Here is a 210,266-nt window from a genome sequence, read left to right as displayed (position 1 = left end):
TTAGTATCTGTCCAAGTAGTTAAATTTTATCTTGGGACATCATTATTGTGTCAAATACATTATTGCTTAGGCCAGGGCTTTACAATTTGAACAGAGAATTACCTAAGCTAACTCAAAGGGAAGGATGGGGCGAGGTGGATAATTTTTAAGATACTGCAGTGATCCGGGCACCGTAGTGCATGCCTGTAACCCCAGTACTCTAGAGGCTGGGACAGGAGAATTGCAAGTTTGAGGCCAGTGCACAGTAACTTAGAGAAACCCTGTTTCAAAAATTAAAAGGGCTGGGGCTGTAGCTCAGTGATAGAGAGCCCTTCGGTTCAATCCCTAGTATTATAAAAACAAAAGCAATAATGATTGCAGTGATGTTAAGGGATCCAGGCACAGGGAAGCTAATGGGAAATGAGGCTGGCCCAGAGCGTCCTTTTGGTCCCTCAGCATGACCCAGTGTGTTCCTACATCTGTGCTCTAGTCCTCTTCTCTCTGCTCTATCTGTTTTCAATTGACTGGTCACCTACTCCTGAGTTTTGGCTGTAATTCAAGTCCCTGATATCCTTTTACTCTTTGCCCATACTACTTTCTTTTCTTTACTCAAATGTTAGATCCACAAAAGACAACTCTAATGGACACAAGTCATCTTTTTGGGCCCAGCCACATTTATTCATTTGTCAAATATTTATGGTACACCTACTCTGTGCCAGGTGCTCTTCTAGACGCTGGGGTAAAAGTAGTGAGGAAGATGGATAAGAATGTCTGCCCTCAGAGAAATCACATTCAGCTCAGTACCCACAAGTCACTGAACTGCAATACTGAGGCCAGACAGCGCATGACCGCAGCATTACCAGTGTGGTTGGAGCAGAGAGGTAGGGCCCTTGAGGCAGGAAACGTGGCCTCCTGGTCACCAACACAAGCAGGGCAGATTCCCCAAAAGGAGGGGTGGGCAGGCACGGAGAGACAGAGCAATTTCCGTTTGGATTTTCTCTGAATTATACACATTCTCTTACTTTATCCCCCTTGTTTCCTATATGCCTCATATATAGTTTAAAAAACACTTTTGTTCTTACCGTCTTTGGTTCATTCAAGGACTCCATGATATTTGAAGGTATTCTTATATCTTCTCAGTAGGTATAATCTTGGAAGTAACTTGGAAAGACTTTACCTTAAAGAAAATCTAGAATTTTGGATGTTTTCCTAATGCCTAAAGAACATATCCCAAGGCAGGATAGATAATCTTCTACTCTTGGCTTAATTATATCAGCTCAGTTGCAAGCACGGGATGTTACAATTCCCATATATAGCTGTAGTGGGGGGGGGAGAATGACATTAGAAGCCTTTAATAACAACTCGAAACCCTGTTAAAGCCCATCTTTCTGTGTGATCTACCTTTCTTTCTGGGATCACTGTGTGTATGTGCACATGTGTGTTCTCTATATGTATTTTTATTCTTTCTTAATATTTCTGGATGACTTTCTTTTTGTTCATCTTTCTCTTCCTCCTCTCTTTTCATTGTGTTCTCCCTCCTCCTCCGCCAGCCATAAGTCTGTTTATCTTCTTTAATTTACCATGATATAAAGCAGAAATTAATGTTTTATTACTGGTACCACCACTTCATTGGGTTGGGATTATAAATGAGTATCCCATAACTAGATTTCCATTTGGTATTATACCTAAAATTCAGTTAGCTGACAACAGGTGAGAAGTAATGGTTCAGCCATGGGCTTAAATGAGAAGGCGTCTTACAGAAATAAATGACTACCACCAAGTGAGGCCTTTTCACTAAAAACTCAATTAGTTACTGAAATGTATGAATGCTTTATACAACATTCATAATGATGATGGATATGAATTTTTTATTAGAAAGTAATCACAATGTATGACAATGTCAAAAAAAATCTAATACCCTCGACAGCTAAGAACTTTGTTCATTAGCCTCTCACATACCCTGCTTAGTAATCTGTTGAAGTTAAGCCAGGTTTTCTCAGGCTCACGCAGATTAAGTTGGCCAGAATCAGAAGTCTGCAGTGGTGCCTCAGCTCCAGAACTCTGGGACTTTGGAGCAACTTTTCATAAAGAAATTCTTGAAGGCAGTTTTTACTTTGCTATTAAACACTTATGTGGATCTATGATTTTTATTTTTATTTTTTATTTTTTGCAGGTCTGGGGATGGAGCCCAGGGGCATTCTACTTCCAAGCTACACCCCCTGCCCTATTTTTTATTCTTTTTTTTGAAACAGGGTCGCACGAAGTCGCTGAGGCCCTCACTAAGTAGCTGAGGCTGTCCGCAAACCGTGATCCTCCGGCTCAGCCTCCCAAATGCTGGAATTACAAGCATGCGCCACCACGCTTGGCTTTATGATTTTTTGCTTACAATTTACAGAAGGCAAGCAGTTACTTTCTCTAACTCTCCCTACTCCTTCTGACCTCACCTTTTTGGTCATAGAAAAGAGTACAGAGGAAAGATGGAGAGAGGAGACAATGTATGATCCATTCCTAAATGCAAATCCTAGGATGATCCTCTTTTAGACAACATCCAGTTCTATAACGGGTGACTGACTTCATCCCATTTCTCTCAGCCTGCCAATTGATTTTATATTTACACTTGCCATCCATGTATTACTGACGATTTTCAAATGGCTTTAGTAGAATTATAACATATTTAATGTGCTTCTTTAATAAATCACACTCTTAAAATGCTATCAGATAAACCCCCTCTTGTTCTAAAACACTTTTGCAACATGTTAAACTAAAAAGTTTTTTGTTTAGTACTGGGGATTGAACCCAGGGGCATTCTACCTCCGAGCTATATCCTCAGCCCTATTTTTTATTCTTTATTTTTGAAACAGGGTCTCACTAAGTTGCAGAGGGCCTAAGTAGCTGGGGCTGGCCTTGAACCTACAACCCTCTTGTCTCAGCCTCCCAAATATGAGATTACAAGAATGTGCCACCACACCTGGCTTGTATTATTTTTTTATTTCAAAACAAGGTCTCAGTAAGTTGCTGAGGCTGGCCTGGAACCTGTGATCCTCCTATCTCAGCCTCTCGGATACTGAAATTATAGGCATGCACCATTGTGCCTGGCAAGAAAAAGGTTTTAAAATAATTTATTCAACTTTCCACAAACATATATTAAGCCCCTACTAATGCTAGACACTGGAAATTACTCTGAATAAAATGAACAACAACCTGCTGTTGTGGGGCTTACATTCCAGTGAGGAAAGTAACAATTATATAGTATAGAAAAAGGTGAGGTGTTGTGGGGAAGAGACAGGCCAATATGACTTAAATATGGTGGCCAGGCAGGCTGAGTCCTTTTAAATGGTCTCAAAGCTTTTATTCTTGACTTAAAAAGCAGAGAAATATCTAGCAAGGCAAGGCACATGCTTATAATCGTAGGAGTTGGGAAGGGTGAGACAGGAGGGTTTGAGGCCAGCCTCAGCAACTTAGTGAGACCCTGTTTCAAAATAAATAAAAAGGGCTCGAGGTGTAGCTCAGGAGTAGAATGCTCTTGGTTTCATTCCTTAGTACCAAAATAAATAAGTTAGTAAATGAATGAAACAGAGAAATGTCAATTTATAATCCTCCCACTATAAAAACATAAAGTACCATTTTAATTGCTCTTAGTCTTATATACCCTTGATTAACTATTTTTGTGTGGAACTATCCCCTGAACCAGAGCCTGCATTTTGCTGGGTGTCAGCAGCTGCTTCAGCTCATCAACTTGATAGCCACGTTCTACTTTCCGAATTGACCGGCAATCTTGGGCACAGGAAGACATGTCCTCAGAAGTTGACAAGCTTACAGGAGAGAGTGCCTAGAATATCTGGGGCCAAAAAGCTCTGGTGAAGCCATCTGATTTTAGTCATATCAGACGGATGCAAATAACATCTTATATGCTGTTATACTTCATATACAGCAGATAACAATCCTACCCACCATCAGTATTGGTGGAGTTGTTTTCCCACAAATAAAAAGGGGGTTGGATTTGGTTTGTGTTGCTTTGCATCTGAAGCATCTCCTAGCCAGCCCAGTGGTCATGGGTATCCCTTTGACTTCTACTCAGCCAGACTAGCAGTACTTAACGCTGGCATCATGTGCTAGTCACTGAGTCTGGCCCCTGACTCCACGTAAAAGTCTCCAGCAGCGGGGCCCAGGCACCAGTACTTTTCTTTTCTGCAGTCATGTGTTTGATCTCTTCTTGTCTTCCTGTTACCTTTTAATCTGCCATTTGTTTACATATGCCTCACATGTACTTACCATTTTAAAGACATACCCTTCTAATCTATTTTATATATTGTTTAATGTTCCAATTATACACAACACACAATGCACAGCTTGGACTAAGAACCCCTGAGTTTATCCCAGTAGCTCCTGGCAGCCTCCCGCCCAGCCCCTCTGAGGGCCTCCTAAGGTCATGGATCAGTGGATGACTACCTCTGTAGACCTCACTTAGTCTCCTACTCTTTTAAACACTTTCCTCTTTTTCCTTTACTTTTTGTCCTTTCTTGTGTGCTCTGGCCTGAAGCCTGCTGACAGTACCTGCTAAGGCTGTTTGGCCTTATTGGTGGCCAGCACTGGGCTAGGTTTACAGCCTTGGATGCAAAACAGATCTAGTTACCTGTAGACTGCCCACTCATCACTTCTGCGGCTGCTCCTGTGGCTCTCCGGGGCTTTCCACGCCCTGCCAGGTGGCTGTCCTCCACAGCTTGTGCCATACTCGGGGCATGCTTGTAATCCCCGCGCTTGGGAGGTAGAGACAGGAGGATCGCGCAAGTTCGAAGCCAGCCGTGCGCGATGGCTTAGGAGACCCTGTTTCCAAATAAAAATGTAAAAATAGGTCTGGGAGTGTAGCCCTGAGGTAGAAGGGCTTCCAGGAACCCCAGTACCACCAAATAAATAAATAAATAAATAAATAAATAAATAAATAAATTTCCCTGAATAAAACCTTTTTCCAATCTGGAAAATTTCTTACTCATTCTCAGGACCCTAATTCAACAATGCTCCCTAAGAAGCGTCTCTAACCCCCTGGCCCCAGTGGGGCTCATGCTGTAATCATCAGCTCACACATGGGCTCCTGCTCCTGCTCCCCTTCCAGACTCAAGGCAGAGGCTGGGTCATTATTTATCTATTGTAAAATAGATAATAGCTTCTGAGAAAATGTTGAGTAAAGGAGTGAAAAAAAAAAAAAACAAGATGTAGATGGCAAACTGCAGCTAGCCTGTGCCCCACTTCTAGCCCATCACCTGTTTTTGCCAATAAAGTTTTATTGAGACATACCAATTTTCTCATGAACCGTACGCCATTGCTTTGTGCTACAAGGTCAGAGTGAAGTAGCTGCAACAGAGACCATATGGCCAGCAAAAGTGAAAATATTTACTATTTGGTCTTTTACAGGAAAAGTTTACTGACCCCTGAACTAAAAGAATTCAATAAATATGTTCAGTAAAAAGATAATGCAAAACTGGGCATGGTGATGTACACCTGTAATCACAGTACTTGGGAGGCTGAGACAGGAGGATCATAGATTCCAGGCCAGACTCAACAACTTAGTGAGACCTTTAAAAATAAAAAATAAAACAGATAGGGCTGAGGGCATATAGCTCAGAGGTAGAATGCCTCTGAGTTCAATACCAAGTACCATACACACACACACACACACACACACACACACACACACACATACACACAGGTGCGCGCGCGCGCGCGTGCGCTGAATGCCATATAGGTAATTTTTAATTTGCCAATAGCTACATTTTAAGAAAGGAAAGGAAAGATATAAAAATAATTTAGCAGGATGTAACTCAATGTATCCAAAATATTATTCAATTTGCAATGAATATAAAAATTCTGTAATGACATATTTTTCATTCTCTTTGTGATACTAAGTCTAAAACCTTGAGTGTTTTCACTTGCAAGACATGATCATTTGGACTAGTCTCATTTCAAGTGCTCAATAGCTATACTCATGCTAATGTCTTTCTTATTGGATAAGTCTAGATAAACCCATTCACTTATAGTTGAAGAAATTGGTCCAGAGAGGTTAAGAGTTTAATGTAAAGTTGTACAGTTAGTGGCAGAACCAGGTTCTTCATTCCTAGTCAAGTGCTCCTTCCACCCATCATACTGCCTTCAGCCTTGGGTTGTTCACTAGAAGAGAGGCGGTCAGATCTGGTTTCTAATTCTGTACAAACATGAATAAGTTGTCGGACTCTGGGATATTTCTTAGCTTCTTGAAATTTCATTTCATCTCTAGCATAAAAACATTGGATTAAATGATCTTTAAGCTCTAACTTTATATAATGATCAAACATGTTGATTTGTAAATCAGGACACACTGTGGTTATTTTGCTTGAGAATTCTTTTCCTAAGAAACTATGCATAAATATAAATTCAAGACCATATTGGCTGTCATCATAACTTGAAAAAAGCTTTACAGGCCAGAATTTCTGATAGTCCATTCAAATCTACATTTCAGGGATTAGGACCAAGCCTTAAAACCTGACACATTTGGCATAGAACTTTCAGAACTTCACTGTTATGTTCTCAAGAGATTTTGAAGATCCTCTGAGAAGGCCTTGGTTGAGCAGTGAAAGGTCAAAGAAGGGACTGGTGTTAAGGTCCATCTGGGGCAGCAGAATGGCTTCCTGTCTCTGCTGAAGAGCACCAAGATGAGTCATGGGTGACAGAAAGACAGGGCAATGAGAGGAAGTGGAGATGGCACAATGCCTATGGAAAATTAGGAGACAAGGAACTGTGACCATGATTAGATAATCAAATTTTGATTTTGTAAATAGAAAGAATTATAGCAATCAATAGCTTTATTAAATTTGTATCCCATGTCACAGAAGAGACATAAAAATGTAGGAGAAAGACACAGAATTGGAGGTGAGCAGGAACTCAAAAACAGATGCAAGCCAGGCGTGGGGGCGCACGCTTGTAATCCCTGCACTTGGGAGGCGGAGACAGGAGGCTCACACAGTTTCGAAGCCAGCCTCGCTGGCTTTAGAGACCCTGTTTCCAAATAAAAGTATAAAAAATAGGTCTGGGAGTGTAATCTGGAGGTAGAAGGGTTTCCAGGAACCCCAGTACCACACACACAAAAAAAAGTTTTAATAAAAAAAAACAAACAGATAAACAAATGCATTTTTTTTTCACTACTGGGGATGGGACCCAGGGGCATTATACCTTAGAGCTACACCCCCAGCCCTATTTTTTATTCTTTATTTTGAAACAGGGTCTCACTGAGTTGCAAAGGGCTGGGGCTATCCACAAACTTCGATCCTCCTGTCTCAGCCTCTCAAACGCTGGGATTACAAACGTGCGCCACCACACCTGACTACAGATGCACTTTTTAAACAAAGTTGCTTAAGATTGATTGTGTTCACTTCCAAACTCAATTACCTCTTTCCCTTTCCTCATAACAGAGAAACGGTGCTTTCCTTCAGGGAATGGAGAAGACTAGTGCAGGGTGACAGGTATGAGTTTTGGAGTTAGACCATGGTATAAACCCTAAAACCTCCTGTAAAAATTATATGGCCTGCTGGGCATGGTGGTACACGCCTATAATTCCAGCAACTCAGGAGGCAGGAGGATCACAAGTTCGAGGCTAATCTAGGAAACTTAGTGAGAATCTGTCTTGAGATTTAAAATAAAAAGGGCTAGGGATGTAACTTAGAAGTACAGCACCCCTGGGTTCAATTCCTAGTAATGAAAAAAAGTGTCCCAACATCTGTGCCCCAGTTTCCTCCTCTGTAAAATGTGCAAAGTAATACCACATGGGGTTGAAGATTAAAGAGGAAATCTGTGAAAAGTTTTTAGCCAGTGGTTATCAAACATAAAGATATAAATTAATCTTAGCTTTTCTTTCCAGCCCATAGCTGGCTATATGTTACTCAGAACTGATGTGCCATGCTTATGGGAATACTGGCAGTAAAAATTAAATTACATGCCTGTAAATTAGTGCAACTTTAGAGTATTCTAAATGTGCCACCAAATCCTCTATGTTACTAGAGCTTGACGGTCAATGACTGGGCAGCTGGGCATGATTGTGAGAAGGAGTCTCCGAGGTATCTCTTGCCAGGCATTCGCTTTGGTGACTTGATTCGTAGATTCTTCCAAATTCTAAAAATGAGTTTTGCTTCTTTATGGCAGTGTTTCATTTTGATAAACTTATGCATTGCTGGCTTCAGAACAGCTTTGTCCATATTCCATCTTTCTGAAGAAAAATGACATGAGTGTTTAACTGGCTTCAAGTTCACATCCTACATGAGGAAACTTGCCTTCCAGTACCGAGTGACTTTATAAAACAATCCTTCTTTGTGTGTGTGTGTGTGTGTGTGTGTGTGTGTGTGTGGTACTGGGGGTGGAACCCAGAGGCTTTCTACCTCCGGGCTATACTCCCAGACCTTTTTTATATTTTATTTGGAAACAGGGTCTCACTAAGTTGCTGAGAGCCTCACTAAGTAGCTGAGGCTGGCTTAGAACCCGTGCAATCCTCCTGTCTCAGCTTCCCAAGCGCGGGGATTACAAATGTGCGCCACCACGCCCGGCTTTTTATAAAACAATCCTTCTAAATTTGTCCAGACAGCAGAGAAAAGGTGGTGCTATGTAGTCTGAATACAGTTTGTCCTTTGAAAAAAAATCCTTATAGAATAATAACATATTTTATTTGTGGATAAAGAAAGAGAAAGATGGGAAGGAGCATTTCCACTTCCCCTTGTCTTCATGGTTTGTTTTTGTTTGTTTGTTTTTGTGGTGGTACAGGGGTTCCTGAAAACCCTTCTACCTCCTGGTTACACTCCCAGACCTATTTTATATTTTTTTTATTTGAAAACAGGGTCTCTTAAGCCAGCGCGGCTGGCTTCGAACCTGAGCGATCCTCCTGTCTCCGCCTCCCAAGCGCGGGGATTACAAGCCTGCGCCACCACACCCGGCTTGTCTTCATGTTGAATTGCAGCCATTTCTCAAAGCCCAGCATGTACACACAGCCTCTGATTTGAAGTCTTCCTGGTCGGTTTTAGAGTGATTACTTCACTTGATACTGCTACAGAATACATATATATCCATCATTGCATTGTAATTGTTTGTGCATCTCATTTATGGCACCCTACTAGATGGGAATGCCTGAGGTCCAGATCTATATTTTATTCATGTATGCATTTCTGCAATAAAGTCAGCAAACAACAAATGTTTATTGAACTGTGTTTGAGGAAAACTCACATTTAAATGGATTTCTTTTACTTGAAAAGTGTTTATTATAGCTAATAATGCAGACTTAACATGAGAGAAAGCTTTGAAGGCACATGATCATTAATAGGCACGCTAATACAACTTTTCTTATATGAAATTCTGGGGATGCAGAAATATGGAATGACTTAGCTGTATTCATTCCAAAGGACTGTACTCTTTGTGGCATGAAATATTAGTAAATCATTATTCTAACAATATCTGTGGATTATTTATATTAATTAATCATTTATACTGAAATATTTTCTTGGTCTACGTTTTTAAGCATTATGTGAAATTGTGGTTCAATAACTTTTTTTAGTATTTGTCTTATAACATGTATACTTGTACTTGTATTCTATACCCTAACAGTTTCATTATTATTTCTATGAAAAGACGATCATTATTCACAGCATAAAAATGAAAAAACATACATACACTAAATTTGGGGGCTGTACAAGGGACTGAATCTAGGGGCATTCTACCTCCAAGCTATACCCTCAGCCCTTTTAAATACTTTTCTTTGAAACAGGTTCTTGCTAGGTTGCTGAGGGTCTTGCTACATTGCTGAAGCTGTCCTTGAACCTGCGATCCTCCTGTCTCAGCCTCCTAAGTACTGGGGTTACAGGCTACACCACCACGCCTGACTCATACACTAGATTTTAACTGAAGAATTGCAGCTCAATTTTATGTATAGAAGCAAACACATTTATGTAACAACTTAAATATCACCATTTAAACATCATTTTTACAAGAATAAAAGCAATTATGTTGCATAACCTTTCATTAAAATTAGTTGAAAACTGATAAAGTTCTAACATGCTGTAATGCAGTTAAAAGTCAATATTGCCAACCAATTTTTAAAACTCCAAATTCATGTAATTTTTGCTATTAAATATTTATTTAGCCTAAATTAAAACAAAACAAGCTTCTGCCACTTCTAATTGGCTTCTTTATTATAAGAGCTCTTTTTACTTATTTTTGAACCAAGATTTGGATTTTGACACTCTAAAGTGATGAAAATGGTTTCATGTGTTTAAATTATAAATATATTGGTATTCATAATATTTTTTTATAAGCATTTTGGATCCTGGACCTCAAATTCCCTAGGGAGCTTTTAGGTATTTGTAAATATTTAATAAAGTACATGAGCTTTTTAAAACTTAATCTTGATTTTTTTCTAGAAAAGATATTATTTAATCCATCCATAATCACCTCTATTCCCATAAGATAATGCCAGGGAATACAACAGATGTATGGAACTTAACTTCCAAATTCCTAACGCTCTATTACACGTGTTTGCCTATAATGGTATTTTGTCAATAGAGCAAGCTGAAACAATTGGAAAGTCACAGGATGCCTAAAGAACAATTTCCTTTCATATGCTACATTTACAACTAGTTATAAAGATTTGAGTTAGAAGACTTTTCTTTCATGTATACCCTTTCATATGTAAAAAGAAGCTGTAATTTTTATGGAATTATCTTGGTATTTTGTGTTTATCTGTTTTAAGATAGGGTTTCACTATGTTGCCCATGCCAGCCTCTAACTCCTGGGCTCAGAGCTATGGCTGTACTCGTCTCAGTCTCCTGAGTAGTTCTACTGTAAGTCCATGCACTGACTTAGCTCATCTTGTTAAATTTTTATTTTTATTTTTATTTTATTTTTTATTTTTTATTTTTTTTAATTTATTTATTTATTTTATTGGTGCACTGTATTCATACATCATAGTGGGATACAAACTTTTGTAGACATACATGCACACATCGCCCAGTCAGCCCCGACCCGATCCCCACCCCATTCCCTCCCCATCCCTCCTTCCCATGCTTGGCTTAGTGGTTGACATCTAGTATTATAGCAATTTATCCAAAATTAAAAATGATAATCTCACATAACAGTTTCATTTGTCTGATACCAAGCTTTTGATGACTTAAAGTTAACATTTCGATATTTCTTTTTGCTTTCTTTCTTACCAGAGAATATTTTTTTTTCTATTTTTTTAGGTGAAACTATCATATATTTATATATTTATTTTTCTGAAAAAAATCTATCCTAATATGGAATATGGATTCTAGATACCCAAAACGACCTTGAAAAAGAACAAAGCTAGAAGACATATATTTTCTGATTTCAAACCATATAAAGCTACAATAATTGAAACAGTGTAGTACTGTTCTAAAGGCAGATATATCAACCATTGGAGTTAAATACAAGCCTAGAGCTAAATTCTTCCCTATATTATCAAGTTATTTTTGACAAGGTTTCCACGAACATTTGGTGGGGGGAATAATAATCTTTTAACTAAATATTGTTGAAAAATAATAATTACATGGAAAAGAATAAAATTGGACCCTTACCTAATCCCATATACAAGTATTAACTCAAAATAGATAAAAGACCTAAATATAAATCTTAAGACTATAAACTTTTAGAAGAAAATCTGGGTCATAAAACCTCACAACATTGAAATTGGCAGTGATTTCTTGGATATGATTTCAATGGCACAGGCAACAGAAGAGTATACAAACTCCCTAAAAAATAAAAAAAAATATTGTATATCCAAAGACAATGTAAACAGAGTTAAAAGTTACTAATAGAATTGGATAAAATACTTCCAAATGCTATATCTGAAAGTATATTAATATTCCAACTAGAAATCCTAAAAATTAACAACAATAAAGGCAAACAATACCATTTAGAGATAGGTAAAAGACTAACATATATAATGAATCTCCACAGATAACCAATCTTAGTTGTCTGTTGGATGGAAAATCTTGTTTCTCTGGTTCTGGTGAGTGTTACCTATTTCTTCTTTGTAGTTAATCTCTGAGTATTTTCTCTAGCGCTGGTTTTGAAGACATAAATTCCTTCAGTTTCTGTTTGTCATGGAAGCTTCTTATTTTTCCATCTAATTTGATAGAAAGTTTTGCTGGGTAGAAAATTTTTGGCTGGAAGTTGTTTTCTTTCAGAGTTTGGAATATGTTACTCCAAGCCCTTCTGGCTCTCATGACTTGGTTTGGGAAGTCTGGAGTGATTCTAACTGGTTTGCCTCTGAATGTCACTTGGCCCTTTGTTTTTGTTGCCTTTAAGATTCTCTGCTTGGCTTCCACATTGGTCATTTTGACAATTATGTGGCGTGGGGACCTCTTCTCCAATCCTGTCTAAAGGGAGTTCTATAAGTTTCCTGGACCTGTGTATCGACCTCTTGCTCTATGTTTGGAAAATTTTCTGCTATTACTTCCTTGAAGAGATTGTTGATCCCTTTGGTTTCACTTTCTTTTCCCTCCTCTATTCCAATTATTCTTAGGTTAGCTCTCTTAAAATGGGCCCATATTTCTTCAATGTCAGATTCCTGCTGTTGGATATTTTTTTCTAGATTAGGAACTATGCGTTCATTTTTGGAATGATCATCTTCTAAGAGTGAGATTCTGTTCTCCATGTGGTCTAATTGGTTGTTTGTGCTTTGAATTGAAGCCTTTACTTCATTAATTGCATCCTTTATCTCTTTTTGGCTCTCTCTGAATTCTTTTCGAAGCACCTCTATTATTTCTACAGTTATTTTCCTGATTTGATCTTCTAGAAATCTCTGATTTTCTGTTTTATCGGGTTCTGATGTTGTGGGGTTATGGGCATTCATTGCTCCAGTGTTATTCCTCTTTCCCATGATTTTGGAAGTTTGTGCCTTCTCTGGGTTCTTCCCTTGGGTCACTACGACTTCACTTAAGGTGCTCTGGATCTCGAGTCTGTAGTATCTCAGACCCCACTACTCCTTTACTGGGTTGTATCTCAGAGTCTCTGACCCAGGGAGTCGATAGAGGTGGCTTTAAACTATGGGGAGTTCCAGGTTGCACGTTCTCCTATGGTGTGATATCTCTGCCACCGCCACTCCCCCACTGGGTCAAGTCCCAGGGAGTACAGTACTGGGATTTCTCCTCTGTGGCCCGCAATTTGACTCACTGTTCTTGAGTTCGCAGATGTAGCTGTACTGGACTCGTTGAATTCGCTGCTGCTGCCGCCGGTGGCAATATGGCGCCGCTGCTACGCCCTTGGCTGTGAGGCTGGCTTATTTCTTCTTGGTTTTGAATTCCACTCTGAGTTCTTGCAGCGTGTGCTGAGCTCAGCCACTGGGAGCTTTAGATGTTCCCTGCGCTGAAAAATCCCGCCTGGCTGTTCCGCAGCAGCTCACCTCGGCTTGCTGTAGCCGTCCGGTGAACACGCCGCTGCCGCCGGCAGTATGGCACTGCTGCCGCGTCCTCGGGCGTGAGGCCGGTGTATCTCCTCTGTGGCTCTGAGCTCTGTTCTCAGACCGCTTTCTCTCTGGAGCCTGGGGATTTTTTTGTTTCTCTGGTGATGGTGTTTTCTGGCTATGAAAGGTGCTGATTTTGTGGTAATGGAGATTGGTTGTTAGCGGGGCTCTTAAGCCCCGCTTTTCTCGGTCGCCATCTTTCCGGAAGTCCCTCATCTTGTTAAATTTTTAAAGTTGTTTTTATTATCTTAAATGTGTGGCTTGCTCTATTTCTAAACAATAAGTAATAATTTAAAATATCATCTATAACCTTATCATCCTCATAACATAAAATTTCATTACTCTGTGTTTCTGCATAAGATTTGTTTTGGATGTTTCTAGATTTTAATAGCACCATAGTTCTTTCTATATATATGCATATATATATGTATAGTTCTTTCTATATATATGGCTGAAGATGTATAGTAGGCATTTTCTCAAGTAAGGAAATAGACAAATGAAATAAGTAAAGGAAAAGTAATCACTCCTCTCTGAAAGAACCAAATTTTAAAATATTTCCCTTCTCAAACAGTGCACACACTTTCTACTTTTCTCCTAACAGCAAAGAGCAAAGCTAACTTTGGTCATTACCAATACTGCCTTTTGTGCAAGTTCAGGTTGACCTTGTTCAACCTACACTTGAGCCATTTTAGTTGATTACTCTCTGGGGCTGAGAGTGCATTTAACAAACATGTGGACTTTTGATTTATTGGTTACAAACAAAAGATAAAAATCTTACAAGGGGATAAAATTCATCTTTGTTTTAGCTTTCTTAGGAGGAAGAGTTGTTTCAGCCCCATGGAGACTGAGCCTTATTTTGAACTCATTGCCTGGTGTTTCAGAGCAGTGGGATCAATATTTTGAGACATTATTTCAAGCTGTACAATACCAAATAAATCTCAGGTAACTGAACTAAAATTTATTTAGCTTTAAAAATTCAAATTTTAAATATTTATTTCAGTATTTTAAAAGTCAATCATGTCTGCTCATTAATATGTTTAGGTTTTGGTTGATTAATAGGTGTTTTATTCACTGTAAAAGTCTTGACTTGTTATAAGCTCATGAAAGTCATATAAGCTAATTATAAAAATTAAAACATTATGGAAATAGTATAGAAACCTAAATTCTTATGGATAGCCATAATTAAGAGTGAAATAAGCCGGGCGTGGTAGCTGAGACAGGAGAATCATGGTTTGCAGTCAGCCTCAACTACTTAGTGAGGTCCTTTGCAACTCAGTGACACCCTGTTTCAAAATAAAGAATAAAAAATAGGGCTGGGGGGTATAGCTTAGAGGTAGAATACCTCTGGGTTCCAACCCCAGTACTTAAAAAAAGAAAACAGAGGAAGAGAGAGAGAGAGAGAGAGAGAGAGAGAGAGAGAGAGAGAGAAGAGAGAGAGAGAGAGAATTCCTTAAAATGTTTTCCTGATTACTAGCATATATCAATCACTATATATAGACTTTCTTATCTTGACCATTAGATATCACTTGGAAACATATTAATCATGCTTTACATAATTCTCTGCACATTGTATTTATCAGTTACTATCTTTTGGCAATCTTCCCATGTTAGTACTTATAAAGTCTACTCCATTCTTTTCATTAGCCATATAGCATTCCATAATATATATGGATTAAAATTCACTTAAACAAATTCATAACAATGAGCATATGAGTTGTTTAGAGGTTAGTTTTGTCTTCCTATACCAATGTTGCAGTGAATATCCTTAAATATATCTGTATATAATTGGAACCCATTTTGTGTGTGTGGGGGGGGGATACTGGGGATACAGAGGCATTCTACCTCCAAGGTATACTCTCAGCCCTATTTTATTTTCTATTTGGAAACGGAGTCTTGCTAAGTTGTTGAGGGTCTCACTAAGTTGCTGGAGCTAGCTTGAAACCTGCAATCCTTCCATCTCAGCCTTCCAAGTACTGGGATTACAGGTGTGTGCCACCACACCAGGCTCTGGAACCCAATTCTTTAAAGAAAAAAAAAAATTGAACCCAGGAGCATTCTACCTTTGAGCTACAGCCCTGAGCCATATTTCTCATTCTTTATTTTCAAACAGGCTCTCACTAAATTGTGGAGGGCCTCACTAAGTAGCTGAGGCTGCCTGTCTCAGCCTCCCTGGGATTACATGCATGAGCCACCACACCTGGCTTTAAAGAATTTTTTTTTAAGCACGAAATATTACCGTTTTAATGCATCTCATTCTTGTTAACACTTTTTTTTTTTTGGTGGTAATGGGGTTCCTGGAAGCCCTTCTACCTCCAGGCTACACTCCCAGACCTATTTTTACATTTTTATTTGGAAACAGGGTCTCCTAAGCCAGAACCTGTGTGATCCTCCTGTCTCTGCCTCCCAAGCGCGGGGATTACAAGCGTGCGCCACCACGCCCGGCTTGTTAACACTTTAATTATTAGTAATATACCAATCGCACAATAAATAATTTCAAAAATCTTATTCAATGCCTTTAGTTAAGAATATGTGCATTTTATAGAATAATATTGTCCTCTAAATGACCTTCCTACACAGTCTTTTATGATTCACTGAGTGATAGTAATAATGACCCCTTGACCACTACACAGCTCTTCAGTTTACAAATCACCTTCACATGATTGTCTCATCTGACTCTCACATCAATGTGATCTATGCAGGACAGTTTGTAAAGAAAAAATGATGCTGACTTACAAATTCATACTGCCCGAAATAGTTATTTAGGCTGTAAGTCCTTTGTTCTGCCAACTCAAGGAGCCGAGGCACTGTCATGAAAGGAGTGTTATATCATACTGGTACCTTAATGTGGGAAAAAAATACCCACTTCTATGTCACTTCAATAACTGATGTTGCTAATTTGCTACCCAGTTTCCAGGCATTTTTATTTAATTCTCTGATATCTAGAGATTAGACTCACCAGGCATTTATTTGCTAAGTGCTCTAGTAATTGCCACTCCTGAACCAAGTATTTAAAAGACATTTATGAAGCAGTTGTTAATGGCCGGTGAGCTTCAGTGCCACTTTTCCTTATTTTGAATTGGAAAAATGGAGGTAAAGCAGAGTGGGGTGAGAAGTCCACATAATATAGCATCACCAGGAAAGCACTTCCTACAACCTTGGAAATTCCTACCCCTACTCATTACTTCTGTTCTTTATGTCTATGATCCTTCCTTTATCCGGTGTTTGTATTATTTGGGATATACTTCCCTCATTTGCTACACTCCTGGAAGGAAGCAGGCTCCTGTGCAGAGAGAGGAAATCATTGTTATGTTGCCTCCTGCTTTGGAAAATGAAGCAATCTTGAATGACACTATTGTTGCCATAGCTGCGAACTTACTTTGCCTCATCAGTAGATCTAAGCCCACTGGCAATTTAATTGAGAAAGCTCTTTGAACTTCCTCTCTCCTACACCTAATGCAGCATGCACAAGACCTTGACAATCTGTTCCCAGATCTGAAATCTTATGAGATCCTGTCCAGTTCAAGCATTGCTTATTAAGAACAATAGCAATTTCTAACCAACCATGACTCTGCAGAGTGCCTGCATTAATACTTAAAAACAAGTTTTGAAATTCTGGTGCTCTGTTCTTTTCTAGCAACACAGTTACAGGAAGGTGATCTGCCCCTATTCTGTCTTTCCGATATTACATTGTATTGCTCAAAGCATACTTGGCCATAAGTCAAGCTGGTCTCTTCTTTGTCCTGTATGTCATACCTAGCTCATTTCCACCTCTCTGCCACCTTTTATATTGTTTCTTTCCTCCTGAAAGTCCTCCTGTCTTGCCTATCTGAATTCTGTGTGCGCGCGTGTGTGTGTGTGTGTGTGTGTGTTAGGTAACTGGGAATTGAACTCAGGGACATTCTACCTCTGTGGTATACTCTCAAGAGCCCTTTTTTGTGTGTGTAGGTTTGGGGATGGAACTCAGGGGCATTCTACCTCCGAGCTACACCCCCTGCCCTATTTTTTATTCTTTATTTTGAAACCAGGTCTCACAAAGTTATGGAGGGGCTCACTAAGTAGCTGAGGCCGTCCACGAACCGTGATGCTCCAGTCTCAGCCTCCCGAATGCTGGGATTATAAGCATGTGCCACCATGCCCGGCTTCAGCCCTTTTTTATTTTTTGTTTGAAACAGGGTTTCATTAGCTTATTGAAAGTCTCACTATGTTGCTGAGGCTGTCCTTGAACCTGCAATCCTCCTATCTCAGCCTTCCAAGTAGTGGGGTTATATGCATGCACCACCACATCCAACTCTCGTCGCTCTTTTTTAAAATTTCTTTATTGGTGCATTGTAGTCGTACATCTTAATGAAGTACAAGATGGGAGAGGCATACATGCACACATCACCCAATTAGCCCTTACCCAATTCCCACCTCATTCCCTCCCTCCCCCCTCCTTCTCATGTTTGGCTTAGTGATTGACTTTGATATCTGTGAATGTACATCATGTGCACTAGGGAATTTCCCTCTTCTCCCCTCTTCTCCCCCTCAGTTAGGTAGCGTTATTTGCCATCAAGAGTATTTTCTTCATCTAGAGTTCTTCCTATGACCCATTTTCTCCTTAGCTTCCACATATTAAGGAAAGCATCTTATTTCTTACTTTTTTGTGACTAATCTCACTTAGCATAATGTTCTCCAGTTCCATACATTTCCCTGTAAATGACATAATTGTGTTTTTCTTTATGGCTGAGTAAAATTTCATTCTGTACATATCCCACAGTTTTGTAATCTACCCATCTGTTGATGGACATCTTGGCTGGTTCCATAGTTTGACAATTGTGAATTGTGCAGCTATGAACATAGATATGCATACATTGGTTTGGTAGTTTGGTTTCCTTTCTTTTGGGTAGATACCTAGAAGTGGTATTGCTGGATCATATGTTAAGTTTCCCATTCTTCATAGGATTCTCCATACTGTTTTCCAAAGTGGTTGCACTAATTTGCAGTTCCACCAACAATGTTTTAGAGTTCCTACTTCTCCAAATCCTCACTACTATTTTTTGTTGTTTATATTTTGAATGATTGCCATTCTATTTGGAGTTAGGTGAAATTTCAGGGTAGTTTTGATTTGTATCTCTCTGATTGCTAATGATGTTGAGTATTTTTTCATGCATTTATTGGCCATTTGAATTTCTTCTTTCATGAAGTGTCTATTTAGTTCCCTTGCCCATTTTTTTAAATTTGGTTATTTGTTTTCCTAGTTCTGAGTTTCTTGAGTTCTCTGTATGTTCTAGACATTAGTCCTCTGTCAGAGAAGAGGTGACAAAAATCTTCTCCCATTCTGTTGGCTCTCAGTTAAGGGTCTTGATAGTTTCTTTTGCTCTACAGAAGCTCTATAAGAAAGGCCATACTTGCAAAAGTGATTTACAGAGTCAATACAATACACATTAAATTAACAAGGCCATTCCTCACAGACATAGAAAAATCAGTCCTAAATTCATTTGGAACAACAATAAAAACCAGAATAGCCAAAGTAGTTCTCAGCAACAAAAAACATGCAGGAGGAATCACAATACCTGATTTTAAACTATACTACAAAGCCATAGTAATAAAAACATCATGGTACTGGCACAAAAACAGATACATAGACCAAGGGAACAGAATAGAAGACTCAGAAACAAATCTGCACACTTAGAGCCAATTGATATTTTACAAAGGGGCAAAAAACATATAACAGCATTTTCAACAAATGCTGTTAACAAAGCTGGTTAACAATATGCAGAAGAATGGAAATAAACTCCACTTTCTCACCCTAAGCAAGAGTCAATTCAAGATGGATGAAAGACTTGGAAATTAGACCAGAAACCTTGAGGCTCCTTGAAGAGGGCATAGGTCCAACAGTGCAACACACAGGTACAGATAAAACCTTTCTTAACAAGACCCCAAAGGCACAAGAAACTAAAAGGCAGATCAATACATGGGATTGCATGAAGAGTTTCTGTATAGCAAAAGAAACTCTCATAACTCTTAATATAATCCTGCACATATTAAAACATTAAATATGGCTGAGTGTTTTGGCGCACGCTTGTAATCCCAGTATTTGGGAGACTGAGACAGGAGGATCACGGTTCAAGGACAGCCTCAGCTACTACTTAGTGAGGCCCTTTGCAACTTGCAACAGATTGGCTCAATCGGAAATAATAAATCCAGCACTGAATATGGCCACTGAGTCTGTTCGGGACCAAGTTTTCTCAGAAAGGTGGGCAAAGGCTTTGGGTACAGTTCTGCAGCCACTTATCTGCAGTGATTTTTTTCCCCTTTTTATGAAATAAACTCATTTAAGTTCCTATTCACGGCGCTAAAAGTGGAGATTCCTCTCCGGGAAAGAATCTGACATGGACAAATGCCTTTAGTGAAATTGACACTTTATTACAAGAACCCAGGAAAATTTATATCCTTCACCAGTGAGATTAATAGTAAAAAAAAAAAAAAAAGAAGAGAAGTGTAATCACCACAAAACAATAGTGAAGGACATGTAAACAAAATAAAAAGACACTAGTTCAGCATTCAAGAGATTAGCTCCGGATCCTGTGACCAAATCCAGCCTCCTGTCCTTGAGCCCCCTGCCCTTGCAGACAGGCGGCTCCAAAGGGCAAATTTCAGAAGGTACAGGCATGCCCAGGTTTGGAGAATATGGCATCTCATGGAATCTCCTTTAACTCTTTTCGGAACTTTTTCGTTCCTAGGGCTTAGTCCATATGGCTGGCATGGACTAAAGGGCAAATTCCAGAAGGTACAGGCATGCCCAGGCTTGGAGAATATGGCATCTCATGGAATCTCCTTTAACTCTTTCCAGAACTTTTTCGTTCCTAGGGCTTAGTCCATATGGCTGGCATGGGGAGATATGGCGATCCAAGGGGCTGTGATGGAGGTCTCCCAGGTTTTGTCCGCATTGCCATCTAAAGTCTGAAAGCTTAAACAAGCTCACAACACAGTTTAGCAGATAAACACCAAAAGGTAACATGAAGTTTTTAGATTTAGCTGTCAGATGTACTTCTCTAGCGGCTGAGCTTTTTTCCTCAAATGACAGGCTTATTAGAAGCCTATTCCTCTTTTAATAATCCATCTTCCTACCACAAACCCTCTGCAACTTCCTTTTCTTTTCTGATTACCCTGATTCTCTCTTTCCCATTTGGGACAATCTTAGGATAAGCTCTTCTTCATACAAAAATGCTTTCTTATTCTCACCATATTTCCTTTCTTTCACACTTACACATTTATTATATCTGTCCTTTGTTCTGACATATTCATTTCTTAACCACATGGCACCTCCCTGTCTCGGGCAGCGCACATACTGGGTGTAAAAGTCAAGAATCTTCCTAGCCTTTTGGCTCTATTGTATTGGGCACTATTGGCTGCTCATCAACTAGGCTGCTTTGATGTCACACACAAAGTTTATCTTCTCTGTATCTAGACAAGATCACAAAGAGAGGGGTTAAACAGAGGCACTGGTTGCCTCCCTTGCAAGTTTTTTAGGGCTAATGACTTCAGCTGACTCTTAAGGCTTTTACTATAGGTTAATGATTAGAATGAAGATCAGAGATAGAGGGGAAATCTGCATTTGTAATTGCTGTGACTGGAATGCTTCCACAGCATCTGAATTCTGACTAGATTTTATTACAGTTTGAGCAAAGCTGAGGGCGTTTAGAGGCTTAGATAAATTACTAGAAAATTTATTTTTCACGGACTCAGTTTCTCTCACAGTTCTGATCTTACATCACCGGAGCAATTCGTGTGGAAAGTTAAAAGAATCATTACCAAAAGAATGATAGTTATGAAAGAATATCTAAGAGTGGGGGAGTACTTTGGCCAGAGACAACACTTCCCCTCGGGGCTCTGCTTTCTTTTAGCTTAGCCAATTTCTTGCGTGGGGATCACATGCAGATGCCGAGGAAGAGGCAGCAGCAACTCAGTGAGACCCTGATTCAAAATAAAGCATTAAAAAATAAGCTGGGCATGGTGGCGCACGCTTGTAATCCCCGTGATTGGGAGGTGGAGACAGGAGGATTGCGCAGGTTTGAAGCCAGCTTGAGAAAACCTGTTTCCAAATAAAAAAAGTATAAAACTGGGTCTGGGAGTGTAGCCTGGAGGTAGAAGGGTTTCCAGGAACCCCAGTACCACAAAAAAAAAAAAAAAGAAAAGAAAAAGAATAAAGAAATAGGCTGGGGATGTCACTTGGAGGTAGAATGCTCCTGGATTCCATCTCCAGTAGCACACACAAAAAATTAAAATGTTAAATATGTATTCACTGATTGTTAAAATTGTGTTTAGAATAAGATGGTTAAGTTCTAATTCAATAGTGTTTAGACACTGCACTTGATCTTAGCCAAAAGGCCAAGAAGCAATAATTCAATAGTGTTTAGGTAAGAGATGGCGAATCATTTGAATTCAAGGGGAAGAAACAAAATTTATTCTAGGTAGTTTGAATGAAACAAAATTTATTCTAGATAGTTTGAATGAAGAGATAATAACTACCCAAACACATACTCTCTCTCTCTCTCTCTCTCTCTATATATATATATATATATATATATATATATATATTTGTGTGTATGTGCAAGGTTAAGGAAAAAGTTATACTATGGTAATGAACCCAGGGACCAAAAAAGAACCACTTATCCCTCCCTTCCACAGAGCTGAGGAAACAACAACAACAACAAATAGAGCACATTGAGCTGGAGCTGAGCAAGAAAGCTAGCCTGGTAGAAAGTGTGACTGGGGGATGATGCAGCTACTGTGAGGGATGGAGTATCGAAGGAGGGGCAGGGAAGAAACACCCACTTTCCACTATCAGCTTTCCTATGTGTTTCTGCTTCAAATGTTGGGTTACAAGTGCGTACCATCATACCTGGCTCAAATTTCAGCGTGTGTGTGTGTGTGTGTGTGTGTGTGTGTGTGTGTGTGTTACTGGGGATGAAACCCAGGGGCATTCTACATTCTACCTCCAAGCGACACCCCCAGCCCTCATTGAGTTGCAAAGGGCGTCACTAAACAGCTGAGACTGGCTTTGAACCTGTGCAATCCTCCTGTCATGCACCACCACGCCCAGAAAATTTCAGCCTTTTAAAACACAAAGCAGGACAGAGAAGGGTAGATGAAAAATGGAGATGAAGAGGATTGGGGAAGAACTGGTAAGAGTGGCATAGAGGGTTTCCATTTTAAGTGGAGACAAAAGAAAGGCTGAATCATTTTTTAACTTGAAACCCAACTATCTGAGAAAAACAAAATCTGACTTAGCCAAATTTAGGCCCTGATATGGTATTAATTTTCTTCACTAAATCTCTCTGAATACAGTGTGAATAATGAGAATAAATGTTCTACTCTAATCAAAGTTTTAATCTTTTGCATTTTTGAGGCAGGAAAGAAATATACACATCTATCACTATGGCAATGAATAACACTCATTTACTGACATAACTGCCATCACACGCAAAAGTGGGGGCTACATTACTTAATGAACATCTGTGCATTTTTTCAGTTTGGGCTGTAAAGTAGAATGACAAAACAAACATTTATTTCCTGTGGGGAGAAACTGCTATGAATAATATCAGATAGTTCTCTATACAAATTTTATTTTAAAATTAAATTTATTGCAACTTTTTAACTTTAGTTTTGTTCTTATTTGATAGCACATAGGTGTTAGTAAAAACTTACAGAAATTGAATCACAGAATTAGAAGACATTAAAGGTCTTGTAATCTACCATCTCATTTCACAGATAGAGTCCTACAAAGTTACTCTCATTACACAGATAGAGTCCTATTTTCCCTTAAACAAATGGTTGTGGCAGAGCCAGACCAGTATGCAAATAGTCCAATTACCCATAGTTACACAAGAGCATATGGGTGAAGGTCAAATGTTTGGAATTAGACAGATTTAGATTCAAATCCAGATGGAATTTGGCAAATGACAAATTCCTGCTGATATTCCATTTACTCCCCTATAAAGATGGGATGAATATAGAATACCAACCCCAATGGGATCATTATCAATAGACTGAGAAAAGGTACACAAAATGTTTAGCATAATAGTTGACATATAGTGGAAGCTCAATAAATAAAAGCTATTATAATAAATGTTTGGATTTCTTTTAAAACCAATTGATAATTTAGTCATAGAAGATGGCTAAATAAGAATTTGAGAAGCATTACAGAAGGAACACTAAACAAAGAGAATGACCTTTAAGTAAATCAGAAGAGGCAAAATAGTGAATAAGGGAAACTATTAAACTCAGGAAAGCAGAATCCTAACAGAGTAAATGAACCGGTTTTATTATTTCCATTCATCTTTACTGAGGAAACATCAAGAATATCCCTTTCACACTATATATCTTAAAATTAATATATTATTTTTGACAGCAGTTTTAGGTTTATAGAAAAGTAAATTACATTTCTATTCACAGTGATTGGTATTACTAGATCCAGTGAAAAGTTGAAGATATCTGAAAAGCATAAAGCATTATGTAGACATAAATTTTTTTTATGAATAAATAGTAATAAGTACCAAGGACCTAGTTAACACACCAGAAAGAGATGAATCAACCAAACTGAATCTCCCTATGCATTTTAAAAGAATATCAAGGGTAAAAACTGTACAGCTGCTATCAAAGTTACGTACCCTGTTATGGTAAACTTTACAATGGACTGATGGGTTGCCTATCTGAATTCTTTCTGAGAGAAGAATTGCAAGCATAGCTGTGGAAATTTACAGATCATATCACAGTATAGAACAAACTAGTTGAATCTGTATTAAAGGGTAAAATCATTGAAAAATGTAGAAACAACCTACTGGAAAAAGGTACCGCACCTTGCAAGGGAAATTCATGTAGAAATATTGTTGTCTCCTTAGGACAATAATGACTCTTGTGCCAAAGGAAAAACTAATACATGCAATTTACTAATTTAAGACTTCCACAAAACTTTATATGTAAAGGTATTTCCTACTATTATATACGAAATTTTAAAGACTGGGTCATCTTTGAACTGACAGCACTTAACAAAAAAACATATGGCTAGGGAGCTGGCTTCGAATAAAGGAAGTATATGAATCAATAAGGTGGGAATGATGGTACACACTCGTAGTTCTAGTATTTGGAAGGCTGAGACAGGAGGATTGCAGGTTCAAGGCCACCTTTAGGAATTTCATGAGACTCTGTTTCAAAATAAAGAATAAAAAGGGCTGGGGATGTAGCTTGGTGGTAGAATGTTCCTAGATTCAATCACCAGTACAAAAAAAAGTATGTGAATAAATAAAAACATAATCATTTGGGAAAGCATAAAGAACATGGCTTCAGAGATCCCTCTGTGCTGAAACGCAGATATTTAAAATTTGTGTAAAGTAATTTGGAAGACAGAACACTAGGTTCATATATGATACTGAGTTCTTCCAAGTAGAAAACACCAACAGCAATGGTTGGAGGTTATAAATATTTGGTTTGGTTAAGTAGGTAGAACAACTTATATTATGTTCAGGAGTGTTGACTTCCTTTTTTAATTTTTTTGTGGTACTGGGGATGGAACCCAGGGGCATTCCACCTCTGAGCTATACCCCCAGCCCTATTTTTTATTCTTTTTTAAAATTTGAAACAGGGTCTGAGTTGCAAAGGGTCTCACTAAGTAGCTGAGGCTGTCCACAAACCATGATCCTCCTGTCTCAGACTCCCAAATGCTGGGATTACAAGTGTGCACCACCACGCCCCTGCTAATTCCTTTTTTTTTTTTCATTTAATTTTTTGTGGGTCTGGGGATGGGACCCAGGGGCATTTGATGTCCATGCTATACCCCCTGCCCTATTTTTTATTCTTTATTTTGAAACAGGGTCTCACTAAGTTAGAGAGGGCCTCACTAAGTAGCTGAGGTTGTCTGTGAACCGCGATCCTCCTGTCTCAGCCTCCCAAATGCTGGGATTACAAGCGTGTGCCACCATGCCTGGCTCGCTAGTCCCCCCCCCCTTTTTTTTAATCATTTATTTATTTATTTTTGGTACTGAGGACTGAACTCAGGGGCATTCTACTTCTGAGCTATCCCTTCAGCCCTTTTTTTTAAAAAATTCTGAAACAAGATCTTGCTAAATTGTCAAGGCTAGCTTCAAACCTGTGATCCTCTTATTTCAACCTCCTAAGTACTTGGATTACAGATGTACATAGTACTACACCTGGCTATTGATCCTCCCACCCCTTACTCTACTTTATTTTTGGTACTAGAGATTAAAACAAGGGGTATTTTACCTTCAAGCTATACCAACTCTTCCCCTTTTTGGAAACAGAATCTTACTAGGGGGTTGAGGATCTCACTAACTTGCTGAGCCATCCTCCTGTCTCAGCCTCCCAAGTGCTTGGATTATAGACATGTACCACCATACTCATATGATCCCCCCCACTTTTAGATGAGGGAACCACAGGGAGATGTTGGTTAAAGGGATGCCTTAGAGAGACTATCTTGCCGAGCTGGTATAGTGGAGCATGCCTGTAATCCTGAGACAGGAGGATTGCTGGTTAGAGGCCAGCCTCAACAATGTACTGAGATTCTTAGCAGCTTAGCAATATCCTGTTTCAAAAACAAAAACTAAAATCATAAGGCTGTGGGTGCCCCTCAGAGGTAGAATGTCCCTAAATTAAATCCTCAGTACCACAAAACAAAGCAAACACCAAACAAACAAAACAAAACAAGAAATTATCTTGCCAGTTTCTAAACTATAAATTCCTTCAGGGAAGGAGCACATTTTCCTAGTCTCTGTTTAGCAGCACTGAGCTCAGCACAAGCTGCAAGGTGCTGAAAGTTGGTAAAATGAAGCCTCAGGGTTCACTCAAAACTAGGTAGGGCCCGGCATGGTGGTGCATGCTTGTAATCCCAGCATTCCGGAGGTGGAGACCAGAGAATCCTGGTTGGGGACAACCTCAGCTACTTTGCAACTCAGTGAGACCCTGTTTTAAAAAACAAAAAGACTACAAAATAGGACTGGGGGTGTAGATCAGAGGCAGAATGCCCCTGGGTTCCAGTACAGCAAAAACGAAACAAAACAAAAACAAAACTAGGTAGGGACTAGGTCAAGGATAGAAGTGGCCCACCTTCCTTCTGGGTCTAAACTGTGGGCTGTTTTGTCATTCTGAAGAAGTATTCCCATAGGAGTTGGGTGGGCATAACTATGAAAACAGGCTTTTTCCCCCTCAAGAGTAAATGTTTTGTGGAGGTTTAGCTAAAAACTGTAGTTAGGTTTCCTACTATATTTTTCTTTTAAAAATTTTTATTGGAGCCGGGCGTGGTGGCACAGGCTTGTAATCCCTGCCTGCGCTTGGGAGGCAGAGACAGGAGGATCATGCAGATTCGAAGCCAGCCACGCTGGTTTAAGAGACCCTGTTTCCAAAACTAAAAAATTATAAAATAGGTCTGGGAGTGTAGCCCGGAGGTAGAAAGGGCTTCCAGGAACTCCAGTACCAAAAAAAAAAAAAAAATTTTATTGGTGCATTGTAGTCATACATCTTAATGGAGTATAAAAGATGCTGTAGGCATACATGCACACGTCGCTCATTTAACCCTTCCCCAATTCCCTAACATACTCTTAAGGGTTCATATAACTCATTTCCAACTTCAAGATCTCCAAACACCTTTCAGAGTGAAAATAAGCCTCTATGTAGGGAAAGACAGTCTTAATAGGCCAGCACCTATGTGATAAACCCAAGGTCCGTGATAACCTGCCATCTAGTTTATTGATGGGAGACTAAATATAGCAGCTCAGGAGGATTCAGAGCTCACTGAGAATCAAGTATGAAAGATTTTCTATTTGTATGCTAGGGTCTCTGTTTTGTGTTCCTTCTACACTTGATAAGATCACAGAATTGGTTTGGTATAACTGTGTAAACAGCTCACAGGTTTCTGATGTATAAAAGGCCCCCCCAAAAAAAAAAATTTAAGTCAGTTTCTACCTGGTCTTGCCATGCCTGAGACTGAACCCAGAGCTTCACACATGCTAAGCAAGTGCTCTGCCACTGAGCTACATCCCCACAGGTGTGTGTGTGTGTGTGTGTGTGTGTGTGTGTGTGTGTGTGTCTGAAAGAGACAGACAGACAGGAAATTGAACCCAGGGGAGTTCTAGCAATCAATTTTCACATCAGTAAAAGAAACAGAAAACTGACAGTTTTTTTCATATACACAGAGTAAATTTACTATATCCTGGGGTTTTTTTTGTTGTTGTTATTTGTCACCTTAGGAATTGAACTCAGGGGCATTCTTCCTCTAAGCTATACACCCAGCCCCATTTTATTTTTTACTTTGAAGCAGGGTCTTGCTAGATTTCTGAAGGCCTCACTAAGTTGCTAAGGCTGGCTGTGAACCTGTGGTCCTCCTGTCTCAGCTTCCCAAGTACTGGGATTGCAGGCATGGGCCATGGCTCCTGGCTTGTACTGGGGTTTTATAGTTCATGTAATATTATAGTAAGCCTTTCAGGCACTATTATTATTCACATTCTAAGGTCTGGGAAACTGAGGTTCAGACATAGTAACTTACCAGTGCTTTCTGGTTAAACAAGAAGGACTCAAACTCAAAATCTAATCCCATACTCCACAATCTTAATATTCCTATTTAATATAAGAACTTTACTGACGTTCTTATAACTCACATTTATGTTTTATTATAATTAGTATAACAAAAGGAATTTTTGTTAAAATACTTTTCATCTTTAATCATTTATCTCTACTTTTAAGGTATTTTCATTTTATTTGACACGCAGCTTATCCTGTTAGTACAACATCCACTATTATAGATTATAAAAACTATTTTTCAACAATGATATGTTGCCCAGTGTCAAGACTATTCATGTGCTGGTTTTGGTGCTTTCAAATAAATTTGTTTTGTGGTATCCATTCTATTGCATTTTTGAGTAGGCTGTAAATCTTGTTAAAGCCAATAAAAATATAATTTCAGAACTTTTCAAAGCAATCTCACATGTCACTGGAGTCTTGAGTCCTTTGTTTCTACTTCCTTCTTTGTTCAGTGCAAAAACGATTCTTTTAAAAATGCTTTTATAAGCCAGGCGCGGTGGCACTCACTTGTAATCCCCACGCTTGGGAGGAAGAGCGAGACTGGAGGATAGCACAGGTTTGCAGTCAGCCTCAGCTACTTAGTGAGGCTCTCAGCAACTTAGACTCTGTTTCCAAATAAAATATATTAAAAAAATACTAAGTCTGGGAGTATAGCCCAGAGGTAGAAAGCCTCTGGGTTCCACCCCCAGTATCACACACAAAAAAATGCTTTTATCATTGAGACTCTGTTTCAAAATAAAGAATAAAAAATAGGGCTGAAGGTGTCACTCAGAGGCATTCTACCCCCCGAGATTTTTTTTGTGTGTGTGGTACTGGGGATGGAACCCAGGGGCATTCTACATTCTGAGCAACACCTCCAGCCCTATTTTTTATTCTTTATTTTTTTAAATTTTTTGGTGGTACTGGGGGTAGAACCCAGGGGCATTCTACCTCCGGGCTATACTCCCAGACCTATTTTATATTTTATTTGGAAACAGGGTCTCACTAAGTTGCTGAGAACCTCACTAAGTAGCTAAGGCAGGCTTCGAACTTGTGTGATCCTCCTGTCTCAGCCTCCCAAGCGCAGGGATTACAAGCGTGCACCACAACACCTTTTTTATTCTTTATTTTGAAACAGGGTCTCATTAAGTTGCAAAGGGCCCCACTAAGTAGCTGAGGCTGTTCACGAACCTCAATCCACCTGTCTCAGCTTCCCAAATGCTGGGATTACAAACGTGAGCCACCATGCCCTGCTTAAAAAAAATACTTTTATCTTTAAAGATAAGATTTCTCTCATTAAAAAAGCAATACATGATCATTTGAAAGAATTTAGCATATGTATAATAGTATAAAGAAAAATTTCAGAATTCTATTATCTAGAGGTAAAATATGATGAACATTTTAATGTACTTCCCTTAAATATATAGGAGATAAAAATGTAACTGGTTTATTTTAAGGGGTGGTAGAATAATTCCACATAATTTAAAATCATATATATGTGTAATACACATATGCATATTCATCTAAATTATTCACAGTACCTTTTCAAATGCTTTCTTTAAATTTCACCCATTTCTCTATATGTTAACTGAGAGTTTATGATGATAAACAAAACTTTACCTAATTTGTCTAATTGAGAACTAAGATATATGAGAATTACATGTAATGGAAATTGTGACATTTTGTATGTATTTGATTTTTTGTTTACAATGATATGCAATCACTGTACATAAAGCAAATGATATACAAAAGTCTTAAAAACGGTTAACATTTGTTGAATGCTTTCTGTGTGCCAGGCACTGTGTTAAGGGACTAATATTAACCCACTAAATCCTCTTAACCACTCTATAAGTTAGGACTATTCTCCATTTTACAAATAAAAAAAACTTAGGCATCAGAGGCTAAATAAGGGCCGGGCATGGTGGCACACACTTATAATTCCAGCATTTGAGCTGGGCGTGGTGGTGCATGCTTATAATTCTAGCATTTGGGAGGCTCAGAGGAGGATCAGAGGTTCAAGGCCAGCCTCAGCTACTTAGTGAGGCCGTCTGCAACTTAGTGTGACTCTGTTTCAAAATAAAGAATGAAAAATAGGACTTGGGTGTAGCTTGGATGTAGAATGCCCCTGGGTTTCATCCCTAGTACTGCAAAATAAATAAATAAAATAAAATAAAATAAAATAATAATCCCAGCATTTGGGAGGCTAAGACAGGAGGATCTCAGTTCCGGGCAGCCTCAGATACTTAGTGAGGCCCTTTGCAATTTAATGAGACCCTGTTTCAAAATAAGAATAAAAAAAAAAAAAATAGGGCTGGGGGTATGGCTCAACGTAGAATGTCCCTGAGTTCCATCTCCAGTACTGGAAGAAAAAAAGAAAAAAAAAGCAGCTAAGTAATTTGTATAAAGTCTTGGTTTACTGAGAAAACAGTCATGGCAATCCAGCAGAGTTTTTGTTTATAGGGTTGTTTTAACGGGAAAACAAACATGATGAATAGGATTTAAGACCTTGCTGTGGAGATAGTATACATCTTCATTTGGAAGGGAAATGACAGTCCTACATGATGTTCTTGTAAATAAAGAAGGTTAGAGGGGTGAAATGAAGAACTAAATGACCGAGATGAGATCCAAATCCAGGCAGGACACAACCAGAGTCCATAGTTTACCATGACCCTAGATCGCCTCTCTTAAGTACAAAGAAGAAAGGCAGCCCAGTCCTCTGATTCCATGAACCAGTGATAAACACTGCCATCATGTTGGTAAACCTATTTTCAGATCCTTTTTGGTGCAAAGCTTCCCTGAAGCTGATTAAATCTTTTGGCAGAATGCCTCGTGATCCTCCTGGAACACGAGCCCAGAGAAGGCTTGCGAGGGGCCACTTGATTCAAGGCCATTTTTCATTCACCTTCCTCCCATCTTTCCAGAGGGTGCCAGGAGATAGTTTCTCACCACATCCTGGGTTCTAAGGAGGTATGGGATTTTTCTGCCTTTCTCTCTACAAAGCAATTAACATTCTAACTATCCAGAATTGGGCCAAATTTTACAGGTTAAGGGCACAGCCTCCAACAAGACTTCTCTCACCTCACCTGCCACAGATCAGGGATTCCCAGACCACCAAACTTGTGACAAATTGGCTACAAATTCAGAGGTTTCCACTCTCCTATTTGACAGTTCACTAGAATGATTCACAGAACTCAGCAAAGTCTGTACCCATGATTATAATTTTTTTCACAAAGGATACAAATCAGGTCCAGCCAACTTCGGAGATACATAGGGCAACATCTGTGAGGGTCCTAGACATGAAACTTCTCTATTATCATAATATTTCACCTTCTTGGCACATCGATATATGATTACCAACCAAGGAAGTTCACTTAAGTCTCAGTGTCCAGGACTTTTATTGAGGTGCTTTATATAGGCATGACTGACTCATTGGCCCTATGCATGAAACTGTTCTCTAGTGCCTCTTTCCTCCCCAGAGGTTGAGATGATATCAGCTGGCCCAGCTCCAGTGACATGGTTGATCTTTCTAGTGTGACTCAGTCCACCCTAAATCATCTTAGCATAAACTCAGGTATGGTCCTAGGATAAATAATAAAGACACTCCTACCCTTTGGGAAATTCGAAGGATTTAGAAGTTATCTCCCAAGAACAACAAATAACGACCAGACAAATTCTTTATTATATGATACTTCCTTCTTCTCTTAGCATGTGATTATAGTCTTTTATTGTTTGGTGGTGGATACCGAACCCAGGAAGGCATCCTGCATGCCAGGCAGTACTCTATATCTGAGCTACATCCCCAGCCCAATGGTAATCTTCATAACTGCTTAGCTGATGTGTGGAACTGGCTCCTTAGCAACAGGATATCCCACCACTCATGTCGCATTGCCATCTGCTCCTTTTGTTTCTGTGTTATTCTGTGTGGGGCAGGTGACACGGAGGAACTGGCACCCGCGCTATGCTTTCTTTTTTCTTTCCTTTTCTCTTTCTTTCTTTCTTTCTTTCTTTCTTTCTTTCTTTCTTTCTTTTCTTTTCTTTTTTTTTTTTTTTGTGTGTGTGTGAGGTGCTGGGTATGGAACCCAGGAATATTCTACCTTAGAGCTACACCTTCAGCCCTGTTTTTAATTTTTGATTTAGAAACAGGGTCTTATACAGTGGCTGAAAGCCTTGTTAAGTTGTGGAAGTTGGATTTGAATCTATGATTCTCCTGTTTCTGTGTCCCAAGTACTGAGATTACAGGTGTGGGCCACCCTGCCCAGCTCTTTTCTCTCCATTCCTTTTCCTTTCTTTTCTTTGGTACTGGGGATTGAACCCAGGTACATTCTGCCTCGTAGGTGCACCCCAGCCCTTATCATTTCTTATTTTGTAACAAGGTCTCATTAAGTTGCTCACTAAGTTGCTGAGACTGGCCTTGAACCTATTATCTTTTTGTCTCAGCCTTGAAAGTACTGAGATCACAGGTGTGGGCCATTATGCCCGGTTTGCTGTGCTTTCTTTTGGAAGCTATATAAGTAATAAAAGGCTTGAATTTCAGAAGGGCTTGTTGTTTCTTCACTGGCCAAATCTATTGGCCTTGTTTGACCTATCATGCACAAAAACAAGAAAAATCCCAAGGGGACAAGTAAGCAGGATTAAAATGTCCAATTGCTCTAGCAATTTTGAATTTTAAGAACATGCAAATGGAGTTTTTCAGCAGGCCGAATATGAAAACCAAGCACGGAGGAAAGTGGCAAAATAAAGGTGTACAATGATGATGACTGCCTCCTCCGCAGGAGAAGCTGCATTCCCAGAAGGAAGCGGGAGAGGCTAACGGTGAAGGTGTGAGCTCAGATGCGAGTTGTCATAAAACCTTTGACTAAAAAGTGATGTAGAGGTCTTACACCTAATCTCTTCTCTGATAAAAGATATCTTTTCGATATCATCCCAACTATTGGTTACACAGCTTATTTCTGCTTCAGAAGAAAGTTGTGAAGACGAGCTCAAGCAATTATTCTGGGTACAACCAATTCTATTGATATGCATCTAGTAATCTTTGCATTCTTTCTCATGTTTAGCTAAAACGTGGCTTTTAATACTTCTTACTATTGACCCTTTACTCTCTCACGGAGCACGTATTCACTCAGCTTTTATCTATGCTTTATGACAGACCTGCTACGAAGTCAACTATCACATCTCCCTTTGATTTTGTGTTTAGCAAATTAAACCTCTGCTTTCATCCATGTTCACAAGGCTTTATCTTTGTCTTGGTCCTTCCCACCTTGGTGATTCTGCCATCTCAGCAGCATCTCTCTTAAAATAGAAAATACAGATCTGGTTTCATCAGGGGAGACTATAATAGAATTACTGTTTCTGACAAAATAGCTGATTTCAAAAGTTTTTTTTGTGTGTGTGTATGTGTGTGTGTGTGTGTGTGTGTGTGTGTGTGTGTGTGTGTGTGTGAGATACTGGGGTCCCTGGAAACCCTTCTACCTCCGGGCTACACTCCCAGACCTATTTTAAACATATTTTTATTTGAAAACAGGGTCTCTTAAGCCAGCAAGGTTGGCTTCAAACCAACGTGATCCTCCTATCTCCGCCTCCCAAGCGCAGGGATTACAAGCGTGGCCACTGCGCCAGGCAGCTCAAAAGATTTTATAAACATATTTCATATGCTTACAGTGTCTTTTTCCAAAAAGGTTATGAAGGAGATACCAAAATGAAACACATATTAATTTTTATTCTATTATACTATAATTTTTAAACATATTTGTATATCTGTATATTTTAATATTTTTAACTAATATAGGTTGTATTATTAAAATAATACATATTTGTGGCCAAAATTCAAACCACATAAACGTTATTAGGGAAAAGTAAAAGAAAACAACAACCAAAAGACCCCTCACTCTCAAATCTATAACCCCACTCGCTAAAGGTAACCACAATTTAGTTTATTGTATCTATTCAGAATTTTTTTGTAATAGATGTCTTTCCATATCATCATTATGAATCGACTTCATTTTTCTTGAACAGCTGCATTGTATGTGTGTGTGATGTGTGTGTGTCACTGGGGATGGATTCCAGGAGCATTCTGCCTCTGAGCTGCACCTCCAGGCTTATTTTATTCTTTTTATTTTGAAACAGGGTCTCACTAACTTGCAGAGAGACTAAGTCACTGAGGCTGCTGTGAACCTACGATCCTGTCTCAGCCTGGGATTACAAGTACTGGGACTACAGACATGTGACACATTGTGTTTTATTGTGTGGTTATACCATCATTTGTTTAGCTAGTTCTCTACTGATACACATACAGGAGATTGTGCTTCTTCCTTTTTTCATTTTAAAACCGTACAAAAAAACCCTTATATATGTTTCTTTGAACATTTGAGGGAATAAATCTATAGGATAAATTCTTGAAGTAGATCTGCTCTCTCTCTCTCTCTCTATACACACACACACACATACACACACACACACACATATATACGCATATACATATACATATCTTCAAGGGCACACCAATTTACATTCCTATCATGTGGTAGTGCTTGTTTTTCTACGTGTCAAACTTTAAAATGACTGCTAATCTAATATCCGACAAATGCAGTATCATTTGCACTCGGGTAGCTTACTTGTTCCTCCAGATCCACCCTGCACTTGTCTTTTCTCTGTGCTCTGCCTCAGATGACAATCTGCACGGATCACATAGCTGGTTTCCTGTGTCTAACTTCCCATGTGCCAGCTTTAGGAGATACACACTAACAGGCGATGGGGTGGGGGTGAGTGAGGAGGAGAGTAAGCTTGAGACTTCTTGGTTCCCACAGTTATATAAGACAAATCCTACGCTAAATATCTTCTCTGTCTACCTTTCTATTTCTCTCTACGTATCTATCCTATTGATTTTTTTCTCTAAAAAGCCCTAATATTTGTCATTTTCACTTTAATATTTAGAGATATTACTATTTAGAAACAGAATAAAATAAACAAAACAAAACCTCACATTTCGACTGAACCCCTCAAGTGCTGAGAATCTCTTATGCTTAGGAGAACCTTTCACAGGTTCTAGGTACAGCTTCTGCCTGCTTTAACCATGTCAGAGTCTTTCCTAATTATCTTCTGCTTCAGAGAGTTCACAATTGTCACCATAAAGCCCCATCTCTCTTTGAAAGTTTCCACCTCAGCTTCATCTCTTTGAAAAGAAGGCAATTTCCTTTCATAAGCATGGCTGTCCTGAATACCTTGGGTGTTGTTTTTCTACTAGCTGGTACCAAAAGAGTCACAAAATGAGGTAGCTCATTTAAAATATTTTCCTCATGGTTGTTCTGTTCTCCCATTCAGGAAAAAGATTATTGGTTACCATGGCAATCAGCTTCCACAGCATTCCATTCTGAGTAGCTGCACAGGTATAGCACAAGCTATACTCCACATTTTTTACTGTAGTTTTCTGCAGACTGCATATGTTTCCAGCATGCTCTCTGGAACTGCTGCTTAAAACAATCAACCAGCCAACTAGCCAAAGAGCCTAAAGTTAAGCCTGATAACTTTCCAAAGGCACTTTACCCTCTCAATATTTTTTTTAATTTTAAAAAATTACATTTAGAATTGTACAAGCATTTTCTCTATCAATATCCTCTATTTTTGGTTCTACCTAGGCCCTAACAGTACTAACTGAAAACCTTCTGGTATTGTATTTCTTTGATAATATTTGGAAAATGAGCTATGAATTTACAGTAAAATATCAGAGCAGGAGAGTTCTTGTGTGTGTGTGTGTGTGTGTGTGTGTGTGTGTGTGTGTGTGTGTGTGTTACTGGGGATTGAACCCCAGGGCATTCTACCTCCAATATATACACCCTATTTAATTTTTTTTGAAACAGGGTCTCATTGGGTTGATGAGAGTTTCACCACCTCCTGAGGCTATACTTTAATCCTTGACCTGCTGTTTTAGCCTCCCAAGTACTGGGATAATAAGCATGCACCACCACACCCGACCAGAGCCAGAGATTCCCATGGGATCCTTGTCCATGCTCCATGTCATAGTTTTTCTGTGGATAATTCTCCAAGTTCCCTCTCTTCATTACTCCCAAACCACTCTGATAAAGTACAGACATGTTTGCAAGAATGAAAATTATCCTCAACCACTGAGTTGGAGATGCCAATCACTTGTATGCCCACTTTTGAGGCTGTGTATTTTTTTTTAATCGACAGAGATTCCCTTGAAGAGACTATGTACCCTGTTTCTATCAAGAACATTACTGATAATAATAAAAATGGTTTTATAGAGGCCAAACACAACTTAATGAGACATTGGGTCTGATAAATGTGGAATGATTTTGGAGAGTCGACTGAATAAATTCTATTTCCCCATAGCGCTTTCATTCTTTTGTTATGATTACTTTGTCTTTGCTGGTTATTTAGATTATTGAGTAGGAATCTTGTGTACGAAGAGATATCTTTTTACCTATTATTTCTATGACTTTATTCACAGCAATAGTGGTATTTGGTAACTAAAAAGAGGGAGTTGCTATTCCCTAATGTTAGGCAATTAAAAATGAAATCTGGCTTTAATTCTCTTTCTTGCAATTTTTTTTTCTATCTCATGAATGCTACTTCATTGAAAAAGGCATATCTCATGACCAATTTATGAACACCCCATTGAAGACTGCCATCTCCTATTAAGGGCATGGAAGTAAACTTGGTAACTAAAACAGATGCCTTCGCCCACAGATTCTAAAATCAGAGGGTATTCATAAACCGCCCCACAAATTTTCAGAGCGTTAGTGGGAAACAGGAACTGTTAAAAATTTGAAATGCTACTAAAGTTCTTTCTTCCTTTTCCGGTAAAAGAAAATACTTTCTAGGAAGTTCAGAACTTCAAAAAACTAAAATTAAGGATGGGAATTCATGACTAGAATTTGGGTTACATTAGCTCATTTTAGGAGAAAAGGTATTTACTGATAGCTAGAAAGCCACAAATGGTTCTTTGACTCCTCTTAAAACTATTGGAATTGTTTCAAGGGGAGAAAAGGTATTTATTTATATATTTATGTATTCTGAGACATTTTCTCATATTACATTAAATGTTTCTAAGTTTTATTCTTTTGGTATATGGACATATTTTATTTCCTGATATACCAATGCCATACAAACTAAAAAGAAAAATTGACCAATTTTAGGTAGAATTTCCTAGATTAAGAGAAGAGGCTGAAGTTAAATAATCACATAAACTTAGTGTAATTATATCACAATACACTATTAGATGCAGAAAAAGTTGCATCTCAACTTTCAGTTGACAAAAGACAGCTGAGAAGATACCATATAAGTGTGAAAAGTAAAAAAAATAAATGAAGGGTCAGCATGATTAAGGCATGAAGGCAGCTGACAAGCTATTTTGACAGTTGAGTAAAGATCAGGAGAAAAAAGACTGTAAATGAGAGGAAGTTGTGATTAAAGGGTAAAATGAAGTGTTAGAAAATGATAAAGTGAGAGCATTAATTAACATGAAGGGTAAGAGCCAGAAAGAGAAAGTTATGGAGTTGGGATGGGAAATCATTTGTTCTGTAATAACACTATTTGTGTTTTAATTTGCAGAGGCTGAAGCATGACATTATTTGAAGAGTGAGTTTTATTGTTTTAATATTCTATACATAAGTGAGAAGCTCCATTTGTCTGAATATGTAAGTTAATACAAGTTTCTATTAGTATGATAATAACATATAATAAACAAATTGGGAGGTAGGAATTTGCTTTTCATTAACCTTTCATTATAACCTTAAGAAAGCCTCACACAACTTTACATATTTCAAAGTTTAAACAATATCACAATTGTATATGTGAAGATAACCAGAAAGCCTAGCTGGCGTGGTGATGCACACTTGTAATTCCAGCATTTGGGAGGCTGAGACAGGAAGATTGTCATCGGTGGACAGCCTCAGTTACTTAGTGAAACCCTTTGCAACTCAGTGAAACCCTGTTTCAAAATAAAGAATAAAGCCGGGTGTGGTGGAGCACGCTTGTAATCCCTGTGCTTGGGAGGCAGAGACAGGAGGATAGCACAGGTTTGAAGCCAGCCTTACTGGCTTAAGAGACCCTGTTTCCAAATATATATATTGTAAATACTATATATAATGTATATATATAATATAATGTGTATGTATGTGTGTGTATGTGTATGTATATATATATATATATATATATATATATATATATATATATAGTCTGGGAGAGTAGCCTGTAGCCTGGAGGTAGAATGGTTTCTAGGAACTCCAGTACCACACACACACACACACACACACACACACACACACACACACACAAAATTAATGAAAAAATAAAGAATAAAATATAGGAAAAAATAGGGCTGGGGCTGTAGCTCAGAGGTAGATTGCTCCTGGATTCCATCCCTAGTACCGCAAAACAAACAAACACAGAAAGCCTGAATCAGTGGCAAATTGGATCTATTTTTTTTTTTTTTGTGGGGGCTGGTATCCTTTAACCTTGGGTTCACAACTAAGAAAATATAAATCCAGTAAGCCCCGGACCAATGTTCCTTAATTAGAAATCATGTCAGTTAACGTTAAAAACTTTTTTAAAACCACATATACTATACATTCTGTAGAGTATTAACTTCTTGTACTTGAACTGCATTGATATTGACTTATAATCCTTTAACAATGACTTCACAGGTTGAATATTCCAGGTCACATCAGACTTTGAATATTTTGTTTAATGCCAAATGTTGCGTCCAGATTTAGGTTGGTAGTATATTGTCATTGAATTTAAAGACTAACTCTGAAACAGTAATGGTCTTTGGCAGTATGTAGTAATTCTACTTCTGGGCCATCATTATCAGGTTAAATAAAACCAAAGTTCATTTGAATCTAATAATGAGCTGTCTCAAAACAGGGTTATTTAGAATTGTTATAGTAATTTATAACCGAAAAAGCACTCATAAATTGATTTTTACTGACACAAATGCAAATATAGTTGTAAATGTAAAGATGGCTACTCATTCTTGCCATATAAGGAAATGAAAAGCAACATATTTAAAATATATTGTCCTAGCCGGGCGTGGTGGCGCATGCTTGTAATCCTAGCATTCGGGAGGTTGAGACCGGAGGATCGCGGTTCGCGGACAGCTTCAGCTACTTAGTGAGGCCCTCTGCAACTTAGTGAGACCCTGTTTCAAAATAAAGAATAAAAAATAGGAAAGGGGGTGTAACTCGGAGGTCAAATGCCCCTGGGTTCCATCCTCAAACCCGCAAAAAAGATTCAAAAATATATATGCATATATATTGTCCTTAGATATTATATAGTCAAAACAAAACAATCTAAGTGTGTATGTGTACTAATAAAAAAGGACTTGGTGGTCTTCCCTAATTTCCAGGAACCAGAATTTCTATTCTTGATAAATGCACCTGAGGGGGTTCACTGGCATTTGCTATGCATAGGATGACAATTACCAGTGAACTAAGTTTCAACTGAATGAATTTGACTCATCATTCCATGCCAAACCAATGCTATTTTGCAAATAAAAACATTTAAAGCATTTGATAGCCTTCCTCTCCTTTATTATCCTTTATGACATTACAACATTTGTTCGTGGTTGCACTCTATTCGCCCGTGATTTAGGTAATCACAAAGAGGGAGAAAAAAGTTTAAAAGTCGAATCTGTCCAGAGTGGCACTTAAAACCTCTTTAGAAAATTCAGGTAATTTCCCCCAAGTCTCTCTGCATGGGAAGTGTATCTACCACTAGCGATCAGGCTTTCCCGCCTACATTCCCCTGCTGGCTGGGACGCGAGAAGCCCGGGGATGCTGCTGCCACAGGGGTGGGAGTGGGAGATAGGATATTACTCGCTTGACACTTGGCACGGTTGCCATGAATGATTCACTCGCGTTTGGCACATTTGTTGCAAGGAAATCTCCTCCCGCCGCTTCCTTCTCGCAGCCTCTTCTCGGGCTGTCTCCAGCGCTGTGGCCTTTAGAGAGAAGCGAGAGCAGGTGGGCACAGCCGAGCTCGCCGAGTCCTCCTCCCCCTGCTCCTTCCCTAATTTAGCAGTACTTCCGGCCGCGTGACATCATCCCCCGCACCCGGGTGACGTGAGCGGCGGGTGACGTGTGTGCGGAGAGCAGCGCGCTGACGTGGCTATTTAAAGGTCCTCCTGCGGGGAGGATGGAGACACAGCGCGAGCCCCTGGCGCGGGGCGCGGAGGAGGCTGTGGCGGCAGGGCGCGGGGCCCGGAGCCAGCGGAGGAGCGGAGCGCACGGCCCTGCCGCCGCCGGCCGCTAGGGGCGGGAGGAAGGGCGGACGGACGGACGGACGGACGGACCGGGCTCGCTCCCCGCGGGCCGCCCGCCGCGGCTCCGGGCCGCCCCTCCCAGAGCAGGGGAGGGGCCGCGCCGCTTCCCCGCCCTCGCCGCCCGCCCCCCGCGCCCGCCCGCCGGCCCGCCGCGCTCGCCTCCGGCCCGCGGCGCTGACGGGGACGGGCGCTGAGCGCGGAGCGAGCGGAGGCCGAGGCGGCGGGCGCCAGGCCGGCGGGGCGCGAGTGCGAGGCGAGGCGGCGGCGGCGCGGGCGAGGCGAGCGGGGCGGGGGCCGGGAGCGGCGGCTCGCCCCAGCCCAGCCCGCGGCCGGCCCGCTCCCCGCGGCTCCCGCGCCCGAGCCCGCGGTCTCCAGCCTCCGCGCCGCCGCCGCCGCCCCGCGCGGGGGAGGGAGCCGGGCGGCCGCGCTCCGCACCCATTCATTCTCCGCGCCGGGAGCCCGCGACCCGCGCTGCTCGGCGGCCGCGGGCGGGAGCCGGAGCCGGAGCCGGAGCCGGAGCCGAGCCGAGCCCGCCGGCCCTTTGTGCTCGGCGGCGGGGGGCGGGAAGGGGCTGCGGGCGCTGGGAGCCGCCCCCTCCCCCTGCTCCCCGGCGAGCGCGGCGCCCCCAGCCTGCTGCCAGCCTGGAAATGGCTCCGTTTATTCTCCTCGGGAGAATGAATCGATCCTGCCCAGCCTCCTCGTCCTCCTCCCCACCTCCTCTCTGCTCCGAGTCTTAGGAGGGGAAACATTAAAGACAGATTCCAATGTGGAGTGCCGTGCACGTCGCAAGCTGCCGGGTTTGCACTTCGAGGAGATTTTCTATAGTTTTGTTTTTTTCCCTTCTAATGTGAGCGCAGGGAAGCAGTGGCATTACTGCTCTTAGGATTTTTATTTCAAGCGCACGTCGCCTTGGGTTGCACGCTCCACCCCCAGGGACCGGCGTGGTGGAGAAATTTGAACCCACAGCCTTAGCACCAAAAAGGCCGAGTTACCGGGCTCTCCCCGAGTGTCGAGGACGACATGAACGAGATGACCAGCGAACTCGTTTTTTATAGGACTCCGTGAAGCTGGTTTCTGCGTTTTCCTACATGTACACTAATTTTGTGGAATAGAGTTGGCCGCTGAGACATCACCGCGCAACATTTTAATTCTTAGTAAGCAAATGCCACCTTTGTTTGAACGTTTTGGTTTTGACGTGACAGGAATCATTTTACCTAAGAGGACTAATTGAATTATCAGCATCCTTGAAATACCTCCGGAAAAGGATCTCGGGGGGTGGAAAAGCAACTGCGAAATAGACGGAGAAATTCCTTTGGAGTTATTCCGTAGCATAAGAGCAGAAACTTCAGAGCAAGTTTTCATTGGGCAAAATGGGGTAAGAATTTTTGTGCTTATCACAGTGTATGTATGTGTGTTATTGAGCGGTGGTGGTAACTGTTTTGTTTGTTTTCAAATAAATCTGCCCCGTTGCCAACCTGGTCCTACTTTTAAGATATAGGTGTGCTAACCTTTTAACAAGTTATTTTTGTAAAGTGACACTAGAGGTCATAATTAAGGAACACGCTGTATATTGTCTGTAACTTTAGTTTAAGACCAGGCATTCTACCTAATACCACTTCATTGATCATACCGCTGTATCAGTATGTTACCCAAATCTTGTCATCTTTGCTTTTGCTGACCGTATCTTTTAAGGAGAGGTACTGCATTCGCTCAGTACTTTGAAATCAGTTGCACAAAGGAACGATTGTAACGCGGTGGTTAGACTACAGTCCTTGAAAGTGATCCAATGTAAATCGTTGCCCTCACGGTGCCCTCTGTTTTGCCCTTGAATACCCAAAGCTAAAATGTATGGAGTTGATTTACTGGGGCATTAAAACCGAGATCTGAGTCTCGCTGATGCGTTCTCCTCGGTGCCAGGACACTGGGTAGGAGATGAGAGGTGAGATAGAAAAGCTTTTGGTTGAAGGCACTTTTTCCACTTTCTGTTTTTTGCTTTTAAGCTGAGATCTTCCATTTGTGTTAACAATAAGTAACAGACCTACACTGTCTTTCATACCGCAAGCCATACAAGAGTGCATTTTTAAACTTTCACCTTGTAGCTTGGTAAATGCTAGTGACTTCCACTAATTCAAGCTGGAAACCCACGATAAATTATTGGTGTAATGACCTACTCATCTCTTTGAATTTGCCAATGCTTTCTGTTAAAATTACTTCCAGAATTTTCTTTTTTTTTTTTTTAGTCGAATAAACTACTAAAGTGTATTTGAGGGAAAGGGTTTGAAATGAGGGACTCAAATTCATTGTGATGGTTTAAGGTTGTACAAACATTTCTTTAAAGTTCTTGACTTGCACCTTTTTTTATTGGTAGTTAGAATCTGAAGTTTATTAACTCGACTTTGAATATTTAGAACATGTTGTTGGAGTCCTTCCTCAGGAATTAATGAGATTATAATTGTTTTTAGGACTCAATGACAAATGATATGTATGTATATATTTACATGTATATATACACATGTATGTATATTTCAAACTTGCAGATTTGGGGTACTGGTAAGAGTAATTTAAAGATCTAATTCTGGTTTAGTGCTATTAGTAGCTTATTGACCCTAGACAAATTACTTAACCTGTTTGGGCTATTTTCTTATCTGTAAAATGAAGGAAGTTATATAGAAGACTTTTAAAGATTTTTTTAGCCCTTAAAGATGAATTATTTTTCTCCTCTTTTCTTCCATTTTTTATGATCACTGGTTGGTTTCTTGAAGTGGATCTTTCAGATGGAGAGTTTTTTCCACCCTCTAATCTGTGTGACTAACTAAATTGGGAAATATTGGCATTTGAAAAGTGTTCTGGATGAGTTGAACCAATTTTAAATGAGAGAAAATACTGAAAAATGCTAATTTTCAAACCTTTGAAATATGGCTCCCCTTGAACATCTGCAGCTCCGCTGTTTGAAACGTGTTGGAGCCGCGGGCACACATACCCACACATTTTCAAGCGGCAGTTTCTCATGTTGAAGGCTGCATTCTCCAGACCATGGAGTGGTAGCACCATGGAAGAAAATCAGTTTTCTACAACCTTTAAATGCTAATAAGGCCCATCCTTTTACTAAGGGAAGTGTGAGATGAATGTAATATTAAGGAGATTAGTATTTAAATGTGAAAGTAAGCTTCCTACAAATAACACATATTTAGACAGTAGCATATTTAAGCTTTTTAAAAACTGATTTTTTTTGCCCTTTTGTTAATAAAATTTTAGAAGCAGACTTTAAAGGAAAAGGAACCAACATCTGTGGTGTTATTTTTCTGAAGTCTATTTTTAGAAATAATGTTCCTTTCTTATTTAAGAGTGACTTGTTTTATCTGAGTTGTTGAAAGAGGAAGGATAGGTGGAAACAGAAAAAAGCATTTGGAGAAGTTGCCACACTTTGTAGGTTTATATACCTAATACATTTTTATGAAATCAGCAAACTCACCTGGACCTACTTAAAACAAAAGCAAACAGAGTTTTAAATGACATTTAAAGTTTTACCCAGACAGTCGTAAATTACCTAACTCTGACGTATCTAAAATTTAATATTGGGGATGAAGAGTTTCACATATTACAAATACATTTTTTTTTATTAATGTTAGGTTTTAACAGGATTTATCTTTGCCTTAATTATGAATATAATTGCAAGTCTAAGGGCAAAGTCTAATAAGCTAAGTAATATTTTAAATAAAATGAGTGATTAATATAAGCAAAAAATTATGGTTCCTGTGATAGTTTATGAACTATGTAGAAAAGGAAAATAACAGCTGAAACTGACAGTTGGCAGAGTCTATCAAAGTATCTAGGATGTTGCGTAAACTGTTTTTAATTGCAGTGAAGACAGCTGAAGTATGTTTTTGTAAAATAGGTATATCAGACTCCCTAAAAATAAAGGCATTTATGTATATAAGGTGAAGTCCATGAAAAGCTTCAAAGTCTCAGTGAGGAGCTCTTGTTAGGTTTGACCCCCCCCCATCAGTAGTATCTCTTAATGAGAGCAGTGAGTGAGTCAGTAGCTATTTCAGAACAATTAGAGTAGGCAACAGAAATCAAGTAACTTCAGCCAGTTAATTCATGTTACCTTTTGTTTTTACTTAACTAGTATTGGCAACCTAGCCCCCTACCCCTTAAAAGCTAGTCATATATAAAATGGGGTTGTCCCTGCTAATGGAGTTTGAGATCTCCTCTGTCTTTGGGAACCTCAAGCCTTCTTGAAGTATGGGAGTGGATACTGCCCTGCAATCTCTACTGAGCCCATTTGCTCAAAGACTGGAAGCTGACACCTCTTTCTGCCTCAGGCTGCAAAGGATTCTTATCTCTTGGTTGTAGCAAAACTGCTGAAATCTTGACCCACCAGTGTACTGTAGCATGAGTGGGCTTTCTTGCAAAGGCAACCATCCTATCATTTCTAACAATAAATAGGTTATATATGCAAGTCTTTAATTCCTTATTTACTCATTTTACCCACTTTCAGCACCTATTTGGCTGCATGCACTGAGCTAGCTTAGTGCTGCCGAATAGAGCTAGCGAACTGTGCTCCTTCCCTCAAGGAGTTTATAGTATGGAAACTGGGAAGAGAGTCAAGTTTAAAATGAAAAAGCACAATATTGTGTTGAGGGAGCTATAATGTAGAGGCACAGCTTGTGTGTGTGGTGTTAGCTGCTGCAGACTTTGACAGAAAGGTGAGTACAGGTGGGCCACATACACAGACAAAAGGGCATTCCAGGAAGAGAGAACGGTGTGATTGACAGTACTAAGAAGAGGAATTGAAAAAAAGTTTGGCATGAACCTAGCTTCATTTGCTTGCCTTTTGTTGGTAGCAGCAAGAGATAGGTCTAGAGCTTTCTGACTGAATGAAACACCGGGTTGTGCTATAGGCTGGGGTATTTCAAGCTTCTTTAAGGTATGGCCTACTTATAACAGTGTTTTTATGTTGTGACCTAGTGGATTCATATGTAAATAATAAAAGCACAAAATAATATCCTTACTTTATGTGATATATTCTGGTAGTTTCTATTTTATCCCATTCCATTTCATTTTTAAGAAGAAATGATGGGGGGGGCACTGAATTGATTTAACATTCCTGTGGTATGAACTGGCAAAGTGAAAAACTGCTCTTAGTGGTGGGAACCCCAATACAAGGTTTAAAACAAAGAAGTAACATGAAGGATTAGAGAAGTGGTGGAGGCAAAGTTTAAGATTTGGTTTTGTATGTTGGGTCCTAAGGAAACATGAAGCCACAACAGTAAATTCTGTCTGGGTAGAAGATGTGGATAGTTGTGCAGGCCCTGGAAAATCCCAAAGTAGAGAGAAGAGGGATGAGAGGGGTACTGATTGAGAGATGTGTAGACGGCTGAGTGGGTCTTCTTCAGAATTAGGAAATATGTGAATACAGAGGTAAAAATGTTGGAAACAGCATGGCATCCTCCTAGCAGAGACACTCACTCTCAGATGGTTATAAAATAGTTAATTTTGAGAATTAAGAGATTAGTAGAAGTCTTTATACATAGTTTGTACTTTTAAGAGATTGAATGTTTCATATTAAAAGGTTAATAACATCTAAAAATATTAAAAGGTTAATAACATCCAAAAATGTCCGTTCTCTTGACTGCCATGTGGGTGGTTTTTTTTTTTTTTAGTCTTTTAGTTGAAGTATTTGAAGTATTGTTTTGTTATAAAGATTAACTCAACTAACTTAAAAGATAAGGAAAATAAGTCTCAAATATTTAATATTTTTGATATTTTTTCCAATATAGCTTATTTTTTCCAATATAACTTTTAAAAGACTTTTAAATAGCTTTAGCATATCATGTTAGTTAGGTTCTGTGTAGTTGAAATGTTTTTTTAGGGTGTTGCTTATATAATGCTTTATGGCCTTGTGGCTAATACAGTAGAAATTCTGGAGTTTATGAGATTCTTTGTGGAATAACCAAGATTTTCTCTATTTTAATAAAGATCAAAAAGACTTCTCTTTGGATTTTTAAAATACTGAGTAGTTTTGAGGCATTGTAAGTTCATTAAGTATCTCTTTTTGAGAGAACCTATGTGCAATAGAGTATTTATATAGATTTTAGCCCATCAATGAGAATTGAGATAAAATTTTACTGATTGTTACTACAAGAGTAGATAAAACTTTTTAAAAACTAATCATTAGCCAGGCATGGTGGTGCACGCCAGTAGTCTAACACTTGGGAGGCTGAGCCAGAAGGATTGCAGCTTCTAGGACAGCCTCAGCAAGTAGAAAAGCTCTCATCAACCTATCAAGACCTTATTTCAAAAATTTAAAAAAAGGGGGGATTGGGGATTGGCTTGGAGGTTCACTGTCTCTGGGTTCAATTGCCAGTACCACAAAAAAAAAAATCATTCAACAATATTCAACCTGAGAATAAAATAGTATATTTAGAATATTAATTTGGAGCAAAAAAAATTGTAAGTTTACAGAATACCCCTCCATATAGTATAACATCTGAACATCCATGATCACTCTGTTAAAGGAGATTTACCTGTGAACTCATGTTCTTAATTTTAGCATTAATATGCTTTCCTATTTAAGCCTTGAACACAACAGTCATTGCTATATTCCTTAGTAAAATGTCTGAGAAAGGCCAAGCATAATGGCACATTCTTATAATCCCAGTATTTAGGAGGCTGGGACAGGCGGATCATAGGTTCACTGCCTGTTTCAGCTACTTAGTGAGACCCTCCGCAAATGAGACCCTGTTTCAAAATAAAGAATAAAAATTTGGGCTGGTGGTGTACTTTGGACATAGAATGCCCCTGGGTTCAATACCCAGTACTGGAAACAAAAAAATATCTCAGAAAGGAAGCAAAATTGAAACATAAGAAGCAATACTGCTTGTTTTTAAAGCAATAATCTTGAAAGAAAAAGTATAGTAAATGACATTGAGATATATATCTTTTTAATGCTTTGTATTTTTCTTCTACTTGTATTCTATTTTCTATCTTATTTAAAGTTTCCAAAAATCTCTTCACTTCTCTGGTAAGTATAATTTAAAATTAATTTTATAGAGACATCTTTTTAGTGAACTTGTAAAGAAAATAAAAGTATTCTACCTCATGAGGGTTTTTTTTCCCCTCAGTAATGGATCAGTTATAGTTCTTATTTAACTAAATAATTTAAAATTAAACTAAAATTTTACATAGTTTAGAACTGAATTTCATTTATACCTGTCTTTTTTAAGACAGACAACAAAGACAAAAAAGAATATTTATAAAATTAAAAAAATCAGCAATCAATATTTTATCTTCAAAGTATAGTTTACCACTGTAGTTTTTCTAACTTTTGAAAAATTGCTTTAGTCTCTTAATACCTGATATTAACTATAAAAGTTCTTATTTTCACCTATAAAAAATGAAGAGTTTCCACATTATCTTTGAAAAAGGTTGGTACTAAGTCTTTAAGGAAGACTGATTATAAGAATTGAGGGCTTTATGTAAAATTGCCAAGCAAGAGTTATTTGGAAATTAAGAACAAACAAAAAACTATGTTGAGAGACTACAGATACCAAAGCAATTTTTCATGACTTTTATTTAAAGTTGGGTTTATCAGATGCCTATTTGCATATCTAGATCTGTATGTTCAATGCTTCACAGTCAAAAAGGCTGTAGATGAAAATGTCCATGACTTTTATCTTTCCATAGAAGAATTTATTCCTACTTCGCCACTGTCTTTAATTGGAGAGTCCTAATAGAAAAGTGCTTGAGAGGGCTGGAGGTGTAGTTCCAAAGAAAAGTACTTGCTTAGTTTGCTGAGGCCTTGTGTTTGATCCCCAGCAGCACACAAAACAATCAAACCAAACCAAACCCCAAATCTCTAGGGGTACTATACATTGTATTTCTGACAGATCAGTTCATAGCATAGCACACACATATGCAACATTAACTGAAAGGATTTTGGATGAATTTTAACTCATTTTAGTAATTGCTGATTCCTAGCAGTTGTGCAAAAAGTTGGATGTGCTAGATTCTTTCCTGCTATTTTTTCCTAGGTAAACTGTTGGATTCTTTCACTTTTAGGTTTTAGTATATCCCACTCTTAAGTAGGTATTATTGTCCTCTGGTTTTATTTAAGTATTTGTAAGAAGTCTGGAGGTTATTCTAAAGGCACTGTTATGTGATTTGGAATTTTCTGCCGTATCTATTTTCAGTTTCTCATTAGGTTCTTAATAACAGTCTATGGAATTTTTTTTTTTTTTTTTTTTTGGTGGTACTGGGGATGGAACCCAGGGACATTCTACCTCCGAGCTACACCCCCAAACCTATTTTTTATTCTTTATTGTGAAACAGGGTCTCATTGAGTTGCAAAGGGCCTCACTAAGTAGCTGGGGCTGTCTGCGAACTGTGATCATCCGTCTCAGCACCCCTAATGCTGGGATTACAAGCATGCGCCACCACGCCTGCCTCTTATTTTTTATCCTTTATTTTGAAATAGAGTCTCACTAAATTGTTGAAGGCCTTACTAAGTAGCTGAGGCTGGCCATGAACATACAGTCCTCTTGTCTCAACCTCCCAAGTACTGGGATTACAAGTGTGTGCCACTACATCCAGCTTGAAATTATTTTAAGTGGAATTGACTGTCAAAGATCTCTAAATATTTAGATTAGAAATTTCTATCAGTTAGTCTTCCTTCATGGAAAGTAAGTCTGTACATTCCTACAATTGTGTGGGACAATTATTTTGAATCTGCTATAACATTTAAATGTACTTATCCCATTTCCTTTTCTATGCTTCCTTTTTGTTTATTCTTTTGTAAATCAGTGCCTTTTTCTGTCTTTCTCTGTTGTTAGGAATCTCATATCTTGGCTTTTATTATTAAAATTTGTATGCTTTGACTTTGCTTAATCACCTTGAGCGGCTCCCAAGATCTTTACAGAATGAAGGTCCCACCTACTGTTATTAACTCATTATGGCCAGTGATCTGCGTACCTAACATGAGTGAGAAGATCCCCAAGTCACTGTTCATCTCATCTTCTTTGAAATTTTGTTCATTAAAAAAAAAAAGCTCTAAATCTTGCAGGCTGCCCTTTTCTTAGAGTCTATAGGATTTTAGTTGTATATTTTCATTTAATATTTTATTCATCTTATGAATATGCACGTTTTGCTAATTCCTATGCTGGTATGGGGAATAGTAAGACATTAATGATAATATTAATGCCTAATTTCATTTTGCAACATTTTAGTGTGTTTTGAATATTCAATATTTGATCTGTAGGTAGTTAAATGATATGCCATTCATAATAGGGAGCTAGTCTAAAGAATGTTCTCAAAGATATACAGTAGAAACCAGGAAGGACAATTATATATTCTTTATGACCTCAAGTATATAAATAGGTTCTGTATATGCATAAAAATATTTGAAAGAGATTAATTGCTAATATTTGAAGATTAACTGCTAACTTGTTTATTTCTAGGAGGAAAAATTGTGAAGCTTTGTTGAGTCTGCATATCCTTAGTTTCTCTAAAATGAATACACTTAAGTTTTAGAGCTTCTCTTGAGATTTAAGAGTAAAGATTTAAAAGATGTTAATGCCTATAGTAAAAATATTACCAGGATTAGTCACTGTTCCTACATAGAGATATATAAGTGTCTATCAGTTTTAGCTTCTTTATCTCAGTGTGTGTGTGTGTGTGTGTGTGTGTGTGTGTGGCTGTGGATTGAACCCAGGAGCATTCTACCTCAGAGCTACACCTCCAGCCCGATTTTTTATTCTTTATTTTGAAACAAGGTCTCATTAAGTTTTGGAGGGCCTCACTAAAGTAGCTGAGGCTGGCTGAGAACCTGTGATCCTTCTGTCTCAGCCTCCCAAATACTAGAATTACAAGTGTGGGACACCACACCTGGCCTTCCTCTCAAATTTTATTTAATTTTTTCCAAGGTTGGCTAAAGCAGTTACTATTTTTTCTAGTTATCAAGAATCAGTTATTGTTTTAAGTGTTATGGGTATATGTGTCGTCAGTTATCAGAGTATTAATACTAATGTATTTTTATGCAGAAAGATACTGCTCAAAGGGAAAATGACTTGTGGGAGGTTATGCAGCTTTGAAATGGCAGAGTATAACTGACCCTTCCAGCTCTTTGAGGCTCTTACCACTAGTTCAGGGGATCATAAATGGATATTCACATGCAGACAAATTCTTCTGGAGAGGAGCTTTGAGTACTTAGTAGTTCTTTAAATGAGCATTCACACACTGTGCAAGTTAAGTGTATTGGCAAGTCCTATAATTGTATGTCTCTTGTTTTCCTTCTAGACAATGAAAAACACAGCATTTTAGTTTTTGTGTAATTTAAGGTTCTGCTCAATGCATTATACTTTGAATACATTGACGTAATTATAAATGATTTTATATTACATGTTTGATCATACATGATTTGCTATTACATGTGTTTGGTATAAAGTTTTTAAATTAATCTCAAATTTTAAATTTTATCAGTCAAACCCTACTAACGGTCCTTGTAGTTACATGGGTAGATAAGCCTTTGGAATGCCTAAGTATGAAGGATCAATTTCAGATCATTAAAAGGAGGCTTGAGACAGTATCTGTTCTCAAGATTTTAGATTATCACAACTATAATATAAAAGACTGACCATGCAACTTAGAAGAAAGATGATTTGTTTTCTTACAGTTTTGGGTTAAATCCCTGTGAGGTCAGGGACCGCAGATCTCAGGGCATGGCAGCAGGAAACAGAGGGAAATCACATGGGCTGTGCTCCTCACATCATGGAGGCGGGAAGAAAGCATGATCAAGGGGAGGAGGAATCATGTATAATCTCTAAGGCTGTACCCCCGCCCCAGGGATCCACCTCCTCCCTACCAGCCTAGGTCACCACCAGATAAATACAGTGGACTTATCTACTGCTGGAATTACAACCTTTATGACTCAATTACTACTACATGACTCTGTCTACTCCAGACACCAATTAATGAGCTCTTCAAGGGGCCATTCTATATCTAACTATAACATTAAAACATATCTCTTGGGGGCTTTAAAGTAGACTCAGAAGTGGAAGGGCCAGGTGTAGCATACAATTTCTAAACCATCATGAAGTAGCTGTAAGTTACTTGATTTTCTCATTTGTAAAAGAACCTTGGACCATATTGATCCCAGATTTAAAATTGTTATTCTTTTGGAATTATTTCCTCCTGCGGTCCCAAACTCTAATGCTATCTTTGGCTTGGTAGAAAAATGTGTGACATAAGGTAGAAAACAGAAGGGGTTAGTGAGGAATGTGGGAAAGTGAAGAGAACATGTCCAGCTTAAAGGCATTGTTTTTAAAACCCTTTGGCCAGAGAAGCACATCCGAAGCCTGATCCCTTATTTACTTGGCAAACATATTTGGAGCTATGTGCTAGCAACTGTGATGCTCTAATCTAGGTCAGATACAGTAAGTTTGGAAATGCTTGAATTTTTGCGTAAAGAAGGAAGATCAGCATAGTATGACATTGGCAGAAATTAAAGTGGGCTTCCTTTACTGCCCCTCCCCCACCAGAGCTTTTGATTCTGTAGGACTAGGAGGATTAGGAACCCACAGATCTGTCCCAAATTGAGATTCTTGACAAATTTTTAACTGATGCTGCTGCTGCTGCTGGTCTAGGTGTTGGGGTAAGTCTTCAGCTCAGGAACTCAGGTTCTGCAGGGTCCTTGGCTAACATGATGGAAAAGAATCTCAGCACGCGCCAGTTAGAGACATGGACAGAGGTTTATTTGGGGAAAAGGGAAGGAAATACACATTCAGGAGAGAATGCGGGCCCCTCAAGATGAGGAAGGCCTTTTGGGGAGTTCAGGGTTCTCTTTTTATAGAGGACTTTCATGGGGGGTGGGCTAGAGAACATATACGAGCATGAGCCTGATGGTCTGGTCAGCCTTAGGGTGGATGATCTCCAGTTCATTGGGGTCCTCATTAGCTGATTGACAGCTAAGCTGGAATATCCTAAATTATAGGTTTCTCAGAAATATTGTAGTTAACTCCAGGATCTACAGGTTTCCCAGGAATTTTTTGGGAGAGTCAGGCCTAGGAAAGAGAACTGGTTTGTGGATTTGAGGCTGAAGCACTTCAGGTCCAGGTTCTTATATTAAAGTTATATTTTGCTTTTCCTTCCTGTCTGTCTCCTTTCCACCTACTTATTTCTTCTATCCTACATCATAGGAACTTTACTTTGGGAGGGACTGCATTTGATAAATGAAGCTTACAGATGTGAGAAGCTTTTGTTCAATTGGAAGTCCCACTGGTTCCAAAAATTCTTTCTCTTTCTCCCTCCCTCACCTTCCCTCCCTCTTCTTGCTTTCAAGTTACAAAAGCTGTATTTTTTTAACTGGTGGGGGGATTTTTGATACTCAAAGCTGGTATCTCTGAGCCTGGTTCATCTGCATCTCTTTAAATCTTGTTGCTTTTAGCAGTAATTACCAGTTATGGCCATTTCTTCTTTCCTTTCTTCCTTCCTTCCTTCCTCTTTCCCCAGGGCCTTAAGCATGCTGGGAAGGAAAGTGCTATAACACTGAGCTACATCCCCAGCTCTTTTGTTTTGTTTTGTTTTTGCGGGGGTAGGGGAGAAAAGCATAATTAAGTTTATCTTATGGTTTCTTAATTTTTTCATTTTTTTTCCCCCAGAGACAAGGACAGATTTATTTAGGAAAAGTGGGGGAATCACATTCAAGGGAGAACTCAAGCCATCTCAAGAGTGAGCCTTTTTTTTTTTTTTTGTGGTAGTTGGGGTGGAGCCCAGGGGCTTTTCTACCTTTGGGCTATACTCCCAGGCCTATTTTATACTTTATTTGGAAACAGGGTCTCACTAAGTTGCTGAGAGCCTCACTAAGTAGCTGAGGCTGGCTTCGAACTTGTGCAATCCTCCTGTCTCAGCATCCCAAGCTCTGGGATTACAAGTGTGCGCCACCACGCCTGGCAGAGAGCCTCTGTTTTTAAAAAGCGTCATAAAATTTACTTTTAATGTTTTAATGTTAATAAAGCATATCTTTTAGTCATGTCTGTTTAGTGGTACTATAGAATTCCTGTCTATTTTACTAGTAAATAATCCGTGTTACTAGTCTACAAAAATGAAAGGCATGAAGATGTTAGATTTTTTTTAACTGATCATAAAATTATGACTCATTTAAGACTTTTGTATTAATTATAATTTTTTCTTAAATATTCCTCACCAGGAAGGCATATTTTCTTGGGTTGTAGTAAAAATCTCACCACCTCCTAATAATTCTTTGACCCCATTCCATCTTCATCTTCCCCTCATTTCAAAGGTAAAGTAAATCACTCTTATTTATTTCTCCTATAGGTCATTATTTAGTAATCTGCTAAAACACATATCCTCATTGGAATGTAATTATTTCTGTATGTCCTCCCCACCTGTGGGCTACAAGAACTGGGGCTCTACTGTCTTCTTTGAGTTGTTAATTTTTTAAATAGATATCTTGTTGCACTGTGCTAAGCCTCATTTACCAGCTCTATGTCAAGAGACATTAAATGACTGGCAAGAAGGAAAAGAATTATGAAATAACTTTCTAGTTCTCCAAGAAAGCTGTCTTTGATTCTTCAGTTGCTTCTTCCTAGTACTTCCTCCATGGCATATAAAGCCCGACTACACATCTATCCTGCTTCTCACCAAATCCCTTAAAGGACTACTTAAAACATCCTCATAGCTGGGGGGGGGGGGTGGCGCACACTTATAATCTCAGTACTTGAGTGGCTGAGAGAGGAAGATCACAGGTTCAGTGAAAGCCTCAGCAAGTAGACTCTCATCAACCTAGCAAGACTCTGTTTCAAAATAAAAATAAAATAGGGCTGGAGGTGTAGCTCAGAGGTTGAATGCCCCTAAGTTCAATACCCAGTACCACAAAACAAAACACGATCCTCATAAATTAAAGGATAACTGGATTTAGTAACCCCAGCTTTAGTTCTCTGGGATTTATATTCCCAAGATGTTCTTCCTGTCAGCACCACCTGATGGTCTCCAGAATTATTCTCTTTTCCTTTTGACTGAAACCCCAAAACGGGCATAAACATTTCCCTCAAATCTCCCTAATTATTCTTGTTACTTGTAGTAAAAACATTACTAAGCTGGGCATGTTGGTGTACGCTTGTAATCCCAGAACTTCAGAAGCTGAGATGGGAGGATCACAGGTTCCCTGCCAGCCTCAGCTACTTAGGCCCTCCAGAACTTAGACCCTGTTTATAAATAAAGAATAAAAAATAGGGCTGAGGGTGTAGCTTGGAGGTAGAATGCCTCTGGGTTCAGTACCCGGTGCTGAAAAAAAATTGCTAAAATGAGAACTCCAAAAGAAATACAACAGTTCCAGGATATGACAGTTCTTGAAGCCAAGTTCTGACTTAACTTGTTCAGATCACCTCAACTTCTGTCCTAATACAAGGGAAGGCCTGAAACATTCCTGTCCTATTCATCCCAATCCAAGTAATCAAGGACCTAAAGACAGGAGTGAGCTCCATTTCCTTCATTTCCAGCTCCACGTGGAGTTGCGCTTCCGACTGTCTTCTACCTGCTCCGCTCCACCTTGAGTTCCCTCCTTTTCCACCTTGAGCCCCCCCCTCTACCTGCTCACCTCCACGCCTTGGGCTTTCCCCTGCCTGCTCACCTCCACCTAGAGTTCCAGCTCCTTCCGCCTAGAGCTCCTCTTCCTGCTCAGCTCCTCCTTGAGTTCTCACCCTTCCGCCTAGAGCTCCTCCCTTTCCTGCTTAGCTCCACCTTGAGTTCCCACTTTTCCGCCTTGGGCTCCTCCCCTGTCTGTGCACCTCCACCTTGAGTTCCAGCTCCTTCCGCCTAGAGCTCCTCCTCTTCCTGCTCAGCTCCTCCTTGAGTTCTCACCCTTCCGCCTAGAGCTCCTCCCTTTCCTGCTTAGCTGCACCTTGAGTTCCCACTTTTCCGCCTTGGGCTCCTCCCCGGCCTATGCACCTCCACCTTGAGTTCCAGCTCCTTCTGCCTAGAGCTCCTCCCTTGCCTACTCAGCTTTGTCCTGAGGTACTCTCCTTCCTGCTCGCCTACTGTTTGCGTTCCTTTCCCTTACACCTTAAGCTCTCTTTCCTGCTTAGCTTCATCTTATTTTTTCTTGTAGTATTGGAGCTTTCCCCAGGGACATTCTACCTCTTGAGTTGCACCTCCAGCCATATTTTAGTTTGTATTTTGAAACAGGGTCTCATTGAGTTGCGGAGAGTCTTCCTAAGTTGCTGAGGGTAGATCCTCTTGTCTCAGCTGCCCCCCCCCCCCCCAAAGTACTGGGATTACAAGCGAGTGCCACCACGCTGGGGCTTCAGCTGTCTTGAATTCTCTTCTGCCCTGAGATCTTGATTTTTTTTTTTTTTAGCTATTGCATTCAAACTTTGCTCATTTTGCCTTCTGGCATTTCTATTCTATTCTATATGTATTTTTTAAAAAGTTACCTGATACTGCTTTGACTTCAGACAATTTGTTTTGGGAAGAAGTATGATTTCCTTCTAAGTTGTGTTTTTCATATCTTTTAAGTTTTCCACGTGGCATGATATTAGTTTTTTTCCCTTTCTGTGTGACAAATTACCAAAACTTTAGTGGCTTAAAACAAATACGGAGCTGGGTGTGGTGTACTTGGGAGACTGAGACAGGAGTATTGCAAGTTCACTGATAGCCTCAGCAATTTAGGTCCTCTAAAATATATAAGATCATGTTTCAAAATAAAAAAATAGGGCTAAGGGCATAGCTCAGAGGTAGAATGCTCCTGAATTCCCAGTCCCTCCCTCTCAAAAACAAACCCGAGCAAAGCATGTATTTATTTTCTCGCAGTTTCTGTAGGTCACAGTTTAGGCACTAGTTAGCTGACCTCTGTGAGTCTCAAGGCTGTAACAGTAAGGTGGCAGCTGGGACTAAGATCACATCCATGGATGTGGGCGGGGGTTTGCGAAGGGCCCTCTTTCCCTCTCCTGTGGTTATCAGAATTCATCTCCTTGCTTGCATCTCAGTCTGTGTCTTCATGGCCAGCCATCAAAACCTCTCTCCCTGATTCATCTCCTTTCACAGTTCTCACCTAAATAGATTCAGATTACTTAGGATATTCTCCCCTTTGATTAAGTTAAAGTCGACAGAGTCATGGCCTACCTACCTGAGTGTCATCCCATCATCGTCTTGTCCGTCTCTCTGCTTTCAGATGGCAAAAACACAATCAAAAGGAGAGTACCGTGCAGAAAGTGTCTGCAAGATGATGGTTATCTTGGAGACCATCTTAGAATTCTATCTGGAACACCACATCATGTATCTGAGTATTTTCCAAATGTTTAAATATTAATATATTAATATATCCTTTTTTATTTTTGGGGGTCATACTAGAGATTGAACCCAGCGTCTAGGACATGCTAGACCTGAGCCACACTCCCACTACCACTGGGCCACACTCCCAGCATTTTTAAAAATTTTAAACTTTTATTCTACTTATTTATTTATTTATTTATTTGTTTATTTGCGGTACTGGGGATGAAACCCAGGGGTATTTTATTCTTTTATTTTGAAACAGGGTCTCACTGAGTTTCAAAGGGCCTCAGTAAGTAGCTGTAGCTGAGGCTGTCTGAGAACAGCGATCTTCCTGTCTCAGCCTCCAAAATGCTGGGATTACAAGCGTGCTTGTGCCACTATGCCTGTTTTTCTTTTTTTTTTTTCGTTTTTTTTTCCCCCCTTGCAGTACTGACTGAGTTGAGCCCAGGGCATTCTACCTCTGAGCTACACCTCCAGTCCTTTTTTTTTATTCTTTATTTTGAGACTGGGTCTCACTAAGTTGCTCAAGCTGGTCTGGAACTTGGATTCTCCTGCTTCAGCCTCCTGAGTAGCTGGGATTATAGGTATGTGACACTGTGCCCAGCTCCATTCCATTTTTTTTTAAACTTTAAAAATTTATATTCTAAACTGGGTGTGGTGGTATACACTTGTAATCCGAGTACTTGTGAGACTGAGAAAGAAGGATCAGAGGTTCAAAGCCAGCCACGGCAATTTAGCAAGGTCCTCAGCAACCTAGAGAGACCAGGGCTGGGGGTGTATTTTGGAGGTAGAATGCCTCTGGGTTCCATCCCCAGTGACAAAATCAATCTCTGTCTCTGCCCCTCTCTTTCCTCTTTCCTCTCTTTTCTCTCTCTCTCTCTCTCTCTCTCTATATATATATATATATATGTATATGTATATGTATATGTATATGTATATGTATATACATATATGTAGGTATGTATGTATGTATGTATGTAATATTCTTCTGTACTCCTGCTTCAATATGGACTGGTTACTTTTAGTTCTCATACTTGAATCTAGTTCTCATACAAGACCAATTCAATTTCTGGTAACGTGACCTTCCTTTAAAATGTTTAAAATTTTATCTTGTTTCCTGAACTCTGTTTACTTTCTAGGTTTACTTTGTTTCACGGAACACATTTTCTGTAATTTCCTGAAAAAGCTAGGTAGGAGATTAATACTTTTGACACATTGTATGTGTGAAAGTGTCTTTCATCCCCTCCTACTTCTTAATTGAGTATAGATATCTAGAAAGGAAATAATTTCTTCTTAGTTTTGTTAAAGTCTTGGCTTATTGTATTGTAGTTTCCAGTGTCAACGCCTGTTGTTCTGATTCCTTTACCTTCATGTAACTTTTCCTCCTACTTTGGAAGGTTTGAGGATTTTCTTTTGTTTGCTGCTGTTCTGAGCTTTTATGATAATACGGAGTGGGACTTTTTGTATTTTATTTATTTATTTATTTATGTTTTATTTATTTATTTATTTATTTATTTATTTATTGCCATTTTTTCTTTTGGCCTCTGGTGGGCCCTTTTTGACCTGGCAGCTCACCTCCCTAAATTTGGGAGATTTCCTTCTTTTTTTGGTATTGGGGATTGAACCCAGGGACATTCTACCTCCAAGCTACACCGCTAGCCCTTTTTAAATTTTTAAAATTTAATTTTGTGTGTTTGTGGGAGGGGTGTACTGGGGATGGAACTCAGGGGTGTTCTACCTCCAAACTATACTCCCAGAACCTTTTTTTTTTTTTTTTTTTTTGGTGGTACTGGGGTTCCTGGAAGCCCTTCTGCCTCCGGGCTACACTCCCAGACCTATTTTTTATACTTTTTTAAATTTGGAAACAAGGTCTCTTCAGCCAGCGCGATCATCCTGTCTCTGCCTCCCAAGTGTGGGGATTACAAGCGTGTGCCACCACACCCGGCCTCCCAGAACCTTTTAAATTTTTGTTTTGAAACAGGGTCTTGTTAGGTTGCTAAAGTCCCACTGAGTTTCTGAGACTGTCTTTGAACCTGCGATTCTTCAGTCTTATCCTCCCAAGTACTGGGATTAAATGATTTCGCTAAATTGCTGATACTGCCTCTAGCATTCTATTATCTTGTTTTAGCCTCCCAAGTACTGATATTACAGGCATGTGCCATTGTACCCAGCTCCTTCTCTCCCTTCCTCCCCTTCCTTGAATTGAACCCAAGGACATTCTACCTCCAACCTACACCCCCAGCCTTTTTTGGTGGGGAGGTTTGGGGATGGAACCCAGGGGCATTTGACCTCTGAGCTACATCTCCTGCCCTATTTTTATTCTTTATTTTGAAACAGGGTCTCACTAAGTTGTTGGGGGCTTCACTAAGTAGCTGAGGCAGTCCACGAACTGCAATCCTCCTGTCTCAGCCTCCTGAATGCTGGGATTACAAGGGTGTGCCACCATGCCTGGCTCCCCAGCCCTTTTTAAATTTGTTTTGAAACAGGGTCACATGATTTTGCTTAGAGTCTCACTATATTGCCGAGACTGTCCTTGAATCTGCAATCCTTCTGTCTCAGCCTCTTTAGTACTGGGATTACAGGTGAGTGCCCTCATGCCCATTTTATTTTCTTCTTCTTTTTTTTATATTGGGGATTGAACCCAGAGACATTCTACCTCTGAAATACACCCCCGGCCTGATTTTATTTTTAATTTGAAACAGGGTATCACTGGGTTAATGAGAGTCTCACTGCTTCCTGAGGCTCTCCATGAACCTGCAGTCCTGTTTTAGCCTCTCAAATACTGGGATTACATGCATGGGTCACAACACTTGGCTTTAAATGTTTAAGATTAACTGCCGATTAGTTGTAGGTATTCATTTTATCTTACCTACCTTTTTTTACTGCCTTTCAGATTTACCTTGACTTTATCTTCTAACTCTGATATTGAATTTTTAATTGCTATGTAATTTTTAATTTCTCAATTTCTCCTTTATTTGAAGACATATTTTGAAGTGTTGTTTTCTGTTCCATAAACTGTCTTTCTTTTATTCCTTTTTTGTTAATTTCTTATTCGTTTGGAGGCATTCTTGGACTATCTGGTGATCCTTAGCTATCTGTAAGAGTGAGATACTAATAAACTGATTAAAAGTTCTGAATTAGTGAGGCCTGTCACTGATGGGCTTCATATTAGGTAGTTAGGTGGTGAACTGGCCTTTTCCTTGGGTAGTCTCCAGTGTCAGTGTACGGAGACCTGTTTTCTGAGATTGTAGGTTTTCTCTCTGAGACTGTTCAGTTGTTTTTAGAGAAGCGTCTTCATATACACACAAACACGCGTGCACGTACACACACACATCCCTACTGCTTGGCATCCTAAGAGCAAGGTCAGTATATTTTTCTGTCATATGCCTCGGTGGTATATTATCTCCTGTAATCAGAAAACCATGAAGAGAAAAGTTTTTGTGAGTGCGTGATTCTTTTTGCAGCCTTTCTTTTAAACCTCCTGTTTTAGGCCCCACTCCTATCTTCTGCTATTGAGAAAGAAAGTTAGTTGGAGCTAGGGAGGGTGTCTCATTGCTCTCTTATTTGAACTTCCAATTAACTCCTCAATTTTAGAACCACACCTCACACTTCTGCCCTAGTTCCTTTCTGTCTGAATCTGGCCAACAAGTTGTTATTTAGTTCCTTCTTTGCAGGCACTTGTAGTTTCCTCATTTTTGCCAAGCCAGGTATTATTCCTTTTATTTTCCATCCTCGAAAACTTCATTTTAAAGTTACTTATACACTGGTGCCACTTTTTCTGTTCTTTGGTGTTATGGGTTAATGTTTTCTTTTTTTTTTTTTCTTTACTTTCTTTTTAATGGAATTTTAGAAAAGGAAGATAAATGTGTGCAATTAATATGCCATGTTTGCCCAGAATCACAGAGCCCTTAGCTTTTGAATTTATATAAGGTATCTTTCAGAATGTTTTGACATTGTTGACGGTTAATTGATTGGAATTTGGTAGATGATAAAGTGTCTACTTTCTAAAAATCTCTCCCTGTAACTAGTCCCTGAAAACTTGGTGCATGATATAAGCAGTTTTAAAATTAAAAATTGAAAAGTGGTCATCAACTCACACCTCAGGAACATAGTGCTTCTCTCAACTGTGTCAGGTGACTAAAGCGTTGCTATGGAACCCAGGAGCATCCTACCTCTGAGCTACACCTCTAGCCCTATTTTTATTCTTTATTTTGAAAATGGGTCTCACTGAGTTGCAAAGGGCCTCACTAAGTAGCTGAGGCTGTCCTTGAACCTGAGATCCTCCTGTCTCAGCCTCCCAAATACTGGGATTACAAGCATGTGCCACCACGCCCAGCTCAGTTTGTTCTCTTAACACTGTGCCTCTTGAGCATTTGTTAAAAAAAATTTAAGCAATTTGCATCATGAGTCATGCTAGGCACTGGTAATACAAAGATGAGTACATAGACGGATAAACAAGAAATTACATCACTGTGCTTTAAGTGCTGTGATAAAGATGTACATTGTGTTTGAGAGCAGAGAGGGTAATGCTCACCTCCACTTTGGAAGGTCAGAGACATTTCACACAGCTAGTTATGCTTGTTTTGAGCCTTAAAGAACAAACAAGAATTGGGCAGGAGGGAGATATGTGGAGAGAGTTGTTAGGGCATTTCAGGCAGAGGGTCAGTATAGGTAAAACTTAAGAACTGAAGTGTGCTAGTTAGAAAGTTAAGGTAGTTAAGGAAGATGTGGCTAAAAAGGTAGTCAGGAGCCAGATCAGTTGCCCAAAGTCCAGTGATTGGTGGTGGTAGTGCCAGTTGTTAATTGGCCTTGGGTTTTTTCCTGTAGAAAGAGAAATGTCCAACAATACCCTAACCCATTATTATAATGCCAACCTAAAAATGAATTGTGAGTTTATATATTTCTCAGATGTATTTTGAAATCTTTTCTGAATCCTCATAGCACTTCATATTGCCTCTCCTACGGCATTTATCTCTTTTCATTCATATTGTAATTATCTTCTATTAAAATGTTTTTTCAAGATGAAATAGGGTCCGTGTTTCCTCCTTAAATATTCTCCTTAATTCTTAACTCTTAACAGAATGCCTGGCATACGCTAGGTTTTCAAATCACTTCACATCCACTCAACAGAAATTGTATTTTTGGTTTGGTAACTATGCAAACCCACAAGAATTTAGTGGGTTTACAACATTTAGTCGACAGCTTTTTTTTTTTTTTTTTTTTTTTTTTTTTGGTGGTACTGGGGGTGGAACCCAGAGGCTTTCTACCTCCGGGCTATACTCCCAGACCTTTTTTATATTTTATTTGGAAACAGGGTCTCACTAAGTTGCTGAGAGCCTCACTAAGTAGCTGAGGCCGGCTTCGAACCCGTGCGATCCTCCTGTCTCAGCCTCCCAAGCGCGGGGATTACAAGCGTGTGCCACCACGCCCGGCAGTCTACAGCATTTTAAAAGGCAGTTGGGCTTGGCACCAGATGTAGGTTTGAATTCTAGCTCCATCCTCGACTTGACTGTGTGATCTTCATCTTAACATCGTTTTCCTCATCTGTAAGTGGAAATGTGGGCTTCATCCTGCTTTAAGATTTGGGTCAAATGTGTACAGAGGGTCAAGTGCTGGATACACTATTAGCTACCCAGTGAGTGGTAACTCTTACTGCTGCATTTGACATTTATTTTTTACTTATTGTAAACGTGTATATTTTTATAACATTAGACAGTGCTATTACTATGCAAAGAATGAACAACAAGAAAGAAAAAGATTCATGGTAAAAAAAATAAATTGATAGCAGTATGGTATGGTCATCACATTGCAGTCCAGATTTTTTAGTTCAGTGGTTGTTCATTTAACATATTTGGTTGGGGGCTGTAAGGACTGATTTACCATATGAATACTCAGAGAATAGCGTATAAACTGGAATGGTAATTTATTAATAAGTCAACACATTTCTCTCCCATAGGGAAAAGTGCCACCATAGAAGCCACATTGTAACCAGAGGTTCCCTAATGAATAAGGATAGTGGATTCAGTATCTTGAGTAACATTAGTTCCCCACATTGATCTCTACCTGCCACTTGGATATATCAGGGCCCCATTGCCCACTGAGAGTGCTAGAGGCACTGTGTAATCACTCCTCATAAATTTCCTTTTCTGAATTGCACAGTTTTCTGCTTTTAGGGTGCATGTTCATGAAGGAAAAAGCAAAGCACTGGAGGAGGTTTTATATTTAATCATTAGGCTGTCATTTCTGCCTGAGTTTATAGCCTCACCTTAGTTGGATTTTTGGAGCTTAGACTCCTAAACTTTTAAAAGATTTGAACTTTATTTTATGATAAATTTAAAGTGTACAGAAACCTAAAGAGGGTTGTATGAGTAACACCTGTGCACCCACCACCCAGCTTCAATAATTATTAGCGTTTGGTCCCTTTTGTTTCATCCATGTACTGCTTGTCTCTGGATTAATTTTTTTGTGGTATTGTGGATTGAGCCCAGAGGCATTCTATCTCCAAGCCACGCTCCAGCCCTATTATTTATTTATTTATTTATTTATTTATTTATTTATTTACTTATTTAGTGATATTGGGGATTGAACCCAGGGACATTCCACCTCCAAGCTGTACCCCCCAGCCCTATTTTATATTTTTTATTTTGAAACAGGGTCTCACTAAGAGTTGCAGAGTGCCTCACTCAGTAGTTAAGTAAGGCTGGCCAAGAACCTGTGATCCTCCTGTCTCAGCCTCCCAAGTATTGGGATTATAAGGATATGCCACTATGCCCAGCTGTAGATCATAAATATTACCTGTAAATACTTGAATATGTATCATTAAGCTATAAAAGAACTTAGAAAACACCACAATACCATTATACCAAAAAGAACCCCTAATATTTCTTCAATATCTAGACATTATCATAGTTTCCTTATTGTTTCATCAATGTCTTTTTCACCATTACATTTTTCAAATCAGCTTCCAAACATGGACAATACAATACATTGCATTTAATATGTTCCCGAATCTCTTTTTATCTATAACAGTCGCCTTCCTTCTCCCCTTTTCTTGCTATTAAATTTACCCTGTAGAATTTTTCACTTTCTGGATTTGGCAGGCTGCAACATCATAGTGTCATTTAACATAATCCTCTATTCTATTTCTGGTAAATCTATAGCTAGATTAGACTTAGTCAAATTCAGGTTTGAATTTTTCCCCCCAGAATGCATCATAAGTTAACTTTGGTTTATTTGTTGACTGTTGGGTTATTCTGAGAGGCATATAACAGCATCTTGTGAATTTTCTTTCTTTTTTAAGGTGATTTATCCATATAAAGTATATTCTTTCAGCCGGGCGTGGTGGCGCATGCTTGTAATCCCCGCATGGGAGGCGAGACAGGAGGATCGCGCAGGTTCGAAGCCAGCTGTGCTGGTTTAAGAGACCTTGTTTCCAAATAAAAATATATTAAAATAATAGGTCTGGGAGTGTAGCCCAGAGGTAGAAGGGCTTCCAGAAACCCCAGTACCACCAAAAAAGTATATTCTTTCAAAGAAACCATTATATTTTGTTTCTAATTTTATTTTCAAGAAGTACCTTGCTATCAGATTTTATTGCTTCTAATCTGTTTTTCCATGCAGCCACACATGCGCGCGCGCACACATACGTATTACCTAGTTAAAACTCTTTAGTAGTATGCCATTGCTCATAAACTAGGACCTAAACTTCCTACCATAGTCTACAAGGACCTACACAACTTGGGCTTGGTTTACCTTTCAAAACTTAATTTGTTCTTTGTGAAGTAGTGTTGCACTGACAGCGTGGGCTCTTACACTAGACTGAGTCTCTGATCCTGGGTGGTTCGCTTAACTGTTCTGTGCCGCAGTCTTCCCATATACAAAATCAGTGTCCTAATAATATCTACCATTCAGATGATAGTGATTAATAATATAAATATCCTATAAGAAATGTCTGTATAACAATAAACACCAAATGTTGGCTATTATAATTGCTGCTGTTGTGTTGGTGGTGGTGTTTTTTTTTTTTTATCTCTGTGTTCTAAGCACATTGTACTTTTTAATTTCTGGACCTGCCAAACCCTTGCCAGCCTCAAGATCTTGGCATATTAATTTCATTATCTCTTGCTGTATATAAAAGCCATCCCAAAATTTGGTACCTTGAAACAACAAATACTTTATTTATCTCACAAATTTGCAATTAGGGCAGGGCTTGTGGGGGATCGCACAAGATCCACATGGCATTGGCGGGGCTGGAGGATATTTATTTGTTTATTTGTTTATTTTTGCGGGTCTGGGGTTGGAACGAACCCAGGGGCATTCGACCTCTGAACTATTACCTCCTGCCCTATTTTTTATTCTTTATTTTGAAACAGAGTCTCACTAAGTTGTGGAGGGCCTCACTAAATAGCTGAGGCTGTCCACAAACTGTCATCCTCCAGTCTCAGCCTCCCAAATGCTGGGATTACAAGCGTGCGCCACCACGCCTGGCTTCTGGGGGGATCTTTTAAATGGATCGCTCATATAGTTGGCAAGCTAGTTTTGACTCTTCGCTGAGCAGTCAGCTGGGGTCTTTGACCATAAGTCAGTTGGCTGTCTTTGCTGCAGGATGGTTGGGTTTTAAGGAGTATCCTAAGAGAACCAGGCTGAAACTGAGTGGCACATTAGAACCTAGACGCAGAAGTGCATGTGTCACTTTGCTTTCTTATTTTAATCCAAGCAGTTATTAAAGATTCATCCAGGTTTAAAGGGAGAACATATAGACTTTACCTCTTCAGGGTGCTGGCAAGGTTCTAAAAAAGGGATAAGAGATATTGTTGAAACCATCTTAAGAGAATGCACCTTATCCACTCATGCTCTTGTTTGAACCTGAAATACTATTATCTCTCAGATTACCTCTTTAACTATCAGTAAACTAAACCAGGTTTCCCTTCTTCCATTCCCATTCTGTTTTCTTTTTCACAGTTTTTTTATTTTTCTTGGAAACATTTACATAGTTTATAATTATCTCTAAGTCTGTGAGGGTTACATACCCAGTCACTACATTGTGCCTGTTGGGATGTTAAAATGTATTATTTGGGCCTGGCATAGTTGCACAAATTTATAATCCCAGTACTTGGGAGGCTGAGACAGGAGGATCACAGGTTTGAGGACAGCCTCAGCAAGTAGTGAGAATCTTATCAACCTAGTAAGACCCTATTTAAAAATAAAAAATAAATAGAACTGCGGATATAGCTCAGAGGTACCTGAGCTTAATCCCCAGTACCATACACACAAATATTATTTGTACACATTGTACACATTTGTATGGTCCAATCATTTTGGAAGATGAGAGAATAGTCACATAGAAATAACCAGGTGTCAGTCCTTCAACTCCTCATATTTTATGCCCTACTGCTTAGCTTAGTGTAAGGATGGAGTAGAGAGGAGAAACATATATGTTTAAATTTGTGGGGGGCGGGGAGTAGGAGAAGAAAACAGTTCAAAGAGCTGAATTCCTTCTTCTCTTTTCTATACTTTTTAAACCCACAAATTCATTTTCTATTCCTCTAGCACCCTATTCATGGCAAGAAAATTCCAACTGGTCCTTAAAATATTTATATTGAGTATTAAGAAATACTGAACACTCTCAAGGAATATCTACATAGATGTAATTTTAAGCTAACCAGACCCTCACTTAGAGCCATGTTCTTTTTACTTTTGGCATGGTTCTAATAAGATGTGTTGTCAGGTTTCTTAGGAGACCAGGCAAGGAACATAACAGCAAGAATAATAGTTGTTAAGCTGGGCGTGGTGGCCCACGCTTGTTATCCCAGCATTTGGGAAGCTGAGACTGGAGAATCGTGGTTCATGGACAGCTTCAGCTACTTAGTGAGGCCCTCTGCAACTTAGACCCTGTTTCAAAATAAAGAATAATAATAAAAAAAATTGTGTCTTCCCATTTAAATGGCTTTCTTGTAGCATCATAGAGTTGAGTATTTATATTCAATCTAATAATCTCTGCCTTTTAATTGGGGTATTTAGACCTTTTACATTTAGTATAGTTGTTAAGATTGTTGTTTGTTTGGGCATTTTTTTCACTACTTGGAATTAAATCTAGGGATATTCTACCTCTGGGCTATATCCCCAGGCCTATTTTATTTTTGTTTTAAAGCAAGGTTTTGCCAAGTTACGTTGTGCTGGCCTCAGACCTGCAATTCTTCTTTTTCAGTCTCCTAAATACTGGGATTACAGATATGCTCCACCATGCCTGACAATATCATTGGCTTTAAGTCCACCATTTTAGATTTTCTGTTTTCCCCATATGTTCTTTGTTCTCCTCCTTCCTCTTTCTTTTGCCTTGTTTATTTTTATTTTTATTTTTGTGGTATTGGAGATTAAGTACAAAGACACTCAGCCACTGAATTATATTCCCAGGCTTTTTATTATTTTCAATTTTGAGATAGGGTCTCACTAAGTTGTGTAGGCTGGAACTCACTGTCCTTCTGCCTCAGGTTTCTGAATTACTGGGATTACACACATGTACCACCATGCTCAGCTTTTTTGCCCTACTTAAGATTTTTTTTTAATGATTGCTTTTTTCTCTTCTTTTTTAAAATGCTTCTCTAGGGTTAGTAATAAACATTTTTTTAAACTCATCTCAGTCTACTTTCAAGTGAAATTCAAGTGAAATTATACCACTTACATACAGTAACAGCCTTATAGTACATTTGTTCTTCATATTCATGGGGGATTGGCTTTAGGACCCTGGAAGATACCAAAATCTGCAGATGCTCAAGTTTCTTATGAAAAATGGCATAGCATTTGCAAATAAGTTGTATAATCTTCCCATATTATTCATTCTTTCTTCCCTTCCTCTCTCCATTTCTCTTTTTCATGGTTCTAGGGGTCAAACCCAGGGCCCCGCACTGTACCAGGTAATTTTTCTTCCATCCTACCTAGTATACTGTGAGTGCTATTTAAGTTGCTTTTAATACTATGTTATTTAGGGAATAAGGATAAGAAAAATAGTCTATACAGATTCAAGCCCCCTCAATATTTCCAATCTGTGGTTTGTTTAATCCATGGATAGGCAATTTAAAGATATGGAGAGCCCGGGCGTGGTGGCGCTCGCTTGTAATCCCCTTGCTTGGGAGGCGGAGACAGGAGGATGGCATAAGAGACCCCATTTCCCCCCCCCCAAAAAAAAAATTATATATATAATAGGTCTGGGACTGTAGCCCGGAGGAGAAGGGTTTCCAGGAACCCCAATACCACCAAAAACTAAAAATAAAAAAATAAAGATATGGAGAGCCAACTGTAGAGTGTAATTTACCTGCATTTTTTTTTTTTTTTCTTTTTTGGTGGTACTGGGGTTTCTGGAAGCCCTTCTACCTCCGGGCTACACTCCTAGACTTTTCTTTCTTTTTTTTAACTTGGAAACAGGGTCTCTTAAGCCAGCATGGCTGGCTTCGAACCAGCGCGATCCTCCTGTCTCCGCCTCCCAAGCCGGGGATTACAAGCATGCGCCATCACGCCCGGCTCCAACATTTGTTTTATTTTTAATAGTTTTACTTCTCCTCATATTATAAAACCCACAAAGCATTATTTTTTACTTAAACAGATACCTTTTAAGGAGATCTTAAAGGTAAGAAAAATGTTATAGTCATCCACATACCTTCCACTTTTGTTACTCCTCATTCCTTTGAATAGATCCAGATAGCAATCTAAAATCTACATATCAAGCCAGGCGGTGGTGCCCAGCATTTGGGAGCCTGAGACAGGAGGATCATCTTGGTTCAAGGCCAGCCTCAGCTACTTTAGTGAGGCCCTTTGCAACTCAGTGAGACTCTATTTCAAAATAAGGAGTAAAAAATAGGGCTGGGGATGTAGCTTGGAGGTAGAATGTCCCTGGGTTCCATCTCTAGTACCACACAAACACTAAGTAAATAAAATCCACATAGCATAGAATTAACCATTAGTAATAATTTTAAAGTTATCGAATTCAGTGGCATTTAGTACAGTCACAGTGTTATGTAACCATCACTTCTGTTTGGTTCTGAGACATTTTTATAACCTTAAATTCATCTTCATTTTTGAAAGATGTTTTCCCTGGGTAGAGAATTTTAGGTTTGTGGCCTTTTCTGTACTTTGAAAATGTTCTGCTGTCTTTTGGCATGCATTGTTTCCAATAAAAAGTCTGCTATCATTCTTATCTTTGTTTTCTATATGCAATGGGTCCCACTACTCTGAGATTCACTTAAGACTTTCTCTTTATCATTGATTTTAAGCAATTGATTATAATGTCTAAGCCCCATCATCTGTGTCATTTCTTAGTATATTTCTGTTAATGATTTTTTTTTTGGCGTATTGTGGGTTGTATTCTACTTATCCATTGGATGTTTGATATTTAGAATTTTCCTTCATTAAGTGCTGGTTGTTTTGTATTATTTAAAATGTTCTTGAGCTGGGCGTGGTAGCGCATGCTTGTAATTCTAGTACTTGGTGTCTGAGACAGGAAGAGTGCAGGTTCACTGCCAGCCTCAGCTACTTCTGCAACTTAGTGAGATCCTGTTTCAAAATAAAAGAATAAAAAAATAGGGCTGAGAGTGTATCTCAGAGGTATCGGTGCCCCTGGGTTCAACCCCCAGTACAGAAAAATAAATAAATAAATAAAATACTCTTGAGCATTGTTCTTAGATTTAAATTACTTGGAAGCTATATGATTTTTTTCAAGGCTTGCTATTAAGATGGGTTGTGCAAGACCAGAGCAGCCTTTTACTCTATGGCTAATTTTAGCTCCCTACAGAGGAGATACCTTTGTGGATACCTTACTCCATATGCCATTTTTTCTCTCTGGGAGGGGAGAATGTAAACATCCCTCCCTCTTTGTAACCGTTGAGGATTGTCCCACCTGCTCTTTGGTTGGGATTCTCTGGCCTCAGATTGTTTTCTTCCATGGATGTACTGATCAGTATTCAGCTGAAGACATTAGCGGAGTCTTTAAGGATTTCTAGGCTGCTCTTTCTGTGCAGTTTTCCTTTGTGTGCAGCCCCTTCCTCTCTAAAACTCTGTCTTGTGATTTCTAGTTACTTTGCCTCTCCAAATTCTCAAACTTGTCCTAAACTCAGGGCTGTTTTAAGGTTCCCTTCTCTGTACTGCAGGTATTTATAAAGTTGCTCCCTGCTTTCAGAAATCACTATGCTACACTATTATTCAGTATCTGAAAATTTGTTTCATTTAGTAGAATTTGGAATAAGCTAACTCTACAAATGACAGTGGGTTAATGCATTTTAACTGTGTGAAGTTTTGTATCATTTATTATTCTATTACTTCCTATGACTTCTGTAACACATATTCACAAACTTGGTGGCTTAAAACAAGACACATTTATTCCATTACTGTTCTAGAGGTGAGAAGCTCAAAGCAGTTTTTCACTGGGCTGAAGTCACAATGTCAACAGGACTACAGTCCCTCAGGACGAGGTGAATCCTTGCCTTCTCCACCTTTTGGAGTTGGATTCCTGGCTCATGGTGTCTTCTACATCTTCAGGCCAGCAGCGTCACCATCTTCAAAACTCTCTCTGCCCCTCTTCTCCCTTCACCACCTCACCTTCCTCTCTTGTCCCTCTCAGCCTCCCTCTTAGTTGTGATCAATATTTAGGGCCTACCTAGAGTTTTCAGAATACTTAACATCTCAAGATCCTTAACCTAACCACATCTACAGAATCCCTTGACCTGTTAAGACAACATTCACACACTTGGAAGGCTAAAATGGGAGGACTGCAGGTTCAAGGCCAGCCACCTAGCACCTGTTTCAAAATAAAAAATAAAATAGGGTTGGGAATGTAGCTCGGCAGTAGAATGGCCCTGGATTCAATCCCCAGCACCACAGAATAAACACACAGTCAATCTCTCCATGTCTGTCTGTCTGTCTGTCTGTCTGTCTGTCTCTCTCTCTCTCTCTCTCTCTCTTCCACTAACTCTTACTCTCCCTCACTCTCATTCTAGGTATTAAGTCCTAGATCTTTGGTGGGCATTACTTAGCAGTCATTTAAACTGAATCTGAACAAATCCTAGTTTTCAAATGATAGATTTTTTTTTATGCACTGTTACTTTAAAAAGTCTCAGTTTACTGAAGCAGTTTGTTGATTTTCTCTCTTCCATTAGCTACTTACAATTTTTATCTCAAGAGGTTTGTTTTTATTTCTGTGTCCTTGTCATAATTCACAAGAGGAAGGTTATCTTGAAAGTCACATAATTTTTAAAGGACTAATAAGTACCTTCTAAATTAAACTGTGTAGCTCATTTGATAAAACTTATTTTTCATGAGAAAAAGGCTACCTTAAAAGTCACATAATTTCCAAAGAACTAATAAGTACTTTCTAAATTAAACCATACAGCTCACTTTATAAAACTTATTTTTGGGAGTTAGTCTTTCTGACCTTGGTGTGTGTGTGGAGGAGGGGGGTCCTGTAATGGTTTAAAAGTGTTTACAGAAACTACATCTTCACCAGAAGTATAAACTAGCCAAGAATTGTACTTTAAAAACTGAAGTAGCCGGGCGTGGTGGTGCACACTTGTAATCCTTATGCTTGGGAGGTGGAGACAGGAGGATCATGCAGGTTCAAAGCTAGCCCCACTGGCTTAGGAGACCCTGTTTCCAAATAAAATATAAAATAGGTTTGGGAGTGTAGCCTGGAGGTAGAAGGGTTCCATCCCCAGTACCACCAGAAAAACAAAAAAACAAAAAAAACAAAACCCTGAAGTAAAGCTGGGCGTGGTAGTGCACATTTGTAATCCCAGTGTTCGGGAGGTTGAGACAGGAAGGATCGCAGTTCGTGGACAGCCTTAGCTACTACTTAGTGAGGCCCTTTGCAACTCAGTGAGACCCTGTTTCAAACTAAAGAATAAGGCTGGGCTTGGTGGCTCACGGTTCGAAGCCAGCCTCCCTGGCTTAAGAGACCCTGTTTCCAAATTAAAAAAAAAAATTATATATATATATATATGTATATATATATATATATACATACATACATACACATATATACATACACATACATACATATATAATAGGTCTGGGAGTGTAGCCTGGGGGTAGAAGGGTTTCCAGAAACCCCAGTGCCACAATAAATACATAAATAAATAAATAAATAAATAATAAATAAATAAAATAGAGAATAAAAATAGGGCTGGGGTATCTCTCAGAGGTAGAATGGCCCTGGGTTCAATCCCCAGTACCACAAAACAAACAAAAAAACTGAAGCAAGATATATTTTGAGGAAAACCATCTGTATCAGAGCTCAAAGAATGTGTACCAGCTGTGACATTTTATCTTCACAGTGCATTTTGAGATGTTGAACTAGTGATATTATAGTTGATTTTTTAAAGATTAGGATTTTTTTTTCTGCCCTACTGAGGATGGAACCCAAGGGCATTCTACCTCCGAGCTACACCCCCCATCCTATTTTTATTCTTTATTTTGAAACAGGGTTTCACTGAGTTGCAAAGGACCTCACTAAGTAGCTGAGGCTGTCCTCGAACGTGATCCTCTTGTCTCAGTCTTATAGATGCTGGGATTACAAGCGTGTGCCACCATGCCCAGCTCTTAGGATTATTATTTTGAATGACACCTAAAGGCAAATTAAGGTCATTGCACAGAGCAGGAGGTTAAAGTGATCCAGGTTCTTTGACAAATACAGTTTAAAGTGAAGCTTTTTTGGATGTTAGTAACTGGCTTTGTCACTAGCTGCAACTTGCTGATCATTCGTGGTCAGTTTTCAGTGTGAGGGCTGCTCTGTAGTCTAGCTCTCTAAAGTTTCTTTTTAGTATTGGATTCCTTTCTAACTAGATTCAAAAGATTTTTTTTTTAACCATCCAGTAAAATTTTCATTGTCCTCCTACTTTGATGTGTAAAAGGTACTTTTATCTTTCTATAATCTGAACATCAAATGTGTAGTTATTAGTTGTCAAGAGTTTCAGAAACAAGATTACAGTAAGCATCTCAACACGTGAGGTTTGTTGAGGTTCAATAGCAAAAAGTGCATCAAACTGAAGGGAGAAGAGTAGTAAAACTTGAGCTAGGGACCAGAAGATGTGATTTTGAATTCTGAATCTTGAATAGCCTACTCATAAGTGTAAACATAGTTTTGTTAAGATTGCTATCTAAACTCAGTGAGACCCGATTTCAAAGAAATAAGGAATAAAAAGAATAGGGCAGGGGATGTAGCTCGGAGGTCAGATGCCCCTGGGTTCCATCCCCCGACCCACCAAAAAAAAAATGCTTTTTAAAAAAGATTGCTATCTATTATACAGGATTAATTATGAGTATCAATCAAGACAGTCTCCAGGCCAAAAAAACTCCTGGAAATAATATGATATATAATTTTCAATATTGGTACCAATGAGATCGTTTTGACCTTTTGTTATCAAATCTGTGGCATACATAGAAGTATGTATGCCTTTATAACTTGGCTACTTATCATAAGGATAAAGATTGACAATCCTATGAAGCATATTTAGAACTCCTGGCTAAAGATAGATTTAGGATATGCTATGGGCTTGTTTTCTATCTTTTGTTTTTTTTTTATTATAATTAAAAGGTGACCATACTGAAGAATTTGTTATTTTCTTAAATTACATGTATTCTCTCAAAACATGTCAGAAATTTCTTCAAACCTTTATCCAAACACCTAAGATGTTTAAAGTGACAATTGATTAGTTATATTGATTATTCTTTAAACACCAGATAATCTGAGAGACTCCTTGATCAACCTGATTTGAACAGATTGCTTTATAGCAGAATGCTGCTGCCTTTGAAGTTTGAGGTCTAAAAAAGTCTGTCTCCAAGCTGGGCGTGGTGGTGCACACTTGGAATCCCAGTGCTTGGGAGGCTGAGACAGGAGGATCACACAGGTCAAAGCCAGCCTCAGCTACTTAGGCCCTGTTTCCAAATAAAGTATAAAATAGGTCTGGAAGTATAGCCTGGAGGTAGAAAAGCTCCTGGGTTGTTCCACCCCCTAGTACCATTGGGGGGGGGGGGATCTGTCTCCAGTGGCCTGATATCCAGCTGATAGAAAAGATAGTCCAGGATAACAAAACTTCTTAAGTAGTAAAGCTCATCGTATACTGACAAGGTAACCATGAAAAGAGACACTTTCTTCATCAGCTGGCAAATAAATGGTAAATTAGAATAAGTAATTTTTTTTTTTTGCGGGTTTGGGGATGGAACCCAGGGGCATTTGACCTCCGAGCTACACCTCCTGCCCTATTTTTTATTCTTTATTTTGAAACCGGGTCTCACTGAGTTGCAGAGGGCCTCACTAAGTAGCTGAGGCTGTCCGCGAACCGTGATCCTCTGGTCTCAGCCTCCCGAATGCTGGGATTACAAGTGTGTGCCACCACTCCCGGCTTCTAATTATACTTTATTTGTAAACAGACTCTCACTGAGTTGCTGAGAGCCTCACTAAGTAGCTACGGCTGGCTTCATACCTGTGCAATCCTCCTATTGCAGCCTCTCAAGTGCTGGGATTACAAGCGTGCGCCACCATGTCTGGCTTTGGACTATAATATTTTTAACTGGCATTCATTTAAAACAGTCATTCAGCCTCTCTCTCTCTCTCTCTCTCTCTCTCTCTCTCTCTCTCTCTCTCTCTCTCTCCCCCTTCCCCCACACACACATACTGGAAGTTGAACTCATGGGTGTTCTATGTCTGAGCTACACTCCTAGTCCTGTTTTTTGTTTGTTTGTTTGTTTTGTTTTTGCTTTTTGGTGGTACTGGGGTTCCTGGAAGCCCTTCTACATCTGGGCTACACTCCCAAACCTATTTTTTACATTTTTATTTGGAAACAGGGTTTCTTAAACCAGCGAAGCTGACTCCGAACCAGCACGATCCTCCTGTCTCCACCTCCCAAGCACGGGAATTACAAGTGTGCGTCACCACACCTGGCTTATTTTTTATTTTGAGACAAGATCTCACTAGGTTGATAAGGTCTTCCCTAAGTTGCTGAGGCAGGCCTCAAACCTGCAGTCTTCCTGTCTTAGTCTCCCAAATACTGTTGTTACAGGCATGAGCCATTATGCCTAGCCCAACTTAAATTAATTTCTAAGACATCAGATTCAGTAAAGCACACAAATCTACAACTTAATGAAGATTTACATATGTATTTATTTGTATGCTCACCAAGACAACATTCCACTAGCTATGTTTGTTAAAGCAAGTGAATACATTGGATTAAAACTGGTTGCTTAATTTTTTTTTCTTATTTTAGGTAGCATACATTTATGTGGAATTGAGAAAGAAGTCACTTTTAATCCCACCACTGAGAAATCTTAGGCATTTGGGTAGATAATCTTTCATTAACTTATTCAACATAGCAATTATTAAAACAAACACAATCTTTTTCCTTCATGAGATCATACCGTAGTTGACACAATCTTTTTTCTTCATGAGATCATACCATAGTTGGCAGAGAGCTAATAAATAAAATATGTACATACATGCTATGGAGGAAAGAAGAGAGGATTCTGAAAGAGGAGAGGTTGGGGCTGCAGTTTTTACAGAGTGACCAGATATGGCTTTACCGAAAGCTCAGGTAACGTTTTAGCAAAGACCTGGAGGAGATAAAGGAAGACGTTGGGTAGATCTGAGGGGAAAGGGCACTTTAGCAGAGGCATTGTGGTTGGGGGCGGAAGGTGCCTGGCATGTTTGAGAAATATCAAGAGTGCCAGTGTGTCTGGAGCAGAAGAAGGCAAGAGACCAGTGGCGTTGGGGAAGTAGCAGGGGCCATATCTGATGGTGGCTCTCCCTCCTGGCTGCCTGTAGTAATCACTTTAGCAGCCTTTAAAAACCACTGATGCTGGGCTGTACCAGCCAGACCCCTGATTCTGGGGGGAGGCTGGTTTCTAATGTGCATCTAGTTGTGAAACATTGGCAAAAGGCCATCAGGACTTTGAGGACTTTGGCTTGTACAGTGAGTGGTTTTTGATATGCATCAGTGGCCATGTGAAGCCACTGGAGGATTTTGAGGAATTATCTATCTTACTTCGATTTTATTATTTTAAAACCAGTATATATGAGGAAATTTCCCAGACATATAGAAAATAACCACCATCCCCCATTTCCATAGCTACCTATATTTTGCCATACTTAATTTTATTCTGCTTCCTATGTTCCATTTTTCCCCCCTAGAATATTTTAATGCTAGCTTGGGTTTTCAAAAGGGTCACTCTGATTTCTGAGTTGAGAGAAAGGAGGCAGGGCAAAGGCTGAAGTATATCTCCCATGGACTATTTTCATAATATACATTTTGTGTCACCAGGTAATATATACTCTTGCATTAGATGGCTATACTATAATTTATTTGATCTTACATTACTGGACATTTTAACTTACACCATTTTGTTATAAACAATGCAAATCTCTGTAAATAAATTTCTATATGTTCACAATTCTAGTAATTTGAGATAAAGTACTAGAATAGAATTCCTGTGTCAAAGAAAATGCATAGAAATGTAAAGGTTTTTGATACGCATTATCAGAGTGTTCTAGAGAAACTTTACTAATTTATACTTCCACTGTTTCCGAAAGTGTTAGGTTTACTTAAACTTTCACTAACACTTTATATTACTGTAGGTAAAAAAAAAAATTTCCCTTTTGACAGATGAAAAACTCATGGTTTTAGTTTTCAGTTCTATGATTTTTAGTTTTCAGTTCTATGATTTTTAGTGAGGTTCAATTTCATTACAATTTACATTAAAAATTAATTTACTAGCTGTGTGACTTTAAATAAGTCACTGAGGACCTTTGTTTTTATACTATAAAATGGATACTGTATACTTGCCTCATAGGTTTTCATGAACTAATATTAAAGCATTTTGATTACTCATGTTTATAAACTTTTTGACCATGACCCAGTTTTTAAAAAAAGGCATTTTATATAATGACAAACATATGTAAGTAAAAATTTTATGGAACAATATACATATCTTTACCAAGTATAATGCACTTTGATATTTTATTTTTTTAACTACTCTTATTAGCCAAGTGTGGTGCCTCACTCTTATAATCCCAGAACTTTGGAGACTGAGACAGGAGGATCACAGGTTTGTGGCCAGCCTCACTACTTAGTAAGAGACCCTGTTTCAAAATAAAGATAAAATATAGGTCTTGTGGGGGGGAGTAGTTCAGAGATAGAATGCCCCTAGGCATTCTCAGTACTGCAATAACTAAACAAATAAATAAAATCCTTTTTTTTTTTTTTTTTTTGGTGGTACTGGGGTTCCTGGAAACCCTTCTACCTCCAGGCTACACTCCCAGACCCATTTTATATTTTTATTTGGAAACAGGGCATCTTAAGCCAGAGAGGCTGACTTCAAACCAGTGCGCGATCCTCCTGTCTCCGCCTCCCAAGCACGGGGATTACAAGTGTTTGCCACCACACCCGGCTTAAATAAAATAAAATACTTTTATTGACCATTAAATTTCACAACTTTATGTCTAAAAAACAATGTAGTATTATATCTTAAGTAGTTTTTTTATTTCTGGTGATTACCTCTCCCAGGTACCTTAGCATTCAACCTCTCTTTATCTTTAATAAAATTTACTTTCAGGGAAACAAAATAGAGAAATGACCTCAAGCCTAGTTTGTTGTATTCCCATATCAAATGTTAAATACCTTCACAATCAGAAAATGCATTTGGGGTTTATGTGCCTGTGATGACTGAATTATCAGCACCACTTATGTGAAATAGTTCTAATGTGTTTGAGCAGAAACAAATACCACATTACTACAGGGATTTTATCTGCAGACTCTCAAATTGGGACATATCTTCTGACAAGAGTTTTGTCTGTAATTTATGTTACATGGAAAGCTGACAAAAAATGTTAATTTTTAACCACATTTATTTTTAAAATCCTTTTCAACAGGGGGAAAAAAAACCGCTATGAAAGCTGGACAGTCCTGGTAAATTGAGAATGTATGACTACCGTACATAAAATATGAGATGCTGTTCACTGATAGGCTTACTAACTAGATGACTTGAGGACCACTCAAAGAAGTTAGCCAGCTATAATAAGGAGTTAGGACTAGAGAAAATGATCAGATGAAAGTGAGAGTCATTTTAAAGTGTGAGGGATCTTGCAATTAAAATGCAAAGGGAAATAGAGTAGAAATGGAATTGAATCCAGTAGCATCCTACCTCCAACCTACACTCTCAGCCTCTTTTATTTTGAAGCAGGGTCTTGTTAAATGGCTCAGGCTGGCTTCAAACCTGCAGTCTTCCTGTCTCAGCCTCACAAGTATTAAGATTTCAAGTGTATACCACTATGCCTGACTCCTTAATGCCTGTTGTTGTTGTTGTTGTTGTTGTTGTTGTTGTTGTTTTTTGGCGGGTCTGGTCATGGAACCCAGGGGCATTTAACCTCTGAGCCACACCCCCCTGCCCTATTTTTTATTTTCTATTTTGAAACAGGGTCTCACTGAGTCGCAGAGGGCCTCACTAAGTAGCTGAGGCTGTCTGTGAACCACGATCCTCTGGTCTCAGCCTCCCGAATGCTGGGATTACAAGCGTGTGCCACCACGCCCGGCTCCTTAATGCTCTTTTAATGTTTAATTCATTGAAATTTTAAAGAACTGGATGTCTGTTGGGAAATTATATTTTTACTGATGTCTCACCTATATTAATAGAAATTAAACTCCAGTTATTACCAGGAGGCTACTTTCCTCAGATTTCCCTAGTGTGTACTGTCTCTAAATTTAGCTTTATTTAGTGGAACTCATCTAGAAAGAGAGTATTTAATTTTTAGTAAAAGTGAACATACAATACTAGTTTTAAACATAATTGTAAAAATTCAACTTTAAATGTAACATATATCAGGCATTACCCTGATATATTTTAAAACACTCAGGGTCTCCTCCTCCTCCTCCTCCTCCTCCTCCTCCTCCTCCTCCTCCTCCTCCTTCACCGGGGATTGAACCCAGGGCCATTCTACTTCAGCCCTATTTCTATTCTTTCTTTGTGTATTATTTATTTATTTATTTTTATTATTATTTTTCTTTGTGGTACTGGGGATGAAACCCAAAGACATTCTACCTCTGAGCTACACCCCAGCCCTATATATGTTTTTTAATTCTTTATTTTGAAACAGGGTCTCACTGAGTTCCAAAGGGCCTAAGTCGCTGTAGCTGTCTGGGAACTGAGATCCTCCTGTCTCAGCCTCCCAAGTGCTTGAATTACAAGTGTGCGCCAACACACCCAGCCTTTATTCTTTATTTTGAAACAGGGCCTCACTAAGTAGCTGAGGCTGTCCGTGTACCCGGGTCCTCCTGTCTCAGCCTCCCCAGTGCTAGGATTACAAGCGTGCGCCACCACACCTGGCTTGCACATTTTTAAGTCTATACCTATGTTATAGCAGTTTCACTTTACAACTTTGCATTTGCCATGTAGTAACTTGCAAGTTTGAAGAAACATGCATCTGCCATGTTTTTAATTCATCACTAGATGGAGTTGTTGCAGTATACTTATATATTGGGTAGACATTAGAGTAATCTTTGCTTTCCTCAAAGTAGGCATGCGTATTTTTAAAGAGCATTTTATATATAAGCAATCAAATATTAAGTACATAACATGGAGCCAGGCATTGTGATGCATGCCTGTAATCCCAGTATTTAGGAGGCTGAAAGAAGAGGGTCGCAGGTTTGAGGACAGCCTCAGCAATACAATGAGATACTTAGCAACCTAGTGAGATGCTGTTTCAAAATAAAAATTAGAAAAGGTTAGGGGTATAACTCAGAAGGAGACTGCCCTTGGATCCAATCCTCAGTACCACCTTTCCCACCAAAAATACATAACATGGTAATAAAAATATACAGTTGGTAGTATGCTATTAGATCATGCAGTCAGTTTTTAGTAGCATCAAAACTAAGATTTTTGTTAAGGGGTGTGTGTGTGTGTGTGTGTGTGTGTGTGTGTGTGTGTGTCTGTATCTGTGTGTTTAGAGAGAGAGAGAGACAGACAGAGATTTAAACCAGTTCTTTGGTAATCCTGTAGAATTACAGTCTATCTTAACTTGTACCTGACAATTTTTTAGGAAATTTCAGTGTTTGAGCTTCTGCTTGTTTGAAGGTATGTTATGCTGCCTCACAGTGGCACTGAAACTAAATTCTTCAGTCATTACCTGTGAAGTTCAATGGGCGTTAGATAAAATGCCCAGACACATCCTTGCTGTTACCCTTCTAGCCTTACCAAGTGTACTCGGATTACAGGTGTGTGTCACCAAGTCTGGTTTCTGTTCTTACTTATTTTGATAGTTGCTTCCATAAAGCTAATAAGTTCTATACTGCTCTTTTTTTAGTTTAAAGTTTAGAAGTAAAATCCTTGTAACAGAAAGTCAGTTGGAAGTGACCTCACCATTTCCACATTCTCCTTTCCACTTCTTCCTCTTCCCACTCTTCTCAAATGCAGTTATTTTTATAAGTTTCTCTGTCGACTAGCTCTGCAGTTTTAAATGGGGCCCCCCAAAATCTAGTCGTGTGTACTATGAGGTTGTGTTATGTATGGACTTAATAACCAGTCAGTAGCTAGCCAGCCAGGAGTTCTGGAGACTAGACTGCTAATCATCTTTTATTGGGGCACATATATTACAGAGTTATTATATGTAAACATCTTCAATTATAATGTGTGTAATTTTTAAAATGAGAACTGTTTCAATTCGGATACTTGTTTGATCACATCAGAAGCTTGAAGGTAGGCTGACTCATTGTTTCGGTGACATAATCAAGAAAGCACATTCTTTGTTTTTCCATCTGCTATTATTAAATAAGAATGTTGGCCTTGTTCTCAAGTATGCTCTCCTTACAGTGCTAAGATGGCTTCTTCATATCCTGGTGTCAGGTACAAATACTATTTAAGAGAACATCCATTTTTATATGTGTAATTATCTCTTCATGAGTGTCCCTAGAAGCTTCCAGGAAACTTTTTCTAGTTCTTTCATTGATCTGAATTGCTTTAGATCCATTCTAAGCCAACTTCTGGCAAGAGCGTGAAGCTCCGTGTGCTGGAAGGGAGGGTGGAGTACCTGTGGTTTGCTAAGGAGCGGCAGAGAAGAATAATTAGGAACTAGGCAGTCAGCAGTGTCTACAACAGTGTCAAACCCTTCAGTGGAAAACATTACCAGCCTTGTTTATAACAAGTCTGGCAGGCTACTTTCCTTTGAAAAATTAAGTAGAAAGTTGCAGTTATTTAAAACCATAACCTTCTTTATATCTCTTTTGCTACAATAGCTATTTTTACTTATATATCTAAAAAGGGGCATTTGTAAGCTAGGCATTAAAGCAAGACTAGGAAATGTATCATTTCTCTTCCCTTGAGTTTGATTATATTTATTGGACTCATGCCTTTGTACTTCCTTGAAACAAAGATTTAAATAATTACACACTATTTGCAAAATACAGACTTCAATAGTTATTTTGAAGCAGCATTTCATTGATTTTTTTTTAAATCAAAGGCATCCAAAATGAGAAATGTTAACTTTTTGCTTTCTTTCCTCCTAGATGTAGAATTTATTTATCTCCTAGCAAATAATCTTTTTGTTATGCTTCAGTTTTTATGATACTCATTTATTCCTTATTACACAGATGACTGTGGCCTAAATGTAGTAATTCTCTATGAATAAGACTTATTTTTAAATAAAATTTTAATTTTACTACCTTTTTTCCCTCAGTTATCTTATACTTAATTATATTATACAATCTTTCAATCTTCTGCATTCATGCTAAGTTTTAGAATCTGTCATTGTATATAGTGCCTTTATAGGACACTTCCCCAAGATAAAGACCTTCAGAATTATTCTTATATTTTCTAGAATTTTTTAATTCTTTAAGTTTTCTAATAGGAAAATACTCCAGTAATCTTTCTTGTATAAGTACAGTAGTTTGAACTATTTATTTATTTATTTATTTTGTGGGTCTGGGGATGGAACCCAGGGGCATTCGACCTTCGAGCTACACCCCCTGCCCTATTTTTATTCTTTATTTTGAAACCGGGTCTCACTGAGTTGCAGAGGACTCACTAAGAAGCTGAGGCTGTCCGTGAACTGCGATCTTCCGGTCTCAGCCTCCCGAATGCTGGGATTACAAGCATGCGCCACCACGCCCGGCTAGTTTGAACTGTTACAGATGTGTAAGAAATTATCAAGTAAATGATTCTCTAGTACTAAAATGTGTATGTTTAGTTTTCCTCTAAGTTAATCCATTTCATGCTGGATCTATTTGCTTTTACATTTAAGCTTAATGTCCAACTTCTTAGAAGAACTGAATGCTCTTAACACATTAATATTTAAGAAATAATACTGTAGTCACAATAAAGACATCACTTTTGAACTGCTATATATTTTCTAGTGATATTACTGATATAGTTAGAAATACTGTATTAGTTAGCTTTCTCGTTGCTACAAGTAAATTAACTGACAAGAACAACTTAGAAGAGAAAAAAAATTTACTTTGGCTTATGGTTTCAGAAATTCAGTCCATAGTTTGCCAGCTCCAAGGCAGACATATCGTGGCAGCAGGGCATGGTGGGAGACCGATGCTCACCTCATGGCTGTGGGAGGAAGAGAGGAAGAGAGGAGGAAGGCAGGGACACGTACAGGCCTCAAGGCCATGCCCACCTCGGAACTTGCTGCTCGGGGGTCACGCTTCCAACGCATAAACTTTGGGAGGACGTTTCAGAGTCAAACCTTAACAAATACCAAGACCAATTTTCAGTGAGATAATATTTACTCTGAAATTTGTTCTTTGAGTCTCATATTGTGGTTACAAATATAAGTTCTTTTAGATGTTAATGTGTTACGTGAAAAAAGAGTTCTAAGGTCAAATAATTTCTCATATGTGGGATTATTTTGGGTTAAGTGTTTATTGTGCATATCTTCTTAAAGCCCTTAATATTCTAATGTGCATTATCAATATTTTAGAATAGTATATACCACAGTGTTTGCAAAACTTATTTAAACATGAAACACTTTTTTTTTTATATTTTTTTCCTTCGAACACAATACGAGGAACCACTGATATTTGATCCAATTAGTAGTTGCATGGATTCTTGTGAAGGAAGTGTGTCTCTAACCTTAATTTATGAATTCCACCCAGTTTATTTAAAGAATTAGTAACCTTAATACTTGGACATCTAGGACAATTTCAAATGCATTTCAGGGCTTTTTTTTTTTTAAGAGAATAAGAACCATATTATTTTGGGTGTACTTTTGTCTACTATTTCTTCAGTTTTTGTCTAAATGAAATTATTGACATGAAAATTGTTGGAATATATCTTAAATAGACTGGTCAGGAGAGCTGGTGAATCCCCAGTATTTTCACTCCAGCCTGGTTTACTCTGCTGAGCTCTATAAACAAGTATTTGGAAGCTCCTGAACCTACACTGGCTTCTGAATTCAGTCTAAACTGAGCTCATCCTCATTCCTTCCAGGCCCTCAATTCCAGACTTTAATTTCTATATCCCTCCTGTGTATGGCCCTGTCATCTTCTTAGTCACCCAAACTAGAAACCCAGGAGACAGATTCCTCTTACGTCTCCTATATCAGGATTTCTCAACACTGGGGTAACTGACATTTGGGGTTGGGTAATTCTTTGCTGTGGGGTGCTGCCCTGTACTTTGTAGATGTTCCATAACATGTATGGCTGCTGTCTTCTAGATGCCCAAACAACCCATGTCTCCAGTGTGAAATGTCCCTGAGGGACAGCTTGTCCCAGGTTAAGAACCAGTTTTCTATATACAATCTGTTACTTAATCTTACTTATGTTACTTCCTAAATTTACCTTTAATTCTTTTGTGTGTGTGTGTGGGGGGGGGTTGGGGATGGAACACAGGAGCATCAGATCTCCGAGTTAACGCCTACCCTATTTTTTATTCTTTATTTTGAAACAAGATCTCACTAAGTTGCAGAGGGCCTCACTAAGTAGCTGAGGCTGTCTGCGAACCACGATCCTCCAGTCTCAGCCTCCCAAATGCTGCGATTACAAGCGTGCGCTGCCACTCCCGGCTCTTTAATTCTTTCTTATGCCTTCATTCTACTCCCTAATGTCCCGTCCTGTTTATACTTTAATACTTGGGATTCTTTAATAAGGTTCTGCTTCGTCTCCCTATCTTCATTATTGTTTCTCTCCAACCCACCTCCTTCATTTGCTGCCACATTTATCTTTCTAAAATGCAAAATTATTTTCTGTTTATTATTTCACTTCCAGTGCCTCACAAGTGGCTTATTTTATTTCTTCATTCTAACCTCATTCTTCAAAGACATTTCTACTTACTAAATTAGTTCCTTTTACACACAACAATACACTGGGCCATTTTCCCACTGTGAAATATTTGTTTCAGACTTTCCCTAGGCATCACTTTCTCCATCATAGCCCTCAATCACTTTTTAATTTTTTTGAGAATCTATCATGGTAGACAGTATTTTACTTTTACTCTGTCTTTCCAACATGAACTTTTCAAGATTTAGTCAGCATTCTCACTGCTGTGACCTAAACACCTGACTCACAAAACTTAGATGAAGAAGAATTTTATTTGCTCATACTTCTGGAGATTTCAGTTCATGTCAGAATGATTCCTTGGAAGCAGCAGCTGCAGGTCTTCAGGGCATCATGGCAGGGAGCAGAGAAAGAAGATGAGAGCTTGTTGTCAGCTCATGGTGGCAGGGTCTAGAGAGAAGGGAGAAGGAGAGAGAAAGGGAGGGGAGGGGAGAGGAGGAGAAGGGAGAGGAGGGGAAGGGAGAGGAAAGGAGAGGAGAGGAGAGGAGAGGAGAGGAGAGGAGAGGAGAGGAGAGGAGAAGAGGAGGAGAAAGGAAGCTGTAGTGGCCCAACTAGAAAAAACATCCCTAGCCACAGGGACCCTTTCCCAGCAACCAAGTCCCACCTTTAAACTTGGCTATATGGCTTAACATATGAGTTTTGGGTATTATTTTAAATTCAAACTATAATAAAAATCTTATTTTTTTTTAACATATCTGTCTTCTCTTACCAGATTGAAAGTTTCAAGGGCAGGGACCATCTCCATCTCAGTTCTTTTTCTTTTTCTTTTTTTCTTTGCAGTTCTGGGAATTGAACTTAGGGCCTAGTACATGCTAGGCACATGCTCTGTCACTCTGCTGTATCCTTAGTCTCCATACCAGTTTTTGGCATATAATGGTCAATAAAATTTGAATCATTTACTAGTATGCTCTGCCAGATGTAGTAGCATACTAATTAATTCTAGGAATTTTGTTCTTTGTATTAGTAGTGAAAATTATTCATTCTCCTTTATCATCTAAACTTTGATAGGTTAGTTTTTGACCACAGAAATAATGAAAATTATAATTTTTATTAAGAAACAAGCCATTCAGAAGAGAATTAAAGAAAACTAGGTAGTTATTAAATGCAGATATCATTTACTTATAACTAGTTAAAATATTTTTGTTCTGAAAGAATTTAAATAATGTGGACTAATTAGCTGAACATTGTGGCACACACCTATAATCCCAGTACTTGGGAAGCTGAGACAGAAGGATCCCAGGTATTAAGGCCAGCCTTAGCAACTTAGCAAGACTATTCCAAAATTAAAAACGTATAAAGGGCTGGGAGGTAGAATGCCCCTAAGTTCAACCTCCAGTATCAAAAAGAAAAGAAAAAATATATATGGCCCAATTAAATTGGGTGAGTTATTGTGTAGCATCTACTGGACTTAAAATATTGCATTTCCCTTAGAATTTTATAAGCTTACAGAAAGCAATATCATTATTTTAATAACTAATCTAGTTTGTGTGTGTGTGGGGGGGATATACTTGGGATTGAACCCAGGGATGTTCAATCACAGTTCCATAGCCCCAGTCCTTTTTTCATTTTTCATTTTGAAACCAGGTCTCACTAAGTTACTATGTACTGGCCTTGAACTTGTGGTCCTCCTGTCTCAGCCTATGAAGTTCTGGGATTATCAGCATGCACCAACATGCCTAGCGCTAATGGTAATTTAGTTTTTTAGAAAGTATCTTTAGAACACATTCCTATAGTCACCAGCCTGCACTCTTTAGAAATTTAACCCCCTCCTCCAATGAAATGAAAACCCAAAACCTATCAAGTCAGTAAAGAATTGGTGTCTACGTCCCTTCTTTGTATGTTTTAATAGAGTATATGTGATCAGATTCCCTGAGTTGGAATAGCCACAGTTAGTCTGAGCAACTATACTTTTACCTGGAACATTAATTAAAAGGTAAAAAAAAAAAAAAAGGAAAAATATCAGGATTGTAGGGCTTTGGGAAGGTAACACAAGTTGTAGAACCAGCCTCACAGTGAGACAGGTATTGAAGATGGGGAAAGAGGGGATGAGTAAGACGATCCAATTGAAGATTCTTCATCCTGGCACAAAGCTTTACCAGATTGTTAATTATTTGTTAAATGAATCCAAACATAATGACAGTTAAACAAGGAGTGAGGACTTTCTGCTTCAGGTCTTAGAATGGCACAAAATGTATCACTTTCAGAATAAAATTTTTTAATAGGAAAGCTGTATTGGAAGTTTTCAGAAACAAAACTGGGAAAGAGTCAGGATACTACAAGGAAAACACTTCCTTTTACACCATTGGTGCTAAGGTAGACCTCGGAGACATGGGATGCCAGCCCATCATTATTAACCATTTGCCAAGGACCCAGAATTGGCCATGACTATTTTTTTCTGAATTCTGTCATCTATGCTCTTCTTTCCTTCAAATTTAATATTTTTTAAATCTTTAAAGTAAAAAATTTTGAATTTACTTATTTGCTGTATTGGGAATCAACCCCGGGGGATCTCTAACATTTAAATCTTTAAAATAAAAAATTTTGAATTTACTTATTGCTGTATTGAGAATCAACCCTGGGGGATCTCTACCATTGAGCTACATCCCTAGACTTTTTATATTTTATTTTGAGACAGGATCTCTCGAAATTACCCCGGCTGGCCTAGAACTTGTGATCCTCCTGCTTCAACCTCCGGAGTTGCTGAGATTAGAAGTTGTGCACCACAGCACTCAATCCATTCCTTTAATTTTACACATTAAGTGTTGCCAGTTAAAATTCTCTTCAGGTTCTTGAACTGCTTCAGAAAAGAATGGTGTGTAGTGAAATGAAAGAGGAGACTTATTTGGACTGGGGAAAAAAGACATCAAGTGTCTTTGACAAATGCTGTTTCTAAAAGAGTTTTTACTCATGACTTGGAAAATTTTGCATTATAATGGATCGTTTACATATAGATTATATTATGTTTGTTTTATACTTTGACAAATTTTGTATATTTTGAGTATATATTTTATGAGTTTTGGATCTTTAAATTTTGAATTTGAAAATTTCAAGGCTGTATTTGATATATATATGTATATATATATATGAAAACTATATTTTTGGTTTTGAGCAACCTTGTTTTTTATATACTTTTCAATATAGTACATAAATATATAGTATATTGAATGTAAATTTTCTTCAGTTATTTACCTAATATGAGAATGACATAGTTTTCAAATGAATAAAAACTATTAGCCTTGTAAGGATCAAATAAAAGATACTAGGCTAGGCATGGTGGTGTAGTGCACGATTACTACTGGGGATTGAACCCAAGGGTATTCTACCACTGAGCTACATCACAGTCCCTTTTACTTTTTATAATTTTCAAATAATATCTTACTGAGTAGGCAAAGCCAATGTTGAGTTTATAATCTTCCTCTCTCAGCCTCCCAAGTATTGAGATTATAGGTTGCGCCACTGCCCCCGGTTGGGGTCATTTATGTATGGTTTTATTTATGCATTGTTTTATGTATGTTTTGTTTACAGACACATTTTCAAATATGTATTGTTACTGCTTTAGCACTGAACTCATAATCAGCATCGCTATAACTCACACCAGAGTGAAGCTTATCTAACACACACGTATTTTTCTTAAGGCATATCACAACCTTCTTGTACCTAGGAACAGACAACACTTAGGAATACTTTAGCAATATGCCAGGGACACACTTTAAACAGTGATAGCACCAATAGTAAACACAAAAATGCAGAAAATGTGATGTTAAATAGACTGCAAAAAGGATACTTGTTTTAAATAGTATGAGTACTGAAACAAGAATGTCAGGTATCATCCTATTCAACTTCAAATGGAAATGTGCATAGATTTTTCTCTTGCTCACTGAACATGTGCAAAGACTAAGAAAATGCCACAAGTCTTAGTTTTAGAGTTACAGATACATTTTAGTGAGTAAGTAAATTCATGTGTACAGAATTTGGGAATAAGCAGGATGGGTTAAAATTGTTTTAAAGAAGCTATAATTGAACACTTAGAAATATTCACATTTGAAAGAAAATTGCTTTTATTTGGGGTATGTGGATGCTGTCCGTACAGTTTTCATGTCCTCTTGTCCAGTGGCATCAAACTGGCTGCTTTCAGTTTGTCATTTTCTTTTCTGCCCTGCAGGGAGCAACCTATCTTCAGCACTCGAGCTCATGTCTTCCAGATTGACCCAAACACAAAGAAGAATTGGGTACCCACCAGCAAGCATGCAGTTACTGTGTCTTATTTTTACGACAGCACAAGAAATGTGTATAGGATAATCAGTTTAGATGGCTCAAAGGTAGGTAGTATTTGCCTTAAATAAACTGTTTTGACTTATCTTGATTATAATATTTTCTTTTTATTATTTTTATTATTTTAATTTTTGCAGTACTGGGGATTGAACCCAGGAGCATTCTACCTCTGAGCCACACCGGCCTAAGTTTTATTCTTTATTTTGAAACAGAGTCTCACTAAGTTGCTCAGGGCTTCACTAAGTAGTTGAGGCTGGCTGAAAATCTGTGAACCTCCTGTTTCAGCCTCCCAACTGCTGGGATTACAAGCATGCGCTACCACGTCTGGTTCTTCTTTTTAATTTTCAAAACTCTGTGTGTGTGTGTGTGTGTGTGTGTGTGTGTGTGTGTGTGTGTGTGTGTGTGTTACTAGGGATTGAACCTAGAGACATTCTACCTCCTAGCTATACCCTCAGCCTTATTTTATCCTTTATTTTGAAACGGAGTCTTGCTAAATTGCTGAGACTGTCCTTGAACCAGCAATTCTCCTGTCTTGGCCTCCTAAGAACTGGGATTACAGGTGTGGGCCTGGCTGAATTTGTAAAACTTTAAAAACTATTACTGTTCATTCTTAGGTTAGCACTACTTTTTGTCCACCAAATTTCTTGGATCAACCACCTTATTAAATTGAGTCATATACCAAAAATAGTCTATACATTTGAGATGATTCAGTTTTTTCAATATTCATTACATGTCTCTCACGTGTCAGGCAGGCACTATGCTAGGTAGTAGGAATATAGTTGTGAACACAATGGCCATGATCTAGAATCCTAGAAGCTAGAATTATTTTCGGATATCGTCAGCTTTGTGTTACTATAGCAAAATACTGGCACAAGCTAATTATGGAGAGATTTTGGAGGCTGAAAGTCCAAACAACATATTACAAGTTTGATGAGTGCTGCTGCTTGCTTTTAGCACTGCATGTGGATGGGGATGGTAGGAGTGCATAGGAAAGCAATCGATTACATCTTGGATCAGGAGCAGAGAGGGATGACAGGGGCCAGGCCAGCTCCTTTTAAGAATAGCCCTTTGGCCAGGCGTGGTGGCTCACGCTTGGAATCCCCGTGCTTGGGAGGCGGAGACAGGAGGATCGCGTTGGTTCGAAGCCAGCCCCTCTGGCTTAAAAGACCCTGTTTCCAAAATTAATAAAGTATAAAATAGGTCTGGAAGTGTAGCCCAGAGGTAGAAGGGCTTCCAGGAACCCCAGTACTACCAAAAAAAAAAAAAAAAAAAAGAATAGCCCTTTTATGAACTCGGAGTCTCACGAAGAACTACCTCCCCAAAGCATGCCTCCAGTGACCTAAATACCTTCCCCTTGGCCCCACCCTTGAAGGTTCTACAGTGCTTCCCTCCAATCATCTGAATCTTTGTGAGAAAACAATTAAACCACAGCCAAAACATAGCAACTTCTGTAGGATAGTAGGCAGTTCTTTTTTTTTTTTTCTTCTTGGTATTGAGGATGGAACCCAGGGGCATTCTACCTCTGGGCTATACCCCCAGTTTATTTTTAGTCTTTTTATACGGGTCTCACAGAGTTGTGAAGGGCCTCCCTAAGTAGCTGAGGCTGTCCACCCCAAAAGCTGGGATTACAAGCGTGCACCACCACGCCCAGCTGGCAGTTCTTAATCACTAAATCATATGAAGTCTTCATGTCACTTCTGCAGCTGACAGTTCTTATCTCAAGAGAATTGTAAGGACAGAAACCCCAAGGTTTTATTTTTAGGAGAGAGAGTATCATTTAAGAGCAAGGAATGCCTGGGCTTAGCTCTCAGCTCCGCCAATCACTGAGTGTTTTGACTTTGAACAAATTACCTCTTAAGCCTCATTGTTCTCATGTCTGTACTGGTAGTTTTAAGGATTAAATAAGTTAATCTCTGCAAAGCAATTAGTGCCTGGTCTGTATTAGACTCTTCAAAAGGGAAGAAAATTCATTTTAGTGTAAATGCTTAGATAAAGAAATCCCAAGCCTGGCGTGGTGGCACACCCTTGTAATCCCAGTACTTGGGAGGCTGAGACAGGAAGAGCACAGGTTCACCACCAGCCTCAGCAACTTGTGAGGTTCTCTGTAATTTAGTGAGACCCTGTTTCAAAATAAAGAGTAAAATAGGGTTGAGGGTGTAGCTCTGAGGTAGAATGCCCTTGGGTTTCATTCCCAGTACCACAAGAAAAAAAGAAAGAAGAAAGAGCAAGAAGGAAAAGAAAAGAAAGAAAGAAAACAAAATTCCACACAGCATATTCTGGATATAGTATGCAGAAAGATGGGGTTTCCATCCTTCTTCCGACCTTCAAGAAGCCATGAGGCCTTTCCAGTCCCCAGAGTATAAGCTATAGTATAGGAGTTAAAAGAACAGATTCTAGAGCCAAACTATTTCATTTGAATTTTTGTTTTACTTACTAGACATGTGACCTCAAGGAAGCTATTTAACTTCTTTGTGCCTCATTTTTACTATCTGCGAAAAGGAACTATCAGTTTTCCCATTTGTAAAAGGGAATTAATACAACTACCTATATTATTATACCATAGCATTCTTATGAAGAGTAAATAAATTTAGGCAAAATCAACAATAGCATATAGTAACCACCCTACTAATACTTGCTATTATTGTTATTACTAGTGTGTGTGTGTGTGTGTGTGTGTGTGCGTGTGTGTGTGTGTGTGTGTGTGTGTGTGTGTGTGTGTATTTTTGTGGTGCTGCATATTGAACCCAGGGGTATTTTACCTCTGAAAACAGGGTCTCACTAAGTTGCGGAGCGTCACTAAGTAGCTGAGGCTGGCTGCAAACCTGAATCCTCCTATCTTAGCCTCCTAAGTACTGGAATTCCAAGCGTGCGCCACCACAACCGGCCTGTTATTACCAATATTATTAGACTCTTAATTACATGCTGCCTTGTAGGTTTGGGGGAATAAAAGACAATTTAATTTATTGCCAAGCTTCTAGTCGGATTTTTCAGTGTGCTCATTCTTTATCTTTTTGACTAGATTATAGGACCTTAGAGGGTATTTTGTACTTTATTTCTTGTAAATAAATGTGTAACATGTATGTACCAGAATAATCTCTCCCCCCCCCCTTTTTTTTGCTTGGAGGATTTAAAGGACTTGAGAAACAATAATTAATTTTTGTTCATTGTTATTTAATGAAGAGTAATTTTTCAAACTTTGTAACTGGCTTATTGAAATGCAACAGATATTAAATATCTCTGGCAGATATTAACTATTATTATCTCAGGGTTTAGAGTGTTAATTTCTTTTTTTTCTGACTCAAACCTAATCTGTAATCTGTTTTGTCTCTTGACCCAAATCACAGATAAAATGTCATTTTATTAGATCAGCAGTATACAAAAGTAAAGGTGAGGTAATATAGTTAATGACCAGTATTGGGAATGGCCTAGGAAGATTGAGAAAGCTCTGACTAATATATTTCAAAAATTGGTGAAAGGACTTGGTTTCTGCCCCAAAAAAAGCAGCAACTATTCCAATGTAAATTAACCCAGCTAAAGGTAATTAGCAAGTCTATAGGAGAGGGGAACTAGGACTTCCTCATCCTCATTCTAAAGACAGGTTTACATAATAATTGGATAATCTAGCTTGGATGGGAGGAGGGGTCAACCTTCCTGAAAGGAGACACCTTGCCAGGGAAGAATCTTACAGGGCCGGTTACAACATCAGAATTATGTAAACAACATAGAGGTCCTGAGTATAAAAGGTCTGGTCCACGTGTTTATCTTTGGTGAGGCATTCACTCAAACCCCACCTCCCCCATGCCATTTCTATCTTTTTAATAAACTTCTTAAAATCTTCAACAAGAGTCCGGGATAATGTGTATTTATCCTTAGCTCAGGACAAGAACCCACAGTTTTTCTGTTTTTCTGTTTTTGTGGTTTGTTTTGGGGGGAATTTAACTTCTCCCCAAACCATAACAGTTCATGTCTAGGAAAAGACCTATATGGAAGATTTTGTTTTGTTTTGTTTTTTGTGTTATTGGGGATAGAACCCAGAGGCATTCTACCTCTGAGCTACATTCCTAACTTTAGTTTTTATTCTTTATTTTGAAACAGGGTCTCATTGAGTTGCAAAAGACCTAGCTAAATAGCTGAGGCTGGCCTTGAACCTTGATCCTCCTGTCTCAGCCTCCTGAATGCTGAGTTTACAAGCCTGCACCACCACTCCCAACTTGGAAGTTTTTAAATAGATTTCAGTTGATAACTTTCACCATATTAAAATACTTTAGTTATTCTCAAGAAAGGAAATTTTTTCTTGATAACTTTTTTTTTTTGGTGATATTGGAGATTGAGAGCATCCTATCCTTGAGCACCCCCCCCCCAAGCCCACTCTACTTTTCATTTTGAAACAGGGTCTTACCAAGTTTCTGAGACTGGTATGGACTATGCAATGCTCCTGTCTAAGCCTCCCAAGTATTGGGATTGTAAGCATGGGCCACCACACCTGGCTATAGAACTCTTGTGAAAAGTTATTGTATTGTTTCTTTCAGCCAGATCTATCTTCCATAGTAAAGTTATATTTTCTACCATATTTTCCATTTTCTAGTTACTTTTCTAAAAGGATACCGTTAACTCTAGCAGTTCATAGGAGTAGTTGTTTCTTGGTAAGCAGTAGTGTTTATTTGACTCAGATAAATGAGTATTTTTCTTTTTCCTACCTCCACTTCTTTTTCTGCACTTTCTGATTGAGTTAGAAAACCTATAGGTACCCCAGGGTAGAAAATGTTTATTTGTTCTCACTAAGAGCTGAAATGCATGTGTGAAGTTGCTTTAAGGTTTTCTGATCATGCTGCAGAAACATTAGCGTGGCCGGGAGCCAGGATCTGGGCACCACAGGGTCTGTAATGACACAGCGTTCTATCACCTGGCCTTAAAAGGACAAGAACTGCAGGTTGAGAGTCATGTTTATTTTAAAGCACTAAAAACTTTTTTAAAGGATCCATAGTAATGTTTCATGTACAGAATCTAAGAAGTAAAGTTTTGCATGTAGGGTTATCTACGGTTGTAAAGATTTTCCTTAGTAATTAAAGAACAAGTAATACAGAGGCAAGTTAAGGGTCAGAGATTGAAATGGGATTCTTTACTAAAGTAGAAAGAAATTAATTTGAGATAGTTAAAACAAGAATGAGTGACCAGCAACATACTGGTCAGTATTTTTAGATGCTTGTGTAACCTGTTTCCAGCCCACTCTTTGTGTAAAAATATCCTTATCTCTTTGAAAACACTCAAGTCCCAGCTCAAATGTTCTTCATAGAACACTGAGGGCTCTAAACATAAAGCAGTGCCTGCCTGTCTTTCTCTGCCTGCCTTCCACTCTGTCACATCCTGGCTTCACTGGACTTCGTTTCTGGTTATAGTATCAGCTATTTATTTACTTGTATTGGCAGACTGCGCTTATAGAATGAATCCATTATTACATTGCTTCTCAGCCTGCGTTCTGGTGCACACCTGTCATCCCAGCACTGGGAGGCTGAGACGGGAGGACCCCAGGTTCGCAGCCAGCCTCAGCTACTTAGTGAGGCCCTCTGCAACTTAGTGAGACCCTGTTTCAAAGTAAAAAATAAAAATAGGGCTGGGGGTGTAGCTCAGAGGCAGAATGCCCGTGGGTCACCAAAAAACAGACAAATACTGCCTCTTATTGTTAAATCTCAAATTTCTATAATTGTGTTTGACATGTAATTGGTACTCAATAAAAATGTTAAATAAATGAATTATCCTTTACCATTTTTTTCATTTCTTTCATCTGATGACAGCTCTGTAGGGTAGGGTAATTATTAGCCATATTTTACATCTCTAAAACAATACTCAGGCAGAAGCCATTTTAAACTGAAGGGTAAATATTAATATATAAATTTTGCCCCCAAATAAGGGTTCTTTTATAATAATATATATATTAAATATATATATTTATATATATAATAATTATACTGTCTGTGAGATAAAGGGCCAATTTTTGTTATTCTCTCTTTTGTAATAGGGCAGTTGTCTATGTATTCAATATTATAACTTCACCAGTACCTGCATAACATAACCTATAAATATTTTACATTTATACCATTTTTATATGGCAAACAAATTTAGTTGTGTTCTGAAAATATTTTATTTTTATTCCACTTAATAGCTCACCAGCAGACGCTTATGGATTTGAAAACATATATCGTTTTATTCTTATCAGAATCGTTTAATCTTAATTATAGAGGTTATTAACCACCCAATAAGTTGCTGAGGTTCTTGCTAAATTACTGAGGCTGATCTTGAACCTTCAGTCTTCTGCCTCAGCCTCCCAATTACTGGGGTTACAGGTGTGTACCACTACATCTGGCTTCTATGACTATGTTTACATATTTAACATTGTGGTTTATTAGCAATTCTAAATTTTTTATATATATGATACTTAGGATTGGACCCAAATATATTCTACCTTTGAGCTACATACCCAACCCTATTTTACTTTTTTTTTTCTTTTGGTGGTACTGGGGTTCCTGGGAACCCTTCTTCCTCTGGGCTACACTCCCAGACCCATTTTATATATTTTTTTAATTTGGAAACAGGGTTTCTTAAGCCAGCACGGCTGGCTTTGAACCTGAGCGATCCTCCTGTCTCCGCCTCCCAAGCGCGGGGATTACAAGTGTGCGCCACCACGCCCGGCTCCTATTTTACTTGTTAGTTTGAAACAGGGTCTCACTGAGTTATGGAAGACTTCAGTAAATTGCTGAAGCTGGCTATGAACCTGTGATCCTTCTGTCTCAACTTCTCAAATACTGGGATTACAGGCATGCACCACCATGCCCGGCTCAGTGCCAAATTTTATATAACAAAATGGTCCTGTGTTTAAATGCCTATTTGCTAATTTTTAGCTGGTTACTCAGACTTGTTTTATTTTTCAGGCAATAATAAATAGCACCATCACTCCAAACATGACATTTACTAAAACATCTCAGAAGTTTGGCCAGTGGGCCGATAGCCGGGCAAACACTGTTTATGGACTGGGATTCTCTTCTGAGCATCATCTTTCAAAAGTAAGTTAAATCGTAAGATCTGAGTGAAAGTCTTCATCTTCAGCTTATATGTCTTAAATACGTAGTAGCAAATGGAGAGTATAAAATACGGGAGAACTACTGTAGTGACTTCAGAGCAAAGATCACAAGATCATTGAATCTTTTGTCACTTGTGTAATTTATTATACACATTAAAAACAACCACCATTCATGGAGAAGGACTTTGTGGTTAGTTGTCTGGGTGATAGGAAATAAAATGTGGAGATAAGTAAGCACTTGAAAAGGGATTTTGCTTTGAGACTACTGCTCTTAGTTGGGGATCATCTGCAAGATAGAGTGAACACCAACCTCTTCTGAATTGTAAAAACTGCAGTTTATAGTGATATGTATATATAAATTTCAACATTTTTATATGAGTGCAGGCACATAGATATGTTTGTGTTTAGGGAAAATCGTGCTTTATCTGAGTAGGGATTACTCTGAATTTTGGTGCAGTGCAGAGAGAGATCCAAAGACACCATGAGGAATTCTTGGGTAAAACTAAATGAATTATTGTGTCCAGAAAGGTCAATAAATGTGGAGTGTCACCAGCCTAAATGCTAGAAATAAAATAATTGTCCTGGCCATATGCAAAAGTTGCGCATTGTTTATATTAGCAGCACCTTGAGTTGTGAATGTTACACAGAAGCATAAGTAAGGAAATTAAAGTATTCTGTTACCAAAAACACTTCTACATTTGAAACACATTTCATGAGATTGGGTATAGACATGATCTGATGGCTTGAGGGCTGAGATTATTCAAGTTCAGGCTAATCAGATTCTGGGAGATAGACACTTTCCATATTTATGTGAAACTTTAAGCTACTTATTACAGAAATAAATCAGATTCTTAAAAAGGAGTTATTTTTAAAAAATCTTGAACTTTTGTATTTATTGTCTTGAAGTTATAATTAGTTCAGTAGATGGAATAATCTACTTTATTTTTTATTATAGTTTTAAGCATTCCTTAGCACTGATGTTTTCAAGTGTTTTGTTATATTTTTGATATAAATTATTTTTGAAGTTTAATTTTAACACTTTTATTTTATTTTTTTATTTTTTTTTTGGTGGTACTGGGGGTGGAACCCAGGGGCTTTCCACCTCTGGGCTATACTCCCAGCCCTTTTTTAATATTTTATTTGGAAACAGGGTCTCACAAAGTTGCTGAGAGCCTCACTAAGTAGCTGAGGCTGGCTTTGAACCTGTGCAATCCTCCTGTCTCAGCCTCCCAAGCGCAGGGATTACAGGCATGCACCACCATGCCCGGCTAAATTTTAACACTTTTAAATTTTACTTTTGTGATTATAAATCATTCAAAGATGATTAAAACAAGTGTTATCTGATTTGGTTCTCTGACACATATCGTATTCTCTTAATATATTTTTTTAACTGATACACGTTTGAGTTTCAGATTCAAAGTATCTCAACATAAAAAGAACATGGCCATCCAGTTGAGCATTGATGTTTCATAAATAATCCCCTTGGAAAATCATGTTTATTTTACTACTTTTGCCATTACTTAGAACCTTAGAACTTTTCTTTTGGAATGGTCTATTAAAGCCTATAGCCAAAAAAGTAAAAGAGAGAGAGGTGTGGGCGAGAGAAGTACAAAATTACAAGTATATTCCATTTGCTCAATTTCTTGATTTGTAACACAGAACTAAGTAATGGGTTAATTTTTCAAATAAATGCAGCATGAAATGATGTTGAGGTCTCAGTAACTTTGACTTTAAATTCTTCATTCTATCTTTCAAGCTACTGAGCAACTAGCTACTCTCGTAAAGGAATAGTTTATTAAATTCTGTCAATCACCATTTCTTTTTATTTGAGATTTTTGCCTGGGAAGGGTTTTTATTTTTTAAGATTTTTTTTTGGTTTTTTACTCTTTAAAGTTAGCACATGAGCCGGGCAGGGTGGCACACGCCTGTAATCCCCGCGCTTGGGAGGCTGAGATAGGAGGATCGCACGGGTTCGAAGCCAGCCTCAGCTACTTAGTGAGGCTCTCAGCAACTTAGTGAGACCCTGTTTCCAAATAAAATATAAAAAAGGTCTGGGAGTATAGCCCGGAGGTAGAAAGCCTCTGAGTTCCACCCCCAGTACCACCAAGAAAATAAAAAATAAAAAATAAAGTTAGCATATGCTTTTATGCTTTTTACCAATTATTGCTAGTGGGAAACCCTTGTATTTTAAAGGTGGTTGAATATTGGGAAACAACCTTTAAACTCTTAGAGTTAAGTCTAATTTTTTTATTGTGTGGATTTGGCTCCAAGAGCTTAAAGGCAATCTCTTCAGAATATGTTGACCCAGAAATGACAATCAATATCCTGATCTATTTTCCAAGCTACCCTGAATATTAATTTTTGTGCTTTTCAAACTGTAGGGAACCCTAAGGAATTTTTAATCATTTACACAAATGAAGCAAACACATAACTATTACGGCTTCTTTTATTAACAATCCTGACTGAGTCAAAGCATCATAAGGGTTTGGAGAAGACTGGATGCAATTGTAGATAAGGCTTCACAAAACAAAGGAAAGCAGCATCATTGGAAGAAATATATTTTTTTCTAAGGTTGACTCATGTGAGCAAAATTCCAACTGCGCTTAGATTGTTAAGGGGCTTACTAAATTGTATTTGTTGCTATGGAAACTGAAGCCATTATGTTTTCTTCTGCTGAAAAACAAGGATATAAAAATTAGCCATAGCGTAAGTTTTTATGAAGTTGAGAAGGCTTTTAAACATGAAATATTGTGGAATGCTAAATTAACAGAAGAGAAATCATGTTCTCTACTTCAGATCACATAAAGAAAAGTTAATTACATTTTTGTTTTTCTTTCATTTCCACCAATGTGAGACTTTTTAGCTTTGTATTCAGATTTTTTTCATGTAAGAAGATATTCTGTTCAAGTAAAGAAGTATAGTAACGCAGATTCAGCTGTGTCTACCTCCCTATATGTGGATGTGACAAGTTTAAGATAAAGATGTAATGATGACACATAAACTACAGAGAATTTAAAAAACATAAACAACACAGCTTGTTCTATCTGATTTTAAAATCTGAAGTCCAACAGTTGAGTTATCTTATGCTTAGTCCTGAGTCACAAGGGTTATAGATTTTATAATAGTACCACTTTTTCCTTTAGTAAATTAAATTTGACCCTCCCCTATCTCTCAAAAGCCTTCCCCCACCCCAAACTTTCTTTCCCAGGATAGAATTGAAATCAGGGTGGCTTATTGGGGTTTGAAAAGATAACTATCATTTCATATTCTTATTCAGTCTTCTCAGTGACAAAACACAGTATAATCATGTTTACTAGTCTAGTAAATTACTCTGAACAACCTAGGAGATACTTAGATAAGCTAGCTGACACCAAATTTTTACTTCATTATATAGTGATATTTTCAAATGAAATTTGTCCAAGTACATTATACACAATGAATATTTACTTTTAGGCTTCTTTTCTATCATTTCGTATTATAAGCTATAATTTCTTTGTAGGCTTTGTTGCTTGTGTAAGAGTTATTCAAAAAATGAAAGACAAACTAAGGTAACAGGGCACTATGACTTAGTGTTATTTGGTTAATGTATATAGTGTTTATTCATTCAGTTTGCAGAAAAGTTTCAGGAATTTAAAGAAGCTGCTCGACTAGCAAAGGAGAAATCACAGGAGAAGATGGAACTTACTAGTACACCTTCCCAGGTAGGTATTCAGTTTCTATTTTCATTCATGAGCCTTGCTCATTTCAAAGGGTATATTTTATGCCAGAATTAAATTTGGGACACTAATAGCAAAAGTAATTTCCAAAGTGGACATAAAAATTTTAGTTTAAAGATTTTTTTCCTATATGTTAATATCTCTCTCTCTCTCTCTCTCTCTCTCTCTCTCTCTCTCTCTCTCCTCTCCTCTCCTCTCCTCTCCTCTCCTCTCCTCTCCTCTCCTCTCCTCTCCTCTCCTCTCCTCTCTCCTCTCTCCCTTCCCTCCTTTCCTCTCTTTCTCTGTCTCTTGGAGATTGAATTCAGGGATGTTTTTTTCTGAGCCACACCCCCAGCCTTTTTTTTTTCTGTGGTACTGGGAATGGAACCCAGGGGCATTCTACCTCTGAGCTACACCCCCAGCCCTATTTTTTATTCTTTACTTTGAAATAAGGTCTCATTGAGTTACAAAGGGCCTCACTAAGTAGCTGAGTCTGTCCACGAATCGTGATCCTCCTGTCTCAGCCTCCCAAATTCTGGGATTACAAGTGTACACCACCACACCTGGCTTATTTTTTATTTTGAAACAGAGTCTTATTTAAGTTGCTGAGAGCCTCACTCAGTTGCTGAGGCTGGCCTCAAACCTGGGACCCTCCAGTACCTTCCAAGTACTGGGAATATAGCTATGTGCCTATCACTAAACTATGTACCAATAATATTTTAAAAATTCAGTTTAGTAACTAGGCCTCAAATTATTAACCAGGCATGGTGGCACATGTCTGTAATTCTAGTACTTGGGAGGCTAAGACAGGATGATCACAGGTTCAAGGCCCACTTCAGCAACTTAGTGAGACCTTGTTTAAAAATAAGAAAACAAATCTGGGAATAGAGCTTGGAGGTAGAATGATTCTAGGTTCAATCTCCAGCACTACAAGTAACCTACCTCTGATTATTTAATGTATATAACAACTTATAAGTATACAAAGTTCATAGATAGACCTGTTTGTCTTCTGTGCTCTTTTAGGTGATGGTCAGGCAAATTGAGCCACAAAAAGGGCCACAGGAAAGCTTAGGAAAACAAAAAGTACTTGTATACTCACAGGTCCTAGAAATTGGGCATGGCTGTTCATGTGTGGCCACACGGGGCTCCTTTCGGTTGGTTGGGAGGCAGAAAGCAAGAGCAAGGGGAGGCCAGACTAGGGCCTTATTCAGGGATGTCCATGGGAAAGATGAATGGTCAGAGAGAGCAGTTAACATTGGCCACTTAAAATAATTTCAGGTAGTTCTTAGTTGCCTGGCACCTGGCCCTGGAATAGTTAAAGCAGAAGAATAGTATCTCCAACATGTGTAGACCAGCCAGAGGAAGCATGGCTCTGGACTGGCTAGTGTGCTATCACAGGCATGATCCCACTGGGCCCTTATCTCTAAGAACTAGCCAACTCTCAGAGATAAGGATGGTTTCTTCTTAGCCTGAAATGTATTTTTAAAATATCAGGACATCAGAAAATACAGAAAAATTTAAAAATGTGTAAATAGTATAGTTTGTTCTGATTTTTTCTTCTTCTGGTGCTATATTTTAAAGTGTATGTTCATCAGTTACAACATTTATGCTGAGCACCAAGGCACAAAGAATATAGATTTTAGAAAACTATCATTTTTTCATTAACAAACGACTTCTTTTGCCCATCACAATTTTTTAGTTGGAAGTTACATCTCCAAGTAAGGACTGGGAATATAAATCAGTAGTAGTGTGCCCTGCCAGCACCTACAAGGCCTTGGGTTTGAGCCCCCTTGTACCTTGCCTACAAATAAAAGATTTATACCTCCAAGTAAAGTTCACCTAATAGTTAAATTTCAGTACTCATACAAAGTTTTTAATGTATGATTCATAGGATGTCAGTTATGTTCAGCTTTTTATAATAAACTTTTCAAAAGTTAATTTTAATTTTAATTTTATTCTTAAGAGTAGGGATCAGCTTTGTGCTGCATCCTCTGTAGTAATTATTTCTGAAGAATATTTCAGCTTTTATGAAAAGGAAGAATCAGATGCTACAGTTGTTTCTCTGGAGTAATATCAACAGTAACAGATTTTTCTGGAATTTTCTTGAAATAGAGAAATTGAAATTTAGTGAATACATGGTTGAACTGTTTTGAACATATTTGCTCTTTATCTTCTTGGCTCCCAACTCTTATTTGATAAACCCCACTTAGTATACAGAGTTGATTTTCTTTTAATGTATGGAAAGTAGAACTCTGTTAAGTGTGCTTTAAGGACATATTTCCTCAGACTCAAGGTTTATTCTGGGTTAAAGCCAAAATTCCATTATACTTCCCTTGACTCTGTCTTCTCTAAGTGCTCTGACAGTATAGTGATACTTTTAAGCATAAAAGCCCAGAGCTCTGATTCCTCCAGTGAATAATTCTATTTTTATAAGAAAATGCAATAAACAGACATTGAATAAGATAATATTCAGTGGACTTCAATGAACTTGTAATGAATTAAACTTAGTTCCTATTTGAGACCATTATATTTTTGTTTAGTTAGTCAGACTAGTATAGATTGCTGAGATACTGCTTCTCTCTGGTGGAAGGAATGATATTAACCTGACACTGTCGCCTTACCCAGTGTCAGGTTAATAACATAGGCTTAGATCCTGGACGTGAGTCTTTGCTCTAACCCTTACAAGTTTTATGAACTTAGGCAAGTCTCTATTTTTCTTTATCTATAAAATGGGAATAAGAACAACATGTCCATATTAGGGTTATTGTGAAAATTGCATGAGGTTTAGCAAATGCATAGCATATAGTAAATACTCAATAAATGTGGACAGCTATTGGTGGTGATGTGGTTGTAATCATGAGGATATTGATATAAAGCCTTAACACTATATCTGGAACATAACACTTGTTTGAGAAAATACAAATGCCTTAATTGCATACATCCTCCATCAGACATGTTAAAATATGAATTTTGAGTCCCACCCACATAGTTATCCAGTAGGTCTGAGGTGGCGTCCCAAGTATTTACGTCTCTAACACCTTTTCAGGAGATGCTGATGCTGTTGGTCTGGGGCAAAAACAGTGCTGTGGACAAACCATTCCACACCTATAAAGGCTTGAGTTGAAGGAATCTAGCATTAGATTAAAGTTAGTCACTTCCCCGTTCTCCAGCTCTTGAGCTAAGTTGTGCCTTTTGCTTAGTATGTGAGAATTAAAGCCAGGATGAGGCCGACCAACTACTGTACAGCTGAGAGTTAAGAAATTGTAGTAAGTCTAGATGAGATTGAAGAATATATAGGAAGAAAGTAGAATAGACTGGAGTCAGTTAATGTGAGGAATTTTTTTTTTTTAATTTGCACTTGAAAACTTATTAATTCAAATTCAGTAATATAATGTTTTATCTATTCACCTTTGTGGGTGTGTGTGTGGTACTGGGCATGGAACCCAGGAGCCTTCTACCTCTGAGATACACCCCCAGCCCTATTTTTTATTGTTTATTTTGAAACAGGGTCTCTCAGTTGCAAAGGGCCCCACTAAGTAGTAGCTGAGGCTGTTTGTGAACCTGGATTCTTCTGTCTCTGCCTTCCAAATGTTGGGATTACAAGTATGTACCACCATGCCTGGCTTATTCACCAATTTTTTTTTTTTTTTTTTTTTTTTTTTGTGGTGGTGGTACTGGGGGTGGAACCCAGAGGCTTTCTACCTCTGGGCTATACACCTAGACCCATTTATATTTTATTTGGAAACAGGGTTTTACTAAGTTGCTGAGAGCCTCACTAAGTAGTTGAGGCTGGCTTCGAACCTGTGCGATCCTCCTATCTCAGCCTCCCAAGCGCGGGGATTACAAGCGTGTGCCACCATGCCCGGCTTACCAATATTTTGATGTAAAGCCTTTGAATATGACCTTTTGGCTGGAATCTCACCTCATCTTTTTATATAAACCATACTGATAATTAATTGTTTACAGTTTCTAGGTTTTTTTCTTTTAAGTAGAGCTAAACCTTGGCACTTGCAAAGAAATTCAGGTATGATATTAGATTTTTATTTCATTTTTGACACATTATATATTATCTAATACTACATAATATCACATGTACCTAATTCAGTTGTGGGTTGTGTTTTAATTTTTAGCCATGTTCCTTTCAGTTTTTTATTTGACTTTCATTCAACTCTTACAATCAAATTTTATGAATTTGCATAATATTTAATTCATTCGTATAACTGTACAAATATAATTGGCATAAAAAGCTTTGGGACAAATGCAGCCAGCTCTTATTAAGCCTCTGATACAACAGGTGGGTGTAAACTATGTAAGCAGAGTGGAGATTGGCCCACTATCCCTGAGCAGCAGTCAGTTACATGCTTTACACAGGGGAGGGAAAGCATGGGTTAATCTAGAAATCAGAACATTTTTCTTTTTTGCATTGCTGGGTACTGAACCCAGACCTTTGTGTATGCATTGCAAATGTTCTGCCCCTGAACTACATCCCCAGTCCTCCAAGAACTTCTGTGGTTGTTAGAAAATGGGATTTCAGAGGTGGTGGCTCTGGGTGGAGACTGAGTATAAGGAATAACTTACAACAAAGGAGTAGGGTGTCCTTGTCTTGAGCTCTTGGTTTCCATCTTCATTTATGTACCAGTTTGCTCTTCTAATCTCTTGCCTAGTATTTCTTTGCATCTCTACTGGCATGGGAACTCAAAAACCATTAGCTTCTTCCCCGGGTTTTCCTGTCAGAGCTTCTGCTCAGAGAAGGTGGGATTCTTTACTTCCTTGACGTGTGAAAGATGGGCGTGGAATAGGTCTTCCATGAATGTTAAATGGTGAGAGGAAGGGCCCTGTTTTACATGCGTGTGTGTGTGTGTGTGTGTGTGTGTGTGTGTGTGTGTGTGTTTTATTCAGAATTAAACCTCACAACCTCAGACATGCTAGGCAAGTGCCCCACCACTGAAAGGCATCCTCAGCCCTCTTTCCTCACCCAGTTTATTTTGAGACAGGATTTCACTAAGTTGCCCATGCTGGCCTCAAACTCGCAATTCTCCTGCCTCAGCCTCCTGAATAGCTGAGATTACAGGCATGTGCCACCACCCTTGACAGGCCTTTACTTGAGCCATAAAGGAATTAAAAAGGAATTTTAGTTTCAGGCTTTATTGGAATTTAATGGAAGATGGTGGTACTACTGGGTCTCGAGGGGAAGGGCAGTGCTGTCCTTGCCTCCCATCCATCTTCTCTTAGAGTAAGTGGTCATAACACCGAGGCTGGTCCCAGCTTGCTAGGCAAGTTCATTTCTTCCCCCACCCCCAAGTGATTCAGATATTCCAGTTTCTTTCTTTCATGAAATTCATAAATGGATAGAAAAAGATAATTTTTTTTTTCCTTTTTGGTACTGGGGATTGAACACAGAGACATTCTACTTCTGAGCTATATTCAATCCCTTTTTAATTTTTTGGTGGTACTGGGGTTCCTGGAAACCTGTCTACCTCTGGGCTACACTCCCAGACCTTTTTTTTTTTTTTAATTTTGGAAACAGCGTCTTTTAAACCAGCGCGGCTGACTTCGAACCTGCGCCATCCTCCTGTCTCCCCCTCCCAAGCGCAGGGATTACAAGTGTGCGCCATCACGCCCAGCCTTAATTTTTTAATTTTAAAACAGATTCTTGCTAGGTTGGAGTCTCACTACTTGCTGAGGCTATCCTCAAATCTGGGATTACCACCTTGCCCAGATGGGAAAAGAGAGTTCTTAAGAAGCATTTCTTGAATCTTACAGTTGAGTTCAGACTCCTCATGTATAATATGGTCGTATCTATTAGTTTTGTCTTCCTTGATAGTTTCTCACATTCTGATTTTCAAAATTACATCTTCCTTTATTTTTTTTTCTCTGACTGCAATTTATTTATTTTGGTGGGATCTATGGGGGGCATTTCCCAGAAACCGTGAAAAACAAGGTAACATATGAGTTAGTGGTTCTATTTTTCCAAAATAGGATATGAAGGCAAAGGGGAGATTCACTAGCTCTGTTTTGTTTTGTTTTGTTGTTTTGGGTTTTTTTTTGTGTGTGTGGTACTGGGGGTGGAACCCAGGGGCTTTTCTACCTCTGGGCTATCCTCCCAGACCTATTTTATACTTTATTTGGAAACAGGGTCTCACTAAGTTGCTGAGAGCCTCACTAAGTAGCTGAAGGTGGCTTCGAACCTGTGCGATCCTCCTGTCTCAGCCTCCCAAGCGCGGGGATTACAAGCATGCGCCACCACATCCAGCTAGCTCTGTTTTTATTTACATTCTATTGTCTGCTTTTTTCGATCTTCTTATCAACTTTGGTTTACATGTACTTGAAGACATACAGACTCATGCATACATGTATGTACACATACATACAAACACACACATATGCATATCAAATAGATAGTATTTTAATATTTACTATAGAAATAGGCAGCCATTTTAAGCTTAAGAATTTCTTTCTAGCTGCATGTGGTGGCACACACTTGTAATCCCAGTACTTGGGAGGCTGAGACAGGAGGATCACAGGTTTACAGTCAGCCTCAGCTACTTAGTGAGGCCCTTGCCTGGCTGTTTGTTTGTTTGTTTGTTTGTTTCAACACACCACATTTGAGTATTTAGGAAAATACATGAAATTTAGATTGAAAAATAACTAGATATTTAGAATATGTTAAAAATTTCACTGTGCTATTTTTAGCATATGTAAAACTTATAGAAGTTTTTGAAATGCTTTTGGCTGCTTGTGCAGTTGTAATAAAAGGGGGATTTATTTCTCTTTTATGCTTTTATGTACTCTTGGAACTATTTCTTCTTCTCATGAGCAAATACTAACATGCTTTTTTTTTTTTTTTTTTTTTTTTTTGTTCTCTGGGATTGAACCCCAGGCATCCTGCCTCTAAGCTGCATCTCCAGCCCTTTCTGTTTTTCATTTTGAAGTGGTTTTGCTACTTGCACTGGCCTTGAACCTGAGATGCTCTTGTCTCACCCCCCAGAGTACTGGGATTGCGGATACATACCACTTTGTCTGCCCTTTTGAAAAGCCCTTTAAAAAAACTATGCTTTGAGCCAGACGTAGTGGTGCACAGTTGAAATCCCAGCATTTGGGAGGCTGAGACAGGAGGATCGCGGTTCAGTTCGAGGACAGCTACTTAGGCCCTTTGCAACTCGGTGAGACCCTGTTTCAAAATAAAGAATAAGCTGGGCGTGGTGGTGCATGCCTGTAATCCCCGCACTTGGGAGGAGGATCGCGCAGGTTTGAAGCCAGCCTCACTGGCTTAATTAAGAGACTCTGTTTCCAAGTAAAAATATAAAATAGGTCTGGGAGTGAAGCCTGGAGGTAGAAGGGTTTCCAGGAACCCCAGTACCACCATATATATATATATAGAGAGAGTGTTATAGATATATTTCTAACGCTTTGTTGCAAATTGTATTGTCTCTTTGCTCTCCTTCTTCCCCTCCTTCTCTTTTTTTCCCCTGCATCTTTCTATTGTGTATTGCCTCCTCCAGAATAAATCCTATCTCCTCTCATTTTTTTTCTGAAGGTGTGTGTGTGTGTGTGTGTGTGTGTGTGTGTGTGTGTGTTTTACCAGGGGCATTCTACCTTCTAGCTACACCCCAACCCAATTTTTATTCTTTTATTGTTTTTTTTAACTTTTTATTGGTGTATTGTAGTCATATATCTTAATGGAGTACAGGATGGTGGAGGCATACATGCACACATCACCCAATTCCCACCCCATTCTCTCCCCCTCCCTCCTGCTCATGTTTGGCTTAGTGATTGACTTTGATATCTTTGTGAATGTACATCATGTTCATTATGGAATTTCCCTCTTCTCCTTTCTCATCCCCCTCAGTTAGGTTACCTTATTTGCTCATCTATAATATCTCCTTCTTCATCTAGAGTTCCTCCTATGACCCATTTTCTTCCTAGATTTTGCATATTAGAGGGAGCATCTGATTTTTTATTTTTTGTGACTGACTAATCTCACTTAGCATAATGTTCTTCAGTTCCATTCACTTCCCTGCAAATGATGTAACTGTGTTTTCCTTTATGGCTGAGTAAAATTCCATTGTGTACATATCCTATAGTTTTGTAATCCATTCATCTGTTGATGGACATCTTGGCTGGTTCCATAGTTTGGCTATGGTGAATTGTGCAGCTATGAACATAGATACACATGCATTAGTTTGATAGTTTGGTTTCCATTCTTTTGAGTAGATACCCAGAAGTAGTATTGCTGGATCATATGGTAAATTCATTCCCATTCTTCTAAGGATTCTCCATACAGTTTTCCAAAGTGTTTGCACTAATTTGCAGTCCCACCAACAATGTAGTAGAGTTTCCACTTCTCCACATCCTTGCCAGCATTTGTTATTGTTTGTGTTCTTAATGATTGCCATTCTAGTTGGAGTTAGGTGAAATCTCAGGGTAGTTTTGATTTGCCTCTCTCTGATTGCTAATGATGTTGAACATTTTTTCATGCATTTATTGGCCATTTGAATTTCTTCTTTCATGAAGTATCTATTTAGTTCCCTTGACCAATTTTGATTGAGTTATTTGTTTCTTAGTACTGAGTTTCTTTGAGTTCTCAAGAAACTAAAAGACGGATCAATACGTAGGATTGCATTAAATTGAAGAGCTGATGTACAGTAAAGGAAACTATCAAGAACCTCAACCAAGAGTCAACAGAATGGAAGATTTTTGCCACCTATTCCTCTGATAGAGGACTAATATTCTTTTATTTTGAAAAAGATCTCACTAAATTGCAGAGAGCCACACTAAGTTGCTGAGGTTGGCGGCGAATCTGTCTCAACCTCTCTAGTACTGAGATTACAAGTGTGTGCATCCATGCCCAGCTGAAGTAATTTTTAACTTTTATTCTTACCAACTAGTTACTTATATTAACTCCCAAATTTTTAAATTTCTTTGAACTAAATTTCTAATTATATTATGTTACCGGGCTGTGGTGGTACATACTTTTAATCCCAGTTCCTTGGGAGGTTGGGGCAGAAGGATTCCAAGTTTGAGGCCAGCCTACGAGATTTAACTAGACCCTGTGCCAAAATAACAGAAAAATCTGCATGTGGCTCAGTTATAGAGCCTCCCTACATTCAATCCCAATATTCAGGGGGAAAATGTGTTATGTTTGCATTTCTAAATTGTATTGTGTTTTGGCAAGTTTTTTTTATGAGTTGCTGAGTTGCTTTGATTTAAAAAATTGTTTCTCTTTCAACTTTTAGTCTTTGAGTTAAATTTCAGTTGAAATTTGCTCCGTAAGAAAGGACACATCATAGTTTTAGTGTTAAAAGATGATGTGTGGCCAGGCATGGTGGCACACACTTGTAATCCCAGCTGAGACTCGTAGGATCAGGGTTCACAGCCTCAGCTACTTAGAGAGGCCCTCTGCAACTTAGACCCAATTTCAAAATAAAAAGTAGGGCAGGGGGTGTAGCTCAGAGGTCGAATGCCCCTGGGTTTCATCCCCAAATGAGAAAAAAAAAAAAAGGTGATGTGTATATTTGAAGAGAAGTATAACTTTTTATTTCCCACTCCTCTTTTAAGGAATCTGCAGGCGGGGATCTTCAGTCTCCTTTAACACCAGAAAGTATCAATGGGACAGATGATGAAAGAACACCTGACGTGACTCAGAACTCGGAGCCAAGGACTGAACCAACTCAGAATGCATTGCCATTTTCACATAGGTACAGATTCAATTCAACAATCATGATTAAGTAGAATGTATAAATATGAACGTTCATTTGATTTCGGAAAATCTTGGAGTTAGAGTGAGAATTCCAGGTCAGACTTTTTTCATTAATTTATTGTTTTTAGTTGCCTAGATGGGCTGGAATGAACTTTTTTTTTTTCACTTATATAGTAAAAGAAGTATTGAGCTAATTACAGAGAATTTGTTTTTCATCGAAAAAAAAATATTGTAAATCCCTTCTATTTTTTAACAGAATTTTCAAGGCCCCCTTTACTAACCATGTTTCTATTTACATTTATATTCTTAAAGGAAATAAGTGATATATATATAAATTTTTAAAAAATAATAGGCCACTCTGAAATTAAGATTTACCATAATGTTAGAGGTGATTTCACAGAAGGAAGCAGGAGAAACTTGTAGCATCGAAGATTTATTTTTGCACACCAACAGGAGATAAAGCTTCACTTGTTTTTTTGAATTTTAAAGAACTTGGCATTTGACAAAGATAGTTTGTCCTAAGTGTGTTTCAAACCAGATACATTAATTATTGGCCATGCTATAGTACTTTTAGGATAAAAAAAAAGTCTATGGAATAGCAGTATTGCAAATATAAAACAAATGTCTATTACTAATCTGTCTTCTAATATTAATGTTTATCCTTGAATGATTTTCACTAAGTAGTTTTAGTTTAAAATTAAGAAAAGAGCCGGGCGTGGTGGCGCACGCTTGTAATCCCCACGCTTGGGAGGCAGAGACAGGAGGATCGCACGGGTTCCAAGCCAGCCGCGCGCGCTGGCTTAGGAGACCCTGTTTCCAAAATGAAAATGTAAAAATAGGTCTGGGAGTGTAGCCCAGAGGTAGAAGGGCTTCCAGGAACCCCAGTACCACAAAAAAAAAAAAAATTAAGAAAACAATTTTCTTTTATTGTACTTTTTTTTAGGGAAGACCGATTTTAAAACAGTGTAATTCTTGGTCTTGAAAACAAGATAAAGTTGTTTTCAGGAATGAACAGGGATAAAGCAGCTGTGAGGCTATTCAAATTTGTTGCTAAAAATGCTAATCATTTTATATAAAATAGATATATTTTAGAGTATGGATTTGTGCTTTAACTACTATAGTATAAACACATTTTCTTTTATAGCTATAAAAATGACTGAACATAGGAAAACTGTTAGTTCCTCCAGTCTGAAGACTGTATATTCACATTGTTTTGTTAAACACAGTCTTTTAAAAAAGAAATGAGTTATAGTCTTTTAACAAAAGACTACAATTTTTTGGTAATCTTACAAAGGGTATATCCTTTCATTATAAATGAAGAATTATGCTATGCAGTTTTGAAATTATTATACTTATGTTGAAGGAAGGAAACGTTTTCTTCCTATTCAGTCATACTTAACACACTCATTTAATAAATGGACTTAACTGTACTAACAGTTATGTTTGATTTTTATCACTTAAATTGAGCCATCTGCATTAAATGCTATGACAGTTGGAAATTAAAACTCTCACATTTAACATTTGTAAAAAGCTATTTTTAATTGACTTTTTACACCTAAAATTTTCTAAATTTCTATTTTGTTGGTCCTTACATTTGACATTACTTATGTGGGATTGGTCTTCATCTAACTGACTCAGTTTTGGGGAATCTAGTAGGAGTTACTTTGACTTAAAGATACCACCTCTTTGACAACTAAAATTAATAGATTAATCAGGGAGATATTTGACAGAGTTCTGAATATAAAGCTTACCAGGTTCAACTTAAGTTTTTAATTACGTTGAAGGCATTATATAATCTTATAGTTCTTATTATTTCAGGAACACTTAACTATACAATTATAAAAACTTTTAATGAACATATTTTGATTTTTATATTAACCAATATTTAGTTTCTTGACTAAAATCAAGATTTACTGGAGGTAGACTGATTATCTTATAACTAATGTTAGAACACTCTAATGTCAGAAAGAAGAGATGTCAGAAATGGTGTAATCCATGATATTCCAAACTGCATTAGTTTGAAATCAATTTATAGATTACATATGGCATTCTAAAAATAAAACCAAGTAGAAAACATCAAAGAATTGGGACCAAACATGGTGGTGCATGCCTATAATCCCAGCTATTCAGGAGGCTGAGGTAGCAGGATCAGAAGTTTGAGGCCAATCTGGGCAATTCAGCAAGACCTTGTCTCAAAATAAAATTTACAAAAGTGGGGGGAGGACTGGGGGTATATCTCAGTGGTAGTGCTTACCTAGCATGCCCAATTCCCCGGGTTCAGTCCCTGCTACTGCAAAAAGAAAAAGAAAAAAGAAAAAAGAAACTGTTTCAATATATGCCTGTATGTTTGTGTGTGCTTAGTGTAAGATGTCAAAGTTTGAAAGATTGTGCCCTTGATTTGTTTGTGAGAAGACTAAATCCCAAATTTTAAGTGAGCTGTCCCAGGTCACATAGTTCATTATCAACAACTTTGAGTGAACAGCTCAGCCCTTTGAACCCATGTATCTGCTGTCAATTATTAATAGTACATTTAGGTCAAATGCATAATATAAGCACACTATCAGTCTATAAATATTCATATCTTGGAAAAGATATATGGAAATCAGATCAGTAGTTCATGAATTAGAAATAGAATATTAGAATCAATTTTATCTAAATCTAAAACTCCCAAGCATTTCTATTGGACATTTTTTTTGGGTACTGGAGACTGAACCTAGGGGCATTCTACCTCAAAGCTGTAGCCCCAGCCTTATTTTGTATTTTGCTTTTTAAATTTTGAAACAGGGTCTTGCTATGTTGTGAAGGGCCTCACTAAGTTGCTGAAGCCGACTGTTATCCTATGATCCTCCTGTCTCAGCCTCCTAAGAACTGAGATTATAAGTATGCGCTGCCATGCCTGACTGGATATTCTTTTCTTCATGGCAAGGAGAGACAATTGAAATCTTATATTTTAAATTTAATCCTGTGAGATTAGAATCTTCTATTTTAGTTGTCTTTAGTTTTAGACTATTTGTTTTGCTTTCCTTCCTTAATACTTGTTTTAAGGAAAAAGAATGAATAGAAAAGATTTTTGTTAGTACTTCTGTGATTTGGTTGATTCTGCCATTTTGCTGTAGAAAAAGGAGCAAAATCAATAGAATGTCTATATTTTAAAAAGTGCAAACACAGAACAGTGATGTAGTCAGTCAAGTTAATTAAGTGTTGACTATAATAATAGCTACTTTGTTCTTCTTAAAATTCAAATAATACTCCTAAATCTCACGAGTTCACTAATTAAAATGCAGAAAGAAGACCTTGCTTTTCATTCAGCCCTGAAGACTTTAGTAATGTAGTTATAGTTTATTCTGTACTCTTTATAAGCTTCATTTTTAAAATGTGACTGCATAGCTTTAGAGAAATAGTCATATTTTAATTTTTATCTTTTTATCATAATGTTTTTGGGCCAAAATATAAACTGAACTTCCAAGAACAAGTCAACTAACTTTATAGTTATGAAAAATGGCAAGTCTGTTTAATCTCGACTCACATGCACTCCTGTATCATTATGTTGTTTCTAAAGTAATTTCCAGACATATAATTTTATCCAGAAGTACTTTTTTGTATTTTGTATGTAGTATGGGGGTTGAACCCAGGGGCATTCTCACTCTAATCTATACCCCTAGCCCTATTTTATTTTTTATTTTGAAAACGGTTTCTCCATGTAACTGCATGCTAGCTTCAAACTCGCAGTTGTTCTATCTCAGCCTCCCAAGTACCAGGATTACAGGTGTGTGCCACCACGCTTGGCTCCAAGATAGTGTGCTTGCTTGCTTCCTCCTTCTTTCCTTTCTTTTCCCTTCCCCTTCCTTCCTTCCTTCCTTCCTTCCCTCTCTTCCTCCCTCCCTCCTTTATTTTCCCTCCCTTCTCTTTCTCTCTCTCATTAAACCCAAGGGCATTCTACCTCTATACTATATACCCCCAGCCCTATTTTATTTTTTGTTTTGAAACAGGGTCTTGCTAAGTAGGTTGGCCTGTAACTTGCAATTCTCTTATCTCAGCTTCCCAAGTACTGGGATTATAGGCAAGCACCGCCATGCCCATCTTCAGAGATACTTTTCTAAAATTATTTTTAAACTTTGAAAACACTTTCGTATACCTGGCATGGCATATTCTCTAGTCATGTACTTAATATACACCCAGTACTCCTTAATCAAATGCTGTAGTATTGTTTTATGTCCATGTCATAAACTATGCAAAAATATTCCTAGTCAATAAATTTTAGTGAACTAATATTTTTCTGAGAATGTTTCCTCAAGTGCTTTAAAAAGTTTAGGGAACCAGGCGTGGTGACACATGCTTGTAATCCCAATACTTGGGAGGCTAAGACAGGAGGGTCACAGGTTCAGTGTCAGCCTCCTCTGCTCTGTAGTGAAGCGCTCCACAACTTACGGAAACCCTGTTTCAAAATAAGGGATTAAAAAATATATATAGGGCCGGGCATGTAGCTCAAAGGTAGAATATCCCTGGCTTCCATCCCCAGTACCACACACACACACACACACACACACACACACACACACACACACACAGCTTAGAAAGGTGTAAAATAGGGAGATCATGAGGTTGAAATGTTTACTGATTTCTTTGGGGAACTGTTGTTAAATTTTATCTAAATTGCTGTTTTCTTAAAAATCATTTTTTAACCTAAATGATATTCTTTTGGGATAGAAGTCTTTAGGCCATCCTTTGAGAATAGTCTTAGATTAGCTGTAAAGTAGCTATATCCTAATAGATTAGCATATACATATGGAAGTTTTTATTTGTTCATAATTAAGTTATGAGCCTCAGATATTCAGTTCTAGAGTGATAAATAAATGCTTTCTTATTTGGGGGAGTTCTGAACAGACTATTTATATTAACAGTTTGTGAAAGTTATTTTTGTACTGGTAAATTTTGATAACAGTTTAATTACCATAATGAAAAAATAGGTTCTTTTAAGCACTGATTAGATTCTTCTAATGTTTGGACAATGTATTTTTATGGTGCTCTTAGACTTTATGCATTTTGTTGGTATTGCATGTATCTTCTATTCTGTTACAGATCTTTTTGCCACTTACTGTGTTTATATGTTTCTAGTAGATACTCATTAAAGGATATATGGAGAGATGTTACTTACTAGTACATTGGTTTTGCTTTAATTGGTATAACTATAATTTTACTAAAGGTTATAACATCTAGATAGGTTCACTTAATTTATACTTATTATCAGAGTTTCATTCATGTCAGACATGATGATGCATGCTTATAATTCCAGTACTTGGGAGGCTGAGATAAAAGGAGCACAGGTTCACCGCCAGCCTCACCAATTTAGTGAGGCCCTCTGCAACTTAGTAAGACCCTGTTTCAGAAATTTAAAAAAAAAAAAAATAGGGCTGGGCCTGGTGTGGCGCTGCACACTTGTAATCCTAGTACTTGGGAGGCTGAGACAGGAGGATCCCAGGTTTAAGGCCAGCCTCAGCTACTCACTCAGTCCCTCTGCAATTTAGTGAGACCCTATTTCAAAATAAAGAATAAAAAATAGGGCTGGGAGTGTATCAGAGGTAACACGCCCCTGGGTTCAATCCCCAGTACCGCAAAAAAAAAAAAAAAAGGCTGGGGTATAGCTCAGAGGCTGAATGTCCTGGGTTCAATCCCTAGTACTACATACACACACACACACACACACACACACACACACACACACACAAACAAACCTTTAATTTATTATCAGAGTTTTAGAAATCCAGTTAGATGTGGTGGTGTACACTTGTAACCCCAGTATTTGGAAGGCTGAAACAGGAGGATCACAGGTTTGGGGTCAGCCTCAGCAACTTGACATGGCCCTCAACAATTAGTGATTTCAGTAATAAAGTGGGGCTGGGGGTGTATCTCAGAGGTAGAATGGGCTTAATCCTCAATACCAACAAAAAAAAAATTGTAGAAAGCTAATGCTTGAAAAGTGTGACTAGGGATTTTTGTACTTTTTTTCGGCGTAGGGGAGGGAGCAGTGGTACTGGAGATTGAACTCAGAAGCATTATATCTCCAATCTATACACCCCTAGCCCCTTTTTGGGGTTTGGTGGTTTTGAGGGGGATTTGAAATAGGGTCTCTCTAGGTTCCTGAGAGTCTGACTACATTGCTAAAGCTAGTCTTGAACCTGCGACCCTCCTGTCTCAGCCTCCCAAATGCTGGTATTACAGGCATACACCACCACATCCAGCTTGAAAAAATTTTCAAAACTAAAGTCACTGTATGCTGGATATGGTGGTGCACACTTGTAATCCCAGTTCTTGGGAGGCTAAGACAGGAGGATTGCAGGTTTGAAGCCAAAATCAAGGTATGAACCTAGACAGAGGCCAAGCAAGCCATAAAAATATGTGAAGCCCGTGCTATCAATGGCGGTGAATAATGGGGAGTTATGTGGAAACGTGGAGTATACAAGGTTCATCTAAAAATACAAACAAAAATAAAGCCAGATGAGTGGAGACTAAGACGACCCATCAGGTTTCCAGCCTAAATCTTCAAAAATGAATCTTTGTACAGAGTGGGGCTAACCCTTGCTTCATGGGGATAAGGTACTAGACTCACATTTCTTGTGGGAATGAGCTGACAATTCACTAAAGCATATTGAAAGTAGTGTACTCCAGTGAACCCCTTCCTTAAAGGATATGAAACTTAGATATATCTAAACAATTAAAACAAATGTACATTGTGCTTTTATTTCTGTCAACTTGATATTCTCCATTTACAATCTGGGCTTGGCTATATATCTAGTGTTGACCAAATTTTTTATTTTCATGACTGTCCTGAGTTAAAGTCTGAAGGTTGATATAAGAACATTGGAGGCTGTGTGTGGTGGCGCACGCTTGTAATCCCAGTACCGGGGAGGCTGAGACAAGAGGACCACACAGGTTCAAAGCCAGCCTCAGTTGCTTAGTGAGGCTCTCAGCAACTTAGTGAGATCCTGTTCAAAATAAAATACAAAATAGGTCTGGGGGTGTAGCCTGGAGGTAGAAGGCCCCTGGGTTCCATCCCCAGTACCCCCCATACACACACACACATACACACACACACACACACACACACACACACACGAATGAACACTGGAGATACAAGGAACTTTGGCTGCTACGTAGTCTAGACACTTCATTTTGTGAAGATGGAGGCAAATCCACTTTGAGAACTCTCCAGTGGTATTGATCGTTAGTCTATCCTGGTGGAGGTAGCACTCTCTTTTAAACTCCAAGAAAATTTGTTTTCTGTATCATTTATCAGATACCTACCAATCCCATTTTTTATCATTGTTCTAGATATTTACCATGACTTGTTACATGTTCCTCCCCTCACAGCCAGCATCAGGTACTTAGTGAGGCTCTCTGCAATTTAGTGAGACCCTGTTTCAAAATAAAATACAAAATAGGTCTGAGGGTGCAGCTCAGAGGTAGAACGCTACTGAGTTCAATCCCCAGTGGGACAAAACACAGACACATGCACACACACACACACACACACACACACACACACACACGTATATCCAGCAGAGCTAACAAAGATACTAATTTGAAGAATTATCAATGTGATAATTCTAGCAGTATCCACTTAGCTATCAATAGTTCTTTTACTATTTTAAAGCTCTACGAAAATATAATTCACATGCTAAACTATTTACATATTTAAAGTATAAAATTCAGTGGTTTTAGTATACTCACAGAATTGTGCAACCTCCACCACTGTGAATTTTGTACCATTTTCATTACCTCCCCAAAACCATGTACCCATTCCCTTTTTACTACTTAGATACATGCTCTCCTCTCCTCTAACCATAAACAACTATCAATTATTTTCTGCTATAGATTTGCCTATGTTGAATTCTTCATATAAATGAAATTCATACAGCTAGCTTGAGGATGTAATTCAGTGGTAGAGTGCTTGCCTACCACGCATGAGGCCCTAGGTTTGGTTCCTTAGCACAATAAAAAAAAAAAAAAAAAAAGAAGAATCGTGTGATTTTTTTGTGGCTGGCTTCTTTTACTTAGCATATGTTTTTAAGATTCATCCATATTCCAGAATGTTACCAGAACTTCATTTCCATTTATTGCTGAATAATGTTCTTATTATATATCTATACTATCTCTTATCATTTTATCATCTAATAGACATTTCAGTTGTTTCCACGTTTTGAAAGTTGCACTATTTTGTATACTGCTGCTGCAAACATTGTTTGAGATTTCCTGTAGACATATGTTTTCACTTCTAGAGTACATATACCAAGAGAGTAGAATCCCATGTTTGCATTTTGGAGGAACTACCAGAATGTTTTTCAAAGGAGCTGCACCATTGTACATTCTCACCAGTAGTATATAAGGATTCTAGTGTCTCCACACAGCATCAATACTGTCTGTCTTCCTTCTCCTTCTCCTCTTTCTCCTTTTTGTGGTGCTGCCATTTCAATCCCAGGGCCTCACATGCTAGGCAAGCACTCTACCAGTGAGCTACACCCTAGCCATCCATCTTTTTATTGTTGTTGTTATTATTATTATTATTATTATTATTATTATTATTACTATCTTATTGAGTGAAGTGGTATCTCATTGTGGTTTTGATTTTCATTTTCCTGATGCTTTATATGATGTTAGACATCTTTCCATGTGCTTATTGGCCATTTATATGTTTGGAGAAATGGCCATTTAGGTCATTTGCCCATCTTTAATTACATTGTTCATCTCTTGTTGAGTTATAAGAGTTCTTTATATTTTCTAGGTATTAGCTCTTTACCAAGGAAATGATTTGCAATTTTTTTTCTCCAGTTCTGAAGATACCTCTCTTTCACTTTTATGGTGGCCATGTTTTGTAGCACAAAAGTTTTAAAATTTAATTAGTTACAACTTTTCTATTTATTTATTTGTTGCCCTTGCTTTCTTTGTCACATCTAAGACATCACTTCCTAATCTCATATCACAAGGTTTACATATATATTTTCTTCAGAGTCTTAGTTCTTACAGTTAGGTCTTTGATTCATTTTGACTTGACTTTTCGGATGTGATGTGAGACAGGGGCTCTCCATTCTTTTGCATGTGATTATTGAGCTGTTCCAGCACTGTTGTTGAAAGGACTATTCCTTACCCATTGAAATGTCTTGGCACCCTTAACAAAAATCAGTTGACCATTGGGTGGGTGCAGTGACACACCCCTGTAATCCCAGTATTTAGGAAGCTGAAACAGGAGGATTTCAAGTTCAAAGCCAGTGTTAGCAATTTACCAATGCCTTCAGCAACTTAATGAGACTCTGTTTCAAAATAAAAAGTAAAATAGGGCTGGCGGTGTAACTCAGAAGTAGAATGCTTCTGGGTTCAATCCCCATTACCACAAAAGGGGGGGGAAAAAAAAAGCCAGGCGTGGTGGCACACTCTTGTAATCCCAGTATTTGGGAAGCTGAGACAGGAGGATCACACAGGTTCAAAGCCAGCCGCAGGTACTTAGTGAGGCTCCGATTAACTTAGTGAAAATTTGTTTCCAAATAATATATAAAAAATAGTTCTGGGAGTGTAGTCCGAAGGTAGCAAAGCCCCTGGATTCCATCCCCCAGTACCACACATATACACACACACACACACACACACACACACACACACACACACAAAAGGCATTGTTAGGGTTTTTTTCCTTCAATATTTTCTTTTTTTAATGTATTTTTTATTGGTGCATTTTAGTCATACATCTGAATGGAGCACAGTATTTTCTTAATTGAAACAAAAGTACTAATACAATTTGCCTTAAAAAAAAAAAAAAGGAAAATTTAAGCCAGGTGTGGTGGTGCACGCTTACAATCCCTGTACTTGGGTGGCTGAGACAGGAGGATTGCAGGTTCATGGCCAGCCTCAACAATTTAGTGAGGTATTTCACAACTTAGTAAGATCTTGTTTCAAAATAAGGAATAAAAAATAGGGCTGGGGGTATAACTCAGAGATAGAATTTCTCTGGGTTCAATCCTCAGTACCGCAAAAAAACAAAAAAGAAAATTTAAATATTCCCTTTCAGCTGGGCGTGGTGGCGCACGCTTGTAATCCCCGTGCTTGGGAGGCAGAGACAGGAGGATCACGCAGGTTTGAAGCCAGCCGCACTGGCTTAAGAGACCCTGTTTCCAAAAAATATATATATAAAATAGGTCTAGGAGTGTAGCCCAGAAAGTAGAAGGGCTTCAAGGAACCCCAGTACCACCAAAAAATAAATAAATAAATAAAAATAAATAAATAAATATTCCCTTTCAAAATATACTGGATAAATTGTATCGTTCCAGTGAATATAAAACATATTCTTACTAAACACAAGTAAAAATGCACATACTAAAAGTTATTCATTTCAAATAACTGATTTATAATGCAATTAGTCTAGAAAAGATTTACTTTTCCTTACTGTACTGTACAAATGTCAGATGATGATTAGTTTTAAATGATCAATTATGTGATCATACTTAAGTCGACAGGTGTGTGTGTGTGAGAGAAAGAGACAGAGACAGAGAAAGAGACAGAGACACACACTAGGGATCAAACCCAGAGGCATTCTGCTTTCAAGCTATACCCATAGACCGCTCTAATTTTTTTATTTTGAAACATGGTTTTGCTAGGCTGCTGAGAGTCTCATTTAATTGCTGAGGCTGGCTTCGAACTTGCAATCCTCCTGTCTCGGCCTCCTAAGTATTGGGATTACAGGTGTGCGCCACCACACCTGGCTTGACAGTTTTATATCTGCCTATTTCATAATGGAGGGATTGTGTTTCTGGATGTGTGTAATTTAAAAGAGTATTCAGCACACTGTGTATTAACCTTCAAGCAATACAGGAATGTAATAATTGCGATCAAAGGCTGCCAGTGCATACAAAGTAGAAAATTAAGTCACTGCATAAATTGATTCAAAAATTTTAAATCGTATTTACTGGGAGCACCAGAGGAGTTTGTTTATGTTTTAACTTTTAACCATAAAAACATGACACTTAGTATAAACCCCGTATTTGGGATCTGGGGATCAAACCCAGGGCCTTGTGAATATGAGACAGACACTGCTACTGAGCTCTAACCCAGACATACCTCCTCCTGTTCCTTCTCTTCCCCCCTCCGTCTTCCACTTCTTCGAGTCTCAGTACGTTGCCCAGGCTAGTCTTAAACTCATAAGCTCCAGCCATCCTCCTGCCTTAGCCTCCCAAGTAGTCGGTATTAGAGGTGTGTACCACCACGCCTAGCTTCTTATACGTACTTTAGGAGAACTGGCTTCTCTCACAGGGGTGTTGGCTATATAACATGAGATTAATGGGATTGCCTTATATCTATGGAAAGTTTATTTGATTTTTTACAAATATGTCTTTAGAAAGTATACTTGATCCTATGGCTTAATAGATGTATTTTTTTTGTAATTAGATCATTCTAGGGTATATTTTACCTATAAGCTAATTTACTATTAAAGAGACCACCTAAGGTCTCTTGGACTCTACAAAATAATTCTTTTTCTAGAACTATAGAACATGGATATTAAATTAGGTGAAGAACCATGTTGTGGGGGGTGTCATCTGATCCAAAGAACACCATTACTATATGGTAGTTATACCTTTTTGGCTTCTCTTAAAAGGTGTAGCCAGGCATGGTGGTGTACTCCTGTAATCGCAATACTTAGGAAGCTGAAATAGGAGGATCGCAGGTTCAAGGCCAGACTTAGAAGCTTAATAAGAAAGATCCTGTTCAAAATAAAGAATAAAAAGGGTTGAGGGTACAGTTTTGGGGGTAAAATGCCCTAGGTTCAATCCTTAGTACCAAAAAAAGACAAAAGGAAGGTGTGATTAAACTATTCTAAATTACATACAGTCAGAAAGCAGAAAGTCTTAGATTATATGGCAAGAAGATTTCTTTATCTTAGAAATCTCAGAGTTTGTGAATGTAGTTCAGTGGTAGAGTACCTGCTTAGTATACCTGAGTGCTGAGTTCAATTCCCAGCCCCACCCCAAAAAAAAAATCAAAGAAGACTTACAACCTACAGGACCTACTAGATGCCAAGCCCTGAACTAATCCTGGACATATCACAATTTTGTTTTTGATTTTTTTTTGAAAGAGAGAATTATCTTGGGCAATAAGTAATTAAAATTATATTCCTAATTTTTTTTGTTATTGTTGTTGTTTGTTTTTGTATTTGTTTTTGGTGCAGGGGATAGAACCCAGGGGCATTCTACCTCTGAGCTATACCCTTAGCCCTATTTTATTTTTTACTTAGAAACAAGGTCTCACTAAGTTACAGAGAGTCTCACTAAGTTGCTGGGGCTGTCTGTGAACCTGTAATCTTTCTGTCTCAGCCTCCCAAGTACTGAGGCTTACAAGTGTGTGCCACCACACCTGGCTCATTACCACTTTTTAAAATTTTTTCTGCTTAAACATTATTTTTCTTTTTATGGGCAAGTTGGATTCTTTACTCCTTTACATCCTGATACCTACTGAATAGTCTTTTTGAAAGTAAAAAAAAAAAAAAAAAAAAAAAAATAGTTCTCCAACTTGGATTTTTTTCCCAATGTGGAGACAGCCAATTTTCCTTGGTGGGTGATTTCTGTGACCACCTTTAGTTTGGGGACTTAGTGAAGTCACCATTTACCTTGGAAGAAGAGGATCTACAGATTATTTTAAATGAAAAGATGCAGTAGTCTCTGGCCGAGAGAAACTAAAGTGGAAGAAACATGGCAGCTTCAAGAGACCCAGTCATCACAGTTCAAACTTCGAAGAGTCAAAAGAAGACATTTAGCTGCTTGAATTCCTGTGTATATCTAGATGACGTTTAAGCTCTCTCCACCTAGAGGAAGAATAAAATGACTTGGCATGGCACCCCATGTTTTGCTCCTTTGGCAAAAACTCTATTGATGAAGAAAAGTTTATTTTCTGAGAATCAAAATAGCTGTTATTCCTGATGAAGATAGTGAAAAATAAGCGACCTAATTTTCTTGGACTTCAAAGTAGAACATACATAGCTGCCTTTTTTTTTTTTCAAGACATAAATATAGCAACCTTCTACATGTAATCTGATACTCATATATTGGTCAACTTCATCTGTTGTCACTTAAGTCCCTACCTCACAGGGATGTTGTGAGGCAAATTTCAAATGTTCCTTCAAAAAGTTTAGAAATAATAACTCTTGCCTGTCTCTTTAATTGATAGTTTCTATAATCATAAGATTTTATTTATTTTAAATTTACAAGTGCTTTTCTCTAGTTATGAATGGATATTAGGTAACATTTAAAAATGGAATAATGAAGTTGTATTTGAGTATCCTTGTATGAAGAATAATTTGATGGCATGAAATGTTAAGTTGATTCTTTTCAAACAAGAGCTTTTTTTTTTACAATTATAATTAAAGAAAAGCTAAAGTAAAATTGTCTGGTTTCCCCTTTTTTCAGTTGGGATTTAATTATTCATACTTCTTAGATAAAAGGTAACCCAACTCATTAAATTCTAAAGATAGAAAATGAAAAATAAAATTATATAAATACAATTTAAAGAAAAAAACAAAAATCTTGAAGACTGACAAAAACTGAGTAAAACTCTATATATTAAATAGAGGTAAAATCTCAGGAATATTTTCATTAAAATATGATTATTATAAGAGTAAAGGTTTGATAAATACTTGTTTCATATCACAGCAGAATGATCAAAAAGAAAATCCTCATCTAGTAAATAAGGGGAATGGGCTTAATATGAGTTAAAATTTATGCACAGAGAATTCTTTAAATCCTGCAAATTTTGGCCTTATTTTTGTACAATTATATTTTTGTAACATATTTTAGAAAATAGTTACACGATGTTTTTTGTTTCACAAATCAGCCCAACAATTTTTTTTAAGTCAAAGCTTGGATATATATAGCACATAAATTATGATAGTAGCTCCCAGAGCCAAGCTTTAAAATTGCTGTTTAATTTCTACGTTCTGTTTTTGGTTTCTACTCAATATCAAAAGACCCAACAATTAAAAATAAATTTAGGAGCTGGGGATAGTGGTGCACACCTGTAATGCTAGTACTCTGCATCTTAGTAAGACCCTGTTTCAAAATAAAAAATAATATAGAGCTGGGAGTATAGCTCAGAGGAAGAATACCCCTAGGTTCAACCCCCAGTACCACTACCACAACAACAAAGAGTGAATTTAGGGATTTGAGCTTATAAAATAATACTTGTAAACAAATAACTTAAAATTTCTTTTCTAAATTGCCATATCACTTAGATATTTGTTTCATAATTTATTCTATGTGCTATTGAAAATGAAGTGGACATAATCCTAGGCTAAAGTTGAGATCAAGAGGGCATTTGAAACCAAAATGTTGTATGTCTGTATTCCTCACCTAAAAAAAAATTGTTCCATCTTTAATTTGTGTGTGTGTGTACGTGCGTGCGTGCGTGTGTGCGTGTGTGTGTGTGTGTGTGTGTGTATTGCTGGGATTGAACCCTGCACATGCTAGGTTAGCACTCTGCCAATGAGCTGAATCCCCAGATTGTAATATTTTTACATGAGCCCCACACATTTCACCAGAGACTCTACTGCTTCCACTGGCACGTACACTACAAACCACTCATGACTCATGTCGCATAACTAACTGACTTATTAAACTTGTGTAGAGGGCCAGGCATGGTGGCACTCGCTTGTAATCCCAGCATTCGGGAGGCAGAGACCAGAGGATTGCGGTTTGCAGACAACCTCAGCTACTTAGTGAGGCCCTTTGCAATTCAGTGAGATTTGTTTCAAAAATAAAAAAGGCTAAAAAATAGGGCTGGGGGTGTAGTTCGGAGGTACAATGCCCATGGGTTCCATCCCTGGTACCGCAAAGGGGGAAAAAAAAAAAACCTGTGTAGACTAACGGAATATAGGGGACCTTTCTTTCGATTTAGCAATCAAAATTTCTAAAATTGTGTCTTTTATCTTTCATGATTTGCCTTCATAAGCATACATTGACTATTGATATGAATGATTAAAATTGGTCCGTAATCTAGTATTCTTTATTCATTTTAATGTACATATTTTGAATACTACAACAATAATGTTTTCCTAATATATCCTAATCTTATAATGAAAAATTATATTAACAATGAGCTAGTTTAGAGATAATCATGAGATCATTGATAAAATTTTTTTTCTCAGTTTATTTATTTATTTTTGCTTGTTTTCATTTTATAACCTTTAAAATTTCTTTTCTTTTTTTTTTTTATTGGTGCACTGTATTCATACATCATAGTGGGATACAAACTTTTGTAGACATACATGCACACATCGCCCAGTCAGCCCCCACCTGATCCCCACCCTATTCTCTCCCCATCCCTCCCTCCCATGCTTGGCTTAGTGGTTGACATCTAGTATTATAGCAATTTATCCAAAATTAAAAATGATAATCTCACATAACAGTTTCATTTGTCTGATACCAAGCTTTTGATAACTTAAAGATAACATTTCAATATTTCTTTTTACTTTTTTTCTTACCAGAGAATATTTTTTTTCTATTTTTTAGGTGAAACTATCATATATTTATATATTTATTTTTCAGAAAAAAAACTCTATCCTAATATGGAGTATGGACTCTAGATACCCAAAACGATCTTGAAAAAGAACAAAGCTAGAAGATATATATTTTCTGATTTCAAACCATATAAAGCTACAATAATTGAAACAGTGTAGTACTATTCTAAAGGCAGATATATAAACCATTGGAGTTAAATAAAAGCCTAGAGCTAAATTCTTCCCTATATTGTCAAGTTATTTTTGACAAGGTTTCCACGAACATTTGGTGGTGGAAATAATAATATTTTAACTAAATATTGTTGAAAAATAATAATTACATGGAAAAGAATAAAGTTGGATCCTTACCTAATCCCATATACAAATATTAACTCAAAATAGATAAAAGACCTAAATATAAATCTTAAGACTATAAACTTTTAGGAGAAAATCTGGGTCATAAAACCTCACAACACTGAAATTGGCAATGATTTCTTGGATATGATTTCAATGGCACAGGCAACAGAAGAGTATACAAACTCCCTAAAAAATAAAAAAAAATATTGTATATCCAAAGACAATGTAAACAGAGTTAACAGTTATGGAGATTGGTTGTTAGCGGGGCTCTTAAGCCCCGCTTTTCTCGGTCGCCATCTTCCCGGAAGTCATTTGATAAAATTTTATGTAAAAATTAATAAAAATAAACTCCTTAAAATGATTATAAGCCTTGGTTTTATAGCACTAAAAAGGGAATGTAATACGAAGAATACCATCTTTACTAAAATAATTAAAGAACAAGTTCTTCCTCCATAATATAATAGCATCAGATATGATATGTGCACTCTTTTAGCCAATGTATTATACAAAGCAAATGTTAAAGTTAGCAAACATGTGCTTCAGAAATAACAAATATAAGCTGGGCATGGTGGTGCACACTTGTAATCTCAGGGCTTGGGAGGCTGAGACAGGAGGATCGCACAGGTTCAAAGCCAGTGAGGCCCTCAGCAACTTAGTGAGACCCTGTTTCCAAATAAAATAGAAAAAAATAGGTCTAGGAATGTAGCCTGGAGGTAGAAAGCCCCTGGGTTCTATCCCCAGTACCACACACACACACACACACACACACACACACACACACACACACTATATATATATATATATCAGTATTAGCCCTTATCTTAATAGTACTAATTTCTTGGTATTTAAAACCTACAAGGGATTTCTCGTATTAGTTTCTATTTTATTATAGAAACCATTTATAGAATGTATCTTGAACCTAATTTAATTCAAGAGGGACTAATTTCCTGTTAATAATGTGAATTCAAATAAACATCAAGTATCCACATGGTGCCACAAGTAGCAGATTCTACCCCTGGCCTCATATGACAGGTCATAGTCAAAACACAGGCTGACTACAAATACTATATAAAATTACCTTCAGACTGTGTGTATATGGTATGAATATGAAAGAAATGAATTTCATGTTTAGAGTTAGATCCTATCTCCAAGATATCTCATTATTATATGAAAGTAGTCCAAATCTGAAATATTTCTGCTTCCAAGCATTTTAAGTAAGGAATACTTACCTGTAATGTGATGGTTTTGTCATCATTAGGTTGATTTTTTAAATGTGACACATTCTTACCTCCGTCTCCGTCACAAAACTGAAGGGACTGTACTTGGTTTCTTCAGGCTAAGCCACCAGTAGTATCCATTAAATGACTATTAAATGACTTCATCTCTTGAGCAACAGTTTTCATCTCTGAATAAAAGTGGCAGAGGTTGGGAGGTGCTTTCAAGTACCTTTATCTTTATTACCTTCACATGACTTGATTACCTTAATGCAATCCTGCCTTTGGTCCAGAAAATGAATAAGATATGCTTTTATGGTCTTCTATTAGGCTGGGCAAATTTAATACTGAATTTGTACTCATTAAAATACTGGTAACACAGCCGGGCGTGGTGGCGCACGCTTGTAATCCCCGCGCTTGGGAGGCGGAGACAGGAGGATCACGCAGGTTTGAAGCCAGCCGTGCTGGCTTAAGAGACCCTCTTTCCAAATAAAAAGTATAAAATAGGTCTGGGAGTGCAGCCCGGAGGTAGAAGGACTTCCAGGAACCCCAGTACCACCAAAAAATAAATAAATAAATACTGGTAACACTACTGTGCTGTACATGAAAGAACCCATTACATAAGGCAAACTAGCCATCTCAATCTTTAAAAATAACATTGGGAAAAAGTAGTATTCTGTGCTTTCATGTTATATGCACACATAATTAAAATCATTTACATTCCTTCCAGATGGTACTGTAGATTCAAAATGTATGATCCATCAGTTTTTACTTTTCAGCAATAGATTCATTTAAAATTAGATCACTAGCACAAGAGGTAACCTTATATAATATCCTGGAATGAATTATAATAATGAGATAAATTTCTAAACTATAATACTATCTTATAAACTGGACTCTCTGTTAATCTTCTATAATTGAAAATAGATTATAAAATTATAACCATCAGGGCTCAGCCTGCAGCTCAGTGGTAGAGCACATCTGTGCAAGTCTCTGGGTTGCTTTATTCCCCAGTACCAAAAATTAAAATAAAAAATATAACCAGAAAACTGAAGGAAAATTGCTCTGTCTAGTCTTCTCTGAAATTTGCTGCCAACCAGTGAAAAATGAAGTTAGCTCTGTCATTCTTTGGGAAAGCAAGCTGTAAGCATTTAATAAGTGAGATATACAGCTATATCTGGAAAAGATCATACTGACATTTAGCAATACAAATAGCAGTTTGTTATCTTACCTGTGAGTCACACCTTGCAGACTAGTACAAGTTCTAAACTAACTTTTAAAAAGAAAGGATTATCCCCCAAAAGACCAGGGAAGAATTCATTGATACCAAAGGAGAGAAAGACCAACTTTGTGGTTCTTCCTTTATTTACTTCCTAAAGAGATCATCTTCAGCACTTAGTACTTATAAAGATTAAACGAGAGAGCTTACATAGACATGCATTCATCAATCGGCATAGTCAGGTTTAAATATAATCCTATGTATTTATAAATTCTGAGTTTTAATAGTTTTACCTCTACTTGTTTTGTTTCACATTTGTCTCATGAAAAGTAGAACAGATTCATTTTCTCACTGTTCAGGAGAAGAAAAAAGTCTGAAACATAAAAGAGATTAAGGAATTCTTCTAAAATCTCTTGGTACCAGAATTAGAACTTGACTCTCTCATTATTTACTTCTCTGCCCTAGCCTTTCTCTAATCTGTCTTGGAGAAATTTTAAGTCTCTCAATTTAAACCAGACATCAAAGATGATCATTGGCCAGGCCTGGTGGTATACACCTGTAATCTCATACTCGGGAAGCTGAGACAGGAGAGTCGCAGGCTCAAGACCAGCCTCAGCCACTGAGTGAGATGCAGCAGCTCAGTGAGACCCTACTTAAAACTAAAAGTAAAAAAGGGAGAGTATATTCTGGAGGTAGAATGCCCCTAGGTTAAGTCCCCAGAGTGTGTGTGTGTGTGTGTGTGTGTGTGTGTGTGTGTGTGTGCGTATGATTATTGACAGGATTCATTCATTATTTGGCACAAAATAGGTTATAAGTCTTTAAAATATAAAGTTGATATTCATCAATGAGTCTTGAGCCTGCCGTTATTTAGGTATTTTTTCATTTGAGAACATACTGTGCATTTAGATTAAGTCAATGTGGTCATGTTGATTGTGTAATTACAGTATTTACATTGACAAGTATCTCAACAAGAGGTTAGTGTGTATGCTTGCATACATGAATATGTGTGTGAGAGTATGTATAGTAGTCTTGATTATATAACTAGTGCTTTATATTGTAAAGCAAAATTAATAAAAATCATAGATTTGAATGAGTATAAGCCATAATAAAATCTGCTTATACATTTTATACTTTCCTTGCTTTTTAGTCTATCAATTAGGTAATAGAGTTAGAAATACAGTGTATATGTTTACCAAGTAGCTGGCTAACAGTTTTAGTTCTGTTTAGAGCTAAGATATCTGTTTTCCAAAATCATCATAGCATTAAAAACATCTGGAACACTTGTCCCAAGGTTCTTAGATTTGAATGTAAGGGCATCCATTTCTTGAGAACATCAAGTTGAACCTTCTAACAGTATCAAAGGTATTCTGCAAACTGGTTATAGTCCTGGAATGGTTCAAAAGTAGTTATCCTATAAACCAGTGATTCTGAAACATAACCAGAGGCAGGAAGTAGCTAGCAGATGAAATTATCTTTGTAAGGTGTTTTATATATGTGTTTATATACATATATAATCACATGAGTTGAAAATTATTTAACAAGTTATGTTAGTACAATCAACATGAGCCCACACACGTAAGCCACCCATTGGGTATTGTGGCGCTCCAAAGGGGAGCCTCCCAGCCGTCTCCACATTTACTAAACACTCTGATCTTAGACTGCTCTTTATACTTTGTTGACAAATACTTGAATGCTGGGCACTGTTACAGCATCATACATTAGTGAATGTGAAAAAAAATTGTTTTTATATTGTTTAAACATAGAGGAGTAAGAAAATAATTACATAAGTAAACTATATAATTATTATTTTGAAGAGAAAAGATGAGTGTGATAGGGGAGAGAGCAGTGTGGCCTGGCTGGATTAGGAGAGCAGGCCTGTGTGGAGCCACAGGTCACTGGTCCTGCCAGTGAGTAGAAGTCAGCCTGGTCAAGTGAGGGTGGAGGACTCCAGGGGAAAGGGCTCCGCTGTGGCCTTTAGCAGTTAAGACATTCACACCCGTGAGGTCGTGGCAGTGTCCTCAAAGAAGAAATAAGAGAATTGTTCACTCTAGCTTTGAGAGTAAGGGAATAGGAAGAAAAAGACATTTCTAGTTCACTAGTGTGTGAGCTATCTGAGATTAGCCAGGTTTATTCATCCTGAGTCACATTGCCCAGAACAATGCTTGACACATGCGCGTTGTGCAATAAACATTCGTTGAATCAGGTCACTGGCTAATTGCCCCATCTATATTAGGTTAGAAAGTCCTTGAGGATGAGAGAAATGTCTTATACATCTATATTTTCTGAGATATTCCACACATAAAAGACAATATTTAGCTGGGCTTTGTGGTGCACTCTTGTAATCCCAGCATATGGGATGCTGAGACAGAAGGATCGCAGTTCACAGCCTCAGCTACTTAGGCCCTTTGCAATTTAGTGAGACCCTGTTTCAAAATAAGGAATAAATAAATAGGGCTAGGGGTGTAGCTTGGAGGTTGAATGCCCCTGGGTTCCATCCCCAGCAACACACACACACACACACACACACACACACACACACACACACGACAATATTGTTGGTTTATTACATTTAATACATTGACTATTTGAATTAAGTTCAGAAATGACACAGACTGATACCCTATTTAGTTATAGTGGCCATAAAAATATTTAGTATCACATGTCTAAATAAATCAAAAATTAAGTCTTAATGTTAAAAGAAATGAATCATACCTCTTCAATTGTTTTGTATCTTCTCCATATAAAACCTCAGAGCCAAATAAATGTCCAATTTTATAGAATTTGTCATGTGGCTCTTAGTTGCTAAGATATTTGAGGACCATGTTATAATCCATATTATATTATGAACACTGTGTTATAAATCCAGAATGTCATTAACATTGTCTTTTTAGGTCCTCTGTAGATGCAGTTTTAAGTAGCATCAGTAAATAGATTATGAAATAAGTTTTTCTTTCTTCTTGAAACTTTTTACTCTTTTACAAAAATACACTGAAAGAGTACTTTAACTCTACTCAAAAGATTAATGTAGCCAGGCCTAGTGATGCTTGCCTGTAAACCCAGGACTTAGGAGGCTGAGGTAGGAGGATCACAAGTTTATCCCAGCCTCAGCAATTTAGTGAGGCCCTATTTTGAACTAAAAAATTAAATAGGGCTGAGTGTATAACTCAGAGGTAGATGCTCCTGGGTTCTATCCTCAGTACCCCCCAATACATAAACATTTTTTAAAAGATTAATATTTGGGGGGAGCTAGGAGTATAGCTCACTGGTAGAAGCTTGACTAATATGTCTGAAGTCCTGGGCTCAATCCCAGCCAGAAAAAATTAATATTTTTCAGCTTTCATACGAAACTTGTTTCCACAAGTCATGCCATTTTAATGTACTTATTGGGAGTGGGGGTACTGGGGACTGAACCCATGGGCATTCTGCCTCTGAGCTACACTCAGACTTCATTTACTAACTTATTTACTTAAATATTTTTGTGGTACTAGGGGTTGAACCCAGAGGCATTCTACCTCTACCAAAATGTTTTTTATTTTGAAACAGGGTCTTGCTAGATTGCCCAGGGCCTCACTAAGTTGCTGAAGCTTGCCTTGAACCTGCAATTCTCCTATCTCAGCTTCTGAAGAACTAGGATGATAAATGTACATTAGTATGTCTGACTCTGACTATTCTTTATTTTGAAACAGGGTCTTGTTAAGTTGCTGAGGGCCTTACTAAGTTGCTGGGGCTGGCCTTAATCCTGCAATTCTTCTGCTTAATCCCCACTCCCACCCCCCCAGTAATGGGATTTTAGACATGTGCCATCATACTTTACTTAAATGTAATTGATAAAATCTCAGCATAGCTACTAGACTTCTTGAACTTTATTTACATAGACTTTCTTATAAGGCTTCATTTTGTTTTTATACAAATCAGAAATAATCAGATATAAGTGAACTAGTTGAAAAATCAGAAAAAATAATCACTTATTACATAAACAGTTCACTAAAATAGGTGAACACAGTATTAGTGTATAGGATAAAAACTCCTCACAAGGTCAGAATATATGATCATTTGGGATGATTTTCTGAAAGCTGTTAATAAGCTGCAAACTTCTAAATGTACTCTAGAAGTACATTTTAGTAGCAAAAGCCTAGTTTTAGTAGAATCTGCATCCACAGAAAGCAGCCTAGCAAATAATAATACAAGGGTGTATAGTAGTTCTATAGGTACTCACATTTAAATATATAATAAAATTATTTACTTTGTATGTAAATATAAGCAAAGCATACAGGCTTCCATTTCCATTATGAAAAGTCTCCTAAATAAGAATTTGAGCTCAACTTCAACATTTTCAATTCTAGTCAGTATAATCTGATTATCACTAATTTTTGTTAACCTACATTCCAAACTTGTTGAAAAGTAGTTATGCATGTTTCGGGATCTTCACATGGCATTCTCAATACCCTTACATATGACTGAATATATAACATCCTGATATGTGACTTCATATATATGGCTGCCAAGTATAGATTATCCATAAGGCAAACAACTAAGAGGAAACACATGTATAAAACGTTATTGTGGCTTAGGAGAAAAAAATTAAGAAGTCTTGGTTCACAGCCTAGCTCTTCTGCTCTTTATTAGGATGGCAGTCCCCATCCATTACAGCATTTGGATTTAATAGTTTGTGTTACTGAGTTCAGACTACTGTTAATGAGACAGTAGAAATGAAGCACGGGTCACTGGTCTTGATATCATATGTGACAATCTCACACAAAGAAAAACTCTCTTGAAGTCACAGAGTACGAAAGAGTGTTAGACAGATAAAGGAAACTGAGTTTTTGTAATGAATATACTGAAAGCTGTCATTATTACTAGAAAAACAACAAAGCAGATTTCCTATTGGCAGGTTTCAGATTTGTCATCTTTCTACAGCTCAAGTGGTGACTGTTGCTGAACTAACCTGAAGTTGGAGCACAGCCAGACCTCATCTCTTGGCCAGTAAAACTAGTTCTCAGAGGAGTTAGAGACGTGTGCTCTATCCAGGCTGATGGGAAGGAAGGTTTTATTTTTTTTTATTTATTTATTTTTTGTTCTCAAACATTTATTTATTTATTTATTTATTTATTTATTTTATTTTTATTTTTTTTTAATTTTTTTTTATTGGTGCACTGTATTCATACATCATAGTGGGATACAAACTTTTGTAGACATACATGCACACATCGCCCAGTCAGCCCCCACCCGATCCCCACCCCATTCTCTCCCCATCCCTCCTTCCCATGCTTGGCTTAGTGGTTGACATCTAATATTATAGCAATTTATCCAAAATTAAAAATGATAATCTCACATAACAGCTTCATTTGTCTGATACCAAGCGTTTGATGATTTAAAGATAGCATTTCAATATTTCTTTTTGCTTTCTTTCTTACTAGAGCATATTTTTTTCTGTTTTTTTTAGGTGAAACTATCATATATTTATATATTTTTCAGAAAAAAATCTATCCTAATATGGAATATGAATTCTAGATACCCAAAATGATCTTGAAAAAGAACAAAGCTAGCAGATATATATTTTCTGATTTCAAACCATATAAAGCTACAATAATTGAAACAGTGTAGTACTGTTCTAAAGGCAGATATATAGACCATTGGAGTTAAATACAAGCCTAGAGCTAAATTCTTCCCTATATTGTCAAGTTATTTTTGACAAGGTTTCCACGAACATTTGGTGGTGGAAATAATAATCTTTTAACTAAATATTGTTGAAAAATAATAATTACATGGAAAAGAATAAAATTGGACCTTTACCTAATCCCATATACAAGTATTAACTCAAAATAGATAAAAGACCTAAATATAAATCTTAAGACTATAAACTTTTAGGAGAAAATCTGGGTCATAAAACCTCACAACATTGAAATTGGCAGTGATTTCTTGGATATGATTTCAATGGCACAGGCAACAGAAGAATATACAAACTCCCTAAAAAATAAAAGAAAATATTGTATATCCAAAGACACTGTAAACAGAATTAAAAGTTACTAATAGAATTGGATAAAATATTTCCAAATGCTATATCTGAAGGTATATTAATATTCCAACTAGAAATCCTAAAAATTAACAACAATAAAGGCAAACAATACAACTTAGAGATAGGTAAAAGACTAACATAAATAATGAATCTCCACAGATAACCAATCTTAGTTGTCTGTTGGATGGAAACTCTTGTTTCTCTGGTTCTGGTGAGTGTTACCTATTTCTTCTTTGTAGTTAATCTCTTTGAGTATTTTCTCTAGCGCTGGTTTTGAAGACATAAATTCCTTCAGTTTCTGTTTGTCATGGAAGCTTCTTATTTCTCCATCTAATTTGATAGAAAGTTTTGCTGGATAGGAAAGTTTTGGCTGGAAGTTGTTTTCTTTCAGAGTTTGGAATATGTTACTCCAAGCCCTTCTGGCTCTCATGACTTGGTTTGGGAAGTCTGGAGTGATTCTAATTGGTTTGCCTCTGAATGTCACTTGGCCCTTTGTTTTTGTTGCCTTTAAGATTCTCTGCTTGGCTTCCACATTGGTCATTTTGACAATTATATGGCGTGGGGATCCTCTTCTCCGATCCTGTCTAAAGGGAGTTCTATAAGTTTCCTGGATCTGTGTATCAACCTCTTGCTCTATATTTGGAAAATTTTCTGCTATTACTTCCTTGAAGAGATTGTTGATCCCTTTGGTATCACTTTCTTTTCCCTCCTCTATTCCAATTATTCTTAGGTTAGCTCTCTTAAGATGGGCCCATATTTCTTCAATGTCAGATTCCTGCTGTTGGATATTTTTTTCTAGATTAGAAACTATGCATTCATTTTTGGATTGCTCATCTTCTAAGAGCGAGATTCTGTTCTCCATGTGGTCTAATCGGTTGTTTGTGCTTTGAATTGAGGCCTTTACTTCATTAATTGCATCCTTTATCTCTTTTTGGCTCTCTCTGAGTTCTTTTCGAAGCACCTCTATTATTTCTACAGTTATTTTTCTGATTTGATCTTCTAGAAATCTCTGATTTTCTGTTTTATCAGGTTCAGATGTTGTGGCGTTGTGCACATTCATTACTCCAGTGTTATTCCTCTTTCCCATGATTTCGGAGGTTTGTGCCTTCTCTGGGTTCTTCCCTTGGGTCACTATGGCTTCACTTAAGGTGCTCTGGATCTCGAGTCTGTATTTTCTCAGACCCCACTACTCCTTTACTGGGTTGTATCACAGAGTCTCAGACCCAGGGAGTCGATAGAGGCTGCATTAAACTATGGGGGGTGCCAGGTTGCACGTTCTCCTATGGTGTGATATCTCTGCCACCACCACTCCCTCACTGGGTCAAGTCCCAGGAGGCCCAATACTGCGATTTCTCCTCTGTGGCCCGCAATTTGACTCACTGTTCTTGAGTACGCAGATGTAGCTGTACTGGACTCGGTGAATTCACTGCTGCTGCCGCCGCCGGTGGCAATATGGCGCCTCTGCCACGCCCTCGGCCATGAGGCTGGCGTATTTTTTCTTCTCTGGTTTTGATTTCCACTCTGAATCTCTGCAGCGTGTGCTGAGCTCAGCCACTGGGAGCTTTAATGCTGTCTGCTCTGAAAGATCCCGCCTGGCTGTTCTGCAGCGGCTCACCTGGCTTGCTGTAGCCGTCCGTTGAGTTCGCCGCTGCCGCCGGCAGTATGGCGCTGCTGCCGCGTCCTCGGGCGCGTGTGTCTCCTCTGTGGCCCTGAGCTCTGTTCTCAGTCCGCTTTCTCTCTGGAGCCTGGTGGGTTTTTTTGTTTTTCTGGTGATGGTGTTTTCTGGCTATGAAAGGCGCTCTTTTTGTGGTAATGGAGATTGGTTGTTAGCGGGACTCTTAAGCCCCGCTTTTCTCGGTCGCCATCTTCCCGGAAGTCGGAAGGAAGGTTTTAGAAGAAATACCAAGAAAGCCTTTCTTGGTGGCAGCCAAGCAGTCCCTAGTTAAGCTGTTACTTCTCAACTCTCTCATCTCCCCTTCCGTAGAGTCACTGAATAATACTTTTGATCAGAGCCTTTACATTTGTGTTTACTTACATAGGCTAGAAAGGCACTCACAAATAGAATTGGTGATGATGATTCTGCCTTATAGGAATAAATAAATTTACATCCATACTATTACTCATTTAAGTAATTTAAAATTATGTCCTTTGATTCTGGCCTCTTCTTTGATTCTTTGATTTTTATTGAAATAAAATTTAAACAGAAACACAAATTCCTCTGATTCTAAGTACCAAATAGTGGTCAATTAAATTATTGATTACTACTAGTTTCTAAAAGATAAAAAGTTTTCATAGCAAAATATTGGGAAATAGAGTTTACTACAAAATGTCCATTTTCCATACAAATACAGATACAATTATAAATACAGTAGCTTGGCAAAATCTCTATTAATACCTTTTCAATTCTGCCAGTACCTATAGTGAGTTATTATTCATGTTTTCCCTCAACAATACCAATGTTGTGCCAAACCATTTTTAGGGTGAAATTTCCTTAAGTGACCTACTTTTTAAGGAAACAAAAATATTTTAGCTTTCTTTCAAACCTAAACCAGATTATAGTTAAAATATTCATTTCTTTCTTGAGTAGATTATAATGGTTATAATGCTATTACCTTGAAAATAAGAGGGCAAATTTGAAATTAATTCATCTCTTTGAAAAAGATAGATGTGTATTCATAAGAGTTGAAAGAAACATAATTTTTCACTTACTCTGTAAGTCTGGTCTCCTGAAGACATCTCCCCAGTAAAATAATCTGACATCATGCTGTGAACAAATTTACAAAGAAAGCTTTTAGTTAATAGTCATTTTCTTAAAATAGGAAATCAACACAAATACTGACTTGTACTAATATAATAGATGCCTAATTCACAGTATCACCTTAGGTCTATTCTTCTTTTCTGTTCACTTAAAAACTAGCAGTAGGTCCATTGAGCAGCTTTTTAGTCCCTTTCCTCAGATGTGGCCCCCAGCCCTCTCAATTCACAAATGTAGAGAAACTGTGATTTATCTTACATTATTTAAAATACCTATACAATAATTTGGGCCTTTCACAAATAATCTTTGAGCAAAACATTGGTATCCATGCCTCCTACCTTACAGAGAATAGGCTGCTGTAAATTTTCAAAGAGAATCTCTTTGATAGGCTTGAGAGCAGGTGCCAGCAGTGAGACTATAAGCAGGCTATGCAGTTGGGACTTCCTGGGGCTCTTCACCATGGGTATTTTCAGGCCTCTGCCACAGCTACGTTAGGGCGCTGTGCCAGGCAAGGGTGTGCAGATGTGAGCAGCCACAGCAGCAGTAAGGAGCCACGTCCACGGGAACTGCTCATCAGCAAGTAGAAAGGCACTGAGCAGTTTCGGCAGCTGGGACATTTTTGAGGGCCATTTATGGATGTCTCCACCTTGGAGAATGAAAGTGGAGATGGAGCTAATCTTTCCTGTGTCCTTGACAAAGGGATAGGAAACGGAAGTGCAGAATGTCTGTCTTGTGCAGATATGTGGAGCTGAGATATGTTACACTGCTTCTCTTCTGTCTCACAATCAGAAAGCAGACACACCACTTTTTGAGAATAGCTTGTTTTTTTCCTCATCCCTTCATTGACTTGCGAAGTTTACTGAGATTTACATCAAAAGTTTAAACTTTAGTAGTATATCTATAATACCTAAAGAAAATGGGATAAATTAACAAGTACATATCTGATGTGAGTTTGATTTAAATGGCATCTATTTCAGTTATTTGCATCACTAATTCAGAAGAGCCCCTTTATGCCAGGTGTGCATGCTTGTAATCCCAGTACTTGAAGGCTGAGACAGGAGGGTCACAGGTTTGTGGCCAGCCTCAGCTACTTAGGCCCTTCGCAACTTAGTGAGACCCTGTTTCAAAATAAAGAATTAAAAATAGGGGTAGGGGTGTAGCTCGGAGGTAGGATGCCTCTGGGTTTAATCCCCAGTACCATAAAAAAGAGCCTCTTTAAAATATTTAATGTTACATCTCTTGAGCTTTTTCTCAGCTCACTAAAGATTCTTTATTGCTTATGCATATAGGAAAGGTACTAATATTTGAGTATCTATTATGTTTGTATTTATTTCTTAAAGTTGCCCTACTGTTACTAATACGAATTTTACAGATGAAAAAACTAGAGCTATGACTTGAGTCAAGTTATCAAACTCCTGAACCTGTACTTTTTTTTTTTTTTTTTTTTGGTGGTACTGGGATTCCTGGAAGCCCTTCTACCTCCGGGCTACACTCCCAGACCTATTTTTACATTTTTATTTGGAAACAGGGTCTCCTAAGCCAGCGCACGCAGCTGGCTTCGAACCTGCGCGATCCTCCTGTTTCTGCCTCCCAAGCGCGGGGATTACAAGCGTGCGACACCACACCCGGCCCTGAACCTGTACTTTTAACCAAAGTTTCAATAGTGGCTTCTTGGGTGTGTGTGTGTGTGTGTGTGTATACATATATATATACATATATGTGTGTGTTTGTATATATATGTGTGTATATATATATTTAACAAAATTCTTACAAACTCAGAAATATTTATAGGCTGATAGACATGCATTCTGAAGTAATTTACTTTGAAGTAATTTTATTAATTTATAACTTCTTCAGAAAAGTTAGTGGTGTTTTGCTTTCATTACAACAGGTAAGCCAGGTATGGTGGCATTTGTCTGTAATCCCAGTACTTGGAAGGCTGAGAGAAGAGGTTCAGAGGTTAGAAGCCAGCCTCAGCAACTTAGCAAGACCCTGTTTCAAAATGAAAAAATAAAATAGGACTGGAGGTGTAGCTCAAAAGTAGAATGCCCCTAGGTTCAATCCCTAGTACCAAAATAAATACATACATGAATGAATAGGGCTGGGGGTATGGCTCAGAGGAAGATTGCCCTTGGGTTCAATTCTCAGTTCCAAAAAAAACAAAAAACAAAAAACCTTTACTACTTAAATTCCATTTCAGTTCTAAACACCATGCATCATAGAATATGACCAAGTGATTTCCACTTCACTACCAGAACTGCCTCTAAAGCTTTGTCAGAAAACATCTAAATATTTTGATCATGGCCATCAGCTTCTGCATTGTTTGTTGATCCAGACATACTAAGCTATACAAAGATGATGGATTGTTAGGCAAGAAAGAAATCTGAGATGGAAAATAAGACTTGGAGGATTATCAAGGCATATATTAAAAAGAGAACAAAGGTCAGAGGAGGTAGCCTTTTAGAAGCAGATGCCAACAGAAATATAAAGAACAGAACAGTGTGAACATCTGATAAGAGAACACAAAAGAATACTGTTTAATAAATTAGTGACTTGCCAAAATTACAGTAATCTTTGAGAGACAACTTGTGAAGCATGTAGGCAAATTGAGACTTTCAGTTATACCTCGTTGAAAATTCCCTTTATATACTAGGCTAGTTACCTGGCAGGATCTGAAATCCCTACTCATTCAAGACCTTTGGGCAAGTATTATTTATAAACAAGGTCTCTGTTGTCATTTAAGAGGTGTTTCTTTCCTTTAAGAGGAAAACTTAAACTTTATTAAGGATCAAAAATCCAGACCCTAAATTAAGTTAAAGATATCTATAGTTTTTAAGTGGAACTAGCTTGTGGCTAACAGTCTAATTGAAATCATGTAGCTCAGAAAGTGACACACATGTAGGTTCAAGTCAGTGTTCATTGCTTTCGTGTCCACAGTTGGGGGACAAACCAACAGCCAGATCCTTAGATAAGGCGGTACTATGCTGTGCGTTGTCAGGGATTAACCTCGCTAGTGACAGAATCACATTGAGAAGAAAGCCTATTGCAACCTGTTTTTAAAACCTCTTTTAAAATAGTATCTGGATATTTTTCTCAGTTCTGCATAGCTAACACGCTCAGAAAGTATATGTAAGGTGTGGAGATGCTGATGATGGGTTCTGAGCCCTGGGAGGCATGGGAGAGAAGCTCCTTTATGAGACTGCAAGTGCCCATTCACCTATAGAGTTCACTCCTGAGGTTAAATAAATACATTGCTGATGTGTTCCGCTTTTATTTGTTAGTCTATTCAAGTCCTTTTTTCATACTTTAAATAATTTAATGAAGTTTATTATTTTTCTCTTAGATCTTTGACTTTAAATAAAGGAAAACTATAAAATTTGAGTTTAAGAAACCTTCCAGTGAGATTTTATTTTTTTGTGGTACTGGGGGTGGAACCCAGAGGCTTTCTACCTTCGGGCTATACTCCCAGACCTTTTTTTTAATATTTTATTTGGAAACAGGGTCTCACCAAGTTGCTGAGAGCCTCCCTAATTAGCTGAGGCTGGCTTCGAACCTGTGCAATCCTCCTGTCTCAGCCTCCCAAGCGCAGGGATTACAAGCGTGCACTACCACGCCTGGCTTCCAGTGAGGTTTTAGAGTTTTTTTTTTTTTTTTTTTAACTCCCTCTAGATATGAAGACAATAGGAAGCCAGCTAGGCCTTTCTGAAGGAAAACAAGAATAAAGAATTGCTTTAACATTATTCTAAGCATTCACACATGAGATTATAGTGGTGTTTTAATATCGTTGAATCACTAGTATCTCCACCTAGACAATTTAGCTTTCTTTGTGAATAGTTTACTTGAGATGAAACTATCAAAACTGTATAAGTACACACCTATAGTCCCAGCTCTTTGAGAGGCTGAGGTAGGAGGATCATTTGTGCTCACAAGATTGAAACCAGTCTAATCAACATAGCAAGACCACATCTAAAACAAAACAAAGACTCTACCTATGAAGAAAAGATCAAATTAGCCCCCAGGGGACCCTAGTGTTTTTTAAAAAAAAGTATTCCTGAAACCAGGCATGGTGGTGCATGCTTGTAATCCCAGCATTTGGGAGGCTGAGACAGGAGGATCCAGGTTCGCGCCCAGCCTCAGCTACTTAGGCCCTCTGCAAGTCAGTGAGACCTTGTTTCAAAAAATAAAGAATAAAAAATAGGGCCGGAGTGTAGTTCGGAGGTAAAATGCCCCTGGCTTCCATCTCCAGTACCTCAAAAAAAAAAAAAAAAAAAAGTATTCCTGAAATATAAGATGCCAACTTAAAATTTTTGTATCAGAATTAATCCTCACATATTAATTACTGCTAAATCTAATGGGGAGGATATAATATCTATGAGTTGAAAATTAAATAAGGGAGCATAATTTTTAAATTATTGTGCCAAATATTAACACATGTGCATTCATGTGTGTTTGTAAGAATTAGACACAGCTAAAGGGCCAGAGATGTTAGTGTTAGTTTGCTTGCCTAGCTTGCTCAAAGTTCTAGGTTTAATCCCCCACACTAGAAAAAAACAAAAAAGATCACACATCTAAGGTAGCTCACATGTAGCTTCTTTCAGGATAACCTTTGGAATTTCTTGTAAATTGAAATTGAATAAGATATTCTAATCAAAACATTTATATACTTGACAGCAAAAGAAATATATGAAAGGCTACCAAAAGAGGGAGAGACTGACAGAAATACTCCCTAAGTTGTATTTCACCCTGTGTTCTTTTATTTTTTATTAGTGCATTGTAATCTTGCATCATGATGAAGCTCAGGGCAGTAGAGACATACCTGTACTCATCACTTGGTGGGCGTCCCTCAGCTTCCACTGAGCTCCCTCACACTATGCTCTTGAAAGACATACTACCTCAGGGAGCAGCTCGTTACATAAGGGAAGCAGGAATGTCCTCTGAAAGATTCAAATTTATCAAATGATAAATGTTTTGGATAACCTTGCAAAATAGCCATAAGAACATGTATTTATTTAGTTTGGGACAAGTATAAAAATTGTAGAAACATAAAAACTTAGCATTAAATGCTGTCCTATAGTACTCATATCAGTATTATGAAGGATTAGCTTTCTTATGGTTTATTGTAATCTTGTATGCTATACATAAAAACATCTGACATAAAAAATTTTCTTTTATATTTATTTTTTATTTTCTTATTCAATGCTAAGATTTTATGTTTCTATAATTTTTATACTTAATCCCAAACTAAATAAATATATGTTATTATGGCTATTTTGCAATATTATCCAAAACTTTTATCATTTGATGAATTTGAATCTTTCAGAGGACATTCCTGCTTCCTTTGTGTTTTCTTATTTAAGTGCAATCAGAAGTGCTTTGCAAATAATGCATGTGTATCTATGTTCATAGCTGCACAATTCACCATAGCCAAATTATGGAACCAACCAAGATGTCCATCAACAGATGAATGGATTACAAAACTGTGGGATATGTACACAATGGTATTTTACTCAGCCATTAAAAAAAACTCAATTACATCATTTTCAGAGAAATGCATAGAACTGGAGGACATTATGCTAAGCGAGATTAGTTAGTCACAAAAAATAAGAAATCGGATGCTTTCCCTAATATGTGAAAGCTAAGGAGAAATGGGTCATAGGAGGAACTCTAGATGAAAAAGGAAATCTTATAGAGCATCACACAAGGCAACTTAAAGGAGGAGAAAGGAGAGGGGAAGAAGGAAATTCCCTAAAACACACAATGTACTTAAACATATTGAAGTCAACCACTAAGCCAAGCATGTTGGAAGGAGGGATGGGGAGGGAATGGGGTGGGAATTGGGTAGGTGCTAAATAGGTGATGTGTACATGTATGTTCACACAAGTTTTTTACCCCAATATGATATATGAATATAATGTGCCAATAAAAAAATTTAAAAAAAGAAGAGGTTCATGAGAGTCTATTAGCTTATCTGTGGTCAGATCTTACTATGTTGGGGACTCAAGACATGTTTATGGAAATGAGGTAATTAACCAAATCATAGTCTGTCAAGAGTGGGCACCTTTATCTTTTTCTATCTATTCTGGTGACCTTGCTTCAATCACCTACTGCCCAAATCACTTTTTCACTGTGCTTTGTCTGTGTCCTCTTTCTTTCTACAGGTCCCAGCCTCTTGAATCCTACATCTTATCACCATCTCTAATTGTCTTCACCTCCTTCCTTTTGAGTTTTGACTCTCTTATCATGCAGCACAGCCTTGCTGCTTCCTGCCCACCCAGTCTCTCTGCCCATGCCAAAAAATACAGGCCAGAACAGAGCAGTTTCAAGTACGTTCTATCCAGCCTAAGGCCTGTCTTTTCAGTTCTTAATTATTTCTAGTCCTACAGGCACAGAACGAGCACCTAAAGTCAGGCATGGTGGCACACACTAGTAATCTCAGCATTTGGGAGGCTGAAACCAGAGGTTCATGGATAGCCTCAGCTACTTAGGCACTTCGCAACTCAGTGAGACCCTGGTTCAAAAATAAAGACTCAAAAATGTACCTGCGAGTGTAGCTTGGAGGTGCAATGCCCCTGGGTTCCATTCCCAGTACTACACACACACACACACACACACACACACACACACACATACAAAAAATAGCACCTAAGAGTGCTTAGAAAGCTTTTTTGGCCTTTTTGTTATATGATAATTTTTAATTGAAGTATAATTTATATATAGTAACAAGTCACCCTGAAAGTGTATCGTCTTATTTTATGAGGTTTGACAAATCTGCACAGTTGTATAGCCACCAGCACAATCAAGATAAAGAAGAATTCTGTCATCCTAAAAGCTTCTCTTATGCTCTTCTGTAGTCAACCCTTTTCCGTACTCCCAGCTTCTCAACTACTGATCTGTTTCAGCTCCCATGTCCAGGTCTGTGATCTGTTTTGAGTTCACTTTTATGATATAAGATGTATACCCAACTTCATTCTTTTGCATTTGGGGATCCAGTTTTCCCTGCACCATCCTATCCCCACAATATAATCTTGGCACCCTTGCTGAAAATCAGTTGACTGTATGTATGAAGATTTATTTCTGAGTTCTCTATTCTCGATCTATATGTCTGTCATTATGCCAATACTATATTATTTTAATGATTGTAGCTTTATAATAAGTTTTGAAATCAGTTAAATCTCTAACTTTGTGCTTTTTAAAGATTTTTTTGAGCTATTTGGGGGTTCCCTAAGATACCACGTGAATTTTAGGATAGATTTTTTTTAAATTTCTACAAAAGTAAAGAGATTTTGATAGATCACATTAAATCTACAGATATCTTTGGGCAGTTTTGACCTTAGAGCTATTAAATCTTTCAGTCCATATAAATGTAATGTCTTTCCATTTTTTGTGTCTTTTAAAATTTTTTTAGCAACATTTTTAATTTTTCAGTGTATGTTTTTGTTTTTTTTGGTTTTGTTTTTGTTTTTTTACGGTACTTGGGGATGAATCCCAGGGGCATTCTATCTCCAAGCTACACCCCAAGTCCTGTTATTTTTTTATTATTTATTTTAAAACAGAGTCTCATTGAAGTGCAAAGTGCCTCACTAAGTAGCTGAGACTGTCCTAGAACCACAATCCTCCTGTCTCAGCCTCCCAAATGCTGGGATTACAAGCCTGTGCCACCATGCCTGGCTCTTTAGCAGATAAGTTTTTTTACCTCCTGGGTTAAATGCACTCCTAAATATTTTATTCTATCTGATGCTACTGTAAATGAAATTGTTTTCTTAGTTTACTTTTTGGGTTGTTCATTGTTAATATATAGAAATTAAACTGGCTTTTTTTTTTTTTTTTTTGGTACTCGGTACTGAGAATTTAGCCCCAGGGCATTCTGTCTCAGAGCTGCTTCCCCAGCCCTATTTTATTTCCATTTAGAACAAGGTCTTGCTAGGCTGGTGAGAGTCTTACTACTTGCAGGGGCTGTCCTTGAACATGCAATCCTCCTGTCTCCACCTCCCCCAAGTACTAGAATTACAGGTATACACCACCACACATAGCTTCAACTGATTTTTCTGTTGGTTTTTTTACCTGCAACTTTGCTGATCTCATTTATTAGTTGTAACAGGTTTGGGTTTGGGTCTTTTTTTTTTTTTTGTAGACTTTTGAAGATTTTTTACATATAAGATCATGTCATCTGCAAACAAATTATTTTACTTCTTCCTTTCCAATTTGGATGCCTTCTTTTTCTTGACTAATAGTTCTGGCTAAGACTTCTGACATTGTGTTGAATTTGAAGTTGCAAATACAAGCATTCTTGTCTTGTTTCAGCATTGAGTCTGATGTTAGCTATGGCTTTTCATGTGTGGTTTTTATTATGTTGTAGTCGTGTCTTTCTATGCCTAGTTATTGAGTGTTATTTTAATCATGAAAGGGAATTGAATTTTGTCAACTGCTTTTCTGCATCAGTTTAAAAAACAATTTTTCCCTTCATGTTAATGTGGTATATTTCACTAATTTTTATATGATGAACTATTCCAGGATCTTTTTTTTTTTTTTTTTTTTTGGTGGTACTGGGGGTAGAACCCAGGGGCTTTCTACCTCCGGGCTATACTCCCAGACCTATTTTATATTTTATTTGGAAACGGTCTCACTGAGTTCCTGAGAGCCTCACTAAATAGCTGAGGCTGGCTTCGAACCCATGCAATCCTCCTGTCTCAGCCTCCCAAGTGCTGAGATTACAAGCATGCGCCACCATGTCTGGCTTTTTTTTCATTTTTTGTGGGGGATAGGACTACTGAATATTGAACCTAGGGGCATTCTGCCTTCAGTCTACACCCCCAGCTCCTTTTTTATTTTTAAACAGGGTCTCACTAAGTTGCTATGGTCTTGCTAAATTTTGGAGGCTGGCCTCAAACCTGTGATCCTCCTGTCTCACCTTCCCAAGTACTGGAATCTCAGGCATGTGGCACTACACCCATCCCTCCTTCATTTAGAACAATGATCAATTTGGGGGGGAGGGATACTGGGGATGGAACTCAGGGGCATTCTACCTCAAAGCTATACCCCCAGCCCTATTTTTTATTTTTTATTTTTGAAACAGGGTCACACTGAGTTGCAAAGGGACTCATTAAGTAGTTGAGGCTGTCGGGAAACTGCGATCCTTCTGCCTCAGCCTCCCAAATGCTGGGATTACAAGCGTGCACCACCATGCCCAGCTTTTATCAATTTTTTAAATGGGTCTTGTTTTTGGCATTGTATATGCCTAACCCAAGTTCACAAAGATTTTCTACTAGAAATTTTATAGTTTTGTATTTTATAGAAGTTTTATTATTTCATTTTCTGTATTGGATATGATATGATTGAGATTTGCTTATCTTTGTTTAATAGTTTTCAATATTTTAGTTTCTCTGTGTAGATCCATGTTTCTGTATGGGACTATATTCTTTCACTTGCAGAACTTTCTTTTATATATCACATAGTGTTTGTTTTCTGGCAGTGAATTCTCTGATCTCTTGTTTATCTGAAAACCCTCTATTTTGACTTCATTTTGAGAGAGATTTCCCTTGTGTAGGATTCTGGTTTGAGAATTGTTTTTTTTTTTTGTTTTTTTTTTTTTCAGCTGTATTCTTCTGTGGTCTTTTGGATTGCCTAGTTTGTGATGAGAAACCTGCAGTAATTACTTCTTTTTTCTCTTCTCTGTATGTGTATATATATGTTTTTGTAGCTTTTAAATCTGTGGTTTGATGTCTTTTGTCATTTTCAGCACGTATGTCTTAAATTATTTCTTCTGATCTCGTCTTTTTCTAGTACTCTAATTACACATTTGTTAGTAAGTTTGATATCACTCCATATGTTTTGGATTTGTTTCTTTTTCTCTTTCTGTTCCAGTTTTGTTAATAACTATTGCCCTCTTTACACGTTCACTGTTTTTGCAGCTATATCAAATTCACTGAGCCTACCAAAAGGCATTTTTCATCTCTGTTACCATATTATTTATTTCTCACAATTTTATTTAACCCTTACAGTTTCCATTGCTGTGTTGAAATTAATAATCTGAGCATGTGTCGTATCCTCCTTTTCCAGTAAAGGCCTTAACATGGCTGTTTTACTAACTTGTTTGATATATCTAAAATCTCTGAAAAGAATTCTATTGATTACTATCTCTTGACAGTGACAGTGTCTCTTTTCTTGCTTTTGGATATATATTATAATTTTTTTAACTAAATGCAAAACAGTGTGTGTAGAACAGCAATGATATATAGTATAGTAGTAGTCCTTCAGTGTACATGGATACCTGTGGATACCAAAATCTGTGAATATTCAACTCCCTTATATAAGATGGTATAGTATCACACACAATATTCTGTATACTTGAAGTCATCTTTAGATGACTTATAAGACCTCATAGAATGTGTATGCTATGTAGATAGCCATTATGCTGCATTGTTTAGGAAAGAATGACGGGGAAAAGTCAGTACATGTTCAGTACAGACACAGTTTTTTCTTGAATATTTTTAACCCATGATTGGTTGTGTCCATAGATCTGGGACATATGGGTACCGAGGGCCATGGGTATTTCCTCCTACAAATGAGCTTGACTCTTCTGCTACGGTATTTATAGGGGTTAAGTCATTCTAATTAGGGGTTGAACTCGATTTGTATTTTGGTTTTGTCATGAGTATGAGTATACCGTAGCCTCTGACACCTCTGACATTATCTTGTGCTTAGGGTTAGAGCTGAGCTGCTGCTGCTCCCTGGTCAGTTTTGGTCTTTTTTATTTTTTTGTATCTCAGAGGAGCTTTATGTTTATACTCTTAAGCTCCTCAAAATAGAAAATTGCTATCAGCATAATGGTAGAGGACAGGGTGCAATTCTCTCTTGTTTCTTTGGATAGCTTCCATCCTGAGTAGGCCCTATCTCCCAGGGTTTTAAGGGTGGGACTTTCTTAGTATCCAGTAGCAGATAAATTCAGCCTTTTATATCTGAGTTTCTTGTGTAGGAGTACATTTTAGCTCCCCTCCCAGAGACTGGAGATCTGAACACAGGACTATTTTCTGCTCCTCCCAAAGTTATGGGGTTTAATTATCTTTGCCCCTAGCCAAAACCTTCACCTGTGTCCCAGGAAGTAGTGGTGACAGCATTTGGAAGCACCTTCTCCCAGTAGCCTAAGGCTTTTGTTTTTTGGAGGAGAAGAGTCCTGGCCATATTTTTGGCTTTCCCAGTGGTGGCTCTTCCTTTATCCAGGATCTTCTCTTTCAGCTCTCTCCCTCTAGTTTTTTTCTTGTTCCTAATAGAAGTCTGTTTAAGAACCTGCAAGAGAATGGAAACTTTTCTTGTGTTTAGGGCTTCCCAGAGTCTTAGATTTTTTTTTTTTTTTTTTTTTTTTTACTTGGTATTGAACTCAGAGGTGTTCTACCTGTGAGGTACACCCCCAGCCCTTTCTTTATATTTTTATTTTGAGACAGGGTCTTGCTAAATTGCTGAGGATCTCACTAAATTACAGAGGCTGGCCTCAAACCTGTGATCCTTCTGCCTCAAGCACCAGCCAGGCAGGCATGGGGGCTCAAGACTATAGTCCCAATACTTTAGAGGCTGAGATAGGAGGATTGTAGGTTCAAGGACAGCCTCAGCAACTTAGGCTTTCAGCAACTTAATGAGACCCTGTTTCCAAACAAAAAATTATAAAGGGATGGGGGTGAATCTTGGAGACAGAATGCCCCTACATTCACTGGGCGTGGTGGCACATGCTTGTAATCTCAGCATTTGGAGGGCGAGACAGGAGGATCACGATTCAATTCACAGACAGCTTCAGCTACTACTTAGGCCCTTCCCAACTCAGTGAGACACTGTTTCAAAATAAAGAATAAAAAATAAGTCTGGGAGTGTAGCTCGGAGGTAGAATGCCCTTAGGTTCCATCCCCAGTACTGAAAAAAAGAAAAAAGAAAAAGAATGACCCTACATTCAATCCCTAGTACCCCCTCCACACACACACACACATGCTTTTAATAGCTAGCTTGCTCACAAATCCTATTCCAAGCATAATTATGATATTGCTTTCTCAATATAGGTACAGAATAAGTAACTATTACATTAACCTAGATTCTACCATTAATGTGTGTGTGTATATATTCTTTTTTTGCGGGGGGGGGGAGTACTGGGGATTGAACTCAGGGGCATTCATTCTACTTCCTACTTCTGAGCTACATTCTCAACCCTATTTTTTTATTAATTATTATTTATCTTGAAACAGAGTCTCACTAACTTGCAGGGGGCCTCACTAAATAGCTGAGGCTTGCCATGAACCGGCAGTCCTCCTTTCTCAGCCTCCCAAGTACTGGGATTACTAGCGTGTACCACTGCACCTGGCTTACCATTAGCATATATTTATTTTGTTCTGGATTTTCACAGAATTGTACCTTAAACTCAAGCCTCCTTGAATCTAAATAACAACCAAATAATGTAAATTCTGGAGAATCCTAGCATGCATTTGAAGAGTGTGCTAACCTACTTTAAACATATACTTCAATGGCCAAACCTTTTAAATGATTGATGTGGTGTTATAGCTACCTAGAGTGATTATATATATATACTGCTTTTTTATTTTCCATATAAAAGGTATTCCTGGAGCCAAGCATGGTGGCACACACCTGTAATCCCTGCTACTCAGGAGGCTGAAGCAGGAGGATTGCAAGTTCAAAGCCAGCTTGAGCAGCATAGTGAGACCCCATCTCAAAATAAAAAGTAAGCCGGGAGTGGTGGCGCACGCTTGTGATCCCAGTACTTGGGAGGCTGAGATAGGAGGATCGCAGGTTCACAGCCAGCCTCAGAAACTCAGTGAGGCCCTCCACAACTTAGTGAGACCCTCTTTCAAAACTAAAAGAATAAAATAGGGCTAGGGGTATAGCCCAGAGGAATGCCCCTGGGTTCAATCCCTAGTACTACAAAGCATAAATAAATAAATAGTAAAAAGGGCAGCTCAGTGGTGGAGCACTTGCCTAGCATGTGCAACTCCCTGGGTTCCATCCCTAGCACCACACAAAAATAAACAAAAAGAATATGCCTGCCAATCAGTATTATTTTGCAAATTACATCAAAACCAGGCATCTTGTTCAGGAATGCCAAACTGTATTGACCTGATCCTCTGAGATTCTCCAAGCCCAGCGATGCTGTGTTTTGTGCATGAAATGTGTGTTACTTCCATGCATGCATGGTTGATTGAAAATGGAAGTCAAGCAATTGTATATGATTCTACTATCCAAGATAGCATAAAATCCTGTCCCTGTTATGAGGTCTAAAATACTTATATTTAAGGATTTTATTAGCATTGGAAATTTAAGGTTGAAAGGTTGAAATGTTACAAAATATAGTACTCCTTAGTGTTAATTAATTTACCCTGGCTTAGTTTTATATTTACTGCATAATTAATACCTTTTCCTTTAATAAATACCGTATTTACTTTTCATTAAGTTAGTCAGTATGTTGGCTAAGCTTGCACACATTGGAAAACCCCAGACTGTGCTAGAAAGTAGGATAAAGTAGAAATGGAAAATACTTGGAAGATCATAGTTTGGAGGACCACCTCAGCAAGCAAAATAAATAAAACAGGACTGAAGTGTAGCTCAGAGGTAGAATGCCCCTGGGTTCAATCCTTAGTAACACACACACACACACACACACACACACACACACACACACACGTCATAAAAAGAGGAAAGAGACTAACTGGGGAAGAAAAGGACTGTCACTGAAAACCATTTACTTGAGTTGTCCTAAAAAATACCACAGGCGGAGCATTGTAAGCAATGGGGATTTCCTTTCTCTTCATTCTGGAAGTTCTGAGGTGAAGGGGTTCATGCAGCTACTCTTCACGTCTTGTAGGGGGAATCTTCCCTTGTTCCTCTCTTTCTTCTAATCCTCTTTCTTTTAAGGACAGCAGTCATAATGGATTAGGCCTACCCTCATGATCTTATTCAACCCTAGTTAACCTCTTTAAAAACACTATCTCAAAGTACAGCCGTGCTGTGAGGTCCCAGGGGTTGCGACTTCAATATATGAGTTTAGGAAGGAACACAACTCAGTCCATAACACCCAGAATTGAGAAACTAATCAGAAATGTGGAGACCTTGTAAGATAACACTGTCCAGTAGAACTTTTCTGTCACAAAGTAAGTATATCTTTGTTGTCCAGTATGGTAGCCACTGGTCATGTGTAGCTATTGAGTGCATGAAATGTTTCTAATGAAATGAGAAAGCTGAATTTTTAACTTAGAGTAATTTAAATTTAAATGGAGCCAGGCATAGTGGCACAGGCTTGTAATCCCAACATCTGGGAGGCTGAGACAGGAGGATCACAGTTTGCAGACAGCCCCAGCTACTTAGTGAGGCCTTTTGCAACTCAGGCCTTTTGCAACTTTTAAAACCCTGTTTTAAAATAAAGAATAAAAGCCGGGCGTGGTGGCACACACTTGTAATCCTAATGCTTGGGAGGCTGAGATAGGAGGATCACACATGTTCGAAGCCAGTCTCAGCTACTTAGTGAAGCTCTCAGCAACATAGTGAGACCCTGTTTCCAAATAAAGTATAAAATAGGTCTGGGAGTATAGCCCAGAGGTAGAAAAGCCCCTGGGTTCCATCTCCAGTACCACTACCACTACAACAACAACAAAAGAATTTAAAAATAGAGTAGGTGTGAGGCTCTCAGCAATTTAATGAGACCCTGTTTCCAAATAAAGTATAAAATAGGTCTGGGAGTGTAGCCTGGAAGTAGCAAGCCCCTGGGTTCCATCTCCAGTAAAACACACACACACACACACACACACACACACACACACACACACACTAAAAAAAATAAAGCAGGCGGTGTAGCTTGGAGGTAGAATACCCCTGGGTTCCACTCCCAGTACTGCAAAAAAAAAAAAAATTAAATGGCCACATGTGGCTAGTGGCTCACATTTGTACAATGCAGATCTTGACTAATCTCTGACATATTAAGAACTGAGTACCAAAGTGGTTGAGAGATGAGTCCAGGATCACACAGATAATTATTGAAATAATTGTGAAAAAGACTTTCTCAATTTAGCTATCTATAGATTATAATTATTTTATTAACCCAGAGAAACAAAATATTAAATCATTCCCATTTTTGTCCTTTTTCCTGTTATAACATATTGGCTTATAATTATGTAATTTTGACAAATGAACTTTGGAAATCAGTCTTCAGAATCATTTTTTCTTGTTTTTGATTTTTAAAGAGATTTGATATTTGCATATAGCAAGTGATTGAGGAGTCCATTTAAATAAAACATCTCCATAGGAGAACACCTAGTAGGTGGTTTGGGGTTTGTTTTGTTTTGTTTTGTTTGTGGTACTGGGGGTGGAACCCAGGGGCTTTCTACCTCCGGGCTGCACTCCCAGACCTATTTTATACTTTATTTGGAAACAGGGTCTCACTAAGTTGCTGAGAGCCTCACTAAGTAGCTGAGGCTGGCTTCGAACCTGTGCGATCCTCCTGTCTCAGCCTCCTAAGCACTGGGATTACAAGTGTGCGCCACCACGCCCATCTAGGTTTCTTAAATAAAATCTGTCATTCAGTTGGAGCAAGTGAATAGGTATATGCTTTGCTAAATCTAAAAAATCATTCTACAGAGGAAGAATCAGAAGCGCTTTCTTTGTAATAGACACGGGCCGTTACCTTAAGAGCTTAGCTCCTTGTTTGCTTCTATCCTTCTAGGTTTTGAGGAGATTCTCTCACGTTTAATGTTAGGAATGTTTTAAATATCATCTTATACTAACTTCAGCCTTAAAAAAAGTTGCAAACACTCTGCAGAGTCCCTGTATATCTTTCATCTAGTTTCCCTCAATGCTGCCATCTCCCATGACCATGATGGAATTATCAGACTCAGAAAATTAGCATTGGTCTGATATTATTAACTAAACCTCAGTTTTCACCTGTGTCCCCCCCACACCTTTTTTGGCACTGGAGGTTGAACCCAGGGCCATTGTACCTCCAAGGTAACCCCCAGCCCTATTTTTTTTTTATTTCAATTTGAAACAAGGTCTCACTAAGTTTCCAGGGGACCTCACTGAGTTGATGGCTGGCCTCAAAACTCATCCTCCTGTCTCAGCCTCCCAAGTACTAGGATCACAGGCAGGTGCCACCATGCCCTGCTTTCCAGTACCCCTTTCCAAGATTCTCCATTGCATTTGTTATTCTAATTTCCTTCCTTCTGTTCCTCGATCTTTCTTTGATTTTCTTTATATTTTTTGAAGAGTTTTGATTTGTTATTTTGTAGAGTGCCCTTTTGGATTATATGATATTTTCTCATTACTTGACTGAAATTATACGCTGCTTTCAAGAATACTTCCGGAAATTATCTCAGATCCTTCTATGTATGTCATTGTCAGAGGCCATGATGCTAATATGTCTTAACTGGTGATGAGCTTTAGAAATCTTGATGATGGAAACTGCTTTCTTTTGTAAAATACGTATTAAATTACTATAAAAATACCAGCCCACCAAAACTTATGCTCTCTTATGCAAATAACTAATCAAGCACAGAAAATGATGATTAAAGAAAGCTACAAGCAGCAGGCATAGTGGCGCATGCCTGTAATCCCAGGACTTGAGAGACTGAGGCACAGATTGCAGGTTTGAGGCCAGCCTCAGCAATTTAGGTCCTGTTTAAAAATAAAAAGATATGTCAGGCGTGGTGGTGCAGGGTTGTAATCCCGGCATTCGGGAGGCAGAGACTGGAGGATCACGGTTCGCAGCCTCAGCTACTACTTAGTGAGGCCCTTTGCAACTCAGTGAGACCCTGTTTCAAAAAATAAAAAAAGACTAAAAAATAGGACCGGGGGTATAGCTCGGAGGTAGAATGCCCCTGGGTTCCATCCCCAGTACTGCAAAAAAAATTTTTTTAATAAATAAATATAAAAAATATAGCCAGGCATAGTCAAGAGCTCATTTAATCACAGTACTTGGGAAGCTGAGACGGGATCACAGGTTCGAGACCATCTTCCACAATTTACACGACTCTCAGCAACCTAGTGAGACCCCATTTCAAAACAAAAAATAAAAAGGGTTGAGAGTGCCAGGCGTGGTGCTGCATCCTGTAATCCCCATGCTTGGGAGGCGGAGACAGGAGGATTGCTCAGGATCGAAGCCAGCCAGGCTGGCTTAAGAAACCTTGTTTCCAAATAAAAACATAAAAAATAGGTCTGGGAGTGTAGCCCGGAGAAGGGTTTCCAGGAACCCCAGTAGCCAAAAAAAAAAGTGTTGAGGGTGTAGCTTGGAGGTAGAGTACCCCTGGGTTCTATCCCTAGTAATACACACACACACACACACACACACACACACACACACACACACACACGCGCGCGCACACACACAAAAGCTGGGCATAGTAATGCATGGCCGTAATCATGGAGGCTGAGACAGAAGGATTGAAGATTTGAATCCATCCTCAGTAATTCAGTGAGATTCTGTTTCAAAATAAAAATCAAAAGGCTGAGGATGTAGCTCAGAGATAGAATGCCTCTGAGTTCAATCCCCAGTACCAAATAAACCAACAAAATAAAGAGCTTCAACAATCAGCCTCAACAATCTAGTGAGACTCTGTTTCAAAATTTAAAAGTTTGGGAGTATAACTCAGAGGTAGAATGCCTCTGGGTTTAATCCCCAGTACCACAAAAAAAAAAAAAAAAAGAGAAAGGAGGAGGAGGAGAGAGAATATCACTAGTGAATTAATGAGGTGAGATCAGTGGAATTTTGCTAATACAAATAAATTGTTCAATAACAAGAAAGTGAAACAGTCTTTTTCAAATTGGGCTGTTCTTTCTTCATTCGAAAGTAAAGAAAGGAATTTTCAAGAGAGGGATCTTCCTAATAAAGCAGTTATCGTTGTAATAGAAAATAGTCTTGGTTGAGATACGTTAGGTAACTTAGCAAGTATAATATTGAATGAAGAAAAGGGAATTGATTTGTTCTTCTATATGTGGTACTAGAATTATATCAGAAATTAAATCATTAGAACTAATTTCTAGTCTATGACTATACCACCCTGAACATGCCCGATCTCCTCTGATCTCGGAAGCTATGTAGGGTAGTGTGGGCCTGGTTAGTACTTGGATGGGAGAACTAATTTCTAGTTGTAGTATGTCACCCAAAATTAATATTTTGCAATGAATTGTTTATTTATTTTGTGACAAGTAGTGGTTGAATCCAGGGCATCCTATCTCCAACCTACACCTCCAACCCTTTTTCTTTTTCTTATTTTGGGGGGTAATGATCTTGCTGCATTGCTGAGTCTCAAACCTCAGCCTCCCAAGTACAGAGATTACAGGTGTGCATTACCACACCTGGCTCTTTTATTTCTTTTTGACATTTTAAAATTCTGAACAAGATGATACAAATTAACACCAATTTCAAAAGGAATATTACTATATTGTATATCCCAAACTTTTTCTGGGGGAGTGGTACTGAGAATTGAACCCAGGGGCATTCTACCTCTGAGCTATACCCTCAAAATTTTATTTTGAAATATATCTGGCTAGGTTACTGAGAATCTTGCTACCTTGCTGAGGCTGCCTTGAGCCTGCAATTCTCTTTTCTTAGCCTCCTCAGTACTAGGATTACAGGTGTATCCTATCAACTCCTGATCCATACCTCATTAACTTTCAAGCATCCTTATGTTTTGATAAGAAATGAATTTTACTTTAGGCTTTGAAACTCATAAAATATGTATCATTGTTAAGTTTTGTATTTAGATTTATTTTGGACTTAATGTTTATTCTCCAGAAAAGAGTAGATAGATCATTGTATTTGTTTTAATAAAAGGAACCTAGTCCATGTTAAGTACTTTGGTATGTTTTATATTTTGTTTGCCAGGTTTTCTTTACTAGGAGCGTTTCGGTGAAGTGTTTGTGTTTTTATTGTTATAGGTTGTCTTTGAAAACATTCTTACATTATAAACTCAATAGAACTGAGTACTAATATCCTTTCAAAAACAATACTCAAAAAAAAGCCTACAACAACAATTTTCAGTGTAACGGATAGTTTTCTTTTCCTTTCATTTTAGTTCAGCAATCAGCAAACACTGGGAGGCTGAACTGGCTACCCTCAAAGGAAACAATGCCAAACTCACTGCAGCCCTGCTGGAGTCCACTGCCAACGTGAAACAATGGAAACAGCAACTCGCTGCCTATCAAGAGGAAGCAGAGCGTCTGCACAAGCGGGTAGGTTCAGGGCTGCGTCCGCCCCTGGGGATGTAGAGATAGCAGGTTTCCTCCATCAGAGGAAATTTGCATGTATGCTCAGCACCCAGACAACTTCTGGGGTTTTCGGAACATAATATCTTGTATTAATGCATTTTTCTTTGGCTTTTTTTTTTTTTTTTGTGGTACCAGGGATGGAACCCAGAGGCCTTCCTTCTACCTCCAGGCCATGTCCCACCCCAATCCTGTTTTATATTTTACTTGAAAACAGGGTCTCCCTACGTTTTTAAGGGCCTCACAAGTTTCAAACCTGTGATGTGAAAGATATTGCGGGTCCCCCTGGCGCACAGAGACACGCAGAGATCCATTAATATGATATGGATGCCTTTATTCATGGGAAGTTGGCCGCCAGCCCCCGTGTGCCCACAGGGGCTGGTGGGGGAGAGTGTGTCTCTCTGTCTCTCTCGGGCTCCTCTCCGAACTCTGAACTCGCTTCTCCCTGACCCAAAGGCGTGGTCCCCTCTCGGAATCACCAGGCTCCGCCTCCTAGCTTCCGGCCCTGTCCCCTGTGGGGCAGGGGCAGCTCGAACCTTTTACTCCGACCTTTTTGACTAAGGGGGGAATAGACGATGATTGGCTCTTCTAGCGACTTCCAGCTGTGAAGGGGCGTCGTCAGTCAAGGGCCTCAGGTCTGGAGAAATCGGAATCTGAGCCGCTGGAAGGGGGCAGGTGGGTGTGGTCGCAGCGAGAGTTGGAGGTTACCCTGGAGAGCTCGATGACTGGTTTGCTTTGAGGAGACTAACAGGCAAGGTGCTATTAAAGAAAAAGAAAATTGTGAGAGTGGAACCCAGGCTGGGCAGGAGCCCCTTTTTGATACAAGGCAGATTGTCACTAGATCTATTAATACAAATAGCACTCCCTGAGGGAGACGTGTGCCGCCCCTTTTGCAGTTTTTCATTAGACCAGAGTTATTAATAGCAGCAATTCCCAAAGAGGACCCCACACCACTCTTTTCAGCATTGAGTGGGTATGGATTTGTCTGGTCAAACACCTGTTACTGCATCAGGAGCATACTTATGGCAATTTGGCATCCGAAGAGGGAGAGCACCGTAGTATGTAAACAAGTGGACCTGCTAAAATATAAATATCAAAGAGAGTTATGTCGAGAGAAACAAAGTTGAGTGGATCCCAACACCATGCAAGAGAACTTGTCCTGGAGCTATTGTAACGGCGCCCTTTTGGATATGGCCTAAGCCGTGGGCAGAGGCAGGAGAGCTTGCCGTCATCACCCTGGACTGAGATTTGGGAAGGAAACTAAGGCCTGAAAGATTGAGCAGGCCACCAAAGAGGAAACTGGCTTACCCTGTACCTGTAGAGTTACCCTGGGCCAGCAAGGAAGATGGAGGAAGGAGGACGAGGGATTCCAGGAGCTGTCAGTCCTTGGTTAGACCAAATAGGGCCAGCGGTGGGTCCTTGTCCAGAAGGGTAGACCCCCTGTAGTGAGATACCTGAGGTCCACCACTTTTTAAAGGACACTTGCCTTTCCAATGGCCATTTACTCCACACCTGAAACAGGCTCCTGGAGGTGGTTGTCTTTACTGTCGTCCTCTCCTGGGTGGCGCTTGCCACCCGGAGGGCTGCCCTTCCTCCTCAGGCCTCAGGGCTGCTATCAGGGCAGCCTATGACCCAGAAGGGCCACCAGGTGGCGCCTGTGAGTCGCCATGTGGTGTCCAAGATGGCGGCTGTGGCTGGCGGGACTCCCCAGCCAGCATGCCTCGGGCAGCAGTAGAGCCGGTAGAGGGAGAAAACAGAAAATGCAGTCGCCAGAAGGGCTGTACATACTCGAGGTCACACCATTTTGCCGACCGCGTGCAAAATTCACTGAGAGCCATCAACATCCTAGGATCTAGTGTGCCCATTGCAGGCCATCGAAAATTATTAGTTAAATCATATGTCGGCCAGACCTTAGTGCAGAGAGACACGAGCCTCTCAGGGGACAGTTCCCCGGAGAACCCCAAAGTCTGGAAATTAGCCAACACACGGCCCAGTGGAGACTGAGAGTCAATCTCAATCTTTGATGGCTGACTTCCCCCCATGACTTGTAAGTGGGCAAGAACAAAGGCAGGAATCCCCAGCGTCCCAAGGCCCTGCCCAAGTTCGGAACAGATCGGGTGTGCCAGAGAGAAGACGTCTCTTTTCTCTTTTTACACCCCTCAATCAGCCCAGCCGATTGGAGAGAACTGGAGGATACTGGTATACTGGGTTTGAGAGCAATCAGTCAGAATCCCCTGAGTTAGGTGGAACCCACTCACTCCCTTAAGAGGGAGCTTACCGCTGAGAAAGGCTGTTGTGGAGATCTGGCCTGAAGATGGCTGCCAAAAGTTTTTTTAAAGATGGCCGCCAACTCCCAGGATTGGTTAGGAGTGGAAAGTGGGAGGGATTAAAGATGGCGAGGCCTCCAGTGAGACCATGAGGTGGGAGGGGTTAAGGATGGCGAGGCCTCCAGTGAGGCCATGAGAGAGGTGGGAGGGGTTAAAGATTGGGGCCCCCCAGTGATTACACGTGGGGGCAAAGATGGCGGGCCAAAGCTGGCGGCCCCCCCCACAGTGATTCCATGTGGCTGCTTATTTCTCACTTCCCCATGTACTGGGATGGATCACTTTTATGTGGTTTTATTTAGTTAAGAAAAATTGTTTTATATAATTTAATTGGAATAAGGACTAAACAGCTTTCAAAGAAACATGAGCTGATTGCAAGTTGCAGTTTCTTAACTTGGAGCTTCTTTGATCTATGGTAAGTTATTTCTTTTAGCTCACTACTTTGTCTATAAAATACAAATTACATATACTTTGTGTGGTTTTTGTGAAAATGAATTGCGACACTTAATTGGCATATATTGCACTGAGTCAAATCTACATATTTTAGCTGGGCTTCGTGCTGCATAAGGATAGTCCTAGCTACTCAGGAAGCTAAGGCAGGATGTTCACTCAGGAGTTCCAGACCAGCCTGGGCAGCATAGCAAGACCCCATCCCCAAAACAGCACCAACAAAGCATACTGGGTGCGATGCCTGTGAAAATGAATTGACACACTTAAGTAGTGTGGAGTTGCACTGACTCAAGGAGTTGCAATTAGTCAATGAATGCTTTTATTATTTTATTTATTTATTTATTTATTTATTTATTTATTTATTTATTTTGGTGGTACTGGGAATGGAACCCTTCTACCTCCTGGCTACACTCCCAGACCTATTTTATATTTTTTTATTTGGAAACAAGGTCTCTTAAGCCAGCGAGGCTGACTTCGAACCTGCGCGATCCTCCTGTCTCCGCCTCCTAAGCACCGGGATTACAAGCATGCACCACCACGCCCGGCTTATTATTTTATTTTTATTATTGTTTTTCAAGAAGAAACAGTTTGAAAACTGATAATACTGGAGAGTCAATGTAGAAAATCAGAAATCCCAACACTTTTAAAATCAGAAACCCAAACGATTACTTAAAAAAATATTTTCTAATTGAAAGATAGAAATTAACCCAGGTGTGGTGGCGCACACTTGTAATCCCCAGGCTTGGGAGGCTGAGACAGGAGGATCACACAGGTTTGAAGCCAGCCTCACTACTAAGTGAGGCTCTTGGCAACTTAGTGAGACCTTGTTTCCAAATAAAGTATAAAATAGGTCTGGGAGTAGAAAAATACAGTATAAAATAGGTCTTGGAGATAGACCCTGGGTTCCACCCCCAGTACCATAACAAAAACAAGATAGAAATTCACACAACAAGAAACAGATACCACTGATTAACCTTTTTAAACTGTATGCCAAACTAGACATGATGGTGCATGCCTATAATCCCAGTACTGAGGCTGAAATAGGCGGATCACAGGTTCAAGGCTATCCTCCACAGGTTAGCAAGAACTTGTTTCTAAATAAAAAGTTAAAAAAAATAAAAGATAACCAGATGTGGTGGCACACTCTTATAATCCCCATACTTAGGAGGCTAAGACAGAAGGATCTCAGGTTTATAGCCAGCCTCAGCAACTTAGTGAGGCCCTGTTTCAAAATCAAAAATAAAATAGGGCTCAGCACCAAAAGAAAAAAAATTTTTAAAGATGTCAAATAAGAAAACTCAGAGACAGAGTGGAATGTACTTAGTCACAGTACATTATGAAGATTGTAACAGGATAAAGATGATAAGGAAGCCAGGCGCGCACGCTTGTAATCCCCGCGCTTGGGAGGCGGAGACAGGAGAATCGCGCAGGTTCAAAGCCAGCCACGCTGGCTTCGGAGACCCTTTTTCCAAATAAAAATATAAAATAGGTCTGGGAGTGTAGCCCGGAGGTAGAAAAGCCCCTGGGTTCCACCCCTCGTACCACAAAAATTAAATAAATAAACAAACAAACAAACAAAAAATAAGGCTGGGAGTGTAGCTCCGAGGTAGAATGCCCCTAGGTTCCATCCCCAGTACTGCAAACAAAAAAAAAAAACCCTATCCCATTATTATCAGAACTGGAACTCCCTTTAATTCATTAATAAGTCAAACAAACAAAACCTAATATATTAAACAATAAAGAAATGATTCCCAAGATTTGTGACCATATGCTACGGTTTGTAAACCAGAGGACAGGAGATCTTAGCAGGCTTGAGTAGACAGGGTTGATGATCTGGAAAAAGTATCTGCTGAACTAAGAATTAATGGTTTGCTAATATCAGAATGGTTCTACATTTTAAGTTAAGTCAACAAGATAGGTGTGAATGTGGTTTGTTTTTAGGGCAGGAGACTCATTTGCTTTTAGTTAGAAGTCTGTATGTCGGGGCCTCTTTTTAGAGTACCTGAGGATTCAGTCTTCAGCACTGTAAAAGGGAAATCACACAATGAAAGACTGAATCTGCTAGCGTTTGCAGAAGAGGTCAAAACAAGCAAAGGTAAATTCATTCCACTAGGAGGCCAGTGCTTTTGTTCATGCCTAGATGAGCATGGTCTATATAAGGATATTCATACATGAATAGAAAGGCGGAAGTGACTTGAGAGATCTATAGAGTGACAGTACAGGGTAATTAGCTATGTTGAAAATTCAAGGGAGAGAGATGTTTTCTCTGGTTCCTTAGTAGTCTAGAATTGCACTATATTCTAATCAACACAAATTTATGAGAATTTGATGGGGATAAAGAGCTGATAGGGTATGTGCATCTTTTTTTTCTAGATTTTGAAAATATATTTTAAAAATGTCTCACTTCTGCAAGGCCAGTCTTCAAAACCATATTTAATTGAAGGCTATAGATGGAAGGCAGATGGGCATCCAATTTTGATATATTTTCAGAAGAAAAAAAAATTTTGTGTGTTACTGGGGACTGAACCTCTGAGCTATACTACCCAGCCCTATTTTATTTTTTATTTGAAATAGGGTCTCACTAAGTCACTGAGGCTGGCTTTGAACTTGTGATTCTTCTGTCTCAGCCTCCCAAGATTTAGGATTACAAACATGTATCACCATGCCCAGCTTGTTTTGGTTTTTAAAACAGAGTCTCACTAAATTGGTGAAAGTCTTGCTACTTCCTGAGACTGTCCTCAAACCTGCCATCCTCCTGTCTCAGCTTCCCAAGTACTGGTTACAGGTGTGTGCCACCACGCCCAGCTTCGGAAATTTTAAAGAAAACTTTTATTATAGGAATTTTATGACGAATTAATTCCATAGTGATTTTGTATGATTTAATTCATAAATCACTTAATTTAGCCAGGTGAGGTAGTGGTACACACCTGTAATGCCTGTACTTGGGAGGCTGAGACAAGAGGATCATAGATTCAAGGCCAGAATATGGTAACTTAGTGAGACCTTACTTTAAAATAAAAAATAAAAGGGCTGGGGATATAGCTCAGTAGTAGAACACCCCTGGTTTCAATCCCAGTCCCATATAAACAAATAAATCACTTAATTTAAGTTTTCCTATCCTGTCTGTAACCATGTAAATAATTATTTCCTTTGTTCTTTTGCCCTTGTCTTAAATGTATATATTAGAAGAATCTATTCATTAAATGCTGAGTGTCTTAATACTCCTCAGAATTAATTTCCATATATTGAATCCAAAATTCACTGTTCACCTATCAGGAGTGTACTCTTTCTTCAGCAAGAAATCATTTGAAATTACCACTTAATATGACTTTTGTTCTCATTGAATTTTAGGTGACTGAGCTTGAATGTGTTAGTAGCCAAGCAAATGCAGTGCATACCCATAAGACAGAATTAAACCAGACAATACAAGAACTGGAAGAGACACTGAAAGTAAAGGAAGAGGTATTTGCTACTTTCTGCTTATCTCTAATCCTCATGTATGTGTATTAAACGGTAGAGACTATGTAGACTTTACCGGTAGTCATGGACTAAAGTAAGAGTGTGGACATTTTTTTCAGGTTAAAATTTTTCTTCTTAAGTGATATGAATGAAGTTTGCTCATCTTTTCCCCATTCGTGTTTCTGTTGCTGCTGTGAACTGAGTTGACTCTGATGAGGCTGCCAGACCGAAAGGCAGCTCGTTACCTGCATATGAGAGTCATACTCATGCAATCGGCAGAAAACCATCAGAGTTGAAACGAATTCTACAAGCCGTTACTTTCTCTGGTTTCCAGTCAAAATATCCTATGAAAGAATTAGATCTCGGCACTTGAACTAACCTTGAAATGTTCAGATTGCTGTTTCTAAGTTAGTACCAAAGCCAGCAAGTCGGATGTGTTGTTTAAGATCATCCTGTTCTAGACAACATACCTGTGCAGATGAGCTCATCACTCTAAAAGTCAGTAAAGGAATGTTTTTAAATTACTGTTTTCTAAGAACTAGGACCATAATTTCATGGAAAAAAATAAGGCCTTCCCTTTTGGTAATAGTTCAAATGTTATTGTTAAAGGCATTGCTCTACTCTTCCAGGAAATAGAAAGATTAAAACAGGAAATTGACAATGCCAGAGAACTACAAGAACAGAGAGACTCTCTCACTCAAAAACTACAGGTAAGCTACAGTAATTTTTTTCTTTTACTTATTTCACATAGAAAAGCATCAACCACTCTTTTCACATAGTAATGATTTTTTCCTGCAACTTCATTTTGTAGTTTCTGTCATCTTTCTTTTCTAGGACTTCTGATTCATTCCTAACCTTTGATTTTTCAAAAATTACTTGATAATTTTTTCTAGGTATAAGTATTGGTAGCCATTTATAAATTGTCTTTAGTAAATTACTTTGAAAGTTTCTGCTTTTAACATAGAAAATACCCTGAATTTTTAATCAAATTTTGATTTTTTAATTGGTGCATTGTAGCCATGTATCTTAATGGGGTACAAGATGGTGGAGGCATACGTGTACACATCACTCATTTAGCCCTTCCACAATCCCCACCCTGTTCCCTCCTCGTTTCCTCCTTCTCTTGCTTGGCTTAGTGATTGACTTTGATGTGTTTGTGAGTGTACATCATTGCATTAGGGAATTTTCCTCTTCCTCCCTCCCATCCCCTCAGTTAGGTCGCCTTATTTGCTCATTTATGGTTTCTCCTTCTTTGTTTGGAGTTCCTCCTGTGACCCTTTTTCTTCCTAGCTTCTGCATATTAGGGAGAGTATCTGATTTTTTACTTTTTATGACTGACTAATCTCACTTAGCATAATGTTCTCCAGTTCCATCCATTTCCCTGCAAATGACATATTTTGTTCTTCTTTATGGCTGAGTAAAATTCCATTGTGTACATATCCCATAGCTTTGTAATCCATCTGTCGATGGACATTTTGGCTGGTTCCATAGTTTGGCAATTGTGAATTGTGAGGCTTTGAACATAGATACACATATATTAGTCTTGTAGTTTGGTTTCCATTCTTTTGGGTAAATACCCAGAAAAGATATCGCTGGCTCATATGGTAGGTTCATTCTCATTCTTCTGAGGATTCTTCATACTGTTTTCCAAAGTGGTTGCACTAATTTGCAACTCCTACCAGTTTGTACTAGAGTTCTTCTCCACAACCTTGCCAGCATTTGTTGTTGTTTGTGGGTTTTGTTTTGTTTTGTTTTGGTGGTACTGGGGATGGAACCCTTCTATCTCTGGGCTACATTCCCAGACCTATTTTTTATATTTTATTTGGAAACAGGGTCTCTTAAGCCAGCAAGGCTGGCTTTGAACCTGCGCGATCCTCCTGTCTCCGCCTCCCAAGAGCAGGGATTACAATTGTGCACCACCACGCCCAGCATTGTTTGTGTTTTGAATGATTACCATTCTAGTTGGAGTTTGGAGTCAGGGTAGTTTTGATTTGCATCTTCCTGACTGCTAATGATTTTGAAGATTTTCATATATTTATTGGTCATTTGAATTTCTTCTTTTGTGAAGTATCTATTTAGTTCATTTGCCCATTTTTTAATTGGATTATTTGTTTTCTCAGTGGTGAGTTTCTTGAATTCTCTGTATATTCTAGATAATAGTCTTCTATTGAAGAAGTAGTTGGCAAACACTTTCTCCCATTCTGTCGGCTCTCTGTTGAGGTCCTTGATGGTGTCCTTTGCTGCACAGAAGCTCTTCAGTTTCATGCAATCCTACATATTGATCCGCCTTTCAGTTTCTTGTGTCTTTGAGGTCTTGTTGGGAAAGTTTTTACCTGTGTGCATGTGTTGAAGTGTTGGACCTATGTCTTCTTCAAGGAGCTGCAAGGTCTCTAGTCTGATTTCCAAGTCTGTGATCCATCTTGAATTGACTCTAGTACAGGGTGGAAAAGTGGGTTAATTTCCATTTTTCTGCATATGGTTAATTAGTTTTGCCAACACCATTTGTTGAAGAGGCTGCCTCTTTTTCCAGTTTAGGGTTTTGGCCCCTTTGTCAATATTAATTTTCTATAAATGTACAAATTTGTTTCTGAGTCTTCTGTTCTGCTCCATTGGTCTGTGTGTCTATTTTTGTGTCTGTTTTTATTACTGTGTCTTTATATTATAAAGTCAGGTATTGTGATGCCTCATGCATGGTTCTTGTTGCTAAGAATTATGTTGGCTGTTCTGGGTTTTTTTTTGTTGATCCAAATGAATTTAAGGATTTATTGTTCTGTGTCTGTAAGGAATGACCTCAGTAACTTAATAGGTATTGCATTGAATCTGTATATTACTTTTATAAGAATGGCCTTTGATACTTATTCTGCTTATCCATGAACATGGAAGATCTTTCCATCTCCTAAGGTCTTCAAATTTTTTATTCAGTGTTTTATAATTTTCTTATTAGAGGTCTTTTGCCTTCCTGGTTAGATTTATTCCTATTTTGTGAGATATCATGAGTGGAAATGTTTTCAGGATTTCTTTTTCAGTGGATTTATGGTTGACATACAGGAAAGCTTCTTATTTTTGTTTGTTTGTTTGTTTGTTTGTTTTTAAGGTACTGGGAGTGGAACCCAGGAACATTCTACCTCCAAGCTATACCCCCAGCCCTATATTTTATTCTTTATTTTTGAAACAGAGTCTCACTGAGTTGCAAAGGGCTTCACTAAGTATCTGAGGCTGCCCTCAAAACCCGATCCTCCAGTCTCAGCTTCCTAAATGCTGGGTTTACAAGCGTGCGCCACCACACCCAGTGGGTATACCCTTTTTAAAAGAGAATTGATGTTCAGACGTATCAACAAATTTAATCAAATATTTAGGTACAAAGTAGATTTTTATTCCAAAGTCAGATATTTCTGTATTTACAACACTTCTTCAAGCTACAAGTACCCACTCTATCTCTGAAGATTCTTTTCTCTTCTTTTGTGGTAGTGAGGATTGAACCACAGGTGTTCTACCTCTGAGCTACACCCCAGCTCTGTTTTTTATTTTTATTTTGAAATAGAATCTCATTAGTTTGATGAGAATCTCACTACTTGCTGAAGCTGTCCTTAAACCTGCAATCCTCAGCTTCCCAAGTACTAGGATTACAGGCATGTGCCACCTTACCCGGGTTATATTTTATTTTTTGCTAGGAGTCTCACTTAGTTCCTGAGGCTGGCTTTGAACCTGTGATTCTCCTGTCTTACCCTCCCAATTACTAAGATTATACCTGTTTGTTTGTTTGTTTGTTTGTTTGTTTTTTGGTGGTACTGGGGATAGAACCCAGGGGCCTTCTACCTCTGGGCTATACTCCCAGACCTATTTTATATTTTATTTGGAAACAGGGTCTCTTAAGCCATCTGAGGCTGGCTTCGAACCTGTGCGATCCTCCTGTCTCAGCCTCCCAAGCGCGGGGATTACAAGTGTGCACCACCATGCCTGGCCTATAAGATTATAGGCATACATCACCATGCCTGGCTCTTATTCTTTTTAGCATTTTTGTCAATGTAAATTTTTATCATATTTATACTGTCCCACTTATGAAGAAACACCAAGAAATGATTTATTTATATCGAACTTCTATGCTGTTACTCCTAAATATATTTCATCTCTGATTGAGCAGTAATTGAATTTTATAGCTGGCACTGTAAATAAAATTGGGAGTATCAAAAAAATTTTTTTGATGATATAAGGGGTTGTTGAACCCAGAGGCGTTCTACTTCCAGCTCTTTGTTTGTTTGTTTGTTTGTTTGTTTGTTTGTTGTTTGTTTTGAAGCAGGGTCTCAGAAGGTTGCTGAGAGTCTTCACTAAATTGCTAAGGCTGGTCTTAAACCTGCAATCCTCCTATCTTAGCCTACCAAGTCTTAGGATTACAGGTGTGTACCACCATGCCTGGCTGAATATCAATTCAGCCACTCCTTTAACTGAATATAAAAAATTATTATTAAACCATGTGTGAGACCGTGCACTCCTGTAATCCTAGTACTTGGGAGGCTGAGACAGGAGGATCTGGGTTCGCGGCCAGCCTTAGCTACTTAGTGAGGCCCTCCACATCTTAGTGAGACCCTGTTTCAAAATAGAGCTGGGGATGGAGCTTGGAGAGAGAATCCCCCTGGGTTCAATCCCCAGTACTGGGGGAAAAAAAATTACTAAAACACAACCTATCTGAAACAGGAAAGGAAAGCTATCAGACAACTTGAGGAAAAATTCTAAAACACCAAGCTGTAATAACCTGTTTTTTTTCCAGTAAGAACAAAATTCTTCCTCTGTGACTTGTTCACTTCCCAACAAAACATTCCCATATATCAAAAGTCCTAGCACATCAGGTATGGTAGTACATGCTTATAATCCCAGTACTTGGAAGGCTGAGAGAGGAAGATGGCAGGTCAAAGTCAGCATCGGTAACTTAACAAGGCTCTCAGAAACTTAGTGAGACCCTGTTTCTAAACAAACAAACAAATAAATAAATAAATAAGCAAGCAAGCCAGGCGTGGTAGCATACACTTGTAATCCCAGCATTTGGGAGGCTGAGACAGGAGTATCGTGGTTCTTGGACAGCCTCAGCTACTTGGTGAGGCCCTCTGCAAGTGAGACCTTGTTTCAAAATAAAGAATAAAAAATGGGGCCTGAGGTTGTACCTCAGAGATAGCATGCCCCTGGGTTCAATCCCCAGTAGTGCAAAATAAATATAATAAAATTAAATAGGGCTGGGAGAATAGCTCAGAAGTTAGAATGCCCCTGGGTTCAGTTCCCAGCACCAGACATGCATACAAAAAGCCCTAGTACCCTTGAACATCTCTGTTCACAAATTGACTCCAGAAAATTTGGATTATTAAATTCCTTGGATGAGAGAGGAACTCTTTGAAATCGCAGTATGTGGAGTTGCATTTGGAAGTATGAATATAGATAGAAAATTTAGTCATGACTAAATTAAGAATATTATAATAGTTTTCTCACTTCCAAGTTTTTGATATTTGAGTATTTTAAATATCAATGTAATGTGCTCATTCTAAAATTTTAGAAAAACACATTTAGTAGAGTAAAAAAATAAAAATTCAGTCATAATCCCTTCTTCCTAAGACAAAGCATTTGGCATTTCCTTTTCCTAGTGTTTTGACAAATTGTTTCTTTACAAGGCTTTCTTCCAGGATTTCTGGGAGGTTGACAATTTATTTTGTTTCCAATGTTATACCATAATAATGTTATAATGATTATTTGACATAAATATTTACCTTTCTGATGATTTTTTTCCCTTTTTGGTGACACTGAGGATGGAACCCAGGGGCATTCTACCTCTGAACTACATCCTCACTGTTATGAGTTTGAGAAGATGTTATGGTTTGGGGGAACTGTCCCCTGTGAGGCTCCGGACACAATTTCCCTCAAAACACAAAAAGATAAAAAGTGTGCGGGTTCTTGTCCTGAGCTCAGGATAGATACACATTAGCCCGGACTCTTGCTGAAGATTTAAAGAAGTTTATTAAAAAGATAGAAATACAGAAGACCCGCCCCATGCCATTCAAGAGTGGCATGAGGTGGGTGGTTTGAACGAATTCACCGAGATATAAAACACGGAACAGACTTTTATACATGACACCCTAAATCTTGTTCACATAATTCTGACATAGTAAAGGTCTCCATCTTGTTCACATAATTCTGACATAGTAAAGGTCCCTGTAAGGTACCTCCCCTTACTTTCCCACCAAGGTGTACCTTCCCGCCTAGGTCTCTTTTCATGAAGGTCATGGTCAAAGGTGGACCCCCTCCTCCCATCCTAGCTAGATTATCCAATTATTATGTAAACCTGTCTTTAGAATGAGGATGAGGAAGTCCTAGTTCCCCTCTCCTATGGACTTGCTAATTACCTTTAGCTAGGTTAATTTACATTGGAATAGTTGCCTGCTTTTTTTTTTTTTGGCAGAAACCCAAGTCCTTTCACCAATTTTTGAAATATAATAATCAGAACTTTCTCAAATCTTCCTAGGCCATTCCCAATACTGGTACATTCCCCCCTCTGTCTAGTAACTTCCTGACACCTGTCAGGCCACAGGTAAATACAGAAAATATATTTTAACTTTTACAATTCTTATTAACAGTTAACATGAGCTCAATTTCCATTACTTTCTCCTGATTTTTATCACAAGAATGTACCCCTTAGCAAAGGAATAAGGACGCTGAGTCAGTCATAAACTGCTTCGAGCTGAACAGGGATGAAGTTGGGTGTCATAGCTTTAGGGTAACATTCATGCATGTAGTTGGCATGGGGGAATCAGATGGGTCCGTGCCGTGTGCCTCTATGCTCATCCAAAGGGCTTCAACAGATGTTCCTCTTGGGTGTGCATACCACCATCTGACGTCTGAAAGCTTCAACCCTATGAGACAACACTCACAATACAGGTTAACCATGAAAACCTAAACATAGCACTTAAATGAGAAGTTAAAACCTGTTTTGCTGACTTAGGCTGAAACACACAAAAGTGGGATGTATTTAGTTTATTTTGCGCCATGTGAATCCAGGAATTAGTGCTGTGGAGACCTGAAATAGGCTTTGGAATAAAAATTTTAGATGATTTGATGAGTACCAGGTCACCTGGACAAAACAAAAGTTCCCCCTTCTGCTCCGGCACTGTTTGGAGTTTACTTAACTTGCTGGTACGCTGATACTAGGATAACATTGTTATCTAGGACTATGTCCCAGGCAGAAAAGACCTAAAAGTTTCCCCTGGCATATGAGTGAAACCAAGCTGCCAATCTTCACCTGGACATGTGCCTCTAGATTGCTTGCCTGATGGACTTAACAAGCTATTTTTGGAATTAATTTTTAAAGCAAATTTCAAATTGCTGTATGATACAATTTAGTCTCCTGTAACTTTTCTCCAGTAAACAATCAAAGCCAGTTTTGTTGTTATTGTTGTCTTTTTTGTTTTTGTTTTTGTTTTTATTTTTTGTGGTACTGGGGTTCCTGAAAACCCTTCTACCTCCGGGCTACACTCCCAGACCTATTTTTATATTTTTTGTATTTGGAAACAGGGTCTCTTAAACCAGCACAGCTGGCTTCGAACCTGTGAGATCCTCCTGTCTCTGCCTCCCAAGCACGGAGATTACAAACGTGCGCCACCATGCCCGGCTTGAAGCCAGTTTTAAAGAATTATTACAGACTTTGGGGTCTCCCGATTTCATTGCCAAAAGTAATGCTCTAGCCTCTCCTACCCATAGTATACCCCTGCTGCTGAACTCTAATGCTTTCCTCTTGGGAATATACAAGAGGTAGTCTTATTAAAAACCTACTTCCTTTTAACTATAACCCATCTTTATCACATATGCAAACAAACATTGCACAAACCCTTTACACTTGCTTTAACCCTCTGATTTTTTTTTTTTAATCCTGGTCCCTTCTTTTTACATTTGGGACAATCTTAGGATAACCCTTACAATATGCTTTCTACAAAATTTCCTTTTGTTACAAAAAAAAACTTTACACCGGCACACTCTTTATATCTGTCTATTGTTGTTACATACAAGCTAAACCAAAACAACCATACCATTTTATAATATTTAGATACCAGCAATTTAAAGACCCATTTAAAAGACTTAAGTGTTACTTTAAACCTTATGAAGTTAAGAGCATTTTATTGAATTATAGATTACCATGGAAAGTTAAGACATTAGGTAAATATCACTAGCACCTTAAAACCTTAATTTTGCAAAAGAAATAAAATTAAAGAGACAATGCATATCACATTTGATACTCACAGGGGTCTAATTGCACAGCTTTTTAGAAGTTACCATTTTAACTAAGACTGGTTGAAATTAAAAAAAAAACTGAGCAGTAACTTTATTGCAGCCAACAAAAGGGAAAAAAAAAAAATTCTTGGGTTTCCTGACATTATATCTCCTTGTTAGCAAAGGAGCTGAAATCTCTGGTATGGCTAAGAATGGGAGAATGGAAGGTCACCCTGGACGCAGCAGGCTGAATATTGGGTAAAGAGATGGTTTAGGGCTGGCTTGATATGCCCCTCACCCTAACTAAACTTTTGGATCTTGGGACAGGAAAGGAGGTTAACGCTTTAAATTTGGCCTTCTTCTGAGATCACTGTGACCGCCTAAGGCTCTTTAGTCTTAACTCAGGTGGTGGGAGTTGAGAAGAATCACTGGGAACATAGGTCTGGAGACCCCAGTTCCCTCCGGAACTGGGGGTGCTCAGCCATTTAATGGTCTCCCTTTGCTCTGTGAGCCAGGCCTTGGAGGGCCTTTTTGGCCTCCTGGTTGAGGGCATTTACACCAGAGACGCCTTTGCTCTCCACCCCTAAAATAGACGAGCCGAGGCTTTTGTGCTCAGCCAGAATTCTCTCATGGCTTTTGCCCGTCTGTCTTTCCCTTTTCAAGTCCCTGTTAAACTGAATTGGCAGCCTGCAGTAGTAGTCTTTGTCTGAGGATGGCCTCCCCTTCTACCGGGTAAAGAATTAACTAAGAATACCAGCACGTATTGTTTGACTTAGTGATATAGCTTTAAGCTCCGCATATGGACAGATCTAATTCTAAACTCCCCACACTACTGTAGCCAAGGCTACCACAATTGTCTGAACCCTGCAATCATTAAAGAAATATGGGTGGTCTCGAAGGTTAAAGAACAGATGAAGATAAGCTACTTCAATCCATCTCTCCTCCGATTTACAAAATAGAACTAGTTGCCGAATAGTGTTATAATTTAACCTCCCTGACGGGGCCACGTGTCTCCATCCCCCAGTGTATACTGTAACCATACTTGGGTGCAGAAAAAAATGAGAGCTTTCTTTAGCGTTTTTGGATCAAACTTTTCCCAGTTTTGGAAAACACATTCGAGTGGAGATCCGGTTTCCACTTTGGACTACTGGGATCCCATCTGAGAGAGAAAGGGTGGGGTTTTAGTGGCCTGTCTGGGCAAGGTCGCCCCCTTCCCAGAGCTTTCCAATCTAAAACCAATTACCCTAGCATTTAGGATATTGCTGGAATCCCATCTAAAACAGAGAGAGGTATTTTGTGCTCAGAAGGTCGTCCTCCTGTCCCTGCCCGCTATGTGTGTGTGGGCCTTGAGGTGGCCTCATTTCCCACCAGTTTGCTGCCTACTGGGAGGGTATTAAATGGGAAGGGGCTCTGCCACCCTTTCCCCTTGCTCCATATTCCCCTGTCTGATTCAGTTGCATGGCCCTTCTCTGTCTGGATCAGGTTCCCTGCATCCCCTAAAGCCCCAGCCGGGGGCATCCAGCTGGGATGCCTGTGTGCATGGAGAAGTGAGAGTGGCCTCACAGTCCGCCAGAAGAGCAGTGCAAACTTGAAGTTTTAGCCACCCTCCCTTCTGCCCTGCACCTGACCCTTCTATCCTGTCCCTTCTTTCTTTCAATGAGGTTTTCTAGCTGAAAATATTGCCATTTTCAAAAAAAATCTTATAATTTGCTTCCCTGAAAATATTCTCCAATTTTGGTGTGTCTAAGAATTCTGAGCTGCCATGCGGTCAGATGTGGCTGCCTCCTGAGCTTACTTCCCTGAGGGCCTTCCTATGCAAATGGACTGTATCTGCCTGTTGAATTGTTGAATACCCGACAATGCCTCCTGGGTGTGGCCGTTCACTGAACAGGCCTGCCTGTTATCTGGTTGAAACTATTGACTTAGGCTTTTTTCTTGAGCTCTTGGAGAAGCTTACCCATTCAGGCTATTGCTGCTGGGAGTTTGGGACTGCTGAGGCCTGTGAACTGCCATATTTTACAGACCCACAGCATGCATGTGGCCATGGTTGCTAATGGTAACGCTTTCTAGACACTGCCGCTAAAAGCAAGCTAGCTTATCTGCCTAAAACCTGTTTCCAACTACAGAAAAAAAACTCACTACCATTTTAGAAATGGGTGTTGGCTGGCGTCTCCTGTTTGGGGGCTTTCCGAAGGTAGGCCATGGGCCTTCCTTTTTAGATTTAACTTTGTATAGGGCTTTTAAAAGAGTATCGCATCTTCGATGTGGGCAGAATAGATGGGCACTCATTGGGCCTATCAAGCCTTCACTATTTAAAGGGTTTACTTCCAGGAGGGGATTCAACTGTGGGCTGATTCCTTGGCTGGGGATCCCCACAAACCAGAATTGCCTCCCAGATGCTAGTAGATCAATGGTCATTCTGGGGGAACGCCCTATCGCTCCAGGAAGGTACATACCTTTTGGGGTGCAGTGGTACCAGGACCACCAGCGAGGTGCCCTGGAATTCACTTTCAGAGATGCAGTGCTGCAAAGGCTGCTCTATAGTTGTTTTAAAGCTCAACAGCTCTACAGCTGGAGCTAAAGCTGCTGCTGCCCACCGGCCTACTAGCCAAAAAGTCCCATGAAAATTACTGAGCCATGTGCCCCACGTTGCCCCAAAACGTTGGGCGCCAATTACATTACAGGTTTGAGAAAATGTTATGGTTTGGGGAAAACTGTCCCCGGGGACCCCTGTGAGGCTCTGGACACAATTTCCTTCAAAACACAAAATGATAAGATAAAAGGCGTGCGGATTCTTGTCTGAGCTAAGGATAAACACACATTAGCCCAGACTCTTGCTGAAGATTTAAAGAAGTTTATTAAAAAGATAGAAAAAGCCGGGCGTGGTGGCGCACGCTTGTAATCCCCGCACTTGGGAGGCAGAGACAGGAGGATCGCGCAGGTTCAAAGCCAGCCACACGCACTGGCTTAGGAGACCCTGTTTCCAAATAAAAAAATATAAAAATAGGTCTGGGAGTGTAGTCCAGAGGTAGAAGGGCTTCCAGGAACCCCAGTACCACCAAAAAAAAAAAAGATAGAAATACAGGAGGCAGTAACAGCCCCATGCCATTCAAGAGTGGCATGGGGAGGTGGTTCAAACGAATTCACCGAGATACAAAACACGGAACAGACTTTTTATACATGATATCCTCCATCTTGTTCATGTAATTCTGATGTAGTAAAGGTCTCCATCTTGTTCACGTAATTCTGGCGTAGTAAAGTTTTCTGTATGGTATCTCCCCTTACTTTCCCACCAAGGTGTACCTTCCCGCCTAGGTCTCTTTTCATGAAGGTCATGGTCAAAGGTGGACCCCCTTCTCTCATCCTAGCTAGATTATCCAATTATTATGTAAACCTGTCTTTAGAATGAGGATGAGGAAGTCCTAGATCCCCCTCTTCTATAGACTTGCTAATTACCTTTAGCTAGGTTAATTTACATTGGAATAGTTGCCTGCTTTTTTTTGGCAGAAACCAAGTCCTTTCACTAATTTTTGAAATATTAATAATCAGAGCTTTCTCAAATCTTCCTAGGCCATTCCCAATACTGATACACTCACCCTGTTTTGTTTTATATTTTGAAACAGGGTCTTGCTAATTGCAAAGGGCCTTAATAAATCGCTGAGACTGGCCACAAACCTGCAATCCTCCTGTCTTAGCCTCCCAAGAACTGGGATTACAAAAGTGTACCACTAAGCCTGGCTCTGATGATTTCTTTAAGATAATTTTTTAGAAGAGAACTGGGCTGTCAGCAACCTATTGAAACCTTTTTTTAAAAAAAAATAAAATAAAATAGACTAGAGGTTTTAGCTCAGTTATAATGGCTTTGGGTTCAATCCCTTGTACCACAGAAAAGAAACAAAACAAAAAACAACCAAACCAGCTGGGCATGGTGGCACATGCTTGTAATCCCATTTATTTCTGTGGGTTCTTGGCTTTCATGGCAAGAATTTCAACATATGTGTCAGTCAGAGAAAGGTAGAAGTTTTATTTCAAGTAAAATAAAAAATACACATTCAGGGGAAATGCTGTCTATCTGGAAAGCATGAGAGACTGGAGAGTGTGAGAGGGCCTGGGGGTCTTTGGGATCCATCCTTTATAGGGGTCCTAGAGCACAGGGTCCCGAGGGACATGACTGGATTGGAAGACTGGACTTTTCCACCTCCCGAAATTTATGGGTGGTATCTGAGTGGTATCTGACCTTGTCCCTCCTAATGGATTCTTTCTTTACTAAGCTTCTCAGAAATATCAAGGGGGGAAAGGGCCTTTGTGATTAAGGGTGTGGGCTCATCTAGGCTTCTGCCTAAGACACACCCTATAGGACATAGACTATGACTTTTCCAGATTTTTTTTTTTTTTTTTTTGGTGGCAGTGGGGGTGGAACCCAGAGGCTTTCTACCTCCGGGCTATACTCCCAGACCTATTTTCTATTTTATTAGAAACAGGGTCTCACTAATTTGCTGAGAGCCTCACTAAGTAGCTGAGGCTGGCTTCGAACCTGTGCGATCCTCCTATCTCAGCCTCCCGAGCGCCGGGATTACAAGGGTGCGCCACCATGCCCGGCTGACCTTCCCAGATTTTAAAGCTATATTTTCCTTTTCTTTCCAATTCATCTCCTTTCTACCTGATATTTTACTACTTCTACCTCAAGCCCACCTACACGTTCTCATGTATCAAACTTTCTTGTGTACTCCATTCCGGCACAGTGCTAGGGATCGCACCTTTAATAAGGCTTTGGGTGTCACACATGCTAGACAAGAGCTTTAACCACTGAGTTGTACCCCCCAGCCACAGTTCACTTTTTAAATTATTTACTTTTTAATTATAAGTAAGAGCAAACCGTTTTCCAAATGTTTATGGTCACTTATCATCTTTATATCTTGTGAGCACCAAGTACATTTTCACTGTACTGCGTGTCGAATATCCTTGCCTCGAATTCTAAGCCTCAGATCTTCAAGGGAGTGGCTTCTATTGATTCAAGTCAGGGTTCAGATGTTAATTTCTCTGACTTGCCAATTTAAGCATTGTCCTGCTTGTCCCCAGCCCCCAATTCCAAATATTCTTTGTAATATTACCATATTTTATTTTTTTCTCTAATACTTACCACTATTTGTAATGATCTTGTTTACTTTCACTTTTAAACTGTTTATTTTGAAATATTTCAGACTTAAGGAAAAGTTACAAGCATAATGCAAGCTTATTTATATGCATTCTCTTTGAAGGGTCCGAGAATCGCCCACCAACCCAAATAACGAAGGACTCACAAGAGATGTAAAATGCAAGCGAGGTTTATTGTGCTGCAGCTCTGTCCCGGCTAGCCAGGGGTTGAGACCCAGAAACTATGGTCGAGTTTCGACCCAGGGCTCACTCCACAGTCTGGATTTATAGCCCCAGGAGGGAGTGGTTACAATGTCAGAGCCCGCCAAAAGTCTGAGCCCGCCAACCTTAGAATACAACCAATCAGATACAAGGACAAACAAGTACAACCAATAATTTTAAAACATGCATCCACACACGTCAGAGCCTGCTAAAGACTGCTTATCTCCCTTATGGTACGTGTTCGTTCCCTAGGGCTGCCTTTCCCACCCACCTTGGCTGGGCCAGGCTTATCTCTGCGCTGAGGAATCTGCCTGGAGAGCAGATTAGCATGGCCTTGTTTGCTGATCTGGCTCAGAGATATGGGGATCAGGCCCATGTTCAAAGACCTTGGTCGGCAAGCTGGAGATTAGAGGCTTTGACCTGGTGGGTCCCCTACCCTGGTCCTTGAATCCTGCAACCTGGGCAGCTGGGCTTACGGATCTTCATTCTGTTTCTAATCCTACCTTACTTCTATATCTTAACTCTATATTCTTATATCTTATTTCTAATCCTAATATGGGAGAAGACTTCTCTAGTTAACTTCTCATGCTTGGGGGGAAAACGCTTCTTCCAGCCTGCTTTCCAGCACCCCTACACTTTCTCTCCCACTTTCTCTGCCTTGTATGTATGTATGTGTGCATACTTTTTTTCCTGACCTGCTTGAGAATAAGTTTCACATACTCTTTTACCTCTAAATACTTCAGTGTCGGTGTGTGTTTTCTAAGAATAAAGGCATTCTCTTACACAACTATTAAAATCAAGAAATTATCTATAGACCTTAGTCAAATTCTCATAATTATCCTAATAATTGCCTTTATAACAAAAGTTTAAAATTGTTTTTCTGATGCTAGATTTATTTTAGTATCACATGTTACATTTGGTTGTTGTATCTATTTATTTTGATGTTTAAATTATCCCACATTTGGCCAGTGATATCCCCTTTATTCTTTGAAGAACTCCGTGTTGTAGCACCAGTAGATATTCTAGGCTCGTTTTTTCCCAGCCATGAGTCATTTCTCCAAGGCATCCTCCTAATTCCTTTTTGTAAAGATTTTGTATTCAGAAACTAAGATCTGGACACGAGGCATGCTTTCTGATATTGAGGTATCATTGTGTATGTTACGGGTTTGGAAGATAAGGGTTACCATCTGGGGGAACTGACCCCAGGGATCTTTGTTAGACCCCTGGGAATAATTCCCCAAAAAATACCACAAAAAGATTTAAAAAGCACGGGTTCTTGTCCTGAGCTAAGGATAAATATGCAATAGCCCAGACTCTTGCTGAAGATTTAAAGAAGTTTATGAAACAGATAGAAATACAGAAGACAGTTACAGCCTCATGTTACCATGAGGGGGTGGTTTAAATGAATTCACCGAAATACAAAGAATGGAACAGACTTTTTATCCACATGACCTCCATCTTGTTCATGTAATTCTGGCGTAGTAAACGTCCCTGTAAGGTCCTCCCCACCCCAAGGTGTCTCCTTTAACAAGGTGTCCACCCCCTCCTCCCATCCTAGCTAGATTATCCAATTATGTAAACCTGTCTTTAGAATGAGGATGAGGAAGTCCTAGTTCCCCTCTTCTATAGACTTGCTGTTTACCTTTAGCTAGGTCAATTTACATTGAAATAGTTAACCTGCTTTTTCAGCAGAAACCAAGTCCTTTCACCAATTTTTGAAATATATTAATAATCAGAGCTTTCTCAAATCTTCCTAGGCCATTCCCAATACTGGCACAATCTGTAGGTCCTCTTAGTAACCTAGAAATACATGCATACCTGCCGAGCTTGGTGGCTCACGCTTGTACTCCCAGTACTTGAGAGGCTTAGACCGAATTACAGCTTCACAGCTAGCCTCAGCTACTTAGTGAGGTCCTCCACAACTTAGACCATGTTTCAAAATAAAGAATTAAAAATAGGGTTGGGGTTGTAGCTCAGAGGTAGAATGCCCCTGGGTTCCATCCCCAGCATCACAAGAAAAATAAATACATACATACATACATACATAATACATACATACCACATTATGTTCATTTCAGTAGCTATGTATATACTTAAAAACAACAACTTAGAGCGAGGCATGGTGGTGCACACTTGTAATCTCAGCATTCGGGAGGCTGAGACTGTAGGATTGCACAGGTTTGAAGCCAGCCTCAGCTACTTAGTGAGGCCCTTTGCAACTCAGTGAGACCCTGCTTCAAAATAAATAAAAAATAGGTGTCACTTGGAGGTAGAATGCCCCTGAGTTCCATCCCCATCACCACAAAAGCAACAACAGCTTACGGTTGTCCTTACAACCTCCCACTGTAACTGAGTACTGTGAAGTCTATTCTAGCTTTCCCCATTTCCTTATTTGATATTTGTAACTCCTTTGCTCTGGTACTGAAAAACTTGATTCCCAAGCTGGGCATGGTGGTGCACACTTATAATCCTTGACTACAAGAGACTAAGACAGGAGGATCACAGGTTCATGGCCAGCATCAGCTACTTAGTAAGGCTGTCTGCAACTTGGAGAGACCCTGTTTCAAAATAAAGAATAAAAATAGGGCTGGAGGTGTAGCTTAGAGGTAGAATGCCCCAGTATCACAAAAAATTAAAAAAAAATAAAAAACCTGATTCCCATTTTCTCTAATATATTTATTTGTTCAGTCCTAGACAATGCTGAGAGTAGTTTCCAAATTTCTAAACACCAGCATCAAAAAAAAAACAAAAAAAACAAAAAAAAACCCTGCTAATTAGAGGTCAGTGGAACCAACTTTATCCTGTTTTCTTTTTTTTTTTTTTTTTTTTTTTTTTTTTTTTGGTGGTGGTACTGGGGTTCCTGGAAGCCCTTCTACCTCCAGGCTACACTCCCAGACCTATTTTTACATTTTGATTTGGAAACAGGGTCTCCTAAGCCAGCGCAGGGCTGGCTTCAAACCTGCGCGATCCTCCTGTCTCTGCCTCCCAAGCACGGGGATTACAAGCGTGCGCCACCACGCCCGGCTATCCTGTTTTCAAAATTCACTTGGGTTGGTTCTTCCGCTCACTCTTTCTTCAGCTGGTAAAGTTATTCATTCAGAATACAGTTGTGTTCATTGTATTATTATGTTCCATTTTAGTTTTTTCCATTTTTCTTGATGTTAAGTGTATTTGTATTTACCAAATATGTGAAACACTAATACAGTTCCAAAGTCAGAACCATTCAAAAATATATCTTCAGAGAAGTGTCATTCCCTCCAGCCTACTGCCAGGCCCCGCCTGCTGTCTTCATTTCCATCCCAACCTCACCAACTTATTAGTTCCTGCTTTATTCTTCCTTTTCTTCTTATACAAGCAAACGGATGTACCATGAGCTTCTTATTTCTCATTTTTGTCACACAAATAGTAACATACTCAAGATGACTCTTCTGTACTTAAGTTTTTTTGTTTGTTTTTACCTAAAATGCATACTGGAAACCACTCTATGTGTTCCTTGAGATCATGTTCGTTCTCTTTCACAGCTGCATTGTACTTCATTTGTGTGTGTGATATTCAGCCACAGTTCTTTATATGAGTCGTTTAGGTTATTCCCAGTATTCTGCAAGAATACTAAAATGTATATATTGTGCATAGATACTTTGTTATTATTGGAAGTTTTTCTTCTTGGTAAATCCTTAGAAGCAAGATTTCTAAGTGAGAAAGCAAACACATATGTAGTTCTGTTAAAAATGGCCAAATTCCCCACCAGGAGGTTGTTCCAATTCCCATTCCTCTCAGCACTGTGAGTGCATGTTTTTCCACAGTTTTGCCAACAAAATGTTTTATTATTTTTTAAATTTTTGGCAGTGTGTGATAGGTGAGAAATGATAACTTTAATTTGTTTCCTTTATTATGAGTGAAGTTGAACACTTTCATAAGCATAAAGGACAGTTGTGTGTGTGTGTGTGTGTGTGTGTGTGTGTGTGTGTGTGTGTGTGTGTGTGAATTGTCGCTAACATCTTTGTCCTTTTTTCTACAGAGCTATTAGTCCTTTTCTCCCACATTTTCAAGTGTTTCTCTATATAACTATGAGGATATCTTAGGAATATTTTCTCTCAGTGTATCATTTTCTTTTTCTTTATATAATTTTATTGGCACAATGATCATTGTCTCATGACTTTGAGTAAGATGTTTTATGCAGTTAGATTTATCATTCTTTTATTGTTCTGGACTCCAAAACATTGTTAGAAAGCTCTTTCTTGTATTTGTATTATTTAAGATCCATCCGTATTTCTCTAGTGTGGTTTCATTTTTCCATTTAGATATCTGATCCATTGGTAGTATTCGTTTGTATATTGTGTGAGCTATGAATATAATCATTTCTCTTCCAAATGTCTATCCAGCAATTTCATTGCTACTATTTTAAATTTCTTATTATTTCCAGTGATTTTTAGATATTCAATTTTCGTGTTTATTCTGATATATTTCTGGGCTTCCTGTACAATTCACTTGGTCCTTCTCTCTGCTTCTGCACCAACATCCCAGGGCTTTACCTATCGCTTCACAGTATGTTTTGATATCTAGTATGACTAGTTTTTCCTCAGAGCTTTTCTTTTCTAATGCTTCTCAAATCTTACATATTTCCTATATGAATATTCATATTTGCCAAAATACCTACTAATTTTTATTGTAATTGCTTTAAATTCATAACTGTAGCTGGTTGCTGTTACACATATCTGTAATCCTAGTATTGGAAGGCTGGGACAGGAGGATTGCCAGAGTCTTTCTTCTAGAATTCATGCGCTATTGAAATAGGAACCATCTGTTTTATTTACTGCTTTATCCCAGTGCCTAGTAAGAGATTTCCAGTAACTAATTGTTGAGTAACTCTTTTTCAGATGTGTACGTGTGGTTTTACACCCATTTTTGGAGTAAACCATGAGTTAATTATACTTGTCTTGATGGTTTATATATTCTGTTAAGGTTAAAAATCTAATAAGGCAATGGTATACCTTACTCATAAGAGCTTAAGATGTGAATTGGGTGTTAATAAAGACAATTTTTCTGTAGTTTTTATTTAGATTAAAGATGCAGGATTTAAATGCAGAGAAAATTATGCTGCCTGGTCACATTAATGGTGGTAATAATTATGTCATTTCCTTTTAATCACTAGTGCTTTAGTCTCCATATTTAACAAATACAAAGCATAGCTTTCTACTAAGTAGAATTTTATTCTTACAAATTTTGCCTTTTTTTTTTTTTGGTGGTACTGGGATTTCTGGAAGCCCTTCTACCTCCGGGCTACACTTGAAGGGTCCAAGAATTGCCCACCAACCCAAATATCAAAGGACTCACAAGAGATGTAAAATGCAAGCGCGGTTTATTGTGCTGCAGCTCTGTCCCGGCTAGCCAGGGGTCGAGACCAAGGCACTAAATGGTCGAGGTTCGACCCCTCCCCACTCCACGCTCTGAATTTTATAACCCTGTAGGGGTTCTGGAAAGCAGGCTGGAAGAAGTGCTTTCCTCCCCTATATGAGAAGTTAACTAGAGAAGTCTTCTCCCCTATTAGGATTAGAAATAAGGTATTAAAATATAGTTAAGATAGAAGTAGGGTAGGATTGGAAATAAAATCAAGATCCATCCAAGGACAAGGGTAGGGGACCCACAAGGTCAAAGCCTCTAATCTCCAGCTTGCCGGCCAAGGTCTTTGTAAATGGGACCCCATCCCCATATCTCTGAGCTAGATCAGCAAACAAGGCCAGGCTAATCTGCTCTCCAGTGCAGAGATAATCTGTTCTTCAGTGCAGAGATAAGCCTGGCCCAGCCAAGGTGGGTGGGAAAGGCAGAGCAGGCTCTGCCGTGTATGGATGCATGTTTTAAAATTATTGGTTGTACTTGTTTGTCCTTGTATCTGATTGGTTGTATTCTAAGGTTGGCGGGCTCTGACGTGTGTACCACTCCCTCCTAGGGTTATAAAATTCAGAGCGTGGAGTGGGGAGGGGTCGAACCTCGGCCATAGTGTCTTGGTCTCGACCCCTGGCTAGCCGGGACAATAAACCTCGCTTGCATTTTTACATCTCTTGTGAGTCCTTCGATATTTGGGTTGGTGGGCAATTCTTGGACCCTTCAACCCTACGAGGGAGTGGTTACACACGAGGGAGTAGTTACACACGTCAGAGCCCGCCAAAAGTTCGAGCCCGCCAACCTTAGAATACAACCAATCAGATACAAGGACAAACAAGTACAACCAATAATTTTAAAACATGCATCCACACACGTCAGAGCCTGCTAAGGACTGCTTATCTCCCTTATGGCATGTGTTCATTCCCTAGGGCTGCCTTTCCCACCCACCTTGGCTGGGCCAGGCTTATCTCTGCACTGAAGAATCTGCCTGGAGAGCAGATTAGCCTGACCTTGTTTGCTGATCTAGCTCAGAGATATGGGGATGGGGTCCCATTTACAAAGACCTTGGCCGGCAAGCTGGAGATTAGAGGCTTTGACCTGGTGGGTCCCCTACCCTGGTCCTTGAATCCTGCAACCTGGGCAGCTGGGCTTATGGATCTTCATTCTATTTCCAATCCTACCTTACTTCTATATCTTAACTCTATATTTTAATACCTTATTTCTAATCCTAATATGGAAGAAGACTTCTCTAGTTAACTTCTCATACTGGGGGGAAAGCGCTTCTTCCAGCCTGCTTTCTAGCACCCCTACACACTCCTTTTATACTTTCTTATTTGGAAACAGGGTCTCTTACGCCAGCGTGGCTGGCTTCCTACTTGCGTGATCCTCCTGTCTCCGCCTCCCAAGCATGAGGATTACAAGTGTGCGCCACCACACCTGGCCAAATTTTGCCTTTTAAATAAAGCACTCAGCCAGGCGTGATAGCACACACTTGTAATCCCAGTACTTGGGAGGCTGAGACAGGAGGATTGCACAGGTTCAAAGCCAGCCTCAGCTACCCTATAAAAAATTGGGCAGAGGGTGTAGCTCGGAGGTCAAATGCCTCTGGGTTCCATCCCCAGACCTGCAAAAACAAACAAAACACAAAATAAAATATAAAATAGGCGTAGCCCGGAGGTAGAGGCCCCTGGGTTCCGTCCCCAGGACGAAAGAAAAAGGGAGAGGGGGGGGGCGCAAAAAAAGTATTATATAGAAGAGTTTGGAGACAGAAGAAAAGGCAAGAAGGAATGGATTCGAAAATATGAGCAAATGGTAAACAGTCGAAAAAAAAAAAAAAACATCGGCCTTGGCTCTGGATACATCAGATTGGATCCTCTTTACTAAGTTCTTGCTCTAGGAACATATTCTCTGAGCTTAAAAATAGCATTGAATTAGATTTTTTTTGTTGTTATCTAGCTAGTGAAATACCTCCAAATGGAGAGACAGCTCAGAGTAAAAGACTCATTCTAGAGAGAACACAGCAGTTTTAATGGCTGGGAATTTTGTGCTTTGCTTGCTTCCATTGAAAATGCCTGGATGTCTCATTGATTGGCAGGGAGAACAAGGGAGCTTTTCAGTTTTAAAGAAGCTTTAGAGGATAAAGTGGGCGGTGGCTGGTGAAGTGGGTATTTGCTAGTGAATGACATTTGCTCTATTTTTATAGTTGGAAACATTCTGTCCTTATCTTATTGTTTAAGCCATTAAGAGAGCCGCTGTGTGATTCTGAGTGGAATTTTTACATTTGATCACAGGATCTGCTTCCTCCCTGATAGTTTACAGCCTGCATGGAATTGGTTTCTGAGTTTATAATTGTCTTGTTAATTTCAGATTCTGTTCTCAGTTGACTGGTCTTCATCTTGCAGATTATTCAAAGGAGGGAATTAAAACATACCTTGTAAACATCTAATAGTAATACTTTGAGATAAGATTGGGTCCTTAAACTCTTCATGTATAGCCCATCATAGGCAGGCTCTCACAGTTCATCTGTGGCATCCTTGCTGGAGCCACACTCCTGATTCTGTCAAAGCATATGACTGGCCGGGCGTGGTGGCGCACGCTTGTAATCCCCACGCTTGGGAGGCGGAGACAGGAGGATGGTGCAGGTTCGAAGCCAGCCGCGCTGGCTTAAGAGACCCTGTTTCCAAAAACAAAAAAAGTATAAAATAGGTCTGGGAGTGTAGCCCGGAGGTAGAAGGGCTTCCAGGAACCCTAGTACCACCAAAAAAAAAAAAAAAAGAAAAAAGAAAGCATATTACTGTGTTTAGAAGTCTGAACCAACTGTTAGTTTCTTCGACATATTCAAGCCAATTTTCCAATTATTTTTCACAAAACTTTTAATTTTTAATACATTATGAGAAAGATTAATTTTTGGAAAACACCGCCCATGATCCCGGTGCCAGAATTCTTCCCTGTTTCCTCTTTGTACATTACTTCCTAGATAGTGTTTGTCCTCACATATACAAGCATTTTCCCAGTTGTAGTAAAATGTTTTATATTTTGTTCTTTTCACTTAACATTTATCAGATGGTCTTTCAAAACTACAATTTTTAAAATTCTACTGTCCCTTGACAGAATCTCTTTAGAAATTTACACTGAAATGATGTATTAACATTTGAAACATCCCGTGTCTGACTCATGCTATTCAACTAACGCCAAAATGTCTTTGTTATTCCATATAGTTTATTCATCTAAATTGAATTAATTTACCTAAATATGTAAATTTATTTAGAGGATCCGAAAGACTTACTTTAGAGACTTTAGAGTCTCGCTTGATTCCTTTTAGATATAAAAGTGAACTTCCTCAAAAGAATGTATAACTGTTGTTGTTTTTTGTATTGGTAATTGAACCTGAGGGCATGCTACCTTTGAGCTATACCCCCAGTATTTTCTGTATTTTAAAACAGAGTCCCGCTAGGTTGATGAGAATCTCACTACTTGCTGAAACTGTCATTGAACCTGTGGTCCTCTTGTCTCAGCCTCTCAAGTATTGGGATTACAGGCGTGTGCCGCCAGGCCCAGCTGATGTATAGCTTTAATTCATTGCTTATCTGAATAGTTTAGAGTATAATCGTTGTTTTCTTCCCCTTTCTCAATTTGATTTTTAACTGAAATTATTAACTCAGTTAGTGTCATTTAATTTCAGTTTTCAGGCTCACTTTATTAAATTTGTCATGTTTATAAACATCTTTAAGAGCAATAACTCCTAAATAATTTTTAGGTATGCCAAAGTTTGTTCTCTATCAAATGTTTGTAAACATTATCATTTTTCATGAACTTTTGCTTCCCTTTTATCATTTTTCTTTCCTTTCTTTACAGTATAGTGGAATTGTTTGCTCTATATTTCTGTAATATGTGCGGTTACTGTCGATCTTCACTACACTTTTTAGCGGTTGAACTGTATTTTTTACATATGCATTCATTTGATATTGAGGCAAAACAAAATAATTTACATAGTCAAAGGATCCTAAAGTCTCATTTAGAGAGTTGCTTTTTTTATTAAATCTTTTTCTAGAATTTCCAGTAGGGAGTAAAACTAAATTTCTATTTTTTTCTCTTTCGGCTTTCACCTGAGATTGCTAACAGTTATGTATTAGGAAAAGTCGGTAGACAGCAATAAAAACAAGCCAGGCGTGGTGGTGCACACCTGTAATCCCAATACTTGGGAGGCTGAGACAGGAGGATCGCAGGTTCATGGCCAGCCTCAGCTACTTGGTGAGGCCCTCCACAACTCAGTGAGACCCTGTTTCCAAATAACGAATACAAAATAGGGCTGGGGCTGTAGCTTGGAGGTAGAATCCCCTTGGGTTCAATCCCCAGTTCTGAAGGGAAAAAAAAGCAAGGTAAATAATCCACCAAACCTGTCTCTAATCCTATCTCAGTAGGAAATGTTAGTGTTGCTTGGCTCAATGACAAGTGAGAGACTTTTTGTTGGGTCAAGAGATGGATTCGTGAACAAGCAGATCAGTAAAGCTACAGGGCTCTCCTGAGATGACCTAACCTCAGAATCTCCTGAAATTCTATTAAGTTGAGCTTCAGAGGCTCATCCTGACTGTCAGAGTTATTGTGCAACATTAATAACAGAAGGTTAAGTCAGGCGTGGTGGCGCACGCTTGTAATCCCAGCATTCGAGAGGCTGAGATCGGAGGATCACAGTGTGCGGACAGCCTCAGCTACTTAGTGAGGCCCTCTGCAACTCAGGAGACCCTGTTTTAAAATAAAGAATAAAAAATAGGGCAGGAGGTGTAGCTCAGAGGTCGAATGCCCCTGGGTTCCATCCCCAGACCCGCAAAAAGAAAAAAAAAAAAAAGAAGGTTGTGTTGTATTCTAAGTGATGAATTGACGTGTATATATGTATTATACTTTTGTTTCTGAAGGAAGTAGAAATTCGGAACAAAGACCTGGAGGGACAACTCTCTGACTTAGAGCAACGGCTGGAGAAGAGTCAGAATGAGCAAGAAGCTTTTCGCAATAACCTGAAGACACTTTTAGAAATTCTGGATGGCAAAATATTTGAACTAACAGAATTACGAGATAACTTGGCCAAGCTCCTAGAATGCAGCTAAGGAAAGTGAAATTTCAGTGCCAATTGATTCAAAGATACACTGTCTCTCTTCATAGGACTGTTTGGGCTCTGCATCGAGATTGCACACACACAAAAATTTGAATATCACTCCTCCAGGAGGAAGATCTTTTGAAAATTGGAATTGTATATTTCAGTGTAAATTTTAGAATTCAGCTTGTAGCTAGTTGGGGAAAAAAAAAGAGATGAAAAACTTGAACTACAAATTACCTCCATGTATATTATTGGCCATAGTTAACTAGAAAGTTTAAATAGACACTTAATGCAATCTTTTTTTTTTCTGATTAGCCAATGGGAGAATTAACAATGTCTGGGTCACATCCCCTTTTTGTGTTCAACACAGTGAAGATTATCTGCTTTTTAAATTAATTTATTTATGATATCTAGAGCTGTGTTTTGTGCAAAAGCTTAGTGATGAAAGCCCTGTCTTTTGTTGTAATCTGAATAATTTCTCAGGATATTTTTGCACTGCCGAAAGGCAGTGCCATTACCAATTAATTCTTGCCAGGAGTGAGAGAGGGCTGCATCTTTAATTGAAACACACTACAACTGGGTGGATAGAGTTCTTCCCTTTTTTGTACTGGAAGATTTTTCACTCTGGTGACTACCCTGGTACACTCTGGTGTTCTCTAATATTGTCTGTTGTATAGTTTACTTTTCCATATTGATTCCATGTATTTATGAGAAGATATTGTCTCCCATTTTATTACACATTTTAAAGCCAATTAACAAAGGCAGCTGAGTCCCTCAGAAATTTTTCTTTTTAAATTTCTAAGAAATTTGACATAGAGAACTGAAATACAGCAGCCCGTCACTTACTGATGGTCTGGCCTAGCAATGTTAAGTATATTTACAGAAAATATGCAGTTACATTTATTTATATATTTTGCAAGAAATCTTTTCTGAAAGATCAATGCATTTCAATTTACGAATAATAATGGTTATGGGGAACTGTTTATTATAGATCATTTTAAGGTGTATAGCTATTTTCAAGGGGATCCATTTACATCAAACAGCCAATCTGAGGACTGTATCTAAATTGTGATTGCGGCAGATGGAGATGGAGTCGTGTACTCTGTCTGGATCTTCACATCAACCACATCTTTGTTCAAACCTCACAAGGCAATATTCTGAACTGTTAACCAGGCACTTCAAAACAGGAATTACATTCAACAGGCTCTTCTCAGTGAGCAGGTTTTAAAGTTGTTTTCGTGTAATTTTAAGACTTTTAGCAAACATGCATTTCTTTATATATTTCTTTTATGAAGCTGTTTTTAAAGTAAGCCAAGTGCTGTCTGGTCTGCTTATGGAGTAGGAATTGCATTGGAGTACATATATTCTTGCTGTACAATGCCTGTCATGTTGAGGAGGGCTCTTTTCTAAAGTGTATGCTCGAGAATCTGACTCTATAGAGTCAATAAATGCACTGACTTTTTGTTTGTACCCCAAATGATTGAATTGTTAAGTACAAAATTAAGCTAATTAATCAATTTGTAACCATTTTTTCACTCATAAACAGCTACTTAACACTAAATAATTTTGTTTTATATTTATGTGTATGTACATAAATACATACATATTAATTTATATTAGAGTGAAAAATAAATGATTTGTTTCTAAAGTTAGTTTCTAAAGTGAGTTTCCAGGTGTCTCTGAAAAGTTTATATCAGACACTTAACCATCATGTAGTATATGTGCTATCACATCATGTAAGTCGCCTCCATCTATCTTAGGATATTTTTCTCATCTATTTATTATAGGGAGAATAATTTAGGTACAAATGCTCAGAGCTGAGATATTTCTCTGGTAAATCAGGTAATAAAATTTATTTGATGGGTAGAATTTCAAAGTCTGTGATTTTATCTATGAGTTTCTGAGTAAAAAAAGAGCACCAGATTTTAATTTAAGTAAGGGACTAATACTAGGGATCAGGGAATTTAGTTATGAAGAGTTTAAAAACCTAAAAAAAAACAAAACAATGTAAGCTATTGAAGTGATAAGTGATTTATTTTAATGATGTAATAAAATATTTTTAAATTTTGACATAGTGGTCATTTGATGGGAAAATAACTCACCAAAATGTTCCCACTTGAATTGTATTGATAATGTGAGACATATATGTAATTCAATATATACATATACCCATATGTATATAAAGAAAATTATTTTTAATATTTTCCTACTGATATGAAATTTAAAATTGGAAATTTTGTGAGTGTTTTCCTTGTCCAACAGAGCCTAATTGTTTTTTTTTTTTTTTTTTTTTTTTAGTGATCTAACAATTTCTTGAGGGCTGCACCTTTAAATTCCCAAACTGTCCGTAGACATGTACAGTATACGTGGGATAAGGTGGACGCAAGTGCACATCTATATAAAACCTTACTAAGCCTACTTTAAACGTTCCTTTGCAGTAGGCGAGTGTCTAGGAATCATCAGTTACAACTCATCACTAGGTTGAGTGCCTACTGTAGTTTTTCTGTACTATAAACATTTGCATATTAAAAGTTGGGTTTTCCCAGAGATGAGTATTCTGTATCTCTATTTAGAGTAAACTGTGGTCGTATATTTATGAGAACATGACGTTGGGGACCAAAGCCTGAACATGTGGACCTGCGGTGACACCGAGAGGGGAGCAGAGACCAACCCCATTGTGTATACGCTATTATAACTATAAATTCTTGTACGAAAACAAACACTGGAAAAAAGAAAAATACAGTTTTTATTTTGAAATACATTTGTCGTTCTCTGGAGAATGTACTTCACCTTTATTTTTTCATGCAGTCTTTTACAGACATTTAAGTGATGGCAGCATTTACTTAAATCTTCTAGGTGCTACTGGATTTTGCATTAGTGTGTTATGTTGTGAAATCTTAACTTTGACACAAAAGGTTTTGTAAGTATTTTCCTGCCTGAAAAAATATAGTTTTTATTCACATTCTCTCTCTCTCTCTCTCTCTCTCTCTCTCTCTCTCTCTCTCTCTCTCTCTCTCTCTCTCAAGAGCTCACCAAGTTGCATCCTTCCTTGTCCCTATGGAAGAGCTGCAGCACCATCAGAGATCTGATGTTTTGCTGTCCTTGAAACTGTCAGGAAACAGTTAGAGGAAAAATTTGTATTATTTTTTCAGGTGGAACTAAAGGAACACTCAAAATTAAGCCATCACAATGACCTCTGAAAACTCATTCCTTGGCCCTGTTAAAATTAAATGTGTTCTTTACCACATGTGCTTCGTCTTCCATGTGTTTCTGTAACTCTGCAGTATGGCTTTTCTGCTCTCTCCCTGAGGAGCCGAATTCCTCTTAGTACTGGAATGGGAGGTAGTCCAGGAAAAGGTTTGTGACTTTCTTGTTTTAGTCTTTTCATTTATTGGGTATCAAATGATTTTAACATCCTGAAATTTTGTGCTTAAAACATGAAATAGTCTTCCTTGAACTTCTGTCTCCTGAGGTCTGTGTATAGCACTGTTCCTTTATCATTCATGAGGAAATTAGTTATATAAAATCCTAGAACCTTCAGGTAAGAAGTAGTTGTGATTGACACACTTGTAAAAAATTCCCATGCAAGTCACAGGGCTGAAACTTTGGGTTTTGTTTGTTTGTTTGTTTGTTTGTTTGTTTGTTTGTTTTTGGTGGTACTGGGGTTCCTGGAAGCCCTTCTACCTCCAGGCTATACTCCCAGACCTATTTTTACATTTTTATTTGGAAACAGGGTCTCCTAAGCCAGCACTCGCGGCTGGCTTCAAACCTGCGTGATCCTCCTGTCTCTGCCTCCCAAGCGCGGGGATTACAAGCGTGCGCCACCACGCCCAGCTGGGGCTATAACTTTGGAAAGAATAAGTTTTTGTTAGAAATCGTTAGAAAAGGATCGGTTTGGAATGGAAACAGATGTACCATTCATTATATTCTAAATTTTGACTGTTAAAATATTAAAAATATTTTTGAAATACACTCATTGCACTGTCTGAAGAAACAAGTTTTTAAAAACCTGATAGGCCGGGCATGGTGGCACATGCTTGTAATCGCAGCATTTGGGAGCCTGAGACAGGAGGATCGCGATTCGAGGGCAGCCTTGGCTACTCAGTGAGGCCCTCTACAACTCAGTGAGATTCTGCTTCAAAATAAGAAATAAAAAAATAGGGCTGAGCTGTAGCTGGGTTCCATCCCCAGTACCAATAAATAAATAAATAACCTGACAGGTAGAAGGAATGTAAGCCAACTTAGAATTGAGACCATTTTTGTGTGTGTGTGGTACTGGGGTTGGAACCCAGGGGCTTTCTACCTCCGGGCTATACTCCCAGGCCTTTTTTATATTTTATTTGGAAACAGGGTCTCACTAAGTTGCTGACAGCCTCACTAAGTAGCTGAGGCTGGCTTCAAACCCGTGCGATCCTCCTGTCTCAGCCTCCCAAGCACGGGGAATACAAGCATGCGCCACCATGCCTGGCTGAGACCTATTTATATACAGAAATAGAGTCAGTCAGTGATTTGAACATCTAAGGGAAATGAATAAAACTTCACAAGTCTTTTTTGTGACAGTGTTTCTTTATGGAAACTGATTAATAGATGTCACACAAATATAAACATAGTTATTGAATTAAAGAAATTAATATTTTACATTTTTTTTATTGCCTAACAATTTTTTTCAAGAAAATACCAGTCAGAACTACACTGCATAATGATTTCTGGTTAGGGCAATATATAGAAAAATAAAACATTTTGGCTTGGCGCAGTAGCACAAGCCTGTAATCTCAGTACTTGGGGATGAGGTAAGATGATCTCAAGTTCTAGGTCAGCCTCAGCAATTTAGTGAGATGCTGTTTTAAAATAAAAAGGACTGGAGGTATGATTCAGTGGTAGTTCAATCTCTAGTACCAAAAAAAATCTCATTTTAAGAGCACTGGAGGTAAATAGTTTAGTGGTAGGGCACGTGCTTAGCGTGCACAGTGCCCTGGGTAAAATCCAAGAAAGAGAAGGAAGGAAAGGAAGAAGAGAGAGAGAGAACATGAAGAGAGAAAGAAAGACCTGTGAGCCAGGGAGAAGACTGCATCTGCAGTTGATAGAAGACCACAAACACTCTGCTGACTTGTCAGTTCTCTGTCTCTGCAAGGTCCTCTGTGTTATTTAGATTGAATGATGAGTTTCCAACCAGGCATGGTGGTGCCGCTTATGGTCCCAGCTGCTCAGGAGGCTGAGGCAGGAGGCTCTCCTGAGCCCAGAAGTTTGGGGTTAGACTGGCTAATGTAATGAGCCCCTGACCCTTTAAACAAAGCAGGATGAAGAAATAATAATTTTTGCAAAAAAAAAAAAAGAGAGAGAGAGAGAGAAAGAGAGATCCAGCGAAAAGGATAGAAACACAATTACTTCAGCTTTTATCTAAGTCATATCAGGAGAGCCAGAAATGCACAAAGTGCCCCTACTGTTCCCTACTATGCTGCTGGTTTGAAGTAACAAGTGGGGATCACCCTGATGAATTTTAGACTTTCAAAAGACCCTGTCACTCATCACGATTTATAACCTCACGTGAGACACCTAACGCTCAGAAGTCACCATTCTGTGGCTGTGGGATTCGGACCTACTTTTGTCAGGTATTTTCGTGTTAAATATACCCAGGGATAGAAATATTACTCTATATTTTTTCCTAATAATACCAAATGAAGGTAATAGGTACCTAATAAATGCAAAATTAAGGCCATGTCTGTAGCACAAAAATGTGATATTTTTCTATCAACATTCCTAATTTCTCTTGCTATTTGTGAATGATAACTGACTCTTTACTCATCTGGTAAGACATAGCTATATGGCTTTTGAATGTGACATGTTTGATTGTTTTACCTTCACATGGATCCATGACTCTGTCAGAGAGCACAGCTTGTAGAACTAGGTCGTGGTGGTGCACATCTGTAAACCCCAGTACTTGGGAGGCTGAGACAGGAGGATCATAGGCTTGTGGCCAGCCACAGCTATTTAGCAAGGCCCTCCACAACTTAGTGAAACTCTGCTTCAAAGTATAATTAAAAATAGGACTGGGAGTATTGCTCAGAGGTAGAATGCCCTTGGAGTCAACCCCCAATACCACAAAAAAGAGAGTGCACTCACACTGCTGAAAAACAGACGTGCTTGAAATGGAGGCTTCCATGTGAAATGGAGCAGCAAGGAATAGTGTCGAACGTCTGATATGCAACAGGTCTAGTATGAATTGCTCGACCTCTTATTTCTACGTTTAGTGGCCCTTCTGAGACTGAGCCTTTGGGAGGGTGGAGGACAAGGAAAGGGAAAGGCGCTAACGATTGCACCTGCTGTGTTCCCAGTTATGGGTCCCATCACTGATCAAGGGGTGGTGGTCTTGCTTCTGTTTCTAATTTTTTCTCTAGTGCATCTGCCTTGCCACTCTAGAATCTATGGAGGCACTTAACTGAATATTTTATGTTATGTGTATTGACTTTTAATAATCTAACAAGGTAACGCTTAGAGTTGGGTGTGGTGCCACGGGCCTATAATCCCAGTACCTGGGAGGCTGAGACAGGAGGATCACAGGTTCCAGGCTGGCACCAGTAACTAGTGACACCCTGCTTGAAAATAAAAAATAAAAAGGGCTAGGGGAGATAGCCTAGTGGTAAAATGCCCCCGGGTTCAATCCCTGCTAACTCACAAACACAAAGTAGTAATTCTTTATATGCAGATTTTCAGCCTAACACATTTAAGTAGCAGACTATTTAAAAAGGTCTTCGAAAGGCAGCCCATCTCTCACGCTCCCTAGTGAAGCCAGTAGTAAACCTGGACACCCCGCCCCAGTGCTAAGCAGTGGTTCACTGCAAGGCCAGCTTTGCAGTCCGTTCTGGGTGGCTTGATGGTCAGTGTCGCCTCCCTAGAAGTTGACTCATGGAGCTAGCTAAAAACACTAGGTAGTCCCCCATAAGACATTCAGTCAGTAATTATTAAAACATCTGCATTGTGCTGAGCCCGGGGATATAATAACTCTCCAAGGTTTTTTTCTTTTATCATGTATCAAATTATCAATCTTTTATTGTGATAAAATATACATCACAAAATATACCATTTTAACCATTTTAAGTGTCTAATTCATTGGCGTTAAGTACATTCACAGTATTATATTATCATTACCTCTATCTAGTTCCAGAACTTTCCATCACCCCGGGTAAGCTCTATTCTACTTTATGCTTCTGTGGATTTTAGACTAGAATTCCAATGTGTGCATGTAAGCCATATTCTGGTTATCATTCATCTGTGGACAGAACTTGGGTCATTTCCACTGCTTGGCTGTTGTGAATAATGCTGCCCGTGTATCTGCTGGAGTCCCTGCTTTGCATCCTCCTGGTTATATACTTAGGAGTGGAATGGCTGATTCATATGGTAATTCTATGTTTAACTTTTAGAGAACCACCAAAGGATTGGGTTTGAGTTGGGTAAATTTTAAAGGTTCATAGAACAAGGTGCCCACTCCCTGGGAAGCTGCAGTCGAGGTAGCATCCTGTTACTAGACCTGTGTGTGATCCACGGGGCTGTGCGTCGTGCCTTTTCCTCGTTCTTTCCTGCAACATTTATTGAGCACCAGCTGTGGTCCAGGCCTGATTTGGGGATAGAAACGGTGAAGTTCACAGTAGTGTTGGGCATGGTTGCTTTCCAGTGCGTGTGTGCTATTATAAAAGGACACCAGCATGAAGCAGCCCAGACAAAAGGGCTGGCGTCTTTTGCAGAGTTGATCCCTACCCACGTCTTGCTGGAGGAGCAGGAGCTAGCTAGTTGAAGGAGTGAACCAGGACTGTGAGTGTGTGGTGTGGGGGGGTGGGGTTGTACTGAGACACTAGACGATTAGGACAGGCCAGCACAGACGGAGCATGGGATGTAGTAAAACTCACTGCCGAGGATGGGGGTGGAGAAAGGCACAGCGCAGACCAGGAAAGACTTCTTAAGTCATAGGTAAGGCCTGGGTTTTATGCTGAAGGCAGTGGTGCAATACTGAGAAATTTTTACTGTAGCAAAGAAGTGATGGGTTCAAAAATATGCTAAGACCGGGCAGTTTGCAAATTAAAATAATTCCTGTTGAGAGACTTATGCAGTGGTAGTTGGGGCAGGAAAGAAGCCGTGATGGGTGCAGAGAGTTTATGGGGTAGAGTCAGTAGAACTTGTTGATTAAAGCAAGGAAAGGAGGAATGCAGGACGAGTCGTAGGCCTCGTGAATTGGACAACCAGATAGCGAATTCATGGGGGCGGGGAGCTTGGTATAGTAGACATGAGGAGGCAGAGGTGGAAGATAAAGGAGGAATTAACTCATTTTGAACTTAGCCTGCCTAGAGAATGTCCAAGGCATCTGTGGTCTAGATGGCGCTTAGGAGATAAGTGGGAGCTAAAAACAGATATTTAGGAACTGCCACCAGATGTAATGGTTACTGAGGGCATGAAGAATTGAGAAAATGAAGGGTGAAAATGAGAATTGTGCCCAAGTACAAGATGAGATCTTGAAAATGAAATGGCCAAGAGGGATGGGTGGACAGCCAGAAGAGTGGGGACTCGCAGAAGGCTAGCATGGGGTAGAAAACCAGATTCCACACGAAAATAAATCAAGACATATCTCAGGGCAACAGTATTCAAACTGTGTTCTGTTGAGATATCCTTCATTAAAAGTTGATATAGAAATTTATTTTAGCTAGGCATGGTGGCGCATGCTTGTAATCCCAGTACTTGGGAGGCTAAGACAGGAGGATCACAAGTTCGCAGCCAGCCTCAGCTACTTAGTGGGACCCTCCACAACTCAGTGAGACCCTGTTTCAGAATAAGGAATAAAAAATAGAGCTGGGGGTGTGCTTGGAGGTAGAATGCCCCTGGGTTCACTCCCTAGTACTGCAAGATTATATATATATATTTAAATATATATATTTAGCTTTTTAAAGGAGTTAAAAACCAACAAACTCAGATATGCTATGTATAACAGTTTAAAATATTGCACTCCAGCAAAGGTCAATCCCAGGTTAACTGTTTTTTTTGTGCAGATGCTAGAACAAGGCTATCTCTGGTGACCGGAAATGCTTCCTGGCATTTCAAGGTGAGCTGGTAAAGAACGGCTGCTATTCCTCAGTGTGAATCGGGACTTTCTCAATGCCTGCAGCCTGAATCAAAGTGCAGAACTGGTGTCTACAGAAGATAACTGTCTTCTGTAGACCCAGTCAGTCTCAAAACACTAATTTATGAAAATAGCTTTATTTTTTCTTATTGACTTGCTGATCAGGTTGGATGTTATATATCATTATTTATGTTAATGAGTTGGACTTACTGTTATTTGCAAAGGGGACACAGAGGCTGCAGCCAGAACAAGAAGTGAACCAGCACCGCTTCCTCCCTGCGGCTCCTCTGCCTCTCCTCCAAGTCAAGGTCTAGATACTCAGTGTTATACGTGTACCTTTGAATGTGTTATTTTGATACCGACTTCATAATGAGGAAATAAGTCATTTTGTGTTTGCACTTCTGTACAAAATTTAGAGAGCTTTCTATTATCTTAAGTGATCCTTCTTTTTTTTTTTACTGATGAATAAACAGATAACTGCATACACATTATCTTGGGTAGAAATTATCTCAGTTGATGACAACAATATTCTTTGTGTTTGGTTTCAGACTGCTGTATGGTATTTGATTTTTACCTTTAGTTCAATTTACATTTAAAACTAGTCTGAATTCCCTCCGTAGACACGACTTGTGGCTACTTGGGCAACAAACAGCATGTTCGACAGTCCAGGAAGAAAAAAGGAGCTTCCAATATTTGGGACTGACTCCAAAAAAATAAAATAAAATAAAATAAAAATTGGAAATCTCTTGTAAATTGTCAAATAAACGATAACTTTTAAATCATTATTGTTCATATTTGTGTATTTAGTGATTAATCTTGGTCTTCTTTAGCAGAGCCTTTACTTTACAGTATGTTCTATGGATTAAGATCCCAGCCTTCTACCTAAGAACTACGGGGTCCGTGGCGCGTGGCCAGCCGCCCCCTCTCACGACGACCTTCCCAAGTTGAAGGGCCCAAGTGTTGTTTCCCCATTTCACAGGTGAGGAGTCTGAGGTTCAGCAGGACTAAATGCTTGGCCAGCGAGAAGCAGACAGGAGTCACACAGGCCCTCTGCTGCCTTGGGCTTTCCCCGGGCCAGCGTGCCTCAACTGTGGCCTGAAGATGTTTCTTAAGAAGACAGGTACCAAAGCTTATCAGTTTGCAATATTTAGCAACCTGTCCCCTACTGAGAAGAATCAAATGGCTTGTTTTCTATCTCACAGTGCTATTAATATCTTTGAATTTCTCTCTCCCTACCTCTTTTTTTTTTTTTTGGTGGTACTGGGGGTGGAACCCAGAGGCTTTCTACCTCCGGGCTATACTCCCAGACCCATTTATATTTTATTTTGGAAACAGGGTCTCACTAAGTTGCTGAGAGCCTCACTAAGTAGCTGAGGCTGGCTTCGAACCTGCGCAATCCTCCTGTCTCAGCCTCCTAAGCGCAGGGATTACAAGCGTGCGTCATCACGCCTGGCTTATACCTCTCATTTTTAAGGGAAGAAAACAGCTTAATTACACAAGAAGTTCATGTGTACCTTCTTTTTGTAAATGTTCTTAACACTACAGATAAAGCAAGTCACCCTAGACCTCTCGGTTCCATCTCTTGAAGTTGTTACTATAATCTGTTCAGGGTTGTATTTTTAGCATTCTATATGCATTTATTTACATATATAGTTTGGAGGAGGGAGTGCATAAATTGTATCATATGGTATGTTTCATTCTGTAATTTGCTTATTTTTACCTATTTCTTTTAAATCCTGAATGTTCCATTTTGTGATTATATTCTAGATCAAATGCGTCCCTATTTTTTCTTTCTTTTCTTACCCTATCAACGTCTCCTCCACTCTGAGATGACTTGTTAAATTATTTTGGGGTCTTGAAGTCCCACAGTGCCTCTATAGACCCCTGATCAATCAGGAGACTGAACTCTTGAGTGTTGCTAAAAGTTAAAACTCAAAACTGTTAACCAGCCTTGATGAAACTTTCTGACTTACACTACAAGCAGATTTGACAAACTGTCAGACACAGGGACTGCTCACTGAAGGTGTTGGATGACTGAGCTGCCTCCTGCCCTAGCCACGGGCGCGCGTGAGGCCTGACCTCGGCCAACTGACCTGGTCTTTCCGCTGTTGTGCAGTGCCCCCATCTGACCATCTAGGGGGACAGTCTATTAAGGGGATAGAGAGCAACTTTAAACCCGAAGCGCTGCACTTTCCAGCCTTCAAAGTAGGGAAGAAGAGGGCAGGACCAGACTGAAGGAAGGGATAAGAAAGCTGGGCGTGGTGGCGCACACTTGTAATCCCAGCGCTTGGGAGGCTGAGACAGGAGAATCGGGGCTTCACAGCCAGCCTCAGCTACTTAGTGAGGTCCTTTGCAACTTAGTGAGACCCTGTTTCAAAATAAAGAATAAAATATAGGGCTGGGAGTTTAGCTCAGGAGTTCCATCCCCAGTACCAAAAAAAAAAAAAAAAAAAAGGAAATGCTTGAGCTAGGATATATTCAGACAGCATCTCCCTCTTAGGCCAGGCGCTTTGGTCGTCTGATTGTTGGCTTTGCCTCTGGGAACATCTGCCAGTTGGCTTTTCGTGCAGTCAAACATTTTTGTAAGTGCAAGGTGGGGGACTAAATGCTGGGAATGCAAAAATGAGAAGACAAAGCTGCCTCGAAGATTAGAGTCTAGTGGGTGTGGTCAGCTCCTATAATCCAGCTGCTCAGGAGAATTACAGGTGTGAGGCCAGCCTCACTTAGCAAGACCCTGTCTCAAAAAATTAAAAAAAAAAAAAAGGGGCTAGGGAGATAGCTCGGTGGTAGAGCGCTCCTGGGTTCAGTACGACACACACAAAAATTGCTCACATTTCACAAAATGTGTGGCTCTGAACTACAATGGTGAAGAGAATTCCAAGGCATTGCAAAGGCCAGTGACCTTCAGAAGTTTACAGTCTAATTGTACAGTCTTTTCTGTTTTGTTTTGTTTCTGTTTTGCGGTAACCGGGGATGGAACCGAGGGGCATTGCACCCTCAGCCCTATTTTTTAGTCATTTTATTTTTTAATCAGGGTCTCACTGAGCTGCAAAGGGCCTCGCTAAGTAGCTGAGGCTGTCCAGGAACCACCATCCTCTAGTCTCCGCCTCCCAAAGGCCAGGGAATAAAAGTGTGCTCCACCACGCCCGGCTTGCTTTTGTTTATAAAGCCAGGTAGAATGGCTCACTCTTTTATTTTTATTTTTTGTGGTATTGGGGATGGAAGCCAGGGGCTTCCTACCTCCGGGCTACACTCCCAGACCTATTTTATATTTTATTTGGAAACAGGGTCTCACTAAGTTGCCGAGAGCCTAAGTAGCTGAGGCTGGCTTCGAACCTGCGCGATCCTCCTGTCTCAGCCTCCCAAGCGCGGGGATTACAAGCGTGCGCCACCACGCCCGGCTTGTTTTGTTTTTGCTTATAAAGCCAGGTAGAATGGCTCACTCTTTTAATCCCAGTATTTGGGAGGCTGAGAGAGGAAGATTGCAGGTTTGAAGCCAGAGCACGATGACTTAGCAGGACCCTGTTTCAAAATAAAAAGCAAAATAGGAGTAGGGGTGTAGCTCAGAGGTAGAACATCACTGGGTTCAGTCCCCAGTATGGAAGGGAAAAGGAAAGAAGGAAAGAAACAAAGGAGGAGGGGGAAGGGCAGGAGAAGGGAAGGCTGGGGAGGAGCTCAGTGCTGCAGTGCTTGCCTGGTCTGCCGAGGCCCTGGTTCCATCCCTAGCACTGAGGGGGGAAAAATACTACAGACTACTAAGATGGCGAATCATTTAAGTAGCTGGAGAATACAAATACATGGCAGTATCCTATGCAATTTCATTTCAGGCCTGTGGCAGACATCACTAATCAATCACTTAACACTTTCCTCACACTAAGTCTCCGTTTCTCAATGTTATCTTCCAGTACAAATCAAAGTTGGCAATATAAAGGAACTTATTTGGGGTGTGTGTGTGTTTCCTGGGGAATGAACACAGGGGGAGTTCTACCTTTGATCTACATCTTCAGCCCTAATTTTACTTGTTTTTGAAACAGAATTCCACTAAATTGCTGAGGCCGGCCTCGAATCTGTGGGCCTCCTGTCTCAGCTTCCCAAGTACTAGGATTAGAGTTGTGCTCCACCATGCCCAGCCACTTGCTACCTTTGATGGCTATTTTTCAAATACTGCTCAAGTTGACTACGGAAGAACCAAAATTTACATATTTATGGTTTAATGAATTAATAATATTTGAATTATTTCTCAAAACACAAAATACTCCTAAAATTTTAATTTTTTTTTTCCAGCGGGGAATGGCGGTGCATGCCCATAATCCCAGCTGTTTGTGAGGGTGAAGCAGGATGATTGTTAGTTCAAGGCCAGCCTGGACAATTTAGCAATATCCTGTCTCAAAATAAAAAGGGACTGGGGATGTGGTTCAGTGATAGAATGTCCCTGGGTTCAATCCCCAATATCTCAAAATAAGTAGATAAACTAAAACTCAAGCATATGGTAATTTAGTGAAGGAAGTGTATATGTTAACTGAGATGCAATCAGACATCAGTGTTGTTATTAGAGGAACAAACAGGGAATTAGGGACAATCATGGAGAAGATATGATTTGATCTAAAATGTAAAAGACAAACAAATGTCCACTTTGAAAATCTGAGCGGGCATGGTGGCACACGCTTGTAATCCCAGCATTTGGAAGATCGAGACAGGAGGATCGCAGTTAGGGGACAACCTCAGCTACTTAGTGAGGCCCTGTTTCAAAATAAAGAATAAAAAACAGAGCTGGAGGTGTAGCTTGGAGGTAGAATGCCTTTGGGTTCCATCCCCAGTACTGCAAAAAAAAGAAAGAAAAAAAAAGAAAAGAAAAGGAAGGAAGGAAGGAAAGAAAGAGAAAGAAAGAAAGAAAGAAAGAAAGAAAGAAAGAAAGAAAGAAAGAAAGAAAGAAGAAAGAAAGAAAGAAAGACAGACAGGAAGGGCTGGGGCATAGCTCAGAGGTGGAATGTCCCTGGGTTTAATCCCCGGAATCACACAGGTGTAGGCACACGTACACACACAATTCTCTCAGGGCTGAGCAGGGGCTCAGCTTGGGGGCCAGAGCAGATGGGGAGCAGGCAGCCGGCGGGCTCTGCCTCGTGTCCTCAGCAGTGGTACTTTCCCAAGGGCAGTGCTGGCCTCTGGAACGCTTGACTGGGTTTATATGCTAGTAAGTCACACTGCCTATAAAACCAAGACGGTTATGCAAGACCAGATTCCAGAACACCTGTTTTGTTTGTTTGCTTAATTGTAGCAAGCCAGGTAAGAGAGAAAGAAAACTGGCCTGAACTAATTGTGAGAGCGGTTCAAGAGGTATGTGGCAGGAGGTACTTTTGAGTTTCAATTCCTATTTCTTTCCTGGCCTTACTGTTCCTTTCTTCACTGCACCTCCACCCTGGTTCAGGCATCAGCGCGTGTTCTGGTGCCTGGGCCTCAGGACTGGCTGGTTACTGCCACAGTGAAAGGGTCACTCCTAGCCAGGCGTGGTGGCGCAGGCTTGTAAACCCAGCATTTGAGAGGCTGAGACAGGAGGATCGCGGTTCGCTGACAGCCTCAGCTACTTAGTGAGGCCCTCCGCAACTTAGTGAGACTATGTTTCAAAATAAAGAATAAAAAATAGGGTAGGGGGAGTAGCTCGGAGGTCAAAGGCTCCTGGGCCCCATCCCGAGACCCACCAAAAAAAAAAAGGGTCACTCTTCTTCTGAGTTTGCCATCTCAACCCAGATGCTTGTCAAAGACCCGTGTGACGAGAAGGAAGAGCACCAGGGGAGCTGCATGGAGGTGGCAGGGATCCCTGAGGGCCTGGATCCTGGGAGACCCCCAGGCCTCACATCGGGAGCATCCCCTTGGCCACCAGAAGAAAGGGCCGGTTGGTGGTCTAGTCTGAGAGCCAACACACTCCTGGGGCCCCAGAACATAGGAGAGCGTATGAAAGTGCCCAGCTCTCTCCAGCAGGGGCAGAACTAGCTGACAAAGATCTGTTGAGCTGGTGGTGCATGCCTATCATCTCAGTATTTGTGAGGCTGAGACAGGAGGATCATGGGTTGGAAGCCAGCCATGTCAGCTTAGTGAAGCCCTCAGCAACCCAGTGAGACCCTGTTTCCAAAGAGAAAATGAAATAAGGCTGGGGTCTAGCTCAGAGGTAGAACACTGCTGGGTTCAACTCCCAGTACCACAGAAAAGGAGGAGGAGAAGGAGGAGGAGGAGGAGGAGGAGGAGGAGGAGGAGGAGGAAGAGGAGGAGGAGGAGGAGGAAGAGGAGGAGGAGGAAGAGGAGGAGGAGGAGGAAGAGGAGGAAGAGGAGGAGGAGGAGGAGGAGGAGGATGAAGAGGAGGAGGAGGAGGATGAAGAGGAGGAGGAGGATGAAGAGGAGGAGGAGGAGGAGGAGGATGAAGAGGAGGAGGAGGAGCAGCCACTACATCTGGGTAAGGAGGACACAGGGTCACCTGGGTGTATCTGGAACCAGACGGACCAAATGGACAACGCAGGGGATGCTCAGGTAGAAAGGTGCAGTGACCAGGCGGGAACCCAGCTGCCCAAGCGAATGTCAGAATGGACTGAGGGACAAAGAGCCAGAACCTGTATTTCCCCAGCCCCCCCCCAAGTACTTCAACATTGACCTGGAACTTAGATGTAGCCCCTGGGAGGAGATGGTAGAAGGGAAACACTAAATTGGCCAGGTTTATCTTGAATGGATAAAGGTCTTTTTTTTCTGTCTGACAGAATTAATGTATTTATTATAAGCATGTGCCATCATGCCCAGCTAGAATGAGTGTATTTTAGAATAAAATTACATTCCTTGCATACTCTAGTTGTGGCCTGGGAGAATGAACTGTTAGCAGTAAACTTGGTGAGATGTGGCACCTGGAGGAGAGACTTCTAGAATTCTGAATTTGAGTCCAAGAGCCTAGCATAATGCTGCACACCTAATCCCAGCACTTGGGAGGCTGAAACAGAAGAATCACAGGCTTGAGGCCAGCCTCAGCAACCTCACGAAGTGCTCCGCAACTTAGACCCTATTTCAAAATTTAAAAAAAAAAATAGGGCCGGGTGTGGTGGTGCATGCTTGTAATCTCAGCGCTTGGGAGGCTGAGACAGGAGGATTGCATAAGTTTGAAGCTAGCGTCAGCTACTTAGTGAGGCTCTCAGCAACTTAGTGAGACCCTGTTTCCAAATAAAGTATGAAATAGAAAGCCCCTGGGTTTCACCCCCAGTACCACAAAAGTTAAAAATAAATAAAATAGGGCTAGAAGTATAGCTCAGAGGTCAAATCCCTCTTGGTTCAAAAAAGAAAAGAAAAGAAAAGAAAAAGAAAGAAAGAAAGAAAGAAAGAAAGAAAGAAAGAAAGAAAGAAAGGAAAGGAAAAGAATTCAATTCTCTTTGACTGTGTGGAGTCTGTGGTGCTTCTCCACAGATCTTGTGAGTCTAAAGCTCAGAAGAGAGGATAAACTGGAGGGAAAAGCTTGTGCGTTAACAGAAGAAGGCGGTGGGTGAAGCCGTAGCAGCTGAAATCAGACAGAGGCTGAGGAGAACAGACTGGGGCCCAGCAGACCCTGGCGTGCAGAGAAAAGGTGTTGGAGCCTCTGGGTGGGGCTGGGGAGCAGTGGTAGAGTGTTCATGTAGCATGGGCAAGACCAAGTGTCTGTTTGTTTGTTTGTTTGTTTGTTTGTTTGTTTTCTGGTACTAGAGATGGAACCCAGGGACCTTCAAGCTACATTCCCAGACCTATTTTATATTTTATTTGGACACAGGGTCTCAGTAAGTTGCTCAGAGCATCACTAAGTAGCTGAGGCTGGCTTTGAACCTGGGCAATCCTCCTGTCTCAGCCTCCCAAACGCTGGGATTACAAATGTGCACCACCACACCCAGCTAAAGACCAAGTTTTTTAAAAAGTTTTAAAAGGGCTGGGGGTATAGCTCAGAGGTAGAGCACCCCTGGGTTCAACCACCAGTAATCCCTCACATAAGCACACACCCATACAAAGGAGCCAAGTGACCCCAATCCAGTGAGATCAGAAAGCTTTCTTCCTAGCCAGGTGCGATGACACAAGGAGGCCGAGACAGAAGAATTGCAGGTTCAAAGCCAACCTCAGCAATTCAGCAAAACTCTCAGCAAAATAGCAACACCCTGTTTTAAAATAACAAAAAGGGGTGGGGGTGTAGCTCAGGCAGAAGTAGACTGCGTCTGGGTTTAAACCCCAGTACCACACAGAAAGAGAGAAGAGAAAGAAAGAGAGAAAGAGAGAGAAAGAAAGAAAGAAAGAAAGAAAGAAAGAAAGAAAGAGAGAAAGAAAGAAAAAGTTCTCTATCTGAGCCTGTTAACTCTGTCTTGCTTATTTATTATAACCATTGGGGGTGGGGGGAGTACTGGCACTGAACCTTAGCCCTACAAGTAATTAATGCCATAATTCCCTCCTCCAAGTCCAGCATGAGCACCAACCGAACTTCCCGCTTAGATGGCTGCTCTCATGAGCGAGGGCTCCAAAAATCCCACTCCCCTGTGCTGGCGCATGGCTCCAGGCACACTTCCGCTCCTCATGTGCTTCAGACAACACACTTTTTCAGGTGCCAGGACCTACTTTTGCCTTCACCAGCCAGGAGTATACACGGCTTCCCTCCAAGGTAGACTAAATAACTGAAAGGCATTTTGTCAACTTTCCCCAAGAGCCCTGCCCAAGGCTGCCTGGGCATCTGCCTCCTTGGTCTCCGGCGGCACTGGCTTGATCAGCAAGGGCAGCCCGCAGTCCTTCGCCCTCCAAGGCTCTCATTCTCCAGTGTGGACGCCCCGAGCAAACAGACGCCTGGTAAAGATCAGGCTGGGTCTCAACAGAGGAAACTTCCCTTTGGCTCATGATTTGTTCCTAAAACCAAGACATCTCAACTCTATGACTCTAGTTTTGTTTTCTCAACAGATTCCGTTCTATTTGAAAGAGAAATCGCTGCAGGAAGGAGCTTAAGAACCTGTGGGACACAGAGCCCGCGCCCGGCGCTCTGAACGCTGTGCCCTTGGCCCCTTGCACGCCCAGGGAGGCGGGTCCTGCTTCATCCGAGCAACCAGAGACCCGGGAGCACGGCGACCACCCAGCACCACAGAGTGGGGACCCGGCCCAGTCTGAACAGGTGGGCAACCGCCTGTCCTTCTCTAAGAGACTTGTCTTTGCCAACCAACCTCAGCAATGAGAGAGAGGGTGGTGGTGGTGGTGGTGGTGGTGGTGTGTGTGTGTGTGTGTGTGTGTGTGAGTGTGAGATGAGGGGAGTGGAGTGGCTGCTCCCTAAAGAGGCCTTAGCAGTCTCTAGGGCAGAGTCTATCTCTAGGGAAGATTCCAGTCTCTGTCTTGAATTGTTGACCACCAGCCTTTTCTTTCCGTTACCTCCTTTGTTGTTTAGTCCCAAGACTACACTTTGCAATGATAAAACAGACCTAGCTGGGCATGGTTGTGCATTCCGGTTGTCCCACTACTGGGAGGCTAAAACAGGAAGATCACAAGTTTGTGGCCAGAGAGTGTACCAGCAAGACCCTGTTTCAAAATCAAAAATAGTAATAATAATAAAATAGGGCTGGGGGTGTGAATGCCCCTGGATTCAATCCCCAGTATCAGTATCACAACACACACACACACACACACACACACACACAGATAAGAGTCCCGGATGCTCTCGCCTCCTGCCCAGCCCACGGTTCCCGAGATGCCTGTTCCATCCATAACTGGGAAATGCACTAAGAAAGTTGCACAGTGATGCAATGATCAGCTGCAGTCTAAATACAGTTTTCTACACGGGCCAGAGTAGTCTAATGCACACAGGCTCAGCAGAGCCCTGGGGATGCAAATCCTGACATTGCTGGCGGTCACCCCGGGAGCACCCAGCCCCATGCTTCCATCCCACCTCCCCAGAAAAAAATCAGATACAGAGGGCTGATCAGTAGTGTGCCAGTATTGGGAATGGCCTAGGAAAATTTGAGAAAGTTATGATTATTAATATATTTCAAAAATTGGGTGAGGGGCAACTGTGCAAGGACTTGGTTTCTGCCTAAAAGCAGGCAACTATTCCAATGTAAATTAACCTAGCTAAAAGCAATTAACTAGTCAATAGGAGAGGAGAACTAGGGCTTCCTCTATCTAAAGACAGATCTTAAGAGAGGAGAACTAGGCCTTTATCTAAAGACAGATCTACATGATGATCTAGTGAGGATGGAGCAGGGTTTGACCTTGCCCTTCCTGAAAGAAGACACCTTGCCACACCTGGCTGGGGGAGGTACCTTACAGGGATGTTCACTACATCAGAATTACGTAAACAAGATGGAGGTCATGGGTATAAAAGTCCGGTCCACATGTGATCCCTTTGGTGTATTCATTTCGAGTCACCCCCCCCATGCCATTTCTATTTTCTGTATTTCTATCTTTCTAATAAACTTCTTTAAATCTTCAGCAACTGTCTAAGCTATGCATATTTATTCTTAGCTTAGGACAAGAACCCGTGGTAATTTTCTGTTTTGGGTCATTTTGGGTTTTTGTTATGGGTTGGGGGAAAGTGTGTCTGGGACCTTCGCAGGGGTCCCCGGGGAACAGTTTCCCCAAACTATATTCTCCCAATCCGCAACAAGTAGGATAAAAGGCGGGCGGCACACCCTGTTTCTCCATTCCCCCATGTACACCTTATTCAACAAAGAACTCCCTTAGATTTCAGCTGGAAGACCTAAGGCCTGGCTCATCTGAACCCAGCAATACAGCGAGAGTTTGTTGCAGACTGGGGCTGACTGCGTCTATGGGGCAGGAGTGTGCATGGCCCTCACTCCCCCGCAGCAGGCAGAGCGTGGACCGCCGGAAATGCCGGGAGACCCAGCGCCCGCTCTTGGGCTCCACAGCTGGGCAGGGTGGTGGGGCTTGTTTTCTTAGCAAACGAGGACTTTTTCCTTTCATTGTTTGGTTCCAAGGCTTTCTGAGTTCTATTCTGGTTCTCATTTTGTCAAGAAAAGGAGTCATATCAAGAAAGACTTGACCGAGATGTTCCTTTCACATCACACATTCTCTTCTCCATGCTGTTTTTCTTAGAGGAATGAAAGTAATTTTACTTGATGTTGAGGTTATGGCCAACTTTCAAGTGATATATTTTTTTCTTTGAAATATTTATTTCCCGATCTACCTGATTGCAATGCTGAAAACGTCATGCATTGAGTGGTGTCCTATTTAAAATGAGATTTGCCATCACCACTAAGGGTGAGCTTAGAAACATCACCAAAGAACCGTGTGCATAGTATCCACAATTGAAAGAAAATGACAATGGGTTTTCTATTAAAATTTATTATAATTAAATGTGATTTCTAATGATAATTTTAGGCTTATGTTTGGATGAAGATAAAGAGGTCAGTTCGTGATTTTATTCTATTCTTGTGGCAAATGAGAATGAAAAGGGAACAGATATTCCCAATGAATTCCACTTGAACGAATTCAAGCCAAGTTCCTCACTAGCAGATTTGCCTTCTGCGAGGCATTGGCACTGAGCTGCTCCGGCTCTCCAGGCCCTAGCCCTTTGAGCGAGCAGTGCTGACCCAAGGGCCAGGGAGGCCTCTCCACATGTCAGGAGCTCCTGGATTTTGTTCAGAGGCTTATGATAAAAACTTTTTACCCTCCTAGATTGCCTGGCTGGAAGTAGAAATTAGTAACTGAGGTAATGTCCATCAGTGAAGGGGCGGTAACCCTAGCGGTGTGAGCCATGCAGCCGTCCTTGGCATTTCTCTCCATAAAGCTCTCCACAGGCAAGCCAGGTGTGGTGGTGCACAATACTGGGGAGGCTGAGACTGGAGGATCGCAGGTTGGAGACCAGGGTCAACAACTTAGTGAGACGTTGTTTCAAAATTAAAAAATAAATAAAATAGAACTGGTAGAATCCCCTTGGGTTCGATCCTCAGTACCACAAAAAGCAAAAACAAACAAAACCCCTCGACACACTTCTATTTCATGTTTGACATACAACGGTCATCACCTGCATGGCCTGCCCAGATCTTCTACACACCCTGGGACTGTTTTGGGCAGGTGCCATCATCTCCCCTGGCCCTGGTTTCCTCCTCTGGAAAAGACCAGAAGTCATAACTTGTTATAAATTCTCCTCGGGTTTCTCTCTTTGAGGTCCCCTGAGACCAGGATAGACTGTACCACTGTAAAAGGGTACGGGTCTTCCACAGCGCTAGATGTGCTTTTTATCTTGTGACCGTAGTTGGATGATGTCTAAAACTGTCACCATTCAGCAGGTTGTCTTTTATTTATTTATTTATTTATTTATTTATTTATTTATTTATTTACTTTGTTGTTCTGGGGATGGAACCTAGGTGCATTTTAGCTCCTAGCCACCCCTGGGGTAGTATGCCTTGGGCCAGGTTCACTCTCCCTGCCTGACCCCTCCCTCGGGAGCTCCCGCTGCCCTGGCCCCCTCCCTCAAGAGCTGCCCCAAGGGTGGCTGAGGGCCTGCACTGCTGTCTCTTTAGAGTGCTATGAGGTTCGCTCGGGGTTCCTGCGGCCCTACACCCCCGTGGCTGCTGCTCCCGGAGAGGGCAGGAGCTCCCAGAGTGCGAGTGCACACTGAGCGGCCCTGTGGCCCGCTGACCTCTTGGGCCAGCTTCAGGCCCTGGCCGTGTAGTCGCCAGTGCCCCACGCGCCCGCCAGGTCCCCAGCGGCGCTGCCCGCGGGTGGGAGTCCAGCCAGCGGGCTCCAAGCCAGCTCTGCTCCCCCAGCTGTGTTGGACTGCGCCCCCTCCCGCAGTTGGATGAGCCCAGGCTGGAGTGCATCTAATCTCTTTAATCCGCCAACCCTCACCCTTTTATTTTTGTCTGTTCTTGTGCTCTCCTAACAGAGTTAAAGTAGACTAGTGGTTAAGACTGAGCTAGCCGGGCGTGGTGGTGCACGCTTGTAATCCCAGCTCTTGGGAGGCTGAGACAGGAGGATCTCACAGGTTCGAAGCCGGCCTCACTACTTAGTGAGGCTCTTAGTGAGACTGTTTCCAAATAAAGTAGAAAGTAGGTTTGAGAGTATAGCTTGGAGGTAGAAAAGCCCCTGGGTTCTACCCCCAGTACCACACACACACACTAATAATAATAATAAAATTAAAACAATTTGGTTTTCTTAAGATACTATCTGCTTTGGTAAAGTTTTACAAAACCTTTATCTCCTCTTGCTGTATATTAACAATAACATTTTAGATACTTGTGTTCCAAAATGTACAGGCCTAATTACATTATGACAATCTTCTTTATGCAAATATACAAATTGGATTTGGTTTACTCCTGATAATTGTTTTGTATTTTTCCTGGAAAACTATATAATTGTTGTTTTTCAATGTTTAACAGAAGTGCAATACCCAAACAGTGTTTTGAGTTAATAGCCGTCACTTACAAGACACCTGAAAAGGATCAGTGAAACTGACCTGGGTATTCAACAACGGAGACCTGGAGAACAATCTGAAGGACTGAGTAAACCCTGCCCCAAGTTTGCCCTAGTCCTCCAAGGGCAAAGAGTCTCCAGGGGAAAACTTCGGCATCTGGAAGTCAGGTGTGTCATCTGACTTCCCAAGGTCCCAGAGACAAAACCATCAGCGCATACTCTGCAAAAGGAGGGTCATCAGAGGGAAATGTCCTCTGTGCTTCAAGTAAAGCCAAGTGGTCAGGAAACCATGATATGACCTGTCCTGGGAGATAGCACATCTGGTGGGGGGTGAGGCCTCACAAAGTACAAGCCTAAGGAGCCTTGGCTGACCTTCACAGCAAAAGCTGTTAGAAAAACATATGATTGCTTAGCATAGGGCTACCCACTTGATCTTGAATTAAAAAATCAAAAACAAAAACAGCATAACCAGAATCAAATGTGCTATTTTAGGGGTGGCAAAAAGGATCTGTAACTGGGCGTGGTGGTGCATGCTTATAATCCCAGCATTTGGGAGGCGGAGAATGAAGGACCACGGTTCACGAACAGTCTCAGCTACTTAGCGAGGCAACTTCACAACTCAGTGAGACCCTGTTTCAAAAATAAAAAGACTAAAATAAAAGAACAAAGGATCTATACTAAAACTGAGGAGGTACAAAGGAAGTAGGCAGATAGGGAAGAGGCCTCGGTAGAAAAACTTAATTTCCTGAGGAGCAATGAATACTAATTAACTTCCAAGGCTCCTAAAAGAGACCAGCTCTTCCAAGGTTCAGAGATAAGAATGACCAAAGCTTCACAAAACCATCTGTTTACTAATCAACAAACCCAGGAGACATCATTGGAGCAAGTCTGACACCTCTACTGAAAGGAGACCCCTCAAAGGACATGCAAATACCCTATGCAAAATTTAAGAACTGCTTCCCAGACTCCAACCAATAGAGGACATGTAGAGATATATAAACCTCTAGAGGCCGGGCGTGGTGGCACACGCTTGTAATCCCCGCGCTTGGGAGGCAGAGACAGGAGGATCGCGCAGGTTCAAAGCCAGCAACGCGTGCTGGTTTAAGAGACCCTGTTTCCAAATAAAAATGTAAAAATAGGTCTGGGGGTGTAGCCCGGAGATAGAAGGGCTTCCAGGAACCCCAGTACCACAAAAAACAAAACAAAACAAAAAAAACCTCTAGACCAGTCACCAGGACGGTTACCCACTCTGGGAACCCCTCCCCATTGGGGAGCTTTTCTCTCTCTCTCTCTCTCTCTCTCTCTCTCTCTCTCTCTCTCTCCCTCTCTCTCTCGTGCACACCTGCAGGTCACATTAGCTTTGAGAGAAGGTGGGGTGAATTGAAGGCACTTGGCCCGGGCTACACTCGGGTAGTGACCTGAAGGCCTCTGCTGGACATCAAGGCCGACCAGGGCCCCTAGGGGTGACCTGCACTTCTTTTCTGGCTGATCACGTGGACTTTGGGAGAAAGCAGCTTGCAACTGAAGGCATTTGGCTTGGGCTACCCTCAAGTATTGTCCTGAAGGCAGCTGCTGGACTTCAGAGCCCCGACAGCCCTTAGGGGTGTTCGACCACTTTTTCCTATTTCCTGTTGCTTCCAATAAACCTTTTACACCCCTCCTGCGGTCTGCGGGTGTCATTCTTCACTCACCACAGACAAGAATCCGGTAAGGAAATGCCGAGTTTCTTCTCAAGAAACTCCATTTCATTTTAAGGAAACGCCGTGTTTCTTCTCAAGAAACCCCATTTCAAAACCATTTCTATAATACTTCTATATTTATTTATTTATTTATTTATTTATTTATTTATGTGTGTGGTACTGGGGGTGGAACCCAGGAGCTTTTCTACCTCTGGGCTATACTCCCAGACCTATTTTATACTTTATTTGGAAACAGGGTCTCTAAGTTGCTGAGAGCCTCACTAAGTAGCTGAGGCTGGCTTTGAACTTGTGCGATCTTCCTGTCTCAGCCTCCCAAGCACTGGGATTACAAGCGTGCGCCACCACGCCCCGCTTAATAATTCTACCTTTGAACTCCCCCCCACATACACACAAAAGATATGACATCAATACCCCAAATCTCCCTCCAGTTAAGTCCTCATAAATTGCTATAAAGTTTAACCTGCTGTTTTACAGGTACATCAGACACTACAAAAATGAAGGTACCTATTTCTGTAAGCAATGTCAGAAATTTCCTGGGATGTGTTGTTTTATTCTTTTATTTTATATATATATATATTTTGCAGTACTGGGGATAGAACCCAGGGGAATTATACCTCTGAGCTACACCCCAGCCCTACTTTTTTATTCTTTTATTTTGAAACAGGGTCTCACTGAGTTGCAAAGGGCCTCACTAAGTAGTAGCTGAGGCTGTCTACAAACCTGGATCCTCCTGTCCCAGCCTCCCAAATGCTGGGATTATGGGCGTGCGCCACCATGCCCAGCAGGATGCATTGTTTTAATATTACCAATAATTCAAAAAGA

At 39.3% G+C, this 210,266-nt stretch overlaps 1 protein-coding gene across 1 annotated transcript; it reads left to right on the top strand.

Moving 5' to 3' along the window:
• Positions 1-41,662: 41,662 nt before the first annotated feature.
• On the top strand, positions 41,663-185,259 carry HOMER1 (homer scaffold protein 1; the record flags this gene model as incomplete). The annotated part of the gene is made up of 9 exons (XM_080705961.1): positions 41,663-41,667; positions 88,041-88,197; positions 95,077-95,208; positions 98,834-98,926; positions 108,479-108,618; positions 154,757-154,913; positions 161,072-161,182; positions 161,809-161,889; positions 185,071-185,259. The coding sequence occupies 9 exons, from the start codon at positions 41,663-41,665 to the stop codon at positions 185,257-185,259; spliced, it is 1,065 nt and encodes a 354-aa protein (XP_080562087.1).
• Positions 185,260-210,266: the final 25,007 nt, after the last annotated feature.

This window comes from Muscardinus avellanarius (assembly GCF_963383645.1).
Source record: "Muscardinus avellanarius genome assembly, chromosome: 1".
NCBI lineage: Eukaryota > Metazoa > Chordata > Mammalia > Rodentia > Gliridae > Muscardinus > Muscardinus avellanarius.
The sequence above is the reverse complement of the archived record's forward strand: the minus strand, read 5'-3'. Positions and strand labels throughout refer to the sequence as shown.